The sequence below is a fragment of the Fusarium keratoplasticum genome, chromosome 9 (assembly GCF_025433545.1).
Source record: "Fusarium keratoplasticum isolate Fu6.1 chromosome 9, whole genome shotgun sequence".
NCBI lineage: Eukaryota > Fungi > Ascomycota > Sordariomycetes > Hypocreales > Nectriaceae > Fusarium > Fusarium keratoplasticum.
This window is the reverse complement of record NC_070537.1, coordinates 1,158,918-1,427,902: the sequence shown is the minus strand read 5'-3', so window position 1 is coordinate 1,427,902 and position 268,985 is coordinate 1,158,918. Positions and strand designations below refer to the sequence as shown.

The following is a 268,985-nucleotide window of genomic DNA, read 5'->3' as shown; positions in this document are numbered from 1 at the left end:
ATGGAGTAACTGGCGAGACCCGAGATCTGCAGTATACCCAGTGCAAAATTGTCGGAAATGGTTCCTTCGGTGTCGTTTTCCAGACCAAGCTGTCTCCATCGGGAGAGGACGCTGCCATCAAGCGTGTTCTTCAGGATAAGAGGTTCAAGGTACATGATGTCGGCATTTGGCACCTTAAGCTGTTGGCTGACTTATTTCTCAGAACCGTGAGCTCCAGATCATGCGCATTGTCCGTCACCCCAACATCGTCCAGCTCAAGGCCTTCTACTACTCCAACGGTGAACGTGTACGCATACCTGATCTTCCCCTTCTTCGCTCCCCGTCTAATTCCCTCACAGAAAGACGAGGTCTACCTCAACCTGGTTCAAGAGTTCGTGCCCGAGACTGTCTACCGAGCCTCTCGATTTTTCAACAAGATGAAGACCACCATGCCTATCCTGGAGGTGAAGCTGTACATTTACCAGCTGTTCAGAGCTCTGGCGTACATCCACTCCCAGGGTATCTGCCACCGAGACATCAAGCCCCAGAACCTTCTCCTAGACCCCAACAGCGGAATCCTCAAGCTCTGCGATTTTGGAAGTGCAAAGATCCTAGTTGAGAACGAGCCAAATGTTTCATACATCTGCTCCCGATATTACCGCGCGCCCGAACTCATCTTCGGTGCAACTAACTATACCACAAAGATTGGTACGATTTTGAACAAAGTTTGCTAGATGGTTCGATCCGCTGACCTGAGTTGATAGATGTGTGGTCGACAGGCTGCGTCATGGCCGAGCTTATGCTTGGTCAGCCTCTTTTCCCCGGCGAGTCGGGCATCGACCAGCTTGTTGAAATCATCAAGGTTCTGGGCACACCTACTCGAGAACAGATCCGGACCATGAACCCCAACTACATGGAGCACAAGTTCCCCCAAATCAAGCCTCACCCGTTCAACAAGGTCTTCCGGAAGGCGGACGCTAATGCTATCGACCTCATCGCCCGCCTGCTGGAGTACACACCAACTGAGCGACAATCGGCAATCGACGCCATGGTTCATCCCTTCTTCGACGAGCTTCGAGACCCCAACACCAAGCTGCCCGACTCACGACACGGCACTGGTCAGCTCCGCGAGCTACCCGCCCTCTTCGACTTCACCCGCCACGGTAAGAGCAGACGAAGTGTCATGATGAAAAATAGACGAGCTGACCCACTTTTAGAACTCTCCATCGCCCCTAGCCTGAACCACAAGCTGGTCCCCTCACACATCCAACCCGTGTTGGCATCTCAAGGTCTCGACATCGACAACTTCACGCCGTTGACGAAGCAGGAGATGATGGCCAAGCTCGACTGAGATGGCTCCGCGCCGAGGTGAGGGGTAGTTGGCATATGCCGTACCCTTCTCAGGCTCTCCGCGGCTCTGGAAGAGACCTGCCTCGTCCACTCCCAGTACCGAGCTGAGCGAGAGTGGTTGGGAGCATGGCCCAGGCAAAGACCGGGTCAGGGGGCGAGCAGGCACTATATAGTCCCGAGGTTGACAGCGTCGGTCCTTGAAACAAACAAGGCACGGCATGCTGGACGCCGAGGGCCAGACGAGAAGGTGTGTTCTGGGGAGCGTTGGAGTCTTTCCCGGCAGGGAGGGGATTGGGCGTTTTGTGTGCCCCCTTACGAACCCGCTTTCGGATTTGCCGTGAGGCTAGTCACCAAGAAGGAGGACCCCATTCCATTGATGATGCATATCGCAGGGAATCACGTTTTTAGACCACGTTTCGATGCATGACAGATGATGGCTGGTGCTCTTTTTTCATTGTACGCGTCTCACGGGATGAACCCAATGCTGCGGCTATGGCTATGGTTGGCTTTGGGAATGGCGGGGATAACATTTGTTGAATTCTTTTTTCTGGTACCGCGTTCTGGCACTGCCATGCATGGTTGTTTTGGAGGGTTCCTTTTCGAAAAAACCCGAGGCTCGCTGGAGGCGCTGGAGTGAAGTTAAAAGGCTCGGCCTGGTTTGGCCCGCGGAGGACAAGGCCCGGCACACGAAGATGTTCCAGATGCCGCGACGAAGTTATCAATTGAAGTGAAGCTGGCCGTTGACGGTCTTGTGGCATACTACTTTCGCTTTCTCTCGAAGACGTGGGCTTTGTGTTTTGGCATGTTGTTGTTGTTTGCTTGGTTGTCATGGGTGGTCCAAGACGATACAAAAGAAGACGGGACTGGCAATTGTGTTGATCCATCAAAAGGGACATTGAAGCACAGTAGGAGAGAGGTCTGAGAATATCGAAAAGTGGCATGGGGACAAAAGAAGTAACCGGAGCTTATGAATCTAGACCTAAATGCGCAAGTTGATTAACTACTGTGTTGGTTGTGGGGGTTGAATCTGATCGAGTCTTGGTGAATGGCTGTTTGTCAATTAGAGAATGAGAAAGGATGAAACCCCATGAGCTCATCAATTGTTTGATCTCGATAGCTCCGGCTGTCTATTTCCTTTAGACTTTCAGGTGAGGTTAGTGCCTCAGGCATCAATCAAGATGCAGGTGCTAGCCTCGTGGCACCTGGAACGCGCCCCAATTCCACTAGCTCAACCATACATTTGCTGCAGGCACCTTTTCCCGAGCTTTTAGCAGTGACGCAGCCTCGCCCTCGAAACCTTTAACTTTCATCCACCACGATTCGTCTCAACAAGTCATTGGCAACACCGAGCTCTTGCATCATCCACATTTGAGAGCGCATCATGGCCGACTATGACAGGAGACCTCCTGGCGGACACCACAACCGCAAAAGAAGATATCGAGGTGAGCTGAACCAAGCTTCAATTCCAGTCCAGCTGGATCTCTGTCGCGTCTTGTTGATGGGCTAACACGGGACTCTTCTGCTAGACGATGACGACCACTACGATCGCCGCCAGCAGCGCAGGCGTATAGACTCGGCGCCTTTGCCTGTGCGCGTTCGCAGACAGCTTCTGGGCATTGCAGACTCCCCCCTGCGCCGATGGGCAGAGGAGGTGCAATCCATCGCTCACATGGTGGCCGACAACCACGACGACGAAAACCTTCGCAACATGTTTCTCGACCTGGTCGTCCAGCTTCTACTCGAGCAGCCTCTCAAGACCCCCTTCGTCGCCGCCGTCGTCCTCATCATCAACACACTGAAATCCGAGTTTGTAGACGATGTCCTTGCTCGTCTGGCGCAGGTGACCCAAGACAAGATCGCAGAGGGCGCGTGGCGGGATGTGAAGCTCCTTCTCAAGTTTTTGGCCTGCCTACAATCTTTGCTGGAAGGCGACGGCGTTTTCCCGCTTTTGGAGGAGCTCTTCAGCCGAGCTGCTGACCTTCAGACGGCCAGCTCAGATGATGTGAGTCGTGTGGAAGCCAGCACTGGATCGCGTTTGCTGACCTGACATGACTAGACCATTGGAACCGAGATTGTTAAGATCATCCTTCTCACCATTCCTTACATCATGGTGTCGGCCCCCGGTCAGTTCCAAACTAAGGCTGCAGAACTGATGGAGAAGACCGACATTATTGCTTCCGAGCCCCATGCGCTTCAGGCCCTCGTCGACCCCTACCATGCCCAAGGCAAAGAAGCGAGCCCTGGGGCGTCGTTGAGCGTGTGCATGTTGCTACAGAAGCAGCTGCAGGCTGAGGCGGGCAAGGACTGGGAGCTGGCATGTCTGCCCCGGCCGTGGCAGATGCCCCTGGAGGATATCGAAGCCCAGGACAAGCTGGCGAATGCGCCTAAGCACGTCCTCCCTTCCATTTCCATCCCCGAAACCGTCATCGCGGGACCTCGGCCGCTGTTCCCCGAGATCTACTTTTCCGTCTACTCGGACCAGGACGTGCCATCTGTCCCTGCTGTTACCGACATTGCGGCATCCCTGATCAGGGATGGTCTCCTCGATACTATCAACATTCTCGACTTCAACCGAAATGTGACAGCTCGCTATCTGATGGACCTCGACTGCTACTTTGCTGAAGGCACCTTTGTCAAGCGCGCGACGCCGTTCGATGAGTTGAGGAACATTGCCCCAGGCAAGTCTACATGGAAGCCTGAGGATGTCGCCGTGGACACAGTCTTTTCCCAGCTGTTCCAGCTGCCAACACCAGAACGAAAGCTCGTCTACTACCACTCGGTCCTTACCGAGGCCTGTAAACTTGCACCGGCAGCCATTGCGCCCAGCTTGGGTAGAGCCATAAGATATCTCTACAAGAATAGCCCGCGCATGGACCTGGAGTTGAGCTACCGGTTCCTGGATTGGTTCTCTCACCATCTCAGCAACTTTGGCTTCACCTGGAAGTGGGCAGAGTGGGCAGAGGATACGGATCTGCCCGACTATCACCCCAGCAAGTGGTTCCTCAAGGGGGCCCTGGACAAGGAGGTGAGACTCAGCTTTGCCCAGCGAATCCAGAAGACACTGCCAGAACCCTACCTGCCCCTAGTTGGGCCTGAGAAGGAGAAGGATGTCCCGGATTTTAAGTTCAGTAACCCAGGTCAGTCTTTTGCCGTGATCTGTCACGTAGCCACCCGAGTAGTGGTCGCTAACAGTTGCTAGAAACCCCATTCGCAAAGGAGGGTCAAGAGATTGGTGCGCTCCTGCGGCGCAAGGCCCCCGACGAGGACTTCCAACCCATCATCGATAGCATTCAGTCACAGGCCACAGAGCGGGCGCTGGATCCCTTGGTTACAAGCGTGGATGTGTTTGTTACGGCTGTGTGCTGGGTTGGCTCCAAGTCACTGAGCCACGTGCTCGCCTGCATTGACAGGACAAAGGGTCGACTTCTGGAGGCCGGCAACGCCTCTGAGGCGGCGCGGGCCCAGATCATCTCGGCGGTTATGGCTTACTGGCACGCTCACCCAGGAATTGCTCTCTCTATCGTCGAGAAGCTCCTCAACTACTCCATCCTTACCCCCTTTACGGTTGTTGACTGGGCTCTTGTTGCCAGTACACCATCCAACAGCACAAACGGCGGAGATGCCCTCGTCCAGCCTCACATCTTCGAGCTCGTCTCCAACACCATCTCCAAGGTCACAAGCCGCGCCCGACAGATTCTCGTCTCTCCTGAAACCGACGAGGAGACGCGATCCAAGGAGGCCAAGACGACGCAGGATCTTTTCCGCGCTATGAACGACGCGCTTGTCAGCTGGGCCGGTGGCAGCAAGGACGAGCTGATGGAGGAGGGCGATGGGTCGAGTGATCGCGAGGCCATGATCCGTCGGTGGGGACAGCGGTGGCTGCGCGTGTTTAAGCGGATGGGTGCCATTGAGGAGGCGTTTGCTCTGGAGGCTGGTAAGGCTGCCGCTAGCAAGAAGGACAAGATGGTGACGGATGAGGCGGAGAACTAGAGGGTTCAACTCCAGGGATTCGGAGCCAGGCCTTAGTGAGGGGTTCCGGAACGTGTACAAGTAGAAGAGGATGAAAAACAGGAGATTTCTATAATTTACCTGAGGGTTATCTGGGTAGGGAAATGCGTTTTTAACGCTGAGATGCTAATCAAAGATTTGAATGTTTCTAAACGGAACGTAAATGATTGAGCTGCGCGGTGCCATCGTGAGACGATGCCCAAGACTTGGCCTTAAGGGTTCATTGGTCTACGTTTAGCTGAACAACGGCTCGTTTATGGCACTGACATTGGAGTACTTCCCCCCAATTACTTTATACGCGGACGTGAAATACGCAAGACTAAGCGGTTGTAGCACACGTAGTTACTTACACTGTCTCAGATTGGTTGTGCAATTTGGCCAGTGTCAATTCAGGAGTCACAAGTAAAACACCGTCAGTGCGAGTTGACATGTCCCAATCTTGACTGGCACTCCTACGTAACTCGTAGCAATAATACTTACATGTCATTAGTCCTTACACATCGCGACATCCAAGAGAAGGATTCAAGGGCCCTCATGAGACGACTCGGTCTATGTGCCGCCAACGCCATGTATCCATAGGTTGCCAAAAACAATCATCCACCCCGTAGACGCCAAAACAAAATCCAGGGTATCATTTTCATCCTCCCCGCCGCATGAAGAAGCCAAACACAAAGCAAAGATGTCGTGAAAGCCAGGGTAGATTTGCCAGAGGGAGATGACCCCGAGGGTCCATCAGACAAGGAGGTTGCGTTTGATGCGCTGCGGGAGAGCGACTCCGTCGACAGCGAGTTGCTGAGAAGCCTCAGACTTCTCACCCAACTTCTTCAATTTCTCCATAAGATGACTATTATTGCAATGTTAGCCTTGCGATCTTGTCTGAGACGGGATGGGGACGTCTCCGGAACCGGCTGACAAGGGACTTGAAGTTGCCAGTTGTCGGGACGGTAGGCTCCGGTGGGTTACTGGGAGATGATGATGGCGGCTGAGGTTGGTAATGGGTAATAATAGCTGAAGTGGTGGTGGTAGTGAATGTAGAGGAGGTGGTAGCTGTGGTAGTGGTAGTGGTGGTGGTAGTAGGAGTGGTGTTCGTAGCTGGTGACGGGGGAGGGAACTCAACCAGTATCAGAAAAGGGGGAAAGTAAGCATACTTGATGGGTAGATGACCTCGAGTGCCCTCTGTCATGGCTAGGCTGACACGATCCATTTGGCCCTCGTGCTCTTGGAAGTGTCTTTGTATGCGTTGTTGACATTCTTGCACGTCGCCGCCACGGACGACGTAGCCGCAGTCTTCTTCCTCGCAGACCCATGTCTCGTTGGGACCATGTGGGACGGTTGAAGGAATCTTGTCGGCTCGGATAACGATCTTGATGGGTTCCTGCGAGGCTTCACGAGGCACTTCGTCGTCAGATGAGCTGGCCTGGGCATCGACTTCCATATCCTCATCTCCATCTGAGAAGCAATGAGACCTCTTTGGCCGCGACTCATCGTCCTCTGACTCGCTGTCTATATCAGAGTGAAGCCGCTTCTTGGATCCGGTCGTCAGACGAAGACTGGATTTCTTGCCGGAAGGGCGACCTGGTCTCCTGAGGCTCTTTCCTGCTGAGGAGGACCGCGGAGTGCTAGAAAGATCGTCTTCCAGGCCTGAAGTGACAACTCCTTGTGCTTCAGGAAGAGGTTGCGTAGCCTTGCTAGGACGAGGACGACTGCCTCGAGGTACAAGGCGGTAGGGCAAATCGGAAGGCTTCAAAGCGACGGGCACAAATGGCCTTTCAGCTGCGGCCTGCAGCCAAGAATAGAACTCGTGGCCACTATACTTATCCTTGTCGAGGACCTGGAGGAGTGCTTGGGCATTGTAATGCAGGAGCTCTTCAACCGGAATCTTGTGACACCCGCTCTCCCCGTTCTTGAAGTTGGGAAACTTGTACGAGAAGAACAGCTTGTTGAGAGTGGACAACATTATCATGCCCTTCTTGTTCTTGCCGATCTGGTCGTACACCCACTCGACGCCATTCACAACACTCTGGAACGGTGTTATCTCGTCGTTACTGACTGGTCCTCCCACCTCGCTGCTCGCTGGGGCGACTGAAGGTGTGCGTGTCACCGATTGCACACTGGGAGGCTGTCTAATAGCAGGGGCACTTCTCTGTGGCTGGGATGGAGCTGGCAGGTCGACCACACTGCTGGTCTCCCGCTGGGTGATTGAACGTGACCGGGTGGATCGGTGTCTCGGTGGACTATCTTGGACATCCATAAGCTCAGGCGTGGCATTGCTCCGAGCGACTGAGGGGGCTGAGGAGCCTGACCGAGTCCTTGAAGGCAATAGTGATGGGGCAACCAGTGTTGCGACCGGTTTGGCCTCGACAGAGGGTGATCGTGCAACCGGAGGCGGGTTCTTCAGGCGCTCTTCTGCCTTTTCCACAAGTTCCTAGAGGAGTTAGCCAAAGACACAGACTTGTGATGGGTTCATAGCTGTCTTACTGGGTACTTGGCAACCAACCACTGGTAGAAGGGGTTGCTACCCCATTCGAATACATCGGGTTCTTCCTGCATGCACTGTGAAATCAAGAACGCTGCGTGCTCGTCGCACCGCTCAATGACTTCTTCGAGGGTTGAGCCATCGCCGATCAGCGTAGCATACTAAAAAACGTCAGTGGAGGCGCAAAAGAATCATATGGGAGAGCCGAACCTCGTGAAAGACAGAGTGAAGCTCTTTCAATTGATCCTTCTTCCCCTTCTTTGCCTTTTTTGGTTTCTTGGCCTTGTAGATGTCCATGATCCGGTAGTAAAGCAAAGCGGCCTCGCACATCTTGTTGTAGATGGGGGCGTATGCAGGCGAGGGGTTGATCTCGTACCAAGCACATCTGCCCTCGACCCAGATGACGGGATTGCCCTCTCCAGCCTCTCCGATCGAATATCTGTTGCTTTTTGGAACCTGAATCGGCATCGAGTGTCGAACTCTCATGATCACTAGGCGGCAGGTCAGCTAACGATGCGACGACATGGGACGGGGCAAGACCAACGGTGCGTTTTCTGCTCAGGTTCGTCGATGATCAGAGTGCCGCGGATGATATAAGGACCTCGGGTGCCGACATGAAGCGCATTCTCAAGGGTGTGGCCATCTTTGTTGAGCACCACAGCATCCTGAAGCTCAAAGACCGGCTCTGGGCCGTGTATCTTGTCCACTGGGGCGGTTCTGAGGACTGATGTCTCCTGACGCCAGAGGATGCGGTCCTCGTCGACCGTCTCGACACTGGACGTAGACGCCCGTCGAGGGCGTCCAACCATGATGACAATTGTTCTAAAACTGAAAGAAGACCATCGACTAAGGAACACCTGGTTTGGTGTTGATCGTTGTGCAGTACGAGACGGAAAGTGGGTGATGGATCTCGGACTCGACTCCGGCGGCGTGCGAGAGGAGGAAGAGGGGTTCGGCGAAATAACTGCGGGGTAGAGTTCGAAAAAGGTGAATTTCTAGAGCTCAGTTGACGTAATCAAGGCCGTAAACATGCAAACGCTGCAAGACAATGAAAGAAGTAAAATGCGGGTTTGAAAGCAGAGCTCAATCTGGAGGTATAGAAACAGAAGCGACAGCCCAACAGACGCAAACGCGGTCGCCATGGTTGTCAGTGCAGACACACGGCAGTGGCGGGGCAATGGCCACTAAACACCCTCCAAACTCACAGGGATCGCTCGCTGTTCAGGGTTTATTTCCCCACCAAGACGCGCCCTTTAAGTGCCTGCGCGCCAATTAAAACTTCCTGATACAGCGCCAGGGGATAAGCTTTCAGTGGGGGATGCTGCCGATAAGAGCGACGGCCCGCCATTTTTTTTTCCTCTTGTGGTCCAGCTGCTCAAACCTTCAGCGCAAGGTGGACGGACTTTGGCCAATTCTTTCCCTCCACCGAGACTCTCTCTCCTCTCTCTCTTTCTCTCTCTCTCTTCGTCTTCAACCTCTTTCCTTCAGTGTTCGTATGCGAAGTCTCTCAAAAGCGTTCAAGATGGCTACGGACATTGTCCGGGAAGGCGTTCTCGGTATGTGCCCATAGTGCTCTCTTCTCATGTCATGTCAGACAAGACTTGATGCGCGTTCTGCCCTCCACGACTTTTCTCAGGCATTAACCATGGTCGCTTCCTTACAGCCATCAACAAGCCTTGCGGAATCAGCTCGGCGCAAGTTATCCGCGAGTGCCAAAAGGTCTTCAATCCCTCAAAGTTCTTCAAGCCAATGATCGACGCCGAGATCGCCAAGCGCATGAACGAGTCCGGCCAGCAGTTCGCCCGTCGCAAGCAAATCAAGAAGGCCTCGCAGGTCAAGATGGGCCATGGAGGAACCCTCGATCCTCTTGCCACCGGCGTCCTCATTCTGGGCATTGGATCTGGCACCAAGGTTCTGTCTCAGTTCCTCGAATGCACCAAGACATACGAGACCGTCATCCTCTTCGGCGCAAGCACCGATACCTACGATCGAGTTGGTCGCATCCTTACCAAGCGACCCTACGACCACATCACCCGCGAAAAGGTTGAGAAGGAGCTTGCAAGCATGAAGGGTCCCCTCACCCAGATCCCACCTCTGTACTCTGCGCTCAAGATGAACGGCAAACCCCTGTACGAGTACGCGCGAGAAGGCAAGCCTATCCCTCGGGAGATTGAGGGCAGAGAGGTCGAGATCAAGGACATTGAGCTTCTCGAATGGTACGAACCTGGCAAGCACAGCCACCGATGGCCAACCGAGGAGGCTGAGGCCGCAGAGCGGAATCTGGCCGAGCAGGTCTGGAGGGTCAAGAAGCAGCAGGAGACCAACAAGAAGCTGAGCCCCGAGGAGAAGGAAGAAGACGACCAGGCGATAGCGGCGCATGAGTCTTTCAAGCGCAAGTTTGAGCAGCGCCAGGACGAGCTTATTAAGGACGCCCCGGCAAAGCGAGCGCGACACTCCAAGAACCCCCCAATGATGTCGGGCGCTCTGGGACAGCTACCACAGCCCATCTACAGTGAAAAGGGAACTCATCTGGTTCCTGACGCACCTGACGAGAACACCCCCCCTCCCTGGAGCGACGAGGGCCCTCCCGCTGCCAGGGTGCGGTTGACAGTGACCTCCGGTTTCTACATTCGAAGCTTCTGCCATGATCTGGGTGCCAAGATGGACTCGGCCGCTCTCATGGCTGAACTGTGCCGGTCTCGACAGAGCGACTTTTCTATCGGCGGTACAAACTGTCTCGAGTTCGATGACCTTTCCAAGGGCGAGGAGGTATGGGCTCCTCAAGTCGCCAGCATGCTGGAGCAGTGGAGCAACGAGAACAAGGATAAGGCAACTGGCCCGTCTCCTGCTACCTCGCAGAGACCTCAGAAGAGGAAGCATGAGTATAAGAGCTCCAGCCCCGGCCCTGACTCTCCCAAGCACAAGCACCAGAAGCACCACCACAAGGACAAGGCAGAGAAGCGACGGCACTCCAAGTCCCCCGAAGGATCCCGGTCATCTCCCAAGGCCGAAGCCACCGAGTCCAAGGACGATGCTAAGCAGGCCAAGGAGCCCAAGCCCAGCAAGAAGGAAGCCGAGCCTGCGAAGGAAGAAGCCAAGCCTAACAACGCTACCAGATCTGACGATGAAAAGTCTTGGAATGGTATCGAAGATTGAGCGGTGGCAAGTGTCATTGAAGAGTGATGAAACGGCGGCTTTACGAGGAAGGGCAGAACTGGACTCTGCCCACCGGCGATGAGAACATTTGTGATTATTGATCTATATATAACGTGGTTGAACAATGGCCAGATCAGGGGCTGGCCAACTATATCCAGTCACGGCTAGGGGCACCCATACCTTGGCGAAGGGGGTGCGTGTCAACTTGCATCCAGGGCGAACGATGGATAGACCTAGAGGGTTTGGAAGCGGGCATGTATTGTCTTTTTGGCGTTGTAGGTTTTGAGGCCGAAAAAAAGTCATGATAATTACTTGAAGTTTTCCATCGAATCCGTGCTGAGGTGTCCTTGGTGAACCTGTCTAACACCCGCCATTCCACCCTTTAAAGACATGGGAGTACACATTTCCATTATTATTGATTCAGTTCAAATGTGATCTTTGTGTATATTGATCTTGATATCGCTCATATGCAAACCGTTTGATGAGCAGGCAGTATCTGCCATGATGCTATCCAATTCATATGCTCATCGCCAACTTTTAGTACGCACTTGTATGTATATGTATCACTCAACTACTGCCCACTCCTCTCTCCTACCAACCCTCCCAACTCCTCCCTTGCGCCGTGAATATCCTCTACCCGGATACCGCTCCGGTCACACATGCCACGGAAGATACCACCCTTCTTCCACAAGGCTAGTGGCGTGTCTAGCTCAGCGATGCGGCCGGCATCCATGACGCAGATGCGGTCGTAGCCGATGATGGTGCGCAGGCGATGGGCGATGCACAGAAGTGTCTTGCCGTGGAAACCTGTCGCCATGGTGGCTTGGATCTTGTCATCCGTCTCCATGTCGACCGAGGATGTTGCTTCATCGCACACGATGATCTGCGCGCCACGGACGAGAGCACGGGCGAGAGCCATGAGCTGGCGCTGTCCGAGCGAAAAGTTGAGGCCATCCTCTTCGACTGTCGTGTCGAGGTGGATGCGCGAGGGATCGTGGTTGCGTCGAGCTTCCTCAGGGGATGCAGCGTCCGCGGAGACGAGATCGGCTTGACGGAGAGCGGACCAGAGTTCGAGGTCGGTGTGTTCATGGAAGGGATCGAGGTTGCTACGGACTGTTCCACGGAAGAGAGTTGGATCCTGTGGGATGATGGCGAGACGAGAGCGCAGGTCGTGGAGACCGATTGTAGAGATGTCAAGTCCATCGATGGTGATCTTACCACCTGAGATCTCGACAAGTCGAAAGAGGGTACTCATGATGGAACTCTTACCAGCACCAGTCCTGCCAACGATGCCAATACGCTCGCCGCCCTGGACATGCATGGACAGTCCCGAGAGCACGAGCGGGAGACCGGCGCGGTACCGCATCTCGACATTGTCAAAGATGATCTCACCCTTTTCGGGCCACGACTTGCGGACTTCGACCGTGTGAAGAGGAGCCTCCTCCTCGAGCTCGGTGCCGTAGTAGTAGAGACGCTCCACGGCGTTCATGGCGTTCTCGACCTCGGCAAGCTGACGGACAGAGAACTGCATCATGCCGACGATGGACAGGATGTAACTGAGGACAAGACCGCCGGTGGAAGGGTTGATGGAGAATCGCGATGTGACAACGAGGATGGCAGTGACAAAGACCAGGAGAGTACCGATGAGATCAATGCGGATTGAGAGCCATCGCTGGTTGGCAAAGGTGATGTAGTAGGCACCGTTCATATCGTCGATGGACTGTCTTAGCTCTCGGATGAAGCGATCCTGAAGCCCATAGGCCCTGATGGAAGCAACGCCAGTGAGACCCTCGCCGAACTTGGCAAAGACGTGGGATCTCAGGACAGACTCGTATCGCTTCACCTCACGGGCCGAGGCACGATAGTAGACGGCAGCCAGGACGAACATGGTATAGAGCGGTACAAGGGCGATGACAAAGTAGTAGTAGAAGGCGATGATGAGGATGAAGACGGATGTGATCATGCCCATGGTGAGGAAGAACATTCGGATAGCGTCTGAAAGGTTGTTGTCCATGACATCCACGTCACGCGAGAAGCGGTTGGTGATGCGGCCGAGGGGCGTCGTGTCGAAGAATGACATGGGAGCACGTAGCACCCGCGTCACGGCGATCCTGAGCATCACCTTACTAGACTTTGTGCCCAGGATGGACAGCACGACGGAGAAGGCGAACATGAGGAGGGCTTGCGCGACACCGAGAGCTGCATAGATGGCGATGTATACACCCGTCGAGAGATCGTACTTGTCAGAGGTCCAGTATGACAGCCACAGACTAGTCATGATGTTGGCGCCCTGGGAGAGGATGAGCAGGAAGATGACAAGGGGAGCGTTGAAAAAGGTTCCCGAAGCCTTGACATAGGCACCGTAGACGGACCAAGGCACACTCGAGGTAGCCTTTTCCTCCTGCGTCATGAGAGCGCCGCCCTTCTTCTTCTTGCTCTTCTTCTCGTCCTCGGTAGGCTGCTCCTGATCGGGCTTCTTGGCCTCCTCGCGCTTCTCCTCGATGGCGGTCGTCTCCATGAGGGCCTGGAACCCGCGGTGCTCCTTCATGAGCTTGTCGAACGTGTCGACGGCTTGGATCTTGCCGTTCTCCATCCAGATGATGCGGTCACAGCGGCTGAGCACCCAGAGCTGATGAGTGGCGAGAATACGGCACTTGTCCTTGAGTAGGCCGAGGATGGCGTTGTCAAAGATGTGACGGCCGACGTGGGCGTCGACAGCGCTCAGAGGATCGTCCATGAGTACAATATCGGCGTCAAAGTAGATGGCTCGGGCAATGTTGAGGCGCTGCTTCTGACCTCCGGAGATGGTGATACCACGCTCGCCAATCTCGGTCTGATCGCCATTGGGGAGCATGTCCAGATCGGCCTGGAGGGCACACCTATCGTTGAATGTTAGTATATGGACATAGTAAGGTGGCTTGGCGATTTGAAGACTTACGCTCGAACAACCTCATTATACCAATTCTTATCCATGGGCTTTCCAAACACAATGTTGTTCTGCAGAGTCGTGTTCTGAATCCAGGCATACTGAGGGCAAAAGGCTCTCGAGGCGCCAAAGGTCACATTACCCTCCGTCTTTCGCATATCTCCAGCAAGGGCGGAGAGCAGCGAACTCTTGCCGCTACCGACCGATCCAATGACTGCAATGAGCTCGTTTCGCTTCACCTCAAAGTTAAGGTCGTGCAGCTTGAAGGGTTCTCGCTCCTCCACCAATGTGCTTGCGGTGTCGTCGCCTGAAGAGTCTACTTGAGGAGTCTTGGCGTTGGCGCCCTTCTTGTCTTTCTTGCCCTCCTCTGATTCATTCGAGTGAGTCTTTTCCCAGGTGAATGATGCGCCTTCCAGTCGGATCGCATCGTCGCCAGTCGTGTCGACCGTCATGTCCTCGAGCATCTCCTCTTGAAGCAAAAACTCCTGGATACGTTGCACGGATCCCCAAGCATCGACGACCTGACCAAGAACGAGGGGCAGCAAGTTGAGAGGGATTCGCAGAGAGTTGAACAAGGCCAAACTGCTGAAAACCTCGGCGGGCGAAAGTCCGTGGTGGGTTAGAGAGTATGTGATGAAGGACAGCATGGAGGCGAAGATGGGCAGAGACATGCTCACGGCGTTGAGAGCATTTCGAATTGCGAGAAGAATCTGGATCGCGTAGATCTCCTTGTTTCTGAACTCGCCGAGGCGTTGAAGGAAGGCCTTTTCCCAACCAAAGTACTTGACGAAGCGGACTGACTGCAGGATCTCCTGTGTGAGCGACACACGCTGATCCGTAATCTTGTTGATGGCCCGTCGGCGGTGGAAGAGACTTCGAATCGCCTTGGTAAGGAAGGGCATTCCAATAACGAGCAGACCATAACCAGCCAGGGCGCTGTAGGTGATGTTGACAAGGAGAAGGGCGAGGGTGACGAGACACAGGACGGGCGAAGTCCATGTCATGTGGAACAGAGCAGAGGCCTGGTCGATTCGGTAGGTATCGACACTCTGCAAGGCAGTGATGCGACCATTGCCCCAGCCTGTACCATCAGAGGCGTCTGGCTTCCCCTTCTTGGGCTTCTTGGGCTTCTTCTCGTCCTGCCCCTTCTCCTCGTTCTTTGCCCCTGGAGCGTCACCCTGAAGAGCGCCGCCAGCCTTGGCTCGTCCGGAAATGACCATCGACTTCTCGTAGATGAGCCCGATCAAGACACCTCGGGCCTGGCCGCCGACAGTCATACCCCTGTAGATGTAGTGGTTGGTTCCCAGACTCTGGGTGACTTGCATGAGAGTGATGCCAATAGCCAACCCGATACCTTTGCCAATGTGAGGAGGAGGCCCGCCAGTCTTGTTCGCTTCATACGCATCGGCCGCAAACTGAATGAGATACCGGAGCGTAAAGGGACTGATGACCTGGATAATGCTGGTATAGAGCGCACAGATACCGCCGATCCAAAACTCAATCTTGAACGTCTCATGCATGGCCCAGAACAGAGGGTTCTTGTCACCCCTCTCAACCCTCTTCTGGAACGACTCCTTCATCTTCAGCGTCAGAGGCTCAACGGCCCGGTCTGGATTGACCGTCCAAATGTCGTTTTCCTCAAGGGGACGTCGATATCCGGCCTGTCTCAAGTCAGCTTTTCAGATCGTATCAGACGGGCCGCCCCGAACTCTGTGCTTAGCGGCTGATCACGATGCGACATTGCCAAAGTAAAAAACTTACCGTCATCAAAGGTGCCATCCATTGAAAGGTCAACATGCTGAAAAAACCGGCCTGGTATTCTCTGCTTGCCATACGCTCTGGAGGAACGGGAGGTAATGAGCCCCATCGAAGGGGATTCAGGTTCTTGTGCCATGGCTTTTTCTCGGGGGGCCCAGGTTGTGTTGTTGCGCGTGTAGCTGTTGTTGCTGCAGAAGCAGCGGTTCTAACCTCCCGAAGTTCAGGGCCTCTTGATTCATCCTTGCTGGAATCATCGATTCGCTTTTCTTCATCAAGGTCCTTCTCTTCATTCTTATCGATGCGATCCTCATCAGAGTCACCGCTCGGGTCAAGTTTCGTGGGTTGAAGAGCGGCAGCTTCAGCATCAGGTGCTTTGAGCTCCTTGTCCAGGGGGTCTGCCATATCCACGCAATACGAGACTGACGACGACTATGCGTGAACAGATCGAAGGTGTACTTGTTACTCCCCAAGCACGACACTGCCCGCAGAGCAGCTCTTCTAATCGAGAAGAGTCACTTATATCCCGTCACTTAGACACTTGAAGGAATGGGCCATGAGCGATAGATGTGGGTCGATTCAGGAAGAAGTTATTATCCAAGTCGCAGACTTAGTCGTCATATGGTATTAGCGACAGACAAGGGGCATGAGGATAAGAGAGTGGTCCAACTGGCTCTGTGGATATGCCAAGGAATAAGTGGGAGAGAGAAAGTCGAGGACAGGAAGAAGGATATGGAGGAACAAGAGAAGTCAACGACCAGGGGATTAGAAGAAGTATAGTCGAAATGTCAAGTCGTCAAAAGGGGGGGGCGTGTGTGGGTGTGGGTAGAAACGAGGCGGATGCAACAATCCGCAGGTCTGCGTGCAATGGAAGCGAATTCCGAGATGGATTACAAAGCGGACTGCGACCTGAGAGACGAGAGCGGGCTCAACAAAGTCGGGATACGGCAATTGGCGAAGAGGCCTGATTCCGACGCCATTGGACGCGGAGATAAAGTCCAAAGGGCCGGGGTTGGGAGAGTCGGGATGTGGAGGAGGTCGATGACGGATGGATAAGTTGAAGGTGGGATAGCGACTGGGATAATGAGTTTTGAGGTCTGGAACTCCAGAAACTATTCAGGAGAGAGCGATAGATCAGAGAAATAAACAAAGGAGGAGAAAGAGAGAAGAGACAGAGGAGACGAGCAAAGGTCATCATCAGGGCCTCATGCCAGACAAAACAACCACCAGCACCACCATCTCGGCTTTCGGACTACATCCTTGCCCTTAACTGCTATCCGCGTACAGCACAGCTTGCAAAAGGTCAAGCAAATTTGCGGTTTGCGAAAACGAAAAAACTGGACTTGCTGGTTCCTCATTAGCCAGAACCGGTCGAGGGCTGTGTGGAGCTATCCCGCGAAAGCTACCAGGGCCGGGACATCCTGGTTGCCCGTGCTAGCAGGCCACATGGGAATGAGGGTGTCATGCTTGGTCATGTTAAAGGATGCGGTTGTATCGCAGAAACAGGCAGGACGAAGAGCTGTTGCCTGTTCCTCATGCGGGGGATCTGCTATCGTCATCGAGGCCTTGGCCATTCAGGATATATCGGCTCGTCGGGGAGTGTGAATCGTCTCATCGCTTCCAATCCGCTTGATAGGCAGACCTCGAACAGGGCTGAGAGCGGAGGGCCTGGTTCGAACTTCATGGTACCGGGGCCATGGCTTGCTTCTGGACCCAGACAAGACATCTGCATTACCAACCCAGTCCCGACAGCGCCAAGAAGAGATTGAGTGGTGATTCAACATTGGACGGAGTAGGCAACTCTCTCACCGCGTCAACTGGCAGCAATGCGAGCCAGGTGACTTCAACACGAGGTAACTCTCAGTAAACTCCATGACGAAAAGCTTCCGACACCCAACCACAAGCTCCGGCCCGCACGCGAGGGGAGAGCCTAGGCCAGGATGCAGGCGATCAATGGGAGAAGAAATGGGTTTGGCGCGTCTGCGTCTGATGCCTCGGCTCCGAATCGGCAGGATGAGAAATCCAATCGACGGAGTTAGTCGGCAGGAATTAAGCACCGGTCGCCGGTCTCACGTGATACAGAAGACCTCCACATTCCGGCCCCACATTTTCCCGCCGCACCGATGGTCCGCAAAGAACTTCTCAAGCTGCAAGGCTGAGTTTAAGGCCCGTCATCAAATCCGCAAAATCGATCGGTGCGCGCGCATCAAAAGCTGACGACGACCCCCGCCGCTACCTGGCTCAATAAGCAGAGCAGTCGTCGTCCGACACGGAGTCCGAGCTGCATTCGCATTCGGACTGTAACGCTCAGCTAAGCAGCAACACATTGGTCGCAATGGCCCTCGACGAAGTCCCCCCGATTGCCATGCCAGGCAAAGTCCTAGGCCCGGTCACCAAGTTTGCGCCCGGCCCCGGCACGCACGTCTACGAAGGCAATGTCGTCTCATCTTTGCTCGGCAAGGTCACCGTCACACAACCGGCCAAGGCAGCCGGTCCTGCCAAGCGACTGAACAAGATCACCGCCCCGACCACCGAAGAGCTTGCGACCGTCTCCGTGTCCCGCCACGGCCGTAAGCGCGAGGTCCTTCCCGACGTCGACAACATTGTACTCGCCCGTGTTCTGCGACTCATGCCCAAGCAGGCCATCGTGGTTATCCAGCAGGTCGGCGACACGGTGCTCGAGACTGAGTGGCAGGGCGTTATCCGAGTGCAGGATGTGAGGGCAACGGAGAAGGACAAGGTCAAGATTTATGAATCTTTTAAGCCGGGTGATATTGTCCGAGCCCAAGTGGTGAGTTTCTTGTCGTCTTGAAGTTGAGTTATGGCTAATCAGTGTTAGATCTCCCTCGGTGACCAAGCAAACTACTATCTCTCAACAGCTTCAAACGAACTTGGTGTGATAATGGCTCTGAGCGAGGCGGGCAACGACATGGTTCCCTTGAGTTGGAAAGAGTATCAAGATCCTGAAACGGGTATAACCGAGCCCCGAAAGGTCGCAAAGCCCAGCTGAGCTTGCCGCCTTGTCACAGTGCCAGCCCTGAAGTCAACTGGAATGCAACAAGCGCAACACGAAGGGGCTTGTCTCAGAATAATTTACCCGAGATGCTTCACAGCCTTTTTTGCCCCTTGGACGTCAGGGGAAAATCGGGAAGGGGTCATTGACGCAAGAGAGGGCGGTGAAAAAACTGCCTGATGGCGACCAAGTTCCGTGGATTGACTCGCCCGTCATCCCGTGGCGTAAAGCTTTTGGCAGATCAGCCAAGACCGGGTCAACGTTTACGATCTGGCCGGTGCTCGGGGATTCATGCCCCTGAAACTGTCGGATCTGGGCTATACAGCCCTTGAGGAGTCTGTGATATTGGATGCCCGACATGCCATGTAGAACCATTGGATGTTGGTCTCAACTGCAAGATGCGCCAATGTGCGTCAAAGCCAAATAAGCCAATTAGAGATGGATAGAACAAAGAAGAATAAACGTTTGAATTACCGCATGTGACCCATCAATTACCGGACTTGATCTAGATCCAACGTCCCATTCCTCGCGTGCTCGTAAAGTCTGGCGACTGAGGCGTGATTGGCCGTAGTGGCAGGTGATGATTTTCGTATCGACTTACCGTTGGATTCCGGCTTCTAGTGAGTTATTCTAGGGCGGCGGCGCAATCCGGGTTGTGGCGGTTGAAACGGTGACTTTGAAATATTGTTGATTTTGAATGAATGAGAATCAGTCAGTCAATCAAATTAATTGTCTATCCACTTGAAATGCCCTGCCACGCAAGATTCCATCTCAAAGAAACGCCATTTGTTTCAATAGGCCATCCCCTGCCACGTCGGGGACCCTGATCAGCAACGCGCTAAGCTGTGCTAGGCCGTTAGTGACAGGCACGCGCCACTGAAGCCGCAGCTCAGCCGCCCAGGCTATCGCGTGTCTGGGGGCGTTCAAAGCCACTGAACACGCAGACAGGGGAACCCCCCAAAAATAGGGACAGGCTGTGGACGGGCCACTCGGGCACGGAACCTGTCTTGCCCGACTTATATTACTCCCTCGACATTTCCCGCCTTCACTGACGGGGAGTCTTTGCGATCAGCAATCTGTACCACGACACTACACTACCTATACGTGTTCACGATATAATACCCCGATCTACGACTACTACAACCAATACAACGACTTACACAACCTTCTACATGCGCCAGCCATGTCCTCAACAATGGTCATGACCATGGCGGCACCGCCCATCGCTTCCGACGACTCCCCATGCTGCCCCGGCTGCGGTTATGCCCTCCCCCTCGATCACACCCAGGTCCAGCTCCTCGAGGCCCAGGCCCGTATCGTCGACCTCGAGAACCAGGTTCGCCTGCTCAACGAAAAGGCCTCGGCCGCCGTTGACCGGTGGGCAGACTACGAGGATGAGCTCACGAGACTCCGCGCCCAACTCGCCTCGTCCCCGACACAAAAACAACTTCCCACCACGCCCACGAATACCCGCATGTCTTTCCTCCAGAGCGGCACAAGTCGCCTCTCTGCTCTCCTCTCCCCGCGAAAATCACATCCCGATCTTGGCACCATCGAGACAAATCCCTCTCGCCCACCCAACCAGCGATCCGCTAGCAGCGGGTCGCACCACCAGCTACAACCTCCACCTTCCCCATCGGCTGAGGATCTGCTGGAGGCGCTGAGCCGAGAGCAGAATCTGCGCAAGGAGGCCGAGACCAAGGTCGCCGCCACGAGCCAGGAGGTGGAGGAGTTGAGCGCCGCCCTGTTCGAGCAGGCCAACGAGATGGTCGCCGAGGAGCGACGAGCACGTGCCAAGCTAGAGCAGCGGGTAGACGAGCTGGAGAGACGAGACATGGAGAAACGGAGGAGGCTGGACAAGCTGGAAGGGGCCATGAATAGGATTGAGAGGGTGAGGCTGCTGCTCGCCGAGGCTGAGCAGGATGTTGAGTCGAGTAAGCAGACGGTCAAGGAGATCGAGGATCTTGAGAGGCAGCAGGAGGAGGAGAACAGGAGAATTGCCCAGCGGAGGACAGCTGGCTCGGTACCTGAAAGCATCAAAGTACCTGAGAGCGTCAAAGAGAACGGAGACGCAGATTCTACCCACACACACGAAACACAACGATGATGCCTAGGGGAGACGGGGCACTTTGGCAGCTAGACACGGCTGTGAGGGCAATGCCCACGGAATCTTTTTTAATATCGTGTCCTAATATCAAGGACGGGACTCGGGGGAAGGTTGGTTGGCCAAAGCCAAGCTGGCTGGGTGGCGTAATGAGGAACGGATCATGGTTTTAATGGTGGCTGCGAAATACGGTGTGGTTTAGAATGATTTTCTGGATACGGCGTTGGTCAGGAGCTGGAAAAGAAATCGGACGGGGAACGGCTTGTATGATTATCCACGAGGGAAGGCTGATACTTGCTTTGACGTACTTCAGTACCATATTAATACTTGACATTGTCTTGCTGCCTCTAAAGTAGATTGGTGGTATCGTGATAACTGATAGCAAAACATAGAAGTATTCCAGCCTATTACGTCTTGTGTAGGCTAGCAACTCCTATGCATATCTACCCACCTAGTTATAACCCACCTGATGTGGGTTATAACTCTGATTACACAGTTATAACCCACCTTTTGCGGTTATAACTCTTCTTTGCATAGTTGTAACTCACCTTCTATGGTTATAACTCTTTGCATACCTACTTATAACCCGTATTACCGAGTTATAATTCATCTTCTCCAGTTATAACCACACCATTCGGTCACAACCACTCGTGTAGTTGTAACTCGCTACAATGTAAAATCCCTAGTGTATCATGGCCATTCCAGAACCATGGAACTGGTTTACTTGTCACACAGCCGTATAGACTATCATAAACCTAAACATGAACCCTCATCATGGCATCGTGAATCGTTGTGAATACCTCGTATTGAACAAATGCTATGTACTAACAAGAACCAGAAAGCTTCTGGGAAGAGACCAAACCTTTCGGTGAGCTAGGATGAACCCAAACTCCTCGGCATTTCTGCGCTGTCCTCAACATTGGCCGTCTCGGCTCGGCTGTGCAACCTCATGGGCGTCATCGCACTGGAAACTGCTGTTGTGTCTCCATGCCCATGTCCAACTCTTACACAGAAAAAAGAATCCCCCGCTCGTGACCATGCCGAGCACATTAGAAAAGTAGGTAAAAAAAAAAAAAAGTGAGATATTACACCAATGTGCCTGAATGAACCAAGAAAGTTATCTCAAAGTCGTGCCCCTTTGAAAATGCCTACACCCTGACGCCGCTGAAAATGAATCGAGCAAGGCCCTCCTGTAACACCTGTGTTTTGGTGACCGAGAGCGATGGTGTGTGAACAGTCGCTCGCATGTACGCTTTTCTAAATTATCGAATACGCTGTGTCATGTCAACCTAGAACCGATTCATGCCGCCAGGTGAGCCACTGCCGTATGACGAATGCCTTCCACTGGAAGCAGGCATCTGTGGAGGTGGTAGGCTTGAGGGGTCGTCGGCCAGGAGGTCGTCGAGGAATGCGCTGGGGGCGCGCTGGCTTGGCGGCCGGTTCAGGTTCAAAGACGAGTTGCTAATGTCTCTTCGGGGGTTGACAGCTGGTGATTCGGGAGGAGTGGGGTTCAGGGTGTGGCGTGAAGGGTTTCCAAACTGGCCACGGGAGTCGGGACGCAGGTTGGTCAAGCTAATGGAGTGCTCATGGCTTCCACCAGGAGAACTGGTGCCTGCCGCATAGAAGCCCGAAGGTAGGAAGGCTGAACCACGGTTTCCAGCGCCGCCGTTACCAGTTGCAGCAGCAGTGGGCGAGAAGAACAGGTTAGACGCGCTGGGGGTTGACGAGAGGACGGGCCCGCGGGTGGTACGTCGGACGCCCCGGCCAGCTGAGAGAGACATGGTGGAACCAGTATCGGTGTACTTGTAGAATGGCGCCGGCGGAGCGGGAAAACCTTGCTTTGCGTTGGCATCGTGCTGAGCCTTGGCAGCTCGCTCAACGGATCGGTGAAGAAGAATGCCCACAATGAGTCGCCAGAGGAGAATGGCAGCGCCAAGGGCTCCAAGAATCGCGCCGACAGCAATGAAGACAGTTCCATCAGGAGCGCTCGAGTGCTGCATGAAAGGCGCGTTCTTGGTTGGCGGAACGGTCGCAGCCGGGTAGGTAGGGATCGGCTTGAGTTTTGTCAAAGTTGGCAATCCCGTCTCAACTGAATCCGAAATGGACTTGATCGATGTGATCTTGGACTGGATTGTGCTTGTCGGGTCGTCCTCAGTGGATGTAGGCTCCTCCTCCTCGGTGGATGAAGGTTCCTCTTTGTCTTCGGTAGTTGAAGCTTTCTTGTCCTGTGTTGCTGTAGGCTTTGATTCCTCCTTAGTGCTCGCAGGCTCCTTCTCCTCTTCGGTCTTTGACTGGGCGTTTCCCTCAGACTTGTTGTCTTCAGACTTGTTGTCAGTATTCGACTCTTTGGCGGATTCGGCGGCGGTCGCGCTGGGCTTGCTGGCTTCGCTGTTCTTGTCGGCGTCCTTGTTGTCGTCGTTCGTATTGGTAGCTGCGGGAGCGGCGGCGGCACCGGAAGCGCCAGCAGCGCTTTCCTTATCCTTGTCGTCCTGAGCCATTACGATGGCGCCGAAAATCGAGACCGAGGTGAAGGCCGAGAGCAAGAGCTCTGGCCTAGGTAGATAGTTGGCAGGCCGCATAGTGGGCTGTTATGTGGGATGTCTTCTTAGACGAGTATTGGAAAGAATGAGATGTGAGATGTCGAGTTGAATGCTGTTGAGTGTTCGAGTCGGCGCTGGATGTCCAGTCGATTCGCGCAGATACGAGAAGCAGTCCCTCGAGAGTCGAAAGGGCGACCGAGTCAGGCTGCGTATGGCCGAGGAGGCGCTGAGGAATGCTGGAGGGATGTCGAAGTCAAGGTGGGTTACGATTCGGCGTGCCGCTGTGAAACAGACAGGGCTATGCGAGACAACGACGTATTATCTTCCCTTTCGGACCCAAGAAGAGGGCGACGGCGTGCTGGACGTGTCGTCGGGTATGTGGGATGAGGGATGAATCGCGTCAATAACCCTGGCAGGGGGGCCACGAGAATGAGGGAGATGAGAAGCGAGAGGTGGGCAAATTAGCGGATCGAGGGGCCGTGAAAGCGTTTTCCAACAGGCCGAGAAAGAATACAAGAAAAGATGAAGAGAGACAAAAAAGAATGTATGTGGGCTGGCGAAGGGGTATGCGTAACCAAGCGAATGGGTGAGACGCCTCTACCAAGGCCGCGTTAGCATTGTTTGACCAAGAAAAGATTGAGATGAAGTGATGGGATGGGGATGAATGGATGGATGGAGGAGCGGAAGCGAGAGGGAAACGGGGTCGCACGACAGAGGCAGGTCAGGGACTGGGATTGGGGCTGTACCGTGCCTTTCTTCCTTCCCTTCTCTTCCAGATGCCTGTCCAGTTCTGGGCCGGGCGTTTGAGTGGGAGGAGGACGCGAGCATCAAAGGGGAGTAGCGCACTGAAAGAGCAGCGGCCACTGCTTGAATGGGCCTAGATCGATTGATCATCTGGGGGTTTTATTCGTCAGCTCTCATTGAACTCCGCGTAAATCCAATGCGCGAACCTGTGAAGTTCAGGGGTGCCACTTGCGCAGCAACGCCATCCGCGCTCTGTGCTCTTGCGAATCCGCCTGATTTACAGCGCCTACGGACAGGGCTGCGAATTATCGCGCCGTCCCTACCTCCCCGAAGCAGCCAGCCGCCAGGTTCCGTCGTGGTGGTCAGCTCTCAGCACCTTCAGCGCTTCTCAGCCGCCCTCGTGGCTGGCTTAGCCCACCTATTCCACCGCTTCTTTCGGCACAGCCCGCCTGGTTGCTGGGGAAAAGCAACCACAGGAGCGTCTTGGTTTACACACATCAACCTATGAGAGTTATCCCTCAACACCCGTTGCCTGGTTTACTTGTCGAGATCAACAACCAACCACGATTGCGTTCTGATCTTGGCTCCCCTTACTATGTGTTCCCGACAACCAGACGTCTGGGATTGGTGTGGCTTTCTGTAGCTTTCCATGTTGACGCGGCAGGTTGCAGCCAGAGCCGTTGAGCGCACGTAACGACGCAACGCAACGCACAAGCAAGATTCAGCAACGGCCATTGACAGCGGCGGCTGCATAAACCGAAACCTTCTGCAGATGCCTGTCATGAGGTATCAAGCACGTCACAACACGACCTGCAGGGTTTTCATCTGTCAACTTGTGAATGTATTTTTAGCCAGCTTAGAGTGCAAAATAGACTCTGCGAACGACAAGATGCGATTGCTGACGCATGTCAAGTCAAAAATATCACTGGTCACTCAATTCTCCATCCATGTGCCAGCTCACATTTCAGGGTCCGGTTCGATCGACCTCGCACCGGCCAGCGGGGTAACTGACATGGCTCTCCTTGACTTCTCGTGTCTCCGCGTGAGCCGCTTTGTTGATGATTTGTGTTTTGCAGGAGACCCAAGGCCCCCACGTTGCCCTCACCACGCCTGGTGTCTCTGCAACATTGAAGAGTGCACGGGCCATGCCCATGACGGACAGCGCACGTGACCTTCCGTCGGCGCTACAGCAAGGCCGGTCCCATGCGCGAGCCTCGTCATTGTCAGCCTCCAGTTCCGAGCATCGCCAACGAAGCATCATCGGCTGAACACGACCTACATCTCGAATCCACCTGTGAAGCCTTGAGGCCCTTGCGAGAACCTGCACCGATCAATCCGGACCCCCGCGATCAACAACCAGCCATCAATATGGAGGAGGAGCGTCTCTGGAAGTTCAGAAAGCCTGAGTGGCTCAACAGCGTCTGGGCCCGTAACGCTGGTGTCTACGCTGCCGGAGCTATTGTACGTTGGTCCCGTGAAGCATGATGCGGGTTGTGCCCGCGATACTTCCATCAGCCTCGAGCGACACGTCGCGATACCTGCCCGCGCCGCTGCGCTCTTTCATGAGTTCCGGACCGCAAGGCTAACCACGTCCTGCCAGTTCTCCGTCGCATTCTACGTCATGCTCGACTCTGCCGTCTGGTCCAAGTCGCCCAAGAACGGCTCCGACGTCCATGTCAAGTTTGTCGACTGGCTGCCCTTTGTCTTTTCCAGCTTGGGTATGCTCATTATCAACTCGGTCGAGAAGCAGCGCCTTAGCGCCGACTCCTTCAGCTATAGTGGATCTGGTGTCGCCTGGAAGGCTCGCGTTGTCCTCTTCCTAGGCTTCGCGGCTCTTGCTGGTGGAATGGCCGGTGGTGTCACTGTCTTTGTTCTCAAGTTTGTCGTTCCCAGCGTTGCCATGCCTGCGCTGGGCATGGGTATCGAGAACGTGGTTAGCAACGCTCTGGTTGGCGTCAGGTAAGTTTAACTCTGGTCGAGGTTTCTATGTTGCTAACCCCTCGCAGCTCTGTTGTTCTTTGGGTGAGCCAGAACATGGAGGACGAGTACTCGTACAACCTTTCTCTGTAAACACAGCCAGACAAGATTAGATGGGAAGAACGAGGGCCATGTGGATGTCAGGGCGCATTGATGGGTTGAGCTACGTTCCTAGGGATGGCTCTCGGTGTACGAATAAGAGCAGTTTCTCAAGTACGGATGTGGAAGAATGAGCTGCAACGACGAGTATCATGGATAGGTGATGGCGGTCACGATCTGGGCACGAAGATTTTGGACCAGGAGATTATAGTTATTGGGAATTCATCGACTACCGTCGATTTACAGATTTAGGAGCTCGGTTTATAAGCGTTGTCAGGATTAACATGAGTTTGAAGTTCGTTATGCACAAGCTGATAGCCTGTCAGGTTTGACCCGGTGTGAAAGGACTTGAATGGGCTACAGTAACATTCCATAGTATCAAAGGCCCGAATCAGAAGACAATTGAACGCTAGATGAACAAGAAATTGTCAGAATGCACTTTCTTCGACTCGAGGACTCGGCGGCTACCCAACCTCACTAGAGCAGAGCATACCCCGGCGCATCCCCACACAAAGTCAACACACATAGAACCCGCATCTGACTACGCATCACATCACCTCTTGGACAACATAACAAACACAAAAGTCCTACATTCTGCATAATATTCACTCACACGTCATGTCTGACCGCTCGCGCGCAGCAACAAACGGCAACGGCGTTTCGCGTACGCGGAATGGCACATCATCCTCTGCATCTGCATCAGTCCGTCGCAATCTGTTCCAGAGCCAGTTGACCCGGCGACCTACCGCAGGCTCCTCGTCCACGTCGGCCGAGACGCTGCACCTCGACGTCGACGTCCTGTCAGACACCTCTGAGATTGTTGTTCGTGATAAGCACGGCGAGATTGAGCTTGGAGATCCCCCGACACCGATGCTTGAGGACGATGACGATGTGCCGCTGGATCACCGGCAGGAGACTGAGAGTATGCTATTTACTTGCGACATAATTAATGATTAAAGCTAACACAGGGGGCAGAGGAGAGGCAGCGACTAGCTGAAGCCGTCAAGCATCATCAGATTAATCGAAATACAGTCCCAGAGCAACCAGAAGGTACGCCAGCTCACCCCAAATCGTCACACCATGTGGCTCACCTCGCGTGCAGAACTCCTCGAAGCTGTCAAGACGAGTTTGAGAGCAAAAGTGGCGGCCCTCGCCGAAGACAATTGGATGTTTGAACCCGAAGAACAGCCACGCGGATAACCAAGTCTTTTTTTCACCGACCTTGCAACGCCTGCTGTCTATGGATGTTTCTCTCAAGACTCTATGGTACACAAACCGTCCACGAAAACCAACCCTCATCTAGTCCAGGCCCTCAGCAGCGGGAGCATCTGGCCGTTGCGTGACCTGTCTCCGCTTCGGCTGCTCCTGACCGCCGGCTCCGCCAAAGAAGCCGCTCATCATATCCATTAGAGGGTTGCTCTGCCGGGGCTTAGCCAGACCAAAGTACATCTCCCCAACCATCTCGAGCGCCTCGCCCCACGTCCCGGCCTCGTTGATCTGTGTCGCGTACTTGGACACGAGCGCCCGGAAGAGCTCAGGCGCACCCCGCTGGACGGCAAGGAGAAGGAAGCCCAGGAAGTTGAGGAGGGGGATGCTGGGGAAGATGCGGATATCACCGGCGGCGCTCGACACGTCCTGGACGCCGATATTCGGGTTGTCGCTGGAGAGTGCGCTGGTAAAGACACGGTAGCAAGTGTTGGCAGCGCGGACGTTGCCAATAAGGAGGTAGGGGAGAACGGCGCGACCAGCGAAAAGGGCTGCCGTGTGAGGCTCGCCCTCCTTGTACCACGTATACTCCATCTTTGTCAGAACCTCGGGCGAATCCTTGGTACCCAATATCAAATGTTTCTCCGCCTCGTATGTCTCATGTTCCTCGGCGTAGAGCGATCCGGCAACGTGGTGAAGTTCTGGGTCTCCGGCGGGATACTCGCCGAACTTGGCTGACCACCTATTCGCCCGTCAGAATACTTGTTATCATCCAGAATACCGTAGCACTCACGCAATAATCTCGCCAACAAACTTCTTCCTCGTAGGCTCCTCGGCATCGAACAGCCGTAGGCACGTAAGCAGTCTCCCCTTGGAAGTAGCATCGGGCTTTAGTTCCGCCTGCTTGTAGACATCGACCAGCATGATGCACAGATCGCCTCCGCTGCCACCCTGGCCAGCGCGAAGCAGAGCCTGAGCCACATTCGAGAGGATGTCGATGGCGGCGGGCCAGTTCGACGTCTTGATGTAGCGGGAGGCGGCGACACGGGTCTGCTGCTGGGCCTCGTAGTAGTCGCCCTCTTCGATCTTGGCCTGTAGCCGGGCTACTATACGGTCGACCTTGCTAGCCATAGTGGGCGGTTCTTGAGGTGCGGGGCGGAGAGGAAGGCGGGAGGGTTGGTGATAATAATGGCGGGTGACGTCGCAGAAGGTGAGGCAGAGTGAAGCTTGGTGTGTCCAGCGGAACTGGTGGAGGGGTTGACCAGCAGCCTACCTAAGAGCTAGGGTACCCCACATGGCTCATTAGGCGGCCCGCTCTCTGCGGGTCCTTTATGATGTGGGTCTGTAACTTTCGCCTCCAAAATTGGCATGGTTGCGTCGTAGACGACGCGATAGTGGTGTAGTGGTAACATTCTGGCTTCCCATGCCTGAGCCCGGGGTTCGATTCCCCGCTGTCGCAGTGCTTCTTTTTTGCCTTTTTTCTGATTTTATTTTGCTCAAATATGTCCAAAATGGTGCTGTTGAACTCTTGATCGTTCCATGAACCATGGTGTCGAAGTAGTCACTCCTTAGGGTGGAGAGCAACGGTTGGTGGGTATCCCGCTCCACACGTGGCGCAACGCTCGACTGACTAAGGCCCAGGTCACGTGTATCCCGGTACACTCCAAAAACAGACGCTCATTGCGAATTGGACCAATGAGCGCTGCCATTCTCACTCAAGCTGCTGGCTGGAACACCCATACGGGTTGTTCGTTTGTCGCTGGTAATTGACGAGTGATAATGAACCAGTGAGGCATTTACAGAAGTAACTTCGTTCCAAATACCGCGTAAGTCCTTGGAGAATCACAGCGAATTAGACAGGACGGCTGTAAGAGCAGTGCCATCTTGGTATTCAACCGAGAAGAGACGGCGCTCGGTCGACTTGTATGCACTTTTGGAGCCCCGTTCTGTTGGGAGATCGCCGAGTGTATTTCTTCTTCTACGTGAAATATTTTGCCCGTTGTCGCTGCTGTTACTCTCTTTGTTGTTCTCGTGGCCCAGACTTGTGAGCGAGAGAGGTCGCCTTAGGTAAGAACACTCACTGGTGCCTACAAATAAGCATAAAATAATGAGCATAATCTTATATGAATAGATAGATATGTCTCTTCATCAGTTAATACTGTATAGATACGCGCGGTACGAGATCGGGGTCATTTAAAAAACATCCCACAGCTATCAATCCCTCTTCGTACGGTCCAGGGCCATCAACGCTTGCAATAAAAACTACTCAATCAATATACAAACTAAACTTCCAACAAGAAACTGCTGACTTATCCTTTCCACACAAACTCCTGCTTCACTTGAGACATCAAAGGCCGAAGGGCCATGCCGTAGTCACCTCCATTCGGCGTCCTTAGCAGGGTGTGGATGTGGAACTTGGCTGGCTCCTCGTTGGTGAGGAAAACCCCCGAGTGGTGGTCAAATTCAATGATGACGATGGGGCTTTGGATTCGATAGTAGAACGGATCGTGTTCTTCCCAGCCTCCAATCCAGCAGAAGTAGGTTTCGTGGAACCATGACTTGATCTGGTCAAGTCGGTTCTGACGTGCTTTCTGTGGGAGGTAGAGAAGATACTCCTTGCTGATGGCCAGGACAATATCCTGCTGCGCTGGTGTCATGTCGCTGACTAGAATTCCCTCGTATGGCACGATACGATTGTCCCGGTAGGCGCCGCAAAGGTGTCTCTGATCGTCGTGATTCCAGCGTCCCTCAGGCATCTTGGGGTCTTTCATGAGCGTAAAGACCTGTGCTTTATCCTTCTTCTCAGCCGAAAGATCGGTCATCAATTCCAGTCCCAGACGCTCTTCGGTCTGTAGGATACGTGTTCCCTTGTATGGACCTTCGTCGATGAGATTGGGCTCCGCTCCAGTGAACCAGGGTGAGACGACAATCTGGGCTTTATAGAGCAGAATGTTGAGACAGAGATGGTGGCCGTAGAATGAGAAGCCCCAAGGTTTCTCAGTGTCAGGTTCACCAAAGAGGACAAAGTTGTAGGACCACTCATTCATGATGACCGGGACCTTGACAAGTTCACCTAGGAAGCCGTTGATGCGCATTGCTCCCAACGCCTTTTGGTATCCTTCAGGGGAAAGTGTTAGTTCTAAAACCCGCATGACCGCAGTGCGTTGTTCAGAAGAGACCTCATCGAGCCGAATGCCCTTGTCGCTGAGAAGAAACTCGGGATTAGACCAAGTGCGCCATTCGGGTGAATCAATGTGATGGCATGTCTTTTGACGCTGCTTATCGTCCAGAAGTTGAACGAGCCCGTTCGTGGCATGGACGATATCCTTGATTGGAATGCCATCGTCCTGTAGGCCAAAGAGTTCATGCCGAACATTGCCTGGATGTTGTTAGTTGACACGAGATGCTAGCAAAGCTGCCACTTGCCGTCATTGGTGACCCCCTTGAAAGGCTCATTGAATAACTTCAACCAGTGGCAGTAAAGAGCATGTAGCCATGGTGGTTGCTTGTTCTCTTTGAACGCTTTGGCGTATTCGTACACATCTTGCTTCTGCATGGTTGTAAAGCGGGGGATAGTGAGATCCGGCAGATGCTCACGGAAGCTGCGGGCATCTTTGGGCGAGGACGATTGGGATGCCATGACTGCTGTTAGACTCGTGGTGATGGTATATGGTAATTGTGTCGCTTAGTTGGAGTTTAGATGAAAGAGAGAAGTGAGCTGAGGAATTATCAACGTCAACCTCGGGATATACATAGCCGGAGCTCTTGCATGGACTTCTCGCCGGGTGCAATAACGACGATACACGGAAGACACATGGATGCCAATTGGTCAGCATAAGGAGTATCCCGGACCCCAGAGAAGCACGGAAGGACACGCAGCTAATCTAATTAGTATATAATTCCGAGGCCAATCTGGTTATACGGTTTGAATCAGCGCTGGTCTAGTGGCCCGAGACTAGATGCCGGTCACCCCCGAAACGTCCCCCGCATTTCCGGCCCCGCATTCCGATTGTCGGTGTAAGTGGTGCCGAAACCGGCATTGCTACAGGGCGCTTATTACAATTGACCCATGCATATCTAGATTTCGTCATTTAAGAGCTTGCAGTCCCCGTATCTTGGACTATTTTTCTCTTTGAACCCTTTGGAGTTGATATCACAGTCCTTAACCATGGCAGCAGCAGCTCTCCAGCGTGAGTCTCTCCTTGTAGTGACCGTTATCTTCTAACATCATCAGGCCTTGTGCGCTTCGTGCCCAAATCTAATCCTTCCAAAATTCTTATCGGTCAGCCCGCAGACAAGGACATTGATGTCGGCGCTGCGCTGCGCAAGGGTCGTGAGGTTGCCGTGAATGTCTGGTCAGGCTCTTCTGTTCTGGCGCCTGGAGACTCAACCGGCACTACTGAGACTATTGATCGTGTGCTTTCGCCCCTTGCTCAAAGTGAGGTTGGTACTGTTCGATGTATTGGTCTAAACGTAGGTATTCCCGTCATACTTGGAGTTGAAGTCATAAGTTAATTGCCTCATCCCAGTATCGGAAACATGCCGCCGAGGTTGGTGTTGAACCTCCCACCATCCCGACGGTTTTCATGTACGTGACGCCCACCTATCAACTCTCTCATCAAATCTGACATCTGTGCAGGAAGCCCAGCACAACCATACTTGATCCCTGGCCAGCTCGGGGAATCATTCCCAGTGTCACTCAGGTTGACAACTCTGGCGACTACGAAGCAGAGCTGGCTGTGGTCATTGGCAAGGCAGCCAAGAACGTCAGCGAAGCGGATGCTCTAGACTATGTCCTCGGATATACTGCTGCCAACGACGTGTCAAGTCGTACTCAGCAGCTTAACCAGTCCCAGTGGTCCTTTTCTAAGAGCTTTGACGGAGCCTGCCCTCTGGGTGAGTACATTTTTGACGAGCAATGAGAACTTGACTAACTATCTGAAGGCCCTACACTTGCCCTCAAGTCTTCGATTCCTGACCCTTCCAAGCTTTACCTGCGGGGCATTAAGAACAATGAAGTTGTTCAAGAAAGCGGTATCGAGTAAGTTCCCCTAACGCCAATATGACACACATTACTAACCAGGTTTCAGCGACCTGATCTTCAGCATCCCCCAAATCGTCAGCTGGCTATCTCAAAGCACAACACTGCCTCCAGGAACCGTCATCATCACTGGAACCCCTGCCGGTGTAGGAATGGGAAGGACGCCCAAGGATTCACTAAAGGGAGGCGATGAGTTTGCGGTGGAGATTCTGCCTCATATTGGTACGCTTACAAATGTCTTTGAGAACGAAAAAGATGGCCACATCGCGAGGTTGTAAGAGGGTGGTAGAGGTATGTCTCAGGTGTTGCGCGGGGCTGGTGGCAGGCTGCATAATGTGTCCCAAAGCTTGGCTATATGCAAATAAAGTAGACATAGAAACACGCGTATTAAATTAAACATCTGAATGATCTTGGGGACTCTCGTGTCATTGGAAGCGCATCATGAACTCGTACAAGTATGGTTTATACACCACGAAATAGGCAATCAATCCTCTGCCAGTATTTCTGAATGCGGTTGCTTGACAGAACTCAGTCCTGAATAAGCTATCACCTATCACCCGTCAGCGTGAGCACTAATGTGCCATTTCGTCATAATTGCTAAAGACGAGGTGCCCAGCCATGTGCCGTATCACTTCGCCTCTTGGCTGGTGATATAAGAAGCCAGCGCATCACGAACAGCGGCTGCTGCTGCTGCTGAAACAATGCATGTTGTGTATGTCCCTCATTGATCATTCAACATCCTGCCCAAAATGTCGAGCTCATCACCAATCCCCGAGACAATGAGGGCGTTGAGATTAGTAGAGGTAAGATACTTATCAACCAGGTTCTTAATATACAATTCATAGAGAGTAGTACAACAAAGACTATCAACTTCACGACAATGTCCCAGTCCCGACTCCAGGTCCAGGCGAAGTTCTGATCCGCGTTTCCGCCTCTGGCTTCTGCCATACAGATCTCATGGTGTACCATGGCATAAGCCAAGAATCGCTGCCCTTTATCGGCTCCCACGAACCAGCAGGCACAGTTGTCAGCCTCGGGCCCGATGTTCCAGACAGTTGGCATGTAGGAGATCGTGTGGGCGTCACCAACTTTCAAAAGCCATGCGATGCTTGTATGGGCTGTACATGGGCCAAGAAGACCATCACATCGCTGGATCCTCGCTTCTGTGAAAACAGGACCATGTGTGGCATCACTCGGGCCAACGGTGGATTCGCCGAGTACATGACTGCTTCACATGGTGCTGTTGTCCACTTGCCAGACGCTGTGTCTTTTGAACAGGCCGCCCCTTTAATGTGTGCTGGTGTAAGTTCACTTCACCAAGATCCAAGTCACTGTGCTAACAACCCCAGGCAACCGTTTGGCACGCCATTAACCAGGCCGAGCTACAAAAGGGGCAATCGGTAGCAATCATTGGCGTAGGCGGTCTCGGCGTCTTGGGCGTGCAGTTTGCAAAAGCCCAAGGTTACCGTGTGGTAGCCGTCGACAAGCATGAGATCGGACTGAAGCTCGCCTCAGAAGTTCCTGCTCATCTCAAACCTGATCTTATCGTCAACTTCGACGACGAAGACACAGTCCAAAAGATTTCAGACTTTACAGACGGCCTAGGTTTGAATGCTGTCATCGTCTGTACTGGCGATGATGCTGCAAACGATTGGGCAGCACAACGTCTACAACCAAGAGGAATCTGTGTGGTTGTTGGCTTCCCTGAGGGGGGCTTCAAATTTGATCCCATGAACCTCATCTTTAAGGAGATTATAGTCAAGGGAACTATTTTCTGCAGCATGGACGAGGTCAGGGACATGATGGATGCCGTTGTTGAGCATGGGGTTCTCAGCCACTTGACTTTGATACCCATGGAGGAAGCAGAGGACATACCGACCAAAGTAGCCGCGCATGCCTTTACAGGCCGGCCAGTTGTGACGATTGGAAATGAAGGTCAGAGTTGATCAAAATCCTGCAAGGTGATTGAGAGAATAGTTCCACCTTCTTTGTTGTGCAGTGTCTCCCTAGCTTCGTTATAGCTTTGAGGCACAAATATCATGTCGACCATCCCTTTGATACCTTCTCCAGCCTTTTACTATTCTCGGTACTCTGAATGTCACAAGCACTCACCATAGCTGATGATTTATGAACAAACAAGTTCATGAATGCCGTATTTCCATTGATCGTATACACAACGCCGTCAGTCAATGCGACTGCCAAGTCCAGGCTCCGGATGTAGTACATGCAACAATCCTTCCTTCTCACGTAGCATTTGTAAATGCTTCCCACTGCCTCCATCATTATATAACCCTCTTTAAAGGTTCCAGGCATTACCCGACGATCGTCGACCCTTCTCATACAGCCACTTGCTGTTCAGTCCAACACTCGTTCGCTTGCCTCCTGACGGGCTAGGAGAGGTAGGATCAGAGAACGGAATGGCCGTGGAGCTGGCGCCAAATTGACTCGCAGACCCGATAGAAGACCTCCTCCCATTTCCAAAGTTCACACTCTTCTGGAAAAGAGGGCTTCCCAGTGGTGAGCCGGTCGACCCCTGAAGAGCAGGGCTACCCCGACCAGAGAGAGGTGAGCTAGCGTAGCTTCCCCGACTTCCAACAGAGCCAGCTATGGAGGGCGTGCGCGAGTATCGAGGCGGCGTACTAAACTGAGCATCGGGAGTCGGCGCGGCCGAGGAAGGCTCGAGGCCCAGCAGAGAGCGCTGAGCGGCTGTGAGGGGGATGTCGGAAAGATCGTCTTTCGGCCGGATCAAGGGGAGGCACGCGATGCCAATATTGATGAATGGGATGAGCTGGAGAATAAACCACGCCCAGCTCAGGTATATCCTGAAGGAGGTGGGAACGCTATAGGTTCAAGTCAGATACAGTCAAGCCAGGGAGTTGTCAGGCAACCAACGCTTTAGAACCAATGTTTAGCCTAGCGAGAAGCTGCGCGGACCAAAAGCCTAGCAGCGCGATAACATTGTAGGCTATTTGGCGCACATTCTTCTCAGAAAAGGTGGTCGCATTGCGTCGCCTGGTGATTTCATCCAGTCGCGGGTGACGCCAAGTTCCGGGGCTGTCAGTCACAGGAGGGCCGCCTATGGTGGTCGTCTTGACAGGAGTGGCCATGATGAGGTAGGAGGGAGATTGGCAGAAGCAGCAAAGCTTGGAGTGTTTTGCGCGGGTGGTTCAACAAGCTTGATCGTGGATCTGATAGCGACCGTGATGCTCCCGAGGATAGTCCAGACAGTCGGCTCAGAACAATAAAACTGCCAGACGCACTTTCGTGTAGTGTACCTATTGGTTAGTATCCTCTTGATCCAGGCCGAGGCCGTTGTGAGGCCGGTTGCTCCCTTGTTCGTGGGCTTTGTTGACGTTGCTTGCTCAAAGAGAGTTGAGGGTGAACGGGCTCCCCGTTAAGGAAAACACGACAGAGAGCGACTGGCCTGGGCTAGCTTGGCTGTTGCAGCGACCAGCACGGGCCTTCACGCGCCACAGGTGCATTGTCACCTGCAGGCACTGGAAGGTTAAGCCACAGGGACCCAGTCACCAGCCACACGAGCTTCAGTGAATCACCGCGGTGGTCCTGACGCGCTTCAGCGCTCGCTGTGGCAGAGGCAGGCGCATCCGTGGTGCTAACTAAGGCGAGGCCCGAGGACAGGAGCTGCCAACTTCGCTTCTCCTTCTCACCACGTCAAGGGCTGAAAACCTCGCCCGAGCATAATCACAATCGCCCTCACCTCGCAAACGCCCTCGACGCGCAATCGACGATAAATTCATCGACGAGCCTCGCCTTTTCTACATCGTCGACTATTTCACCAACAACAAATTGCAGTTCGCGATGCGACGTTAGCCCCAACGAGACTCCCTTCAGCCTCATCTCTCACCACCACATTTCTCTCCATCATCGACCACCTCCCCCTCCTTCATCATGGCAGCATCGCCTGCCTCCCTCGCCGCCACGTCGGAGATGGAGCCTCCAAGCTCCCCTGCTCATCCAGAGAGCAAGTCCTTCGTGTCTCGCGCAATGACCGAGGATGACGACACTCAGATGGCCAATGCCACTCCTGAACCGCAGGAAAAGTCCTCACGCTCCAAGGGCAAAGGATCGCAGAATAAGGATACTGGGAGTCAACCGCAAATCGGAAAGATCCGCCATTTGAAGAAGGAGGATGGCGAACCTCTGTGGAGAGCCGACATTCAATACGACTTCCTCAAGGCCGTTTTTGACAATGACCAAGCCGTCTTCACCAATTCGTACGAACCGGAGCGCCTCGGCAGACAGAACTTTGCCGATCTCTACATCGACACCATGTCCCGCAGCTCCAAGACCAGCAAGGTCCTTCGCGACAAGCTCCTTAGTGATAGAGAAGCCGCTAAGGGCATGGCCATGGTCTGCCTCCTCGTCAACATGGGCCGCATGAACACGACTCTCAACTGTGAGTGATGCACCGCCACCTATACTTTCACCATACTAATTCGCCTCCAGTCTTCCCCGAAATGAGAGCTCAGCTCCGTACCTACCACGCCATTCCTTCCCTCCAGGCCCACCAGGATCCCCACGCCTATAAGCAACTCCAGGATGCGCCTCGCCTCAAGTCAATTCTAAAGGGTGGAGCGGAAGATCGCGACGAGCCCGGGACGCTTGATAAGATCAAGCAAAGAGACATCCCTCGCACAAACCCTGTCAACCTCATCTTCGTCATGTGCAACACAGCACAGAAGGTCGCTGAGTTACATTTCCCTCGCCAGCGCGAATTCCATGATCTCATCATGAAGACTCACTACACCAGTGAGTCACGAGCAAAGGCCTTTCTTTGGCTCATGTGGTTCTACCTTGAGTCCGACTTTACAGAGGAAGGTTGCGAAGAGAACCCTTTCGGCCCAGGTGTTGATTACGGTTTGGATGTTGCGAACCAAGGTGTGCCTCGATTAACACAAATGACGCCCGCTGAGCAGGCAAAGGAGAACGTAGACACGGAGGAGGAGATGGAGTTCGGCCGGGCCAAGCAGAAGATGCGGGCTAAGATCCTAGAGATGGATCAGGCCTATCTCAACGAGAGAGAAACCAAGCGAGGCAAAATGCGACCATCGTTTGCCGACGATGGGCCTGCGATACTTCCACGTATCAGACCTTCGAAGCACGAATCTGACATGGATAGTACCAGGTCAACGCCACCACCTCGAGCACTGGGTCGCGCCCTTAACTCTAGCCGGAGAGGTGCTCCACTCAAGTACCAGATATTCGAAGGCTCATCACCGGCGCATCACGCCAATGAAGGAGTTGTCGCTCGAAAGCCTCGTCCGCCGACAGCACACCAACTCGCGGTGGAACGAAATCGGAGCCAAAGGGTTGAGTATATCCTTGATCGTGGTCTTCGCCGCCAACATCACAAGAGTCGAAAGTCGAGGCGCAAGGATGGTGCAATCTTCCGAGCATATCGACGACTTCAAGAGGTGGATGACCCTTTTGAAGACAGCGACGACGAGAATTCAGCTCCTCAAAACTTGGCCTATGGAGATAAGGCGCCAGGACCGTTCCGCGAGAAGGGTGTGGGAGGGCTGTGCCTCCTGTCCAAGGAGGAGGATGATTTTGGCGAGGAAGTCAGTGCCTATGCCGCCGCTTTGAGGCGATCAACACGACGTCTGTCTCGTTGGGCCCCTCGAGCAGCAGAGCTCGGAGTGATCCCTACCATCAAGCGACCCAAGCCAAAGAAGGCTGAGGACGATGACAAGGACGGAAATGGCGACGATCACGAAGATGGCAAGGGGCATGACGGCACCAACGGTGATGCCAATGGCGATGTGACTCTTGGTGACATGACACTTGGTGATATTACAGTGGGAGATGCCACAGTAGGAGATATCACAGTAGGAGACATGACAGCAGGAGATGTCACGATGGGCGATGTCACTATGGATGATGTCGAAGACCAGACAGTTCTCCACGAGGATGAGGAAAGGGCTGACGACGACGCCGACGACGCTGACCGTACGGAGGTCATGGGTGACTCTGATATGGACTAAGCAAGGTGATGAACGACAGGGAGAGAGTTTACCACATGTAGCACTATCAAGACGGACTCAAACGGGACATGTTTGCAGGGACGGTTACGGAATCAGGAGTTTATGCTTTGTTTGCTTGATGCGTCTATTACCAATCAATGGTCATAATGTGCAAAGAAGTGCAACAGAACGCGAGGCAAGGTATGCGGTGAAGAGGGAAAAGAAAGGCGCTGTCTTTGTTTGTTTGGCGGGCAGCATAGGTAGACCAATAGAACCAGTTCCTGACCAGGCGCATTGCGAATAGACAGACAGCGAATACGCTATACAAATACGAAAACGAGGAGGCTGTATGGCGTTTATTGCGCCAAGGGCCGGGACGCAACCGAGAGCGGAGAATTATCGCTCGGAATGCGGAGGGTCCGGGGCAGGGCGAATGGGCTCATTCCGGGACGCGGGATGCACGGGCGCCGAGCGGTGAGACGCGGCAGATTAGCTCTCGGAGCTGCAGGGTCCCGTCCTAAAATCCCCTTGTTTTGGGGGAGACGGCGTATTTCAATTCCTCGTCCCCAACGTGTCTGGTCAAGTCAATTGAGCCGTGGTGATCTCCTCTGAACGTTCTCTCCCCGTGGACTCGTTCTTTCTCGTGTATTCGCCATGCCCAAGTCGCAGCCTCAGTCCGGCATCAGCCGGCTCCTGGGCATTCTCGGCCTCCTGACCGCTCTCCTGGCGTCGGTTTTCTACGTGCTGGAGCAGAACCTCGACAAGTTCTACATCTTTGATCTGCAGCACCTGGACGACGTGTCGAAGCGCGCGCTGGCTGAGCACGGCAACAACACCAGGGCCGTGGTGGAGTACATCGTGACCGAGCTCAACGAGAAGACTCCTGCGCATGTCAACCTCAATGAGGAGTGGGTGTTTAACAACGCTGGCGGTGCCATGGGCGCCATGTACATTATCCACGCCAGTGTGACCGAGTACCTCATCGTCTTTGGTTTGTTCCCCCTGATCTGCCTAGAAACCCCTGACTAACAAACTTAGGCACCGCGATCGGCACCGAGGGCCACACGGGCCGCCACACGGCCGACGACTACTTCCACATCCTCAGCGGCACCCAGCTGGCCTACGTCCCCGGCTCGTACGAGCCCGAGGTGTATCCTCCCGGCAGCATCCACCACCTCCGCCGTGGCGACGTGAAGCAGTACAAGATGCCCGAGAGCTGCTTCGCGCTCGAGTACGCCCGAGGCTGGATCCCCCCCATGCTCTTCTTTGGCTTCGCCGACGGCCTTTCTAGCACCCTCGACTTCCCCACGCTGTGGCACACGACGCGCATTACTGGCCGGGAGATGATTTCGAACCTTCTCAAGGGCAAGTTGTAAGGGGTCGGTTAATTGGGGTGTGTAATAGAGTGATAAAAAGTGGGGGTTAGACGGATTGGAGCTGGATATAAAAGGATCATGTTTCGGGTATCTTGACGGATCGCCTCGTAGTCATGTCATGAGCGCGAGCCATCATTGGATAGGCTTGGTGCTTTAGATCTCAGCAATCGACAATGTCTTTGCAGATGATAAATGCCTTGATATATTGCCTAGACTGTGTCCTTTGTCCATAAACTCATGACAGAAGACTTCCATCATGACACCTCCCAATTTTTGAGATGTCAATTGTTACTCCCTACTCACAGTCTATCTCCCAGTCCGCAAGTTCCTTGATGTGGTCGCTGTCATCAAGAATATCTTATTCTGAGAACCATCATTAAACTCTTTTGAACCTGAAATCCCTTCCATGAGTCTTATCAACAGGCTACACTCTCGATGTGACACCTCGGGAGCATTACAGAAGGGATCCAACCCTCCCCACCCAGCTATCTAGCTCACTGAAAAGAAATAACCCAGACAGAATTCGTCAGGGCGATGCCATCAGTTCGGCAGGGTGATGTAATCGATGGCATCAGTGAGATTTGACTGTGAATCACGGTCTCAACCTTGGTACTTTTCACACAGGCTCAAGGGTATGTTATCAACCAACCGCAGCCATTATAGGCACTTTGTTCAACAGAACCCATTTGATGTAGAGCTCCTTTTTTTTTCCTCCTACAAACGGATACCCTGGGGCACTCGTAGCCGTATTGTCCTCAAATCACCATCAACCAGTGGATCCCAAAAAGGTGAAAGGAGTACATAGATTGTTCCAATAGAAAACGGTTTGCTCTAGAAGTGCTCGGAGAATATACTTAACTTCCTTTAGACAAGTCTACGCTCTTCCTTAGATAAGTCTACTCTCTTCCTAAGGATGTCCTATCATCTACATACTCTATTCAATTACCAAAGCTCACCGAAAACACTCTTCATTCTCCCAACAAGCATGACTGATCTTGTCCTACACAACGAGCGAACCAATGCCTCTTGTTACTCCTGCCGGCAGTCAAGTTGAAAACATGGTTCGCGAGCCGGGCAAAGAGATCACGACCGGCGCAGATCTCTCGGAGCGTGAGAAGTAGTCCCTTTACGATCTGCTAGAGCGCTGGGCCACCATGAGACCCAGCGGCGGCGCAACGGCCATCAGTATCACGCCGACGTTCAAGGCCCAATTCTTCGATGAAGTCTTTAACAGGTGGACATCGGCATATGACTTCATCCCCTTGCCTGCCCTGGCCGACAAGAAGAAGGAACAGTTGTCTGTTCCGGTCGGAAAGCTCAACGGCCACCTCCCCATTACCCCCATGAAGCGAAAGAAGGGGCACGCCGAGCAGCTGAACCCAGCTCGTGCGCGGGGCGCCACGGCGTTCCTGAACGTTCACCTTGACGCCGGAACGTACGATGTTAGTTTTCTCTGGCGCGATGGCAACTTTTCCACCATCAACCGGAAGTACGTCGACCTGGACGAAGGCCTGACGATGAAGATGGCAATCCGACGAGCCATCCTTAACTACGACCAATGCGAGGCCGCACGAATCGAGCAGTTCAACAAGGCCCTGATCATCGCCCTAGCACGCCTCCGGATCCTCGCATTCTCCAAGACAGGGACGCAGGCAGTCCCCTTGGTGGACGATGCGCACCGAGCCAACGGCTGGATCAAGGTGGTCGAGCTGGCCTCGGACCTCCTGCTGCAAATCTCCGCCGATCTTGGGGAGATTGGTAGAGACTGCGTGAGACTCCGGGTTGGCCAACTCCCAGTCAACTGTGGTCGAGAGAGCAGTAGGATGGCAACGATACCTGCTTGCTTAGGGGATGTTTACGGGTCTATCTACCTAAATGGGGTCAGAAAAGCCTAAGAACTATCATAAGACTGTTACAATAAGATCCAGAATCAGGTCTGTAATACTCCTCTTTTCTTCCTAATGATTAGCAAACCACTGTCAAGATTATCACATGTTTAGATAATAACCGCCATCTTGTCATGTTCCAACAGCCCCATTGAATAACCTCTGCAGAGATTAACATGGATCTACAGATGCTGTTTCTATGGAGCGGCTGCAACACCATATCTGTGGACCTCGGAAGCCGGTGATTCTAATGCAAGTCAAGTGTAACACTGCAGTCAAGATAGGAAGGTTCAAGGTCGATTCCGCGTATGACGGTTACTTGTGGTCTGTGTGCTTGTGTGTATGGTATCTAAAGACCGATGATATCCGCAGTCATGCTCAAGACCGGTGGTGGTGAGATGTGAATAATGACCCTGGTTATCAACGCCAGCTAGGGCAGGAGCCGATTGAGGAATCCAATAGAGTACTTCGAGAATCATGTCGGATCGACCACCCGACCGGGAGAGTTACGACCCTAGGCGCCCCAGTGGCTGGTCGTTGGGTGATTCTCGCAGCCGTGATGGTGGTCAGTAGAAAAGAAGCTTAAATTAAGAAGCCCTCAAGGATGCTTCTAGCGCGCGGGAAACGCAAGGGCTTAAGCGGGAATAGGAAGGTAACGTTGGTTGAGCGGTTGTGGATAGGGTCATTGCTTGGCATGCCAATCCTTCTCCCTATGCGATGGATGCTGGCCTTGGCTGGTGACCTTGAACTTTTGTAGCTTCTTGATAATCCTGCTGCTGTTGGGCCAGAGTTGACATCTACCCCATCTTGTTATCCAGTCCCTGTCTTTCCCATGATCCATGTTGCATGGAGAACCCTTGTCTTCACCACGTCAGGACCATCCTCTTTTCTCTGCCCAGACTCACAAAGGTCCTCGAGTCCGCCTATTTAAATGTCGAGCCAAGACGCCAACGCTGGCCAAGCGATAGACTCCCGAGGCACAGGACAAAAACAGCCACTTCTCGGCCGCATGCTCGGGGTATTGTCACCTGCATGGTATGCCTTATCACGGGGGACAAGTAGTCGATAAAGGGCACAAGGGTTAAAACTGCGTGTGCCAGGGTAGCTGTAACGTTGACCGGGAACTTTTGGACAAGAGGCTCCTTGTAATCACCAGTTGGATCGTCGGCCGTCCTGTCCGACCTCACACGGAACACATCTCCGTGCTTGGCTTTGCTGAGATACGGGCACTGGGTGATATGGCAATGATGGTCGCAACCAACGAGATAAGCAACGTTCGATGCGTTCTCTAGAAGCCTGTTGGTCTTGTAAACATAAGCCTCCAAGTTACGAGAGCTTCTAGATCAGCTTCTTACCTTGACGACGATGTTTCTTATTACTGTATCTCGTGTAAGAGTAATGTTTCACAGCATGCTCTACAGCCACATAGGAATTCCCTCGCAGGAATGATGACAACGGCTTATATACCCTAAAAACGTGTAACTCAACTTGACATCACAAACGCCAAGCATACACTGTTGCAAGGTAAAACATCCTTCCAACTCTCAGATCCTACCCTCCCTATCTAGCTCCCTCCTCCTATGACCCTCTCCGCATCGTCCATCACTCCCCACCGCGGGGTCTCCAATCTCAACCTTGCTCGGACTTGCTAGCCACTTAGAGTTCAGCAATTGATGTATCATGATCACGAGGATCTCGATAACATGGCCTTCATATCGACCTTCTTCTTTCACCACTGCCATCCTTGAACCGCCCCCGCAGATGGAGGCATTCCTTGTCCCATGCCCTGTAACATTTGCCTTCCTGGTGGTGCTCTACACGATAGCCCTCTCGTTTGGGTCGGCGACTGAGACCTTGGGTCGCCTTCTGAGACTCGCACTTGTACGGGGTGGGACCTCGTCAGACCTCGAGGCACTGTGGTCACTTATAAAGGCCTTGCCCCGGCTGCAGCTCTGTTTCCTCGAGCCCCTGCTGTACTGAGCTTGTAGCACCCGGCCCCAAAGAAGACCACAGTTGCATATCGTCAACAGGATTCAAAGTACATCCACAATGGCACCTGCTGGAGACAGCCTGGCAGAGCCCATCGCCGCCGCCGAGTTACGCGCCGAAGCTCTTGACGAGAAGCGGGCCTCCATCCAGATCGAGAAGAGTGCTTCCCTCACAGCTGATCCTCGAGCCGGCCATGTTTCGGCTGTTACCCCTGATGGGGAGTTGCCCAACGCTGAAGAGCTCGCGACCTTGAGGCGAGTGTCCAACACGATCCCCGTCAAGCTGTTCAGCATTGCTTTCATTGAGCTTTGCGAACGTTTCTCCTACTATGGATGCACCGTTGTGTGTAAGTCTGCCCACTTCCATCCCCTGATACAGGGGCTGCCTTAGATACTCTGCTGATTCTTGGTGTTGTTTATATACTGAGATAAGACTGACATCTCTAAGTCACAAACTTTATCCAACAGCCTCTCCCTGAGGGCTCCTCGACCGGTTCCGACCCGGAGCAGCCCGGTGCCCTCGGCATGGGCCAGAGAGCCTCGACCGGAATCACCACCTTCAACCAGTTCTGGCAGTACTTCATGCCCCTTCTCGGTGCCTACGTTGCCGACCAGTACTGGGGCCGTTACAAGACCATTAGCTATGCCCTGGGTATCGACATTATCGGACACATTATCCTCATCATCTCTGCGATTCCTCCTGTTATCAAGAACGATGGCGGTGCTCTTGGTGCCATGATCATTGCTATTATTGTGATCGGTTTCGGTACTGGTGGTTTCAAGCCAAATGTTAACCCCCTGATTGTGGAACAACTTGGTGAGCAGTACATGCACGTCAAGACTCTCAAGTCGGGCGAGCGTGTTATTGTCGATCCGGCTGTCACGATTGAGAGAATCTACGGTTGGTTTTACTTCTTCATCAACGTTGGAGCTTTGGTCGGACAGATTACGGTGAGTCAACATATCAACGACCCCGATTGTATCGTGAAGGAGCCAGGACTAACTCCTCGCTAGATGGTTTACGCCGAAAAGTACATCGGCTTCTGGCTCTCCTACACACTCCCCACCATCATGCTCTGCATCTGCCCCATCATCATGTTCTGGGGCCGTCATCGATATGAGCGTCGCCCACCTGGCGGCTCCGTCCTCGGACCTGCTCTCAAGGTCTGGGTCCTCGCTCAGAAGGGCCGCTGGTCCATCAACCCCTTTAAGACCTGGAAGAACATGCACGATGGAACTTTCTGGAGCAATGTCAAGCCTTCTCGCTTCACCAACGAGACTCGACCTCACTGGATGACTTTTGATGATGCTTGGGTTGATGAGTTGGCTCGTGGATTTGCGGCTTGTGCTGTGTTTATGTGGTATCCCATCTTTTGGCTCTGCTATAACCAGAGTAAGTTGAAGCCGTACCCATGCAATGCTCATTGTGACTAACGAGTTGTCAGTCAACAACAACCTCATTTCACAGGCCGCTCTCATGGAACGCCACGGCCTCCCCAACGACATCCTCTCCAACCTCAACCCCTTTGCTCTCCTGATTTTCATCGCTCTCAACGACTTCTTCATCTATCCCGCCCTTCGAAAGGCCGGTATCCGCTTCACCCCCATCAAGAAGATCACAGCCGGTTTCTTCTGCGGAGCCTCAGCCATGATCTGGGCTGCTGTTGTTCAACACTACATCTACCAAAAGTCCGAGTGCGGCAAGTACGCATCTGGAAAGATCTGGAGCGAAGAGGAGGGTGAGATGGTGAGCTGTGCTATTGTCCCTATCAACGTCTGGGCACAGACAGGCTCATACGTTCTCATCGCTCTCTCCGAGGTGTTTGCGTCCATCACATCTCTCGAGTACGCCTTCTCCAAGGCTCCCAGGAACATGCGATCCATGGTCCAGGCTGTCGCTCTGTTCATGACTGCCTTCTCTGCCGCCCTCGGCCAGGCCCTTGTTGGTCTCGCTGCTGATCCCCTTCTCGTTTGGAACTACGGTGTTGTCGCAATCTTGGCTGTCATCGCTGGCACTTGCTTCTGGTTCCAGTTCCGAAGCCTCGATCATGTTGAGGATCAGCTCAACGTCCTGCCCGAGGGTCATGCCGGGGCTACCGCAGACGAGGAGACTCCTTACCAGAACAAGCGCATCGACGAATAGAGGAGGCAAACACCAGTGTCGCATTCTTTACCACGATAGTTTATTTAGTTTGAGATACTACTTGTCAGACTGACGGCCTTCATGTCCAGTTGGTACATCATTGAGGCCGAAATGTACAAGTCAAGTAGCATCTTCAATAAATCTTCGTCTATATATATTCCTTTGATCACACAAGTGCAATCTTAAATCTTCACAAAAGCTCTAGAAAAGAGCAAAGTCACCTCCACCATTTGGGTAATTTTAGCCCATCATGCGTGTAGCCTAACCTAAAGCCAAGGGATTACCTTCTACAGCATTCGACGAAGTGCAGCCATAGATCTCTCTCTCTCTTTCTATCTATCTAATGGTTAGGCCTCAGATGACACGGGCGATCAAGACCCATGACCCAAAACTCCATCGTGAGGGAAAGATACTACACAGCTCAGCAAACCCGCCCCCACGAGATCGAATAGTTTGGTGGGTTTTCGAGCCTTCACCCCAGGTGAATGGGCAACCCGTCTTGGTAAGGACCGAAGGCATGCCTTTCCAGTAAAGGGATAAAGGTTGGTGACGGCCATACTTGATTCTAGGTATCTTATTGTACAAATCTTACAGTGACCACGCATGACAACCATGCCTCAACCCAGTCGGTGACCCTTTCCACGAGACTTCCACGAGTCCGGGAGCGGCCCTCCTGTCTCTGCGCCGGTGCTGCTGCCAGTGGAAGGACCTGAAGGGCGGACAGCGGTGCCATACGTTCTCTTGACGGTTCTAGGCGTCCGGACAATGGACTCAAGCCAGGCAGGTACTCGAAGAAGCACTGGGCCGCCGCCAAACTCGGGGTAGATCCTGGTGAGGAAGTCGTACATATGCGCAGCAAGCAGACCCTCAAGCTGGATCATGGGCCTTCCTCCCAGCATGAGCATACTGAAGGCGATCATGCAGAAGGGGACCGCCTGGGCGGGGACGGTGAAGAAAAAGTACTGAGCCTTCTGACCGCGTTGGTCCTGGGTCGCAGTATACACCATGGCGAGGATGAGGCCGGACAGGAGCTCCAGATGGTTGAAGCCGAAGAGGTAATCCATCATCTGGCGACGTCGTTAACCTCGGGAACGGGCGCGACATGTATGTACGGTGATAATGAAAAAAGTGTATTTTGCTATGATATAGAAATGTAGGGCGCTAGAAAACCACTCGAGTGAATTGGGAATCAAACGAGCCATCCATAAGACATCCCACCATGCCTACACCGCAGACCAACCCGGATTTGCGAATGATGGGTGGACCGAAGTGCAGGGGTGATCTTCCTCATTTCCAGGAACCGTGATAGCTGTAGAGGCAAAGCACTATCCGGGCAGATATATGAGGGGGGTTTGACGGGCAGACAAAGAAGAGCAACAACGACGGAGCACGGGACGGGCAACAAGCGATGGCTTACCAGAATCCAGGAGCAGACAAGGAGAATGTACCAAATCAGGTCAACCTTGCGCGGGAAGCGAGGGTTCCCGGTCTCCAGCTGCACGCAGTAGCTGTACAGATGATAGGCATCAAAGAGCAGCCCCATTGGGAAACGTTCAAAGGCAATGAGGAAGCCCGTGATGGGGCGCCACAGATGAGGAGGCATCTGGAAGAGATAAGAAGGGTGATAGAACAGATAGTACGATGGTATCACGCCGAATGAGCCGAGCAAGGTCAACGCCACGGTGGCGGTAGTGAGATTCCTTTAGATAGTTAGCAAGCTGCATGATGAAAGGTGAGTGGTGGTGTAGCTTACCGAGCTATGGCGGGCGTGGCCCAGTAGGCGGCGAGGACCCTTTCAGACATGATGGGCAACTTTGCTCAATCGTGTCAAACTGAAACTGAATAGCAAAGCAAAAAGTCAAGGAACTTTGACTCTCAATGATGAAAAGGAATGATAGTTCCAGCCGACGTTTTATGATGGAGAAGCACGGGACTTTGTAGCACCAGGCAACAAAGCTATCATCGTTGTTGCTTGCGTGTCATCTTCTCTGTTGGCTTGTTTGATGACCAAGGAAGAGTTTGGAAGGAAGAAGGCTGCAGACTCGTGAAGAAATTGCATTAAATGAGCAAAAGCTCCGTAGCGGGGCGCGCGTCGAGGGCCGATGTTTTGCCGAGTGCCTCGGCGACAACCTTGACCGAGCTCCGGTGCCCTGAGGCTGGTGAGAGGCTGGTGGTTCATGCGCCACAGACAGAGGGTGTCATGGATGCGGAACTGCTCGGGCTTCTGGGTCCAACGCCAGCTCGTGTGAGCAAGTTCGCATCCATATGGTCTGACGTCAAATTAATTTTTCTCAATTCCTTTCATTACCTTCCCATTGATTGAGCCGGTCTTTTGACTCTCGAGATATCAAAGAAAGGATTGCATTGACGCAATCCGACATCAGTTCGCCAGGATGCGTGCTCACGATGCCATGCAGAGCGAGGAGGCCAACGACGCCGCGTGGGAGGCTGCCAAAGGAGCTGTCATGGGCGCAGCCAAGTGGGGAGCTGGTGCTGCCGTCCTGGGGGCTGCTGGCTACGTCTGGTCGCCGTTATATCGGTCCATGACGATTCAATTCAAGGTGTAAGGCAAATTTTCCAGCACTTACTCTCATCGCCAGCACTGACCACTTGCAAGGTATCTACAAATGTGCGGCATGGTGGTGGGAAGCATGATCGAGGCAGATGGGCGTCTCAGGCAGTATGAGCATCAGGTGAGGATGCAGAGGAGGTTGATGCGAGAAAGGGCCAAGTGGGAGAGGTATGAGGAGGAATTCATCAAGGGAGACGAGAAGTGAACATCCAAAACACATCCCATCTCACAGAAAAGCCTGACTGAAACTGATCTGGGTATAACGGTGTACATATATCACGAAAGAGGATGACCATTGAGTCGTCCGTGTAAATCAAGTCTTTACTCTTTTTCATTTGCTCAGGCAGATCCCCTCAACTCCAACGCCAAAGATGCGACCGCTTCCATAGGTCTCCTGTCTAGTTCCATCCCAATTATCTTCTGGCTATGGCCGGAACCGCTTGGGGTCCATGTTGATCTTGCATAGTCGAACAACACATCCGCTGAGTTGAAGTAGCGTCTGTACACCCTCCAGGACCTTCATGTGCGTGAAGCCAATCTCCTTGATAAACTCCAGCTTCGAATGCTCGCTCAGTGTGGGTATCGTCTTGGTTACTCGGAACATGGTGCTAATGATATCGTGGCTCGAATAACCCAGATCCCAGAGCTCTCGGAGGGTGTCCAGTGCGGAATCCACGTTGCCTTCGTAGCACGCCTTGAGCATGGCTTGGACTTTGATCGGATGAGGCGAGTCAACGACCTTGAAGACGTTGTCTCCAGAGACGAACCCAAAACCGGCATATGTAGACTGCAGGTTGTTGATAGCCTGTCGCATATCTCCTTCGGCGCTGAAAACAAGCGCTGCCAGACCATCATCGCTGTATTCGACCTTCTCCGCCTCAATAATTTGCATCAGTCGCTTCACGACCTGAGCATCCGTCAACTTGGCGTATCGCAGGATCGCACATCGTGATTGTAGGGGCTCGATAATCTTGTTCGACTGGTTGCAGGCAAAAGCGAATCGAGTCGTGTTGGAGTAAATTTCCATAGTTCGTCGGAGTGCTTGCTGGGCGCCCGAGGTCATGCTGTCAGCTTCGTCGAGGATGACCAGCTTGTGGCGGCCAGCTGGTAGAGTGACCTTCTTTTGAGCGAACCCCTTGATTCGGTTTCGGACGACGTCAATACCTAAGCCATGTCAGTTACTTCCCATTAACGCACGGGTATGAAAAGTCGGACCTCGTTCGTCACTGGCGTTGAGCTCCAGCACGGCCTCCTTGTACGATTCACCCAACAGCTGTCGAGCCAAACACAGCACACTTGTCGTCTTTCCGATACCTGGCATTCCCGAGATAATCACATGAGGCATGTTTCCCTCCTTTGCGATAATCTTTAGTCGCTCGATCGTTTCTGTGTTGCCGACGACATCGTCGAGAAAGATTGGTCGGTACTTTTCCACCCTGGCAACCGTCAGTGAGCAACCAGCACCAGCACAGGAACTTGAGGAACATACCATGGTAGCTCATAAGATGAGTTTCCATTAGTGGAAGCTGTGAGAGCTGCCTTGGAGGCAGAATTGGACGACTCGCCACGTTCTTCGGGTTTTTGGGTCGGCATCTTGACGTGTTGGAGTCGTTGATGCAGTTCAGCTGAAGCTTGAAGTGATGCCAATCACTTTACGCGACTGGGAGAAAAGAGACGCGTCGTGGTTGAGGGACAGCGGGTGGTCCGTGCCAAGGCACCGAATGCAGTGCCCCACTCCTGCCACCGCCTTTATCGTCGCCATGGCAAAATTTCCGCCAGCATCAACTTTTTTTGGAGGTCAAGCAGCAAAAGACGGCCAGAGATACCCCCAACCAGCGACCTTGAACGGACGATTGACGACGAATAAAATCTGAGCGGAACTGTTTAAGCACCGGCGACTCGTCTCTCTTAATTCTTCCGACTATCAACAGCCATGGGTGTTGCGAAAAAGACTCGCAAGTTTGCGCAGGTGGGCTGTCCTTATCGATAAGCACCAAAATGTTCACTCTAATTCTCAAGCGCAACAGGTGAAGCGAGTCCTCGGCCGTCGCGATGACAGGATAAAGGAGAACAAGGCCAAGGCCGAATTGGTCGCTGCCGCAAAGGCCAAGAAGACCATCAACGGAGAGCTCATCCGCGAGGCGCCCCAGATGCCCAGCAACATGTTCTTCCAGCACAATACGGCCCTCGTCCCTCCCTACAACGTCCTCGTCGACACAAACTTTATCAACCACACGGTCCAGCGCAAGCTCTCGCTGCTTGATTCTATGATGGACTGCCTCTACGCAAAGTGTAACCCCATCATCACCTCGTGCGTCATGAGCGAACTCGAGGGTCTTGGCCAGAAGTTCCGCCTGGCGCTGCGGGTTGCGAGGGACGAGCGGTGGACAAGGCTGGAGTGCGATCACAAGGGCACGTATGCCGATGACTGTCTGGTGGACCGAGTGCAGAAGAACAGGATATACATTGTGGGCACAAACGATAAGGCGCTGAAGCAGCGGCTAAGGAAGATTCCCGGCGTGCCCATCATGAGCGTTGCGCGGGCCAAGTACGTGATAGAGAGGCTGCCAGGTGCACCAGACTCATAGGGCGGGGCAAATGGGAACATGTGCGTTACAACTTATGATGCATTGCATGGGGTATTTTTTCTGTTTCACGACTTGAGATTAGTTGCACGGGAGGTTTAGATAAAAATAATGTTTTCAGAATGAATATCTTCAAGTGGTTGTTCTTGGCATTGAGTGAGTGGTCGTAATCGTCATTGAGGCGGCCATCAGCCTTACGCGTCGCAAGGATCCAGGGTAGTAACGTTAGGTGATGTCGACTAAAACCACACTTATATCTCACTTCGCCTCACCATCTTAATCATCCCAGCAGCACAGAACCGCTGGTGGATCGGTATAAAATTGCCTCACTGGCATTCTATACACACGCAGACGTCATTCGCGTTCATAGGAACGTCCCCTCACTACCATGGAGCTGGACTCTAGCCCTAACGACAATGATCACTCATCTACCTCGGAAGCCCGCCAGAAGCGCACTCGCGTCCTCCTTTCTTGCGCACCATGCCGCGCCTCCAAGCTCAAGTGCGACCGCGAACAGCCATGCAGCCAATGCGAAAAGAAGGGCCGTGCTGCTCAGTGTGCGTATGCGCCGCGGCCTGAGAAGAAGCGCCCCGCAAAGGGCATGTCGGCACGGTTGAAGCGCCTCGAGGGCATGGTCCGCGAGATGATGGACGCCGAGGGCGGCGCGGGGCCGAAACCTACCGGGGAAGCCAACGGCGCTCCGGTGGCTGGGCCCGAGGTGCAGGGGCATGTCGTGAGAGGAGAGAAGGCGACGACGTATGTGGGAGCAACCCATTGTATGGCCATGTTGGAGGATGTAAGTTATGAGCTGATGGTTGAGGCATCATGCTGACAAAGCTATAGATTGAAGATCTCAAGAGTTACTTTGATCAACCGGAAGATCTGGAGGACGATCAGATCTTGGCCGACGAGATTGACGCAACTGAGGTGATCCTGAATACGAGAGCTGGTCCGAAGAATCGTGAAGAACTGCTGAGTCGTCTTCCAGAACGAAATGTAGCAGACCGACTCATCACGCGTTATTTCGCCTCGATGAGCCCTTCTCAACGTAGCTATCACCAAATCACCCATCTGAATGAGAAAGCTTACATCCGACAGATATCGTTCATCGACCGACGTTTACGAGAGCTGTAAGTTCTGAAAGAAGGATGAATATATCGTCTCTAACAACCACAGTACGCCAAGTTCTGGCAAGACCCCAACCAGGCTTCGCTGCACTGGATCGCCCAGCTCTTCATGATGCTCAGCCTCGGCGTCTTCTTCAACAACTTTATGAACTCGAGCGAGGTAGAAGGCGACTCTCCTCTTCCGCCTCTAGACAGGATCCGTCACTACAAGGCATGTGCCGGATGGGCCTTGGTCTGGGGAAAATACACGCAGCCCACTCCGGCAACTCTGCCGGCCTTTCTCCTCTATGTCGAGTCGCACTTCCTGTTTAACCGGGCGGCTCAGATGAACTGCTACATCCTCTCAGGGGTGTGTGTTCGTCTTATGCTCAAGATGGGTCTCCATAGGGACCCGAGCAAACTGGCTAATATCACCCCCTTCGAGGGTGAGATGCGCCGCCGCATGTGGAATATGGCTATCCAGGTCGAGCTTCTGGTCTCCTTTCACATGGGTCTTCCAAGCTTGTTGCAAGGCATCGAGACCGACACAACAGTACCTCGGAACCTGCAAGATGACGATTTTGACGAAGATACCGTCGAGTTACCCCTGAGTCGACCGCCCACCGACTACACCACAATGACCTACCCGATCCACAAGACAAAGATCCTCCGAGTCTTTGGCCAGATCGCCCGTCAAGCCCATGCCCTGTCGCCGCCAAGTTACGCCGAGGTCCTCAAGCTTGATAACTTGCTGCAGGAGACATGGCGTAACGTCCCATCGTTCATGATGGTACGCCCGCTCGACGAGTGTGTTGGTGATCCACCTATGCTTCTCATTCATAGGTTCGGCCTGGCTGCTCTGTTCAACAAGTGTCGTTGTGTCCTGCACAGACGATATCTTGCCGAGGCAATCCCTCGACGCGAGCATGACTACTCGCGCAGGCAATGTCTTGAGGGCGCAATATCACTGCTCGAGTATCAAAACACCATCCGGGAGGCTTGTAAGCCGGGCCACGTCCTCAGCCAGAATGGATGGTTCGTATCGTCCTTGGCGGTGCATGACTTTCTGTTGGCTGCCATGTGTCTGTACCTCGTCATCAAGAACGACGCTTACTCCGAGTTTGGTGGTGAATATGACTGGATGTCACAGTCAAAGACAACGCCGACCAAGGAGGAGCTCCTGGGTATGATTAAGCGGTCTCACTTTATTTGGTCAGAAGTCGCGCAAGACGTGACAGAGGTCAAGAAGACAGCTGATACGCTGGCTACTATGCTGGCTAAACTTGGAGCCCCCGTCCAAGGCCCGGCAAGCGTTCCCGGCCCAGCGCCGCCAACCTTCAGTATCGGGCATGAATCATCCTCACTCGGCGCACCATCGGTGGACCCCAGCACTCTGGGGTCGATTGGGGATGATGCGGGTTTGCTCTCATCACTGGGGCTAGGTAGAGAAACTTGCGGAGAGCAGACACGGGGCAGACTGACTGACGCCGCATTAGGCTCTTCAACAGGATCCACGTCGGGGCAAACGCCGTTATCTCTTGGCCTGACGGCCGATGCGGGAGCTGGCATGAACTTCCCAGGCATGGAGACCGAGGGGCTCGACTTTGACCCCTCATGGATGGAGACGGCGGCCAATAACATGGACTGGGTAAGTTGCGGAGCTGTGGCATGCTCATCACGAAGTTGGGGAAGACATGAGACTAATGACCGTGACAGCGTTATCTCGATATCTCACTTGCTCACAGCCATGATGCGGGGCGGAACGAGGACACTGGCCAGACGTGGATGGAACGGCCACCCCCTTTGGAGCAGATAGATATGATGGGACCAGGATCGTGGATGCCCGACCCTTCTGCTGGGAGCGGTTGAGGTCGTCATAAGGCACAGTTGAGATGTAAAAATAAGCACTCGATGGAGTTGAGGCAGCTTCTCTTTCAGGACTGGTGCATCGGCAGCTATCTCCGCCCTCGACACCTCCCTCACAAGAGGGGCAGCCCCCGGATCCAGGTCGAGCTATCGCTTTGGGCCAGATGATGAAAAGGGTGGTGTGGCTCTCGGACCAGTCAGTATCTTGACCACCGGCCACAGGGAGACGCCCTGGCTAGGTCCGCTATCTGGGGAACCCGAGTCCGGGGAAATGAGCGGGCTGAAACCCCGCAAAGCATCATGAGATTGGGGATCAAGGGGTATGGATGTAGTTATCAGCATATACGGAGTAGGCCGGAACAGTCATACAATGACAACTGCCTGATAAGGGAGTTGTTGATTTGGAGCTGATAACAATTTGCTGACCAACTTGTCTCAGTATTCATGTCTGTTTTTGTCTCATCTGAAACCCTGAGAAGGCAGTAGCGGCTCAACAAGATACAATCTTGGCGCGATGAGGGAGGTTGCTTGTATGTAGAGCGCAGGTTGAGACACTGCCGCTGATAAGAGAATTGACTTCAAGGAGACGTTCCGTCCAATGGTTTGCGACGTCGGAGCATTCCATCACCGACAGGGGTTCATGACGTAGAGCCGAGTCTGACTGGGCCCATTATCAGTGCGCCGGATGCTCCGCGGAGACGCTCAAATAAAATGGGGTACCGGGAGGGCTTCCGCTAAGCTGGAGGTGACGCTCAAATCTTGTGAGAGAAGCAGAGTTTGAGAACGGAAACCCATCCGAGTGTGAGACGCGAGATCCTTGCGCTTTGAACAAGAACATGTGACCGGACAGAAATGAGAGCCGGGTCTCCTGTTGCTCTCCTGAGAGGAGCTCCATTTGATTGAGCTTTGAATAGCGCCAATTGAGATCTTCCAGAACAACGGGCTTGTTCTAGGGCCGCCCTGTAGCGCGGTAACAAGTGCTGGGCCAGGCGCCTAGACTGGATCTCGGTGGACATGCGCCCCGCGACAGGGCAGAGCCAGGTCTGATCTCGCTGCCCACAGTCCACCTGAGAACAGCCACAGTGACTATCTGGCTATGTTTCCATAACTACGTTCTCTCGTTATAGTGCCTCAGCAACTTCATCACACGTTGCTGCAACCAGCGAGGCCGGCAAAGGCCCGAAGCCCAGGTGATTCAATCTGGGACCTCGGCTAGACGACAATGGGCGAACGGGTCATGATGACGGGAAATTGATGATGTACGCAGTACTCCGTACATGCGCCATAGCAAAACTCCGCGAGGTATCCGTAGAGGGGTGTCCTGTGGCACTTCGCTGCCCTTGCCTTCGCCTGACAGAGATATCTGACAGCAGCATCTGCTCAGGATGAGATTAGCGCCCCGAGGCAAGACAGCGACAGCCTCCTAGTTAGTGGGAACAACTCGTCCATCACGGTCTGGGCTTGGAGACAGCAAGCATCGTTTGGTTTTCACGTCTGGTGACCATGGCTCCATCGCCATCCCACGACGCCGCTATCAGTTGGTCGAGCAAATAGGCTCCGTCAAGTTGGACGTGTAGGTAAGTCGATGAGAAATTGAATCGTGGTAAAAAATTTTGACTGGAGAGTCGTGCGGTCAGCTCGAAACTTTTACATAATCCCAACGCTACTTTCGGCATTTTTTGACGGCCTCCACAGCCATCGTGGACAAGGCCCCGTGGGCTCGTGGGCTCGTGGGCTTGGGCTCGCGGGCTCAATTACCACCAGCCCAGCTGGCAGCAATCCATAGCTACCTAGCTGGGAATGTACCCGGACGGCCGGCGGCCAAACCAGCGGGAGCGTGCGTGCCTGGCAGAAGGCGTTTCTGCTAGGTCCCTCTGGGGAAGAGTTTGACAAAGCGTGCGTGTGGTGACCAGGCGGACGATATTCGTAAACGGTAAGTAGATGGCATTGTTTTCGGGTAAGTGATCCTAGTAGAGTTAGTGGCTCTGAAATAACCTTCCCTTGAATACGCCGACTATCGAGGCGAGGCAAGGCGAGGTGAGCTTCAGAGACCGCCAAGTTGTCACTTGACGATGCAGTAGTAGATGCTTTGTGATGCACCGGAGATTGGACATGAGGTGACAGGTAGAAGAGAGACAGAGGAGTCCACTGCAGAGGCGAATCGGAGTCACGGTCTCCAATCTCGTCTTGCTTCTCGTCCTCCTCCTCGTGATATGCGCCGCACCTGCCTTGTCGCAGTTCGGACTGTCGGGGTGCAGCTGTCGAGCAAGAGCTCTGCATCTGCATCGTGCCTGCTCCCTTCCTGACCGAGCTTCAGCTTGTCTTCCCTCCAACCGGCCAATTGCTGGTGCACATCTCCCCGTCGGCTGCAAGTCAGGCAAGGCACCGCGAGAGGTACATGAGACATCGGATCCTCTCTCCGACATTGACGGCATGGCATGGATGGCTTGCGGAGGTGGCATCGCGCAATATGTGCCAATCGTGGGGGAATCCTGTGCCTGTGCTAGGCAAGAGCGAGGACCACTGGTCATTTCACCAAGCTCTGCCGCTAGTGGAGGGGTTGCTTTAGTAAACAACGGGACGATGGAACCATCAACTCATCAACGGGGAACCCGTGGATGGTCTCGTGATGACCTGAGATGGGCAGGGGGCCAAAAGAGAAACAAATTTGTCCCAGGAGGCGGGACGAGTAAAAGGAATCAAGTAAAAGCTATGTAATAAGAACGGGATGGGCGTCTACTGACGAATGAGGGCGTCGCATATGGCCGATTCCGCAATCTGGGCCTGGAGCATCCCCATCGCTTGCTGCTCGTGCCATGACATGGGTGGCATTTGCACTGTCTTGTCGCGTCCTTCTTTTCGTGAATGATGACGACCACCTGAAAGAGTCTTGTGGTTATTCGCGGCGAGGACGGAGGCGGAGTTGTTTGCTTAATTCTTCGGCTGTCCACGGAGTTTTACACCGCGCAGTTCTCCTGCAAGGCGGCGTTAATATTGACATCATGCTAAAGAAGATTCATCCTTGTCAACAGCGCCCTGAGACATCTGTTGACCGACTTACAGAGACAAAAAAGTGCAGTAAGACATGGCTAGGCGATAAGCCCAGGAATCTGGATCGGCGATTCAGAGACAAGCCCGAGCTACCGCGTTCGCCTGATTGGCCATCCCCGGACTTTTCTTCCTAGGTTGGCTCCATCTTCAGGGAGGGTCTTTTGGAGTTTTTACCATTTTGGCAACTTCAAGTCAAAGGGCAAGAGTGGACAAGAGTGGGAAATCATCCATGGGTTGGAGCACTTACCCCCGAGAATGGAGTCTTTCATTCTGCATGACGCCGGCGAATAATTTTTGGTCACCAGAACCACAAGGCAGTTGTCTAGTGGCACCCAGCGAGTCCAGCCCGTGGTCAATTGCTCAATAACGACCAGCAAAGAGGCTCAACCACGAGCAGTGGCCTTTTGCCCCGATTGGTCTAAGCCAACTTGGCCGATCGCTTATATCCACCAAGGTCGGCTCCAGAAGCTTTTTTTCTTTCCCAGTAGGACCAGGACCCGGGCCGGTTCCTTGGTCAGTCGGTCTGTGCTGGAATTTTCATCTCCTATTAGACAAGAGCTGGCATTGGCTCGAGTTTTCAGATTGGTCGTCAGTTAACGTAACGCACCTTCAAGCGGCGAAAACCAGCCTCTCGCACGCCAGATGCGAGGGTAAGGTAACTTGACACACAAAAAGGTTGGCAGCCGCAGCACAGGCACAGCACAGGCATCCATCTCTTTTGTACTGTACCTACGTACAGTTGCAAGTGGACATCCACCTCATCCATGGGGACCAGGGAAGGGAATGCAGGTCTGGCGCGGGGGCGGCTGTAGGCGTCAACTGGGGTCGAAAAGGCAACATCGACCGTCATTATCTCTCCTGCTCGTCCTCGACTCTTTTTATTTCCTCTTGAAGAGATTTCTCTCCTTTGTGTCGGCTAACGCGCAAATCCCAAGCCGTCTATGCCGAGAGGGTATGTACATGTAAGAGGTACTGATAAGGTGCCGGAGGAGACCCGGTCAGGGAGGCAGGTGACTGGCAGACCGAGTCGACAAAAGGGCAGCTCCCAAAGTACCCCCGTCACGAGAGGGTACTTCTGGCTTGGCGGAAAATGCTGTGTAAACCGCCGGTCGGTTGAGGTATCGACCCTGTGGCAGGGTACCTCGTACTAGGAGCTTCATTTAAACATGGCGTCGTCTCCTGGCTCGTTCCTTATCAGTCGGTCGGCCACTTTGTTCGCCGAGTGTCGTCACTTTCCCATTACGACCAACGATCCAGTTGTTATCTTTCCCCTCACCCTCCAATTCCCTTCCAAGGCATGGCCTGCAAACCCGCCTCCAGACTCTACAGTACCGAAGGTGTAGACTACATCCATGGAAGAGGCCCCCCAGTTCCACAAGCTTCTTCCCCGGGTCTCCATTCTTTCTACTCTTTTCCATTCCCCTCTTATTGTAAAAACTCTGATCCCCGTGCCAGGCCAGGTACTGTAGGTAGCCAGCCCCCAAGTGTCGCAGCCGTCGAGACCAATCGCACCCCGCCTGGATAAGGAAAAAGGAAAGGCATTCTGCTTTTTGATTGATAACGAGCCGCCTTGTCCTATCGGAGCACCCACCGGCACAAGGTGAATTGTTCTTTAGGTGGCTAAGTACGTGGTACCGCCTCTTCAGCGCCGCAAGTCGGACCCCTCATCATCAAGGTTGTTTCGTCTGCTGGGTCATTCTTTTTCGGGAGCTACTTGCAGCACGTTGCCATTCTTCCCCTGCTCTGGCTCACACTCACAACCTTTCGGGCCTCATCGACGCCATCACGCTTTTGGCCCCCGGCCCCAGATCTGAGCCCTTTCACACGCCCTACCCGGACAGGCCAAGACTGGACTGGACAACCAAGACACCTTGGACGGGACGAGACGAGACAGGAAAAAGACGTGCCCACGACATCCATCGACCCTCGTGCGCTTGCGCTTGCGCTACAGCTTATACCCACCTTGTTCGTGCTGGCATGCTCGTTCGAGGGCCGCTGATATCCATACACCACTTGTTAGTCCCTCGTACGCCTCGCACCATCAACCGCACGCCATAAACCGGCACCACCCACCTGTCCTGCGCTGGCTGCTCCCTACACACACCGACTCGCTCGATACCTGCTTGCTTGCCTGCCTGCCCGTGTATCTCATACTTACACAGAGCCCAATCTATTATCCTGCTCCTCAAATACCTAGCTGCCTGCAGCAAGATCGACCTCACCGGTGCAACGGATCCCCCTTGCTTTCCTCGACCTCGACTCGACTCAACCTGACCTTGACCCGCTGGTTTCCTCAGTTCATCTGCCGCTTCGTCTTGACTCTCCTCTTGCTGCACACGGGACCCTGATCTTAACCGTCGAGGGACCACGACTCCGCTCCTACTAGGACCTTTCAAGACCAAGTCTTTCAAGACTCCCCTCCTAGACGCCCTCCTAGACGTTCCCCAAATCCACCTTCACCCACAACTGCACGTCTTGCCAGGGTTCCCCTTCGCCCTCTGTTGGCCCCTTCGAAACCCACCCACGAACTAGGGCGCGCAGTGGACGCCTGGGCGCACACGCTGAGCGCAAGCCTGGCGCAACGCCGCGACGGAGCATCGTGACCTCGTTTTCTTTACTGGGGTTGTCGAGTCGTCGCCCTCCCGTCTTCTCTGCTTGTTCTCTCCCTCCCTCTCCCCTCTTTCTTTTTCTACCGTGCTCCCCACGATCTTGTCTGCTTTCTTTGCTCCTCGTCAGCAGACTCGACTCTACAACCGACCTCTGCGACTACTGCGGCATCCTGTGCACTGCTGATTCCGCATCTGCACCTGCATTGGCTTGTCTTGTCGCCCTCGGCGCACTCTGATCCACCACCATACGTTCATTTTACGTACAGCTTGTTGCCATCTGTGCCTGTCTCTTGGTCGTATGAACTCTTCTGGCCGTGTTTGCTTCGTCTCCCCCACCGGCCTTCCGAATCCCACCCCGACATACTGCACCGGCTTGGCTCCATCCCCCCGGCTTCGCCCTCGCCCGACTAATAAAGTCCTGCTGCCAACTCCGCTCCGTGCCCGGTGGCACCAGCCCTGAGAGAGTTCCGAACTGCGACTCTGCAATCCCTCCTCCTCTTTCTTCTTCTTGGACCCTGAGCGAAGCCTTGCTTTAGCATGCCCGCTCAACTAAACGGGTCTATGACCGCCAGCATCCCCATCCGAATACCCGGCGACCAGACCACCGTCCTCTGCAAGCAGCACAAGCACTCGCGATCATCATACTCGGAGTCCTCCCCACTCGCAAATTCTCGAAACAATTCCCTAACCTTCCGCCCCGTCAAGAGGCTAATGTCGAATCCCGACAAGACTATTGCCGTCATCAATGCCAGCGGTCGGCAGGCTGCGTCGTTAATTCGCGTAGCCACCGCCGTTGGCTACCATGTGCGCGCACAGCTGAGGAATCTCGAGGGCGTCGTCGCCGCTGAGGTTTCTGGCAACCCCAACGTCACTGTCTTTGTCGGCGAACTCTACACGAGACACAGCCCTTCCGAGGCGAACCGCGACGTTACCAAACATGGTCCTCTGGCCGGTGTCGGCGTCAACTACGAATTGATCGCGAACCTGTTCCGTGGCGCCCAGCTCGCCTTCATTAACACCACCTTTTACGGCGACGAGATCCAGATCGGAAAGGCGCTCGCCGATGCCGCTAAGCGCGCAGGGATCCAACACTATGTGTACTCGTCGATGCCCGACCATGCCGCCTACAACCCTGAGTGGCCATCACTACCTCTCTGGGCCGCCAAGCACGAGGTCGAGCAATACGTTCGGAAGCTGAGGCTTCCCTCAACCTTTGTGTACACCGGCATCTACAACAACAACTTTACATCACTCCAGTACCCTTTGTTCTGCATGGAGCTGCAGAGAGATGGGTCATTCAAGTGGCAGGCGCCGTTCCATGAAGACGCCAAACTGCCTTGGCTAGACGCTGAGCACGACGTCGGCCCAGCTGTCCTTCAGATCTTCAAGGACGGTCCTGCCAAGTGGCACGGAGAGCGTATAGCACTTGCATACGAATATCTCACTCCCCGGGAAGTGTGCCGCCTCTTCTCGCGGGGTGTTGGTCGTCCTGTGCGCTATGTCCGAGGCCCCATCGAGATTAAGGTCCGAATCCCCGAAGGCTACCGGGAACAGCTTGTCGGACTGGAGCAGCTCTTTGATCCAAATCGCAAGGATGCCCGCAAGCAGCCCCCCTACTTTGGAGACCCCAGGGTGGAGATCAGCTGCCCAAGCGAAGCTCTGGAGCTCTGGGAAGGCCCTCGAGGAATGGAGGAATATGCGCGGGAGATGTTCCCACTGGAAGAGGAGGCCAATGGCTTGACATGGATGCTAGATGACGACGGAAGCGACGACGAGGATGTGCAAGTCGCAGCAACCTCGGTTGAACAATTAAGAATCCACAACGGCGACGACGACAGTGACGACGATAATGACGATGGCCTAGTTATGCGAGGCAGCCGAGGGCGTAAGCGGGACGAGGAGGAGTGGTTGGCATAGCGAACATGCTGACCATGAATCAAGGTCTCAACCTTGGCGACAAAAAGAAACAGAAAAGCGCGAAAGACAAAAGGGAAAAAACGGTGATCTCCAGCCTCGACTAGAAGCCCGTTTCAGGGACAGGAGGCGGAGCGGACTGGCGGCATTGCATTTCGGCGGGAGTTGTGTCATTTGATTAAGGGGTCCAGAGCAAACTGTGTGTTTTCTGGAGAGGCGTCATTCAGGTGGTTGATCTGGGAACCTATACGACTTTTTATCATGACTTGGCTGGTGTCTCGAGTCAACGGATGACTTTGGAAAAAAGAACGAATCAGCGTCTGCCCTCTCTCCGTGTTCCCCGGTTGCCTCTGTGCCTGATGTTTCGTCTCCAACATGTGTTATGAGGGTTCAATGTACTCACGACTGTATCACCACGCTGATATGCCGTCAAGGATTGGACATGCAGAGCAGGTTTGATGCAGGACAGGACAGGGCAGGGCTTGTGATGAAAGAAGAGAGAAGGATAGCGCAAACAACAAACACGGAGGAAGAGGTTGGCACACATGGCTCATATACTTTGCTCCTCTGGCTTCCAGCTAACCAATTCGGAGTAACACTTCAACTCCATCCAATGCCTTGACAGCATGGACTTATCTCACCTTATCTGCCCTCCTCACCGGACAGGACACACCGAGCAAGTCTGGATTTTGTCTTTTTTGACAGGCGAAGTGTAACATGATTATATAGGCGTCATGTCAACTCAATTGATCACCTCCCCGCATGCCCTCCATATCGTCCAGCCTCCCTCCCGCTGGCGCCGCGTGGGGCCGCTTGCCGAAGCGAACGCCGCGTGGGGGGGATTTCTGGGGGAGGACATGATGATCCCTTATCTGGGGGGATTTACGAAATGCTGAGGGAAAATAGAAAAAGGTGGTCTGGTCGTTATCTCTGTGGCGCCCCCTGGCCCCCCTGCCCGGGCAGAGTTGAGCAATGAAGAAGCAGACGATTATCTTGGCACGACTCCTGGAGGCTGCCCTGTACAGCTCATCAAGCGAGGTTCATGTTGTTGGTGGTGTTGATGGCTTAAGAATTATGCTTTTCTATTTCCAACAATTGAAGGCTGCCGTCCCCTGTCTGCCGGAAAAGCTGGAGTTTGCAGCCCTTATCGAGTTGGAGGGTTTCTCATTACCTACTCGGTCAACCAACAGCCGGCTTTGCCTTGACAAACCCCTTGCTACCTTGAGGGAACCTCCGACGGAGACTTTTCTTGTCCTGTGGTGATATTGGCACGGTGTTGGGGCTGTTCACTTCTACCCTGCACTTTTATATGGAGGTCAACCAAAGAAAAGCCAACTTTCCGGATGTGCGAGGAGTAATTGCTGACTGACCTGGGACCGGTGAGACAATGTTGGGTTACAGAAGAAGCAGATGGGTGACACAACAGGAGTGAATGGTCCTCCCTGGGCAGGCATACTCATGCGTTGTGGCTGTTCGGACACCCATCATGAGGGTGTCCAACTTGATCAGTGCAGCGGGCGCACTCCAGTTTCAAAACGGAAACGATTTGCCGGATTAACTACAAAGCAGGCCTCATTGACGAGTTGGAGGAGCCCAATTACAAGGTTACGCTCGTCTTGATACAAGCTGGATGTTGTTCGAGGACCAACACGGCAGGTGGCCTCCATACCCCACACACTGAGTGACAAGTCAACACAATCAAAGCAACGGTTTGATAGCGACTTGACAACGCATAACCGAGGCAAAAAGGAAACAAATGCATGTCCAGTCACGGAAACAAGGAAAAGAAGCAAGGAGATGGTGTAAACAAGGGCAAAAAGGAATGCGTAATCTGGGAATCGAACCCAGGGCTCCCCGACGTTACTCGAATGGCAACGGAGAATTTTACCACTAAACCAATTACGCCTTTGTGGTGTTGTATGATGGCAGGTTCGGAATTACTTCCTATGTCGAACATGGTGCCATGTGAGGACAAAACTCGCCCACCACCCAGCTCAACTACCTTATCCTTCTCTAAAGATAACTAAGGCACTCCGATAAGTTAGACAAAGAGAACTCTAAAGTGATATTTGTTGTATTATACTTCATGTACATCTATCTATCATACTTGAGAGGAGTTAGGTAACGCTCTTGTGTTCTGGTGCCTCTTAACTCGTGTGCGTGCCGACCTCCCAGACTTACGACCAAAAGCTAATATCCATCCTACACTCGCATTTGACATTCAAATATGTTGATCACTTCTACTGTTGAAACAACATGGAAACTTCTCAAACACACAAAGTGGTCCTTGGAACCTCAACTCCCCCATTACCTAGGATATGCTGAGATGGATAGGACCGACCCTGCAGGCTGGGGATGCAGCGCTTCCTCGCGCAAGTCTTCCAACCGGCTTGTCGCAATAGAACAACACTTGTTCTACAGATTGGAAAAACTCTTATGTTTCTACCCACACATCTATGTATTTGCCGTTGCGCTTGTTGCGCTGTTTGCTACAAAGCAAACCTGAGTGAGTGCGTCAGGCCTGGGGATCTGAAGGTATAAATACCCTTCGTCCCTCGCACTAGATCTTGAAAAGTCAAGCTGCTCTTTATATATTAACCATGCCCAAGTACCTCTATTATATAACAAGAATGCCACAACATATATATTCTTTCCTCTCTAGATGTTATCTCCCATGGACTGGCCCCATCTTCGGGACGAGATTCTGCGTTCAACCCCCGAGACTACAAACGCTCCGCTCTCCTGTACCAACTGTGATGAGAACATGGCACCTCCGTCTATAGATATCTCGTTATGAATGGCACCGCTATCAGCACGCACACCTCGCGCCAACACCAGGACACCCATGGCTCACCCCGGGTCTCTTGGCATATATTTTGACAGCTGCTACCTGCAGGAAAACGTCGTCTTCCTGGCTCGATAAGCTCCCCAGCTTGGTCATGATGCCGCCCAGGAGCACACGTTCACGCTCCCAAGCCTCTGCGCCCAATCTACTCCCAAAGAACCAGACCTCAATGCCGCCACCATTACTGAGGCGGCAGCAAAGGCTTTAGAGATCACACCTCTGCCCTAGACGGCCCGTATAGCAACCGCGAGGTCATATATATCTTCGACAACCCACTAGACAATGACCATCGTGGTGTTAACAGCCAAGTGTCATTAGCAATTACTGGCTTGGAAATTGCCGAGAGCACCGAGTATCTCGACCCGGGGCAATGTGTGCTTGGACATCTGAGCCGTCTCAACCCTCTCCCTGTCGAGAGCATCCCACAGTTCACGCGCATATTCTGCCTCGATCCAAGCTCCATCACCCCGGACGCAGAAGCGACTGCCGGCCAAGCGACCCCCCCTTGTCTCCGCTGCGGACTTTTCGTCGTGCCGCTTCAATATATACGTGCCAGGCTATCGCCGGCAGGGAAACACCGTGGCCCAAATTCCCATCTGGTCGATGGGTGTCTGTGGGATGGAAGCAGAGTATCACCCATACCACCAAGGAGCTCTAGCGGCACTTGACCCAGCGCTCTGGAAGAGATCTGGTCGATCAGGTTGTGCGCCTGCTGATCAACGCCTCTTGATACCAGACTCCTAAAGACATGGAGTATCACACACGCGGACAGCCCCCTTGCTTTATTGGACGGCTCTGGGGATTCATAGAAGACAGACAACAGAAAGACAACAGGCGATGGGCAACAGCCAACGGAGAATGGCGCCATCGTATTCAAGAACTGCAAGATCATCGGCCACAAAGCTGCAGACTGTTCCAACGAACTTGTTCGAATCCGCGGCGTATATAATCAGCAAGACCATGCGAAGCCAGGATGCCCCGATCGTATGTGTCACAAATGTCATCAAGGGGGTCACTATATATCAGAATGCAGAAAGACCTACTGCTTTCCCCGCAAGGCTGTTAGCTATATATATGATGCATGCCGCAACTCCGTACCAAGGTGCAACATTGCGGTTTTCCATACCACAGGGTCGAGTTTGACACCGAGCTCTTCCTCCACAGGATTGAGTCTTTCCTGATGGACTATATACTCTAGATGAGACCGATAGGCAATGATGGAACGGGAGTAGCCGTGCCAGAGGGTGTTACACCATCGCCGGGAGCTATTAAGGTCGCAAGCTCGAGGCTCAGTGAGTTGAGTGTCGTTCGAGGCGGCCATGACATATCTGGGTTTCTCGGTGCATTCGAAGTATAGCTCTGTCTATACGTTTCAGCCGCCTGAATCCATGGCGATTCGGAAGCCAGTAACCTTGCATCGTCCGCACAATGTCTTGGGGAGGTAGACGTCGGCGGGCTCAGTCGATACCTTGACAACCGACAAAATCACGAGAGTTACGAATACAGTCGTCTGGCGAATCTCATTGACAATAACTCATCGACAACATTTCATTAAACATTATCATAACATGGATCTTATCCGGAACGCCATCAGCCGCTCGCAGCTTCTCTAGTCAGCTTGCTAGTCCTTATTAACGACAACAACCATAACAAATCATTATCGGCAGAACCCTAGATGACAGAACACGATCGCGTTCGTCGAGCTTGTGTCTTTGGCGGAGCAGCTCACTTGCTGGAACGGTTACGAGGAGTTTCGCCCAAGTTGACTGGCTATCGGCGTGGAAACTCTCACTGACCGTGGTGGCCCCCTTCCCCTGTGACTTTCTGATTGTTTCGGTGGCTCAGGGCGATGTAGACGTCGATGGTCTCCTCATCCTCAAGGCTAGAGAGCTGAGCGATGATTACCTCTATAGATTAAAGTCGAGCATTAGCCAATATGATCTCAAGATTAATAAACAGGCCGTGATTGACGGTGTACTTACGAGCCTCTGTCTCGCCCAGATAGCTACCCAACTGGTCTGTAGCGGCCTCGACGAAGGCGGCGAATGAAGCCTGGATACGCTCTGAGCGTTCGACCAAAGTTGTGTGGTCAGAGTCTAGAATGAAGCGGTCGAAGAAGTCGTCGAGCACCGAAAGATTCTCGAGGATCTCATCAAAAGCATTTGCACTCTGATCTTCCTCAGTCAAAGCCTCGGCTCCGTCACTGGCGGGGGCGGGTTGACCAGTCGAGGAGTGACGGCTGTCAACGCTGTCAACAGAAGAGCTACGGCTGCTACCAATAGAAGATGGACGACTGGTTTCCTCGTTTCGCCTGAGGATTTCGAGAATCGTTCGGGTAAGATCTTCGAGCGTTCTAGATATGTCGATGGTCAGAGCCTGCTAACGGAAAATAGCGATCTGTGTAAATACACACCTGATTTGCTCGGCCTGTTCGATCACCCTCTTCTCCACCCTCTGGAGGAGAACTGCCAGCTAGTGATCCTATCAGCGGGAGATCCATGGATCAGGCGATGATAGTCGCATCCATACCACTTCCAAGTTATTGTGAGTGACGAGAGTAGCAACGTCAAGCTGACTAGGGTCGGCAACAGAAAGCCATTGCAAAGCCTGCGTCACGTCGAGATCTGGCGCAGGAACGCCATTTTCGGCGATGGGCTGGTCGTTTGCTCGAACCGTCGACTCCGTTGGCTCGTCCATCGTTGCTGTCAACAGTTGTGATCGATGATGGCTGTGATGTGATATATGGAATCCAACGAAGCAAAAACGTAGACTGTGGTGAGAAGGAGAGAGTAATTCGATCAAGGGAGATTTTGAGGCTTTAGAAGCAGCTCGAGAGAAAGTTGCTTGGTCGCTTCACTTCTATCGCCGGTGCTTGACAGCTGGTGGTCAGTGTAAGGGTGAGGGCTAGCATCTATTAACAATAGGAGCTAAAACAAATAGACATAATTCATTTCTACTTATACTATATGGAGGTAGCCTAAATCTCGGTATTCCTAATCGCTTAAGCAGCCTCCCTATTACTCTCCTTCTCTCTCTGTACCAACAACTTCACTCTTGCGTAGTCGTGGGGGGTAATAAGGCCCTGAGTTGCCTCGTGCAGATACTTCACAAACGAGAGTATTTAAAATCCCCCTGAGAAAAATGATCGAGTCTCAATGCCCAAGCCAGATGGACCAAAAGACCCAACTCGCCAAGGCTTAATGCTACGTCATAGGAAACTTCATTGAAATCGTAGTTTAAATAGTAATGTGTTTAATTAAGTATATACAAGTTGAATGGTATCGAATTTTCTAGCCAATATCCCCAGAGAATGTCTACGTTATGCGTGATCCTTAGTCCAGACGTTGCAATGACCCAACCAATTAACTCCATGCTGAAAACAAGCCGACCCAGTAATGTATCCATCATTCATGTGTTATATATCCCATCATACTGTATTTAATATCAACCATAGATGTGGCTGTTGCTGGTAGGCAGAGGTGATGAGTTCCCTCCTGGCCTCTGCGCGGGTTCAGTACCGAAACTGGCCGGCGGCTCAGTTGCCAGCACTTGTCCTCCTCCCAGTGGCCGATCCTGGAATCTCGGGTCCAGCGAGGTGATGGGCTTGGATATCCTCATCACGCGCTTCAGCTCTTCCAAAGGAGAGGTTGGTGTAGGTCCCACCACCTGGACTTGGGGAGGCGGGCTGTTCTTCTTTGGGATCACGAGCTTGGACAGGGACGAGAAGGTCTTGGACTTGGGTGCCTCGGGAGCGGGGACTGGCTGTGCTGGCTGGAAGTCGGGCGACAGTGGAGCGGGAGAAGGGTTGCGGCTCCCGACGCGAGAGCTCGGTAGGCTGCTGGCGGCAGCTTCTGCGACGCGCTTGGGGTCGACGCTGGAATCCTCGGCCGCGTTGAGGTAGGTCTGGAGGGCGTACGAGTCGGGGACGTTGGGCTTTGCGCCCTGGCGAGGAGGAGGAGGTGGGAGGTGGCCATCGGGGGTGCGGCTAACAACTCGAGGCATGTAGGCGGGATGTGTGGGAAGGGCGGCGTTAGGCCCGTTGCTCTTCGAGTGCGGTGCGTAGTGGTAGTTGACGTTCGCTCCGGCTCCTCGCCTCTCTTGGTCGACGGAGTCGTAGTACTGGGCGTTGGTCAAACCGAGGGAGTTTGTATGGCCGTGGCCGAAGCTATGATGGCTATGGTGGCTGTGGCCTGTTGGGTGTCGCTTGTGACCATGAACAAAGTATGAAGACTTCTGGATACCGATACCGTAGCCGGGGTGGTCATGCATCTGTCGGTCAGGCTCAGGAGTCTCAATCTTGATAGCTGCTGCTTGGCGTCGAGATCGACGACAGTAGATGAACATGATGCAAAGAAAACCGGCCAAGGCAAGACCGCATCCCACTGCGATACCGACGATGGTGCCGGTGGTCATGGCACCAACAGGGGCTCCTCCATCACCAGGAAGCGACTCGTCGGTGTTGGGGTCAGTAATGTTGACAGTTGACGCTGTAAAGATAGTCCCGCTGAGACCAATCAAGTCTCCTTGGTCGGGTCGTTGCTTGCAGCCAGCCTTCAAGGCAATCAGAACTAGGAGTGTGTTAGTGGAGAATGGGGTTAGTGGTCAAGGCTGATAACTCACAGTTGGCGAGATACTTCTGACTGGAGGTTGACTTGAGACAGCTGATGCAGTCCTTGTAGCTGGCACTCTCAATGATGGAGTTCTCAGCCTTGCAGTAGTCGAACTGGTTGTCTTTGTTGGCCTTCAACAACGAAGTCTCCAGGGCATCCTCAAGAGGTGCACATGCACCATCGATGTTACAGGGGGAGTTGATGGTGCCAGACGCTACCGCATCGGGGTAAGAGTAGAGGCAGACGTCAAAGGCATAGCGAATGTTGTCTTGATGACAATGTTAGTAAGTTTCTCGACCAAATACATCCTTCCCTCTCGACTTACACAGGAACCAGAACACATCGCTCTCCTTCTCCCAGGTAGCATCGCTCTTCTGAAGACAATTGAGGCAGTTCTTGAACAAGATGCCCTTCCCTGATGAAGAAAACTCGTCGTCCTTGCACACGATATCGGAAGAGTTTGTTTTTGAGAGGCTCGAGTCTGATGAGGTAGAGTTGGATCCGACAGAGCAGAGAGCCGCACACTCAGAGTCGGGGGTGAACTGAAGGGCGTGGGTAGAGGAGAAGAGAAGAGCGGCAGTGCTCAGCCCAGAGAGGAATCCCCGCATGTTGAAGGCTTGGACAGTATTCGTCCACGGGAGAGGCTTGGCGGTTTTCGGGGAGGCTGAGGCTTAGTAGAGGGCGGGTGAAGGCTGATCACGAGACGACTCCAAGCATGGCAGGCCGAGCGACGGTAACCTCTCAACACCACACGTCCGACAATAAGAGGAAAGAATCGACCTGCGATGTGAAAAAGGTGAAACGACCAAGGAGAAAAGTTGCCTCGAAAGCCAGCAAGGTCTATGCAGAATGAAGTGGAATAAATGGCCTCGAGTCGGGTCGTGTGGGCTTGATGATTGATTTATCAAGACAGCGAGAGACATGGTTTACACCAAAGTGTTGCGCATGGGCGGCTGGGAAAGGCGGGCAGATTGCCCAGGATCAGAGATGGGCTTGCCACATTTGGCCATCCAGCTCTCGCCTGCGCGGCGGACTGGATCTCGAACGGCCATATCATAGGACAGGTCATGGCAAGGGGAGGGAAATAAAGTGTACAAGTGAGTCGGCCGAGAATAGAAGCTTCAAGGGTGGGCGTCGCCCAATGGCGTCCAATGTCTCGGACAGAGTCCTCCTTGCCACCCAATCAGCGCCCTTAGACGACCGTCCTCAGCGGTTAAAGACTCATGGGCAGCAGGGATGGCGATGGCGCCACAGGCAAATCAGAGCGACAGGACAGGTCCTGCAAACGCCGGCCTGTTTGCGCGGCCATGCTTTTTTCCATGGATGTTTCGTTTGCCTCTCCACTCGCCTACGATAAATGCTTGCCTCGAGTGTTGAAGCCTGTTTAATGCTGGTCCTGAATGTCATTTATCCTGGATTGCGGGGAACAGATATGCAACGTCATGATTCAAGATGTAAGAAATATTAGAAAAATTTTCAATACTCCTTCTCCTACGTCTCTTTGTTTGAAAAGACGCTTGTGTAACTTACTTTTACCATCAATTGATTCCCTTCTTGATCATCAAACTTGTGATCCTCTAAACGGCGCATGTTTCCCCGCTTCGACTAACTTAGTCCGTTTCGCGGACGCTGCCGGTTCTTCCAAGCGAGCCTCACAAGCGCCCAGATTGCCGCAGACGCGCAAAGACCCACAATAACCTTCTGCAGAAGCCGCCCGCCCAATGGAATCGTCCTGAGGAATGTGATAGTGACAAGAGCTGCATGCTCTAGACTCTCGGCTCCGTGGGTTTCTTTATTTAGCAACAAGACGATGTTTGTGTTTTCTGCAGAAGCGATCTTGCTTTTCGCTCTTGGTTGCAATCGGCTCATGGCTTGCCTTGGCATGTCATTGTCGACTGACCAAAAGTATAATAGAGTCCCTGTCTTCCCCTCAGATCTATTGTTTCACGGATGACCATATCCTAGATGGCAGCACCTTTTTTCCCTCAGTTCTTTAAGCTTCCCAGCCTCATCCCAGTCCGAAAACTCACATGGCCTGTAGGTGGGGCATCCCCGTCCAGTTGGCCCAAGTGTTCATGACTTGCTCATCGCTTGGAGCAAGAGATCGTTTGGGTCGGGTCATCTGGGAGCAAGTCCCGGGAGATTGTCCTCTGCCGTGTCGTCACTGGTGCGAATCTTTCTCCCGGTGTCTCGGGGATCTTACCTGTTTGTGGATATAGTTGTCTCCTTTTCGTCCTTTGGGTAAGTTGTCACCTTCTCATAGGGGTTTGAAAACTGCCTTGAACCCTGTCTGAGCTGCAGTGAGCTTTAAATCACTGGTTTGGGCCTCATTCTTTGTATGGGGACTCAAAGGGTTTGCCTGTAACTTTGAGATGCTGGTGATGATGATTTCTGGCCCGCCCAACCCCTCTCGGCTGCAAAATCGTAGGTGGAGTCACCAGTTGCCAACTGCTCGACTCTAGGGTAGCTAAGTTTTCAGGAGGAGTTGGTTCCGATCACCTTCCCCCTCACTGTCTCCAACATCATCTCCAGTGATATTGAATCCTTGGTTGATGCTGATCGCGGGAATAATAAAAAGGGAGTGATGGAAAGGAAGTGATTCTTTTTGGGGGGCTGCTGGATTAGTAGGTGCTGAGACCAATGGTGAGCGATATCGCCAATGACTTAGCGAGTTCCCACAAGAAGTGTCAATACTGTCAGATTAAGGATGAAATGGATACCAGTTAACCATCACAAACATTTAATGTATCGCACATGTTAAACATTACGAATAAGCAGATATTCCGCAAAGGTGAGGATTGTGCACAGGCGAACTCTGAAACGCGTCAGAAATTACATGCCCCCCAATGGGTAGCTGCTCTAATCCCCAAGATAGGTCATCGTGGAGTTGCGCTTCCACAGAGCCAGCGAAACTGGATACTATGCGTATGAGACATGGCAGAGACGCAAGGAACCACAAACAGAAACAGTGCATTCAATTACTCAGAAGCAAAACCAGGAGTCAAATGCCGAATGGCGTGCAGAAGTTGGGGGCTGTTGGTGCTCTCGTTACCATCCCGCTGGAACGGTCGCCAGTTGGGCCAACGGTTCCGACAGTCTGGGAGGTCCCGCAGACTAACCGTGAATACATCCGACGGTTGGTTCGCTCTGAATTTGACATGGATCTACGGGCAGTAGATACGAATTTGACTTCATGGTGATAAATTTACACTTTGCGCGTGCCTTCAACGTTTTTGGATGATGCGCTTGTGGTTTGGTGGCACTCGGGATGCAGTTATTCGCAATAGCGGGGATTGGATTATCGTGGAATCCTTCGGCATCCCATTTCACAAAATGACCCATTATGTTGGTCGTAGCCAATGATGTGTTTGCCAGTGAAACGCGGAATTATTATACGGCATTGTTCAACGTTAGATAAGTTGACGTGTTACGCTGGGTAGACATTTAATAGAGGTATTTGCCCGCATGTCCATCCACTTTTGGCCGTCCTGACGGGAGAGACGACCTCAAAACAATCAAATAGCCACACAACCTCGGTCGTCGGGGCTCCAAAGGCGACTACGCAGCATAACCAGGAACTACGCAGTGAGCAAACAACGGGAGTCTTCCGCACCCACAAGGCCACTCCAAACCCGTTTCCCATGGTAATAACCTCTCCTATCAAACAATGACGGGTGCGGACGGGATGAAAGACCAACCCCGCCCATCGCCAACCGAGAATCCCATAAGCACCAGCCATGCAGCTCTTTGCGCCATACTGTCGCTAAAGTAGAGCCGAACGACTAGCGATACCTAAAACGAAGCAAACAAAGTACGGCGGTAAGGAACATGGAGACGGCTTCATGAGTTCTGCTCTCTATTGGAGTGAAGACGTCGAGTCACGGGCGGCGCCAGCCCCCCATTTAACACACCTGCGTGGATTTCTGACACCCCTGGAAAAATGCCTTGGAAGCCGCAACGAGGGCACCGTGGTTGCGCCGTTCATAGATCACATGGTCGTGGCCTCCTGTTAATGGTATGGAGGGATTCAGTCGAGCTAGCGGTCGGAGGAGGGCCTCGTTGAGCATCATGGCTCCAGATATAAGGCGAGAGGAGAGGATGACGATTTGCTGACCGTCAAGTGGGCGGGAAAATGAGACATCAAACGGTGGAATGCAACATTCATGTGCATGGGCCCCAGAGTCCAGAGTGAGTGGAACTTCCAATGGATGCGAGTTAAGCATGGAGGGCATGGTGTTGGCAAGGAGCATGCGCGGTGAGAGGGTCCTGGCGTGGGCAGAGATTATCACCACAGGGTGTCAAAGTCGTCTAGCCGAATGACGGGCGGCGTTTGTCGCTGGTGCCGCGTGGCGGACCACCAATAAGCGACGGCAAACGCCGCCTCGTCTTGACGACGTTTGACGCTACGACGTGATGGATGAAACGAGGCCCGGGGGTGGTGGTCGTGATATTCCCGATTCGTCCTAGTTGGGCTGTCGCAATGCGTCGAGGTACGGAGGAATATGTATGTGCCAAGCGACCCCGGCAACAAGCGGTAGAGTGCCTTGCTTGTGAAGTCGCAACGTCCAATCGAGCGGATGAGTGAAGAAAAATCTGACGGCGTCGTTTTCAGGGGGGGTAAGAGAAGAACTGATGATGCTGCCTGTCAACCTTGTCATATCACTCTAGTCTATAGTGTGTAGAAAGAAGCGCACAGTTGGGTGGGAAAGGACATGGTATTTTCTAGAATAACATGCCAAGAGCCGCCTTCTTATTAAAACGGACTCTGGGGAAGAGTCGTGATGCACAAAAAGCTTGGGTGGCTGGTGTTGAGGCGTTTCATGTACAGGAACGGAGACTTTGTGCAACCTTGGGGAGTAGATGGCTTTCGCCAAGGTGGTGTTGCGGTCAGGAACGAGACAGAACGGTCCTCTCGGGAGAGATATCACTTTGTCCATTCCATTCCTTTTACACAGGGCAAAGTTGAAAAATCTCGACATATGCAGCCACTATGCATCCATGTTGAACCTGTGACTGGCCAAGCGACCTAGAGCAGTCCTATTGTCCGCCCGCATCTCTTGGAGATCACCACATGTCGGTTCGGGATCCCTGTAATTGGCCCTTGCCTACACGTACCGTGGCCAATCAAAGGAGCCAGGATCTACATCCAGCGATGAAAATAGGAATAGCGCGTTCGGGAAGTGCGGGAGGGTCAGACCCGGGCCCTTGTCGCGGGGTTCCTCAGCGCTTAACGCCCACTGTCAATTGGGCTGCTCGCACTGGCACATGCACCCGGTCGCTGGAAGCGGGGTGGCCAGCAGCGGGCGCTGTGCAGAACCGACTGCAGCAAGGACCTATCCCTCTAGTGGACCTCGACCGATCATTCGGTCTGGAAGCCTCTCTTGGAATTTCAGAGGGAAGCATGGAGGGCGTGTATGTGTGTCTGTGTGTGGAGGAGAGAGGGGCAAGAGCGAGATCCTTCGCCAAGATCAGCTCACAACGCCATCCATCAAGCGCCAATCTCCCATCCCCAAGCGTCACCCAGCAGCCCAAGGGTAAGCTAGACGGCTTGGACGGGTGCTAATGTGGTTTAGTCGGGTTGATAAGGCGCCGCGAGCACTCAACGTCCTGTACTGTGTCAACGGTCGTGTCCAAGAGGGCTCCCCCCTTCGGACCCTTCCAGCCCCCAAATCCTACCTGATATACCGGCGCGCCCTCGTCGTGTGCGCTAAATTAAGCGCTCCTACGATTGTTTCTTTCATCGTTCTTTGTTCTGCTCTTTCGGCTGTCGTGTGTTTTTACATGTTTGTCTACGGCTTCTCCTTCTCGGTGACTGTCTCCGTTAATCCTTTCTCAGGCGCATCGCTCGCTGAGCTCATTACGGCTCCGGGTGTGGGCATTTCAGGCGTTGCTTGGCAGGGAAGACCGTCGTGTGTGGCTGTTGCGGGGTTCAACCAGTCTCTCGGTATCGTATCGCCAACATGAGGATTGGGTGTCTGCAGTTTGCGCCCCAGGTGGGAGACGTCGATAACAACCTGAACCGCGCCGATGCCGTCTTGTCGCGCGCGAACCCCGAAGGCTTGGATCTTCTTGTCCTCCCCGAGCTGGCTTTCTCTGGTAATTTTGTTTGCGGAGGCGGATCATGTCTGGAGAGCGGACGAGGCTGCCTCGACATCTTCCCCTTCGCCCCCAGAAAGTTACCTGTCGCGTGCGTATACTAACACCATCCAAGGGTACAACTTCAAGTCATTACAAGACATCACACCGTTTCTCGAACCCTCCGGCTCCGGCATCACCTCTCTCTGGGCTAGGACCATCGCGCTCAAGTACAACTGCACCGTCACCGTTGGGTACCCGGAAAAGGTCGACGTCTCGCCTAAGTGGCCCACCGGCCCCGAGTACTACAACTCGCTGATCGTCGTCAACGGAGAGGGAGAGACCATTGCCAACTACCGAAAGTCGTTTCTGTATTACACCGATGAGACGTGGGCGCTAGAAGGGAAGGGGTTCTACGATGGCTTCATTCCTGGGCTCGGACGCACTAGCATCGGTATCTGTGAGTATTTCACATGTCATTTTGATTTTGTTACTGACCATCTATAGGCATGGATATCAAGTTTGTTCTTCTCCTTACCATCACTTTGACTGCTTGCTAACCGTTAATAGCCCGTATAAATTCGAGGCACCATGGCATGCATTTGAATTCGCCTTCCATGTCCTGGAAGTGGAGTCCAACCTGGTCATCATCTCCATGGCTTGGATGACCCGAGAAGAACCTCGCCTGTTTACTCGCATGCCAAACGAACCCGACATGGAAACTTTGACCTACTGGGTAACTCGACTGGAACCTCTTATTCGCTCTGACAACGATGACGAGATTATTGTTGTCTTTTGCAACCGTTCCGGCAACGAGGACGAGGCTATGTATGCCGGCACTAGTGCGGTTATCGGCATTCACGAGGGCGAGGTCAAGGTTTACGGTCTCCTGGGCCGAGGAGAAAAAGAGCTGTTGGTTGTGGACACGAGTAACTCACCGTACGCGAAACTCGTCTATCGTCCAGATGCTGGTGGTTCGGGTATGGAGGCACCTGGAAAGTTGAAGCGAACCGACAACGCCAACCGCGACAACAACTCCAAATCCAACGACAACAACCAGCCTTCGTCTTCCGGCAGTAAAGAACCAAGCGGAGAGGGGGAGGACGCGGGAAACAGCGCGACTAGCCCGCAGGACTCGATTAAGACGCTCCAGCGCCGAGCATCCTCATCGACACGGTGCACGCTCCCTAAGGAGGAAGAGAAGATGCCACCGAAGAAGCGCCATATCCCTTCGTCCATCACGATTCCTTCTGCTGTCCCCGACCTGGTCAACACCACCTCTGCTCGCTCCCCATCATCGGCCTCTATCAATATTCCTACGCCGTCTGCGCCAAGTCCAACTCCCATGGCCGTTCGCCCTCGACTTATCATTCCCGAATCACCTCCGATTCTTCCTCACCAATACCCGCCGGATCATCCTATGAGCGCCGCCTCACTCAAGTCTGAGAAGTCTGAGAGATCTGTTAGGTCTATTCGACCTCGGCTTATCATTCCTGAATCGCCCCCTATTCTCCCCTACCAGTATCCGGCGGATGTTCCCATCAGCGCTGCTTCACTAAGATCAGAAAGATCAGTTCGATCTTTGAACTCTAACTTCTCGGATGCATCTGGAACTACTGTGCGAAGCAACCCACGACCGCCAGAGGAGAGCACGCCTTATCCCGATAGCGCAAACCCCCTGAGCGGTTACCCGTCAAATGCGTTCCAGTCGGAGAGGAGGATATATGACGGCCATATGACGGTAACCGGGCCAGATGATGGGGTTACGCCTTCTTTCAACTTTGATGACATGTCTCCTACATCGCCCCGTCGATTCTGGAGGCCATCAGATACTCCTCTCCGATCACCACTTTCAGCCGCATGGACGCCTGGTACCGCGATTGGCAGGAAACCAGAACCTTTCCCCTGGCCAGAGATTATCAAAAACGATACCCCCACTCTGGCTGCCAAGACGGCCAAAGAAACCAACAACAAGGCTCTTAGTCCCAACGAGCTGAAAACTGCTACCCCACACTATGCGCACTCCAACGCCTCCTCGAACCGAACCAACAGGACGGCCATCTCGGAATTTTCCGAGTTGTCTAAGGGTGTGAAGAAGTCGAGTTCCAAGCCGGACGACAGCTTTGATAGGCCGTCATCCCCTAAATCACGAAATGCCAGCAGATCGGGGATGAGGGATAGAGCTGAACCGACTCTTGAAGTTGGCGAGATTAGCACAACTATTACGCAGCACCTGGAGGGCATCTCTCGACGCGCAGAATCGATGAGCAGACTTCGATCACGGTCTGCTAACCGCACTCCTATGAATGATCGGTCTCACGCTTCAAAGTCGAGAAACGGCAGTAGGAGTCGTCCTGATTCTGCTAAGAACAACCGAAAAGAGCATCAGATGATTCCCGTTGCCGTAAGTCCGAGCATTCTCTGGGATGAGGCTCAGCACCCACCTCAGTCTTCCTCGCGACCAGGTTACCACTCGCGGAGCCAGTCTTTTAACAACATCAACGCTGTCCTTCACTCTGCCAATGGCGACCGATCCCGAACACCAGTCGCCACCCACTCGTCTCAGCAAACCAAACGCAGGACAAGTCGAGGCCGAGCTTCGGAGCCCAAGGTCGCTCCAACTAACGCCATGTATGGCCCAGTCGCTGTACCTGCCGAACGTGCCTCGTCAAGTGATTCGACTCGCAACCAAGTGTTGCATAGCAGAACTCGCACGAAAGATCGAAACTCTCGAACCAGAAAGAGCTCGTCTGGTCGACATGGACGAACGCCGTCCCAAACCGCCATGTCCCCTGAGATGGCCGCCGAGTTCGAGCGAGTTGAAGCTATCCTTTCCCCAAGTTGCCCTGTTCATGGGCGCTCATCTTCAAGTGCTGCCCGGCATAGTGACTACGGCGCTCCCGCGAATAATCTCCAGCTACCTACAAAGCTCTCTCCAACATCGCCTTCAGGCAAGTCAGACTCTGCTGCCTTTGCCGCCCGAGTCGAGCGTTTGCAACTCGCCGACTTGGGAGAGAACATCGAGAGCTATTATCTGATGGGAACCGGCATCATCACTGGGGGAAAGCCTGCCGCCGAGAAGACTCTTCAGGTATCTACGAAGACTGATACACCAGCGGCTAGCGATGCAGGCTCCCTTGCTGGGACGCTGCAGACGCTTTCGACTCCAGGCCGATCACCTGAGACGCCTGCTTCTTATTTTAACCCTAGCACACCCAAGGCCATGGTCCTAAAGACCGATGACTCGGATGTGGACTATTTCCCCAACGGGCACTTGAACGGCGTTGCCCAAGCAGACCCTGTCAGAGTCTCATGAGACCTGATGCATGCTTGCCATTGTCCGTTTCGTTGTTTTTGCATAATTGTTTCGTCACAGTCCTTTTTTTGTTGTTGCTGGCTGCAGGATAAGCGGGATCGTTTGGATGTTGGGTTGGAAAATAGGTAGATTCATGACAAGCGTTGATTTCGCTGCCCTCGCGAGAAGTTGGCAGTTCTGATACCAATCATGACAGCGATCATGGCATGTCCCGGATGGAAACAGGGATCTCGGGTCGCGTCTTGGCGCTAAAGATGTCTCTGATCCGTCTGGGATTTCATTTGTTGATACCGGTTGGACGGCGATCTTGGAGTTTTGCCAGCACACGTAGTAGATAGATAATGACACACGACATTACACTGGATTTGCGCAGCCTAACTTTATCAAATGCCATTACTGAAATTTGGATTAACCCTCCATAGCCTTCCTCTTGTCCTGCTTCTCCTTCTCCATCCTCACCACCCCCTGAACAAACTGGTTCGGGAGATCCAAGATCTCTCGTTCACCCGTCAAGACTCTCCCAGCTGTGTCTAGGTAGACTTGAACAAATTGGTCCCACAGACCCTGGGCGACTGGGGACTCTTGCAGTGGCCTTGGGTAGTATGGGTCGTTGATGCTGAAGGCCTCAACTGCCTGGGCGATGCCCTCGGCGTCCATGGTGATGGCCCTGACCTGGTTAAAGTCAAAGAGCCAAAGAACAGTCTTTCGATGATGGAAGTCTTCCAGGTCATCGCTAGGGGGCCCGGTCCAGGTATTTGGGGGCAGGGCAGCGATCTCTGCGGCGCTCATACTTGGCAGAGGTTCCGTGACGCTCCCGAGGGCGAATTCCACATCCCTCGCATTCGTCCTCGCCCCCCAGTGCATCACCGCAAGGGCAGTCGCCATTCCCGAGGCGATCTCCGCCACCCCGAGACCGAGCTCGACGGCATGGTTTAGGTGCATTTTGAAGTTTCGAAGGGAGAAGAACATCCCCCTGCTTCCCCCCCTGTGATCCAAGGTAGACTCGCACCAGGCAGTCCTCGTTCGCCGGATCATGGAGGGCTTTGATCTTGCCCGACTCTGCGCAGAATCGCTCTATGAGTAATCGTCGCGTGATCTCCGGAAATGGGAGTATCCTCTCAGTACAGAGGCCCAAGGTGAGTAGTCGACCGAGCTGGGTGCCTAGAGGTGGGTCTTTCCCTGACTGATGAGGTAACGTGAGGATATTAGACTGGGTCATGAGAGTAGTTAGACCAAGAATAGAGTCGTTATGTTAAATATTGAGGATCAATTGGAAAGGATTATGATCGTATAATCTAATGCTGCGTAGAATAGATATGTGATTCTATAAAACTCAGGATGTTGAGTATTAGAGTCATTGCCAAGGTTTCGAGATGCATAAACTTAGGATTCATGGACCACAAGGCGAGTGCTCCTGGTGCTGTAAAACTCAAAGTGTAAACAAACCGTATCCCATGCAGCATCAGACAACAATCCCAATAAAAGAGCTCATTCCCATATACAAGTTGTGTCAAAGCCTACGCTCCCAAGGATCTGTTGGCATCAACACTGCCTTAGACAAGTCATGACGCATGGCTCGAATGGTCCAGGATACAGTAATTGATTAGAAGGTCATATCCATTATCTACATACCACTAAGCCAAGTCCCTGGCTCTATCCCACAACACTGTTAAAACGAAAAAAATCGCAAAGGATCTAATGAAGATTGGTTGCGAATATGGATGGGCTCAAGTGAAGCCAAACTCCCCATATCTAGCATGGTGCTTGAGATGAACCGAACATTCTTCTGAGATCATGATGTACTTGCAAAGGAAGGAAGAACTATTACAACGTAGCTGCTAGCTCCTCTTACTGGCGGCAGAAGTTATGTATTCTAAATTGAATCTACCTAAAACTCATTTGCGCCGTCAATGGCACCGGGGAGAGTGGCTTAATGAGCTGGGGGAATGTGGTTCAAAGCGGAGTAGTCGACGGAGGGAGCCCGGATGCCTCTTCTCCGGAAATGTTGTGGGGCCTGGGGGCCGAGTGTTGCCCGTGTTGCCCGCCGCGATGTATCTTCCAATCCAATGACTGACGAGATAGCCTACCTGTTGGTGGTAGAGAGAACTGGGTGTATAAACAAGAACAGGCGACCAAACAAGTGCGTATGAGATGCGCATCGATGTGTAATGCTGTGAATTTCTCTTGCACCTTGACCGCATTTAGAAATACGGCGCAATTTGGCAATGGCAAAGTAGCTTTCACGTGCATAAGTGGTAGATCAGGCGAGCAACTACTATCGATAGTGAACAAGGGCTAAACGAATCAAGGCCCTCTCGTTGCCATGGATATTGGATGATGAAGAATGACATTCACGTGGGAGAGTTGCTGACCTATGGCACGCAAGTCATTAAGGCAATTACCACAGTGGCTGTTGGTAATAAACAAACTATGTCACATCGTATGGTTCCCGGAAATACGGGCCAAGTATCATACGACACAAATGTCTCATTGAGGCCAGCACCGGGAAAACTCGAGCATATCTCGCGCGGTAGATACATTTGTTGGCTGCACTATGCTCGAGTTGAGGTCTCTCGAGTGTGGACCCTCACTCAATCCTTCAGAGAGGGAAAAGCCGGTAGAGGGCGCTAGACAGGGGTCAGCCCCGGCGGGACAGGGCTGGGCGATCGATCATTGAGCGTCTAGCCGCCGGAGCTTGTGTGAAAAGGACAAGGGGGGGCCTGCAGTGAGCGGTGATGGCTCCTGTGAGTGGCTGGTTCCCCTCCTCGGTCGTGCTCTGGACCGTGCCGGCTTGGATGAAGGAAGCACACCGCGTCCGTGGCTCCCGGCCAATCCTTGACTCGAGAGGACTCATTCTTGACCTTGGACGACTGGGGTTTTGAGGGCCAAGAGAGGCGGAGGCTGGGAAAACCCTCTCGCCCCCAATCACGGCATGTCGTGGACGACGGCCGCTTCTTTCTCATCACCGCGCCATTTGAACTCATCACTCACATCATTCACAATCACACGATCCCCCCCTTTCAGTCCGGAGTAAAAGAACTCTTGCCCCCCGAGTTCCTGTAGCCGCGCTGCAACAGCAGATTCCCCCAGTATCGCCTCATCCGAGCGGCACCAGTCCAGGCACAAGAAGCGCCTGCTTCACTGCAGACCTGTCGGCATATGTCACATCACACACACGGGCGTCTGCACAGACATTGCGGAGCAGAAAGGCGCAGGAAAGAAGGGTCTATCGGGTTGATATAAGAGCCCCGGCCGATCGTCGTTCGGCCCCCAACCTCGTCCTACAGTCCACAAAGTAAAACCTCGCCCACCTACCTACCTATCGCCTTGCCTATCGCATCGCATCGCCTGAACTGGGCATGTAACACAGCGGACCCGTCCTCGCCGTAGGGCTCCGTCTTCTTTATTCTTCAGTCTCCGAGCCCTGTTTCGGATTGTCAAACCTTCTGCGACCACCATCTTGACCTCGCTCTTTCATAACGATGCGTGGCTCCAGCCTACTAGCAGTAGGCCTCGGCCTGCTCAGCCCTGCCGCCTCGCTCCTCGTCGCCTCCGCCTCGCCTTGTGGGACGCTGTGCGGCAACGTGCTCTCCTCGACCACCAAGAACGATATTGTCTGCCATGAGGACGACTACACTAGCGGATCTGGCATTGTGTTTCAGCAGTGCCTCGCCTGCGAGCAGACGAGCGACTACCGCACCTCTGATAATGAGACTGACCAAGAGTACTACCTATGTGAGTTGTCGCACTCCGTTGCTCATGCTGTCGGCATTACTGACCGGGCCGGCGCATTCAGATAATCTCCGCTATGCAGTCTCTTACTGTCTGTTTGGAATCCCCGATAATAAGGATGTCATCAACACGCCCTGCATGACCTCGTACGAGACCTGCCATCCTAATTGCTCGAGCATTTGCTAATATGTCCATAGCAAAGCCTGTGGACCCTTCCATGATGCCATTGTGTACAAGAACCTCTCTTCCAAGGTCGACAAATATGAGTATTGCGATATTTGGCCTGTGGATGATACCCTCGACTTTAACGGATGCACGGAATGTCTGCAAGCTGGCGACAACCATTTCCTTGCCAATTGTACGTGCCATGGTCTCACTCACTTGTTTCAAAGCTAACCATCCACAGTCATCACCGTCCTCCAAGCTGGATGCGAACAACAGCCCTCTCCCGGTACGCTGGTGTCTACTGAGGGCAGCATCTTCTCAAAGGACAATGTCAACGTGACGGAACCGACACCCATGCAATCTGTGGACCCCGACTGGTTCAACGAAGGGCCCTTGACCCTTGATGCCAAGGTCGGAATCGCCTTTGCTGGATTTGCCGTGCTTCTTATCATTCTCGGCTTCGCCATCATCTGGCGCGGCCGGAGACGGAGAAGGGCCTTCCTCAACACGCTCAATAACAAGCCGCGCAAGTCTTGGCCGGGCGTTACCCCCATGTTTGGCACCACTCGCGACACCCCCATGAGCCAGAAGCCGTTGAGAGGCTGGGACGAGTCGCCGATTAGCGTTCGATCCGAGAAGCCGTTCCAGCAGCACGTGTCGCCTTTCGCCTCACAGTACAGCAGCCCTGTGAGCGCGACAGAGCTGAAGCTCGCTCACTGGCCCGTGATGGCCCCCAACTCTTCGATCCCAGACCTACCGCTGTCTGAGCAGCAGCAACAGCAACTGTACCAGCAACAAATGTACCAACACCAACTGTACGAGCAGCAGCAATTGTTTCAACACCAGCAGCTATATCAGCAACAACTATACCAGCAACAACAGATGTACGAGCAGCAAAGGATGTATCAGCAGCAGAACCAAAGCAGCCCTCACATTGGGGTTGCTATGGGTGGCGATGAAGCCTCTGTCCACACCTCTGGCTCAAAGGGCAAGGGCAAGCAAGAGGAGGAGTACGAGATGACCTCTGTGGAGAGTCCTCAAGGGGCCATGGGAATCTATCAGCACGAGTACACTCACCCGGGATATACCCAAACTGGATATCCTCAGCCTGGATATCCTCAGCCTGGATACCCCCAGCCTGGGTACCCTCAAACCGAGTATCCCCAGCCCGGACAGCCTCAGGCTGAGTACCCACAGAACGGGGAGTCCAGCCGGGGACATCGCCGAGGGAAGGGGTCCTTTTCAGAAAGACTCAGCAACGTGGATGACCCTCACACATATGATGAGGATGACCCGCGAAGTGGTCGCACACCGCACCAAGACGGTAGTGAGAGGTAGACATGATCAAGCGTCTTTTTGTTTTGTGTGTATGAGCCTGGCGTTTGGCGATGGAGATACCAATGTATGTTAATGAGGGATGAAAGATCTGGATACCACCACTGTGTGGGCATTTATGGGATGAAGAGCCCAGAATTGAAGAATATAATGACATGAACTCTCATCTGAAGCACTGTAGTCTGAAAATGAACGTGATGGTGATGGTGATTTGACTTGAATTCTTTCCTTCAAGGAGAAAAGTGGCTAGTGACCGTGGCTAATGCGCATTGCACGTGCTCATCTGTGGCTAATGTATGTGGCTGGGAGCCAAGGTGACCTAATCCGGACTAGTGCTCAATTGCCGCCACACACCGGTCGCGCTTTCCTCCCGGCCCCACACAATCATCCTTCTCCAGCGAGCCAGAGGAAAAAAAATTTGGAAGCTTCCAACCACCACACCGGGCAAGACACCGAGGAGACCAACGACTTCACCCTTCCGTTCTTTCCCTCCTGTCAAGAAAGAAGCACCTGCCGCGCTCGGCCCGGTACATCTACAGATTCTACAAAAAGGGAATCAACATCTTTGATTGTCATTTGCTCTAATCATCATGTCCAAGGAAGTCGCGGTCGTGAAGAAGGGGTCGGAGGAGGATGAGTACACCATCAAGCCCCAGGCCACCACGCCTGCTCTTGACACGAGCTCGTGGCCGCTCCTGCTCAAGAACTACGACAAGCGTGAGTCTCCTCGTGACCCTCAGTTTCAGCATCATCTTGGCTGTCGCTGAGGGCTTCAATTGCTCCCTGTTTTTTTCTTCGCAAGACGTTCAAAACGCTAACGCATGATGTTTGAAAACTTCAACAGTCCTCGTGCGAACTGGTCACTTCACCCCGATCCCCAATGGCTGCTCGCCTCTGAAGCGCGACCTCAAGCAGTACATCAGCTCTGGTGTCATCAACCTCGACAAGCCTTCTAACCCTTCCTCTCACGAGGTTGTCGCTTGGGTCAAGCGCATTCTCCGGTACGCAAACTTTTCTCTCCAGATGGAGCACCCGCGTCAATGCGCGTTCCAGAAGCATTGGCTAACCTGTCGCGCGCAACAGATGTGAAAAGACTGGTCACAGTGGTACTCTCGATCCCAAGGTCACGGGCTGCCTGATTGTCTGCGTTGACCGCGCCACCCGTCTCGTCAAGTCCCAACAAGGTGCTGGAAAGGAGTACGTGGCTGTCATCCGCCTCCACGACAAGCTGCCCGGTGGCCAGGCTCAGTTCGCCCGCGCTCTCGAGACTCTCACCGGTGCGCTGTTCCAGCGTCCCCCCTTGATCTCTGCCGTCAAGCGTCAGCTCCGTATCCGAACCATCCACGAGAGCAAGCTCATCGAGTTCGACAATGACCGACACCTGGGTGTCTTCTGGGTCAGCTGCGAGGCCGGTACCTATATCCGAACCCTCTGCGTTCACCTGGGTCTTCTTCTCGGTGTCGGCGGCCACATGCAGGAGCTTCGACGTGTTCGCAGTGGTGCCATGGACGAGACCAAGGGCCTGGTCACCCTCCACGACGTTCTCGATGCTCAGTGGCAGATGGACAACACCCGCGATGAGTCGTACCTGCGCAAGGTCATCTCGCCTCTTGAGACTCTCCTGACCTCCTACAAGCGTCTGGTCGTCAAGGACAGCGCCGTCAACGCTGTGTGCTACGGTGCCAAGCTGATGCTTCCCGGTCTCCTGCGATACGGTTAGTGTTCACGTGAAATCATTTCTGGATCAGTCAACTAATAAAGTGTACAGAGGCTGCCATTGAGCACCACGAGGAGGTCGTCCTCATGACCACCAAGGGTGAGGCCATTGCTCTGGGTATTGCTCAGATGTCCACTGTCGAGATGTCGACCTGCGATCACGGTGTCGTTGCCAAGGTCAAGCGATGCATCATGGAGCGCGACCTGTACCCCCGCCGATGGGGTCTCGGCCCTGTTGCCCTTGAGAAGAAGAAGCTCAAGGCCGACGGCAAGCTCGACAAGTTCGGCCGCCCCAACGATGCCACTCCCGCCAAGTGGACTTCTGAGTACAAGGACTTCAGCGGCAACGACACCTCTGCTGCTGCCGCCGCCGCCGCTCCTGCTACTCCCGCCAAGGAGAGCGAGGATACCCCCATGGCTGAGGCCGCTCCCTCGTCGCCTGCTGCTGAGGACAGCAAGGATAAGAAGCGCAAGAAGCACGAGGGTGAGACGGCAGAGGAGAAGGCTGAGCGGAAACGACGAAAGGCGGAGAAGAAGGCGGCCAAGGCTGCTAAGAAGGCTGCCAAGGGCGAGGCGATGGATGATGACAGCGATTAAAGGGATCCTGACCCTGGTCCTGGGCGTGGGGACGGACCTGAGCCTGAGCCTGAGCCTGAAGCTGAACCCGAACCCTCATCCGGATCTTGATACCCGAGAAGCAGGGTCTGGGCTGTTGATATGGGGCGGTCTGAAAGCTGTACCATACTGTCTGCCGTGTTTGCTGCTGGAGTGTTTCTTGTTTGAACTGTTTTGTCGTTCTGGGGACTTGGCGTTTGGTTCGAAAATCCTGGTTGGAGTAGATGAAAGGCCATCAATACAAAGGATGATCAAAGCAGAAAGCTCCGAGACAGACGGTGTGAGTGATTGTGTGTGTGTGTGTGTGTGTGCCCATGTTGTACTGCTGTAGATGGATGGATTGTGGTTGTGTGAGGGCAGTGTTAGGGACGCAGGCACTGCCACGCATGATGGAGGCGAGTAGTTAGTGAACATGTAATATCTCAGTCGCTAAGGATCTGGTGGAGTTGGTTCTTCTGCATCTGCATCCATATCTGGCTCTACTATTAGAGTCTGTCCCGTGATATCCATGGCATGGATGTGAGCCCGAGCCGAAGGATCCACGGGTTTGAAACGCCGAGACGGTCTGGGCGATGCATGCGTTGGCGCTGAGGCGATGATGACATTTATACTGGGGACGACGATGAATGGATCGATTGAAGCTGAAACTGGCGCGTAGGGTTCCACCAGGAGCGACATTTTACGAGCCATGGAGGGCTCTGAGCTGTCCGAGTTCCACAATACGAGGAACTCTGTTGAGGCTCAGGCGACTGAAACTAGACGTTAGCTGCAGGTGTGTGAACCTGAGATGGTGGGAGGTGAGAGGTGAGAGATAAGGTGGGCGAAACGTGGGAAACATGTGGGAAACATTGGGCGAATCACGGACAGACGAGAGTTGCATCGCCCCTGTTTCACATGATGACTAGGAGGGCTAGAAGAGGCAATCAAGGATCTGTCTGCATGGCAGTATCTTTCTCTTCTTCTGCCTGGCATGACACGGCATGAAATCGCCCTGGCACATCCTGGTCGAGCGCTTACTTGGACACGCGCGACTGGAGCCACCCGACGCGCCGGGCTGCCCATGGTCCCTACACTGCCCTTGTCCCCTTGGTGTAATTAAACCAATGCAGGAAAGCGAAGAGGTCTTAAAATACCCTCATAAACTCAAGCTAGGCTACTTGGGGGTTGCCAGAAGCGAGCCGAGCTGAGCGGTACGGTACGCATTGAAGCTATATCGAAAGCGTTCGAGGTGTTGGCTTGGCGAGATGATGGGGCCATTGGATGGGGAGGTGTGAGCTGGAAAGGTATAAAGATAAGAGAGAATGTGTGGTGAATGGTGTGTCTGTTGGGAGGTTACCAGCAGTTTTTCTTCACACTTTCAACTTTTGCTTCATTCCTTTTTTCTTCTTTCTCTCAAACTGTTGTTAGGTGTACCCAGCAGAGTCAACGACGACAGGACAAACAAAAACGTCAGAGACTTGCTGATCACCACTTAGTTGCACCCAGAGCTCCAGTGATCAACCCTCCATGACATCTGAGATTTTCAGGAACCGGGATTGAGGCTCAAACATTCGACGACTTATAACCCACTGGCTGGAAAAACTTCTCTCTCCTCGTTGAGCTTTCATAAAGGACGCCCAACATGTCTACTGCTGTAACAACTAGTCCCTGGAGGACGATACTCTCCCTTTCTCTTTTACTCTCTCTTTTCAACCCCGTCACTGGTCTTCCTACAAAGATTCCCTCTCTTCACTATGCAACCACTCCTGTTCTTGGATCACCCCCTGAGCAACATATAAGACGAAGACAAGACGGCACTGCAACACTCGAGCCTAGGATAGGAGTCGACTTTCCTGACCCGTCCATTCTCAGGGACGGTGATGGACGCTGGGTCGCCTTTGCAACTAGCGGTAACGGACATCACATTCAAGTGGCCACCGCTGATGACCCCTTTGGCGAGTGGACTCATCTTGACCAAGATGCTCTTCCTACTGATGGGTGGACGAGTGGTCGCAACTACTGGGCCCCCGATGTCCGACAACTGAGTGACGGCTCTTACATCATGTACTTTTCAGGAGAACTTCCTGAAGGCGGTCACTGTGTTGGTGCTGCACGCTCCAAGAAGAGCACTGGCCCTTATACGATGGATCCCAAGCCCATCGTGTGCCCTCGAGACGAAGGCGGAGCTATCGACCCAACAGGCTTCTTTGACGAGTCAACGGGTCGACGATATATCATCTACAAGGTCGACGGCAACGCTCTCGGCATCGGTCATCCTACTCCCCTCCGTCTCCAGCGCGTATCAGCCAAGGACGGCACAACTCACATCGGCGACCCCGTAACCATCATGGACCGCATCGCCGAAGAAGACGGCCCCCTTGTCGAAGCGCCTAGCCTTGTTCGACTGCCCGACGGAGGCTACCTCCTCTTCTTCAGCAGCCACATGTACACTGACGACGCCTACGACGTGAAATACGCCGTGTCGCAGAACGGCATCAACGGGCCGTACGTCCGGGGCCCGGCGCCGTTCCTCAAGACGCCGGCGCTGGGTCTTCGGGGTCCCGGAGGCGGCACGAGTTCCGAGGACGGAGGGTTCATGGTGTTTCACGCGCGGTGTGAGGATCGCAAGCGGTGCATGTATGCAGTTGGGTATGGGATCATGTGATGGGGCGGAAAAAAGATACCACGGGATAGAACGGGAAGGCGTTTGGAATTGGTGTAACATTAGCTGTACCTACCTATTTAGTTCGAATGGATGGACTTCAAGTTCAAAAATGGACAAAAAGGGGCTTGACCCTGCATCCTGCGATCTCATCAAGACCCAAACGGGCGGCGCATCGACACCGCCCAGACGCAAAGACGGCCCAGGCGCTGAAGAGCACGGTCAGGCACAGGCAACGGGAGCACTAAGCGCTACCGTACGGTAGGGGGTCCAGGCGCTGAAGAGCCATTGGCTGTAGGGCAAACCTTAAGCGCTCTGCGACACTGAGGCGCCTGCTCTCGGGCACGTGATTGGTCAATGGGGGCCATCTTCCCGCCTGGACCCAAGCACCCGGTGCAGACTCGCCCTCAAACACCATCACCATCACCATCCACTCTCAGACCTAGGCGCCCGTCGCCGTTTCCACCGGCAGCCATTCAAGTCTCTCATTGGCTGCGTCGTCGCAAACGGGCGTGATTGCAACCCCATGGACACGGCTAAGCATGGCGGCTCTGCCCGTGCCAGAGCAAGAGTCACAATTTATCCTGTGGACTATTGTTTCTCTACTTTCTGGCGTCTGATGCTATTGGTGGCTTGCTCTGCCTGACCTGAGACCCTGTGGTCCTTTCATCCAGTGATGATGATGATATACATTTGGCATCTCGCTCGTTTTCTTGTCAAGTTTGCTTTGTCGTTTTCATTTGCTCTTCCCGTTGTTCGTTTGTTGCTCTGTGCGTGCTACAGCATATATCTATCTACAAGTATATACTGTGACGAGCATGCTGTAGATCAAGAGTGGCCGGTACACTCCTTGGGCCTCCAATTCGACCTCGACCGATCCTATTGTTTCAGTCCCTGGTCTTTCCCTCGTCCATTCACGACGTCCAACAGCCGGCCTGGCCTCGACCGCATCCTTCGACCTCGAGGCCCCTATCAGGCTCATCAACCAACACTTGCACAGCCCCCAGCTTCATCCCGCAACAATGGCCCGCCATCATCAGCCCGCATCACTCACGATGCTTTTGCCTCTGTTGTTCTCAGCTCTGGCTCTGGCATTGCAGGTCGCCCCCAACTCGCCCTGCGCCCACTTCTGCCTTGACTCTGCGGACCTCGACCGCTCTGACCCAAGATCGTCCAACACCAATGGCGATGACATTGTCTGCAACGATGACGACTTCAAGAACAGGCCCGCGGGCCAAAAGTATCAGAGATGTCTTGCTTGTCTACAGGACAGCACCTTCAAGCGTGATGATGAGAACGACTTAGATTGGTTCTTGTGTAAGTCAGCCTGCATGCCACTTCCCCATCCAGCTTCCATCTAATCTCGCAAACCTTTAGACAACATGCGTTACTCGTTCGACTACTGCGTCTTTGGCTACCCCAATGCTACTGGAGTTGGCTCAGGCCCCTGCATTACCTCTGAGGCCTGCGGCCCTCTTGAGGATGCCCTAAAAGCGGGCATCACGGAGCCCGATGATGATAGGAAACAGTATGACTACTGCGATACCGATGGCAAGGCAATGCTGGGCGATGCATATGCCAAGTGTTATGCCTGCGTCAAGGCCGATAGCAGCCACACCATAATCTCCAACTGTTGGTCCATCCTGTACCCTATTAAATGCTGCGATCTAACCCTTGTTCAGTCTTGGTTGCTCTTGAAGCCGGATGTCAGCAACGGCCCAAACCTGGTGCCACTCTCGGCCTCAATGACACCGTCTTTAGCGAGAGGACCATTGAGATGGTCGACCCATCTGCCCCTGTCGCTCCTGGGGATAACCTCTCGCTCCCCAACACCTCCATCGCTGCCATCGCCATTGGTGGATTCGTCTTCCTGCTCGCCATTGCCGGCTGTGTCTTCGTGCAGCGCCGTAAGCGCCAGAAGCGCTCTATCCTTAACCGCCGCTCCTCCATGTCATTCCATTGCCAAGCTCGCCTGACACCCCGGGGGACGGGCTTCCGCAACATTGACAAGGAGTATGTCGGCCAGCCTTACATGGACGAGGCCAAGTCCCCATCCGGGTCGTCCCTCTGGAACCCGCGCAATGCCATGACCAGCTTGCGCGGCGGCCATAAGCTGGACACCTTTGTCCCTCCCCTCTCTCAGCCCCCTCCTGTCCACACTCCTATTCAACAGAGCCCAGCCGACGATATCTCACCGATATCGACCCTCTCAAGCAACTCTGCTGCGCCGCTGATGGCCGGCCAGTCTCGTCACCCTGTCACATCACCCAACGTGGACTCTCCCCTCTACAGCCCCGGCTTCACCATCACCACCCCTCGCCTGGGCCAGGACAGTAACAACCCCTGGCAGCAGCAACGTGCCGGCGGCTCAGGAAGGAGTTTTCGCAAGAAGCAGCGCTCTTCAACTACACAGAGCCCCGTTGAGACACGCAACATCCAGCTTGTGTTTGACCCGCCACCTAAGAAGGCAACTAAATGATCACTCAAGGCAATGGTGTTTCGGTGCTCGGCCGTCTTTACTAGGCTACTTTGATTTCTTAGCTAGGTGTCCATCAGGCGGATCTTTGTTTCATGGCTGCCATGTCGTTATTCCCCTCGTTTTCAAGCGTTGGCGTTGTTAGTGGTGACATCTCGAGCATACATAGGCAGTAACTATGCTCTGGTTGGATATGTAAGAATAAGATAATGGATAATACCAAAAATCAATCACAAATGCAAGTCGACGAACCCAAGAGTGTGGTCTGGCTTCAATGCCAGTTGTGTATATTTGCTTAACCATTTTCCCCTTCCGTGAGACCCCCATCCAAACCCTATGTAATCATGCCATCCCTTCATTCATCCCCTGTTTAATAAAAAAAGACAATGCGTGCTGCAAATGAGTCGCTAGTCAAGAATACAGATGCCAGAAACAAATCCACATGTTTAACCTTGATAATTCCTCTCCCATCCAATGCCACGGGTATCTCCATGAGCTCGACACTATCAAGGCCAGGCTACATTATCGGCCGTCGTCGTCAAACACATTCTTTTGTTCCTCTTCCCACTATAACATGTCATGAACCTTGATCCCACGGCGTCGAGCCGCGGCTAATCATCTCGCTCTGTAATCTCTCGTTTTGACCGTGGAACCAGGAAGCCCCTTCTTCCATCTCCGCCCTCATAGCGCGAAGTTCGCTGATCAGCTTCTGCGCGTCGCTCATGACGCGCTTGTGCGTGTTGGAAGCCCCTTGCTGAGGTGTGTCGTCATCGTCCTCTGCGGCACGCTTCCGTTTGTTATTAGCGGCTGTGCCGTCAAACTCGGTCGTGTCGATAGCCCCGTGTGAACTGGATAGGCGATGTCCCCCTTCGGAACGGGCGAGGTCGCTCACCGAGGCTCGGCGGATGAAGCTGCTGCTAGGTGGCCCCATGGTACCAGTTCCTGAGTGTCTCTTCTTGCCATACTGAATCTCGTTTGCTAGTGACTCTGGCATGGCTGTGCCGTCTGGCATCTGGACAATGCCCATGGCCTTGAGGCGCCAGCGTTCTGATACCTTGCTGACACGGCTGCTAGGCTCGGGGCTTGATCCGTTCCCTGACATCGACGGAGGTAGCGAGCGTCGGAAGCTGGAGGACCTATCACCAAGGAGCTGCTCTCGTAGAGCTCGCGTCTTGGATCCGCCCTTAGTGGTAGATGCCCTGGACAGCTTCGACTGTTGACTAGACACTGTGCCGTTCATAGATGGTGGTCCATTTACAATCTGCGCAATGGCCTCTCGCTCGTTGCCAACCCCTGACAAAACACCGCTAGCGAGGAGAGCATCCTCCTCCGACTGTCGACGTTTGCCTGGCTTCTTGTGCTTGAGAAGATCCATCAGCTCTTCAGGGCGGTGCCGGTTCAACTCTGCAAGTTCAGCCTTTTCTCGCGCTGCTCGTCGAGCCTCAGCCTTTTGAGCCTTGAGTTGTGCTGCTCGCTGAGCTTCGTAGTACACTCTCATTTGCTCTCGGCCGCTGCGACGAAGTTGACTGAGTCGTAGTTCGCGTGCCGTGTCCCTCCAGCGGTAGAAGTATCTGACTGAAAGGGTGTATCTGCGGAACTCGGTTGCCTTGGCAAGCGCCTGTTCCTCTTCTTCCTTTTGTCGTTTCCTTTCTTTGTCCTTAACAAACTTCCGGTATACGCCCTGCAGGATGTTGTCCAGCATAAAGGCTTGGAAATCTCCAAGCATGCCTTCATCGCCAAGCACGTACCACTTCGTGAAGTCTCCGATGAGATCACGAGGCGGTTGTGGTGGAGCTGGAGGGGCTGGCGGAAGAGTTGGCGGTTGTGGTGTCTGGATTGTTGGTTTGGGAGGCGAAGTAGTAGCAGGCTGAGGAGGGATGATGCCTAGTGGTGAAGGCTGATAGGATGGGGTCGAAAAGGCAGGAAACGACAGTTGAGGCGTTGATGTAACAGCCGGACTGGAGCTGAGAACACTTGGTGCTGGCTTGTCCTGCTTGTCGGCTGAGGGCAGTGGTGTTCCAATGCCAAGTCCACTGATCGGTTTAGCCACGCTGCCCAACGGAGGTGGAGTAGGCTTCAGATGCCGAAAAGCGTCAACGGTTGGTCCAGATGATGGAGGAACTGCATTGTTATCGATCGTCTTTGCTGGTTCAACTGCAGGAGTTGCTGGAGCTTGAGGCACCAGGCTCGCAGGCTTGTCCACCTTGCTCGGAGGTGTTGGAGCGTCATTTGATGGTACAGTAGGTTGGGGTGTGAAAGAGGGAAAGCTAGGAGCTTTAGGTGTTTGGGATTCAGACGTAGGCGGCCAGGCAAATGGGCTGCTCTGGGCGGGACCAGTCGAAGCCGATGGTGTAGTAGACGGGGCAAACGGATTTGACGTAGCCGTAGCTGTTGTTGTAGCAGCTGCTGGCTCCTGGGAGCTGGGTGTTGTACTGCCAGGGGTGCTGATTAAGAATGACGGCAGAGTCGAGGTAGTAGCTGTTGCAAATGGGTTGACAGCTGGCTTCGCAGGCTCTGCTGCTTGTGCTGGTGTCGGAGCGAAGGGGTTCTGCTGAGGCGTTGACTGCTGAAAGGGGGATGTAGAGGTAGAGGCTGGAGAGGTCCCGTTGAGTAAAGTCCCTAAGCGAATACAACGTCAGAACCAGTGGTGCAGGCGTTTCTGTGCCAGATTTCCAGTGGTTCGTCTCGAGCCAACCGTGTCACCCCGAGATGGTCTCGCGGGCTATGGCGTTTAGAGTCTCCGGCGGAATGCCTGTCAAGTAGGGGCTCTCACACGCATGTGCAAGATGCAATGAGAGAGCCATGAAATGCAAAATCTTGGGTGTAAACTATATAAAAGGGTTGGTGGGATCTTACCTGAGTTGCCGTTAACAGCATTGTTGCTACCCAAAACTCCATTCGGCTTGAAAGAGGAGAAGGGGTTTGTTGTCGTACTGTTAGGTTTTGATGGTTCAACAGGCTGTGCCTGTGCCGCTGGCTCCAGTTCATCCGTGACAAAGAGACTCCCCTCGCCATCTCCATTAGTCGTTGGCTTCGGGGCATTAGGGTCTTCGTGTATTGTCTGATGAATAAGGTCTGGTAGAGGCCTGGAGCCGCGCTTCTTCTCTACCAAAGTCTCAGAGAACTGGTGTTGATAACGGTGGTGAGGGAGACGTTTGCGGTTGTCCAGTTTGAGATACTGGCGGGTGATATCCGACGGGTCGTCTTCACATTTCCCAAACTCGAACTCGTGAAGCTCTGCAAAGTCAATTGCTTCGTCTATAGTGTCGAACCGAAGGAACTTGTTGAGGACGGCGGCTGTGACGTCCTTGGCTGTCTCTCGAGGCCGGGCTAGCGATTTCTTGATTGTCGTCAAGATGGAGCGACGAAGCGGGGGGAAATGGATCTCTGCGAAACAAGCCATGGTGTATGAAACCTTTGGGTCTTCGACTATCCGGAAATACGAATGGTATGCTGCAGAGGCGGCCATTGAAGGTGCGTCCTTGATCGGTCCGTGAAAGTCTTGGGTGTTTTGAAGAGCCTCGACGAGTGAGGCCGCCGTTCGAACCGCGTCAGAGTCTTTCCACAGGTTCGGCTTCCATTGTCGCTGTAGCGTCTCAATAATGTTCGAATCAAAGGCATGGAAGATAAGGTAGTAAGCTCGGAACTCGGGTTCGTTCTCGCACCGGATGCCCTGGTCGTTACAGTCGTCATATGCGTCGCGGAGGGAAAGAAGAGCCTTTCCAAGTTGCTCAAGTTCCTGCTGCTCGACAAAGTCTTCTGGTGCATTGCCTTCCTGGGAGAGGAGGTGGAGTGCTGTGACGTGGAATCGCGCAATGTTCTCGAGTACGTAGACCTGTGTTTTCATCTCTTCAGGATTGAGCGATGAGAAAAAGGTAAAGTCTCGGCGAATTGCTCGTGTACGATCCCAGAGAAAGCCGTGCAAGCTTGGCAGGTTGTCGTCGTTTCGCAACAGCTCGTCAATTAGGTAGTCCAACGTCCTCCGGAGAGCCGGCACAGATCGCACGTCCATGGGAAGAGGGGCTTCCTGGCCGGCAGCTGAGCGCGCGAGCTTCTTGACCATGTGACGGGTGTTGGGGAATGTCGTCTTGGGGTTCTTTTCAGGTTGATGGACGTCCATTTCGTTGATGCGCTGGATCTTTTCGTACTCGGGGCACATGTCCTCGCAGATACCCTTGAAGTCAATGGCATCTTGAAGAGTCTTTCGCTTGTCGGGATCGTCGATCAGGCCGGCCTTTGTCAACGACGCGCGCGCCTTGCTGCGGTAGGCTTCGTACTTTTCGCGAAACTTGGAAACCTCGGCCTTGTTCTTGGGGTTCCCGGGCTGCGACGGCCACGGCGGAGGAAAGATATTATCTTTTCGAAGCTGCTCGTAAACCTTTCTAGCCTGCGGATCGTTCGAGTGGTACGCTTTCGGGATTCCGTCAGTTTGCGATTCGGCACTCGAGGACGACGTTGGTCGCGATTCGTTATCACGCGTCGACGTGAAGGGATTGAATCCGTTGGCCTGCGCGTCCTTGGGCGCCTTCTTGAGGGGTTTGACGCCTTCAAAGGCCTTCTTTACGTCGCCGTTCTTCCTCTTCCGCTCCTCCCCCTTCCACTTCTTCTGCTTCCCGCTGTCGCTCATGTTGGCGTCTTTGTTCGATTTTCGCTTGCCCTCGTTGTCGCTCTTGTCGGCAGGTCGCGAGGATCGCTTGTTTCGCTTGGACCGGTTCGAGTCGCCTGCATCATCAATACCAAATGAACTGTCCCCGGCCGCCGAGTTTGTCGCGAAAGGATTGAACGCTGGAGGCTGGCTCCGCGTCGGTTGGCCAAAGATGGAAGTCATCTGTGCTTGTGTTGATGATGCAACGGTCGTCGCACTCAACCAGCGAGTCGTTTGAACATGGGGAGGATTTTCAGCGCGCAAAGTGCGGAGTAGAAATCGAGGAACAAAGAATCGCGATTGTCGGATGTTGATGCTGAATGAAGTTGAGCCTCTTTGGATGGATTGGATGGCAGCTAGTTCCTATTCTGGGAAGCTCAGGGATCCACGCCTGCACGTGACCGTAATGGACCAGCCACCCGCTACCATTTCAGGAACAGTTTGGGAACAAAGACCTTCAAGACTTGATCGATTTAAATGAAAGAAACGTTCATTCATGTTCATTACTGCCAAATGACTCCTTTTTTCCCAGCCCAGTTCTTTTGTGGTATTCTCAGCCCGAAATATCCCTAATCTTAGATCACCTTATCCGACCTCGAATCCGAGCAGGACCCAGCCCCTTTCGGATCTCATCCAGCTGCTCGAGCCCTGTCTGGGCCTTGGTCTTCTTTGACGTCCTCTTTCCTGGCTTGGTGAAGTTTCCAAGGAAGTCGTCCATGATGTTATCAAAGTCGCCGCGGATTGGGCCCTGGACGGTGGACATGGTAGACACGGCCGACATGGACTGCATGTCGTCGTCAAGGTCCTCGTTGTAACGCTCCTCAATCTTGTCGAACCTTGCGTCCAGCAATGTCATTTGCTCAGTTCGCACCAGCGACGAAGATGTCATGGAGTAGCTTGACGCATCGGTCAGCGCACCCTTTCTCTTCTTGCGTCGGCCACCGTTTGTTGTAGTGGTCCAGTTGGACTGCAGCTCAGACGGCGCGGCTGGTGCGCGGCCGCTCTTCTGCTCCTTCTTGAACTGCTTGAAATCCTCGAGCCAGTCCTGTGAAGGGCCCTCTTCCGGGTGCTCTGCTGGTGCCTTGACAAGCTGGGGCACCTCATCGTTCTTGTACTCCTTGTTGGGCTTTGCCGTGGCATCCGATTCCCAACCATCGTCCTCATCAAACTGTGTATCCTCAAACTCGTAGTCGTCTAGTTCTCGTCCATCCTTGGCGAGCTGCTGGAAAAGGTCGTCATCCTCTTCATCCACATAAGCGTCGTCATCTAGAGCCTCGAGAACCTCTCGTAGCCGTGGGTCCATATCCGGCTGGAAGCCCTTGATGGAGTCTGGGATATCTTGCTGGGCCTCATATGTGACCCTAGTGAGGTTCTTTGAAGGCAGCATGTCCTCATCGAGAATATCGCCGGCCTCTTGATCAATATCCAGCTTCTTGAGCGCATCCTCAAGCGACTGCTTCTGCTTTCCCTTGCCCTTGTTGGCTGTCGCAGTTGATTCGACAAACACAACCTCACCTCCTCCAGTGTTGAGATCGCGCAGATGCTGCATGTAATCATACTCGGTATCATCGTAGTAGACGCCATAGCTGGCAGCCTCGCCTTCGTTTGCGCGGATGTTCTCGGCCTCGTAGCCCAGCTCAGAGGCCAAATCGTCTAGATCTTTCGACTTTGAGGAACTCTTCTTGGTCTGAGTAGGGTTGAGCACCATGGAAGGCGCATTTTCGTCGTGGATGAGCGGGTCATTTTGCGGCCGGTGGACGAGGGTGAAGTGCTGCGCCGACTTCTTGTCACTGGAGCATTTGGTGAGTAACTAAAATATCAAAAATTGTCTCTGATTTCTAGACTTACATCCACTTTCGAGGCATCTTGGCGACTTGGAGCGACAAGATTTTGGGTGTGAGGCGGGTATTGGAGGGAGAGAAAGAATGGACGGCAATGATTCGATGTTAGGCCGCGATCACACTCATCCGGGTGCAGAAATTCTAGCGGGGTGACGAAAAAATCCTTATCGGCAATACACAGTAATCCTTTCGTTAGCACCGTCCTTTGTGTGGTTATTTGCGTGTAACATACAGTGTTGATATCACCATTGCACGGACACCCTGAAAATTTGCCCCTCCATGGACAGTCATTATTCAGCGGGGCACAACCATCCAGTTCACTTCATGCCCTCACAATTCAAGCCATTCAACAACTCTACACAGCGGCATACACCTCGATAGGTATATTACGCCTTGGAACATCGATTCCTCGTACATAAGACACCAGAAGATATCCCAGATTTGACCAGACAACGCCGCCATCATGGTTCTGGCAAAGTCTAAAACCTCGGTGGGTTTGGGAAATGCCCTGATGAATGATCGCTTCGGCAAGGGCAAAGGCAGCGACAGGAAGAGGACCTCTGCCATCACCAGGACAAACCACGCCACCGGCGAGCAGTACCTCGTCAACGAGAAGCAGGATGCCGCCTGGGTCAAGATGCGATCCGTCACCGAGCAGGGTGCTCTCGACGAGTTCCTGGCTACTGCCGAGCTGGCCGGCACCGACTTTACTGCTGAAAAGACCAACAACGTCAAGATTATTCACACCGATCAAAGGAACCCTTATCTTCTCTCTGCCAACGAGGAGAGGGCCGTTCTTGGAAAGCACAAGCAGCACAGGGCTCGTCTTACAGTGCCTCGAAGACCCAAGTGGGATAGCACAACTACACCCGAGGAGTTGGACGTTAGAGAGCGAGAGAGTTTCCTTAACTGGAGGCGTGGTCTGGCCGAGTTGCAGGAGAACAACGATCTTCTCATGACCCCCTTTGAGCGAAATCTGGAGGTTTGGCGACAGCTGTGGCGAGTTATCGAGCGATCAGATTTGATTGTCCAGATTGTCGATGCCAGGAATCCCCTGCTCTTCCGATCCGAGGATCTTGAGAACTATGTCAAGGCTGTCGACCCCAAGAAGGAGAACCTGCTCCTCATCAACAAGGCTGATATGATGACACTCAAGCAAAGGACAGCATGGGCAAAGCACCTGCGAGCAGCAGGTATCTCATACCGGTTCTTCTCGGCGCAACTGGCCAACGAGTTGAACGAGGCGAGGGACTTGAGCGACTCAGAGGAGGAGGCTGGCCCTTCATCATCTGGCAAGGCTGCAGAGAAGGAGCCCGCAACTGAGGAGGAGCAGGGAGAGGACAAGCAACAAGAGGGCGCTCCTCTGACGGAAGAGTCCGTGGCAAAGGTTGAGACAAGGACAGAGGAGGAGGTTGATACCCAGATTCTTACCGTGGAAGAGTTGGAAGACATCTTCCTCAGACATGCACCAACAGAAGAAGGTAAGCAAGCCACTCTCAACTTCACAAGAACCTCAGCTCACTCTTCAACAGGCGCAGATCGCAAACTCCAAGTCGGCCTGGTCGGTTACCCCAACGTCGGTAAATCATCCACCATCAACGCCCTCATCGGCGCGAAGAAGGTCTCGGTCTCCTCCACCCCCGGAAAGACCAAGCACTTCCAGACCATCCACCTGAGCGACCGAGTCATCCTATGCGATTGCCCCGGTCTCGTCTTCCCCAACTTTGCCACCACAAAGGCCGACCTCGTCTGCAACGGTGTCCTCCCCATCGATCAGCTCCGCGAGTTCCTGGGCCCCGTCGGCCTCGTCACACTGCGTGTGCCCCAGCCCTTCCTCGAGGCTATCTACGGAATCACAATCCGCACTCGCCCTATTGAGGAGGGCGGTACCGGTGTCCCAACCGCCGCTGAGCTCCTCCGTGCCTATGCCCGTGCCCGTGGCTTCCAGACCCAGGGTCTCGGACAGCCCGATGAGTCTCGTGCCGCACGATACATCCTCAAGGACTACGTCAACGGCAAGCTGCTCTTCGTCTCGCCGCCCCCTGGAATCGAGGACGCGGCCGACTTCAACCGTGAGCTCTATGATGAGCAACACCTCCCTGAGAAGCGCCGTGCTGCCCTCGCCGCCGCCATGGACCACCTCTCTGTCGCCGAGTCATCCAACAGCTCTCACTTCATTCCCATGGACGATGACTCGATCGACCTCGCCTCCACCGCAGACGTGCCCGTCCCCGCCGGCCCCAAGTCCAAGCAGCTGGACAAGGGCTTCTTCGGCCCCTCGGGCTCCCAGGGCCACGTCACCAAGCCCTTCAACTACCAATACTCGGAGCAGGGCAAGGATGATGCCCTCGCCGGCAAGCACCTCTCAGGCCGCAAGGCTCGCGCCGTGGTCGCTCTAGAAAACGGCCTCGACCCCAAGGAGGTTCAGATGGCCTCAAGCAAGAAGCACTTCAAGGGAAACCCCAAGGGTGGAAAGGGCAAGCGTCGTCTCGCTCGAAGGGCCAACGATGACGATGATTAGACGCAACGGATAGAGATGGCATGAATGATGGATAGCATGAAATACGAGAGGGAAAGGAAACACATAAAAGGAGGGCTGGGTAAATGGGAACATTTGTTGGTCTGGTTTGAAAGGATCTGGCTAGGGATAGGTTTCAGAGACGGCATGACACGACACCATGTATGTCCTCACCATGATGGTCAGCTATGGAATATGAATTCATTTTTTCTTTTGTTTGAATAAATGTCAATATTTGCGCTGCGTGTATGATCATAGTCGATCTCCCCAATCTAATGTCTAACCAAGGTCCATCGTGCTAAATCATGTCACCCTTGCCGCATCCCAAGATTTCGCCAACAGTTGATAATGAACTTCAAAAGAGAGTAATGAAAAAAAAAAAAGGAAATCTGGGTATTGACTGTCTACACTGCTCCGCAGTTCGCCCCCGGATGAAAAGACCGTGCCGTTGAAAACAACAAAATGAAAATGCTATGCCTTTGTATGCCGTTCTGCCATTGTTCTCCTAAACTCCACAAAGTGAGGTATCTCGATGCCGTTGGGGCGTATCTCCGGATTCTTCCATGGTATAAATGAGGGTATAAGTTAAAGAATAAGTGAGCGATTGGTTGGTGGTGATTGTTGTTTTTGTGTGGTGTCGGTTGTAATAATGCCAATGTTATCGAAGGCTTCCTCTTGAATCTCGACGGTCTTCGGCTCTTTTGAATAATCGTTTCGTGCCGCCTACTTTACCCAGCTCACCAAATTGACTGCTTGACGAGATCTTTCGTTCGCCGCTTGCAATTCTAACCTTCTCTTTCACGCTTTCGACCCATGCCTTGTTTTCCTCGCTCATCTCAACCTTCTTGCCCGAGGGTCCTGCAAGTCCCAGGAATGAGCTTTCGTCCTCGCCCCAACTAAGTCGAGAACTGGACCTCGATCGGTTGGACTCTCCTGACGATGGACCATCCTCACCCTGTGCAGGCGCCACGGCTGGTGTCCTGGGATGGAGCCTCGGGACCTCACTGCTCATGGCTCCAACACTTCGTCGCGTCTTACGGACAGCGAGAGGTGACATGGGGGACATCTCGAGTGCCGAATGTGGTCGGCTTGTTGGACTTGATCCGAAGTTGGATCTTCGTGTGACAGGCACATCAGGGAGGACCTCGACCTTGGCATTGGACGCGCCGGCGGATCGCCGTTTGTGATGGTTAGCATACTCCTTGAGGTACTCTCCAAGATCTGCCCAGCCGCCACCGACACGGACCATGACACGCTCGCCCTGCTCTCCAACGCAGCGGATGAATAGCTTGATCGGGGCCTCGCCAGTCGACCGAGAGAGATGGTAAACCTTGATCTCCTGCTGACCACGATTCCGGACCCTCGCATTCTTGGCCGGCGAGAGCGTAAACGAAGGTGTTCCTGCTCTAGAGGAAAGATTCGAAGCGCTCCTGCGGAATGGCTCTACAGAGGGTCTCTTTCGTACCCGCGGTAATTGCAAGTCTGGCGGGTTCAAGTTGACTTTAGGCAACTCGGTTGACAGCTTGATCTTTGCAGGAATAGACTCAATGATTTGGCTGATCTGTTGCTGCAGTTGCTGGTCGCCTGTGCTCCCTCGACGATCAAAAGGACCCGTATACTCGTAGATGGAAATTTCGTCGTCAAAGTCATCCGTAAACGAGTCATCGATCGCATTAATCGACAGGTTGAGGTCGTCGATGCTCCGGTTAGGTCCCAACAGAGGACTGTCAAAGGGAGGCATAGACGATTCACGCGAATCAGCCACTCGCATAGGCGGAGAGCTAGGTGGGCTAGCTTGAATGTACTCGGCCTCCCGAATTCGAGTACGAGGAAGATCAGGAGAAGCGGATATTTCAGGGGGGTCACTGGACAAGCCATCGAAATGGCTTGACGATCGACGAGTGACTGTGAGGTCTCGAGCAATACCGGTCCTTGGCCTGGCGAAAGGGATAGGGCGAAGAGGTGGCAGATCCGGGGACTCGTCGAGATCGAAATCCTGGGGGAAGTGACGGTTGGGTGTTTCGGGGGTGTGAACCAGCGAAGAGCTAAAGTTATGCTCAGTGGTCGGTGTGGGAGGTTGAGCTGCCCCCAAGGGAGACGACATCTCCCTCGTACCATCAAAGGTCCCAGTCAAATCTTGACTCGGCTCTGCAAACTCGCCGGTGATGTTGAAAGAAGGACTGTCAGGCTCGCTTTCTGACGACACATCTTTCGTGATGGAGTCTGGCACAACTGTCTCGGCCTCGGATGCACCAGAAGCCATTCTAGACTTCTGGGGTTCAGCCACTGTTCCGTTTTTGCGCGGCAATAGCAGCGGAATGGGCGCGAGGCCCTCGTTGGCGTCTGCGGTGCTCTCTGCATCACTAGAAGAGTCGTCGGCAACCAGGGTTTCGCCGTAAACAGTAGATTCGTCGACGTCGACAAGTTTCTTCAGTGGCGAAGGGGATCGAGGTGGTTGCAGCCGAGCCGAGGCGGCAGCCCATTCAGTCTCCCTAACCTTCCTTTCGCAGACTGTAACCCATTCAACGTAGCCCTGTTCCACAGCAGTCATGCGATCCAGCCAGTCGTCTGGGAGTGTATCGACCAATCCTTCCAAGCAATCGAGCATGTAATCGAGGGAACGGCCTGGGCGCGAAATCTGCTTCTCCAGCATCCCCTTCATGACCTCGAAATTATTCCTTGTTAATGTCGGTTCTCGTGGGGAGACCTTGTTATAGGTCTGCGGTGTCTGGGTCGAGGGCAACGAAATAGCGTTCCATCCTGACTTGAGAGCAACTTCAGCATCCTCAATGGCGATTAACAAAGGAGGAACCTGGCGTAGGACTGTGAGCCGTAAGCCCCAGGAATGCAGCAACCGGGTCACTTTGGCCAGGTTGGGCAGAGCCTGGACGACAATGGCGGTGATGACGGCGGTGAGATCCTCCATGCGGTTATAACTGGAACTGGACAGCTGCCCGACCCTGGTGAACTCGGTGAGAGGTGTGCCCGGCCTAGAAAGCGGTAGGATGTGGTTGTTGAGGACATGCGCCTTGATATCCTCGATTTCGAGATCTTCCAGATCGCGCTGGATCTCGACCAACCTCCGCTCATATTGGGTAACCTCTCGAGCTAGCAGGCTACCCATATAACCGTCGTTATCCCCATCAGGTACTGTAAGCTGCATGGATTGCCTCTTGCGCTCCTTCTCGCTAGGCATCTCGAACCCAGCAGAGCTTGATTCAGTGGGCCAGGGCCAATTTTGCAACTCGTCGACCCACGTCCAGATGGCTTTGGACGCAGAAGCTGTGCGCAAGAGAAAGTCGCGCTCTGTGGTCGAGGAATTCGTCAGACATGCCCGAAGGGCACCGGTAGCGGTGTTGAGGGCATCGACGACGGTGCGCGGGCCAAGATTGGCCAGAATATCATCGGTGAGGCGATTCTTAGGGGGCGGCGAGGTAGCGGTGGGATGCCGCGCATGCCGGATGACTTGCGTGGGCGGATCGCTCATGGTTGTTGTCTAGCACAGACGGAGACTCGCGATGAGGCAATGGACCGAAGAATCATGGTCTGTCTTTCTAGGAGCCTGAAGACAGGTCGATGGGGCGGGCGCGAGCGACGTTTTTGATGCCCATGTCGAACAAAGACGCGCCGGGGGTTACGTCGTCGATGGGGCCTTTCCGGGCGTTCTGGCTGCTTCTTTGACGACCGCGTTCGTTTGGGCGACTGATTGAGAACGAGAGACAAAGGATGCAAGGAGATGAGAGATGAGACTGCTGGCGTCAGGCAGAAAAAAAGACAAATGGATGTTGGGATCCACGGATGAAGAGGGGGACTGAGCGATGAAGTCTCGGTCTGCGGCTGGTCTTACAAACCAACCCGCCCTTGGCCGGAAAAAGCAAAGCCGAGACAGGCGAGCAAGGCCGAAAGGATTGAAGGAGCGAGAGGAGCAACTCTCGACAAAGGTGATTGAGGTAAGCAGAGCAACCTGAAGGCGAAGCAATCGCCAGCGGGTGGCGGGCGGTAAAGAAAAGGCTGAAAGTTGTGTGGGCGGCAAGGGCCACGTCGCGGTCGCGTTTTGCGGTCCTTCGTTGGCACTTCGGCTGTGCGAATGGAGGTTTACCGTGGGAATTAGCGGCGCCCCCCAGTCCAAGCCAGTCAACTCGCGACAAGAGATGGTTCGTGGGTCGTGGTTCGTGTGACGAAAGAGAGGCAGCTACAGTTACACGTAGATCGGTCGACTCATCCAAATTGATGCCAGAATCCCGTGCGGCCCCGGTCCAAAGAGGTAGCTCTTGAGGAGATTGAGGTTTGTATTCCGTCTTTGTGAGCCCTCAGGTGACGACGGCTCAACTGTCGGAATTAGAAAAAAAAAAAAGGGACCCTTCGAAAAAGTGGATTGAAGCGGCGGATTCCGAAAGGCAAACGAGTGAGGCTGCAGGATGATGTGCAGCGCGCAGTTGATGGAGTCAAGTTGGCGAATAGGGGACGTGAGTAGAGAGAGAGCTTGAAGCTGTGACCACTTGTTAGGCGTCGATGGTGAAGGGATAGAGGGAGCTCTCAGGGAAGGTGAGCAGGCAGCGACAGAAGGAACGACAATTGGCGGACGATGTACAGGATGCAAACAAAGAGCAGGAAAAGAAAAGCAAGCATAGTCGTTCGTGGTGGACGAGGCGACAGGTAAGAAGAGAATGTTGTAGGTTGTAAGGATGGAAGAGGAGGGGAAGATGGGATGAGAAAGGGGAACTGACTCTAGCTACGTCCCGTCTCTTTCGAGATAATCGAGAGGACCCTCGCCCCGTAATCCCGACAACCTGCCAGCCTAACAACCTTCTACACCTGGGTAACCAAGACATTTCAGCCCAGCCCAGGTCAAGTCCCTCGACGACTCAGATTCCGTATTCTTCTTCTCATTCTCCGTATCCGTACAAGCGCTGCCTACATCCCTGAGCAATTCACCTGGGTCCTTGCCCATGACGACGGTCCATCAACCGCGATCGGCCCCCCGAAGCGAATATTGGCTTGATTGCCCTGTACGACCGGGCAAGGGGCTTTGAATTAGATCTCATTATTGTTTTTTTCTCTCCTTATCCATGTCCACCTGTCGGAAGCAATGTAACGATGCACCTGCCTCTTTTTCATTGACGGCTAAAATGATTCAATCTCTCTTGACAGAGTCACCACCTCCTGGTTGAGGTCTTCAACAAATTTGTCCCGTCTGTAGATGCATATGAGACTGAGGAGCAACCCAACGTCAACAACACCCAAGACAAAGAAAAGGGGCAACAGCAATCAGAAACAACCTCATCTCTTCATCACCTGTCCCCTCTGCATCCGGAGCTTTTGTCTCTCCCGTCCCTCATGACATCGCCGCTTGCAGCGTTCCCCCTGTCTGCCAGTCATCATGACCATGTCAACAAACCATGCAAACCCACCACTACCCGTCCTTCTCTTCATGCTTCCTTTTCTCACCACACCCCAGCTCATAATTTCTTTTGGTCTTTTGCCTCCCGTGATCATAGCCACCGCTGTAGGCTCACCGTCCTGTCCGCTTCGAGCCTCATCCCGTGTTTTGTTTCCCACAAGGAGCATCCCATCCCTGCCGCTACCGGAGCCCGGTAGTCCCCCATGTGAGGCATGGCCTCCCCAGCTGAACACCGAGAGACAGACAAACGCCACTGCGAGCAGCATGCCCATCGACTGTGGCTGAAAGACAGGGTGACGCGGTCGTGCCATCTGGTTGGCTGCGGGTCGTGGTTACCTTGACCTCATCCTCCTCCATCTCTCAAAGTCCACAAAGGTGAAGATAAAGACACCAGGCAGTTTAACCGTAGTCCCCTGGGTCATTGGAAAATAAGAATACGATCCGGCCTAATTAATTCAAACCTTTGCTCAACTCCCATGACACGTGCGTTCCAACGTAACTTCATCCACCTCAGTCATTCTCATCCCTTCACCATCATGACTTGACAGGATGACTTTCACGGTCACGATTCCCATTCCTAACCCTGTCTAGCCTGGATGGTGGCTCAGAGCTCTCATGCCTCGTTTGAATCGTCGATTGCCACGAGGCGAGATGCGACCCGCTTCGGATCATCAGCTCACAAACTGCTCACCCCGGTTCAGCTCAGATCGAATCACCCCATGCCACCCCATCATTGTCTGTTGGACTCTGTTGTGACTCGTCCGATGGACCAGACTCACGTCACATCCCAGATTAGATACTCATCTCGAATGGATCTTGACTCTTGTTTATTCACTAGCTAATATGTACTGTGTAGATTGGCTGTTTGTGTAAATGGCGAGAGTCGAGGGCGCCAAGAGATATGGGTCATGATTCCTCTCAAACCAGGTGCGCCCTCTTCCTTCTCTTCGTCCTCTTTGCTTAGATCCTTCAAACTCCGAATGTGAATTCCCTTCATCAACCGTCATGCCAAGCGTTGCTTTTTGATGCCCAGGAACCAACCCAAACAAATCCCACCCAAATAAATCCGCCGTCCCATACCCAAACAGTTGCGCCACCTGGAGCCAGAGCCCGCGCTCAACGCCCCGAGTTCCAATATCGCCGGCTCTAATGCAGACATGTACACCAGGTAACACAGTAAGAAACAAAATGCCAGACTCCATCCATAAATCATCTTCAAAAATGGGTCAAACAAGAAACAAATAGTTGCCAGAATCATGTTTACGCCTGGGCAGGAACTTCGCCCTGGACGCGGCCATCTGGCTGCCTGGCTGTGGCATCAGCCTCAGCGTTGATAGCCCAGTTCAGAGCTTGCTCAGCCGACATGGTAGGCTCCTCGACTCCTCGTCCAAGCACGCCAGCAATCAAGTTGTCATCCTGGTTGGTGACACCCTCAGGAGGGAACTGAAGCCATTGATCAACATCAAAGTCAGTCCCGGCCACGGCGTTCCAGTCAAACTCATCGTGACCCTGCATGAAATCAAGATCCATGTTTCCGACATCCAACTGAATTTCCTCCGATGCGGCGCTGACGCTAGGTGTCAGGCCAGCAGGGGACTCCTCCAGTTCAGTCTGGGGCGGCGAGTTCGTAGAGAGCTCCAAGGCTGCAGCATTGACCGTGTTGGGTGGCATCATGGTCGGGGTCGGCTGTGGTCGAGGCTCCTTCGGCCTCTCATTAAAGAGAGACTCGGCGGCGGTCATGTAAGGCGCGTTCTCGGGTGGTGGCGTCTGAGCACTGAATTCGACTGGCACTCGCTTCATCATGGCCAATGTCGAGGGACCAACGCTAGCATTAATATCAATGGCGGCCTTGCGCAGAGCAGCATCGAGGAAGCCCGTTGCGTAGTCGGCAGCCGCGTACACTTCTCGAAGCTTCTCCATCACCCTCATGCATTGACGGAAACCTCGAGTGGCACGCTCCCGAGCCTGTGGTGCGGGGTTCTTCATCTCGAGCAGGTGAATAATCATGGCCGGGAGAATAACGGTAACACCGGTCGTGGGCAGGAACCGCTCCAAGCGGCATTGGTGAAGTTCCGTGGCCATTCGAGTAATGTGCATGGCGGCATCACGCACTCGTAGTCGTGACATGTCTTGGACCTGGCGTGATGTCGTGGGGGCCTGCAGAGGCGACGACGGCAGAAACTGAGGTCGATGCAGGGCCGAAATAGTCGTGTAGTAAACCATGTGGAGCAGCGTGCGCTGCACGGCAATGGTAGATCGTCCATCCTTGACATCCAAAGGAGTCAGGGTACGGTACTGGCAGCATGTTGGGAGGGACTCTGCCCATGCCATGAGCTCGTGGTCGACCTCAGTAACGCCCTCGACGTTATCTAGCTGCTTGTTAGGAAACAGCATCATGGTGCTGTTGGTCGTGTTCTCGGGCTTCATCTTGTCCCGGATCAGAACCGAGTACTGTGCCTTGAGCATGTGGCTGATGCACACGCAGAGCTGGGCCTTGGAGATACACATGATGGCCAGTTCTCGCTGCATGTCCAGATTGCGGACCAACGTGCAGCTAGCGGGGATGACGGTGTTGTCCTCGGCTAGGATCTCGATTTCAAAATCGCTCTCCTCGAGCATGGGGACGTCAAAGTCCTCGTCCTTGATTCGGGTGGGTCGTCGCATGCCTAGGGCAATAAGACGGTCTCGCATGAAGCACGACCACCAGATTCGCTTCCACAGCTTCTGCTTGGCCGGGGCCATGCTCGTCGATCCAGGGTTGCGGTGGAGGCCAATGGTGTGAGCCAGCGAGATAGCCACACCCATCCAGTGCCAAGTGTCTTTCTGATCATCAGGGGTCTCGTACCAATACGTCATCAGGAGCAGTGCCTGGACGAGGACAAGGCGGTCTGACTCGTAATCAAAATCGTAGAGAAGCTATTGGCAAATGAGCTCCAGTCCATTCAAATCAAACTTTTCAATCCCGTGTGGTTTGTCACTCACCCTGGTCTTCTGGAAAAAGGACTTGCGGGCTGCCTTTCGTGTCGTGTAACCACCCTCGCGAAGATACTTCATATCGACGAAAGCGGAGGCAGCGAACATGACCGCTTGGTAGAGGAAGAGACTGGTCTGGCCATTCTGACCGTCACGTGTGTTGATGATGCCGAGAAAGCTGTTCAGGTCCATGAGCGGCATATACGGGTGGACGTATTCGACGTAGGCCTGCAGGAGGGCATTCTGAAGCGGCAGGGTGGGCACAGACAGGGCGCCCTTGATCTGAAGATACTTGACATCCTCGGCGGCAATCTTGGTTGGTAGGGGGCGCAGAAAAGCAGGGAGCTGAGCAGTCGAATCCTGTTCCTCAAGCGAGCTGATGAACTGAGAAGTGCGCAGACTGTCAAAGACAGAAGGAGTTGTCATGAGGTTATTGGACCACACGGGACGCTGAGGGTTGCCATCATTGGAATGCAGCTTGTTTAGCAGAACAGGGTCGTGGCGGTACCCAGATCGTTGGTCTAAGGTCGCGTGGTCAGCCAGGGCGTCGACAAAACCGGACAATAGCACGTCCAAGATTTCATGTGATCAAGAGTTAAGCGGGGCGGGGTGCAGGAGAAAAGCGGGCCAGGGGCGGCTGAAAATGCGGAGATCGGAGGCTTCTCCAAAATTTTGCGGGCAGCCAATCAGAGGCCCCAGACCAGTGCGTGCGCACAAAAACCAGGGTTCTTGAGGTTGGGAGGCGTTCAAAACTTACAGATCATGTGAGGGACATGGTTGTCAAGTCCGGAATTGCTCAGGAAGCTGCTGGGCCCGTCAATGCTGCTCGTCGAGATTGCAGAGCCGCTGCTAGGACGCCGAAGATCGGCTGTGCTCATGCCCATGGGATTGCTGGCTGCGGTCTTGCAGCGCAATTGGGCTTCAGTGGAGACGGGCTGGCCCGCGGTGCTGGCGGTAAGAAGATTCTTCCTGCAGGACCCGTTAGCAATCAATGGCTGGATGGTTGCAAATTCCACCTCCTCCAAAGTGCTGCATTGCATGACGCCATCCGACGCTGCCGCTCCAGTAAACCGGAAGCCGGCAGCGAGGTCCGGGATGGAGCCGATCGGAAAACCATGGCCGGAAGGAATTGGGAATCCACTCACTTTCGTCTGCGGCTCTCTTGTACAACGCACTGCTCAAGAGTCAGTCACTGCTGGGAGATGAGAGCGGGTCAAGGCCCTTAATGGCCCAGAGATTCCGGAATCTCACTCACCTCGACATTGTCCCAGCGACAGTTCCCGCAAGGGGCTCCTTCGACCACGTCGCAGCGGACCTTTCGGGCACGGCAGGACACGCAGGCACGAGCAGCTCGTCGCTTGGTGACCTTTGTGGGCTGTTCCGAGTCGCCGGATGGCGAGGCTCGCTTCTTGTTGGTCTTGTCGGTGACAGTCTTTGCTGATGTCGACGCCGGCGAGGGCGGAGCAGCCGATCCTTCTGGTGTTTCCGTATTCATGATGATGTGAGTTGGTGTTGCCAATGGGATGAGGTGAGATCGGTGTGTGAGATTGATCACACAATAGGCGAATTGGTCAAGAAGCCTGTCGTCGAGGTCGAGTCGTACTTGAAGGGTGAACGATGTGTGGAATGTAAAGACACAGCTCTGTTATGCTAGATGCCTTGGTTGAATAGGGCCGAGGAGACAAACTCAGGGGAGACCTGAAAGCAGATGGTACACGTCGAACTTGTTGATCATTGAAGCATCCGGCGAAGCGGACGGTGAAAGATTAGAGCGGTAGAGTGGAGAGTGGAGATTGAAAAGATCAAATCGTCAAGCAGATATTCGTGACTGTCGTCGTGATTCAAATTGCGCTGGTTATCGTGCGTGAGAGGCAGTGCCTTTGTCGTGCTGTTATTCAGGTCAAGAGTGGAGAGTAAGAGTGAGACTCAAAGAGGCGATGAGGGCGAGGCTGCAAGCTGCTGGACAGGGACAGGATGAGGCTCAGCGGTCGACCACGATCCTTGGGATTTGGTTGGAGCAAACGCCCAAGTCCCCGTCGAAGAAGAGTGCAAGTTCGTGACAGTTGGAGAGGAACGAACACACAATGAGGAGTTCGAAGCCAAGGGAACGGAAATCCGGGGGCGGCAGGTGGGGGGGGTGGATGGTTATTATATTCTGGTCGCTAGACTGGCTGAGCGCTCGTTACTCACGAAGGGGGGCAGAAGAAGTTTGGTCGATGAGAGCCAAAGCAGGGCCAAGCCCAGTGGAGGAGGGCGTGTGGGAGGCGTTGAGGGTCCATGGTAGGGTACGGATGGCGTCTGGGAGACCAAAGAAAGGCAGAACAAGGCGCAAAGAGGGTGGACGTAGTGCCAGGGACCCATTACCACTCCACACAAGGAACCCGGATGATGGAGAGAGCTTTTCCTGGGCGAGGGCGGGTCTTCTCCGATTACGGTAAAGGGCCTTGCCAGGAAGACAAGTCTGGAGGTGGCACCGTGGCATCGGGGTGCGTGCGCGTGCGTCTGCGTGCGTCTTGGTTGTGGGGATTGCGGTCGGGGGGGAGGGATGGTGCGGCGGTGCTCACAGTGGCAGTTGAGACGCAGACGCTGACGAGCAGGTTGAGTACCATGAGTGATTACCACCAGTAATGCCAAGCCGACTCTGGGGAGGCAAAGGCAAACGTCAACCATTGACGACGTCGTATTCTGGAGATGGTTTTCCTTTTTCTTTCAGGTTCAGCCCAGACAGACAGACAGAAAGAGACTGAGGCAGGAGCGGAGGAATGGTGGGGTTACGTACCTGCCTACGCGAGGTGAGGTGCCTGACTTCCAGGCATTTTATTTCATTCAACTCCTCAGGACTCTCCACCACACCTTGACCTTGATGAGACTCACTAATCCCTCTTGGAAGCCGACCCCAAGACTTGTGTGCTTTTTGCTCCTTCAATCAACAGCAGCACGACAATGGATCTGTTGATTCGAGACTTGAGATAGAACCCTTGTGGGCGACCCCGGATAAATCCTTGTCCTCCCACCCATCACGCCTCTTCCCCCTCTCTTTATCTTACTCCAGCAGCCACCACGTCCTTGCCCAGGCTTCTCGACCAGCTCTTGGCGGCTGGGCCAGATGCAGTTCACTTTCTTGGGTCATCTTGGTCTGGGGTGGGCGTTTCAATCCTTCCGGGTATGGGCGGACACGGCCGGGGAAAATCTCCAGCTGCCACCTGGTTGGACAGACTCGAGGCTGTCGTCGCTCAAGGCCATCTCAAGGCCACGCTCAAGCCCTGCAACAACTGATTGCCTGATCCTGGAATATCCGGGGCATTGGGGCTTGGTATCGTCAACAGCGCCTCCCCCTCCTCAAGCTGGTCCCGGCTCCACGCGAGCATCAGGGCCATTGGCACACGGACACACACACAATGTGCGATCCCGCACGATATCGACGTTGACACGACGTACGACACGGCACGACGACACCAGGTCCAAGGGTCCGGGCATTGAAGAATCAGACCAAACTCTGGGGATCCGGGGTTGCCATGTGTTGACTTGTGCGGCGATGTACACGCCACCACGCTCCAAAATCTAACAATTTCCAGCACGACAAGACGGGCATAACGGCGCCCGCAATCCACATCACGCCGCCCTCGTGGCATCAGAGACGTGACAAGCAAAGAGGCAAGCGGTTGTTACGGTGCCCGCGCTAGACCCCAACGACATCGTACGGACCCTGTCATAAATCAACTTTGACCCAGAGGGACATGACAGTCTGCGTGCGTTACGCTGTCAAAGAGGAAAGGCAAGACATGTCCTCTTTGGTCGTGTTTGGAGCCTGCCCTTCTCCAAACATTACCCCGATGTCCAGGGAGGTACCCACTCGCTAAAAAAGACTCGCCGTCCCTCATCTTCATGATGATCCTCGTTCACCTGGCCTGGAGAGCCTCCCCTCCCCACAGTCACCCAAAGCCTCATGAGCCAGTCTAACCAGCGGCTTTGAATCTTGACAGATCTCACTCGCTTGTCAGCGATGGCGAGATGGATGTCATGAACGGGCCCGGGCCTCTGCCTCAAGGACGCAAAGACCTGCCGTCCCCAGCTTCCGTCCCAGCTCGATTCGTCTCCGATCCTGGTTGCGGGCTCCGTGGCCAGGGTGGCTTTTCTTCGCAGGCCTTCCCCCCACAGTTTGTCATTGTAGTGTGGAGCGGCCAATCACCGACCCGGCTTGGAGACCTGAATCGAGTCAGCAGCCCCGTTGAGCTAGGGGGCGTGCCGGAAAGGTTGGCGCATCACGAGGCGCCGCAAACGCAGGACTGCGGGCTGTGGGGACAATACACGCAGCGTTTTGCAGCAATATTCTTTCCTTTTCTCGTCATTCATCTCATTCCGCGCTACCGTTACGGTGCGGTGCGGTGTGGTGCCCAATGCCGTTTCATTCTTGCACCGTCCCTGCAGCCCCTGTCAAAGTCAGTCGTTCCATCGGCATTGGAAGACGTCAAGTCAATGTCGACATCTCATCCACAACACGCCGGTCTTCTGTGGATGTGGAGGTGGATACCACACAGTGACATGGGTTCTCACGGTTCGTGGGCGGAGTGCCGTGGTCCATGCCAAGTTCCTCCCAGGTCCCGCTCTGAGAGCTAATATTGCTCCCATAGGCTGCCCTTTTCCTGGTCGATTTCATCAAAGCGTCCCCCTTCTCTCCACTTGGATGGAGCTCTGTCTTGATGATGATTCTTTCATTTTTGAAGGCGAACAACCACAAAGTCAAAGTGATGTGACGCAAAAGTTGCAATGCGAGGATTCATGGCGCCTGTCCATTAGTCCGGTGCAGCCTTCACGGGCAAGGGGAAATCTTGGGTTGCAGGATTTGGAGCTGGGCCAATCATCAAGAAAGATCGAAGAAAGCGTCTAAATTCTGGACCAATAGCGGAGATTAGTCGGCAATGTTCGGCTACTCAGTCAACGAAGCCAAAAAGACACAAATCCTTGGTGGGCGGCCAACATTTCGACTCTGGCGAATCACGAGGCCATGAAATCTCTGTCGCCAGCGCCGAGACCCCATTTCCACTTACAAGCACTGGCGTAAACACCATCCCAACGTCTGGGGGGCGTGAGGTTTTGCAAAGAGGCAACGCTGTTCTGGTTCTGTCCAACGGTGCATGTCTCGACGGGACGCCCCGGGTTGGGCAGAACCTTAAGGGGCTTTGAAATGCGTTTGGTTGTCGACGATTGGACCAGCCTCTGCTCAGGGATTGCTTCGCATTCACTGTCCAAGAATGCCTCTTTTCATCCCGGGCTTATCTAATCCCTACTGCAACAGCTGGCTGGAAACTCTCATGGATGCCAGGATTTGGTGTATCAACCTTGAGCCAATGATGGCTGCCTGCGTGTATCTGGGGAGTCGGACATGATGTGCGAGATGAAGCAGGCACGGCGTGCATTGCCTCCAAATTTGGCACCTTCCATGTTGGCCGGCTGGCTGCCCTGGTTGACGGCGGCTGATGAAATGGAAGGACACACACACACGCAAAGCGAAAATTCCCTCTTCCCCACATCAGCTCCTCTTCACGATCCATCCATCTCACTCTACCCACGCCGCATATTTTTGCCTACTGTGTCGCCATCGCAGTGCAGCTCAGCGCAGTACATTGCCTCCGTCATCATAATAAGGTGACGCACCCCTCCTTCTCCTTTTGTCTGTTGCTACGCATCGCCGCCCCCTAATCCCCATTCCGCGGCCGGGTTCTGATCGAAGCCAAGGCCTCCGTTAGCTGGGCGGCCAGCTTCACCGCGCCGGGGATCGATCATGTGGAGGGGTGTTGGAAGTCTTGGTGGGTATTTCTCCCCGTCACCGCTTCAAAACTCGATGGAGCGAGCAAGGTGAGCATCCCAAAGAGGAATGAGCTAACATAGGTGAGACGGCTCGAGAAACAAGAAAACCTTCGCGAAAGGGATTCAAACACGATGCTTGGATGCAAGTCAATCACCGAGCCCGGCTCCAGCAAGCTGCCAGCCCAGCCTCAGCGGAGCCTAGACCGCAGTGGGGCCGGGTCCCCGGTGCCTCCGGTCCTCTCCCTGATGGACACACTACGGGATGCTGGGAGACGCTGGAACCCAGAGATCTGCCCCCCATCGGCCACATACCGAGCCCGCCGGAAACCACTGAAGGCCGCTGGGGGCTGGGCGGGGCGGATACTGACGTCCGACTGGGCTCTGCCCGGGCGTGGCTTGGGCCAAGGTGAGAGCCCCTTGGGCGGATGGACATCAAAGTCCAAGTAAAGCGGGTCCCGAGGCCTTTTCACCTTCCATACAGGCTCTCCTGCTTTTTCTCCATGGGGTGCGAGTGGATCGCGAGCTTCTCATGCAGTCTCGTGCCGGGCCAGGGCCTTGGACATGCAGGACTAGCCCAGACGTGACCGGGCCTGACAATTGAGCTCTTTCTTTCTGGACGGACCGGCTTTGGTCGGTGAGCATCGGTCTGGCTTAAGCGAGCTCCAGAGGCCCTCAGAGGCGTGCAAGGCTGCTGCCGCTGCAACTCCCTGATAGTTCTTGGGCGCGCCAAAAGCCGTCATAGTGTTCTAAATTGGAAAATTCTGATTGACGTCTATGCCGGCTTCCTGTCGGCAGGCGACTCTCAGCCGCGACTCTGTGCTACTTATGTACGACGCTCTCGATGCTTCCGCCATGCAGCTGCGAAGTCCCTGGGGAAGTTGGAGGAGGGGTGGCTGATCTCCCGTCAGTGGGCGTGCCACGACGGACTGACGTCCTACTTCTGCCTCCGAATGAACCATTCCGAGATTGACTGTTCCGTAGCTTCTTTTCATTGCAGCTCACCTCCGATCTGCGTACACACCAACGGACAAATTCGCGATGAAAGTACGCCAATATCAAAGCACAGATACTAGGTACACGCAGTGGGATTGAAGGCCGGAGCAACTGGATGCGCAGGGGGCTTCCCGGTATCGTACTCGACTCGGGGTTCACTTGAGCCATGTCATGATGCTTCAGGAAATATTCAGGAAATCGGGATTCGGTCTTCTGTCTTCAATTTCGACATCCACAATCCGGAATGGACGGAACATCGAGATGTGAATGAAACCGTGTCCAGAGTCGATGTCAATCTCCACTATGGGGATTTCTCAGGCAGGCTCATGGGTCCCAGCCCAAGATCAGGAACAGGCGGAGCTGTCCAAAGCGTGAGGTGGAATCTTGAAGTCAGCGTCATGTCATGCGCAGGTCCATCCATCCATGATGGAATTTTCAAACGGTGGTCCGGCCAGTTTTCGCAATCCGACCCAATCGCCGATATTCAAGGGTCATGTTTTCCATGCTTACCTACTTGGCGGCAAAGAACTCGGCTCTTGTCGTAATGTCGCTCGTCTCGCTGTTGCATGCCATGGAGACCAAAGGGAGGCACAGGAGGCACAGGGCATGACAGACAGACAGACAGACAGACAGACAGGAGGGCGCTATGCTGATATGACACCTTGAGCAATGCAACCACGAGCCTCGACGCCACCGTGCGCCCATCCACACATCCAGTCTGCATCCCAAGAAACGTCACGGTCCAATCCCTTTGCTGCCGGTCTCTTGCCCTCCCGCGCCCTCCGGCGTCGAGCGCCGAAAACTGGGGCCCGGGCCCGAACGGGCTCCACTAGAGCCAACCCCATGCATACCCCATGCCCGAGGGAGCCATCATCACAAACCCCCAAGGCCGCCGTCGCCGCCGCTCAGATGCCGTGTAAGAAACGGCATCCAACAAGCAGAGATTCAACTTGACTACCCTTGCTCGGTTCAAACATCCTCCACCCACCCTCGCCGCCGCCCAATGGCAGAGCCCTCGTTTGCCTTGACCAGAATATGTCTCATCCTCTCCCGCAGCCACGCGCCAATGCTGGCGCAGATTCGCTAGCTGCCGCCCCCGATGCACCCAACAGAAACCCCTGCTCGGCGTTGACCTCCCCCATCCCCGAGCTTCCAGGCGAGCTTCCGCTCGGCTACCGACGCACCGAGAAGGCCCATCTACCAACTCCCGCCCATCCTACCACCTGGGAGAAATCAAAAACCATTGACCCCCAACCACCACCCTCGCTTGTGCTTGTGCGTCCATCTGGATGTCCGTCCATTGAGATCGAGATCCTCCGTTCTTGGGCCCCCGATCCCGCGTGGGAGTCCCGAGTCTCGGGGCTCACATGCCAAACTCTTGAAACCACCATTATCAAGGAGATCCCCATATCACCACCCAAACCTGGACATCACGCCAGCTTCGCCGTCCTCGCCAGCTTCCCTGTCTCATCCCGGACATTAATGTGCGGAGGGGGATACTCACATGTTGTGATCCCTTCGCTAATCAGTCAGCTGTCCACCATCACTGGTCAAGCTTCCATGGACCTGTCACACACTCAATCCTCCCAAATCCTCAATCTGGCTCGTGGGACTCTAGCTTCGATACGACTACAATGAGGAAACCAGCATAACACTCGTCGACATACTCCCTTCATTGAAGTCAGTGAAGATGGATACTTGTTCATATCATTACCACCGCCGTCCGAGTCAAAGAAGGTAGGAGACCGCCTGTTCCTAGGTTAAAGATGTCACTCAGATCACCTCACCAAGTCCTCTCGCCGATCAACATGGACAAGTAGGGAAATGCGACACTATCATGACCGGCAACAAGGCGACACACACTGAGATAATACCGGAACGCCAACTTGCCAGCCAGGGCTTGTTGCAGCCAACCCTTGGTGAGGATTGGTGACGCCAATCACTACCTTTCTCTTACCTTCAGATGGTTCGACATCAGGGTAGGTATGCAGTTGACTCTAGACCATTAGCCCACGAGGATCACTGCATTACAGAACGCCCATGCATCTATCTACCCATGGCTTGCCAGCTGTCCCTGGAGCAGCAACTATCACGACAATGGCAAGCACGACATGCACCACGTCACCAGGGACATCTCAACATCTTCAAGCCTCAGCCTAAAGACGAGTTTCAACAACTTATCAATCACGAACAAGGCACGTTCAACATGTAACGGTGAATCCAACTCCTATTCAACAACAATCTCATCTACCAGTATGTACGCTCTCTTCCCACGTCTTGTTTTGGTCCGCCTCTATCCTGTCAGGCCCATGCCAGAGGAAAACAAAGATTAAATAGCCGTTAACGCATCAAGCAGATTATGAAAACGCAAAAACGCCCATCACTGGGGCCGCTCAACAGAATCCTCATGGCCACCGTCCAGAGCGTGTGGCATGACATGAGTAGGTATCAAGTTCACTGGCAAGGCAAACGAGAGTCCAGCCCCAGTGAATCCATGACACGGAAGTCCGGTCAAGGGCCATGGGTCGTGGTCAGCTCAAAACGCCCAAGTTTCAAAATCTCCGCAAGTGCGATCTCGACGACGAGCACTTCACAGTCGAGAAACACACCCGTTCAATCCAAACATCCTGCAAATCATACACAAGTGTGCACAAACAAGCTGGGACACGATCCATCTACAGATGGGTCTTGGCATCAGCGAAGCAGAGGGGGTCATAGATGTGCTTCTTGATGTAGGTGGTGAGGGCAACATCACCCCACTCCTCCCACTCGGCCCACTGGGAGTCAGGGAGCTCAGAGACACCACCACGTCGGGCAGCCTTCATCACCTCACGGGCAACGATGACGCTGGCGTCACGGACACGCTCAATGCGGGGGTAGATGAGACCCTTGTGGACCTCCTCAGCAGTCAGGGAACCAGCCAGAGCAGCGGCAGAGGTGTAGATCATCTCGTCAGTGACGCGAGAGGCCTTGGCCAGGATGGCACCGAGACCGATACCGGGGAACACGTAAACGTTGTTACCCTGGTTGGGGTAGTAGGTGGTGGGGTGAGACTCGTCACCGAACTTGGCCTTGACGGGGCTGAAGGGAGAGCCAGAGGCGAAGAGGACAGTGCCCTCAGTCCACTCAATGGCCTGCTCGAAGGTGCACTCAGCCTTGGTGAGGGGGTTGCTGAGAGGGAAGAGGATGGGGCGGCGGCCAAGACCACCAGCCTCAACGGAGGCCTTAAGGGAGCGGACAATGTCCTCGGTGAAGACACCGAAGGTGGCAGTCAGACCAACAAGAGCGCTGGGCTTGACGTACTCAATGACGTCCTGAAGAGTGCGGTACTGCTGGCCGTCGTTGTCGGTACGGGCAAAGTACTTCTTGTGCTCAGCAAGGCGGTCACCACGGTCCTTGGTGACAAGACCCTTGGTGTCGACAAGCCAGAACTTGTCACGGGCAGCCTCCTCGCTCAGGCCGCGGCGAGTGTAGTACTCGACGAGCTGCTTAGCAACACCGACACCGGCGGAACCGGCACCCATGAAGACCAGGCGCTGCTCCTCCAGGGGAACGCCGGACTGCTCAACGGCACCAATGTAACTGCGTTGCTGTTAGTCCTGATGTCAAGTGATATCGGGCCAAAGAGATTGCTACATACCCAGCCAGGACAACGGCACCAGTTCCCTGGATATCGTCGTTCTATAGGTCTGTTAGTCATCATTTTCTTTTCCTCTTGGTTCTCCATTCCACTTACGAAGCAACGGTACTGGTCGCGGTATCGGTCGAGGTAGCCAAAGGCCTTCTGAGACTCGAAGTCCTCGAACTGCACAACCATGTCGGGGAAGACGTCACGGACAGCCTCCATGAACTCGTCCATGAAAGCCTGCTGCTCCTCGTAGGCGGGGCGCTTCTGTCGCAGACCCAGGTAGAAGGGGTCCTTCAGGTTCTCCTCATTGTTGGTACCGCAGTCGAGGACGATGGGGAGGGTCTTCTGGGGGTGGATACCAGCAGCGCCGGTGTAAAGAGCGAGCTTGCCGATCTACGGCGAAACGTTAGCAGTGTCCTCGAGGTGCACTAGCCAGAGCGAATTCGACTTACCGAGATACCGACACCGTTGATGCCCAGGTCACCGAGACCAAGGATACGAGAACCGTCTGTTACGACGCAAATCTCGGGGTTTTGGCAGGGCCAGTTTCGGAGCATAGTCCGGATGGACTTGCGTTGCTTGATGGAGATGTACAGAGCCTCGGGGCGAGTGTAGATGCTCGAGTACTGGAGGCAGACATCACCAATGGTGGGAGTGTAGACGAGGGGCATGAGGTCGCGGATATTATCGATGAGGAGGCGGTAGAAGAGGTCGGTGTTGGACTCCTTGATGGAGGTGAGGTAGAGGTACTTGTCGATGGGAGTCTGGCGGGTGTGGATCATCTTCATGGCTCGGGCGCACTGGGTCTCGAAGCTCTCCATGGTGTGGGGGAAGAGACCAGTGAGGTTCTTAGAGGCGCGCTCCTCGGGAGTGAAGGCGAGACCTGGAGGGCTTGAGGTCAGCGATGGACATTGGAAGGGCTGATGATGAGGGCGCAAGGTATGGAAGGGACAACGACATGATCCATTGTTGGGTCATGAGCTTGGGAGTGTATGCGATGGTGGGAGCAGAGCTCAACCAAGCTTCGAGTGAAGCTCAGGTGGGAAGCACCATGCAGCAACACCATGGTGATGTTGACAACAAGTGTTGATCAAAGGAACGGAGAAGCTTACCCTTGTTCCAGAGAGGCTCTCGCACAATCTGGTAACCGGCAGCATTCGTCTCATCGATGTACTGGGTAGGCCGGTCCTGCTGGATCTCGGCATAGTGGTCTTGGACGTAGCCACGGTGTTGGTCGAGGGCAGTCATCTTGATCTGTTCTTCAATCTTGGAAAGGTCGACAGAGGACATGGGATTTGAATCTGTAAGTCTTCGCCTAGAAGGGGGACATGGGCCGGTTAGATATAGATGTCGACAGTGGGAGGAGCAGGAGGGAGGGGAGGGGGGAGAAGGGGGGTACACACGATGACGAGGTTGATGAGCGAGAGCGAGGCGTGGCAATGTCAGAGCTGGCGGTGCTATAGGGAGACGACGACGCCATGGACATGGACAGTAACGGATGGGGTGACGGGGACTGGGACGACGGGGAGTAGGATGAATAGGAGAGACGGGGGAGCGGCAGTCGAGGGCGACGATTATTAGTAGTCGCGGTGACAGCAGACGAGCGGGTGAGAGCAGACGATGTCGCGGATCGCAAGGGGCCACTAGCGAGGAAAAGTCGGTTTAAGACGTTTTGGGCGGATCCGGGTCCCGAAGGCGAGGCCACCGTCATGGTCGAGAGCGTCTGGCCCATGCGAGCGAGTTGGAGTCAGTCAGAGAAGAGGGACTCCAGGAGATACCGGAGTATGGGGGAGGGCAGCAGGGGTAAGCTCGGGGGTCGGGGGTCGGGGGTCGGGGGTCGGGGGTGGCTGTTGGTTGGTGCTGGGCAGGGTATGTATGTAGGTAGCTTTGTTGATGCAATGGATGAACGGATTTCAATGCAATGATGCTGTGGATGCCGATTCCGACGCTGGTTGATGTGAGAGTGTGCGCTGCTTGTCGCAAAGATCTGCCTGTAGCTGTCCTGTCTAGTGGAAAAGATGGCGAAAAGAACCGATCAAACTAGAGAGACGGCAACGGACGGACGAGAACAACTTTTTTTGGTCTTACACCCTGTAGGTCGACAGGTAGGCTCTCTGTCCTTCACTCTGGCGCCAACGGAAAAGTCTGCGGGACGACCGAGTGAGCTTAGCACATCCCTGCAACTTTGACTTCTTGGGCGGACGGGCGGAGTAACGTCAGAGGGGAAGGGAAGGAAAGCCAAGGGCGTGCAAGTGCAAGTGCAACATCTCCTCAAGGTGAGTGATCAAAGTGATTGATTGGATTGCATTGGGTTGGGTTTGGGAATTGGGATTGAAGTCGACGGATTGGTGGGACGCCGCCTGTGGGAATGGATGGGGAAACCGCATGGGGGAATTATTTCTTTGGGCATTGGGGCTGAATGGTGAGTGGATGGTGGGGCTGGTGGAGTCGTCCGCGCTTGCCTGGGATGACCGCGTGGGAATGGGACCTGGGAAGGAAGCAGGATGGATGGATGGACAGGGGTTGTTGATTGGGGTTATCGGTGTATCGGGGGCCAGGATATTGAGGTACCCGGGGCATGGGTACATGGGTGGGTACGTACCTGGTAAGTCTGATGGAACGAGACCCCTGCTGCGGAAGCTGCAGGTCGAGCTTCTGCGTTCTTTCCTCTTGGGGCTTGAGGTCACCCGCCGACGGCCTGGGGCAGCTGTACTTTTTTTTGTGTGAGCGAGCAAGAGCCGTTCTGTATGACTCCTCAAGTGGCTTTTTTTCAAGGTGAATCACCTGAAAGATAGCAGAGTCGGGATGATAATGGCGGCGGCAGTGCTGCTGCAAAGTGGCCTGTGGAGAGCGTGTACGTGCGCTGCCTCACAATGCGCTGGGATGTAATATGATGCTGTCGTGTCGTGTCGTTGATCAGCAAATATGTCCACTTTCCTCTGTCCGCACACCGGGAAAAGGCGAAACCATGTGCGTGTCGGTTGACCGAAAGCACGCCAGGACTCAACGGCGCGGCGAAACGGACTGGACTCGACCACCCCCCAGATGTGATGGGATAGGTTGCCTTACCTTCTGGATCAACAGGCAGCTCTTTACAGCCTCGGACGGGATATAACGGTCAAAACGTCCAAAAAGCGCCCCCGGGCGACGGGTAAAAAGGGACGGACGGGCTGCAAAGGGGGGATGGACCGTATGCTGCGGCGAGCGCTGGGCTGGCCTCTCGGAATGGTATGGAATGGCAAGACGGGCTTGTTGACAATGGCCCTTGATGGGGTGATGGTGGGGGTCACGTCACGTTGTCGGGGGACAAGAATCGACGTTTCTGGCCAGAACGGACTCTTTGCTGGGTTGTCGATTTGTCTGTTTGATGTTGAATGATATTGCTGATAGGGCGGGAATGGGGGGCGCAGGCGCGGAGGGAAGGAAAGGCAAGGCAATTTCCAAGGGGAAAAAAAAGACGGACGTTGCGATTCGTCTCAGTAGCTTTGGCTTTAATGGTATGTTTCAAAGCCCTAACATCAGTCATTATCCTACGGTTTTTTTTTCCCTATCTCATTATCGGTCACTCTTTTTGGACCCCCCAGCACCAATGGTTATCTTTCGTTGGGGCTAGGGGTTGGAGTCATGCCGATGGGTGCCGTCTTCAAAGACACAGCACACAGCGAGAACGCAGCTATTCACGGGGGAGACAAAGAAAGTCACGGTGAACGGAGGACGGAAAACGGAGGTCCAGCACAGCAGCAGCCGACCTTCACGGCTCCGACTACGGGGGGTCTACTGCCGCTACCAAGTGGGTAACATGGGGAGCCGACTGGGGGGGTTCCATGCCATGAGATGCTTTGTTGCATGTCGTGTCTTTTTGGAAAATGTCAGACATATTTGAGATTTCCGTTTGACAAGGGGTGGACCAGCGATGCTTTGTAACATGTACGTAGCAGGACAGGAGACGGGGTGACTGGGACCAACAGGGCATTGTGGCTTGGCTGATCAGGATCGATGCCGGTTGGACAGCGATTTCGAGGGATGGTTGATGGGGTTTGAAAGTGGTCTGAAGACGACGTCTTGACGAGATTGGAAGGCCCCCGGAAAACCCAAGAGGTCAAAGCCCCCTTGGAAATCAACTTCGGCCGAAAAGTCCCCGTCGTATTATCATGCATCGTGGTCTTACGCTCAAGGCGTCATCGCAAGTTTTGGACCCTTTCGGATTGGAAATCCCGTTTGATGAAAAGTATTCGGGGCATCAAGTCCCGGTATGAATCCACAGAGAGAACCCGAAGATACCCACTCCGCGTTGCAAGAGCTCCTCCGGCCGACGGCGAACTACTACGTGCCGTTAGCCAAAAGTGTAATTAGATGGGGTCGTCGGGTGAGACTTTTTTTCTTCGCACATTGTGTGATGAATCTGCAAATCTGTGAGAAATCTGTGAGATTTTCATGATCCTCCCTTGCCTGGGCTTCTAGACGCTGGGCTGCCCGGGCTTAGAAATCGGGCACTAACTGGGGGTGGGCGCTCCGCTCACCGGCACCAAATCTGTGGCCGCCGGGCTGCTACACTGAAGGACCTGACCTACGCCCCGTTGAGGGAAAACGTTTACGCAGTCACACGAGCTCGGTAGCGCTTGTTAAGCGCTTCTAGGCCCTGTTAGAAGAGTCCCATGTTGCATTACACGTCGTGTCTCAAACCGCATGCAACTCCGTATTATGCTGGAATCGATTCAAACTCGAGGCTGGCCTCCTGTTGTGTCTCGATAAAGATCTGCACCAGGTCCGATCCAGGTGAGAGAAAGGTCAAGGTCCCAGGTGACGGCGGCGGCGGCTTGACGGCCTCCCACACATAGCACGCATCGAACGCGGGCCAGTCAGAGGGGGCGCTTATGCCTCATTAGGCCAGGCGACATTGGATCCATCCCATCCACGGATGGATCTGTTTGCTCGTGGAGACGCTCTTCTTTTTTTGCTTTGGCCGTGGGGCCGGGACGATGGACGAGTAAACAGAGGCGACCACAGCCGCTGCCCGCCACATGCACTTACAACGGCGATATTACAGGTTGTGTTTTCCCATGCCTCATCTCATCAGCTAATCATCCCAAGGGATAAGAATCTCCTGAGCGGCCGCCTCGCAACACTCTCACCGAGATATTGATAGAGGACAACAGCTCGAGCGATTTGAAATCACATCACCCGAGCCAAGGTTACGGCCCGACCCTTTCAGCCTGGCCTGGTCCCCCTTTGAAAGTTCGCAAAAGGGGGTAGCGGTATCCGTAACAGAAAAGGCGAAATACCAAGAACCATGTTCATCGAACCGTGCAGGACCTGCCAAGCCCTGACCGAGTGTCTGTGTCTGTCCTCTCTCCGGGGGAGGGCGGTCGGTCGGCACGATGGCATCCCTTGCCGGGTCCGGGGTTCGGCGAGTCGTTGCGTCTCCGGTTTACTCGAGACGCTGACTCTTTGAAGGTTCCAAAGGTTCGATGCTACAGAGAGAGAGAGATAGCAACAACGGCTTTGGGCTCCGTACCCTCCGTGATGCAGCTAACATGGAGACAAAAGGGCGGGAGAAAAAGGAATACAGTCACGGTGAGAGCAAAGGCCCCACAGTCTAGGGCTGGGCTGCATGCGCTGCCGTTCCTGTTGCTTGCTTCTGCTGAGATCCAATCCCATCACCATCTCGGCCCCCGCGCGCGCCATTGGCCATGCCTGTCGTTGTCGTCACCCGTTGTTGTTGCGTGTGTGTGTGTGTGTGTGCCAGGTGTGATACGGTCAGCAAGTATACTGTACCAGCCCATGCATTGTGCCTGCAGTGGCTTCTCTCCCGCAAGATTGACCACTGGAGCTTGCTGGGTACGGCTATCTTTAGGCGCGAGGTAGGGAGTACTTGCATACCGAGCCACCGAAGGTGAAATGATAATTGGGGAGGGAAATTGGAACGGGTGTGGTCGTGTGTGTTGCGTGTGTCATGGCTTGCTTCCAGATCCTCAACGTTTGAATACTGATTACCAAACCTGAAGCGGGCATCAACAACTGGTACATGTAGCACTCGAAGCAACCCCAATGCTTTTTTCCCTTGCCCTCAGGTTTAATTGGCATCAGTCATGGTTTTACAGATCAGGTAAATGGTCGCGCATCTCTCTCATCTATTAACCCAGTTGGTGAATAGCATCCGTACCTAACATTTGCAACCTGATACCCAAAAGCATACCTCTTATTTGTCGTTTCCCCGGTGGGAAGGCAGCACACACCGCGGACTGTGAAGGGCTCCACTTTCTTTCCGTCGGACGAAAACTAGGGAATGTCTCCCGACTTCCAGAATCGCCGTGGGGCTTCCGACTTTGCCCGAGCCCGCACACCCCCCGGCCGAGGGACAGCAAGCACGGCGATGCTAGCGCTGCCGCCCGTTTTGCCAGCCCAGCGCTACGGGTCAGGCAGGAGCTGCCCCGGCTTGCAAGCTTCCATCCCGAGGAGAGGTGAGCAAGAGTGGGAGAGAAAGAGAGAAAGACGTCTACTACGTTAGTCTTGCTCCCCCGGAGCTGCAGGAAAGGACAGGGCCATCGCAGGTACAAGCTGTAAGTACTGCGCTAATTTGATGCAATTAGCGAGGTGAGGGCGGGTCGGGGGAGGTACATGTGGATCCCGGAAAGGTGGTTGTGGGTGTGGATCGGTCTGTGTGGGTCCGGCGGGGAAGGCGCGACCAGGGGCTTGCTCGGGTACGCCTAACCTCTAGAGGTTCAAGGTCTCGCGGGTCTCACCACGGAATCTCCAGGATGACCTGACTCCACCGAAAGGGCCGCCGGTCAACCCTGACTGCCTGACCTCTTTTTCACCTCAGCCCGTCCCCACCGGTGGCTACGGGCAATCCTGGCTGGTTTCCACTTGGCTGTCCTGTCCTGTCCTGTCCTGTTGTTGACTTTTTGGTTGTCCCTGTTTGTTGTTCTGTTCTGTTGTCTGATCACGCTGCTAAACTCCATGCCAATAACCTCTAGTTGGCTTCTTGCAGCTCGACACTTGTCCCGATGCTTCCCTCTAGCTCAGGTCAACAGTCCATGACGGTCAGCCATGTCTAGCTCCCCTATTGGAGCCCACACCGTCACCCCGCATTTCGTGCACACCTTGGATCTTGTTGACTCGCCTGGATCGGCCTCTAGCAACTGTCAACAAAAAAAAAAGTCAAGTCCAAATCTAGGGGACCTGTGTGTGGGTGAGACTCGGTGACTCGAACCCCAGCACACAACATGCTTCACATGCACAGGCACACGAGGCAAGCCACGGAGGCATGGGTGAGACCTCTAGAGGCATTGGCATCATCCATTCATTCCGGACGAGCCTCGGCTTTGTCATGTGGTTTTGGGTCGTTTCTGATATCGCATCCATTGCATTGCTACCCTGGACATTTTCGTCTCGATCATGCATCACGAGAATGGCAAGAAACAGCGAGTGAGATAGGACATCTCTCCGCCTCGCCGAGCATGTCACCTCTGCAGTTATCCTTTCAAGTTGTACACGTCGGTATCCCGGTGATTGCACCGATGTGGCGTCCTCATAATACGTAACTGAGCATGATTGGCAACCATTCACACGTTCAAAACAGTCATGCTGCGTAGGCGCTCAACCGAGAGGCTCGCCAAGCTTCAGAACCTCAGGGCAGGCAATCCGACCGACGGCTAAACCAAGCACGTCACCGCGGTAGTTCGTCCACTCCGCTGCCGGCAGCTTCAGGGCCCAGTCTCAGGCAGTTGCTCTACTGCCACTGTCTGCCGCCAGGATCTGGCATGCTCCTTGATGGATCCGATATCCAGTGTGGCTGCACCTACGTAAGCCACTGGTATCCGAGTCTCGCTCGAGGCTCGTCGGAAATTAACCATGCAATCCCACGCCAGAGCTGTGTCTGACTCTTCTGTCAACCCTCTTTGGTGCGCCTGCAGCTTTGTTCAAGACCAGTGGCTGGGAACTTGGGTCGGCTCGGCTCAAGATGCCGACTACCCTTCGACTCAAACCCTGGACCTCGAATCCTCCAGGCCCGGAGGCTAGCTCAGCCGTGGGAGCGTCGTGATGGCCTCACTTACAGCTGGGACTCGGTTCGGTTTGCTTCGGTCCAGTACAGCTCTGCAATCACCGCTCAATGGGCTGCCGCCTCCATCTCCGTGTCTCTCATCATCACTAAGCCGCGTCAACAATTGCTTCTCGGAATAACTTTCCATGCACCTAATCGACAGCGTTGAACAAGCCCTGCGTCTGCTCCCCCTGTCCTCGACCTCACCCATCACATGGGGGTTTCAACCTCGAACCAGCTAGACATACGCCCAATGGTATTCTAGGTACAGCTTCAATCACACACCTCGAATCCATGCCCTGTCCTGCTCCTCCTCCTCCATCTCCAGATCCTCGTCCCTCGATTTTTCCGGTTCCCCGGGCTCCCCTCTCCACACTCGTCTCTAGCCTCCCCCGCCTCACGTGTCTCGACCCTTAAACTTCAGGTCCAAGGCGAGTCAATCGACGCGTGGTGTTGAGATCTACTACTACAATTGGCAATTCCATCCTCCTCCCCGCATTCATCTTATTGTCCTCCCCGAGCCAGAGCCCCTTTGACTTCCCGGACTCTCGCCGAACCCCCGAGGGGCGCCTGAAGAGTCAGAGTCACGGCCATCGTCTCTTTGACCTTCTGCAGCGCCCACTTGACTTCACGGACAAGGACCGAGAGAGGACCGCTGCGGCTGCGGTTCCGTGCTAAACGAGGCCCCAGACAGAGAGAGGATCTGGGGATGGAGAAGCTTGTTTGAGCGAGCCGTTTGTCCTAGCTCCAACCCACCCGCCAGAGGTGGAAAGCATCCGTTCCTCCAGATTTGACTGTGACTCCCCTCCCCACGTTTTGGACCTGAGCCTCGGAACCTGTCCTTGAAGGGCAAAAGTCAAACACAAGAGCTTCAATGGGCAATGACACATGCGCCGATACCGGCAGCCAAGCAGCTCTGACCACAGCTTAAGCTCAAGCAAGCTCATAGCTATGACTGGGGAGCTTGCGCTTGCTTGCACATGGGGTTCAGCTCATCTCATCCTCGGCACGGCATCTGTCGTATACTTGGACCTCCACCATGGCAAATGTGATCGCTTGTGACTGTATCTTTCCTTGTAGAATTACATCTAGACTCCTCCCTATCTCATGAATGAGTGCCAATTACATCATGCATATGCAGTTCGCAGTTCGCGGGTGAACGGGCATTTTCCTCGACGCCCTCACCTCGTTACTTTTTTGTTCCTCTCCATCTGACCTCGAAAAATGAAATGCATGAATACGCCTGGATGTATCGCGGTGTCCCCAGAGCCGCAAGTAGACAGTGGTAAATCCTTCCCATTCTCTACTGCATGATCCCTGTCCTGTTCCTCAACTCACACCCCCTTTTGTCCTTATTTGGTGTCGTCCTTGCCCGCCTCGGTCACCTTCCGGCTGGCCCTCTCGATCTTCTCCATCGCCTTGTCATCCAAGAGGCTCCACCACCGCCGTAGGCCCTCGGCATACTTGACATCATCCGCGGTAAGTTCGACGGGCGGGCCCTTGACCTGCGGCTCCATCTCCACGCCCGCCTTTTCAAACACGGCCCATGCCGAGGCATCCCCCGCCCGGAGCCCAAAGCCCCGGCCCTTCATCGATACCACCTGGAACCGCCGGAGGAGGACCACATCTCCGATGTGGACGGCCGGCATAGCGGCGAGGTGCGGCCGGAAGATGTGGGCCACACAAACCCCGGAGGGAGCCATCGATGGATCGGTGAGATTCAAGGTGAGCATGTAATCCCGGGGCCCGTGTTTCGGTCGGTGTGCCTTCTCCGGCGTTGTTGTCGCTATGGCTAGGATGTCGGTTGTTTTGTTTAGTGAGTGTCTGAGCGACTTGAGCGACAAGTAGTCGGGCATGGTCGTGCGCAGGCTCCTAAGCAGCTGCAGCTTGACTGTGCCGACATTTTCGTCCTCAGCCGCTGTAGCAGCAGACCCTGCAATAGATGGTGACTTGAGCGCTACTGAAGACGCCCCTGGTGTATCTCCTCGAAGCTGTAGGCTTCGAGAGGCTGACCGAGTCTCACGCTTAGGGGTCTCGCGCCTGTGATCCGACATCCGGCGGCTTCGTGTCTGTCGCGTCGAAGGGCTCGTCGCCTTGATGAGGCGAATGCTGGGGTCATCCTCTACCCTCTGACGGGTCACTCTCAGTGATCCTGGCGAGCTGTTTTCTGCGCTCGCAATGCTCTGAGTGTCGGCAGCCTTTCTCTTTCCTCTGCCCTTGCCTTCATCTGCCTGCGCTGATGCCCTCACTAACTGGAGGCTAGGATCATTCTGCTCCGCCCTGCTGCGCGTCACACGAGCCGATCCCGTTGGGCTGCTGTGCTTGGCATGACCGTCCCCATGTGTCGGTGCGGCCGATCCTATGGCCAATAGAATACTGGGGTCAGGCTGTGAGAGGTCGGCATGGTCGGATGATTTGCTTGACCTATGGCGCCGACTGCGCAGGGACTTGGTGACAGGGGCCGCTTCGGGCGCCCGCTGAGCGGTTCGCGATGACGTTTCGTGGAGTTCCTCGGTCTGCACAGTCTGGGGAGACGATTTAGGCACTGAAGCTGTGGGGGAGCATGCGGCAGGGCTTGCAAGCTGAAGGGTGGTGTCTGGTCGAACGGGGGAGTGTTGTAGGATTTCGGCCATGATCTGATCCTCTGGGCCTACATCATCTTCGTCGACCGGCATGTCTTGGTTGGTCGTGGCCGTGGTGATGGTGACGGCCATCTCGACCTCAATTTCCTGCTGTGTCTCCCCAGGAGTGGGAAGATGGGCGTCGTGGTGGTCGTTCGAGATGATGGATGTAGCCTGAGAAAGCAAGGGTGCTTCTCTGTTGGTGTCTTGAGAAGCCTGTGCGTGAGAAAACTGCGTTGGCGGGGGAGACATCTGGCCATGGGTTGCCAGCTGCCCATCGGCTGCCAGCTGCTCATCACTGCCAGCTTCCCCAGCACCCTCACCCTCACCCTCACCGTGGCCCGTTTGGTCTACAGCACCTGTTGGCTGCTGCTGAGCCGCTGCTGTCAGCTCAGAAGAAGCATCCTGCATTGTGGCGTCAGGGGACTCGGCTGGATCCTGGCCTTGAGATTCTCGAGCTTCCACGACTGCTTCTCGATTGTCTGGGGCTGCACCCGTCTTCTCCCCGGCCAGGGCAACCCCCGCTGCGGGAGCGGTTGGCGATTTCGATGGCTCGACGCCATTTTCTGGGGTACCGCGTGGTTCTGCAAACGCTTCTTCCCCAGTCGGGGCCTCGACTGGGGTGACCTTGTCCTTGTCTTCCCCCAATGGTCCCTGTGCGCTCTCCGCAATCGTGCCATCGACTTCTTTGCTGACAACAGTCGTCGTGTCAGCAATCTCCAGAGATACGGCCGTTGTTGGCTCATCGGGCGCCTCATGCGTTTCGTCGACATCCATGGCCTCAGCCTGTTCCTCGGTCGTGGCAGTGACAGGGTGAGCCTCGTCCGAATCGTTCATGCCAGTGGTTTTGTTTTCCGCCTTGTCTTTCGATTCCTCAGCCAAGACGGGCGCATCGTCCATCTCCACGTCAGTCGATATTTCATTCTCCGGAGCCGCTTCGGGTTCTCCAACTTGTCCAGCCTGCGACCCTTGCGCTGGCATAGATTGCGGAGATTGAATCGCCGGAGCCTGATGCGCAGATTCCGCATCTGGGATCTCCTTATCAGGAGGCGCACTGTCATGGTCTTGATCTTTTCTTGCGTCTGTTGCTTCAAGATGTGACGGTTCGGTGTCGACTTCCATCTCACCGGTAGAAGGCTCAGCAGAACCTCGGGCATTGTCTGGTTCCTTTGGTTTGCTGGGGGTAGTGGCTTCTACCTCGTCAACCTGATTTGCCTCATCCAAATCCGCGCGTGGTGACTTTTCTGCTGGAAGCTCTGGCTTTGACTCTGACTCTGGCTGAGCGACCGACTCTCCCGCCACCTCCACTTCGGGCTTTTCCTCCTTGGATTTCTCTTCTGGTGGGTTTTCTGGCTCCTCTGCTCGTTCGGATTTTGGCTCTGGTTCAAGTTCTGGCTTCGGTGCTGAATTTGACTCTGGCTGCTCCTTTTGTTCGGGCCCGGACTCTTGTGTGAGCTCTGGTTTCTGTTTGGGCTCCGATTTTGACTCTGCCTTAGGTTCTCGTTCGAATTCCTGCTCTGGTTCCTTGTCCTGGTCCTGGTCCTGGTCCTGGTTTGACTGATCCTTATCTTCGTCTTCGTCTTCAGAATCAGAGAGCAAGCTGATGAAAACAGGCTCTGTGGGAGGGGCAAATCGACCAGGAGGACCAGCTCTTGCGTTGCCGTCTTCTTCCTCTCCCTCGTCTCCCTCCTCCTCATCGTAGGAGCCTTCCTCTCCCGAGTAATATTCGCCTTCTGCATCACCATCACTGCCTTCGTACTCCTGGCCCTCTCCTTCGAAGCCTTCTTCGTACATTTCCTCCTCATATTCATCGGGCTCTTCATCCAATTCCCGCTCTTCCTGTCCATCGAGTTCCTCATCCTCATCTGCTTCATCTTCCTCGGGGTTCATGATCTGTGCCTCTACGTCGTTGTTGTTTAGGCCTTCTTCTTCAGAGGATTGGACATCGTCATCGTCATCATGTGCGCGGTCGTAGTTCCGTAGATCGTAATCGTCGCCAGGTTCATCGCCTCCATCTCGGTAATGCTCTGCCTCACTCGAGGGTTCCTCTAGTGCCGGTTCTGGTGAGGCTTCCGCAGCAGCGTCCTCGGCTAGATCCTCCCCTGAAGGTGAGAAGGGCCCGGGACTTGCTTCTCTGCTGGGCGATGAACTCAAGATTTCAACTGGATTGTCTACATCGCTTCTAGCGATTGCAGTAGAGAACGGCCCAGCTGAGACTTCAGGCGCCCACGCAGTCTGTGGCGATCGCGAGGGGGCGTCGAATACGGGATGCAGAGTCGACGCCGAATCAAAAGAAACTTGATGCTCTGTAGGCTGAGGGCTGATGTGCGATTCGCGCGCGGAAAGACTTGGATGAGAAACAGTGCTTTCAGGGGGGAGATGAGTGGCATCCAGGAATTCTGCTGGATAGTCCTCCGCCCTCGCGCCGCGACTAGGAGATTCTGGTGCTGCATCTTGGTTGTGGTCTGCAGGGAAAAGGCCTGGCGCAGACGGGAAGAGCACGGTTTGAGGCGCGAAGCCGAATGTGAGCCTAGTATCGATGTGGTTTGGCGAGTGACCGAGTAGATCGGGATGCGCCTCGGGATGGAGATGTTGATGGCCCTCGGCGTCTCCTTGAAATTGCAAGGAGTGTCCCAATAGCGCATTATCTGTCTCGATTGGCTTTGTTCTCGGGAGTGGTGTTGGAGTCGCCTGCGGAAAGCCAAAGGTAGGTCGCGACTCGGCCAAAACTTGGACACTAGCCATAGGCGTGAAGTCGACGTCTACTGTCTGACATCCCTGATCAATCATGGACGGCCGTGGCGGCGTGGGCATTGGCGTATCTTCAACTGTGCCATTCTGACCAAGAGAACCGTTCGTATGGGGCGCGTCGTCTGCTTCCTGGGAAGCTTCATCGGGTTCAGGACTGGGAGACTGGCTGGTATATCTCCAAGCATTGGCGGGCAGACTGAATCTCGAGCGTTTCTTGGACTTGGCCTTTTTAGTGATTTCCTCATCGAAAATGTCCAAGCCCCCCTCAAATAATCCTCCGTATGAAACTCGAGCTCGCTTGAGAAAGGCGGGAGACGAGAACTCTTCTGGTTCTCGCTCAGAGGCATTTCGCTTGGCTGGGAGAGAGATGTTCGGGGATCGTGGTGAGGGTATCGCAAAATCGGTGTTGGATATGGTGATGTCAACAGGCGCAACGCTATCGGTCTGGCCGTTGGTGGCTTCGGGCTCCGTGGCTGGCGTGTCGATGTCGATGACTTCCTCCTGCTCTGAATCAGGCCTGCGGATGCTTAGGATCAGGCGATTGTTGAATTCGAGTTGCCATTCGAGAGTGCTGCCAGCAACCTGCGTCTGCGTCTCGTTCCTCTCCCATTTGACTCCTTCCAAGCTTAAGCGGATCTCGTCGCCACCTCCTAGAGAAGCATCCGAAATAGCCTTTGCTGAAGCGCCATGGAATCGAATGCGCACCTGTCCCTTTTCGCGTCGAAGTCGAAAGTCGCGCTCGGCTAGTAGAAATGCGATTGATTTGTTGAGAACGCTGAAAGGCCATGTAATGGTGATGGTACCGTCAACAACTCGTCTATTCTGATCAGAAACCTCGGGGTTCAGCTCGGCGATGGCGGTGAGTTGTCCATCGCGAAGGATCTCTGCCGGGGGTTGGTTGTCGGTCATGTTGGCTGAATCGCAAAGTCGATCGCGTCGGTGGGGAGCCGTGAGGTCATGGAAGAGGAGAGTATCGTTCTATCTCAGATCATGAGGTTTCGCCTGAGATACGAAGCTAGTACAAGCCCTCAGTATCGATGGCACATGGCGAAGCAGTTGTTTGCAGTCTCGCGATGCGTGTCTTTGTTGTTGATGATTGTTCGGTTGGTTGCGGTCACAAGTAAAGCCTAGGCAAGCTCCCAGCACAAAGAAGGTGGAATGAAGCTAAGCTCCCGTGGGGACTGTCCCAAAGTGGAAGGCGGTGGGAGCGGCACTAACATTTTTTTACATCTCAAAACCACCTTATCTTGGCGCATTGACAGACCCGACCACTAACAATCGGCTTCGTTCCGTTCGGCGCCGCTTGAGAGCCGGGGCAACTCTGCTTACCATATCAATGGAAGGCGACCTTGAGTCACGTAGGTTAGTTGCCGGCGTGGGCGAGCCGGAGCGAGTAAAGAGGCACCCACGCACAGCAAAGCACGATGTCGAAATAGTTCCACTCCCCACTCGACGTGTTTTTGGTTTGGTGCGTGAAGGAGGGCAATCATCGTCGGACGATTTCTCATCTTCCATATATAGACGGAGGCGAATTGATCTTGTCAACACTACCTCGACAAGCAAGAGCCGCTACCAACAGGACGCTGTGATCTGGTCTGTGTCTGTTAACAGCTGCTGCAACCATGGGCTCCTACCCTCCGGCGTCGTTCGACGTCCGCAAGATCGCCATCATTGGCGCTGGTCCGGCTGGCCTGTCGGCTGCCAAATACCTCACGGCGCAGGGGTCCTTTGACCAGATTGTCGTCTTTGAGCAGCAGGACCAGGTCGGTGGCATCTGGAACTACAGCGGCCTCGCTCCAGGAACTTGTCCGGCTCCCCAGGAGGACCCCTTCTGTCCTCCCAGTGAGCCTATACGCTGGTGCGAGGGCGCCGCACCCATCTTCACCTCGCCCATGTACGAGCAGCTTCACGCCAATCTCCCCAATTCTGTGATGAGATTTTCCTGCCAGGCCTTCCCCGACGATGCCAGGCTGTTTCCTGAACGGACCATGATCCAGGACTACCTGCTCAAGTACGCTGAGGACGTCAGGCCCCTGATTCGCTTCTGTCAGCGGATCAACCGGGTGACTTTGAAGCCGCAGGAGAATGGTCGAGACAGCTGGGAGGTTGAGGCGCAGTCGACAGTCGACGGCAACCTCACTGTTGCAGAGTTTGACGCTGTCGTCGTCGCCAACGGCCACTACACGATCCCCTTCATCCCAAACATGAAGAACCTCGCCGAGTTCAACGAGGCATATCCTGGCGTCATCACCCACTCGAAGCAGTACCGCACTCCTCATCCCTTCAACGACGAAAAGGTCATTGTCGTTGGAAACGGCCCCTCCGGCCTGGACATTGCTCTGCAGATCAACCAGCAGTGTAGGAAGCCAGCCATCTTATCTGTGCGGCATCCTACTGCCCCGGACAGGCTAGCCCATTCAGGCTGCGAAGAAGCGGCTGAGATTGACGAGTTTTTGATCGAGGAGAAGGGGGTCCGCTTCAAGGATGGCCGGGTCGAGAAGGACGTTGACGCCATCGTCTTTTGCACTGGCTTTCTTTACGGCTTCCCCTTCCTTCCAGACCTAAACCGCAAGCTCGTCACTACAGGACGAGGTGTTCACGGGTTGTACAAGCATGTATTTCACATCCAGCATCCTACTCTCGTTTTCCCTGGCCTCAACATGAAGGCAGCCCCGTGGCCGCTCTGTGAGAGCCAAGCAGCACTCTTCTCGGCGGTGTGGTCCAACAACCTCAACCTGCCTAGTAAAGATGCCATGGAAGCGTGGAGCCAGGCGCTAGAGCAGGAGGAGGAGGGGGATGCATTGCATGTGTTTGGTCCCGATGGGGACGGTCACTATATCAATGAGCTGCATGACTGGGTCATGACAGCCCAGCGGCTGGGCAAGGAACCTCCGCGGTGGGATGATGAGCACATGTGGCAGCGCAGCGTCTTCCTCGAGGCCAAGGCACGCTTCGAGCAGCTGGGCTGCACAGCGCAGACGCTCGAGGAGATTGGATTTCACTACCAGCCGAGGCCGTAGCCGTGGCAGGGCAAAGGAAACGAAACGGCTCGCAAGCAACGGAGAAGCCGAGAGAGAGAGAGGAAAAGATCCGATAGACTATTTCGCCATTTGTTAAGGCCAAGACGTTTTGCGTTTTACGATATAAGATCCGCTTCTCCAACCTATCCATCCTCGTTGTGCGCCTTCATTGAAGGGCGCAGACAACAAACAAGATGCATCTGCGAGCAGTGGTTGGCCCATCCCGCTCTACGCCCGATAACCCCCCCGGGGGAAAAGAACCAATTTATGGGGGAGTGCGAATGGTGCAGCGAAGCGATGTTGTGATGGTGGATAAGAATGACGGGGGTTGCTGTTGGATTTGTAATGGTTGGCGCGATGCCGCCATCGGGGGATACGATTAACAAGAGCATCCTATTGCCGAGACCTTCAAGGGTGGACTTGTACTTGAAGAAGAGAACGGCCCTCACCTCTCGTGATCTCTCATCATAATCGTATCACGGATCTCAGCTTCAACAGTCGCCAATCTATAGAGAACCTCAACCATGGCTCCCTCCGCAAGCATTGATACCACTGCTGCCGCTGCTGCTGCGGCACAGGCTGCGGCGACCCTCAAGGCCCTGCCTCACCCCAAGGACCTGTCGCACCACTACTCGCAGGTCACCAAGAACCGGGTACAGAGCAGGATCAAGGCTTTTTACAGGTTCATCCAGACTCCTGGTATCAGCAACTTTTCTGGAGGTGAGTGTTTTGCGAGTGTTTCCCCGTGCCGGCATCTCGGGGCGGAGCGGGGCCGGTATCATGCCGGAGCTTAGGCCGTTACCTCCGACCAAACCTTTTGTGATCTTGTATTTCCGAAGACTGACATGATGCTTTGACAGGAATGCCCAATGTTAAATACTTTCCATACGACACACTAGAAGCCGACGTAGCAACCCCTGAGCGGTGGCAGCCCTCGCCAAACACTCCCGCCGAGGTTCAGCAGCAACTAGACGAGGCATCATCCAACGGCTATTCTAATGGCAAGACCAATGGCAAGACCAACGGCAAGACCAACGGTTCAAAGAACGGAAACGCTCCCCAGGACCCCGACTACAAGGGAACCACAGCACACATTACTATTCCCAAGGTCCTCCACGAGCCGGACCGCACCAAGAAGATCGATCTCGCGACCGCTCTCCAATATGGCCTCGCCGCTGGCTACCCGCCTCTGCTGTCCTTTGTCAAGCAGTTCACCAACGAAGTGCTGCACCCCAGCGTCCCCTATCATGGCGGCGCTGACGTGATCCTCAACAACGGCGGAACGGACGGTTTCTCCAAGGTGCTGCAGCTCCTGGTTGATCCCTGGTATGAGGGAGTTCACCCCGTGACTGAGCGGCCAGGCATGCTGTGTGAGACCTTTGTTTTTGGAAACGTTCTTACACAGTCTCGACCTCTTGGAGTTCAGGTTGTGCCTGTCGAGCTTGATCGTGAGGGCATGCTGGTGGAGGGACCAGGAGGTCTGCGGGATGTGCTTGATAACTGGGATCCTCGAAATGGCCGACGACCGCACTTCCTTTATACGGTGACGTGAGTACTTGAAAGCAGCTGACCGGATGAAGGCCCAATCGCTAACTGCTCACCAGTATGGGACACAACCCCACAAGCGGTGTCTTGGGAATCAAGAGGAGAAAGGAGATCTACGCCCTCGCCAGCAAATACGACATCATCATTGTTGAAGATGATCCTTACTGGTACCTTCAATTCCCCTCGGCCGCCGTCCACGAGGCCAGACTCAGGGGCCACGAGACACCTCGACATATCGAGACGCACACGCCGGCAAAGACGTCTGGCTACGAGTTTATCGACTCACTCGTGCCCTCGTACTTGAGCATCGATGTCGACGGTCGTGTCATCCGCCTTGATACCTTTTCCAAGACGGTTGCCCCTGGTTGCCGATTGGGTTATGTTACAGCCCAGCCTGCTATCATTGAGAGAATCACTCGGTAAGCACTTGCAGCTCCCATCAACCTTGAGACACTACTAACACAGATGACAGAATCACCGAGGCCAGCACCAGCCAACCGTCAGGTTTTGTCCAAGCCTTCATCGCTCAGGTCCTCCTCGGCCCACACTCCTCGGCCCTGGCAGAGTTCGGCGCCCTCTCCGAGTCCGAAAAGGCCAACTTCAAGGGCTGGAAGCTCGACGGCTGGGTGCGCTGGCTCGAAGGTCTCCGTGGCGAGTACGAGCGTCGCATGACACGCATGTGCACCATCCTCGAGGACAACGCCTTCCAGCTGAAGCAGTCGACGCCTGAGAAACCAGACTCGGACTGGGACGTCATCACCAAGACAAAGCTCTTCGAGTTTGACTGGCCTCGCGGAGGCATGTTTGTCTGGCTGCGCATTCACTTTGAGCAGCACCCTCTCTTCAACGCCCGCGGCACCGACGTCCCCGTCATCAACGGGCCAGAGCTGGCAAAGGCGTTCCTCATCCACAGCACACAAGCTCCCAACCTGGTGCTGGGCAGCCCTGGCGGCATGTTCAGCGCCACCCCTGAGATTCTGGCTGAGCACGGCTGGAAGTACGTGAGACTGTGCTTTGCCGCCGAGAGCGATGAGAATATTGATGCTGGCTCGTTGAGATTCTCCAAGTCGGTTCAGAACTTCTTTAGAATCACTGATGTTGCTGAGATCGAAAAGTTGATTGCGGAGTTGTAAGCGGAAAAGGAAAATAACCTCAACTCGTAGAAGTACTTATGCCAAGATGCTGAATACGATACTTACTCAAGACATGCCAAAGCTGTTCAATGTGTCAATGTGTGTATGTTGTGTGTTGAATGACTGATAACTCTATGTAAAGAAATGTCATTGGGAGATGTTGCTTGATGTATAACCTCACAACCCTAGGGTATCAACATGTCGTGTGTCAGGACAAGGTCACACTGGATCTCACATATCTCTCATCACATCACATCAATAATTCAGAAATGACGCAATTCACAACGCTCAATCGTTACAAACATCAAAGTACGGAACCAATGCCGAGTCTAGGCTGGAATTCATATCAAATCTCTGATTCATTTTTAAGAGCTCAACCTTCCAGAAGCCATTACGCCTCGATATCAAATCATGCCAGACCCGTCACCAATTTCCCTCCCAGCCTGCTGCACACCCAGCAAGTCGAGAATCTTAGTTCTGCTTCTTCTGAGCCTCCTGGGCGAACACGGAGGCGTAGGGGTTCAGGCGAAGCATGACCTGCTTGTTCTTGAGGGGGTTCTTCTTCTGGACAGCAGATCGTCGGGTGACGGCCTCGCCCTTGGGAGCGTTGAGGGAGCTCTGGATTTCGGAGCTGTTGATCAGGCGGGTGAGGTCGGCCTGGGAGACAACGTTGGAGGGGAGGAGGAAGTCACGCTTGTGGGTGGAGGCCTCGGTGGTGGAGCCGTAGATCTGGTCGAGGGCCTTGAAGGCGGCAGAGGTCCAGACGATGAATCGGCCGAGGTGACCACCAGGGGCGAGCTGGAGGAGGTTGAGGGCGGTGACGGGGGAGGTCTCGACACCGGGGATGTTGCGGAAAGCGGTGACGAGCTCCTTGCCGTCGGTCTCGGCATCGTAGATGACGAGAGGGCCACGTCGCTGGCGGTGGCGGCGGCCACGGAGCTTGCCCTTGCCAGCTCGGAGCTTCTTGGACTTCTTGACCTTCTCGACATCGGCACCAGCACCGACAGCCTTCAGGAGGCTGAGAGCGGCAGCGGTCTTGGCGACAGCGGCACCCTCGAAGAGGGCAGAGTCGACAACCAGGGGAACCTCAGGGACGGAGCTGACCTGGTGGCCACGGGCCTGGAGCAGGGGAACGGCAGCAGAGGCAGCCAGGGCGGAGCAGACAGCATATCGCCTAGTTTCGATGTTAGTTTCGCTCCTTCGACCATCTTTTCACTGAGAAAAACTCACTTCTGGCCCTGGTTGACCTTGATGTGCCACTTTCGCCAGATCTTGGTAGGGGCGAACATGCGACCGGAACGGCACATGTTACCGAAGGCGGCCTGACCAGCACGGTGGGTACCACCACCAGAGACACGGGGGATACGGGCGACGGCACGACCTGTGAGGTATCCTGTTAGCAGCTGTTTCCCTCGCTGTCGTGGTGGTTTCCTGAAGCATCTCCTCCTCTTCCCGTGGATGCTATCCATGCCCCGGCGCCCACAAAAATTCCCCTCCAATTCCTTCAAGTCGAAAAAAAAAAAGTTCTTCACATACCAGTTCCCCAGGACTCAGCAGAGGTCTGGTGACCAGCCTTCTCGCTCACAGCATAGGGCTGTCGCTTGTTCTTGGCGATACCGGTGTGAACCTGCTGGACAATGTCCGGTCGGATCGGGCTGGTGAAGACGGCGGGAATGGCGTGGGTAGCTCCAGTGGGAGCACCATCTTTGCCGATGATGGAGACGGTAGGTCGCGAAGCCATTGTGAAGGTTGGGACTTGGACCTGACGAGGTTAATTGAGTCAGTTGAGGTCTGGAAGGGAAGCGTTGATGTTCAAGTCTCACCTTGTTCGTCGGGCGGCGTCGAAATTGGTGATGGAGTGGGAGGTTGCAATTCGGGCGCGATAAATTTCACATCGATTTTTTGGTGGGCGCCAGGCGGGACCCTAAGCCCCACCAACAACTCCGCCCTAGCGAGTGGCACGTGACCGCAGAGCTCCCCTGCTCTGCACTAACACAAACACCACAGTCCAACCCCACTAGAGAACGTGAAAATGGACAAAATGCTTTAGTCTGTATTGACCTCTCATACAACCTCGAGGATAGTAACCGTGCAATTGCTTTATCTTATTATACGTACATGCATGTCGTCATTATGCCTAGTCTAGGTATTTTCAAGATGCAGATAGCCGCCCCGTCCCAAACCGTCCCCCCATAGTTCATCACTCCCATCTCTTCCACTCCTGAATCAACTTGTCCACCTGTTCATCCACCCACTCTTCATCGTTTCCTGACCTGTCCAATTTGGCCAACTTGTCGTGAATCCTAGCCTCAATATCCATCCGCTCGATGACCTTGTTTTCTAGGTACTTGGGGTCATTCCAACGACAAGCCTTTTGGAAGATCTCCCTCATTCTGGGAGAGTAAAGTTGGCATGTTGCCACTGGTAACCTCTGAGGGTTCATATAGAAGTTGCGAGCAATCACGTTGTCGTCGTTGATCAATGGACGGACGACCTCATCAAAACACTCGCCGCAGACAGAGAACTGACGGAGGAACTGCATGGTATGCCAGTACCCGTTGTGGATGGGTGTATCCTCCTGGCATTCACTGACGGCAGCCATTCTTTCCACCTCTTGAGCAAGACTCTTGACATCTGGCTCCTCGTGTTCCAGACGGGCTTGATCCGAGGTGGTCTCCATGGCGTCGAAATACATGACGAACCGTTTCCGCTTCGGCTTGAATCGCATTGCGCAAACGCCCCTTGTCGGCTCTGAACGGGAATCAAGGGGAATAAAGATGCCAGTAAGGTTAGGAAGCAAAGCCTGTATGATCCTGGCGCATTGGGGGCAAACGGTGAAATCGTAGACAAGCTGTCGCGTGTACGGATTGTAAAGCGTCAGCCAATTGCGAGTAGTTGTCCTATCACCGGGGCATGGAATGTTTTTAGTATCGGAGATGACGCTGGCAACATCATGGAACAACCGCAAGTCTGGCAAGTTGTTCTTCAGAGTGAGAAGCCAAGCTATGCGATACCAAGGGCCAACGCCAAAGTCACAGGCGATAGGCCTGTCTGTCGGGCGAAGCATGGGTTGGAAGGGGTTTCGGTACTCGGTTTTCGAAAAGACGGCACCGTAACAGTCCGGGCAGATATTGAAGTCCGTCCGTGGCAAAGTGAGCCAGTCCACCATGCCTGCTACAGGATGTTTGCGTCGGCACTCCGGGAACGTGGTGCCACCGGTCGCTTCTGTATGCTCCGAGTGTCGCCGTACGGCACCAACGGGCTTCTCTAGGTAAACACCGTCTCGATTAGGATCGAAAGCCGGTGGTTGCCATGGCTGCGACGAGAGAGGAGGGCGTACACTTGACGGTATGGCTGATGCAGGTCTCATCTCAAGGGGTGTTTCAGGGCCACCGATAGGAACGGGTATCGGGATCTCAGGCATAGAGACGATTGGGTCTACCTCGTAGCGAGATCGTGGCCTGCTGAATCGTTCAATGCTTCCCCGGGGATCAAGAGGATCAAATGGGTCGTCGTCCACGGGATAGGGAAGTTCGTTCTTGGGTCTCTCGGGGAGGGCATGCTCGCTTCTGACAATCGGCTCTCTGGGGATGGCTATGGGTTCCCTAGTGATAGGATCTCTAGCGATAGGCTCTCTAGTGATGGGATCTCTGGCAATTGAGTCTCTGGGGATAGGGTCTCTTGTGATCGAATCTCTCGCGACTAAGTCTCCAGCAGTTGGGAAAGTTGCTGCAGCCCGCGGGTTTGGAGGCAAGTCATCTGAAGGGGCCGAGCTGGAGCCAGAGGGAATCGGAATCGGTATAGGCACCATAGGTAATCGAGGTCCAGACCTGGGGCCAGTAGGGGCGTCGACTTTTTCGAGTTTGGACTGTGAGTCGCGTTCGTCCTGAAGCACGACAGACTTTTTCCGCCGTGCGTGGAGTTCTCGTGGTCCCTTCGGATGCTCATCACCAGAGCGGTTATCATCCCCACGGTCATCGCGACTATCGCGGCTGTCACGGCCGTCACGACGATCGTCACGACGCTCATCACGGCGCTCATCCCTGCGCTCGTCTCGGCGTTCGTCACGTCGGTCATCGCGTCTGTCGTCTCGACGGTCATCTCGGCGAGTTGCTGTCTCTCGAGAGGGGTATGTCGAAGCCCGGCTAAGGTCCTCTCGGTCTGCTCGCCCATACGAGGGCGACCTCTCCTTTTTGGCGGTCCTAGGTGGTACGTACTCGCTGCGGTAAGGAGTTTCATTAACCCTATCTTTCGAAAGTGGTCGAGTTGGCTTCTCAGGTTCAACGTTTGAGCGTTTGGAGGTGGATGCAGTTGAGGAGGTGCGGGTATGAGTTCCATCGTATCGTCGGTCATCCGGCAGATTGGTAGAATAAGTTGGTCGAGTTGGCGATCTGCGACTGGAACCCTGAGGCTGTGCATAACTATGATAGGCCTTCTCACGGCCGCCTGCGCTATGCTTGATGACTTCAGGTGGAAGTGGTGGATCGATTGGAATCTTTGGTGGTCGCACAGGAGGCTGATCTGGTCGGCTGCTTGCTGCAGCAGATGGGCGACTACGATACTTTTCGGGCAGCTGGTCGTCCCTAAATTCAGTGTCAAGTCGGGGCAAGTCCTGCCGACTTCGGCGCTTCTCCAATGGAGGCCTGCTGCGATCTCTGCTTGTTGGCGCACCGGTGTTAAGATTGGTGTCGTATCGTCGACTTGACCTCGTGTCCGCATGGGTATCGCTGGACGGTTTTTCGTTTCGCTCAACCCGTTCAACCCGTTCATTTCGTTCAGGTCGCTCGTTTCGTTCAATCCGCTCCGCTCGTTCGCCCCGCTCAGGCCTCTCAGTTCGTGCAGGCCTCTCGACTCGTTCTGGACGTTCAGCTCGCTCGGATCGCTCTGGTCTTTCAACTCGTTCAGATCTCCCAGCCCGTTCAGGCTTTTCAATGCGCTCTGATCGCTCTGGTCGTTCTGGTCGCTCTGGTCTCTCGACACGCGCTGGTTTCTCAACACGCTCTTGTCGTGGTTGCACTGGCACTGTCTTCCGCTCTGTCTCCCCGCCTTCGGATCCACTCGACGAGCCTGTCAAGATGACGAAACGACGCTCTGGATTGTACTCATGAACTTCCATGATCAATGGAGCCTGGTCAATTTCTCCCCGGGACGGAGGTTCGTCCTCTGGGTTCTTGACATAGTATGACCCATGCTCTCTCTTGAGTGAGTTTTCCTCATCTTCAACAAAAGGTGGCGGCGGGCGGACCCTTGGCGCACGCGACGACGAGTTAGAGGAATACGGCCGCGAGGATTGTTGGTAGGACGACTGATAGGACGAGGAATAAGACGACGTAGGTTTGGAGTAGGAACTAGCTTCGAACTGCGAGGATGATTGCCTGCAAAGACATGTAAGCGGGGAACCTGATTGTCTGGCGGAGAGGGCATACGGCTTTGGGCTCTTGGCCCGGGATGTTGTAAAGTACCCCGTCTGGAGGAGGTTCTGAATGTCAAAGGACTCGACCATGGTGCGTGTCTATTCGTTATTCGTGCGAACGGCAAGAAATCATTATAGTCTATCCAAGAAGAGAGGACAGGAAATGCGCCAGCGAGAATGAAAAGGTGGGAAGCGGGCAACTGGAGTTCGGGCTGGTTGCTGGTGTTTTGTTTGCTCTGGTCGGGCTGTTGTCTCGGTGTCGCACAGGCCGTGCTGGCGCCCTCCAGGCGGCGCTCGATGATAGGAAGCAGCAGAGCAGTCGCAAAAAGCTGGACTGCACTGCACACGACTCGGAGGCCCCTTCAACTTGGGAGGAGGTTTTTTACGGAACAAAAAGCCCAATAAGGAGGAGGCGGAATAAAGAGACGATCTGTTTGGTTTACGACGTCAGAAAGGTGAGCGAGAGCAAGCCCGAGACGTCTTGGGGCGCAGCTGGGCCCAACCTGCCTTCCTGCGTGAGGGATGACATAGCACAACGGCGAGGTACCTGATGCCACGCCCGACGGCCCAGCCAAGCACATGTACCTCGGAGTCGCTGGGCATCCACCCCTCCTCGTTCTTGGCCCTGTGACGCCCGCCAATCGCCCCGCCAGGTTGCCCCTCCTACGTCTTGCTTTGCACGGCTGGTCCATGCCGATGGCTTTCACGGGAACAAACTAAGAAAAAAATGTACCGATATTGGCGCCTGCGTCATGTGTTTGTGTGATGTGCTCTGGGGAATACCCTGCTTGGTGAACCTCCAGAGCCTCTAGTGCAGCAATGCGCCGTCGCACAGAGTTTTACGGCAGTTACAGAGTATTACCTCCCACAGCAGCACCTGCAATCATGTTCAGGCCGCAAGTACTTGAACTCCATTCCAGCGCTGATATTGCATGACCAGGTGCACAATCATGTTCGGGGCTGGTACCCGCTGGACGGGAGTGAGCGAGTGTGTGGCATAACAGTCGTCACCGCTTCAACGGCCGTCCATCGATCATGGCGGGTGCTGGTAAACACGCCATAATTCCGCCAACAGGTTTTGAGTCTTAGCAGCGCATATACGGTGAGCTGACTTAGCAAATCGATGATATTCCCAGACGATCCCAGGACATGAAATGTGACGGTACCGACAGAGATCTGCCCAGCGGTCAAGGATATTTACTTGTGCTGTGGGACCCATCCTCGCGAAATAAAAGACTACTTATAACTCCTATCAAAGGCACTGCTACTTTACGATGCAACAATTCACAAAAAAATACGAGCATCAGAAATAGATACTATAACAGAAAGGAGTTCTTTATAATTCTGTATGATATTGTTTATACATTCCAAGTTGTAATCTAAGCCATAAGCTGATACTCAAGTTAGAGAGAGGTATGTACCAGTGTCTTCTTGACTCGAGCGCCATCATGAGGCCCTGCAAGCCATCTTCATGATGGTCCCACAGGGAACGATCCACAATCGGGCAGGACGGTGCAACTTCTGGAGGCTTCTTTGGAATGTGCATATGTATCTGTGAGGACCTTGACACTGTTTTATTCCCTGGGAGGTTTCCAAAGGATTCTACCGTAACTTGCCACAAGCCCATCATGACGAGTATCAATAACATTGGCCCCGATAACATGATTCCATTCCTAAGGGAAAGCTATCTATGTCGAGGAGGATGCTAAATCACACCCCGGGGCTTAAGACAGTGCCAGGATATCATCGGCCATATTTCTACTCGATTCTGTGATACAGCCAGAACTATGCAGTCAAGGGCATGTCGGTACCTATCGGCGGTACTGGGCGTCATATGTGACCACGAGGTCCAAGGCAACTTGAGACACTGGGCGCCATGATATGGTACTTGGCAAATCACAAGGGTCCAAGCAGCTGGGCAGCAGGCTTTCAACCTATCCGCAGAGACTAAGTAGGCGAGTATAGACCTCAGTGGTATTTATGGTCCTCCTTCATTATGCTATGATCATGGGAACCTATAGCTTGTCTCATCTCTGCGCACACCAGTATCAATCTAGAGATCATCCAGAGATTCATCGAAGGCAGCAATTTGACAAAAACGGTGAAAGTTGTGCTAGTTATTGGTCAGTCTGACATGTCGTACAGCATATACAGGCAACCAGGCTTTTCACCATTCAACGATACAGCTCTTGGCGTCACAGGCAAGCCATTGGCGGCCTCATTCAGCTTCCTAAAAATAACAAGTCCTAGAATCCAAGCTGATTTGATACAGTCTGCAAACCGGGCGTTGCGCCAGCACGTAAAGGATAATTAGTGGTATCTTCCCTCACATTGCTCCATCCAGTCTTGACCCCATGAGTAAAGTCGTTTTGTACAGTGCCCAAGAATGAAAAGCCCCAACAAGAGCCCATTCTAGTCCTCAAGAAGGTCTGCAATGTCCTTGTCCTCCTCCTCCTCAAGTCTCCGTTGCTCCTCGGCCTCAAGCAGGTTCTTGAGCATGGTCCTCTGCCTCACCCTGGCCTTCTGACCCCAGTCGGCACCCGTGCCATCGCCCTCCTCGTCAATCTCAGGTTCCTCCTCAACCAGGCCCCGCAGCTCATTGGGCGAGATCTGAGCCTTGCGCTGTTCCCTCTCGTCCTCCTCCTCCATCTTCTTGACGGCGCCCTTGGTGACAAACTTCATCATGTAGGGGCGGAGGAGCATGTAGCCGCCGACAATGACGACAAGGCGGATCCAGGACTGCATCGTCATGTTGTTGAAAGTGTTTGAAAGGTTGTTGGAGGCGTTGGCTCCATACTGAAGGAATTGGGCGGTGAATTTGCCGAGGGCGTTGAGCTCAATGTCGTCTTGAGCAGGCTGCTCCTGTTGCTGGGCCAGGGGATCCATTGCGAAGGGTGTGTTGAAAGTGAGGTCGTAAGTTCTAGATTTTGATGTGTCTTGAGATTTATCCCGGGTTTAAGCTCCCAGACGTGACCCTGGTGAAGGAAGATTGTTTTGATGTCGAGCTTAACTTTGATCAAGCCGAGAAGCTGAAGCTACCGTGTCGACAAGACAGCTCAGATGCGCCAAAATTGAGACTTCGGGTGTAGTCAAAAGGGAAGAGAAGCGTCGAAGCCTCGCTTTCGATTGAGGCAATGAGGGATTAAGTGAGATTCGTGGTGTTTGGGTGATGGCTGAGCTGAGATGAAGTGTTGGAGCATCAGGGTTTTATATGGCGCGCGAGTCGGGAGGTTTCTTTTTGGCTGGATTTCTCCGATGGAGCCGGCGCCCACTGGCCACATTGACTTGTTCTGGAACGGGGTGGCCAATTTGCCAACAATAAACACCGCAATTCAAGCGCTTTGTCCCTGGTTGATTACAGAACGGACACTCTTGAGCTATTTAAGTGGAATTGACATGGTTGCTGGACCGAGGCAGTCTTATTAGATGCTGTTGATCGTCGCGACAGCGTGTAAAGTGAAGGTTACAAGTTCCACCCATACATTAGCAGCGAGGAATGTTTCTTGCACAGCATGAAAGCCAACACTACAGAATTATGTCACGAATTTTACCTCGAGCAAACAAAGGCTTTCGCACCTCACTTACTACCCTCCAGCATGTCCTAAGCTCACAAATACCTCTTTTACACGCATCTTGAAGCTGGTCATGATCCAATGCCAGATGCGCTCCACGTGACTTGATTAGTAGCTCTCGCCTCTGACTGGATGCCTTGATCCCTGGGCCAGCGGCTGGTCGGCTCCACCAAAAGAGACTCTCGAGCGGGCAAGAGCGACCAGAGCTGCTGTCGAGAAATTTTCGAAGCCTCATACCCGATCATCTCCTCCTCAGCAGCACCACCGCGTGTTCTGAATCCCCTCATCTCCCCTCCTTCTCCCTTCTCCTCTCCACCCCCTTCTCGTCCTTTCGCAATTGGTCTTTATTATACCCAGAGCCGTCACAATGTCGACCGCCTTCCGATCTCTTGCGCCTTTCCTGCGCACCGCCCGCCACGGCCTCAAGGCGGCTCCCATCAACCCCCTCCAGTCCGCCCTCAAGAAGCAGAATGCCTCTGGCGTCCTCAACCTCTACCGCACATACGCCGTCTTTGAGCGATCAAAGCCCCATGTGAACATTGGTACCATTGGTCACGTCGATCACGGAAAGGTACGAATCTACTTGCAGCGCACCGTTCCATCAATTGGTTGCGAAAAAAAACCTCGGCTGACCTGATAATTCCCAGACCACCCTCTCCGCTGCCATCACCAAGCGACAGGCCGAGAAGGGCCTCGCCAACTTCCTCGAGTATGGTGCCATTGACAAGGCTCCCGAGGAGCGAAAGCGTGGTATCACCATCTCCACTGCTCACATCGAGTACTCTACCGACAACCGCCACTACTCCCACGTCGACTGCCCTGGTCACGCCGATTACATCAAGAACATGATTACTGGTGCTGCCAACATGGATGGTGCTATTATTGTCGTCGCCGCCTCTGACGGTCAGATGCCCCAGACCCGTGAGCACTTGCTGCTTGCCCGTCAGGTCGGTGTCCAGAAGATTGTCGTCTTCGTCAACAAGGTCGATGCCATTGACGACCCTGAGATGCTTGAGCTCGTCGAGATGGAGATGCGTGAGCTCCTCAACACCTACGGCTTCGAGGGTGACGAGACCCCTGTCATCATGGGCTCTGCTCTCATGTCCCTCCAGAACCAGCGCCCCGAGATCGGTAGCCAGAAGATTGACGAGCTCCTTGCCGCCGTTGACGAGTGGATCCCTACCCCCGAGCGTGACCTTGACAAGCCCTTCCTCATGTCCGTTGAGGATGTCTTCTCCATTGCCGGCCGTGGTACCGTCGTCTCTGGCCGTGTCGAGCGTGGTGTCCTGAAGCGCGACCAGGAGATTGAGCTCGTCGGCAAGGGTAACGAGGTCATCAAGACCAAGGTCACCGACATTGAGACCTTCAAGAAGTCTTGCGAGCAGTCCCAGGCTGGTGACAACTCTGGTCTCCTCATCCGAGGAGTCCGCCGTGAGGATGTCCGCCGTGGTATGGTCGTCTGCGCCCCCGGCACTGTCAAGTCCCACACTCAGTTCCTTTCTTCCCTCTACGTCCTCACCAAGGAGGAGGGTGGCCGACACACTGGCTTCCAGGAGCACTACCGACCCCAGCTCTACCTCCGAACTGCTGATGAGTCCATCGACCTGACCTTCCCCGAGGGTACCGAGGACGCCAGCAGCAAGATGGTCATGCCCGGTGACAACACCGAGATGGTCATCACCATGGGCCACCCCAACGCCATTGAGGTCGGTCAGCGATTCAACATCCGTGAGGGTGGCCGAACCGTCGCTACCGGTCTTTGCACCCGTATTCTCAAGTAAAGGAGGGGTGAGCTTATAGACAGGAGAGGAAAAATTTTGGGGTAGTGTACGAATTATGGCGCTCATGTAAAACCGGGCATTGTCTCCCACTTTGAGTCCAGTTTGGCTCTTGTATATCTAGGTACGGCCGGGGGGCTCAAAGATCTCCGCTCTGCTTCCTCCCGTTGTCTTGACGATTGTAATGTAGACAAAATTGGGGAGGCAGTAATAAGACATGTAAAACTAGCACTTGAAATTTTGCGTTGAAGTGATGGTTTTGTGAGATTTCGGTCGTGTTTCATAATTGTTGTTTCGCGAACGAATCGTTCGAGCTCGGCATTTCAAGCCAATGGGCACAGGGGGTTTAGTCGATTTCATGTGTATTGATTCTCATCTTCACAATGAACCGACACGCTTCATAACCGTAATCCAGTCATGTTGGCAGACGAGGATAGTCCGGACACACAGACATGTGAGGTCCAATGCAATGGTATTCGTCTATCCTCGGAGGATGTTCGTCAGACGCACGATCTTCCTAAGGGACCCAAGCAAGCCATAAAACTCCTGTTCCAAGCGGCCGCCCTCCGAGTGCTTTTTTGTGCGCAAGGCCTTGACTTTCTGCCGAGAGTTCCCCCATCCACTATTCGTTCTCTCTCAACAACCCCCCCTTAACCGAGAAAACTTGGTGTCATGATGATCGTTTATCGGTACTGTAGAGACGATCGGTCAGTCTCCATTCGTGCCTCTTATTGTCGGGACCCCTTGGGTAGGGGAATATCGTGTTCGTTCGAAACTCACCTTGTTGAAGCCAATGTCCTTGGCCTTCTCACGGAAGCACTGACGGCAGAGGTTGAGGTCGTACTTGCGGATAAGACCGGCCTTGTGCTTGCAGACGCGGCTACAGAGCAAGAGAATGTCAGCATATTTTCGTTCGAGGCGGGCATTGTCATCGAGGATTCCCCCCGTCGCTTGGGGATTTTCGCGTCCGGGGAGGAAGGAGATAAATCGTACCAGCTGCGAGAGCCCTTGCCGTAGCTTCGGGGGCGCGAGTTCCAGACGCTTTCGTGAGACATGGTTGCGGTGCTTGGGGGGGATGACCGAAAGCTGGAGTTTGCGGGATGGTTGAATTCGCGAGGGTTGAAATTCGGCGGGAAATTTTGTGTGAATTCAACGAGACGTACCGCGCACCGATTGGAGGGCTCCGCAGCCCCAGCCCAGACGAGGGTGAGCGTGGGGCATCCTGCACGTGATCAGAGCTGTGTCTCATGTCACGTGCTCCTTCCAAGGTGACGACAGCAGCGCTAGCGGCGGGAGCTCACCCTGCCTTAGCTCGTCCCGCTTACCTCACCGGTCCGTTCACCTACAAGGGCCATTCCGTTGCAAGCTGGCATCTCGAGTGGATTTCCAAGCAACCACCGAGCAACAAAGCACATCTTACAATTGTGTTTTTGATCAGCTCTTTTCTTCTTCATCCAATTACTCCATCTCCTTCGTAAAAGTCAACTTCCTCGAGGCCTACCATCCACAATGGTCTTGATCAAGAGCTTCGTGCTCTCGGCCCTCGCCGCTACGGTGGCAGCCAAGTCGGCCGTAATCGAGCTCCTCCCCTCCAACTTCGACAAGGTCGTCCTCAAGTCCGGCAAGCCCACGCTCGTCGAGTTCTTTGCGCCGTGGTGCGGCCACTGCAAGAAGCTCGCCCCCGTTTGGGAGGAGCTTGCCTTTGCCTACGAGCACACCGACAAGGTCCAGATCGCCAAGGTCGACGCCGACGCCCAGCGCGAGCTCGGAAAGCGATTCGGTATCCAGGGCTTCCCGACCCTCAAGTTCTTTGACGGAAAGAGCGACAAGCCCCAGGAGTACAAGTCTGGCCGCGACCTCGAGAGCCTTACCGAGTTTATTGTTGAGAAGACTGGTGTCAAGCCCAAGAAGAAGCTTGAGCTGCCCAGCGAGGTTGCCATCTTGAACGATGGTTCGTTCGCCGAGACTATTGGTGGAGACAAGAACGTCCTGGTTGCCTTTACCGCTCCTTGGTGTGGCCGTAAGTGTTCCCTTGGGTGAATTGCTGGCGAACTCTACTCATTCATTTCTCTAGACTGCAAGAACCTTGCTCCCACCTGGGAGGATGTTGCGACCGACTTCGTCAACGACAAGAATGTTGTGATTGCCAAGGTCGATGCTGAGGCTCCCAACAGCAAGGCCGTCACCGAGCAGCAGGGCGTCAAGTCCTACCCCACCATCAAGTGGTTCCCTGCCGGCAGCAAGGAGGCTGTCGCCTACGAGGGCGGCCGCAGCGAGGAGGCCATCCTTGCCTGGGTCAACAAGCACGCTGGAACTCACCGTGTTCCCGGCGGTGGCCTGAATGCCATTGCTGGTACTGTTGAGTCTCTTGACACTCTTGTCGCCAAGATTGCCGGTGGCGCCGCTCTTGCTGAGGTTGCCGCCGAGGTCAAGAAGGAGGTCGAGGGCCTTACAGATGCTATTCAGCAGAAGTACGCCGAGTACTACGTCCGTGTGTTTGATAAGCTTAGCCAGAACAACGACTGGGCGTCCAAGGAGCTCGCCCGACTGGACGGCATCTTGTCCAAGGGCGGGCTGGCCCCGACCAAGCGAGACCAGATCCAGCAGAAGACCAACGTCCTCCGCAAGTTCCTCGAGAAGGCCGAGGAGAAGGTTGAGGAGAAGGTCGAGGAGGTCAAGGATGAGCTATAAAGGATTAGGAATGTGAACAACAAAAGGCAAGAGAAAGCGAGTACAAAATCATCAAGGTTTATATAGTAGAGTCTTTGGTTACTTGATGTCATGACTGAAATAACGTAACAATAAGGCAGCTTCGTTCTATGCGTGAAGACCAACCACCTTTCGTGAAGGACAACCCAAACGCCCCGCAATTGGACAGTAAACGGCAGGGTACATTGCTCTCTACGACTTTGTCGAGCCTCCGTCCTTGGATTTGCTTTCTTGGAGGGCTGCTTCGAGGTTATCGAGCCTCCGAGACATCTCATCCACTTTGCAAGGTCAGCGTGGGGCAGAGTGCATGACTGCGGGCAGAAGACTTACTCTTGGCAAAGATCTCTGAGGAGACGCCAGCAAACTTGTTGGACAGTGAGTTGAGGAGCTCCTCGACGGCGGCTGTGACATCGGCACGAGCATCATCCGAAGACTACAGGAGGGAGGATGGTCAGTGGCGTCGTCGAGACTTGGGCCATGGGGGCACTCTGCAGTCGGCGCTTTCTCTGATGCAGCTGGTCGTGTGTAACACGGCATGCATCAAAGCTGCTGAATGGTGGGCGAGCAGAGTCGAGAGGACAATAGCACATACGTTCTCAGGCTTGAGGCCTGCAGGGGTCTCTGACTTGGGGTCGTTGCTAGCCATGATGCTCTGTTTTTGGTTGCGACGAGGGTGGCACGAGGTGGTCTACTAATTGCCGTCTCCAGGAACGACCACGGGAAAAGAGAGGATAGGAGAAAAGACTGGGTTGTTTGCGTTGCAAGTGTGCGTCCTTTCCCCCCCTTGGGTTGTAGCTTAGGTAGTCGTGGGATTGTTTGCTCAGTGGCTGTTGATAGAAATGGCCCGTATTCGTACTGTGTCCTCTGTATTGATGTGAATGGCCCCGGCGGATACGGCGTTTCTCGGCTTCCGCCAGTGGAGGGAGGTCGGGGGGCAGGCGCATTGCAGGCACCTCAGGCCCACCTGGCACATTCCGTCATGAACGGATACGTACCACTCTCACAAATGGTCGTCTGCAAGTGAACTTGAAGGCAGCTCACTCACACTCATATCATTGACATCCATCTTGAAACGCGCCATCACATCAACCACCAACAAACATTTAACTCGTTTTTCTTGAGGGGCCGTTCAGCAGTCACCATCACCCTTAGCAGACCTAGCATGTTGCAGCGGTAGTCGCGTGCCGCCGCGGGTCATCATGCCGCAAGCGCAGCATCCGATCGCCACGATCGCCTTTATCATCTTTATTATCTGGCTCGTTTTTCCTGAGGGCGACTACTCGAGCCAGTCTCTTACATTGTCTGACCTGGCCGCGGAGAGACTGGGGCGCTTTCACGATGCGCTCGACGTGTTGAACGCCTCGCGCTGGGGGGACTTTACCCCTGCTCCGAAGAAGGGATCCAAGACTAAGCCTTCCTATTTGAATCTTACGGGGTTCCGCGAGGAGGACAAGTTTGCTTGGAAAGACTTGAATCGATTCCGTGAGAGGAGCTTGGAATTCAGTCGACATGCCATACCGCCGGTTGGAGGCAAGAATCTTTGGGATGCTGGAGAGGGGGATGCAGTTTGGATGAATGCGTCAGGGACAGTCCACGGTGAGTGGGTGAAGCGCAAAGGTTCTGCGGCTAGAGGGTATGACAGCTATAACCTCACCAAAGTTGCTCCCGAGATGGATTGGATAGGCGACGAGGTCCCTTGGGCACGCAACATTACTGGCACCTCTGGACGAATGATGTTACGACTCGAAGGGAATAAGACGGTCAACGAGTACGAGCAACTGCCAGCCCAAACCAACACACCTGTCGCCGGTGGTCTCATCCGGAGTGTCAAGGGCACAACGACTATCGAGGATATGTCGGGTTCGGGCCATGACTGGGAGATGAAGCTATGGGGTGTCCATTGGCCACGACAGGGTGTCATCTTGATGACAACTACAAGCGAGAAGTTCGAGGGTATATTCGGTCTACCACACCTGGCACCAAGTGAAGACTTCTTCCAGTCCAGCCAGAGACTACTCAACCAGTCGATCGCCCGGACTATTGCAAGGAAGGAAGAAAACATCTATGTCGACCAGACAGTTCCATGGACATCGGATCTTGAGAATCCGATGTATACCACCAACCCATCACCACATTGCGAGTACATCATGTACGCCCAAGTCTACCCACCCAGTCGACAACACTTCAACCTGGACCCGAACGAGCCAACCAGAGACGCCATGGAGTCGATCATTGGCGCGATTGAATCAGAGTTACAGTCACCGGTGGGCGCGCCGATTCCCAAGATTCCCAAGCTCCAGATATCCGCCGTCATTTACTCTCCGGACTGTGGCTTCTTCCTCGAAACGAAGGGACCCCCTGACTTTAGCCCTAGTGAAGCTCAACATCTCACCGGCATGAAGATGGAGGTGCAGATTTACCAGGTGAAGACGTGGATTCTGGTCTACGCCGTCATCGTCTTTGCGCAAGTCAATCTGCTCAAAAACCAGATGCGAGAGTCGTGTACTCCCTCAACTATGGGTCGCGTCAGCTTCTGGACCATTGCCACGATGATCATGGTTGACGGCATGACCTTTACTGCCGCTGCCACATGGGTTTCTTCAGCTGCTGCTACATTCTTGCCCACATTGGCGCTCCTGTTTGCCGCGTTCCTGTCCATGACCATCGGAGGCAGCTTCTTGGCCAAGATCCATGAAGTTCAACTTCCCGAGGCACGTCCGCGTCGTGACCGGGACCAGGCCTCGAGCACTTCCACCAGCAGCCCCGATAGCACACCGGCCTCGGCCACCCCGAATCCCACCAGCACCGGCACCGGTTCACTCCTCCCGGCCCCCGTAACAGCAAGACAGCCTACGATACGTCCGCCGCCGTCTCAGCCCGTCATTGTCCCATCCGATCAGGACGTTGATGCCGAGATTACCGCCTCCGCAACTCCAGTGCCTGGGGCTACAACCGCCGAACGCACACCCCCTCCTCCCCAATCATTCCAGAGCATCATCAGCCGCCTCATACTAACCTCCTTGTGTATCATCTTCTTGGCTATCTCCTCCTCAACTTGGTATCCCAGTCTCCGCTCCCTCTTCCTTAACCTTTGCATATTCTTGTACTTCTCGCTCTGGATACCCCAGATTTACCGCAACACCCGCCGAAACTGTCGTCGCGCCCTCACATGGTCCTTCGTCCTCGGCCAGTCCATCCTCCGTCTCCTCCCTGTCGCCTACTTCTGGGCCAAGGAAGACAACTTTCTCTATGCCCGACCCGACCGTCATGCCTTCCTCGTCTTTTGCGCATGGCTCTGGATCCAACTCATTATCCTCGCTGCCCAGGATGTCATCGGTCCACGCTTTAGTGTTCCAGCCGGCTGGACCCCTGATGCCTGGGACTACCACCCCGTCCTCCGAGAAGACGGCCTCGAGGCTGGCGGCCTGCCTATTGGTCTTGTCGCTGACGATACCCCGGGTATCGAGCGGGCTCGCTCCGGCGACGACGGCAGTAAGAAGCGGAGCTCTACCCGGAGCATCGACTGCGCCATCTGCCGTGAGGTCCTCGAGGTCCCTGTGCTCACGGCCGAGGATGAGGATACAGGAGTGGCGGGTGTTTTCGCGCGCCGCTTATACATGGTTACGCCCTGTAGGCACATTTTCCATAGCGCATGTCTTGAGGGTTGGATGAGGTTCCGGCTTCAGTGCCCTATATGCCGAGAGGAGTTGCCACCACTATGATCACAGATGAATAATTGCTTGTATAGAATCGCTTGGTTTAACATGGCGTTGGTGGATATAATCTGTGTTGGGCACAATAAACATCAAATGTCTTTCTTGAGTGTCCGTCTATTTGACATTGTCTTTATACAGCGCTTGAACGCTTCAACTTTTTTACATTATGCATTGACATGTACAGAGCGCCCATATTCCACAGACCATTCATGTCCAGGTGGATTATATGGGTGATCTAATAATCTTATATGTAACCAATCGGTCTTTTATATCAAACGCTCACCATGTGAGCCGAGTCTGCCGGAACTTTGGATCGGGCAAGCCAGGTTGGAGACCGCGAGTGCCGACTTGCAACTCTGCAGCTCGGGCACGCAAGTCAAAGTCGACCGAGCGTATCATTACACGCTTCTCTTCCGGGACTATTCGTGGAATAGGTCTCGCGCTGCCATCACTCGGGAATGACTCTACCCCCATTGCAAGTGACTCTGATTCCTCTAGGTTCATGACCCAGGTACTGATATGTGCCACCATCTCGCTGTCCCACATGCCCTCGCGGCGGGCGCTACTGCGCAGGAGCTGAATAGCTTGCCGTCGGGTCCCAGGGTCACGACACTTGGTTGCCACGACGAAAAGGGGGGCGACGATGCCCAGATCAGCAGCGAACCGGGGCTTGATGTGAGGGGCTGAGAATCCTCCGCTCGAGAAGAAGTCTTGGCTCTGCCAGTGCTGGTGCTGCTGGTGTTGACATTGCTCAGGGCTAGGGCAATCTCGAAGGGCGGCACGTCGCTCCTCGTCACTGATTATCTCGAAACCCAACTCGACCATGGTCCGGAACTGAGGCAGGAAAGCATCAAAATCCGACTCTTTGTCGCTGAACATCATCAGGTATAGTATTTGCCCGTTGGTTGCCAGCATCTTCAGGGCAGCAATACCAGCCTTCTCCTGGGGACTGACAGATGGGCTGTGCCGTGACTGGAATATGCTGTCAAAGGCACTGCACCAAGTCTCGATCTGACCCCTGAACTGGAGGCCATAATCTCTCCACGACTGAGGGAGTGTGCCCTTGAGGTCCGTTTTTATGGCAAATAACCCTTCGATATACCGCATTATTCTCGCATTCAACATGTCGCAGGCTATACGAGCTTCGAGAACCGAGGTGAATGTTTCGGGGATAGTCCAAGGTTCTTCATGCGGAGGAGAACTAGGGCGACTCGAACCGGGGGACTGCGGTTGTGGGGGCGAGCTGAGTCGAATGCTAAAGGGTTGTGGGAAATGGAAGGCCATGTCGTAGGATTTTGCTTGTATTGCCAGGCGTGTAAAGATAGTAACGAGCTCCTCTTCGACGGGGTCTTCTGCGGCTGGTAATAGTCGTTCCCTTTGCTGAGCACGAAATGTGTTGAGTAAGGAGAGTCCTGTTTGTATCTGGTGAATTGCTTGTCTATGATCTCCAATAAAGGAGTCGAAGCAGGCTAATAGCACATTGGCCATAATGAGAACCTTGTGTGATCTCTGGTCCTGGCTGTTGAGCTTGACAAGGGCGTTGCAGGCATCGGAATAACGCTTGATGGCCACCTGCCAGTGACTCCTGACCATCTCAGCACGAGCGTCAGCGCTCAACCCGGGACGAGCATGCGCATTTGGCTCGACTGTCTGCTCAAGAGTCTGGTACAAGGCGCCCAGGGCGATGACGGCGCACTTGATGGCATCTTCGGCGTGACATTCCTGCAAGACGCGGCGAGTCCAAAAGGAGTTGTCGAAGAAGCCTGACAGCTCGCTAGCCGTGTACGACCGGAAGATTTCGAAGTAGGAGCCCTCGTTTGACGGTAGTTGCAGACCCAAGGAAGGCTGGTAAGTGGTAGGAGATGCAGATGGTGTCCCGGGAGAGGCGGTCCTCAGTGTCGCTAATGACGTTCTTTGGCGGGCTCGACGAGGTGGCAGATGAAAGTCGCTGTGGAGCGGAACGATTGCGGTGCTCGGAGTAGCCTGAGCCTCGCCAGCTGGCATGGGCTTCGGTGCGATTCGGACCTCCTCGAAGGGGCGAGCGCTGCGGCTAGGGGGTGGGTAGCCAGTGCAGACTTTGTTGCTTCGAACACAGTTTGTGCAGGCTGGACGAGCCTCGTCACACTTGACTCTTCGTTGCCTGTACAAGGACCGGTGTAAGACTCTGGACACGATCGTGTCGAAGCGGCGAAGGGGTCAAGCGATGAGGGGGTGCGCGAGAGGGGGAGGGAGACGAACTTGCAGTTGGTACATCCTGTCTTCACCTTTGGCTTGCTGGTTCGGATACGTTTTGGCTTGAACTGTACGGGTGCTTTACCAGTTGATGAGGTCTTAGCAGAGTCTGAGGAAGCGGCAGCGGGTCCAGAAGAAGAGGCTGCCGCTGAAGCAGTACTGGAGGCGATATTTGCGTCGCCGCTGGTGACAGGAGTAACTGGGTTACTAGAGGCGGGAGAGATGTTGCTGCTGCTGCTTTCTATATACGGATTATCTATTGTGTTGAAGCTGCCGAAGGTGGAGAGATCCAAAGAGTAACTTGAAGACGGCTGAGTCTCCAAAACAGGTGGAAAGGCCGGGGGGGCCGTGGTTGCTGATGTTGGAGTTCCAGTTGGGTTTGGGTTTGGATTTGTCGACCCGGAGGAAGGCACAACCGGGGTCGGGTCGATACCCCGATCTGAACCCGCTTCTGCTTCTTCTCCCTGTACCGCTTTCGCGGGTCGAGGCGATATGGATTCCTCTTTTATCCAGCTTTCGGCCATGGGTTCGATTCAACAAACAGCTACTACCCGGCTGACAAGACAAGACAAGACAAGACTCAGAGTGTTGGTTCGAACACCTAGCTTCGGATCGCCGGTTTCCCCCCCACGATAGCTCCAGGGCCCAGCACGTTTTCTAGCGCAACTCGTTTCGGCCGAGATGGCTGGGAGCCAGGGGTCAAGAGCGAATAGTCAGAAAGATGGCCAGGGGCATCTGTGACAGGGAAGATAAGATGGTGAAGGTGGAGGGAGTAAGATGAAGATGGGGGGGCCGAAGAGTGGGAAAAGAGACAGGTCAGGAGAGGACGGGAGGAGGAGGAGAAGTGGAAGAAGTCGTCACGAAAAGAATAAAACAAGTCGACGGCTCAACACAGACAAGTACAAGCACAAGGGAAGCCGGCTCACGGGCGCCTCCAGCCCTTTCTATAGCTCTACCGGGTCATGGAATCCCGGGGGCAGATCAAGCGTCACAAGCGCGATGGGGCCAATATCACTCCTCTGGCTCGAGTTGCCGCAGCGGCTGTCGGAGACGCCAGAACCAAACACGGGCTCGAGGCAGAGAAACAAGCAAGACATGGAAGCACCAGACCAGACCAGACCAGGAGGAACCTCCCCTAGCTAGCTAGGCGGGATAGGGCAGACACCAAGAGATGGCCGCGTCTTCATCCTCGTCCTTCGCTGTTCGCTGTGGGGAGAGGAACAGCCCGGAGGATGGAAATGCAAGCAAGGCCCCCCTCCCCCTCCCCAGCGTCAGAAGGGTCAGTCAATCAAGCACAAGATGGATCATGGATCGTCGTGTGGATTCCTCTGGGCGCATCTCGCCTGCTCGCTATTCCCACCGTCAACCCAACCCACGCCGGGTCTGCCAAACTCGGAGTAGCATGGTCTGTGTAACCGTCACTAAGACGAGGGATGGCGGCGAGACAGGCGAGACAGGCGCTGCAAGACGCATTGCTAGACGCAAGCAACAGCCATGCTATGCCACGGTGAGTGCTCGGAGCGCGTACACACCTCTGCAGGGTGTTTGGTGACCATGCTATAGGTAGTTGCCTACTAACTACGGATACTTGACTTTCTAGGCGCAGGGCCACGCAACGAGCCAGGATGGATGCTTGGAGAAAGCTGTGATGTCTTTCCGCATGGGGATGCCATGGGGTCGGATGAGTGGACGGATGGCATCCCGTCCATGGGACTGGAACCTTTTGACGGAGGCTCCCGTCTTCGTCCCCAGCATGTATGTAACTCAGCAGGAGAAGTCTCTCCTCCTCCACTCCGTAGCAGGCTAATAGGCTGTCTGTCCATGTCTGATGAGATCCATGGTGGATGGGCATGCCTTCAGCGCATGTACCGCGCCCCGAGGCCGCTCTAGCGCATCTCGTTAGCGCGGGCTCGTGGGCTGGGCTCCATTGTTCGCCCCGGGCCTAGCAGTAGGGATGCCTCCTTGTTGGCTTCCATCGAGGAACCCCCTGGCTTGGAGCCCGCGCGGGTCAGCACTGACACTTGACAGGGGCGCTTGGTGCGTTCCTAGTGTTGGTAGCACAAGGGGCAGCGGCGGCCATGATGGAGACGGAGCCCAGACGCTGGGCTGGGCTAATTAGGTAGGCCGGGCTGGACTGGCGCTGGTTCCATTGGAATCAGGAGGCGGCACGCTCGCTGCTTTTGTAAGGGGCGCTGTTAGCGCAGTGGCGGCGGGGAGGGGGTGAGGGCGCTCTTTGACGTCTACACCAGAGGCAATACAAGACGGTGGTTTGTCAGCCAAATTTCAGTGTTTAGCTCTGAGACAATGACCGAGAGAATCATTCTTTTTCGAGTAAGCAACCATGTGCATTGATTAACTAACAACTCTTGCGATCCAAGACCAAGACTTGTTGGACTCTTGTTCACCCTTTCCAGAGACGTATAGTCTCGGCCCCAAGATCCATCTTGGCAGACTGGATGCCTCCGACATATCCCCGTCCGTTGAAGATTGTATGTTCCAGTTCGAGAAAGGTATCCTGCTCGGCGAATTCCAAGTTGGGACATCCATGGTATCCGTGGCCGTCTCCATTGGGGGGTTAATAGACCCCCAGCGCGGCTGCTGCCATGGGTGCCATGGGTACCTACGTAATCCTCCAGGTGCAGTGGTGACGGCAGATGAACTTGCAGAATCTCTGTCTACAACAACTCCAGACCTCGCTATGGAAGGATTCTCGTTGGTGGAGTCGTAGACCATAGCCGCCTGTTTTTCAGTCACCGACTGTTTCCAATGGATGCTTCAAACATCATTGCTTGGCTTGCTTGCTTACTCGACGCAGGGACTTGGCGGGCTAGAACTGGACCTGAGACTACAGCCACGATCCTACCAGGGCATCAACGGTCGAGAACGACGTACGTACACCATCAGGCAGCAGAGATTCATCGAGCTAAGGAAGAGACAGTCCGGGTAGGAAGGATCTAACCAGGTCGACGAGTTCTTTTTCGAGCCCAGGCTTTCCAGATTTAGATGCGGGAGCCCTACGGCAGACGAGTGTGGCTGTCTTGGATCACATCCATCCCATCAATGCCGCCATCTACGTCCCATCTCCTCACTGCCAAGCCTCGAGGATGCACCGGACAAGGTAGTTGTCGGATACAATCTCGTACCGTATCCCTTGCCTCCATTAAGGTACTGTAGCTAGCCCTGCTGGGCAACACCAGACGTCATGCTCTGCGTGGCTGCAGTCGCGCGAGCGTCTCGTGTCTCATCACAGCTATCCTGTCCCATCCTCCAGCTGCGCATGTATGCGCATGTATCTCATCTCAAGTTGACGCGAGCGGTAAAGCACGGCAACTTCCACTGACGGGACGAGACGAGACTCCTGACGTGCTGCCAAGACGACATCTCCACTATGGGTATCCAGCCGTCGAATCCTCCCCTCGTGGGTGGCCTGTAGGATCGAGGTCCAACGGGACGGCTTATTAACCCGTCCCCGTTCTTTGGCTTTCATGCTTATTCGTGTTACGGGGAAGACCAACGTCACACACATCAAGGCATTGGCAGGATCTGTCTTTACGCAGTCTGTCCGGAGATTACCGCAATCTCCATTCCTGCTACACACATAGAGCTTCAGCCTTACGGCAATGAAGATCTTGGGACGACGGCACCAACCAACAGCCAGACTAGATATGCCTCGCCGAAGCGGGACACACGGTCCGTCTTGGAAGCCGGGCCTTTCGATAGTTTGGGCGAACCCCTGACATGCCAGCCCTTCCCCCCCCTCCACTCCACGTGTGCTTTGGTCGATCACGCCCTGGGCCGTTGAGTTAGTTACTTGTCGCCTGCGGCGTCTCGTTTTGATAATTCTTTTCGCTGCCCTGCCACGATCAACTGTTTTCTCATCCATCGCTAACTAACACGAGCGCCCCTCCTTTCCAATTTTACATGTACCTGATCCTGGGACTGGGCCTCTGCCAAGTGCGTCGATCCAGAAGAGCTGCGCCGGCCTCCTCACATAAGTTCCTCACGAAGGAGCCAACATCAGGCGATGACGGGTTTCAGTCTCGGGGGTCCCCAGTGAACCCCTTGCGAATCCCACCGACGGCCCAGCCCTACGTAGGTGGCTAACTCTCGTCCCTACCTACAGCGAAGCCCTTCCGGAAGGGAGGGCCTGTCTTCCCGGCCGCCGTCGACAATGAGCTTGTTGAGACGGTCAGGGGTGGGCTTGAGTAGTGTAGCGTGCGTAAAAACTTAACCGCGCTGGAATTGCCAAGGCCCTTGACGTCCCTGAGACTTGGCGGCTTCGCTGATCACGATAGTACGGGTACGTGTGTCGACTCCGCAAGGTTCAGCCCTTTCGGCCATGCTCCAAACCATTCGGCTCCGAACAAATCGAGGCTAAGGATGGCGGCCGACAACGTTCGGTCCAGGCAGAAACAGACAGGGCATTGCTTAAGCGAATGCGAGCAGCCCTAGGCCGTATGTGGGTAAAGATGTGTTATTAGTTCTCCCTTTTGGAGATGCCTTTGTCATGTAGTCTCAGGCGAAGCTGGCTTCACAAGTCATGTCAGGACCAAATCCTCTTGGTTCCACTTGGAGATACGATATCCAAGCTGAACAACAGCTTCAAAGGGCACAGCTTCGTATTCTTCAAACGCGCGTCCTCTAGGCAACTACACAGCTTCAATCATGACACCTTGCTGCAAATAGCATGCACAGTAGAGGAACTCGTGGTCCAAGAGCCGAGCTGTCATGTCCAATCTCCATGTCGACTAGCAGGCATCATCCGCCTCAGCCGTTCCCAACAGTGAAATGAACGGACGCATAGCCGGGCCAGCTGTCCCGTTCCGGAAATGCCGTCCGCCTGCCCCCGTCCCATCAGCTAGCTGTCAGAGTTGGATGTCGTTCGTTCCCCGGCAGCTTGGTTCGGCAGTCTACCCTGAGTCCAAAGATAGAGGCGCCACGTGCCGGCTGAAACCGTCAGAACGTTGTCGTGACAGCATGTGTGTGTCGGTCATTGCGGGGGGTGATGATCGGAGCTGCAGTAGGATACAGTCGTCCCGGGTTGCTGGGATGGTGTTTGATTGATCCGTTCACGAGGTTGGTGTTCTAGATCTCACCAGAAGGATTGTAGGAAGCGCGCCGTTGCCGTTATGCTTACGTGCTAATACCCTTAATATCTACTGCCGGGTGAGAGGGGAGCTGAAGGCTAGGCGAACATGCCGCCTACATAGGAATGCACCAGATGAGTGTGATTCTCGTTCATTAATGACTTGACGATTAGTCTGAGACGTATGTCATAGAAGCACTCGGGCCAGTATCTCGAAACAGCTCACAATGCTACCAAAGAGTGCCCCCTGCTAGCAGACAGACAAAAATTCCACTATATCAGAACACATATTATGAATTTTCATTCAATACGGAATAGCTACCCCGACTCTAAGGCGAAAGGCGAACGTTGGAGCGAGGAGCGAAGCGCGAGTTTACCATCTACCCTAGAGCTAAAATAGTACTCCTGGGCACACCAAAGATGGCAGAGACCAGAAGTATCCTCAAATCAATGTCCTGTCCAACCAGATGGCTCTGACCCGCAAAAAAGTTGTCCGGTATTGCCCATCGACGCACCTTCAACTCCAAATCGAAACTGCGACGACGTGAATAGACGCCAATATTTCCACCTCGATATTCGCCAGAGGAACTGTCCAAGTTCAATTCGAATCATACAGACCGTCGATACCGGATTCAATTGATTTGCCCACCATGTCGCAAGATCAGACTCAACCACAGCCCCCGCTGCCCCCGCGCAACGAATTCATCCACAACTCTGCTATCGCCGGAGTCATTGTCGCACCCCTCGCCATGCTTCTCCCGCCGCGAAAGATGGACTTTAGGTTCATGATCCTCGCCGGTGCCTTCTCCATCGCCTCGAATCAGCTCGTCTACGAGTATACTGGCTCATCAATCTACTCCCGCTTCGGCGGCCGCATGGGCTCACTTGTCGGAACCGATCTGCCCGAGGGCGCAAAGCGAACACAACAGCTCCTCCGAGAGCACCGCGAGAGAGAAGCGGCGGAGAAGCGCAAGGCTGAACAGGCACAAGAAGAGGAGAAGACGGGCGTGGCCAAGAAGCTCAACGACGTGTGGATGGGAGGCGAGGACAAGGACTGGCGGGAGAAGCGGGCAGAGGAGCACCGACAGAAGTTCGAGGAGGGCAAAGGCATCGGCGATATCATCATGGAACAGGTTGCGGACGTCTGGAGCGGCAACTGGGGCAAGAGTGCGAAGAAGCAGGACGGCGAGGCAAGTTCGAGCGACGATGCCTCGCCAACAGAGAAGAAGTGATGGCATGAACATTCACGATTTTGAAGAGGGACGGCATCTCCTGATGCCCTGTGTACAAAAGCCACCTGTACTATATCACGACAATGAAGTAAAAATGGGCGACAAAGGCCAGATTTTGGCATACGCGACAATGAGAGATTTAGGAACATATCCAGAGGACCATTGACCATGGACGAAACACATGGCCTGTATTATAGCACACCAATTTGGCGTTTGATACATGTTTGTGGCTCCTATACTGGCGTATGAATTGAATGGATAGCTCAGAAAAGACTCGGCAGCAACAATGCTTGGAGGGGATTCTGGCTTCCACTCTGGCTTCATAGGATATGGGGATGGTGGAGGAACCTCACTCGAAGATTGCCCTCTTCTCCTTGAAGCGTGCCATCATATAACATTCCAAATGACAAGAATCCGCTGAGGATAGACCCATGGATATGCTATATATCCAAGTTGGTATACTCTGCCCCCAATATCCACTCCTGTATCACCACTCACCCAAATTGAAGTGTGTGGTTTTGACACTGGGCGCCCAAGCAAACCCAACTCATCTCACCTTCTCATGATACAGCATTAGCTGCGCTGCAAGCTGCAGAAATGCACACCGAATCGGACGGTTTCGGACGCAGGAATGGAACTTGGGTATGCTGCCTGCTTATGAGTGAGATGACTTACAGAGCACGTCAAGGGAGCTGCTGACAGCGCAGCATAACTAGCACGTTCGATGCTCGAGAAGAACACCACTCAGTTCGTCAATGATTATCCCTCACGATAATAAATGCCAAGGTCTGATCCAGGCCCAAAGGGCGGTTACAACGGCACCCTAGGGCAAAATGCCCGTGGGGTTCCACCAGGGGCATGGAATACGGGGCAGTATTCGTCACCAGATTGTGGCTGGCTTTGAGCGTCAGCTTCACCTCAGCCACCCCGACGCCGAATAGCTCCATTTGCAGAATGAATAGCCTGCGATCGAGAAGAAGCCAAAGCCTGATTCTGCTAGGGCTGGTATGTGATGAGAAATCAGCGCGAATAGAAGTCAAATTTGAAGCTGTTGGTTAGTTCACCGTCAACATGAAACACGCTGGTCGCAGGATGAGGAGGTGTGATGCAGCGTATGGTGCTGGCTGCATACGCACTCCGACTCTGTGAGCAACTTTATCGATGGGTATTTATTTGATACCCTCTCGTCTATTGAACTCCCAAAGCAGTTGGAACGGCCGTGGCTGAAGGTAGTTTACTGCTCATGACTCAAATCTTAATCATGATCAAAGCGAAGCAGAGCAGAGCAAAGTGCAAGGCTCAAGTCACGGAACCCGAGGCTGTTCATCATCGCCACGGGATGACCAAGACACAGCTGCTGTTCTAAATCAGGAACATGGTGCGCTAGGGAAGTGTCATGAGAGGCTCAACAGACCTGAGAATGCCCTACAGGCGACTACAGTCCCGGGCGATCGTCTTGGCTACAAGGGTTGCAGCGCAGCTGGACGGGTTCTGGGCTCCATCCTGTCAGCACAGCCCCGGCACTGTACGTCACTGCACTGCGCCGTGAGTTGCTTCGTCATGGCACAAACAGCTGCTTTGTCGGTGTTGATGTGTGTGTGTTGGGGATAAAGAAGGGGTTACCTAAGGCCCATCGCAGCGACCACATCCATTGTTTATCCCTCTCGTTTCCCCTCTCCCTCTTTCTCCCACCATCAACACACTCGTTTTTCTTGGACCATCTCTCGTTTGCGACCGCAGAACGTGCAACGGCCCCATCCATCCAAAACGTCCCTTGGCCCGCTATTCTAACGCTTGTCAGCTCCGATCCGTCGAATCAGAACCCCCAGACAGACCCTGAGGTACCTTGGTTTGGGGTCTGCGCCTCCACGCAATCCAGCTCCACGACCCGACGTAGCGCGCTACGTGCCAGCGTACCCTTGGAAGAGCGCCTTGAATAGATCCAGCCACCGAGCTTCGGATTTTTTCCTGCTCATTCAACTTTTTCAACATTCAACTTTCCAAACATTTCTGAGTATTTTTGACATCTCTATCGACTTCATCGACGCGCCGCGAGACGCCAAACTGCTTAGCGACGCCATCTTGGCCCTGGCTCTGGTCCTACTCTGAAACCGCTTGTGGCAGCTGCCTCCTTTCTTTGCCGCCTAGCGGCTGACTTCTCGACTTCGCAACTTCGTCTTCATCACCATGGCCGCTCAGGAATACTACAGTCAAGGCGGCCGTCCACAGCCTCCCTACGGTGCCGACTCGAACTCATCACCTTACTACCAATCTCACGATACTCCTTCACCTGGGTCGACACCAGCACCGCCGTACCAGGCCGCGTACTCGGCACCACCCGATACTTCAATTTACCCTGCCGAATCCGCAGGTCACGTCCCTACCTCGAAACCGGCCCCTTACTCACCCAGCGATATATCGTACACACCGGCAGCCGCGTACGCTGCTCCCGGGCAAAGCTCGAGCTCACGACCTCAAGGCCAAGGTCAAACAGAGCAGTCTCCATTTGACACCGTCTTTGACGACAACGCCTATCCGATGAACACAAACTCGAGACCGACGCCTTCCTCTAGCACAGGCGACATTGGCCAGCATGGTTTTTATCAGGATACGAGTTATCACGGCGGACCCGACCCAGCTCATGGACATGGACAGGGACAGGAGGCCATCCCACTCCAAGATCGACCTGGAAAGGATGTCGATGCTGAGATGAACGACCACATCTATGATGCCCCTGGACGGAACAGAAAGGGCAAGAAGGGCAAGGTTCGCCTGGGCGAGTTGGGCATGCTGGGCGCAAACAATAAGAGAATTCCTTGGGTCGTCTACATCTTTTCTGTGGTCCAGATTGCAGTCTTCATCGCCTGCATTGCCAGGAACGGTAAGTGCCCGTAACATTCCACGTGTTGTGATTCTTGACTAAACAGTTGCAGGTGTACTAACTGGGTCCCCCATTGCGACCAAGCCCGATTTCAACATCTTCATCGGTCCCTCGTATCCAGTCCTCATCAACATGGGAGCCCGATTCGCCCCTTGTATGCACAACGTTAAGGGCATCCAAGACCGAGAGATGCTCAAAACCTCGAGCGGCCTGCAGGATCCTGTCGTTTTCATGTGCCCAAACGCCACTAAGAACGACACTCTCTGCTCTCTCAAGACAGTCTGCGGCTTTGGTGGAACTGTCCCGAACCCCAAGTTTAACGGTGACATCGATCAGAGCCCACAGCCAAACCAGTGGTTCAGATTCATCACCTCTATCTTCCTCCACGCTGGTGTGGTTCATATCCTCTTCAACCTCCTGGTACAGCTCACCATCGGGAAGGACATGGAAAGGGCTATTGGACCTGTTCGATTCTTGCTGGTGTATATCAGTGCTGGAATCTTTGGCAATATCATGGGAGGAAACTACGCACCACCCGGCTACGCGTCTATGGGTGCTTCTGGTGCCATCTTTGGCATTATTGCTTTGACCCTTCTCGATCTTCTCTACTCCTGGAAGGACAGGAAGAGCCCGGTCAAGGATCTCCTTTTCATCTTCCTCGATATGGCGATCGCTTTTGTTTTGGGACTCTTGCCTGGCCTGGACAACTTTGCTCATATTGGTGGTTTCTTGATGGGTCTCTCTCTCGGCGTCTGTGTTCTCCATTCTCCCAACTCACTGCGAAGACGGATAGGTCAGGAGCTTTCCTACTCAGCAGTGTCACCCAGCACTGGCGAGACGCCACCCCCCTTCTTTAAGAACCCTGTCGGTTTTTTCAAGGGACGAAAGCCTCTTTGGTGGGCTTGGTGGTTGATTCGTGCTGGATTTCTGGTCATGATCATCGTCGTCTTCATCGTTCTTCTCAACCGATTTTACACCAGCCACGAGGTTTGCAAGTGGTGCAAGCACATTAACTGTCTGGTAAGTTGCAGTTCTATCCGATTTAAGACTATTCATTTGCTAATTCTTTGTAGCCCGTCAAGGACTGGTGTGAGTTGGGAAACTACGATGACCCGAAATAAGTTGTTAGAGCGTTGGATCTGCAACATTGCATTCTCAGCACCCATTCATTACCTATTTGGATGCAGTTTATAGAAAGTTTTGGACAAAGGCGTGCTGGCTGAACTATCAACAAGGGAATGAATATCACGCATTGCACAGCATCGGCGTTGTCATTGCAGTTTACTTTTGAGGGAGCTGTCAGAATCTCAGACGAGGCCAGCTCTTCTTTTCGAGTTTGTTTTACGAAGTCATGATTCGTACAGTTCAGGGGACGCAACCAGTCACATTTGATCGGTGGTTTTCGGGACGGTGTTTGGGGTCGAGCTACCATCGTCCAGTCGACCGGCAGTGGGCAGGAAGAAGGATCAGGTACTTTCTCAGCCCGCTCGAGTCTCGACATGGATATGGGACATGGGTTGGGGATTTCATTACATGAGAATGCAGCTCTTGGCCCTCGCCGGGCTCAACAAACACGACGCAAAGGTCATGCGATACCCCGCAGGCTGTTGGCTGTATGACTAAAGAGTCACTCTACATTAATATCTAGTTACTTGGCGGTAGTATAAATGGCGTTTCTTGCCTCCTATTTCGTGTCCCTTTGTCCGTGATTCTCTCATCTCCTCGGGCTGCTTTTGAAGTGACCGAGCAACTACTGTGTCTGTCTCTGCTATTTGATGCTCTACCCATCGACAAGTAAGTCTAGATCTTGTTGTTTCACTGTTTCGTTATTTCATGATGAATCCTTTTTTATGCATGGCTTAGCTGAATGTCCCGAGAGGGATGACGGATGCTTTTAGAATGGATGTCTGAATGTCTTGTTTCTTTCATTTTGACGAGGAGAGCTGGAATCGAAGTTCTGATGGCACGATGAAGCTGACTCGTCTGTGCAGATGTGAAACGGGGGCAAATGCATGATCTTGGGCACATCAAGTGGCTTGCTGGGTTTTTGTGGTAGGTAATGTGCGGTGAGGGGTTTGAGCCATACCCCGAGTAGGTAGGTGAATCTTGAATAGTTTTGTAATTTTATCAAGGATTTGAAGCCAAATGTTCATTTTCATCCCTTCAATGTCGTCTCTATGAAGTCTTGTCGTCCTGTTTGAGCTACCCCGGATTCTGATGGGGCCCAAGGGATGCCTCACCAGGGTCTCAGCCGAGATTCACACCTCAGGCTTCAAGAAAAATACGCCAGGTCACGTGAATATCACGGCACGACCAAGGTGGGGCAAGTCACGTCACGCCCTTTTGGCAGTCGCGTTGACGCGGTTAAGGGAGCTTGTAATCAATTAAAGTCGTGTCGTCGATTTCAAACCCAGAAACTGCATTGCCCCGTCCAACCGCTCAACGTCAACAAAGAAAGACGAGGGGACCAAATCTCGGGAACATCAATCACTCTCTGCCACACCCGATTTTGATGAAGCCGTGAATACTGAATCCATTTCCCCTTTCTTTGCCTTCCTTTTTCTTCACTCTTGCTTTGTCCCCCCTTTGATACCTACCATTCATCACCGTTGCTACCATGGCAAGCGCTGTCCTCCCCCAGAAGCGGGTGCTGGGCGAGACCCTCACCCGTCAGAATATTCCATCTTCTCCTTCATCGATCAAGAAGCGCAAGGTCGATGCCTTCCCGTCCTCGCCGGCCGCCGCTCGAGCACCTAGCTCGCAGAACGACCACCGATCAAAAATGAACTCCAGCCAGCCCAAGAGTGCCTTCGAGTCTGAAGTTCTCGAGAAACTGAGCCAGGACTTGTCGGACCGGAAAAAGAACAACACAGAAAAAGACCAGGCATGGGAGCGACCGCCTGTCGTCGACTTCGAGCCCGAGCGAGACAATCTTTGTTTCCAGTCTATCGAGGCCGAAGAGGGGACATTGCACGGTGGAAGGACAACCGTCAAGCTCTTTGGTGTCAACGAAGCCGGCAATTCGGTAATGCTGCACGTCACCGATTTCAAGCACTACCTGTACGTTCCTGCCCCTGTCAATTTCCAACCGCAAGATTGCGCCGCCTTCAAGGCATATTTGGAGACACAGGTGGCTCAGCACCAGCCGACCATCCATTCTGTTGCCTTTGCCATGAGAGAAAACATCTACGGATTCCAGGGAAACCAATCCAAGCCATACCTCAAGGTCACGGTGACGGATCCCAAGTTCATTAACAAGGTTCGATCAACCATCCAACATGGCAATGCCAACTGGAAGCGTATGTGGAAGAACGACGGCGAGATCCAGACATTCGATAACATCCAATATGTGCTACGATTCATGGTGGATTGCAAGGTAAGCGGATATACAACGTTGGCGAAAAACACATACTGATACTTGAACAGGTCCGAGGAATGTCTTGGGTGGAAGCCCCGGCAAAGACCTTCAAGCTCCTTCCCGAGAACCTTCGCCAATCCAACTGTCAGATCGAGGCCGAAGTGAGTTATCTCGACCTCATCGCTCACGAGCCGGTCGGTGAATGGTCCAAGATGGCACCCCTGCGAATCCTGTCCTTCGATATCGAGTGTGCTGGCCGAAAGGGCATCTTCCCGGAAGCAAACCACGACCCCGTCATCCAGATCGCCAACATTGTGACGAAATACGGAGAGAAGAAGCCCTTTGTCCGAAACGTGTTTTGCCTCCAAGAGACAAGTTCCATTGTGGCAACTCAGATTCTCGAGTTCGAGAAAGAGGAGAAGATGCTCAGCGAATGGCAAAAGTTCCTGATCACGACGGACCCTGATATCATTACCGGCTACAACATTTCGAACTTCGATTTCCCCTACCTCCTGGATCGAGCAAGACATCTCAAGGTCAGCGGGTTTGAATACTGGACTCGAATCCCGAGCGTGGCGTCCAAGGCCAAGGAAACCAACTTTTCGAGCAAGCAAATGGGCAACAGAGACACGAAAGCCACCAACACGAACGGTCGACTTCAGCTGGATATGTTGCAACTGATTCAGCGAGATCACCATCTCCGAAGTTACACCCTGAACTCGGTGTGCGCCAATTTCTTGGGCGAGCAGAAGGAGGATGTCCACCACACCATGATTACAGAGCTCTTCAACGGTACCCCCGAATCGAGACGGCGTCTTGCGCTGTACTGCTTGAAGGATGCCTATCTCCCACAGAGGCTGATGGACAAACTCTCGTGTCTGGAAAACTATACCGAAATGGCGAGAGTCACGGGTGTGCCGTTCAACTTCTTGCTATCTCGGGGTCAGCAAATCAAGTTCATCAGTCAACTCTTCCGAAAAGCCCTGGAGCAGAAGCTCGTCATCCCCAATCTCAAGTCTGAAGCGTCCGATGAGCAATACGAAGGAGCCACAGTTATCGAGCCTACGAGAGGCTATTATGACGTTCCGATTGCCACACTGGATTTCGCTTCTCTGTACCCCAGTATCATGCAAGCTCACAACCTTTGCTATACCACGTTGGTGAGCAAGAAGGCGATCGAAGCGTTTGGCCTCAAGAAGGACGAGGACTACATCGTCACGCCAAACGGCGACACCTTTGTGACTGTGAAGCAACGCAAGGGTTTGCTGGCGCAAATTCTCGAGGAATTGCTTGCTGCCCGAAAGCAGGCCAAGCGCGAATTGGCGGTTGAAAAGGATCCCTTCAAGAAGGCTGTGTTGAACGGTCGCCAGCTGGCTCTGAAGATCAGCGCAAACAGTGTGTACGGCTTGACAGGTGCGACAACAGGAAAGCTTCCCTGTCTGGAGATTGCCAGTAGCACAACGAGTTTTGGCCGCAAGATGATTGAGAAGACCAAGGAAGAGGTGGAAAACCGATACAACATCGCCAACGGCTACTCGCACGACGCCCAGGTTATTTACGGTGATACGGATTCGGTCATGATCAAGTTCGGCACCAAGGACCTGAGAGAAGCCATGAAGCTCGGCGAGGAGGCGTCGAAATACGTGTCGGACAAGTTTGTGAAGCCCATCAAGCTTGAGTTCGAGAAGGTGTACTTCCCATACCTGCTCATCAACAAGAAGCGTTATGCAGGTCTGTACTGGACGAAGCCAGAGAAGTACGACAAGATGGACACCAAGGGTATCGAGACGGTCCGACGTGACAACTGTCTGCTGGTGCAGACGGTGATTGAGAAGGTGCTGCGAATGATTCTGATCGACCAGGACGTCCAAGGCGCACAAGAGTAAGTTGTCACCCCTCCCCCTCCTCCGATCTGGGCTCCGAGATGGGTTAAGGTTATCACGGAGATATCAAACTGCGCGGGGCGAAAGCGGGATGCTAACGGAGAGATAATCTAGATATGTCAAGGAGACGATTGCGGATCTGCTGCAAAATAAAGTCGACATGTCGAAATTGGTCATTACCAAAGCGCTCACAAAGGACGATTATGCAGCAAAACAGGCCCACGTCGAGCTGGCTCAGCGCATGAAGAAGCGCGACGCGGGCTCGGCCCCGGGACTCGGTGACCGAGTGGCCTACGTCATGGTCCGAGGCGCCGCCGGCGCCAAGAACTTCGAGAAATCGGAGGACCCCATCTACGTGCTGGAACACAATGTGCCGATAGATACGCGCTACTATCTGGACAACCAACTGGCCAAGCCACTGGGCCGTATCTTCGAGCCGATTCTCGGGGAGACTAAGGCACGCTCGCTTCTGACGGGAGACCATACGCGCACCATCTCGGTTGCGGCTCCCACCGTCGGTGGCCTCATGAAGTTTGCAAAGAAGACGCAGACCTGCATGGGCTGCAAGAAACCTCTGACAGGCAAGGAGGAGGCTCAGGGAGCGGTGTGCTCTAACTGCGCACCTCGCGTGGGAGAGCTCTACAAGAAGACGCTTGATCGAGTTTCGGACCTCGAGGTGCGTTTTGGGCGACTGTGGACCCAGTGCCAGCGCTGCCAGGGCAGTATGCACTGCGAGGTTATCTGCAGCAGCAAAGATTGCCCTATCTTTTACATGCGCATGAAGGCCAAGAAGGACCTGGAGGACGCGGGCCGTGAATTGTCTCGCTTCGACGCCGACCAAGCAGCTATCTGGTAACGAGGTTGTGAAGGAGGACGTGTGGGAGAAGAGAGTAATGATGATGAGATTGGCGACGGGGAGGGGGATCTCGCTCTCCTCGTCCGTGTCGAGCTACCCCTTGTTTGATCTTTCTTTCTGTGGTTTTACTATACGGATATAAGCAATTGTGGAGGAAAAGAGTGACTGGCAGAGAGGGATCTGTCGACCCGGGCGGCAAGACGAGGCCATGAGCCGGGATGTGAAATGAAAGAGAAAGCTGCTGGGACAGGCGCGGATGGATGGACGGATGGTACGCGCCCAGGTACAAGCATAGTGATTAGGCGCAAGGCACCAGGCCCAGGCGTAGGCATCGTGTTTTGATTTTGTTGTCGTTGAATGTACGTAAGGCGTTTCCGGGGGCTCGGGGCCGGGGCGGGATTGGAGCTGGAGCTGGACCAGGGCCCGACGTCATTGCAGATATCACCACATTTTTTATTATTTTTATATGTAGTATAGAGAATACAAGAGTGGCATTGCATTGTACGTTTTGGGCCTCGACGAAGGATTCTATGACAGACGCAATGGAGCATTGGAATATTACGAGGGGCTACGAGTTTCGTGAAGAGTGGCGTAATCTTGGCACTATCCCGTCGAGATGTTGCATGTTGTTGAAGCAACGGTGGAAACATTCATGATGCAGCTGTGGAAACATATCGTGAGCATTGGTGGAAGCATTCTGGAAGCGTATGCTTGCAAAGTAGTCGGTCACAAACGGGCCAGCAAGGGGTAACGTCTGTGTGTCCTGGACGGTGAGAGGTGAGGAGGTGAAGACAGGAGAAAAGTGGCACGATGTCCATGAAGTCGGGTGCTTTCCAAGGGCTGCCCAATGCCTGTCCCCTTGAAAGATCGCCGGTCGAGGCCTCTGGGGTGTTGATGCGGCGTCTCGAGTGGTCGGACACAAAAAACATGACGGTATGAACTCGGGAGAGGAGACCCCGGCCGTGGGCAGACCGACGGTGAAGCGTGAGGCGGTATAAACGCAGAGCAAATGAGGCACCGTTTTGAGAGACGAGAATATCTCGGAAAACAGAGGAACAAGACGGAAAGAGTCGGAATAAGGGGTTTAGCCGGGATTGTTTTCCAGAGCCCCAGGGTGCGCAAGGGCCTCAGGGCCTGTCAAGGATGAGAGCCCAGGGGGGCGTGTAAGATGGTGGGTGAGATGCAGTGATGGGGGTTCGGGGATGGGATGCGAGACATCCGAAGGGTGGTCTGGGTAAAAGAGAAAGAGCGAGATCCATGGGAAAAACGGATTCATGATGGTGGTCGAATTTGCGGAATCGGGGGATTGCCGATGCCCTGGTGGTCGGTTGTCGAGTCCGGGGTGTCGACTAACACCCGGAGGAGATCCGAGGGCTTTAGGCGAGAACAACGAGATGCTGTGAGGGTGAGGGTGGCACATCGATAATCACAAGCTGAAATCGTTGGAGGGCGCTGAAAAAAAGAGTGAAAAAGTTGTCGGCCGATTATCTACCGTAGCGCAGATTCTTTCCTCTGTGGACTTCGATGTCCGGACGAGCGCTCCAACGGAAACGGTGGCCAGCCGTGCTTTAGCCTCGGCCGACGAACTAGCATTGGGAGCGAGAGAGCCGCCTAAAGGTGGCATCGCCTCACGGTGCACATCGCCCGAGAGGACGGAAGAAAGCGCCGGAGGTGAAACGTAGCGTGCGGACTCCAATCGGACCGGGGAATAACGTTGACAATTGACAACTATTCATGACTGTTACGGCAACGAGTCACGGACGAGAGAGCGTCGCAAGCGTCAGGGTCAGACTCGGAGCGCAGGGTCTTGGCCTCTCCCCCGGATTCATTTCATCCTGGCACCCCGCTGAGGGGACGAGAGGGGAGGAGAGGCGAAAAAAGGCCGGTCACGGCGGCGGGTTGTGCCCAGCAGGCATGAATCGAAACGGACCAATCCGTTGTTCGGGAAGGCTTCGGTAGCACCTGGTGGCCTACCTTGCTGTATCGAGTTTTGAGGTCTTTGATAGTTGTCTTTGCCGTTATAGGTCAAAGAGAGCGCCAAAGGCAGCTGCCATTGGTTGGCTGTTAAGGTTGATGGCAATTGATTCTTCAAACCAGTTGGCAAGGCGGCCAATGAGCGGGCTCTGATAGTATCTGGTCTAAGGGTCTGGGGAGGAGTGCCCAGAATGCGCGTCGATGGGGCCACGGAGCTAGGGCCGTGAGGCTTGGGATGCTTGAGTTGCCCAGGGGTTTCGCTGTCTGCGGGAAGATGGAGGCGGTCGCCGAGCTTGGCAGGCTAAGGTGAGGCATCGTAATACTAACGACGTCGGTGGAATCTGGCCGAGGCCGGACATGATTCGATGCGCGGTATCCGTGCATCGAGGCACACATGGAGACCTCACTCGGTAGGTCCCAAAGAAGGCGGCTTTCCCCAGTGGCACGTCAGGGCCCGCACAGCGACATCAGTTACTGCAGGTTCGCATGGGAGCCGGGGGGGCCCAGGGTAGCAGCAGCAGATGCAGACGGGATTCCCGCGTGCTGCGCGGCCTCTGATTCGGTAGCACATATATTTTATTTCCTTTCTGGGCTGTTCAGTCAAAGTTTGGGTTGAGAATTGGTAATGGATTGTTGATTTGGGGCTTGTCGGGTTTGATCCCCGGGACTCAGCCCCATGCTGAGTCCTGCGTTCTTGTTCGGGTTTGATGGAGGCTGGCGTGTCTTGGGCGGCTGTTGTGGCGGCAGGAGACGAGGTTGTGTGAGGTAGATGCCTGTAAGCCCTCAACGACGGGTAGACAGGTAGATGGTCGATGCACTTGGGGAGAACGACCAGGGGCATGCTGAGATTCACTCGCTACTGAGAGCCTCGAACGCGGGATGTCGTGATGATCTGGAGTAGTGTGGGGTGTTTGTTGGCTGAGGGGACAACGTCTCTTCCCCAGAACAGAAGCAGGAAGAGCGTCAGCCCAGCTCATACGTGCGCCAGAGCCAGAGCCAGAGCCAGACCCAGCTGAAGTGTATCAGTATCGATGATTGATGACGATGATTTCAATGACCCAAGAGGCGGCGATAAGATGTGCATACCCCCACCACGCGAGCAGCAGCGCGGCAGCGGCAAGCGTGGAGTGCACGCAAGGGTGGAGAAGTGGCTTGGAGCCAGTTGCCATCCGATGGACGGGGATCTTGATATTAGCTGGGATAATGAACGTTGGCTAATGAGAAACGGATCATGATGAATGAATGGCCAGAGCCTCGCGGAGGGCCAGATACTGTCTTGAGCGACAATGTTGGATGCTGGGATCATCGCTTTCGAAGGGATGGTCCGGATGAGAAGTGATACGACTCGGAGCTGCGGCTACAGCTGCTGTGCTTACAGCACCGTCTGTACCTTCCACGGGCGACTTCTTGTCTGCCTGCTGTACGCACATTGTACCTGCTTCGTGGAGCAGAGATTGACAACGGAGAGGCAGGAGGGCTGGACCAACGATTCCGAGCGAGTTTCGGAGCAAGCAGGAGCGATGCAGAATTGCGATGGCGGCGGCCGAGAAGCAAAGATCCATTGAGCGCAAACGCAGCCTGGAAGTAAAGGTTGCCCAAAGTTTGGTGGGGTTGTCTACCACGCCCACCCCCAGCCAGGCACGCCCCCAACGCAACGATGAAGCGCTCCTTCCACCCAGGAGCTGGGTAAGGTAGCAAAGTAACTCATACCGAGACAGCCTAGCGTACCTAGCGTACCTGCCATGGATGGTGCATGGCTGCAATGCCCGAGTTAGGCACGACCTTTTTTTTCTGCTGCAGCGTGGGCAGGGACCAGAAGAGGGCGCGGACTGCAGGGCCGAACCATGGCGCACTTGCCAATTCTCTCTCGCTGACCTGAAGCTTTCATGTCACCGCCAGCAGCAAAGTGGTCTGTTTGGTTCCCTTCACATCCCGTCCGCCTATCCATGCCCTCTATGGCCTGGGCCGCAACCAGGCCAGACGACGCCGACCGAGGGCACGTCAACCCAGGGAGTGGAGGGCCGAGTACGGGGGAAGGCCTGGGAGGCGAAGGGGGGGCGTGTCTCTGGGGTTTATCGGGAACAAGACAGAGCCCAGAGATTAGGAGCGCCACACAACGAGATGGGATACAGTAATGGCACTTTGTCTTGCGGAACGCAGGTGTGGAGTGAGTGTTTTTCTGTCACTGACTATCCTATCCCATCCAATCCAGTCAGGGCTCGCCGCTGGCAGAGTAAGCTTCCTTGTCGCATGTCGTATGCCTCTCTAGAGGTTAATCGGATGCGGATGCGGCTTGGGGCTTGCGGGTTGGGATGGAGCCCCATGGAGCCATCGACAACAGGAGGGAGGCTTGGAGATCTCTCCCCATCCGTTGTCCTCTCCAAGCATATAAACCTCGACTCCCATCCTCCTCCAGTCGAACCTTCTTACTCTCCATCTCCAGCTCCGGCACCAGACAGCTTCTTGGTTCTTATCTCGACCACCTCCCGCCATCTTTGAACCTTCCATCACGACTCGACTTTAAAGCCGACCTCCTCCACCACTTATCCAACACTTCTTCACACAACGCAAATGCAGCTGAACACTATGTCTCACCTTCCCTCCGAGCCCGAGTTCGAGCAGGCTTACCACGGTAAGCATTCCTAACACTATCCTATCAGTATCAATCCTAATCATCCATACAGAGCTTGCCTCTGCCCTTGAGGGCAGCTCCATCTTCACCCAGCACCCCGAGTACCGCACCGCCCTCGCTGTCGCCGCCATCCCCGAGCGTGTCATCCAGTTCCGTGTCACCTGGAACGACGATCAGGGCAACCTCCAGGTCAACCGTGGTTACCGTGTGCAGTACAACGGTGCTCTTGGCCCCTACAAGGGTGGTCTTCGATTCCATCCCTCGGTCAACCTGTCCATGTAAGTTGATCATCGCCGGGCTTCCTTGGCTGCATAGTTTACTGACACTCCCTTCAGCCTCAAGTTCCTCGGTTTCGAGCAGACATTCAAGAATGCCCTGACTGGCCGTGAGTAACCAACCTTTGCGCTTATCTAGGCAACCTGCAACGTTCCTGCATATACAGCGGGGCGACGGAGGCTTCCTAGATGGCGCCGAGCCAAAAGACAAAGTTGCTAACAACCTTCCTAGTTAACATGGGTGGTGGCAAGGGTGGTGCCGACTTCGACCCCAAGGGCAAGTCTGATGCTGAGATCCGACGATTCTGCCAGGCCTTCATGACCGAGCTGTCCAAGCACATTGGTGGCGAGACTGATGTTCCCGCTGGTGATATTGGTGTCGGTGGCCGAGAGATTGGCTACCTGTTCGGTGCCTACCGCAGGCTCCGCAACCGCTGGGAGGGTGTCCTCACCGGTAAGGGTCTTACCTGGGGTGGCAGCTTGATCCGCCCTGAGGCTACCGGCTACGGTCTCATCTACTACGTCAACCACATGCTTGAGCACGCCAACCGTGGCACTTTCGAGGGCAAGCGCGTCGCCATCTCCGGTTCCGGTAACGTCGCCCAGTACGCCGCTCTCAAGGTCATCGAGCTCGGCGGTACTGTCGTCTCCCTTTCCGACTCTCGCGGTTCTCTCATCGCCAAGGAGGGTTCTTTCACCCCTGAGCAGATCCACAACATTGCTGCTCTCAAGATCAAGCACCAGGCCCTGACTGCCTTTGAGCACGAGGGTCAGTTCACCTGGATCGAGGGTGCCCGCCCTTGGGTCCACGTTGGCAAGGTCGACATTGCCCTTCCTTGCGCCACCCAGAACGAGGTCAGCCCCGAGGAGGCTCAGGCTCTGGTTGAGGCCGGTGCTTTCATCGTCGCTGAGGGTTCCAACATGGGCTGCACTGCCGCTGCCATCGACGTCTTCGAGGCCCACCGCAAGGCCAACGGAGCTCAGGCTATCTGGTACGCTCCCGGCAAGGCCTCCAACTGTGGTGGTGTCGCCGTCTCCGGTCTTGAGATGGCCCAGAACAGCCAGCGCATCCAGTGGACTTCGGAGCAGGTCGACGAGCGCCTCAAGCTCATCATGAAGGACGCCTTCTTCGCCGGTCTCGAGACCGCCCAGAAGTACGTCGAGGCCAAGGAGGGCGAGCTCCCCAGCTTGATCGCTGGCAGCAACATCGCCGGCTTCATCAAGGTCGCCGAGGCCATGCACGACCAGGGTGACTGGTTCTAAATGCAAGGTTTAAAAGAGAGCGGAGACGAGAGCGAGAGCCGCTGAGAGAGATTCCTTGAGACCAAACAGAAAGACCAACATACCCGAGCCGGCCTCACCAAAGGTTTTCTGGACCTCTCATCAACTCCTCTCCCACCCAGTTTTTGACTTTTTTGATCTGCACGGGAACGGTGTTGGACTACACTACACTACGCCTAGCTTCTGTAGGTTTCTTGTTCTTGGGAACTGTCTCGGGCATGCATTTGCGTAGGGCGTTGGCGGGGTTTCAAGAAGGGAATCCCCTGTTTTACTTGGTCTGGTTTTTTGATAGACATGATTTTGGGTCTGTTACAATTCGCTTATTCCCCCTTTTTAGCCCACGATAGTACGAAGAATGAAAGACGTACCATTTTTCTAAAGATTGTTTGTTTTGAATTGTGAATATGCTCCATCCCCTTTGACATGCTTCATAGTTGCCTATATAGGTAGGCAGCCGAAAACCTAGTCTAAAGTAAACCCTAAGGATAGTCCGGGTTAAATCTAAGCTTGTTTAGACTTCATCAACGTCTTGTCGAAAAAGCATCATGTGTTGATGTAGAGATCTCTGGTTGATACGTGCTATGAGAAAATCTAGAGATTATCTCTAAGGGTGAGGTTGGGTTGGGGGAACCAGCATGTTTGTTGGTTGGATCTCGGGATGGCAAATCTCATGTTGCATGCCTGGGTCCCTTGTAGCTTACAAGGTGTGAATGCAACAAAAACTCAGCCGCAACCCATCTGCCAGGGCGGCATCTCGGTGAAGGAGGGGAGGGGGGCACGTCAGCAATTCTAACACCACCATCTCGTGATATCTACCGTGGTTTCCGGAGCCCGGGGTATATGGTGAGGTGAGACTCACCAATCCTTGACCGAGAGCGGGGACATACGGTGTGTGGTGTGCTTCTCTCAGCCTTGTCGGGGGCGTTTGACCTTTCTCCTCGGTGAAGTGACGATTTCACCGTGGATGTATGGATTGTACGTAATATCTCGGCCTGGTGTTGATGGCTGTTGGGAGGGTAGTGTTGAAGGTGTAATACGGCGTTGGGGGTTAAGGATGCCCGATAAAGGGGGCAGAAAATCATGAGGTTTTTGTTTTTTTTTGGATGTTCTAGATCGGTCGTTGGCCGAGAGATGCAGCAGGAAAACTCGCTTGGCGTAATAACAGGTGCATTTGCAGTGTTGAGAGTCTGATGTTGACAAAACATGAGGTGGAGGATATATTGAAGAGTCTTGGCTAGATGCGGATATTGGTGGTTACAAGTGGCGTCGAGATTTCACATGCAAAAGCTTCCATCCTTCCCTCTTTTCTTTTCTTTTCTTTCACCCAACCCATCCACACCCCAAAGCCCTTGCTCATCCATCCCCCTAGCAAGACGGCATGTCGTCAGGTTTACCAGGGGATCCGTTTCAGTGGGTTCCGTGGTTCCCTAATTTTCGGCTTGCTTCAGGGGGGGCTGGTACAAACCCCGCATTATTTTTAGGGCGCCGTCGAAGAGGGCCCCGCTTTTGGAAAGAGCAACTCTTTCTCTTTTTGGTATCCCCGGCCCGTGGGTTGTTCACCGGGCCCCGGAGCTATCAACGGACCGTGGGACCTCGGCTTGTGATGGCATCGATCGCGGGGGATAACTTCATATGTCGGAGATGACACGGCGTTTGTGGAGACTTGGACATATAATCCATTGATGATTATATGAGGGTAAATGCTGAATGTTGATTGATTTGGTAATTTGATTGACATCATCCATTCAACTTTCTTTCGTCTGTTAACTTTCAACATGGCTGGCCCTACTCCTCTACACGGCATCAAGGTCCTGGAGTTTGCCGGCCTTGCCCCAGGTAAGTTTACCAAAGGCACCATCAACTCAGTCATCAACTAACATCCCCAAGGCCCCTTTGCCGGCATGCTCCTCGCCGACGGAGGCGCCTCAGTCCTCCGCATCGACCGGGCTCAGGGCACGTCAGCCCGCGCCGTCCCGACGGAGGACATGCTCGCCCGGCACAAGGCCTCCATCACCGTGGACCTCAAGTCCCCGCGTGGTGTCGCCCTCGTCAAGCGCCTCGCTTCACAGGCAGACGTCATCATTGACCCTTTCCGCCCAGGTGTTCTTGAGAAGCTCGGTCTCGGACCTGATGAGCTCTGCGCCCTGAACCCGAAGCTGATCTATGGCCGCATGACGGGGTTTCGTCGGGATGGAAAGTATGCCCTCATGGCCGGTCACGACATCAACTATCTCGCCGTCTCGGGCGTTCTAGGCATGCTAGGTCGCGAGGGGGAGAAGCCACATCCGCCGTGGAACATCCTGGCCGACTTTGCCGGCGGCGGCGCAGTGCTGTTCCAAGGAGTATTAATGGCCATTATTGCAAGGCATTCTTCGGGACGCGGTCAAGTTGTCGAGGCAAACATGGTTGATGGAAGTGCTTATCTGGCAACCTTTCCTAGGATGGCGCTCAAGACGCCGCTGGGGGAACGGGGTCGTGGGAGAAATCTACTCGACGGAGGTTGTCCCTGGTACGATACATATGAGACTTCAGATGGCAAGTACATGTCAGTTGGAGCTTTGGAGCCGCAGTTCTTTGCGGCTCTGGTCAAGGGGTTGGATCTCACAGGCCAAGGATGGGAGTCGAAGCGACACGACACGAGTCTCTGGCCCGAACTTGAAAGGCTGATGAGAGAAAGGTTCAAGACCAAGAGCCGCGCAGAGTGGGAGGCTATATTTGACGGCACAGATGCATGTTGCACTCCTGTGTTGGAGTACAGCGAACTGGAGTCAGATCCCAGGCGTGAGGGTGATCAACGGCCAGCGGTGACGCTGCGAGAGACGCCCTGTCTTGCTGTCAAAGAAGAAGTTGGGCATACAGATGCGGCCAAGTTTGGGCAGGGCCCAGGGGTTCCAGGGGAAGGCTATGCGCCAAAGTTCGTCACACCGGGAGAGGGAGGCGAGGACACCCTGAGAGGATGGATGGGATGGGAGAGTGGGAGGGAGTATGAGCTGCATGAGGGAGGATTGGTGCTGAAGGAGACATCAAAACTATGATGATTCTCGGTAACGACACATGGATGAGGGGTTACTGGTGAACATAGGGCCAGCTATGGGGGAAATGATTATATATTCTACCTACATCTCGTCACTCTGCTGACGAGTCATCAGGCATAGTAATAACATTAGCAGCTAAGAGGCCAAGACAAAACCGTCGCACTCCGGCCAACACAAATCCCCCATGTACTCCTACTCCTTGATAACCCTCACAGCAACCAACCTCGCCTCCAAACCCCATCTGCCGTGTTGCATACATGGTCCAGGAAGCCATGCACCCCAATATAAGTCATTAAGCAGTCTACTCTAGGTCTCCTTCTGAAATGTCGTGGTATCGAAAAATAAAAGTGATGCTCGGGACGTCGTAAAAAAGGGGGGGTAGGGTTTAGAGAACGACTGCTGTGCGGTGATCCCCTTGGAGCTTGCGGTTTATGGAGGGGGGTGTGTGCGTTGAGGGATACAGTCTGAGGGTGACGCCGGATCGAGAAGCGAATACGTGAGTAGCCTCGTTCATGAGTGGTGGCATTACTGGACTTGGCTGACAATCTCGCTGGCCTTGGATAGAGACTCGACCATCTGCTGGCACTCTTTCCTTCTCCGGATGGTGAAGTCGCTCTCCTTCAGGAGCTCATCCAGTGTGTCAGTTCGGTACATGTTCTCCAGCAGCTCCCGTTGCATCTCATCCTTGGTGAATCTATGAACGTTGTTAGACCATGTAGGGGACAGCCACTGAGGTACTTACTGGACAAGGTTAAGCATGATGGCCTTGGGAACCATGTCAATCATAGTTCGCTTGACAATGTTGTAGTAAGACGAAATCAGCAGCTCTGTAGACGAATTAGTAACTACATCCACACGGAAGTGAATTTGTCTCATCACGTACTAATAACCTCAACCTCAATGTTCTCCCGCTCCGACAGGGTGCCAGAGGCCTTGAGGGTGGGTGGAGGAGCCTCCATGGCGGCGGCCTTCTTCTTGTTCTTGGCTGCGAAGAAACTGCCAAAGAAGCCAGAATTTCCAGATGACTCGGGCTCAGGAACTGTTGGGCTCGCGGCGCGAGGAGTAGAAGCCAGGGGCTTGCCAGTCTTGGGGTCAACCTGGACAGGCTTGGAAGGGTTGTATCGCTCATTGACCATAGCCATTGCCTATAAATTTGGGTCAGCGACGTTCTCGGATAGTCTTGTGTCAAGAATTAACTTACGCGGTGGCCGTTCAAGAAGTCAGGGTGACCAGTGTTGATGTAAACCGACTCCATCGAGACCAGGTCTCGGACCAACTTGTTGGTGGGCTCCATAGCCTTCTTGAAGAAGGCGATGACAACGCCGTGCATCTTCTCCTTGAGCGAAGGGTACCGGCGGTACAGCTGCTTGGCGAGAAGCTGCGACAGGATGCGCACCAACTCGTCGTAGACGAGCGAGACACACTTCAAGCTGGGGTCCTCCAGGCGCTTGATCTGCTGCTTCACAATCAACTCGAAAGCAGTAGTGCCAACGAAGAGCGCCGGAGAAGAACCGGAAGAGTTGTACAGAATGGTACGGATATCAACATCCTTGACGACATCAAAGGGATCGATGGCCTTGACGCCGTTGGAGTAGAGCTCGTGGAAGACGAAGCTGATACGGGCGCCACCAGAAAGCTCGGTGCTGGACAGCTCAGTGTTGTTACCATCCAGAACTGTTCGCCACTCGTTGGTAAACTCGGTGATGATGTTGAGAACGATGTTGGAGGTGTTGCCGAGCATCGAAGGGCCAAGACTCTCAAGTTCGGCCGTGTACTTCTGCAGAGAGCTGGTGATGCGGGCCTTGATGTCGGGCAGTGTCTGCTTGATGTGCATCATGAGGATGAGGTTCAGCTTGCGGGCCAGGTAAGGAGTTCCGCAGTATGAGCTCTTGTTACGATAGGCCTTGTGGTTCTCAAAGAAGTTCTTCTCGGCCTCCAGCGCCTGGTTGATGGCCTTCTTGTTGTCAATGTCGCGCTGGCCTCGGTTGACCACGGGGACGTAGCCTAGTCGGAGAGGAATGACACGGTTCGATAGAATGTCAATAACGTCGGTTCCCTCGTCCATCAGATCGACCTTGGTGAGGACACCAATGGTCCGTTGACCCTCGGGGTCGACCTCTCGCGCAAGCTTCAGACCATCGGAATTGGCCAAATCTTGGTTGGCAGCGGTAACTGCAAGGATGATGGCGTTCGACTTTCCAATGTGCTTGAGCACCATCTCTCGGATCTGTCGCTCGATATCGCGGGGCTGGTCACCAACGGGCACCTTGGTCAAACCAGGCAGATCGACCAATGTCAAGGTGAGGACATTGGGAGAGTAGATGCGCAGGTTGATGGGAGCTGGAGAGATGCCGGCATTCCGTCCAACCTTGGCCTCTGTTTCCCGGTTGATCTCGTCTCGAATCTTAGTGAAGTCGTAGAACTTTTGACCAGGGACGTGGAGGAACTCTCCCCACTCGTCGGCGTTCGCTGCCTTGTCGTTGGATTTGTCGATGTCATCGGCCTTGACACCGTTGGATTGCGCAGGGCGGTTGATAAGCTGAAGGACGAGAGGTCGTCGGGTCACGATACCGGAACCTCGGGGCAAGCTAGAATAGCTGTCAGTCTCCAAGCACCTCGCAGCACAGCACGGCAGAGGCGGTATGAGGCAACTCACAAGTCTCGACCGACGATGTTCTCCAGTACCGAACTCTTTCCACTTGACTGACTGCCCACGACGGCGATCTGGGGCAAGTCGATGGGGTTGTTGACGCCAACGGTCGCAAATACATCTTGAAGCTTGTTGACGAGCCTGAAGGTGTGAGGTTAGAGGCAATCCACGGCCACCGAGGGGTTAGCGTAGCGGGGGGACTCACTGGATCAGAGCGGGATCTGAGATGCCGCCCGGCGTAGAGAGGTTGCCGCTCATGTTGTGTACTACGATTCTTGACTCCTATATGCGTGGGATATGTGCAGGATCGAGTCGGATCGACGGTGACGGAAACGGTGACGGTGACGGAGGGTGGAGGGGAGTAGTGGTTGACTTTCGGTAAGCGGTCGGGGTGGAGGGCTCCTGGAGCGTAAGGTAGGTTGCGCAAACTCGACTATAGGGGAATCGAATCGGTGTGGTCTCGGCGGTTCCAAGGCTGGCTCAGGTGGAGCAGCCTGTGATGAACTGGATAGAAAACTGTCTTTGGCGGGCAAAGGCCGTGAAATATGGAAAAATGCGTGGTGATGCTGGATAGAATAAGGAGGGACCAAGAAGACGACACCGAATTCACGAGCCTAAGCCCAAGGGCCCTAAGGTTGCGCCGCCCGCTGCCGGTGCTGCTGCCCTGGCTGGGCCGTCATTACGTCCCCTTCGAGCCACAGAGTGGCGCAGCAGCCTTGCCCAATCGATCGTTCCTGCCTGGTGGCTAGCAGGGGTCTAGCTTTTTCCCTGACAAGCGTGGCGGGCACGTGACATTGCTTTGGTACCAGCTTCATCCAGCTGTGGCTTGAATCAGAAGGGTTGGAGGGGAATAATTCTGCAGCCTGGGCAGTGAACGTCACCGCGTGATGCGTTCCTGAGAGAAGATTATGGATGCCTCCAGTCGAGGTGCCACAGAGACGACGGCAATGACGAGGCCTTGCGAGACATGTCTGTCAGTTGTTTTGTCTTGCTGGAGGCCTCGATACTTTGAGGCGGGAACCACTTTCATGGCGAGCCATTAGAGGCCAGAGGATTAATCTCGCTCATGAGTGATACTGATAAGACAGGAATAGCCGAGCTCAAGTACCGCAGCAATATCAATATCTACTTATCGAATACGAATTTCGTGCTCTTATGTAGCGTTAACCACGAGAATAAACAGAATTGCTAGAGTGTATATGAACATGTAAGCGAAATCAGAGACATGGAAATGCTCACCGCCGAAAGTCAAAGACCTTGGCATGACCCATATTGGAAGCCAATCAGGAATATGACAGCCAAGTGAGTTATCAAACTAACCGTTCAGGGGTCAGGCTATCCTTATCAATTAGGGCGAACGCAGGTTCATGGCGTTGAGGGGAGCATCATGCGCGAGAGAGTTGGTGGGTCACAAGGGAACCCGCCAACTGCATGGGCCGAATACGACGAGGCATGCGACAGTCAGTAGTTATACAAGAAACCAACTACTTGGGTAGGCGAACATATGTCATCTCTCTCTGAGTGCTAAACTTGTCCGGAAGAAAGGCAGATGAAGTGTTTGGAACGAAAGAAGATCACTCGTATATGGCTTGGCTGATCAAATCCCTGTAGAATAGGGCTCATTCCAAGTCGAAACTCATCCGTTCTCATAAAATCGCATTGGCCTTCTTGCAGCTTCTACTTGAAAGATATTTCTCACAGTCCTTGAAATCTCGATTTAGAGGTTCTGAACATCGAGCCAGGGGGCAGCTCGCTTCATCATCGGTCGTCAGAATCCCATGTTGACGATATGGGGAGCAAGGTCAAGACTCAACAAAGCTTCATGGCTTTAGGCTCTTTCAAATATTTGCTCTTTTAATAGTTTTCCTTCCCAGGTAATTAGTACTTATCGAAGTTTCCGTGTTCAGCCCAGTCTTCACCATTCTCCAGCAGGCTCTGGTCAGTCGCTTCTCCGTATGGTAGTACATCCTCCAGGAACTCCAGGCACAGCCCTCTTCGACCGAAAGGACGCAGAGTCTTCAAATTTATTGATTACAAAAACATGGCCGCGTAACATATACATCACTGGTTGATGGGGAATGTGCAATTCGTGCTGGAATATCTGTTTAGTGGTGACCCCTACATCTATCCCAACACGCCACCCTTTTCATGCCGGCCTCTAACATTGTTGTGATCAGCGTTGGGGAAAGGCCGATTTCCATGATGCAAGGCATTTGCGTTGTCTCACCGTCAACTAAGGCACAGAATTCTTCACGGAGCTTTCCAATCACCAAGGGGGACACAGCATTGTTGAGGTCAACATCCACATGCCTCTTCTGGATGTGTTTTGTAACCAGGTGTCTGATCTTTGCCTGAGAATTGTGCCCATTGGTCGGGCATTTTTTGTATCGAAAGAGTCATTGTCATGATTATGACTACTCGATGAGGCTGTTCAAGTTCATCTTGGAAAAGTCATCTGTAACAGTATGAGCAGGTTCTCGCAGCAAGGCAACACATAAAACCTCATTCCTACAATGGCTATTGCGGCTTTGTCACAGCCATCGTATGTCATACAATTCCTGTGGTCCTTGATACAGTGTTAGCACTGGTGTCAAACTGAAGTCCTGGTCGCAGTTGGGATAAAGATGAGAGAGCCACAGTGGGAGGTCAAAACTTGCTCGTTGTCAAGTCTGCACTTTGGTGCTGAAGGCCGTGATGAGAACTCCCGCAGATCTTACTATCAGGCATTTCTTCTCTTCTTGTTCATGTCTATGAACACTTTTGAGTAGATTGGGATATGACAGAGAATACCATCGTGGTTGGTGAGAGTGTCTGAGGTCATCGACATAAGACCGGATTTGGTTGGGTCACCGCCAGTACCTCGGCCCCTGTCTGTCAAAGATATGCCGCCTGGTTGGCAGTTTGTAAGAGTAAACAAAATTCCCAATTAAAAGAAAATCGTCTTCTAACTCTGTACCTAGGTTGACACAGGATCGAATGCCGGAATGGTCCCAAGTGGATGACGAAATGCGCTGCCACGTTATCGCTCGCATCTGACAACACCCAGCAAGCGATTTTGGCGAGGATGCAACATCGCGCATGGCACAGGCTGAATATACATTCCTAGACAAATCGCTGCTTATAGGAAAAACACATCGGTCCATAAGATTGAAGACATGCAGTTACTTGCAGGACATTTACCAGGACAGGCGAGGAACCTCTAGAAAAAGCAGGGCTTAGTGGTTGAAATGCCGTGCTCCAGGGTAGGCGACTGACCAACTGAGGACCATTCATCACAAGTTGTACTGTAGCAAGTTTACCCGAGGCATTAAACCGATCCATGCCAGATCTTCGCTCAAGATAATCACCCTACGCAGGCATCCACAGCTCATACCTGCATAATACCCAATCCAGAGTTGCTGCGTTGGACAAGAACCTCGTCGTGTGACGATTAAAGTAGGTGGCCCCCAAATAGGTAGCCCTGGAGCCCCCAAGACGCTACTGGATCGTCACTGTCGGCCCCCAGAAACGCCCCAGCAAGCGCCTGTTAGCGACAAGCCTCCTCTAATGAGGTGACCTCACGACACCTCAGGCCCCAGAAGGCGCACCTCATCGTCCATGCAACCCCATCCACGGAAGCTGCACGGACTGGACAACCTCGCCCCGACAACCACCTGGCATCATACCTACCTTAGCTGTGAACTCTCAGCTCACTCTCCAGCTCTCCAAGAAAGGCTTCTTCTCCCTCTCGTCTTTGTCTTGTTCCTCGGACGACCCCATATTTCTCACACGCCTCATCCGTCACATGCGGCCGGATCCCTCCTTCAGCTTGAGCGCCGCCACCTCCACCTCCCGCTTCCAACTGCTATCACAACTCCACACATCATCGTTCGCAGCTGGTACCGAGCCAGTTTTACGCCTCTGCCACCCTCCCACTCGGATGCCGCATTCTTCTGGCAAACGGCCAGCTTCTCGTTAACCCCAGCTTTTCTTACCGCGGTCTGCTGCCGCGGAGAGGCCGTCCTGGACTCCTCCGGCGAGCCCTCACGCCCCAGTCTCCCCGATCACACCTCCGACCACCCACACACGCCGCAACTCCTCTCGATCTCTTCCAGCACTGATATCTCTGCCCAAATCCCCAACATTACCACAGATTATAGCTTCAACGCCCTCCACGGCGACAACACACACCACCCGAGTCGATCCCCAACCGGCATTGCGAATATAGGTTCTTCCGTTGCTGGCCTTGACAGGCTCTCGAGTCCCGTGCCGCCTCAGATCCTCGGACGACGCCCACGATCGCCGTCTTTCGACCCTCTTCTGGACCTCCAGACTGACTCTTGTCTCGAGTCTGAGGGCGTCTACGACACTATTGCCGAACCCCCTTCTAAACGAAGACGAGGCAACGACAGGATGGGCGCGAGTGATACACTTGATCCGCACAATGGCGCTTCCCTAGGATTCTCCAACGGCTCGACCGCTCCGCAGTCCCAGCAGTCGGCTTCTACAGGAGTGACTAATGGCCACAAGGCCGCGCTGAATGGTTCAGCCGGGGACAAGAACAATGCTGCTGGCAGACCGAGCCAACGACCCCAAACATACTTTGGTCATGACCGTCAAGAAGTGACCCGGCTGTTGATACAGGCGTTATCTGATATGGGATACCAAGCTGCCGCCGATAATGTGAGCCAGGAGAGTGGCTATGAGCTCGAGAGTCCCACTGTGGCCGGCTTTAGATCTGCCGTGCTCAGTGGCTCATGGCCCGTGGCAGAGGAGTTGCTTGCCGGCGCTTCATATGAGTCAGATGGCCAAGGGAATGGGCTAGTTCTGGCAGCCGGTGCCGACCGCAACGCCATGAGGTTCTGGCTAAGGCAGCAGAAGTTTCTGGAGCTGTTGGAGCAGAAGGACACCAGTCGGGCTCTCACAGTGCTTCGAGGAGAGCTGACTCCGCTCTCACACGACACCGCAAAGCTCCATTTCCTGTCAAGCTTGCTCATGTGCCGTTCTGTTGAGGACCTCATGGTAAGGGCAGAGTGGGATGGGGCTGGTGGCGAGTCTCGAAAGCGACTATTATCGCAGCTTTCCAGTGGGTTGCCTTTCCTAAGCATCACTAGACTCTAACTGACTTGCGCAGAATGTATATCTCCTTCGGTCATGTTACCCGAGAATCGCCTTGCAGTCCTCCTTGAACAAGTCAAGCAAAGCCAAATCGACACCTGTTTGTATCATACTGAGGCGTTGTCACCATCACTATACTCGGATCACCTTTGTGATAAACGAAACTTCCCCACAGAAGTGGCAGTGGAGGTGTCTGATCTCGACGGAGAGATCTGGCAGGTCCAGTTCTCACATGACGGAACCAGGCTTGCTGCTTGTGGCAGCAGTGACTACGTTATGATATGGAGTGCCAAGACATTCGACGTGCTCAGCGTTCTTCGTGGCCATGAGGGTGGTGTTGGAAACATATCATTCAGCCCGGACGACTCCATGATTGTGTGTTGCTGCAGAGATGGCTATGCTCGGCTATGGAACACCCATGTGAGTAGTTGGAAGAAAGGCCCTTTCCTCGCATGGGATACTGACAGTTGATTTCTAGACCGGCACACTCATCAAGAAGTTCAGTCGATTCGAGGAACCCGTAAGTGGTTGTGTCTGGGACCGGAATAACCGGTCATTCGTTCTCGGAACACTTGATCCCAACTACAGCCTGCGGACCGTGAATGTGCATGATGACGAAGTGTACGACTGGGGGAAGAAGCATCGTGTTCAGGACATATGCGGATCTCCCGATGGCCGCTGGCTTGTCGCCGTGGATCATCTGCAGACAATTCATGTCTACAACGCCTTGACGCGAGAGCTCGAGTTTGATATGGAGCTCAAGGCACTTCTCACGTCGGTCAGCATCAGCGAGGACTCACGGCACCTGCTTGTCAACAAGAGCGATGGAGAGGCGCAACTCATTGACCTCTTCACGCGGAACTCGGTGCAAAAGTTCTTTGGCCACACCGGTGGCCAATTCCTGATCCGGAGTTCCTTTGGTGGACCGAACGAGAGTTTTGTCCTGAGTGGAAGCGAGGACGGCAACATCTTGATCTGGCACAAGAACACGGGCGCTCCGGTTGAGCGGCTACCCGGCCACCATCCTCGATGTAACGCTGTGACTTGGAATCCGACGGATCCGTTTGTGCTGGCGTCTTGCGGAGACGACGGCCGACTCAAGATGTGAGTGATATTTATGGCCAAGTTGCTACTTGGATATTTGGCTAACGGTGATATGATGTAGCTGGTCAAATAAGACACGTAGTATTGAACTACGGTCTCGATTCCAACGGGATTCTAAAAACGGTTGGAGGGACAATGAAGGAGAAGATTAGGGCTTAGAACTCCTCTTCTTGGAGAACTCGTGTGTGGAAATGGGGACTAGCCATGGCTGACCGACTTGGGTTAACGATCAGTACTTGAGGCAGGTATGGCATGGCATGGCATGGCAGCTCGGTGTTTGAGTATGTTATTAGAAGGACGAACGGGTACATGGGGTGCTATGGATGGGGGGCGCCGTTTTCGTGCCGACATCGCAGACATCTATTCATCACTCGGGAGAACCAGGGGTTTCTTGTTTCTTGGTTTTTGTTGTTGTTTATGGCGTTGGAGCGATGGGTTGGTTCATGAGACGGACGGGGTTGGCTTTGATCCAGCGTCTCTTTGTCTATGGTAGACTGGCTAGTGCAGAAATCCCACTTTGTTACGTACAGCAGCTCAGAAGCCGAGCTGACGTCGGTTACGTCGAGTGCGATTCTATCTCTGGCGAAGTGTGGATGGCTGGTGCTGCAAGTCTGGCGTGATGTGGTGGGCGGTTAAAGTCAAGCCCTGTCTTCTCAGCTGAAAGTGACATTCTCCCTGCTGCCGGATACAGCAGGCCACAGTTCACAATGGCTGGCTGGTTTGCAAGACGTGTCAGAAGAACAAGACTTGGGTGTTGCATACGGCCAGTTGTTGAGGCAACCGACATGATGGTGTGGTGCGGTGGTGGTGGTGTAGTCAGTCTATGGGCCGCAGAAAAGGCTATGCCGGCAAACCTTGACGGTTCCAAGCGACGGCACAGCAGATAGGTAGTCTGGGACAAGGCCGGATGCGAGAAAAGAGACAAGACGAAGTGGAGTGATAGTTCTTTATTGATCCGGCATATTGGATGATGTCTAACAGACACAGCTTGGCGGTTGGCCCACTCGATTGCACGCGGCCCATGGTGGTGCGTGTAATGTATCGAGATGCGCTGCGTGTATGATATTATCCCAAACCATTGGCAATGGTCTTGCTCGACCAGACCAAGTCGGTGTGACCCCGGCCGGAGTTCGATCGCATCCTGGACACCGAGGCCGGCCTCATTCAGATCGAGACGAACATGCTAGGGTTGCCTGGGATCGAGGGAGGTGAACACATAGAGTTTGACTGTGCCGTGCGTGATACAGAGCGGCCCGCTGCCGACTTTGGTAGGTGGGGATCGACTTCAAGGAGGTGGAGGAGGGTGTGGACTGTGGAGGAGACGTACTGTAGCGAGCAATCTAGAAGCCGACTTGGAAGCTGGGTCAAGGCTCAGCATGGCATGGATGGTGCGTACCACTCTTTGTGGCATGGGCAGCTCCGGCTGATGGAGAAACCGAGCCTCGACAAGAACTGAGTTGTGACCATCAACAACCCATCGTCAGCTTTTCTCCTCTCAGTCAAAGAATGCCATGATAGGCAAATCCGGAGACGGTCTTGCTTTGTGTACCAGACTCGGTACCTGCATGATCTGATACCATGACAGCACCGGGACCAGGGCCGGCGGGTCATGGCGAGATACAGCACGGGAAGGCACGCCATTTGTGCACAACAGAGATCGAGCATCAGGCCCCTTCGCCTTGGACCACACCCTCAGAGTGGTTGAAAGGTCCAGCTGGTGGAGCGAATTGGTTCCGCGCGATTCCAGATAGTCCAACCCCTAGCCCGTCACGGACCATGATGCTGCAATGGACAAAGACATTTCAGAGAAGCGGTCAAGAACTTCTCGACCAGGGGCTTTCTACGAAGAAAGAGAGCTGCTCCATCGACCGGGAGCGTCGGAGATGTTGATGTAGCGACGGCTCGCAATAGTCGAGACGGTGGCGAGAACTGGTCATGAAACGGACCGCGCTGCCGTCAGGCTTGGTGTCTGGTGGAGAGGCTGGGCTGGTATGCGCACTTGTTGATGCATCTTGCATTCTCTATCCGGAAGGATACCCAGTATGCAGAACCTTCCACTGCATCCCTCTCCAGTGATGACGCCTCATGCAGGGGGTCAGGTCAACCAAGCTTCTTTGTCCAACCTCAGCTCTTCCCTTGACGCTCTGTGCTATTTTCGCCTTGTATTCCAGCTGGCCAGATAGGCACCGTCGGCTTGCGTTCCGACATGCAAAGACATGGCAGAGTCAACGGCAACGCCATATGTGTGCATGCGTGTGCATTGGCGCTGTGTGAGAAGCGACGCTCGTTGGCGATCGTCGATGAGAGATGCCATGCAATGCGACAATTACGTGAATGAACGGGGCCGAGCGACTGTCTCGGTGGGATTCATCATCAATCGTTCCAGGACCGTGGAGCACGTCGGCCGTCACCGGTCCGTGACTCCAGTCCAATGCATCTGCGATGCAGCCTCTTGTGATACCAAACTTCCAATCGGTGGGAATCTGCGGGGGCGGTTGTGCTGAGACAAGCAGAGTCAAAGAGCAAACTGCGAGGTTTCTTTTCTTTTTCTCCCACGGCGCGTAACTGTACCGTTGTGTTCCGGTTGCAACCAAAGAGTGAAACAAGCAGACAAGTTGGCAAGGCTGTCGAGTCTGGTCTCGATACTTGTTGAGACTCCTGCCATTGAACCAACAACCGCCTGTGGTGGACATTGGCCGATACAGGAGGTCCTCAATCCTTGGACAGGAGGCCCCCGTGAGAGCAGACTTGAGAGAGGGACATATCCTCGGCCCAACAAGCAAGGGACTAGTATTCGTCCGTTGTTTCCGTAGATAGTCACCATATTCCTCCTTTTTCAAAGCCCGTGGAGAGTAGTATCAAAGTGTGGGGGGAACCAACAGTGACAAGGACCAGAAACCAGACGACATCCCGCTCAAGGGTCAGAGTGGTCAATCCTTGACTTCTTCCTTTGAACCCATGCCGATGTGCCCCGTGCATTATCGAGCCATCCAACACTGAGGCCCTCGCCCCTGACGCTAACAGCTCCACGCGCAGAGGACGTGCGCCGCGAGGCCTTTTGAAGCATTCATCAGCGATTCGTGAGAAGCAAGCAAAGGGCCGAAGCTGACGGTATTGCTGATGGGCTACGACGAGACCAACCTACCAGTCTTGGCCGGATAGATGGCCTCATGATGATCTCGACGAAAATACCGGCCGAGGACCCGTGAAGCAAAGACCCCTGCAGACCCCAAAGCCTTGACTACCGGGCTGCAAGGAGCCCCTGCTGGGATGACGGTATGGTGGTGGTTGTACGACATGTGCCCGAGCTAAGAGGCAAGAAACAACCATTGAAGAGATCCTTCAGGCAAAAGGCGATACTCCGCGATGGAATGGAAACGTCTCGGTAGTCATTCTTGAGGATTTCCAAGCACCGCCGCGTCTCACTGTCGATCAGCGGGAGTTCGAGGAGATGATAACTCCTTCGGGACAGGAACGCATGAGAGAATACGTCAATGTCACCTTGAAATCTTAAAATTCCCCGAGGTTTTCGACATGTCTTGCCCCTTGCAAGACGTCGCCTGTAAACGTGAACCAGGAACGGCCGCCGAAGGATATGTTGGTGGTCAGTCATAGGTAGATTAGATGTGTGGGATCTTCGGCCAGAGACAATGATCGCCGAACCGAGGAGCTTGCCGTGTTAGTGTGGTGTAGTGCAAATGACCTGTACTGCGTGTGGGAGGCCCAGGGGACGTGTTCGTATTGCCTGCCAACCGCAAGTTTATCTTGATCCCATATGTTCTATGCCGAGTACGTACACCAAGCGCAGCTGAGCTTGGGCTATTCGTCAAGGTTGTTGATCGAGGAGTCGAATTCCCTAGGGTCATGTCCGAGGAGGTAGACTGGTGATATCGTGTTTGGGCGCACCTGGGACCTGGTTTTTGGCGTCATCACAGGGGTATGCATGGACGTCCGTGCTTACCCATGTCCTGCCTGGACAGGTCTGCCCCAGGAGCCTGGTGAGGTCTAAAGGTATCTGTAAAGGAGAGACAATATTCCGTATCAAGCGCGTAGATGTGAATCAGAGAGAAAAGTGCTGGTGCGGGCGTCGACCGGTTATCAGTAGCATCGCCATTGCTGATTCGCCTGGTCAGTAGATCTTGAAGTTGACGCGGGATGAGCCGGCGCCGCGTGACAAAGGGAATTACTTTGGCGTGTGTAGTGCTCTCTGTCTTGCTAGTTGCGTGGCGCTGGGGAGGAATGCCATGTTTATCATGTCCGGCTACAATGTTCCTGGGAGAGCAAGGACCGTCATGGTGTTTCTCAAATTCTCGCAAAATCTATACCGCCTTTCCTGGCTATTACTTGATGGCGAGAGAAGGAGCTTGGAACATTTATGAGTCAAGGATGTGTAGCGAGCGCATCGTGATCCACCACAGGAGGCTATGGCCTGGCTGAGTCGCAACGACGTCGTTTTGCGTGTACGCAGACCCCAGCCCAGCTCCTTGATCCTGGGGCAGCCATGCTCCGTCCATGAGGAGCAGGGGCTTGCAAAGCCACGAGCAGAGGCACGGGCACGGCCATGGGCACGGGCACAAGCGCGATGATTCTCTCTGGAGGGTCTCGTCTCCATGATGTCGCCTTCGGAGGGTTTCGTCGGGGAGGGGACCTGCAGGGTTGTCAGGGTCGCTGGGTCCTGTCCTGTCGAGTTCTCTCAGTCTGTCATAGGGAAGCGATGAAACCTGCCATGGATGGCGCGCAGAGCGGTCTGGTCTGGCGGCCCCCAAGATTGTGTTGGATCCAATAGCCCATAGCCTGTCGACCCATGCATTCAAAAGTTGAGACGAAACAGCCAAAACAGCCGGCACTAGGGCCAATTCTAGAAATGACAAACGAGAGGGAGCATCAACGGCGGTGACAGAGTTTCATGGCGGCGGCGGCTTCAGTGGCAAAAACGGTCCCTGGAAGAAAGGAAAAAAAAAAAAAGCTCACCAGGAAGAGTCGGTCGGCTCTTGTTTGGCGCGGGCTCGTTGAAAGGAGAGCTCCAGGTCTAATGCGCCTTTTGCAGGGCAATCCTGCTAGAACGGCGCTGTCTGAGTCGTGTTCCCTGCAGGAAAGTGCAATGGATGGATGGACTGTTGCGGCTGGGAAGGACTGACCTCTGCACGGGGATGCACCTAACTTGTGGTGTACATACCAAGGAGGGAAAGGTAACTGGTACCTGGACCAGTACCTGCCCCCGTCCCGTCCGTTGACCGGTGCGTGCCCACCCGTCCATCCATGGATGGATGATGGCAGCAGGCATGGACGCAACACGGCACGATGCGCGCCCACTGCGGCAACATGCACATCCATCTCATCTGCAACTAAAAGCTGTGCGTACCGTACATACGTACTTAGGGGCGGCACGCACTGAAAGCTGCAGCTTGGAGACCCTTTAATATGGATGGGATATGCTTCCTTTTTCCTCATTCCATCTACTGTACCCCGTACTGATGACGAGAGACATGACGGACAAGACAGACAGACGTCCGAGTCAGCATCCTGGAACTGCATTGGTATAGCCTCTTGCGCAATGGCCCGAAGAGGAAATCCGGTTTATAGCGAACTTCATCTTCAGCTCCGTCTCTAGGCTGCAAAGATTACCTACGGACCAACCGTGTGGCTTGACAAGCCTAGGATGTGTCTGAGGTTGATTGAGACTTGACTTGAGCTTGAGGCACGGATAGACAGACAGAGCTGATCTCAATGATGCTGCTAATTTCAGGCCCGCAAACTGTTTGTTTGCTTGACTCTTCAGTATGGTCCATCGGTCTTCATCTTCATCTATCCGTCCTGCAGCGCTTTGTCCCCAGAAACCGTCCACCATCGGTGTACCTGAACTAGGCTGAACCTTGTAGCCAGTACGCGGACGGTCTTTGTCCCTTCCATTTCTGTTCGAGATGTAATTTCGCCTTTTCCCAGCGGGGGCAGCTTGTACCTACCTTAGTACCTGCCTTAGCACTTGTCTCCCCTGTCCTGGCACGCCGCCTAGCACCCTCGCCTCCCCCCTCAAGGCCTCAAGCAACGGTGGGCCCTGGCCGCCCCTAGTGAACCTCGTGCCAGCCCAGTTCTGTCCAATTAGGCAAGCGCCTCGCATCATGGGTCCCCCTCCCCCTTCGCCTCCCGCATCCGTCCCATCTCCAGCGGCCGGCCAAGGTCGGTTAAACAAAAGACCAGCAGCTGCAAGCCAACCCAAACCACCTTCATCGTCATCCATCCTTTTCGCTCGCTCGTTTTTTTCAGGTGTGGTCTACGTATTTTTTTCGTTTCTTTTCTTGCTTTCCTTTTCCGAGACAAGTCAAGACAAGCTTCGACGGGGAAGTGGGACGTTGGATGGTACAGTAGTTTAACTCGCCCGACCTGATCGACTAGCAGCCCGTGTCCGAACAGCTGCCGAATCTTCCATTTTCCGGCCGAGTCCCCTTGAGTTTGCTCTTCATCGCCACCAACATCATCTTTCGAACCTTTACATACCACGGGCAACGGCTCTTCTTCTTGTTTTTGTTTGGTTGGTGTTTTGGACACAGCCCGGCTTGTGCTGCGTCTTGGGAGTTGCTCGACATCCATCGTTCGCCGTCGACCTCTAGCTCATGGTTGTGTACTCATGATGCGACTGTAATCAAGCCTCTTGACCTCTTGTCGCGCCTCTACTCGGATATCTCTACACTGCATACCTACGTCGAGCATTCTCAAGTCGCCGCCCACGATGGAAAACTTGGAGGGGTTGCTCATGGTCCCTCCGGACAGGGGCCAGATTCTTGGTAGAGCTGTCTGGAAGGTTTGTCTCTATCATATGCGCACGTTTGTTCCGCGCCCCTAATCGCCATACCACTCTAGCCGCGATACGTTGTCGTTGGAAGGCGCAACGCCGGAGCCGGCCATCCAGGTAGCCCCAGCTACTCGCAATTAGTTTCCAACAGCCGCAACAATAGCCTTGGGAACAAGTCTCTCGCCAAACTACCTACCGAAGAATGTTGCATCTTCGTTTACAAGCACAAGGTATGTGACTCCGGAAATGGCCTGGAAATCCCAAGCCAAACCTCCGCTTTATTGCCTGGCGCTGTAGACTGACCCCATTGGAATTCAGGAGGATACTGAACCAAGCCAACAATGGCCCATAAACTCTATTACCGACTGCCAGGTCCAGCAGATCGCCCACCGCAAACAGGGCCCTGTCCTTCCCACTCTCGTCATCTCTATCGCCGACAAGGAGAAAAAGCGACGGTCGAGCCGAGCTGCCGGCCTTATATCCTCCAGTAAAGAAGCCAGCGCAACGACACTCTGGTTCCGGACCCCTACAGACGACCACCACTTGAGCTTGCACGAGTGGGCTCGCTTCATTCTCGCCAGAAAGTCTCCCATGAGCCCCATGAGCCCCGAGAGCCCAATGTCACCTCAATTTTCGAACCCGTTTTCGTCGAGACCCCGCGATACATCCGACTACTTCTCGCGGCCAACGAGCGGAAATCAGTCTGGCCGTTCTGATACCCGTGCTCTTCAGCATAAGAGCTCCTCCAACACCCACTCGACCGCTACTCGAGATCGGCCCCTTACATTCAGCTCCGAGTCGCCTAGCTTGCGATCCAAACGTAGTGATGTGTCTTCCCCTTCGAGCAGCAACTATCCAATTCAGCAGATGAACTTTCCAATACCTGGACAGCACTACACTACGGTCCTGCCCACCGACCTGCCATCTCCCGTTACCACAACGGGAGAATATCAAGGAGAGTTTATTGAGGGTTGGACATCAGCGCAAGGGCGCTCATCCACGATGAGCTCGCCTATTCGAGGACGCAGCAGCATTGGCTCACAGCCGCCTCATCCTTCAACTGCCGCAACCGACTCGAGTTCTCCCCCTGGACCACGCGAGACCATCTTAGACAGGGCCTTCCAGATGCGATGTATCCCTGGCTCTGAACGAGAGGTGCCAGGCGAGGAGAAACTGAGTTCTTTGGCGCGGTTTGATGCGCTTATGCGGGAAGCTGACGAGAAGCGAAAACAGAGGGAAGAAGCCGAACGAGCCCAGCAGATGGCGATGCGTAGTGCTTTCGAAGCGTCTGACAGCTCTAGCGAGGAGCAAGATAGTGATTCGGACGACTTGGATGAGGACGCATACGGCGGAGTACCGGAACGACGGGGACCGGCATTGATACCGCCTACAACGCAACGAGCTCTGCAGTTTATCACTGGCCGTCACGAAGCGGCGCCGCCTTCACCATCAAGTCGTCCCCCTGTGACTAGGACACAGATACCGCAATCGCCTCCGCTGCGGCCGCATACGGCGCATGCCAAGAGTCGTCCAACTCCGAGCCAGAGGACCAACAGCACTCCCCAGCTGACTCCTGGCATGGCCAATCTGGAGATATCAACAGGAACCCCCACCAAGGTATCCGATGATGGCGCGATACGGCCGAATGCAGACAAGCGTCTGTCCACTTCGAGCACCGCTACCAAAAGGTTGAGTTTTACCGAGTTCACCAAGAGGCTATCGAGCACCAGCAGCTTACTGCTCGTCCAGACGAACGCTAGTGGGGGGAGTTCCCGGGGAAGCAGCGAGATCGACATCCAGCCCTCGTCCCTACCCCGTGGGACGCTGAACCCGCGAGGGACAGGACCACCTCCTCGAGACCGAGACACAGATGATTATGGAGGGAGATGTCGATGGCGTAACAGTGTCGGCGTTATCGGGAAGGACGGCACCTTTATCTAGACTCACTGGAAAGAGAAGTCAAGGGCAACACTAGTTTTCTGGCTCTCGTGTCATCTGCTGCCATGGCCATCACGAGACCTTGGCACAGAGGATGAGGGCTTATTGTTTACTTATGTATCGTGCCACGGCACGCAAGGGGGGAGGCACGGATGTTATTTTGGGCGGCTTTGCATGCTTTGTACGATTTTGATACCAGATGATGGCATCGTCACGACTCTTACGATGATGGAGTGGGAGAGGGTGAGGGGGTCCGTTAGGCACACGGTCCCCAGGCGTTTCTTTGTCGACGGACGACTATTTTGTCTCTGCTAGCATCACTCGGTGTTTTGGGTATTTCTTTTTGGCGGTCATGATGTGGCATGTGACGATGATGCACGCGGATTCTCACACGAGGGGGCTTACCATCCCATATGCTTCAGCTGTGTATGTATCGACGCATGTCTATGATGGTGGACGATAGGATGGCGAGAGACGTTGCATTTGAGACACAGAGGCCCTGACTCATGCTGTATGATAATAGGCACACGAATGAACATTCAATGCCCTAACTAATCAATCCAATGCCACATTAAAGGGATTAAGACTGGATGGGAGTACATATTCTGAAGGCGACACAAACTCGGTATTTAACTACCCAGGCTCTATGGCATCAATCAATGCCGGCAAATCTTGGTCGAGCTTCCCTCAACTTTTATTATCGTCTAGTAATTCCAGACGCTGTGTCCTTTTTTCATCTTTCGTAAAATCGACTGTATCCATAACCGCCCTGGATCCTGGTATTCCTCATAAAATCCTGCCTTGCGTCCTCTTCGCTGTTTTAATCCTGTCTTGTATTGTCTTTCATCTTACACCCCATCATCATGCCGTTTCGAGTCCCCTAATCATTCCGTGACTTATCGGATGTACTGGGCAATGGCAGCCTGCTCTTCGGGGCCCAGTCGCTGGCCGATGAATCCTTCGACAGCACCACCATGTCGCTGGTTCGCGGCGATCATGTACTCATGCACCCACTTGGCGACGTCCTGAACCTCTGGGAAGTCATCGCGGACGAGGGCCTTGCAAGTGTTGAGCGCTGTGAACGACATGCCAAAGCCAATGTCATCCACGTCGGCCTCAGCGACAATCTCGTCACCCGTACCAGCAGCCACGGTGGGAGGGTTGGCGAGGAGCGTGAGGAGAATACGGCAGGTGTTGGCCCAGCCCTTCATGAACTTCTGCGCGAATGCCTGAGAGTCGCACAGGGTCTTGGTCAGGGACACAACAGCAACCTTGCGGTCGACAGGGCGAGCGAGCTTCTGCGTCTCAGCCAGCACAAAAACCGGGTAGACCTTGGTGAAGACACCCTCCTCGACCGAGTCGGACTGCTTGATGAAGTAATCAGTGCCGTAGCCCACTTCCAGACGGGCAGCGACAAGGTGGTAGAATCGCACGAAGCGCAACTTGAAAGAGTCCGCCGGGTTTCCTTGAAGCTTGGTGTAAACCAGGCGGAGAATGGTGCCAAAGTACTGGTCCAGAACAGAGCTATGAGGAAGTGTTAGTTTTCCTACTTCAGTCCTAGGGATAGGAGGGCACTTACGGCTCAAAGGTCTTGACGATGGAGTCGAGGATATCAAAAGCGAGCAGCTCCGACTTCTTACCGCTCAGAAGCTTCTGGAAAATGCCCAGGACGGGCTCAAGCTGGTTCTCAGCAATGATGGCTTGAGAGGCGCGAGGGATAACGGCAGACAGCAGACGAGTGCATGCGGGAACATTGCCTCGTGTCTCCCACAAGGTAGGGTTGAGCAGGGGGCCAAGAAGAGCCTTGTAGTTGTCCGAGATGGTCTCAGACGGGCTCGACTCGAGCAACTGGGCCAGAACCTGGAAGACGTATTGCATGAATTCTGGATAACCTGTTAGTAGAAGACTCTTGTTGTTCAAATCACATCGCTTACCCGTGACATCCTCAACCAGAATCTGGTGGAAGGGTCCCCACAGCTTCTCGTTGAAGAGAGCGGCATTGGTGGCTGCGCAGTATCGGACAAGAGCGCCGATAGCCTCGAAGTGGTAGTAGTAGAAGCGAGGGTTACTAGGGTTCTGCTTCATGACATTGGTGATGAGAATGAGGTGAGTGAGCACATTCTCCAGCAAGGGGACAGCGCCATCCTTGATGACAATCAGGATTCTCATGACGCATCGCATCAGGAACTCGTTCTCCTGCAGCTTGGCAGGGCTCGACTCCTTCTCAATGAGCTTGAACAGATGGCCGAGGAGGTCCTTGGCAAAGGGCTCAATGTCGGCGCGAGGGAACATGGCGTTACCAGCGTCGTCGGCAAGGAACAGAACACGCTCGACGGCAATGGCAGCGTAGGAGTAGACAACGTAGTTGTCCGAGTTCAGGTTCTGGATCAGAGGGCCCAGAGCAACTGTCCACTGCTCCTTGGATAGCTGGCTGCGGAAAGTGTAGAGGTACTTGATGGCGTCCACCTTTGAGATGGGCTCAACTCCCTCAGAGTTGATGAGATCCTGGGCAATGTGCTGCTCAAAGAACTCGACCACGTTGACAAGAGGGTTGACGGTCTTGACACCTTGAGCGGCGGTGACGGCGCCCTTGGCTGCGACGGACAGGAAGAGGTAGATGGCAGTGTCCTTGGCTTTCCAGTCAGACTTGCCCTGGGCAAGATAGTGGTTGATATACTTGGACACCACCGTGGTGACGGGGGCCTCGAAGCGCTCCTGAAGCTTCCGCAGGAAGTCGGTAGCAGATCGTCGTCTCGAATCCGTGTCCGAACCCTCGAGATCCCTCCGAATAAACTCGATGGGCTCATCCTCAAAAAGCTCGATGTCAGACTCGCGCAGCGCCACGTTGGGCAGGATAACCTTTTCGACAATCTGAGTCAAGACATCCTCGTTATTGAAGATTCCGGAATGCTCCTTTGTGGAGGCGACAGCGGTCAAAAAGTGCAGAGCCTTGCTGACAACAATGTCGTGCTTCGTCTCGGTACCAGTCGACGAAAGGAGGTTCCAGGCCTTCTCAATAAAGGGCTGGCAGTACTTGGAGAAGTCCTCATCGAACTTGACAGTGTAAAGCTCGAGGACCTCGCAGATGTCGGCCTTGACGGTGTCTGCTATGCTCGTCTCGGTTTCGTCGTCGGTCTCCAAGAGTGGGTTGGAGTATGTGAGGTACTTGTGCAGCAGCTCGGAAATGCTGGCGAGGTTCTCCTCGAAGATGGGAGGCAGATCGTGGCAGGACATATCGTAGAGAATCTTGATCTGCAGGTCGAGAGCCTCAAACCAGCCCTGTAGAACATCCTTCTTGTCGCTGTTCTCGGTGATCTTCTTGTCGATTGTCTGCAGTAGATGACGATTAGCAAAGTTGCAGGCGAAAGGTGAATCATGCTCAACTTACCACTAGAAGCTGAACAAAGGCCTGTCCAAATGTACTGATGACGTGGTTGATCTCCATGTAAAGCTCGTCGGTACGGAACAAAGGGCGCCATCGGACAAAGATGGAGTGTGCGACTTCGAGAACGCCAACATTGACCTTGGGGTCTGTGGCAGAGAACCGGCTGACAAGTTCCTGAGTAGATAATGTATTAATACCATGGTCAAATTAAAAGAACTGCAGAGGAGATTACCTGAGTAAGGGTATCCCATCGCCTCCAGAAGTCAGAGTCTGCGATAACGCTAATAGCGTCACCAAGCTGGGCCTGGATGTTGGCAGGTGATGAGATCATGAGGCCGATCAGGCGCTCCTTGATGATCTGAACCTCATCTTGAGGCAGCTTGTAGTTGCCCTCCTCGTCCTATAGAAAAATTCGAGTTCAGCTCTTTGCGCATCGGCGGATGGGGTTTGTGTCCAGACGCACCACATAATTTGTTCGAATGAAGTTCTTGAAGGCGAGGGCGGCGGCGAGTCGCGTCTTGGAGGGTATAGAGTCGGAGTTGACAATGTTGAGGAGGCTGAGAGAGTATTGGGGCTTGGTAGCCTCCTGCTTGAGAGCCGTCTCGGCTGTTGGTGATTGTTTGTTAGCATTCGAAATCGCGGGGCAACGACGAGGTGGGACGGGCAACGGAGAGGTTACCTTTGCGGTGCTGAGACGGATCGAGGGTTGCATCAAGCAGCTGGGCGATGTGACCAATGTCGGCCGCCATGATGAGAGATAGGATGGAGAAGGGGCTTATAAGGAGAAGGACAGGGAAGGGGAAGCGAAGAGGCGGTGGTGATGGTGGAGGAAGATGTTTGGTTTTGGCTTGGACTGGAGGTTGCAAGCTGCGTTGTTGGCAACGACTTGTATTTTTTCCCCCGGTGACAGGCGGTATGCTGAGGCAACCAATGAGAAGCCTCAAAACAACCAGCTTTTAATGAGCTTCGGACCTCAAATGCGCTAAACAGCTCGGGCTCGGGGCAGACTTCAGTAGGTGTTAGCGGGTCGGTTGCCCTGTAAGCAACCGGAGTTCAGGGTCCCGCCGGGTGTTCAAGTGGGGCTGACCGTGAATGGGCGCCTCGACGACTGGAAGTTGAAGCTCCCGCTACAGGTATTAATTGACTTCACCCCTTGCTCGTATCCCTCGATAGTCGCCCTGTACGGATGCACCTTTTTATGAATGGACATTAAGAACTGAGTTCAAATGAACAGTTCAGAGTTAAAGATAGACACCATGGGCCATCGAGGCATTCGAGTCTTGGCATTGATCCATACCTACACAGATAAATAGGCGGTCAGGATTGTCGAAGTGGGCTGTTGGCAATAAATGTTGAGCGTAGGCTCGACCTGGAATTGAGTTTTGACAAGGAACTTGCCTGGTCAAGAGAGGTATGCAGAGTAAGGAACTTGGGGAAACCTTGAATCGTGATATATATCATGCCTTTCTAGAGCTTTGACTTCTTAGGCAAACAAAGCATGTTCAATCTACTTGCAAGTTTCAGTTCCTGGTTGAAAGAGGTTACAGATATAGGCAGATGTCCCAATAAACTCGGGGATAGACAACCTCTTTATTCAGCCAGCCATGATATTCACTGTCTCAGCATGACCTTGTTATGATGCAGGTGACTCTCGGACATGACCTTGGCACACTGGAAATCGCTGCGTTTCGCTGAACTATTTCGAATGGGTACAGACAACAGGCTGTCGGGTCTCGGCTCTGGCAGGTCTATCAAACAAAACTCTGTCATTCCTTCAGTCGCCCACCTAGAACGAAAACAGCCCAGAGTACAACCCTACTGGATCTCTCGCAACCGATCAACCCAAGACTGCAGGTACGCTGTGGCTGAGATGCTCTGCTCCGGCATAAGGGTCCCTCATGTCCCGGGATTGGCGTGATTGGCTCTGGTACCTTACTTCCACAGTTTGGGGGCTACAGGTGAGATCCCTGAGCTGTTCGCGTGCTCCCACCCCAAACGGCCACTGAGAAGCCATCCAACAGCCACTAGGCGGCGCGAGGCGCGGCAGACCGGCCCGCGATTGGCCCGTCGCACGGCCCTCTGGGAACTGGACGAAGGAGGAAGTGACCTCCCACTCCACTCGCACGGGAAGCTGGCACTGTTGGATGGCTGGCTCAGGCTGGCTCAGAGTCAAGGTACATCGGCTGAGGTACTCTCGTCTGATCGGCGAGCCCTGCAGCTACCTCTGCCCATTGTCAATTGCAGGTCGTGTCAGAGTCTGCCGCACCGCACTTCATCCATCCTCCTTCCAGACCTCAGGTGCTCGCCCGTGCCCGGCGCAAACTCTCCTCCCATCCTGAACCTTTCATCAAACTCCAGCCTCTTTTGATTCCCTCCCTTCCCTTTGTCGTCTACCAGCCTCAAGGCGCCTCGAATCTCACACTCGATGACCGATCGACTCTTACGCTAGTCCGCGCACCCCAGCTGCTTTCACTGCCTCCTCCGGCCTTCCGCTTTCTTGTCCCGCCGACCTGCCCGCCCGCTCGCTTCCGCCCCGCCGTGGTGCCATACCGGGCCTCCGTCCACCTCCGCGCCATCGCTTTCATCGATTTCAACACCACACCTGCGCAAGGCTGCGACGTCATCCACGATCTCGTCTCTCCGCCCTTTAATGACCACATCCTCTTCTATAACCCTTCACAAGCTCTCACAGGCCCCGTGTAGGCCTAGGTAGCACATGTTTCGCCGGTGAGACTCGTCTGCACTGCCTGCCCATCTTGCACCTGCTACGACATCCGAGACGCCGTACCGTCCGTCGCACCCAGAACACAGGCTCTGGAGGCACCAGATCCAAGCTATCTTGACACTGGTGACCTTGTTGAGCTTATCAACCCGGCCGAAACTCTGCCCGCACCTGCCTCGCTCCATGTCCCTCGTTCATTGTCTTGATTCCTGATTTATACCGACCGATCTACCTTGCCGATGACGACGACCCTAGCACACGGACGTCCGTTCTTCTGCTAACATGCTACGCCGTCTAGCCTCTCTTAGCCATCCAAACCCCGAAGAGACTTCACAAGAGCACATGTCACCGCAGCCAGGAGATGGTCCACCGTCACCAGATACGTCCCGTCAGGGTGGCCTTGCCCACGTCCTGCGGGGCCTGACAAGCTCAAAGCTCTCCAAGTCGTCGCCATCAATAGCCTCGCCTTCATCCTCTACTGCGTTGCCGACCGCCGAGTTCGTTCATTCCCCTCTCGCGAACCTGCCTGTCCAACAACCTCGAGGTTTGTCTTCAAGTCACATGGAGTCATTCGAGCTTCTCAAGAACGGCTCTCCCAACGAGCGTATCGCTGCTGCCAACTCTTTGAAATATGCCATCGCCGAGTACCCTCTGAATCCCGTTTTGGATATATGGGATGCCGCCAAGGATCTTATCGATCCCGCAAAGCCCACCGCGGCTCGGGCAGCTGGCTGGGAGCTTCTGACGGAGTGTGTCAAGCATGATGCCTCTTCAGACCTTGAGCGGCAGGAGTACTTTGCAACCTTGACGGCTCCTGCAAACGCCGAAGATTTCCACCTGCAGTTGGCAGCTCTTGTAGACCTGACCCGCCGAGGCCGCGTCTTGACCGGATTTGATTACCAGTTGGTCCCTTTGCTGACTAGTTGGCTTTGGGAATCCTACAATGTGGTCCGCGCGGCTCGGAGAAGGGCGTCTCGGACTCCCAAGGGCTCTTCCAGGAGCCGTGCGGCGGTTTCGGGCGAAGAAAAGAACCTCGCTCAGTTATTCAGCTTTCTTATCGATGTGATCAAGTTCAGCTTCAACAATGCCGATGAACCTGCTGTGGCTGGTTTGGTCGATCGCTTGATGGCAATCTGCATGAGCACCAGCGTGGAAGACGACCTTAAGTCGAGTATCGCCGTTGTCGATGCTATCGTGACTTTTGGATCCATTCCAGATGAGAAGCTCAAAGGTTGTATCCATGTGTTGAGCTCCATCTATTGCATCGTGGGAAGCCTGCAAAACCACTCGTGGCATACATTGTCCAATCTACTAAAAAGTCACAATGGCCAGGCAACCGTCCGTATCCTCCTCGACATCTTGCGCAACAACCCTGGTGATGCGAAACAGGAGAAGGATATCAACCGAGAGATACGTGGCGCGTTGGCCGTGCTACAAAAGCTCATGACCAAAACCCCCGAGCAAGGTTACCCGGCTGTTCCCTTTGCCTTGCTTGTTGACGGCCTGACAACCATTGTGAGGTCCGCTACATCCATCAAGACCTTGACTGCAATTCTACAACTCATCAATGGTCTGTTCGACGATGGAGAGGGCCAGATGCATCGCCTTATTATTGACGAGGATTGGTCGGTGATCCTTGAGGCCGCCGCGGAATGTTCGAAACGAGTCACTCTCGAACCCCATGAGATAGACAGACTTCGCAACAACAGCAGAGACGAGAAGGCTGACGAGGGTCTAATCCGGGAACTTATAGTTCTCATCAAGCGACTCGATGTTCTCATCAATCAGAAATCTGGTCACTTTGTTCCCAGACCAACGGTCGTCACATTTCTCACTGAGGTTCATCAGTATCTCCCTGATGCAACTGCTTCCTCAGTTCTCGACTACTTTCAGCAATTCAGGTGCTGCTCTCCCTCGGATCTGCAGTGGGAAGACAATCTGGTTTTGGTCTTGAAGGGCTTCTTTGGAAACCGCGAACGATCCTCTCAAATCCGACTTCGGGCCCTCGAGACCATCATGGATGCGTATGAGGTTGTGGACTTGGTTGGCGACGACCCTGAACAGAGTTTTATTCCTCACCTTGCCAAGAGTGTCCTGCAAGATGTGGCCGAAGAGACGGACGTCCTGGTGCTCGAAGGTATCGTGTCCCTAATGGTTTCGGTCGCAGCATCCTGTGACATGGAGCTGTTCGAATACATCATCGACGCGTTGCGGGGCATCGTTATTGGCGATCGACTCAAGTCTCCGATTTTGTCCACGGCTTCTCCCAACCCCCTCGCCCAGGCTCCCTCGGACGATGCTGCGTCTCCAGAACAATCTCCCTCGAACGTTGTGGCAAAAGGATACGCCAAAATGTTTGTACAGACAATGGACACTGACAGTGGGAAGAGCATAAGACTATATCATGCTCTAGTCAACATCGCCAAGTCAAGTCACTGCGACGCAGATGCGCGGCTGACAGCCATGAAGCTACTGTTCCGTCTGCGTGCCGACTGGGCGAACCGCATCTACATTACGAAGGTCCTCGAGACTAACTTTCTCGCTGCCTCTATATGCCGAACACCAGAGACTCTTGCAAAGAAGCAAGCCGAGGAAGCGGCCCAATCGGTGCGGTTGCTCAGCCGTGATCACGGGGGAGGATCACGAGCTTCTCGTGGTATATCTTTCAGCCAAGGGCAATCCCATGAAAGAGGCCTTCCCATTCGTTCCGCGAGCGTCGCCACTGGAAGCGTCCCAAGGAGCAGCGCGGGTCGGTATCATCAAATCTGGAGCCTCCCAGATCCCGAGGCTCTGCCTGATGCTGTCACGGGCACCATCAGCCCGGTCTTGGTTTCTCACGCACCAGAATTGGAGGTGGACGAATCAACAGAAAAGTCTGAGAAGGAGGATGGCGATACCGAGACTTCTGTCCTCAATATTGCGACCTGGCTCGAGGCCGTCCTTACTCTCCTACACGGGTGTGACTGGGAGGTCTACAGCTTCATTCTTGTTCACCTGCCGTCTCAATTGAGCAACCACGCCATCTTCTGCGACACTATCCCACAAATCCAGGAGCTTCGAAGGCTCATTTGCGAGCAGATTCGGACAAACTCCTTTCAAGAGCCACCAAATGCGTCGGGCTTAAGACGTGCGGACGTGGCAATCTGTCTCTTCCACAGTCTGACCATGATTCTCAGCTACCATGATCACTTCCAGAAGGGAGACGAGGATGAGATCGTCAAGACGTTTGTCCATGGCATTGCTACCTGGGAACGAAGTGCCAAATGCTGTATCCACGCCCTATCTATATGCTGCCACGAGTTGCCCCTTTCGACGAGCAAATCACTTGTGCAGCTCCTTGCCAAGATGTCAACCATCATCACTCAACCGCACGTCTCGATCCACATTCTCGAGTTTCTGGCCTGTCTTAGCCGTCTACACAACGTGTATGTCAACTTCAGGGAAGAGGAGTACAAGATTGTGTTCGGCATCTGCATTCGATATCTACAATCGGTAAGAGACAAGAAGGATTCCAACAGGAGCAGCCACACGAGCGAGCCATCGACGCCACTGAGTTCGTCTGACTCGGTGCATCCAAGTGCGACGGATGACCTGCCACAATATGTGTATGCCCTGGCATACCATGTTATCTTATTCTGGTTCCTGGCCCTCAAGCTCCCTGATCGAGCAAACATGGTGGGATGGTTGGTTCGGAACATGTACAGCGACGCGGAAGAGGGACATGCCGATAATGAACAGGCGCTCACCTCGATCGACTTCATGCAGAGGGTCACATACGCCGACATTGAAGAGTCCTCGCCAGACCCTCTCTTCACGGAGGCTCGGTTCGGCGAGATTATCAAAAAGAACTGGCTGGTAGGGTATAGTATCGTCACGGTGATGCAGGCCACGACCACGGGCTGGGCACAAATCGTGAAGAGACAGCCATCAGGCACTTCTGTCTTTACGGTTCGAGAAGCTTTTGATCCACCACCTCCCCATCAGACGGAAAGTTATGTCGACGTTAGCAGAGAGGGCCAGCCATCAACCAACACCATCTTGCCCAGCCACCTGCTCGTTCAGCTCATGTCATCGGTCCCTCAAGGCCACGATCTGGCGCGGCCCATCCCGCTACCCGATGATGAGGTTGTTGATAGAGCTATTCGAGTCTTTGATCGGAGCTCTACTGTTGATGGTCACAAAGTTGGAGTCATTTATATCGGAGAAGGCCAGACGGACGAAGCCGAGATCCTTGCCAATGTCTCTGGAAGCAGCGACTACGTCGAGTTCCTGAACAACCTGGGAACGCTGACCAAACTCAAGGGGGCTACGTTCAATACCCATGGTCTTGACCGCGAATTCGATTCCGATGGTCAGTACACGTTCTGCTGGCGTGATCGCGTCACCGAAATTGTATTCCATGTTACAACGCAGATGCCTACCAACCTGGAACATGACCCCCGATGCACTCTCAAGAAGCGTCATATCGGCAACGACTTTGTCAACATCGTCTTCAACGATTCCGGAGCGCCCTTCAAGTTCGACACGTTCCCCGGCGACTTCAACTTTGTACACATTGTCATCACACCTGCGTCGCGAGCGTCATTTATTGCTGCTAGGGACACGTCCAAGCATAGCCAACCTTTCTATCGTGTGCAAGTCATGAGCAAGCCGGGCTTCCCCGAAATCTCGCCCGCTTCCGAGACAAAGATGGTCTCTCTTAAGGCGCTGCCAGGTTTGATCCGTCTGCTTGCGCTCAACGCTTCCGTCTTCTCGCATGTCTGGGCAAACCGCGAGGGTGGAGAACATGTTAGCTCATGGCGGAGCCGTCTTCGTGCTATCAAGCGACTTCGCGAGAAGCACGCCCCGTCAAAGTCGGGGCAGCTAACACCCTCAGCATCGCAAAACTCATCGCTGGGAAGTCCAACACCGCTGCACCAACAACAACAACTGCTGCAACAACAGGCCGAGGCCTCTTCACGGCCGGCTAGCACTGTTCGGGATAGCTTCACCAGTCTACGCCGTACCAGTGTCGCCACTTTCTTCACGAGCACAAGCGAGCAGACCTCTCACCGGTCATCAATGCTGTCATCATCCACTACAACCAACGATACAGAGATTGGCACAGTCCATGGGCAGGACTCTGTTGTTGACACGGTCGACTTCTCAAAATGGGCTTAAGCGAGCAAACATTCACCAAGGATAGTTGAAGAATCAAAGAGGGGGAAACAAGGATTAAAAAAAAAAAGGAGTGCTGTGTGTATGATGATGATGGAGTCTATTTGATCCTGGTTCAAGGTGCGGGAGGCGTCTATCTATATGAGGGAATCACGGATACAAAAAGTTATTGCTTGGGTTTTGATCATGCGGTTCTGTTCGTTTGTTTGTTTATTCATTATCGTGCTCTCTCTGTCCAAAGTTTGGCTGCGTATATTTGTTTCTCTCCCCCTTTTTTCTCAACAGCTTTTTGGCTTGAAATACCCTTGATCTGCATCCTGCTTTGGACAAAGGATGGATGGATGGGTCATTTGACTTGGCTTCCTTTGTCTACGAGATCTTGTTTGTTGTGTCGGTGAGGCGGCTACATGATTGATTACACTGCAAAGACAAAAACAAATGGCACCTCTGAGGACCTCGCGGTCCGGCAATTTCCCCTCCTCGGACTTAACATGTCTCCAAAGCGTCTCTCAACTGTCCAGGTGTGCTCGCTCTTTTGCATGGATGGGTATCCGGCCTAATCAGCCGATGAAAAACCTGTCATTTCCTGCCCTTTCTGTGTGACGCAGGCGGAAAGCTGTCGTGTAACCTGCATCCAGCGCGCTTTGGATATTGGGCCTGATGGGTCCGTCTGACCGGCGCTCACTATCGGCGCTTCGTCCGTGTCCGCTTGTCGGACCGGGTACTCGGGGCTCAGGCTCAGTGACCGACCTCCTGCCCTCTCCTTCATCAACCCCCTGCCGCTAATCCCGACTACTGAATCGTGGCAGCGGTCCGCCTACCCACACATGGCCCAGGGCTGATTTGTCCGGGGAGCTGGGGACGGCATGGGATGGAGGGCCATTGATAACCCAGCCAGCCAGCCATCCATGGTTACACAGCTGCGGCGTCTGCGGAATCCACCGGATGAATGCCCAGCCAGGAAAAAAACAGGATTGCTTGCTTCTGCCCAATCGAAAACATGGTCAGCCGGCACACAATCATAGTGACACAAGGGAAAAGGGAGGGCATCTCTTTGGGGACACGACTCTCAACAAGGAAAGTCGTAGAGCCGCGAATCAGAACACGGGTCGCGGTTGTCTCGACTGGCAGGCAATCCTGCAGAGACAAACGTGGGGGCTTGGAAGAGACATCGAGGTCGATCACACTTGGCGTCTATTGCCATCATGGACCTCTGAAACTCGAGTGGCTAGCTCAAGAAGGGGGCTGAACCAGCTGCAAGCAATAGAAGAGTTGCGGATGCGGACAGTCTACCGAGGAGCTGTTTGGTGTTTGAAGTTGAGTAGGTATGGCTATCGAAATAACGGCACGGCAACACATCGAGCTACGGCGCGACCAGTCGGAGCTAAAAGCGACCCAAGACCGAGTTGTGTGATGTGATGCGGTACGGTGCGGTACGGTACGGTGCGGTGCGGTATGGTATGTTATGGTGGGTGGTATAAAGCCAACGGGCTGCCGAAATGAGACCCGGGATGACGGTTGCAAACAACGGGCTGCGGCCATCCATCATCGCATGGCCAACTCGTGGATGCGAGTTTCGACCCAATCCTAGAGGACCAATATGACCTGTCAGCCAGCCATGCAGCGTGCCGCAGCGGGCTAAATCTCTGGACCGTCTAGACCGATAGATCCGTCAATGAGTTTTCTAAATTCGGTAATCCTTCCACGACTGCGGTGCCGCAAGGTGAACGACGAGGGATTCCCCGCATGGCGGGGACAGTTGGACAACCCCAGGAGCAAATCAGCAGACTCAGCGAGTTTCCCTTCATTGGCTTCGACCCTCAAGTCAAGCCAGGCCTGGGACCAGGGTTGCTTCAGTAACACAACACGGTGGCGTGCTGTCAAGCCTGTCTGCTGTCTGCCCGTCTGTCTTGTCTTGCTTGTCCCTTCTGTCTTTCGTGAGGCGAGCTGAATACCACTTTGTCAGCTCCACGCCAATAGACCAGTGCCTCGAAAGGGTTGCGATCTTCATGACCTTTCTTCTGCGGTTCCGGGCAGGCTGTCCAAGGGCAGAACCGCACGTCGTCGCTTGCAGACGCGCGCAGGTTGGGGATTGATTGCGTATGCATGATCCAGAAAAAAAGAGGGTCCCGGCGTATTCAAGTCTCTTGTCGCTGGGGGCAGGAGGCGGGCGTAACGGACAGACAGGTGGACGGACAGAAGACAAAGACATGCGCAACAAGAGAGTCGTCGCTTACAGGCAGGTAGATGGACCGAGAGTTGCTTAGAGAAGGGTTGGCTTAGAACTGAAACTCGGACTTGAGCTTGACGGTGTCCTGCCTCCAATTCCTCCTGGTTTCCAGTGAGAGTCGCCTTCCATCAGATGAGGGCAGTGCCCTATCCCATTTCCTCATCATTGAAGCGGTCTGTCAGAAGCAAATCGCTAGAGTGGGAGCTTGCGAGCAGCGGCTGGCTGAGAGTGCTCAGCTTAGATCTTGCGCCAGACTTCTTTGTACTCTGCCCATTTCCGAAACCCTGTAGAGTATCATTGTTAGCCATCCTGCGATTCTCACCTCCGATATTGCTCCTTACCGAGAGATGACAAGACGTTCTCGTCAGATTTGATTCCATCCACAAACATCCCTACCATTCCCCTCTCAGTGAGCGATTGGCGACATGCCAGAAGCAATCTGATCATGACAGAGTCCCGGCGATTCACCATGTCTGGATCGTCATCTGGCCTCCGGTTAGCGTAAGATGCTTGCGTGGTAGCAGTATAACTTGCCTTTAATGCAAATGCATGAAACGCCTCCGATATCTTGCCCGACTGCGGCTGGCCATGGGATATCTGCAGCACATGGGCTGCCGTTGTTGGGGAAATATGTTATGGCTGCCGCAACCAAATTGTCCCCCTCAAGTCCAACGATGACATCGCTGAGATGACAACTGTCTATTGTCTTGGCGTACTGGTCGTACCACCCAAACCCAAACTTCCTCTCTGACTCCCTATTCGCCATGCCGATGATATGATGGGCATCGGGAAGCTGGCATGGCCTGAAAGATAAACCCGCAGAAGCCAGGTCGGGGACTGGGGAATCCGCGAATCTCAAGCACCAGTCTGACACGGGTCGGCCTTTCCCAGGCGTAAGCTCGTTTAGTTTCCATCCTCGGTTCTCAAACCACTCGCTGTTGTCCACGGGATCAGGTAAGCCGTAAAGTAACCGTGGGAATGTGCTTCCAATCTGGATTCGACCGACGCCTCGGATCTTGTTGAGTTTGCTTAGAACTTCGTCGTGAAGCATGCGCCCAATTCCTCGACCTCGAAAGTCCTGGTGGGCAATAATGGCAGCAATGGACCCGATAAGTCGGTCGCCGCTGCTGTCCGCAAAGGTGGTGAATGTTGCGCAAAATCCGACAATTCTCCCGCTGCTGGGTTCCCGAATGATGTGGTGCATGGCGTACCCGTCGCGCTTCAATAGCGAGCCAAGCACAGCGCGACTGAGGTGGAATTTTGGCGGCAGGGCCGCTAACCACAACATGTGCACTTCTGGAAGATCTCTGTCGTAGTTCCAAGGTTGGATTGGCCACAGTGCTTGGGGCTCAGGATCGATGTCCATTGCCGGCTCTGTCGTATTTGTCAAGAGGGCCGCAATAGTTTCCAGGTCTGCTGCGGAATATCCAGGGCATTGCAGCACTGTCTGAAATCCGAGTTCGTGAATTCGATCGTGTCCATCTTCGGGAAGTTGACAGCACGCCACAAGGGCTGTTGGGCGCTCCTCGCACACTTCTCGAACTATTCCAGCCACTTCTAGCTGGAAAGCACCCTCATCCGAGGAAAAGCCAGCGAGCACAAAAATGACGACTCTGGCCCGTTTGATGAATGCCACATGAGTGCCCGTAATGCCACGGTCTTTGACATATGGTACGTGGCGAATCCATGGGTGCCTCCTCGCAAGTGCCCGGCCAAGGGGTTCGAATGGATCGCTCGTGCTAGTTAGATTCGTGTTTTGAGGAACAACGGCCGGAGTCAGCAGCAGAACCAGTTCCTCGTCAGCTAGAATATTCTGAATGGGGACCAGATCCTGGTGATCCCACAGCAAAGCAGCCGACGAGGTCTGGCTTCGTGAACTTGAACTCGACATCGTCTGTGGCCGTATTCAGTTTGGCGATTTACATGGCCGATTCAAGCTGCAAGTTGCTGATGACAATGACTCCTTTGGCTGGGTGCGTTCCTCACAAGCCCCGAACCTCCTTGATCAGGAAGCCGGGTTGTCAGCGTCTCAAGAGGCTCAGGCGTGTTGAAGCGATATCGGACGTGGTGGCAAGGTTATGCACTTGGGTCTAAATCCAGGTCCAGGTTTCGCAACTTGAGGAAGGGCCTCTGAAAACGGTGTCTGGCGATGAAGAGCGGCGGCGAAGCTCGCGTAAACTGAAAAAGACGTCTAAGTGGAGACAGTTCACTGAAGGGGTGAAAGAGAAGCTGCTGCCCAGGGAGTTGAAACTGGGCGGCGGGCGGTCTGCGAATGGAGTCTTTTGTGACGACAACGACCTGTATGGCGTCGCTGGGGCCCCGTGGTTTTGACCGTCCAGACTGATGGAAGAGATCAGGAATGGGTTAGATTAGTGGGGGTAGTTGGGACGAAGGCTCCGGCGTCGATTGGTATCAGCATCAGCCGCCTTGATGCGCCAGGGCTGCAGTGACTCTCCAGTTGCCAGGATGCGCAAGGATACCTGGCCCAGCAGCTCAGCCTCGGGCACGACCGGCTAGAGGTCAAGACGGGCGAGACTGTGGGTGGGATCCCAAGAATGATGGGATGGCGAGGATCCGTACCGACGGGGAAGGCGACTGGGGAGTCAGGCTGCGCATGCGAGAGGCTGACCGAAGGTAACACGAAGATGCACGTCGGTAGAGCCGGCGAAGCCGTTTGGCAAGGATGGACGAGGTGGGCGTCAGACTCAGCGCGGCCCGAGTACTGCCATGACTCGAGGCGGCAGTTTCGATCATGAGAAGGGAGACGGGCCATGGATCGATCAAGATGCAAGCCGCAGGGGGAATGCCAGCCATTCTTTGCTGGCCAGCGGCTTGGAAATGGTCATTCATTCCACCTGGGCGCTTGCTTTGAAGAAGCGGGAGACGCCCGTTTCGTACGTAGTCAATGGATGTCCCCTTTTGCCCTTCTGAACAGACATGGCAAGAGAACCCGTTGAGGGTCGTACCATGCGCCAATTGAAACTCCAGAGCACCAGACTGCCATCCCAATCACCTCGATGACGAATCAACCGCGCCCAGGGATCGTATCTGCTGTCGGATGGGCATCATTTGGTCCTCCTGCAAGGCGGCTTGGCCGACCGGGGATATTCCCTTCCAGTGTAACGCCGGATGAGGTGGGTTGGGTTGCAAGCAGCAGCGGGTTTGGTCGGCCGATTGAGACATCGGTGACTGGTCTTGGCGCGCGGTGGAAGCCCTGGCGAGATGAGAGGAGGAGGAAGTTTCGAGGGTGTCGATGGGGGATCGAAGAGGTTTACAAGAATGACGTTTCTTTGATCCGAGGTAGGAAGGACCGGGAGCCAGGGGAGAAGCGAACAGCTAGAAGAGGTTAGGGTCCTTCCCTCCCCAGAGGCATGAGTAGGTTGACAGGAGGAAGGCACGGTATTCATAAGAGGGAAAGAACGGTTGTCAACGGTCAATGACGTGAACGTCTTTGCAGTTTTCAACGCTATCTGCAAGGTGCAACTCAATTTGGACTTCTGACGTAGTCAAAAGCTACTATTGTCGGCTCAAACGACACCAAAGAGATAGGGATTGTCCCTGGCGTAACATCGACGATGGCTCAGCCTACGATCTCGGGAATGCTTGGCTCGACTACATGACTCCAAGAGAGAAGCGAGAATCCCCCCTGGCGGCACAGGAATGCCATGTCTCGAGAGCCCTTGCCACCCGGAAGTCGAAATAAGCTTCATCGCACTGATCTCCCCGTCTCACGAGGGTTGACAGAGTAACAATGGCACTGGAGTTGCCCTGGGAAAATTGCGGGTAAGCTGGTGGGACTGGAGTCGTGCCTCTCAGCAATCAGGTCCGGGTAGTGACCAACTGCAACATCTGCCAAGCCTGCTTCGATGCCGGTTCTGGGCACCTGGAGGATCTTGAAAGTTAGCAATCCCCCTTTGTTGCTTTTTTATCTCGTTGCCCGACTGATTTAGCTGAAACAAGGCCCGAGGTTGTCAGCATGTTGGTGACGGTTGGGTAGCCCGGCATATGTAATATACTGACGAAACAGCCCAAATGTGATATCAATCAAACTTGCAGTATTAAGGACTAAATTAGGAAGCCCCCCTATGCAACAGGAGGCCAAGGTAGCACAGAAATTTGGTTCCTGCTACCGTACTGTGTACGTAGGTACGGAGCACAAACAGCGAGCTCAGGCCCCGCTCCGGGAAGCCCCACTTCGTCCTCCGAAAACGCGTCTTCCTTCTCCGACGCGTCTCCCGGGGTGTCCCACCTAATTCACACTCCTCTTCTCCGTGTTCCGCGCCGACTCTTTACCAGCCGCTCCGATCCGGTGCCCCTGGTGTTCTTGCCGGTTGACCACCGACCTGGTAATTAACAGCGGGGCTCAGCTGTTTGTTTAGAAGTCACGGCTCGATTGTTGTGATGATGGAGACGGACACAGATCCCGCCTCGGCGGGCCATGATGAGCTCCGGCTCCTGGTTGGCGATGTCATTGAGGGTGAGATTATCATCCTTCTGCTCAACATCTTCGAGACACATACTTACATTCAACCAGCCTCTAAATTGCCGGCCAAGTCCCGCACCACCAGCATCAAACCCACTGTCGCCAATCTCACTTCCCTCGCCTACGAATGGGGCGTCCTGCCAGACACGCTGGACGACCTCGTCAATCTCATCACAACACCAAACCATCTTGACCAAGCAAGTCAAGCTGCCATTATCAGAAATCTCTACCCCATTTCCCCCGTATCGCGAGATTCCACCCTACGAGTAGTGTCATGCCTCGGCCATGGAAAGCTGAAGCCTTCCTTGACCCTGCAGGCTGCTCTTCTCAAGTGGCTCATCATGGTGCATCATAACCTTGAATCACCTCAAGTCCTCTCCCAAGCTTACCCTGTCCTCTTCAACCTTCTTGATGGTGCTGCTACTCGGTAGGTTTTCCATGATCACCAACAGTACATAGTTGCTAACGTGCCCTAAGACCTCATCTCAGCCACCTTCTGGCCCTCATCACGCGGAGAAAGCACGTCAGGCCCTTTCGAATTCAGACCCTGTAAGTCCTAGACCTCTCTTGTATCTACAATTGTCTGACCCTACATAGACTCAGTCTCTCACGGCAAACCGGAAACGACCCTTGCCTGATTGGTCTCCTGAGAGTGTTCAAAGACTACTATCCCGAAGTCATTGTTGGAGAAGCGGTTCGAGGGAAAGCCTCGTCCTTCAAGGTACATTCAAGAGTTCCCATTTTATCAGCATTTCTGACACTCAGTTCAGCACCCTGACCTACAATGGAGAGCAAGGCTGGACGAAATTCAGGAGGCGCATCAACAACTGGCCCAAGAAGGCACCTCTAGGCCTCGAGATGGTTTCCGAGTTCATCGCCCTATTGGCCGCGGTGCAAAGAACAAGCTCGTTCCTATGGTCCACACATCTCATGCGACAGAGGTATGCAACTTCAATATTGTTGGCGACCATTGCTAACGTTATTAGGACTCGGTTACACTCGAGGAGATCGAAAATGCTACCGACTTTGTTAAGAAGATTGACAATCTGGAGCTGCCTAACCAAATGGTCGCCGTCCTCGTCGACCCCCTTCTTCAAAAGCTCATGCTACTACGACCCAGCGAGGAGTCTGATCAACGGATAGCTAACTGGCTTAACTCTATCCTTCAGGACGTCACGGAAGGATTTGAAAACGAGGAGACACTATTTGATATGATGGATATCTTGCGAGACTATGTGGTATCTGCCAAGGTTAGTCTATTGCCTCTTAAGCTTCATCCAACCTATCTAATGCGATACAGAACCTCCCTCCACTTCTCCTGAACTTCTTTGCCCACTTCCTCCCTCTGTGGAACGGCTCAGGGCGCAGTGACTCCATGTTGGAGATTCTATCATATGCCCCCTTACTAGACTTTCAAGGTTAGTTGCCATCAACCACTACATCATGTGTCACTAACGCCCCCCAGAATTGTATCAACACATCTTCCAACCGCTGGAAACGGCAATTCTTGACAACACCCCCGAGTCCCAGCTGGCTCTCCTCGCCCTTTACAAGAACCTCCTTCATCACTGGACAGTCATCCTCCAGTCCAGTGACCCCATCCCAGAAAACGCCAGCAAAATCATCACAGACTTGATCAGTCACGTCAACCCTCTGGCACTCACCCTCGTCCAGACACGCCCAACCCTCTCTGTCTACTCTGCCATTCTCGACTTTTACGAGCAAAACGCTCGCCTCGTAGGCCACGAGACTCTCAAAAACTACATCCGCATCGAGTTGCCACCCTCGTTTCTCATCTACATCCTCTTCTTCAGCGGCTCTGTCGCCACCGTCTCGCGTATCTGCGCCATCCTCGCCTGCTACAAGAAGGGCTTCGAATTGGCCATGCTGTCTAAGCCTCGCCGGGACAGAAGCCAACTAGTGGACTCGTCGTCATACAATAGAACTTTTGTCAACTTGTTCAACGGCTTCCTCATGGACATGTGCAACTGCTTCTGGCGCGGCCGCGCGTTTGGCGATAGTGACGCCAACGCACATGGCTGCATGGTTCCACGACGTCTCGTCCCCGTTCTGTCCACGTATGTCACTTCTGTGGACAAGACTTTGGCACTCGCCTCGCTCTTGTCACTGTCACACTCGCCCGTTCTGTGTCTGCAGAGCATCAAGTGCGTGCGTAATGTCGAGGATGCTGAGATGGACACCGACGGGACCTTGCGGGCTAGGCATGAGGGACCAGTGACACAGCATAGCCTGGGACAGCTGGCTGCTTCAGGGGGGATACAGCTCTCGTGGCAGAACTATCGTATCAAGGTGTTGGAAACGCTGAGCGCCAAGGAGCTCGCAGGCATCACGGACCTTCTAAAGAATACGATGACAGTTCTGAGAAAGCTGATGGATGGCGAGGGGGGCACAATGCCAACAGGATCTCAGACAACCCAAGTCAGGTAATGTTGGAAGCACTAAAGTTGTCGTCAGCTCTTTCAAGTATCTGCTAGATATTTTATGAATCAAGACTTGTCGAGTTGATGTGACCAAAGCCTTTATCCCCTTGGTTGAAATACAGGGTATCAAGTACATGTATCAGAATAGAACCCATGAGCCGCCATCCAAGCAAAACCTCCATGCATGAAATGTTGAAGAGTATCAAACGCCGTAGAAACCAGGGTTGAGGACTGTTTTCTTTCAAATCGAACGCCATGCATGAGCACCATATACCGCCATCTCCGTCTTCCTTGTGTTCCCGCGCGCCTGAAATGCAGTTGAGTGCCACCCGTCCTTTTTGAACTCCAGGCAAAGACAAATGAAATTCGAGGTGATTGTTAAGAAACCCTCGATGCAGCTCTCTTAGTCAAGTCGTGTCTAGACCTCGCGCTGCTTGGACTCGTCACCGTAGCCGCCGATCTGGATACCGCCGAAGCCGTACGTCTTGCCCTCAGGTGCGCGCTTCGCATGGCTGCGGGGTCCTCGCTCCGTTCGATCATCTCGCAGCCAGCTCAGGACAAGCTCACCCAGGCGGCTGTTGCCGGAAGCGCCCACAGTACCGTCAATGGTGGAAAGCATCTTGTCAGCCTCATCCCATTCCTTGACTGTGCCAAGGTGCATGTGGACGAGGTGGCTGGGCCAGCCGGCGAGGTTGTCGAGAATGTGAGTAGCGTAGACGATGGTGCACTCTCGGATCTCGGTCTCACGCTTGAGCCAGCCGAGGAACTCGGCGCGGCTGAGGACGTCAAGATCGACGGTGATCTCGTCGAGCAAGAGGATAGTCCAGGGTCGCACGAGACCCATGGCAAGCTGAACGCGACGACGCTCACCGTCAGAAACGGCGTGCATGCGCCAGTTAGTGTCAACATCGAGCATGGCTACGAGCTCATCTCGACGCTCGGGGTAAGCATCGCCACCGACAGAGCGGAGAAGCTCATTGACACCAATATCGTTGCGAACAATGGGGTTGAGGACCCATTCGAGGCCGAGATAGGTGACACCCTCGAGACTCTCCTTGAAGGGGTCAACTCCGCAGATGGAGATGGTGTTGCTGGGTGAGAGACGCTTGCCGGCGAGCAGGCGAAGGAGGGTCGTCTTTCCAGCGCCGTTGGCACCAATCAGAAGAGTGCGTGAGCGCGGAGGCAGATCGAGGGTGATGTTCTTGATACCGGTTGAGTAGTCGGGGAATGTGTACGAGAGGTCGTTGACCTGAATGCGAGGAGGCTTGGAGGGGGCAGTCATGATGGGCGGTGGAGGAGGTGAATTGAGGATGTGATAAGGTATGAGAGGGTGATTGATGAGATGATAAGAATAGGCTCAGTCGTAGAAGAGAATAAGAGAAAAAAATACAGTCTAGTTTCTACGAGATACTCGTCTATGAGTAGGCCAGATGTTGTAAAGTTGAAGAGACAGAGATTTTCCCCTCCTCATGAAGCATCCAATCCATCCATTTCTTCCGAATGGCGGGGGGGTCTTCGGGTCATGACCCCGCCGCCCTTCAGCGGTCTCACCGCCCAAATCCAGCACGTCATGCACCTAAAAGAGAAGCTCGGGGTCCACTGGAGTTGCCCCCATCCCGCCGGGGTTGGCCCATGCCTGCCGTTGTCCAGCCACTTTACGCCAACCTTCGTTTCTGACGCGTATCAAGCTTCGGGACGCGTTTTCTTGCATTCAACTTTGACCACCAGTCAAAGGCGGCTGCGATAACCACGATATCGGGACACTGTGATATCCAGATATTCGACATCGGCATTTTACAGCTTGACTATAGCCAATATCTGTGCTATCGTCACCGTCCTGCAAAAATGGTCGCCCTCGAAGAGGTAGAGGGCAGCCTCCTCCAGAAGCCATCGCAAGTCCTCCTTCCAAGCTCCCATAACGACACCTCATCCAAGATCTCGACTAACACGATACTCCTATAGTGATGCCGCTCACCAAGTCCCTTCTCGAGTCCCCTCCGCGTACAAGCCCATGCAATCCTTTGCACTCGACAAGCAGCGATCCTACCAGCAACAATATGGTGACATGTACTTCTTGCGTCTTACAAAGATCAAGCCCGCCGTCGATCAAGTCGCCGAGGCTGCATGGAGTGGTACATCTATCGGTGGCGAGACGGCTAAGCGAGTTGAGAGAGTGCTCGATGTTCGTCAGGGAGAGCTTTGCTGGGTGACGGGCACCGTGTATATGGAGATGCCCCTGAAGCCTAATATTCTCGAGGATGTGTCCAAGGATGTATGATTCCCTCCCAATTGGCCTTGTCCTAACCCCTCAAGCTGACTTGTGGCCGCAGCGCTGGATCTCTGCCCCAATTTTGACGCCCAAATACTTTTCCGACGACGACCAGGTCATGCTGGAGGACGAGTCAGGTCGTATCAGGCTAGTTGGCGACTTGCTCAAGTCCCTACACCTCGTGACGGGCTGTATCATCGGTGTTATGGGCACTGAAAACTCGAATGGCGAGCTCGAGATCATTGATGTCAAGTTCCCGGATCTAGCTCCCCAGCCAGAACGCTGGAGCCTCGCCAACGGGGCCGGCAAGAAGGTCAAGGGCGAGGATGAGGAAATGGCTGACGCCTCTGAAGGGAAGAAGGGTAACAACAAAGTCGCCATCGTGTCTGGCTTGTCCTTTTCTGGAACCGATGCTTCCTACGCTCTCGAGCTCGACCTGCTCCTTGAGTACTTGCTCGGTGAGGCACTCAGTCCTTCCAGCCAGGCCGACGTCTCGCATATCAGCCGCCTCATCATCGCCGGAAACTCCATCTCAACAACAGACCAAAAACCCCAGGCCGCAGATGAAGCCCAACCGGAGAAGAAAGCCCACAAAAAGTACGGCTACGACTCCAGCGCCTACAACCCGCTCCCCTCTCAGCTCTTCGACGCTTTCCTTGCTGAACTCCTCCCTTCTATCCCCGTGACGATGCTCCCTGGCGCCCAAGACCCTGCCAATGCCAGTTACCCACAACAGCCTGTGCACCCAGCCATGTTCCCCAACTCGCGAGCCTACGCCCGTGATCCATCTTCTCCAGCAACGAAGCCGGGTTGGTTCGATATGGTGACGAACCCTTGGGAGGCCGAGGTCGAGGGATGGCGTTTCTTAGGCACCGGCGGTCAGAACGTCGATGATGTCTTCAAGTATGTCGGCAGTGATGATCGGCTCGGTATGATGGAGGCCATGTGTCGGTGGCGGTGCTGTGCTCCAACTGCGCCTGACACGTTGTGTAAGTGCTCAACCTGTGATCATCTGCTCTGCTCAACTAACACTTTACAGGGAGTTATCCTTTCCAAGAAGACGACCCTTTTGTCATGAAGACGTGCCCACACCTCTATTTTGCCGGATGCCAGCCCCAATTCTCAACCAAGGTGGCCCATGGCCCTGACGGCCAGTCCGTAAGACTCATCACTGTGCCATCATTCTCGACGACAAAGGAGATCGTGTTAGTGGACACGGAGACTCTTGAGGTGGAGAGAGTCAAGATATCAGCCAAGTAAACAGACAAGGGCAGAATAGGAGTTGGGAGGTTTAGAAAATAGGTTGCAAAATACCCCGAATGCATAGACCAGTTGACCGAGCTACCTAAGCTCTCCTCATCTTCATAAGCAACGTTGTCCCAGAATATCGCACCCTTTCCCAGCCCAGTTCCCGTTTTCAACGCCCAGTTCCTTAGGAGGCATTACCGTGTTACACAATGCGCCCTTTGATGTGCCATTTGTGCTCAGTTCGGCTCAAAGTCAGAGTCTTCGTCCCCCTCATCTTCAGAGTTCCCGTCCGTCTCGTCTTCCACCACCCAATCGAAAGCCTCTTCGTCGTCAAGCCCGAGGTCGTCATCCGCTGCACCATTCGCGTTCTGGCCGTTCGTCTGGGCGATAGGCTCTTGGACGTGCTTTCTGCAGGCCTGCAAAACCTTGTACTCGAGCTCGGCCAGCTGCCGATTGCACCACCTGATACCCGCCATGCGAAAATCATGCATCCGGCGGTCACCTCTGAACAGATCGAGGGGCTCTCGGCCGCCGCTTTGGCGGCTGAGCTGCTGCAGCTTTCGGTGCTTGGCGAATCGAAGGTACTGAAGGGGCAACGAGATCTCGCTCCTGACTGGGCCCTCTCCCTCGTTGAGAAACTTATTCCAGACCTTGATAACGATCTTCTCACAAGCAATGCCTTTGAGAGCCTCGACAAGGGTCGAGCCTTGCTGGAAGAAGTTGACAAAGGTGAAGGTACCGTTCTCATAGCGAGGGCTGATGACAATCTGCAGGGTGTGGACGTTCATCTTGCTGGGGAATTTGGCGAATGTCTTAATCGCCTCGATCATGAACTCTTGAGTTTGGGCTGAGTGGCGATTGTGATCGGCCTGGATAGTCAAGTACCGGAAGTCTTCCCCAAACTTGTCGACGTTGATGGTGCATTCCTCATGCTTTCTGGTTTTCGAAGCCCTTCCTGGGTGGTAGTCGTCTACTGCAGCCAGCTGCTGAGCTCCTACCATCTGGTGAGATGGCCCAGGGGCATCACGAAGGCGGTACAGGAAAGTGTTCTCTCTGTAGAGGACGCCCGTCGCCTCTAGGTTGATTCTTCGGTTCACCCGGAGGATGCAAGTGTCGAGTCCTGGTCTCTCGCGCTCGTAAACACGCTTCCAGCCGTCGTAGACGGGAATGGGCTTGTGTGAGACGAGAATGTGGCGGTAAATGCCCTCTCTGACCTCCGTGGGCATACCCATCAAGCTTGCCTTCTTGAACTTGGGCTTGAGCTTGAGAATGGGCCTGCGCTGGGACCTGGGTTGGGGCCTGGGCTTGGGCTTAGGCCTGGCTGGCGTCACACCCCCAGCGTACGCAGAGAAGATGAATGGAGGAGGCGCAACGTCGTCTTCGTCAAGTGACTCTTCATTCTCAGATGCGGGCGTTGGAGCTGGAGTGGACCACTCTGGGATGCTGGCCATCAGGATGGCATCGTGAATGTACTGGTCGCGAGGGATCCCGAATTCTTTTTTGAAGTCTTCCGGAAGGGGAGCCTCAACCTCAACAGCAGCTTCTTGATCGGAATCAGAATCGGAATTCTGGGAAGGAGTCGACTGGCGCCGTCTATTGGCTTGGCGGTTGTTAGTTGCTATCTTTCTCTTGCGGCCTGTAGTAGACGAAGAGCCGTTCGCAGATGGCGTGGAGTTGCGGCTCGTCCGCTGTGAACTTGCCCGGCTTCGTATGGGCAGGTTCTCAGAGCGAACCGCTGTAGGCATGATTGGTTGTGAAGGCCTGAGGGAGTTAGAAAGGGGTAGTTGAGAGTGGGGGTTGTGTTGGTATGAGACCTACCAGGTGTGGGAGGTTGGAAGAGCTGAGACAGACGTGGAGGGGTGTAAGTGAGGAGAGGGGGTTGAAGGAATTGTGGAGTTGGAAAGGAGCAAGATGATGAGTGAAGGTGTAGGCTGGGGATTGAGGAACTCTTGTTGAAGGCAGTAGAGTCCTATGGTCAAATTGCGATGAGAGTAACCTAATTGTGAGCAGAGTGAAGAGAAATGGAACAGAAAAAGGAATTTAAGGGGGAAAAACGCGAAGAAATTGAAATGGGTCTGAAGATGAAATTGTGTCGGATGGTGAATTGGGTTGAAGGCATTGAGGAGCGATGAATGGGATTGAGTAAACGATGAACGAGGGTGGTCTAGAGAAGTGGACTAGAAGGCTCGACGGCGTTTCGAGACTACAATCTGAGCAAGTGACTAAATGGGTGAGAGGGAGAGAAAGACTCGGACTTCCATCGAGTTAAGATTTGGTAACTTAAGTGAAGGGATCATGATTCACTGCCCCTTAACATCGGGTTGAACGTATGTGCCTCTTGAAGGCTTGGAATTGGAGCACATATGGACAACGCTAAGTAATTCTGAAATTGGGCAACGGATAGCTATCGTCCAAGCTAAGTATGTTGTTCCAGACCACGATATCTCGACTCTCCACGCAACGCCTTCCAGTGAGCCCCTGAAGCTGAAGCTGGCATCACACACATCGGTGGTGGATAAATGACGTTTCCACAAATTGAAATGCTGAGTCTTGAATATTTCAAGAAAACATAGGCCTTTGTTCAAATGTTGTTAAGTACCATCCAAAGCTCTATTCACTCAATAACTCCCAGGCCCTCAGTTATCCAAGTTGTCACAACCGCAAACAAAGAGCTCTAGGTAGGTGAATCGACACTCCAGCCTACCAATTCTATGTCAGCTGGGCCTCATGTAACTAGCTTATAGAAAAGAAGTCCATATATCATGACGGGCAGACGACGTTCAAAGTTTGCCGCTATCCAACGTCCACGAGACTACCCAATCAGGCAACGATCAAACACCAAAAAGGACTTTCAAGAACAAGACGATACATCTTGTTTACACCGCAAGATCCAACTCGACGGTTCTCGGGCGGTCAGTTCTCACAAAAGTCAATCTTGTCTCGGTATACGACCCTGCGTCAGGCACATGAGCCCCTACTCGACGGGCGCATCACATCCCCTGATCTGGCCGTGATGCGCACCTGCATTCCTATTACCCTATAACTGACCTCTGATTACCCTATAAATTGTATCCCGTTGTTGACGGTTTATTTGTGGTGGTTGCGGCGACGCGTTGTTGGGTTCGACGTGACCACTTCCGGGAGCTCGGCTCAAGCGGGGAAGTCGGGGTCACGATGGCTTCAGAGTGTCTTTTGAGAGAAAACACGAAGCTATTACCCTATCAGAACGTCATGTGAGAAATCTGAATCAATCTCCCCGCTTCGAATCAAAGTCAGCGTCTCGTCTGGTGACACAAAGAACACCTTCGAAGAATGAGGTCTCAGAAAGAGGACCCCTAGAACAGGGCATCAAAAGAGGGCCTGGAAATGCCCCAGAATCATCCCGAACATGCGACGTCTGCGCCTTTCCAATGTCAAGCGCATGTCAATCCTTCCAGGGCGCGCCAATCAAAAGGCGAGTAAACCATTGGCGAGCGCTAAAACGGGCAGAGTTACGCGGGTGTTGAGGCCCGTTCTATCCGTTAAAGTCGGATACTTTGTAAAAAAAAAAAGAATTTTCTTATCATTCGAGTACTTATATAATACTTGTCTGTACAAAGCCACTTCTTGCCCCTGCTGATCAAACTAGAGCCGCTTGAATAGACTTTTTTATTCTTCTCTCTGTTGCTAGTAACGGCTTCTTTCGGGTTTCAAATTCGGACGTGTCCGGCCGAGAGCGAAGACCAACACCGATATACACCATCCATCCACTATACAGATATATATCAACCTGCTCCCTTCACGATATTCGGCTTGCCCTTTCAATACATTTTTAATTATCGATAATTACTCAAGTCATTCACAATGGGCTCTCTCGACGTCGACGCCAAACTCCCCTGGATCAAGACACCATGCATCCCAAGTCCCCAACTATCAAAAGTAGCAGGCTGGTAAGCCCCCTTTGCCTCTAATCACTAGAAACACAACTCACTCTTTATCTAGCAACGTCTACCTCAAACTTGAAAACCTGCAGCCGTCAGGCTCCTTCAAGTCCCGCGGTATCGGCAACCTCATGACCCGGGCCGCCGCCTCGGCTCCGGGCCCGGTGCACTTTTACTGCTCGTCGGGCGGCAACGCCGGCCTCGCGTGCGCCACATCGGCCCTCTCGCTCGGCCAGCCTGCCACCATTGTCATCCCCCACATCACCTCTCAGCTCATGAAGGACAAGTTGCTGGAGCTCGGCGTCGAGGTCAAGCAGGTCGGCAAGAACTGGGCTGCTGCTGACAAGTATCTCCGCGAGGAGCTGCTGGCCAATGATCCCTCGGGCGTTTATGTGCCCCCGTTTGATCATCCCTATGTATGGGATGGAGCTTCAACCATTGTCGATGAACTACGGGAGCAGCTCGACGTGCCCATCGACGGCATCGTGTGCAGTGTTGGAGGCGGAGGTCTAGTCAACGGCCTCATGCAGGGTGTCGAGGGTCATCAATGGTCAACCACAAAGCCAACCGTGCTCGCAGTCGAGACGGTGGGCGCGGACAGCCTCAACGCCAGCGTCAAGGCAGGCGAGCACGTAACGTTGCCCGAGATGGCCTCGATAGCAACATCCCTGGGCGCCACGCGCGTGTCGGAGCAGACATGGAAGTGGAGCCAGCATCCGAGCGGTACGATGAAGAGCCTGGTCGTTTCCGATGCTGATGCCGCTATCAGCTGTGTGCGGTTTGCAGATGATGGAAGACATCTCGTCGAGGTGGCATGCGGAGCGACTCTGGCGATTGCTTACCGTGGGGACCTGCGGACATTCCTTGGCAAGGGCTTGTCTGACGAGGAATGGAGCAGAAAGAATGTCGTCCTCGTGGTCTGCGGCGGCTCGAATGTCACTCTAGGCATGCTGCAGACATACAAGGAGAAGTACCAAGCAGAGTCCTGCATCAAGGTGTAAAGCCTTCAGTTGACTCACGAGACAATAGATTGGGTGACGCTCAGTTGGTTGCGACCTGGCGTTATAGCTCGGGCATATTCAAGGGGAAAAGAAATAGGACAAGGCAGATCAGGGTCGTTTAAACTTGTGATTTAGGTCTAGCGTTGAAATTAAAACCCGCCTCTCGTACAAGATATGCTTGAGCAATATGCTTAATACAGAGCCACGGCGGTAATCTCAGACACCTCTGCACCGCATGCGGAAACGTGTGAAGAGCGCAGCCTCAGCCAATATTGACTGGCGAAGCCTCCAACTCGTCGCAGGCTGCTGCAGGGCTGACGGCCACCCGCCAAGGCCTTCTTCAGCCGTTCAATAGTGGCGTCTGGTGGCGCTCCAGCAAGAGAGTCGTCGCCCGGGCAAAGGCTCTAGGACTCGTGAACTGGTGACGCCGTAAGCAATTGGCGTTATCGGGGGAGCGCCATCGAGGCATTTTGAAGTTTTGTCGAGGCGGAATTGAAGCGGCTGGAAATTGGTGGCTCAAAGAGCGGAGTACGAGTTTTTGGGCGAGTATAAGAAGTTGAGGGATGGACGAGAGATGAGAGTATGCATCAGAAACCACAAGCCTCACTCAATTACACAAGATAAAAGAACCCTTCTGAATCTCTTGAAAATGTCCAAGACTCTTGCCGCTTCGTTGGTCCTCCTGGCTGGCTTTGCCATGGCCATGACCCCCAACCCACAGACACAGAGCCTCAAGGCTCGCAGCGACTACTGCGGAACCGACCGTAAGTACCCCCTTTTGAAAGATCCATGTAAAAAAAAACTCCTAACACGTCCTGCAGAGTACAACATCGACTGGTACTGCGTCAACTCCGACACCTCCTGCTGTGTCGGCAGCGTCCAAGGCGTCTGCATGCCCACAGGCTACTCATGCTGCGACACTGGCTTCTACTGCGAACCCGACGAGCAGTGCTACCTCGTCGGAAATGTGCAGTACTGTATCAAGGACGGAAACAAGGCTGAGGCGACGCGCACCGCCGAGTCGCACTCTGTTGGTGAGACCGAGGCCAGCAAGGGCAAGAAGAAGGGTAGCAGCGACGACGATGACGACGATGATGATGATGAGGAAAACTCTGCTATGGCTTCCACAAGCAACAGGGTCTTGCTTCTCCTGCCTCTCTTGGGTGCCGTGGCTGCTTGGCTGTGAGGGATTCACTTATAATGAGGCGTTTGGAGTTCTGGGTTTCATGAGAGTAACGAGGAGCCGTGAACCGGGAAATAGTCATTAATTGGTTACTATAATCTGCATATACATGTCAGCAATCTTTTCTGTGAGGTCAATTACCAGCAGGCATACCTTCTTCTGTGCTAGACACCGTCTACCGTCTTCCTTTGCTTGTGCTCCCTCTTCCCTTGGCTGCCTCCTTATCCGCCTTGGCCTGGTCAATAAAGTCCTTCATAATCTGGTGCAGATCCGGGTTCTTTCTAGCGAGCAGGAGAACATCATCGGTCGTCACGGTTGTGCGACCTGCGTGGTTGCTAAACGTCTCCAAGTCGGTGGCCACATTTTCTAACGCCCGGCCTCGTCAGCACCTATCCCATATGAATCATAAGGAGAAGACGCACCTATCTGGGCCCAGACGAGCTCTGTGAGGGCGCCGATAAACTGCGGCGTAGCGTTGCGGTTGCGGATGAGTGACTGCTCATCGACAATCTGACCGACGGCGTACCACAGTGCAGCCTTGAGGCGCTGGAGAGTTAGTTAGCTAATGTTTTGCAAATCAACTGGCGTGTTATAATACCTCGCGATCCTCATCACCTGTTGTGTCAGCCATTTGATGCGTTGGTGACGGCTAATGTGAAATGGTGAAGTAATACTGAAAAGGTTGGAGCGTGCCTAGACGCGTCGCGGGGTACAGAGGGTGCTTGTGAAAGTGCCTACGAATAAAGAGGCGGGGTGTTTGCTTGGTTGCACAACAGCGGTAGAAATAAAGCCATATTCATAAGACAAGGAGAAAATAATTTTTTTATGATTGGAACTCTTTTCAATTCTTTGAGAAGAGACTAGAAGCCAAACGTAGCATTGATACTATCTTGTGTTGCGCTGGCAATCACATCCAACAGGGCCTTGCGCAACATCGATAACCAAGCATAGGCCTAGACTATCTATGTAGATGTTTGACCATGTTGGATGATACTTACCATTCGTCTAATAAATACAAGAGCATAGCTGAACTACCTATGCGCAAACACTATTTCGGTTTGAAATTTGGATAGGGCCCTTGGCTTGGTCACAAACCGTCCATTCAAAGGTACTTTGCCAGGTATCGGCGTTGTTCCGTTATGCCATTCACACAGCCCTTCAACCACCACCGTTCAAGCTCAATTCAGTGCCACAATTCTCGCAAGTCCACAATCCCCTGTAAATCATTCCCTTTTATGTCAATCATAAAACTTTGCTGCTGAAAGTTCCCGAACTCGTTCGTCATCACATGGATGATCAGCGCTGGAGCTCTTGCATCATCAACTCCATCAAGGACCCAAAGACCCTGATGGTGATCGACACGTGATGGCGCCTGCGAGTTGATGCTTGCGTTCAGCATTTCCCCAACGCATATGCAAAGGTGTAAACTCTATAAGAAAAGGTCCGACTTGGCGATGAAAGATCGCAGCTGATCAAAAAACAAGAACAAAAAAAGGTTGGTGAGATGCTTTAGCATGGCTTCCAGAATCTCGCAATTCGTCCAAGCCACAGTTGAGCCCATCACCCCACCCACGAAGATGGCTGTGTTTCACCTCCACCCAATAGGATGCTACTAAAATCCAACCCCACACTTCCTGACGCCATGGCTTAATGCACCAGCCACACAAACCTCGTCATCCTTTGACCAAGCTGCCTCTCGCCACTCACAGCCATCCATGGGTCCATCAAGCAACAGGAACACCCATCCACACACTCGAATCAGATGCTTTCGGGTTTTCGGCCCAGAACGGCGCCTACGTAATGCTACTGTACTTTACCTTTGAACCGTCCCTGTAAATAAACTTGCGTTCGTCCGCTTACTGGTGTTCAAACCATTGCCGTTTGATCTCACCCAACCTTGACCCAGATTCACCAACTTGCACATCACCAATTCACACAAGTCGCGATAACCTCACCAACCATGGGCGCAAGATCAGGCGTCACTCTCAAGTTCCTCCAGTGGTTCATCCGCGGAGTCCAGTTCGGGTGTGCTGCCCTCATCCTCGCCATCTACTCGTACTTTCTCGCCGCCCTCCACAACCACAAGCTCCCCATCAGCGACACCGTCCGCGCCGTCGAGGGAATATCAGGCATTGCCGTGCTCTACACCCTCGCTGGTCTGCTCCTCCTCTGCTGTCTCGCGGGACGGACCCTCTCTTCTTTCATTGCCATTATTCTCGATGTCGCATTTATCGGCGCATTCATCTACGTTGCCGTCGCCAACAAGAATGGAGCCGGCAGCTGTGACGGCTATCTAGACACTCCATTCGGCAAAGGTAAAGCTAGCCAGACAGCCAAGGGAAGTGATGGCTTCACGGCCCTTCCCAGCTATCGCGTTGCTTGCAGACTTCAATCCGCTTGCTTGGCCGTTTCCATCATTGCAATGTATGTACCCCATCTCACGTCGTCCAATTCCACCATCTGACATCAGCACAGCTTCTTCTTCGTCTTCTCCATTCTCATGGAGGTAGCCCTCGCCCGCCACCATAACAAGGAGAAGCGCTTCGGCCCCAGCCCCGCCAACAACTACACCTCCGGCTACGGCAAGCGACCCGGCTTCTTCGCCCGTCTATTCCGTCGCAAGACGGCCGTCGCCAACGACGACAACGAGCTTCCCGAGCACACCCACCCCGACCAGCTCGACGATAACGCCCGCCAGAGCCACGGTACCGAGCGTACCGCTGTCAACAGCTACCCCGATAGCACGTACAACAAGTACGACAGCAACGGCTACAGCTACCCCGACGCCAATCACGGCCGTCAGGACGGGTACGGGCAGATTCACTATCCGGAGCCCGAATACGGTGTCACGCAGCCGCCTCACAACAATCACAACAACCCGAATTACCGATATGACGACGGTGTCTACGATCGTGCTTAAGAAATTGGGAATGTACGGATGAGAACAAAGGATCAACAGAGAATGAGATACCCGGAATGTTGCTCCCGGCTAAAGCAACCGGTCGCTTACGAACATTTCATATTCAGAACAGATAGATGACAGGACCTAATGAGCTAATAATGCATAATATTGTACGGTTCTTTACACTTATAATGCCCCATTTACTTCAATCCGCCCCATGAATGTCCCAAATTAAGGATTCGAGTAGCCGTAGAGATGACGAAACACAAAAGTCTGGTAGCATGGCAACCAGCTCAACAAGGTTCCACAACGGCATTGCGTTGCCATCATGACCTCTGACAAAACCTTGTTATAAAGTTATAACAAGGTGCTTACTGCACCGTTGCGGTTGCTCCAAACCTAGAATTGGCCAGAGTTGGTGATGTGTGTGTGTGTGTGTGTTAGCTGACCTCCAACTTGACAAACCAGCCATATGAGACAGCTAGTAACACAAGTTGAGATTCGTGATAGCGATAGAAACACATCCATCTTGTATTGCATGGTTGAACCTGCACGAAAGTTGACATCATGTTAACTGAGTTGTGATAGTAAACCGCTGGACTGACAAGTTGTATGAGACATCACCACAGTCAAAGACAGTTTAGTTGTGCTTGGATTCGCTGCATTCATAGTTATACTCGCTGTTTGTGAGCAAAACATCTGCATAGCAACTGACAGCTACATCACTTCATTCAACAGCCACCATGTTCACCATCCCTCAACATGCTCCAGCTCACTCATCCCATCATCAGCCCCGGGGTCCGGCCAGCTCAAATCCAGCTTTTCAAGCTCCCTCGAGAAAAAGTCCTGCTCCTCCCTCATCGCAGCTCTGATATCCGGCGCAATCTTATCCGGGTACCGTCGAATGTTGAGCCAGTGCGTCAGACTCCTGAGGGCCTGCTCCAGCGGCAAGGCCGCGTCCACCTCGGCGTCGACGTCGCTACCGGCGAGCCACTCGTCCCGGAGCTCTGGTCGGCAGTGCAGGTAGACCGCCGTGATGACCCTCATGTTGCTCTGGCGCCACTTACGGCCGCAGTATGGGACCTGGTTCTTGAAGAGCTTGAGCGTGTAGAGGCGCAGATCCGGCTGTGGCACCTTGAGCGACTTGCGGAGAATCGTCGACGACTTATACTGCACGAGAAGCAAGTTTCGGTGTGCTTTGTTCTTGCAGATCTTCTGCATCACTCTCAGGTAGTTGATGAGAGAGAAAAAGTTGCGGCGGGAAAAGTCCGTAATAGGTTCCATAGGGAGGGCGTTGAGGGGATATCCCAACTCGTCAACCTCGGGTCTTGTGGAAGACAGGTCATCACCCTTCATATCTCCGTCCTCTTCATGGTTTTGTTGCGAGGGTGGTGACCGCCGTCTCTTGATCGGCGGGGGCGCTGCTTCGTCTTCGCTCTCTTCTAGATCGTCGTCATCTTGTTCCATCTCTGCAGCTGCCTTGTCTCTCGACTTTGATAGTAAGTTGCAAAAGTGAAAGAAGCTTCTTCAATAGTCAGCAAACCAACCTAGTACTCAACAACAACAACTTCGCTCACCTGTTTTCAGCTCGGTCCATCTTGCTGTCGACGACTTGCTGTACGTCCTGATGAGCGAACAGCTTAAGAACGAGAGGGACGTAATTAGAGTCGAGAAGTAGTTGTGTCATGTACTCGAACTTGAGCACATCTGATACGATATTAGCAGTGAACACACACACCAGCCAAGATAAACTTACGAGAAACCCGTAGCCACTTTAGTAGGAGGATGAGAATTCCAGTCATGGCTTTGGAGGTAATCTCTCGTGTCCTTGCAGCATCGACTTCTTCCAGAGACAGTTCTGGAGTTGGGACCCTAGGCGCATTCTGTCCTGGCAATTCTTGTTGTTGCTGCTGTTGTTGCTGTTGCTGTCTGTTGCCTGCAGGGCCTCCGTTCATGCCAGGATTGTTGCCCCTCCCCATTCCCGGCGGTCCTTGTTGTGGTTGTTGCGCGACGACCGCAGTCACGTTAAGAAGAATCGGCCGCAGAAGCACAATCACCAAAGATTGGAGGTGAGGCAAAGCATCGCGCTAGAAACTGTCAGCATGCTCAAAGCCGTCCATCTTCCCAAAACACTCACATAAAACCTCTCCACAGCAAGAAGTCGTTGCTTATCCTTTTCAGTCAAGGCTTCCGGTCGAGGGCCGAAGTCTATCTCAGGTTCAGCTGCTGCTGGACGCTTGGCCTTCTCTTCCGCTTTTGTTTCCGCCCTGACTTCTTTCAATATTTCCTGCTCTTCCAGCGAAAGCTCGTTTAGGTCGAGATCCTCAATGTCGTCGTTGTCATCGTCATCGCTACTGTCGTATCCACGTTCAAACTTGAGGAATCGCTCGCGCTCCTCCCATAGCTGACGGGTTGCCCGGGTCATCCTCACCCGCGTAGAGAACAGCTCTCCGGCCTCGAGGATGGACGCGGGAATATCGCTGCCCTCCCATTTCCGGCCAACCAGAGCGTTTTGGAGACCGGCAGGACCCTTTCCGCCAGCACTGTTACTGGTGGCATCCAAAGGCGGGTACATGAATGGGAAGTTCTGGTTCGTTTGGTAATTCTGCTTCTTGCCGCCTTTCCCACCAACGCCCGGTGAGGGAGGTGGTGAGGGGGCTGGAGTTGCGATATGGACCGGCTGGTCCAGGATCGAGGTTCCTCCGCTCTGAACTTGTGGTGGTGCAGGTATAATGCCATTAGCACCATTATTCCTAGATACTTGGTTGGACAGTGGGGGCAATAAGGAGGTGTTATCTGCTTCCAATGGGATGGCTGGTTGAGGAGGCACATAGGCCGGGTATTTAGAGGTGATCTCTTGGCGGAAGACGTGATAGTCTAGGGGCGAAGCAGTGATGGTGTCTTTACCAGCTGCCTTGTCGCCCATCTCATTGGTAGCCTCCTTGATGGCCTTGAGCTCCTTGGACCCGCCGAACACAAGGAGGATACACTTCCAGAAGAGGAGAAATATCTACGGCATGTGAGCGCAGAGCCTAGCTCTTTACGAAGGGCACATACATGAGTTTGGGGCATAGTGTTATGTTCGTCCCAACGGAGTTTCGAGGTTGCTGTAAACATGTAATCGACCAACGAGGGCTTGAGTTCCACTAATAGCTGTTAGCTGCGGCATCACATATGTGAATAACAAACTCACATAGCTTTCCATGGGTGGAGGACATGTCCTCTGGATCGCTCAGGGTCTCTTGTATGGCAATATACATGATAGTCATGAGGTTCATCAACTCATCCTGGGCTTCTTGAACATTGTTATGTTGCCCGAGGGGTTCTCCGGACCTGAAAATTGCCAATCAGCTTGGAGCGGAATAACCAAGAAACTGGTATAGTCACCAATGCACTTCAAAGCTATTTCTGAGGGCTTCCCATATGACAGGCAAACCCTCCAAAGACGTCAAACACTCAACCCCGGCCTTGATGGCCTGGAGCTGGGATTTACTCGCGACAGACCGACTATCACCAGGCGTCGCATTCGACATGGCAGTATCGTTCCAACGCCCCAGGACAAGGTACACCAGCTTCCCGATGGAAGCGTTCCGCAGCGCGGCATCGTTGGACTGCACGCCTGCGATGGCGGCCTGGATGAAGCGCGCACGTGTTTCGTTGTCGGCGTCGTCCCACTCGTCCTGGGCGCGGAACTCGTGCTGCCAATGCCACTTAAACGCTCGCTGGGCTGCACTCAGTCGTACCCACTGTGGTAGTTGATAATTGAACCATTCGTCGATCTCCTCGGCGTGCGGGCCCAGGTCGGTGTACTCGAAGTCGTAGGCGACGGGCTCAGAACGGTTGAACTCGGCGACGATATGGCGTAGTTGCTGCAGAGAGAGCGAGTCGGTCGGATTCGGGGGGCCGTTAGCCGGAGGAGGAGCCATGGGTGCCGCAGGGGGAGCTCCTTGCAAGGCGTTGCGCTGGAGGGGAGGTCTCGCCGGCGGCGGCGCGGGGACGGGGGGAAGCTCGTGTTGCTCGGTCTCTCCGGCCATGTCTGTAACCTCTCCCGTGTCGGCGACGTCTCCGGTGGGTGTGAGGGCCTGGGCCCCGTCTTGAGCGGCCCTCGAGGGCCAGAGGTTGCTCATGGTATATGTTTGGACGTTGGATCTCGAGGCTGGTTCGAACGATGCCCCACCAAGATTGTTCTCTTTTCGGCTCTGGCTCTCAAGCCATCGTCACGGTACAGGGTTCGTTCTGGTCGTCGGCGAGTCTAGGGCTATTACAAGATGGATACTGTTTCCAAAGGCGAAGATGCTCGGTGTGGTAGTGGATGTGGACGTGGCAGGCTGGGGGATCCAATGCAAGCAGCTCACTTCAGCCTTGGGGATTTGGAGTTGCGCCGGCAGAGTTAATTGGTGGCCTGGGCGCCTGGAAATACAGGGTCCACCTCCCACCACAGACTGCGTCACAGTTGATCTGGACCATGGTTGGCTTGTGCGACCAAGCCTCATTTTGTAGCTTGAAGTCTCAAATCTTTTTTTTAAACGACGGCCAAGGAATTGATCAAGGCTAGGTCTGGGTATAATAGAATACGATAGAATTACTCAGAACCCGCAGAGTCGTCATCAGAACCTCCTCCCTCTCCGTTGCCCGCTTGCTTCTGTTCCCTCGCCTTGGCCCTCTTTCTCAGCTTCTTTAGTCGATTCAACCTCTTCTTCTTATCTTTGATATGCTCCTCCTTCTCCGTCAGTCTCTGCACCTCGGCCGCCTTCTTTTCTTCCTTGGCTTTCGACCTCTTCCTTAGTGATATCCGTTGCTTCTTGCCTGGCCGTCTTTTGCTCTTGCTCGCCTCGTCTTGTGTCTTCTCACCCAACTTGGCCTTTCTCGTCACCGTGATGGTTGTAACCTTCCAAGGAAGTTCGAGCCCCCAGGCCCTATCGTGCGATCTTTCGAGCACCTGGTCCCCACTCATGGCTGCGTATGCGTATTGTTGCTTCAGTTGTGTGGGCACATTCGTCACCACGTAGTAGGATAGTGGTCGACCACGGACGAATTCGCCTTCGCCTGTAGGTTCAACATCTTCCTCCAGGACAACCTTTTGCGCGGCAGGGGCGCTACTGAAGAGACGGAATGCAAATTCCTCCTCGGCATCCTCTCCTGTCCCATCAGGAGAACCAGAACCCCCTGCTTCTTCGTCACCTGACCCTTTGGGTCCTGCGAGATGAGAATCCCCCGTAATCAGATCGGCGGCCGGCTGGGCGAAGCTGTCGTCCAACCCCAGCGACTTTGCGATCTGCGCATTCAGCCTCGCCCGCAGCTCAGCGTCCTGAATACCATCATCACTCTCACTCCCATTGTCTGACCCATTCAGATCCTCTCTTCGAACCCTAAGAGGAAATTAGAAACTGAATCTCTAGTCTCCCGTAAAGGAGGAAGAATGGAACCGTTACATACCTCTTTGCTTCTGGAAGGTCAAACATGGTTGACGTCTCACAACCCCCCTTTCCCCTCAAACTATTGATGGAAAAGATGGAACGGGCTGAAGATGCTAGCGGGCTTACCAATATACGCTACCGTCCACGTCGTATTCAACAGACCAGAGCTGAAAAAAAGAAGAAATGGTCCGTCGCCGGCGGTCCGCGGGATCTTGAGAACGCGTGGCGTTGATGACGATCGGGACAAATCAGACTGGGCGCGAATGAGGCAAAAAGAACTGGGTCTCTCTCGTTCTCGTTCTGCACAGACGAAGAAATGAAGGGGGACAAGGGGGCACAAGAAAAGGTATGGCCACGACAACGCGAAAAGCAGCTGAAATCTCCAGTTTATCCGCTTTTCAGTGCGACGACGTCAAGACGAGACAATAGGCGATGCAACCCAAGAATTTCCTTCTGCTTATCTTATCGCGCCCGGCGGCGGAGTTGCCTGCCACAAGTCAGCACTGCCCGCAGCGGACAAAAAGAGCCAGACACTCTACGAGCTTGATATTGGGCATCTATTTTGGACTCTTCCTCTTACACTACCTTCGAGTGTGACGAGCCAAAAACAACATGAGATGAAGCTCAAATCTTACTCCAGCACATCATTCTTTCTCTACTATTTAGCCTCGCACAGCGTATCATCGAAGCTATACTACATCTACGGCAAGCTCCGTATTGCTTCGATTCCGGTCTTTTCTTTCCACCACTAGCACGACCCGCTAACAATACCTCATTCTCCTCCTCGGCCAATCAGCCCTCTCCTCCGTCCTCTCCCACAACGACCATCACGACACCATCCCACGGCGGGCCACCCCCTGGTTAGAGCCTCGACTTGGGACCGGGCTGCCGGGTGCCGCTATTCACGAATCTGGTAAATACCTCGCGACTACACGCTCGTGCGTGCTCCCACTGCCGCTCCAAGCAGGCTTCGGGCGGCTTGGATGGCCCAAGCCCCCGGGACCGACGGGGGAACCGACTGTCCATGACCCTCGGTGGCGCCCGCTCGTGATGGTGGTGACCGCCATGATGCGACGACACCAAGCAAGCTGCGACCTCGCCAGGCATAAAGCAGCTGGCATCCCCGAGACTATCTGGGATGGATGGACCCTTTACCACCCCTTTGGTACTGTAGACTCCACCTGCTTCCGGGGGAGCCACGCAACATCAGACTCGATCCCAGACTTGGCTTGGCCCTCGGCCCATCTTCACGATGTGCTGCCATGGCTTTGTTGGTCGCAATCGGTCGTCTCATCGTAATTTCCAGCCCGTGTCTCATTTCCTGGCGGGTACCTCAACCGCCTCAGGCGAGTACTTCAACTCTCTAACCCCCAGACTCGAGTCTGCCTCGGAATACACCTTCACACAAGCGACGGATGTTTCCCATTTGATATGGTCGTGGAGAACAAGAGACCAGTCTAACGGCCAGTTGGAGCCCAACTCGACTATTCACCAACTATCAACGCCCAAGCAACTCATACTCACTCCCCGCACATGGATGATCACTGATCATCGATCACCGACCACATATCTTGATATAAATCAGTCATTAAAGATTGTCAACTTCTGCGAATTACTTCATCAATACATAGGGGAACTTGTTCTCAGCAGCCATCGTCTGGTCCACGCGCCGCTTGACAAAACACAACAAAACGTCCATCTCAGAAAACATCTAATCAGAACCGACGATAATTCGCAAGCTCATCATACCAGGCAAGAAAGAACAAAACGCCTCTTCTTTTCGCCTTGTCCATACGTCCATCGTCCATCCTTTGGTCTCAGCCATGCAACAGTGTCTCGAATAATCGCATTCCCGGATCTTTGCTGGACAGCAAAAGACGCCGAGTCGTCGAATCTTGATCGTCCCGTCCCAAGTCATGGACCTCTAGTCGTCGACCATCTTGATGCATCGAAAACTCTTCACCCAGCCGATCCGTCAGTGCCGCCTCCGATTATCCCGTCGTTTGAATGAGGAGTCGTCCGTCATGCCAACCAACTGTTTTACCGCCAGCTCGTCGTCCTCCCATCAACCATCCATCCATCCGTCTACTTCCAGGTGTCCCGGAATTCTCAAAATCAGTGCAAGCCGCCCAATTCAGTTCAGTTTCCCAACACCGGCCGTCATAAAATAAAGAAAACTCCAAAAAGGTATTGTACAAGCTCACTGACATATGAACCAAGCGCTCGACAAAGCCAGTGGTGTTCATGTCTCATCGTCATGCCATCATCTTTTGTTGGCAGATTTTGTATATCGTCAAATGCGAGCTTCGCCACTCGAGAGGACGAGCGCCTCAGGTCTAACTGGGGTTCCAGGAGTACTGGTTCATGGCATCGAAAGAGCCTCGCTGCCCACCGTTATAGACCGATGGAGGTTGCGATTGGCTCGACTCTGTCTTGACTGGCGAAGTGCCGGCCGTGTTGTTTTTGTACTGGTCTTGGGGGAATGGGTACGGACGCGCTTCATTGTTGGCGTATGCGATGCTGTTGCTGTGCTCCCCCGCTGCCGTCGTCCAAGTGTTCGAGGGTGGATAGTAGTCCCTCGCTGGGACCGACGGCGGCGCAGACGACTCAGCGTTGTAGCCCGGTTGCGCCACATCGCTGGGGCTTGTGTGGACAGGTGCGTATGACCCGTATCGGTACTCAGGGGAAGCCTCGTTGTTCGCTATCGAGCCCGTGCTGCGTATCGATGGGTGGCTCATGTGACGGGGACTCTTAAGTGGTCGCGGGTTGTCGACATAGCGAGGAATGTTCATTGCGTGCTCGTGACCGCCGAGCGGCGCCGTGTGAATCGACAGCTGCGGAGGAGCTGTCGTTGACTGCATGTAGGTGTATTGAGACCGAACCGGTGGGTGCTCCGAGTCCGTGGCCACCATGGAGAGCGGCACGGAGGGCTCCATCGATGTTTGGATAGGCAACCCTTGTGGTTCGGCAGTAAAGTTGGTGGTCCCTGTAAGGGGTCCCATTGTCGCTGCTGGATAACTCTCAGGGCCAGAGGACGGAACCTGTCCCATTGGCACCTGAGTCGGCGACGTCCAGGTTGGGTACGAACTACCGTTTGTCAGTACAGCTCTAATCCAGGTCTCCCCCTAGCGACTCGGGGCCGACTGTGTCGCGTCCGGCGTCCAGTTCCCCATAATCTGACTAGAGGGATCGTAGATGGGTCGACTCACTTGGATCGTATGGGCCCTAGCTGGGTGCCGGGCATTTTAGGCGCGCTAAAGGTAAACGCGGTTCGCGGTAACTGTGTGTCGATGCCTCTGGCCTTTTCTTGGTGCTTCACAGTCAACGGTCCTGCAACAACGCCCAGCCCAGTTTCCACAAGGGCTTGTCCACGAGATCCTGCGCTTGACCCCAGAAGAGGGATCTCCTTGCGGGCCTGAAAGTTGCGAGGGCTTCGGCCTCGCACCACGATGGGCGCCGTCGTGGATTCCGTCAATACAGCCTTGGTGCCGTTGGCCAAGGTTCCAACCACCTTCAAGTGCAATACAAAATGCTGCTGAAGTTCCTTTCGTCGACCGTTGTTTGCTGTCGCACTTGATTCTGTCAGCATCTCGACGTCGCTCGTGTACGATAAAACTTACATTCTAAACTGCAGTCGGCGCCAGCCGATAGGGTACACGGCAAACTCTCCATCCGCTTCTGTTCCATCTTCCTGGAAGGGAATCAGAGGGAGGGATTGGGGTTCTTGGTCAGGACTCTGGTTGGTCTCGGGCGAGTTTGGTGGAGGTGTCTTCCAAGGGATAACAATCAACCGGACGGGGTTACCATCGACAGACTCGATGGCCGAGATGGTGACCTCGGTGCTGTTTACTGCCACAGTTTCTCCCGCCTCGGTGATGACAGAAAGCTGACCACGCGGAGTTACAAGGGAGCCGCTGATCTGGAAAAGGTTTCTCCGGTAGCAGGTCAGTTCCGGCTGTCGAAGCGAGCCGTCGGCTGTGCTGGTGGGCATCTCGGAAAGGAAGAACATGCCGTGGAGCTGAGCGGACAATTCGAGCTGCTGCACACGGCCTTGCTGGTCGACGATGGTGTTCTTGTCCTGTGTCCTCTTAAAGGCCAAGAGCTTGTGCTCGTGGCTGGCGCTCATCTTGGAGTTGTCGTCGCGGAGATCCTGGACGATCTCCTGATACGCGGGTGGCTCCGTCTCGGAAAAGGACCTCTTCAGATTGGGGTAGCCGTGGTGAGAGACGATTTCCGGATGCGCTGACCTCTCGTACGCCTCCTGGTCGTCCGGAGGGTATCGACTGTATGAGTACGGAGGCTGGTCCATCTCTGTGTGGTTGCTGCTGGTTCGTCCAGAGAGCGGCGAGGAAGTTGACGGCATGGAATCGGGGACCCGACCCGGGATGTGCACTGAGCCACCATAACTTGACCACATGCCCGAATGCCCCGGGTGGCCTCTCAGATCTGCCATAGTGGCCGGATATGCTGCTGCGGTTGTCATGGGAGCATAACCTGATCAACTCGCCGCCTCCTCAACCAGACCAGAATGTCTGGGCTAAACCCGTCGCTAGTAAGGCGGCCCAGAGAGCATAAAAGTTGAGACAGGCCTAGGCGGACGGGCAAGATGGTTGTCGGCAGAGAAGAAAGGGCACGCAGATTGTTCTTGGCACAGAGCAGAGTGCGATGGCGATGGGAGCGTGCGTGCGTGCGGTGTTGGAGGCGATGAAAGGGACGGGATCCAAGACACAGGGGAGTGAAGTCAAAGGTTGCAGGTGCAAGTGTACTTGTATATGGGAGTGGATGGCGACCAGAGGAACGGCAGATGGTGGAGGGGAGTGTTTGGTAAAATGCCCGGCACTGTCTCCGGGGTGGAGACCGAGTTGGACGGGGGGAAGTTTCGAGGTCCAGGCACAGGGACTTGGGTCAGCACTCTCGACCACGGCCTCGCATCAAGCAAGCCCGGAGAGAGTTCTCAGTAGAGAAACTCAGAAGGGCCGGGCATGAGCGTCTGTGGGTTGGGGAGGCCACTCCAGCGCACGCGGCCGTTCTTGGAAGGAGGATGGATGGGGAGTGGAGGGGCGGATCTGAGAGAAACAACCACAGCCTGTTACGGTGGTCGAGGCAGATACCCTGCAAATACTCGGCAATGCTGGGGGAGAGGTCTCTTAAGAGACGGTGATATCCCACAGGATGTGATGGTATGGCGACGGCGGCGATGAGGGTGATAGAGCAAGCAGGCAACGCGCGTGGGCAACGCAGTTAGTTAGTTGTTCAAGGATGCTTCGTCGGGCGCCCATCATGGGAGACGGCAGGTCTGATAAGGTGGATGCGTTGATGGAGCGTAATGGAGCTTAGACGAAGCTATGCCCCGGAGGTAGTCTAGCAGTAAGAGGGTCCAAGGGAACCGCAAAGTGCCGGGTACAGGCAGGTTAGCAGACCTAGAGGCAGACATGGAGACAGGCCTGCTCTGCTGCTAGGAGGCAAGGACCGACGAGCCCGGTGGCTCGCTCGCTCTGGGGGCCAGGGCCTTTGACGCGAAGTGAGAGAGAGAGACGACATCCCAGACACGCCCCAGTCCACCACAGTCCCTTCCCTTGCCATGCCATCCCCTCGTCAGCGTCTACCGAGGGGTTCGAGAACACCCCTGCCCGTTGAGTCAAGCATCGAGACTCTTTGCAACCGGCGGCCATGTACTGTTGACAAGCGGCAACGCTAAAGTCTGGATGAGAACATGCCATGTGTAACCCAGGGCCCGTGTACTGGCTACCCCGTCCATGGCGGTTGGGATTAGATGGAGAGAGGCCGACGAGCAATGGGTCGAGTGGAGACACGGGGGCCATCTCTCGAGGGCCGGAAGCCCCTCCTCCCTGAGGCAAGGCGCCCCATTCGTGACCAATCCCGGACCCTGATGCCTGACCGGGGATGTTGATTTTGAAAGAAGAATCCTCCGAGCTCGAGTAAAGGCTGCTGGCCCGCAAATTTCTAGAAGACCGTTGGACAGAGTCGCCAATGGGGCAGCGCGAAAGAGCAGGGAGGCGAGGAAACAGAGCAAAATTCGGACTCGAAGAATTTTGCTGTCGACAAGGGGTCTCGTCTTCTCTCGGCCATTGTTTCCCCCTATGTCCGCATCGCGATCTGCTGTCTTTTCTCAGAGCGAATGAATGCCTGAAGGCATTAACACGGGGCTATATCAGACAACGGGCCCTGCACCCCATGGCCCATGGTCGAGTCTGGGTAGCGTGCTATGCTAGACGATGCGCAAGCAACGTTGGATCGAGACCCGGTCACAAACCGGAGCAGGTATTTGCCTTGCAACGATCCGTTTTGGGATCGACTCGGGAGATGAGAAACTGGAGCACCTTCTCGGTCTGGCGAAGAGATGGCTTAGCTTATGCTTACCCGAAGCATTTTGGATGCGGTATTGGTGGGCGCCGGCTGACGGAGAAGAGGTGGAGACGACGGCGCGGCCCCATCATCAGCATAGCGCTGCAGTATGGCATCAGCCATCCGCTGCAGTGGCAGCAGGGACGGGCGCGCTACGTGGGTAGGTGCGTGCTGTACTGTGGCATTGCGGTAGCCCAGCAGCACCTCCAGTACTGTATCGGAGGCACTGCAGCCATGACAGCAGCAGCAGCAGCCTGGAGAACCAGCACGAACCATAGGCCATCCCAGGGCCATCCTGGGCCTTCTGTAGGGCCGTCCCATGCCATGGATGCCATCCAATCTGTTTAGAAGCTTGTCCGTAGCATCATCTGCGCGAGGTGACCTCCCAGCCTGGGCATGCTCGTGCCGCATTGTGGAATTGAATTTGGCCGATGGTGCGGAGAAGCTGGTTCCGGGTCGCAGCCTCGTGTTTGATGGAGATTCAGGACCACGGCACTGGCATATGGCGTATAGACCACAGGATCCGTTTGCTCATGGGCGAATGGACAAACAGAAGACGAGACTGCGGTTGGGCCGGGAGCTCGCTGCTGGGCCATGTGGCTTTGGCTCGGACCAGCACCACAATTTCTGGGATTTCCAACCCTTGCCTGTGAACGATGATGCTAATCATGACGATGAGCGCGGCTTACGACGAGCTTTCGGCGGGTGGATAGGCGAAACAGGCGCCTTTCGTCACGACTCAGTAATTGCTGTCATAGTGCTCAAGCTCGCTGCGGCTCATGATGAATACACGCGAGGGGGGACGGCCCTTGGAACGAACGGGCGCCCTTTTGGAGATGGCTTCACCTCGCGCCGTTGCATCGATGTCTCGCGTTGTCGTTGGTTGGTTCGTGGGTGGAGAAGAATGCCAGGGCCGGCCAGGGCCAGCCCCCCCAAAGGAAAAAGTGAGACAAGGGCACGAGGGGAAGGAGCTTTGGAAGGAGGTTCAAGTGGAGTCGCGACCTTTGTTGGAGGAGGCAAGGAGACGTGCGAGGGGAAACCGCGACCAGGTCAGAGCCAGTCGCAAGCATGCAAGCATGCACTAAGACAGAATGAGCAAGAAGCGAACCAGGGAAAGGCAGGAGCGGCCGGGGCCGTGCCCCCTTCCCAACGGCCGCCCCCCTCAACGGTCGTCCCCCCACAGTGTCTCAGTACGGTGTGCCTAGAGCTTTCGGCACCGTCTAAAACAGCCCACTTCCCAACTTCGTTCTCGCGCCGCTCGGCCAAGGTCCAGGCTTTCTGCCCCAACAGGGCCTTGTCTTGTTCTGCGTCCGCCTCCTCCAGGTTTCGCATGCATGCAGGCATGATGAGGAAACCTAATCGGTCGCGGGTATGGCATCCGCATCGCGTGTTTTTGTCGTCAGCGTGCCTCCAGGGGGCGGCTGCGATAGCCCCAAGCTCCATTTCAGCGACTTCAGGACACCAGGGCAGATCCAAGTTGCCAGGGCCTCAAGCGCGCCAGCCTACCTTAGGCGAAGCGAAGTCTCAAAGTCCATCATCCACCAAGGTTTGGCCGATGGCGTGAAAGGGCGAAACGCTCGCCTTGCTTGAGCAGGCCTCCTTTCATCCCGACAAGGACTCTCTGTCAAGACCAAACAAAAGACACCAAACCTGAAATGACCAATTCAGACAAGTCCAAACATTTTTTACCCAGGATACAAGACCACCAACCATGCCACTGCGCCAGAAGGGAAAATGAGGCCCTGCTCTCTACCGGGGCACGACTCGAACAGCAACTCGTCGACGAGAGAGAGCAGGCAAGGGTGTGCATTCCTCCATCTCGACAAGACAAGCACACACTTTGCGCACGTCCACACACCCGCATCGCCTTCATATCCAGGTCCGAGTAGCACAGACTGAAGGAAGCCCACGTACACCGCAGATGCTGACTACGAACAAGCGACGACGCAGATTCTCGCGCGCAGGTCATCACCCTCACATGCCGGCGGCGGTTCTCGATTGCGGGGATGGGTGGCCGGCTCTAGTCCTCATTCGCCGCTCAAGGTGTACGGCAAATGAATTCGCACCTCTTCACCCGCGATCATGGTTGCGGGTGTCCTTGGTTGAGACTTGCACATCGCCCGCAAACACGGCTGCCAAGCCCGCGCCCTGGAACCATAACCCAAAAACACAAGCCCCCCAAACCCAGACAAGGGATTGACTTTCACCGGTGGGCAGTCCCTCCTGACACACGCGCCCAGACGCCACTCCGACGGTAGTTCCTCGTCCCTATCTCGTCCCGCCGTCTATCCCTCGATGTAACCATCCCAGGTGGCCACGGCGATTTTTCTGAGATCTGGCAGTCCAGTGCGTCCGCCTGGCTTCGCAGCAGCAGCATTGAAATGGGATGCAGATGGCTTGCGTGCCCATTGATGCCGCTTGCCGTCTCACGGGCCACCCAGGGTCCTCTCCCAGGATTCCCCTTCGGGATGTGCCTGGACACTCCACAATTGGCCATTGTGACGGACTCCCGTTTTGGCCGGTTTGGGGTCATGGTTGACAGCTTTAAGAGCGTATCCAGGACAAGGGCTGGTCGCATTGATTATTCGGGGCCTGATGCGGACGAACTACCGCTACATGTGCCCTCGAGGTCGAAGCAAGCTTGCAATTTCAACGCCCAAGCACCAGCACCCGTGCTCCTGTACCGACCGATGACGAATGATGGATGGGCGCGGTGCAAACACTGCGCGGTGCGCGGGAGCGTCGCGGGATCCGCGACAAAGGGGCCGAGATTTGAGCGACTATTGTGACTTGTGGACTCTGGCCGAGATTATGTTTCGCACATCCATGGTCTTAGAACGCCGGCTTAAGATATATCAGCAAGCTTTTATGGGCACTACCACTGACGGCCGGTCCATGTCATTGGCTGCTGCGGAGGGTCGCTAAAACGGCGCTGCAGGTGTGCATATGCGTGAGGTGAGAGGTGTGCTGCTTTGAGCGCATCCATGTTCACACGCACGCCAGAAGCTACACCAGGCCGGCCGTCCGCAGCTTGTGCGGCCACGCCAGAGTTCAGAGCCGCACTAGATGGGATGGCTATCTTTGTCCGCCCGACGCAACGCGTTACGACATGGAGAGAGAAGGGAGCAAAGGTTGTTTGGAATGTTTCACGGCTGCAACCAACGATCAAGAGGTGCCGTCGGGGTGGACGGGAGGCTACGATGATGACTGGCTCCCCAACCGCAGCGTAACCGCAGACGTTGCAACGCGCCAGCAGATCGCGGCAGTTGAACGCCCACAGCCCACAGTGCCAGTGCCATGAGCCAGAGAGCGGAGTCGAGGCACCGGCTCCCTTGCAAGCCCGTCCAAGCAGGCAAGCCCAAGCCTTGCTGCTGCTGGCATTGGGTTTTAGTGCTTCTGCCCCCGTGGCTGCCGACGAGTCCCGCCCCTTGTTCCCTCAGCACGCAAGCCCACTTTTGTCCGGGGTGAGGGACGAGAAGACTCCAACTGGCTTGGCTTGGGCCCGCCTCTCCGGCCGGTAGACCCTTTTCGGACGACGATCATCGCCCAGCAACCCTGACTGGGAGGCGCTTGACTCGCTTTGGGCAGTGGACTAATATTATCGACTTGGCTGTTATTCAACGCGAACGCCGATCGAAGGGGGTTCAACCCGGCTCTTGTTAATGATGAGTTATGCCTGGATGAGGAATCAAACGCATCTCGGGGTCCCCTTCCACATGCAGCAGGCAATCGACGCACATCGGCCGACTAATTACCTTTCCCCTGAGATTGCGAGATGATGCAGATTGATGCGCATAACGTTATTTAACTCTGAGAGATGAGTATGTGGCTGGGTTGCTCGCTCTTGGAGAGTCAGAGTTTCAGCCTTGCCGAGGGAGATGGATGGATGGATGGATGGATGGATGGATGGAGTGTTTGGTTTCTCTCTGGTTGCTGGTGGCCGATCGATCCCCTGCCAATTCCCGACGGCCTCAACCACCACCTGGCTACCTTAGCAAGTCTCAGGTAACTCGAGACAAGCGCTACTTGGTTACCCGCGTTGGTGGCTCTACGACATGGGACGATTTTCCGCCTCTATGTTTGGAACTAGCCAAATAAGCAACTTAGACTTTGGGACAAGCGCACCTCTGACGACACAACGGCTCAGTCTCTCTGGATTTTGCCCAGTGTCGGACGAACCAGGGCTTGGCAGAGGAAGAAGAAACAATAACAGCAGCAGGCAAGAAACAACAATGATGACAGCAAAACATCCGAGTTGAAACGAAACGTTGGAGTTGTTTCTTTCCCCAGCCACCAATCGCGGCGTTTGTTGGGCCAGGCTAGCAAGCCCTTGAAGGCAGACTTAGCCTGGGGTTGCGGAGTCTCCAACGGCACCAGAGTACTCAGCGATTCCAACTACGTATTATGCAATTCCACGGCCGCTGAGGAGCGAATCGCATCTTTTCATCCCAAGTGTCTCTGAGGGCATCAGGCCACACCAAGACCAATAGTCCCGATGAAAACTGCTCGTGTAGAATCAACCAAGCGTCATTTCCCCAACGTCTACGGTGCAGCTTTTGGGGAGGAGGGATGGTCCTTGTACTCTCGCCTGGCCCACCATCAGCGGTAGATTGTCGCGCCCCAAAGTATCCCTGCGAGGCTTTGCAGACGCACTATTATTATGGCTGGCACGAAAATACCTCGAACGGAACACTCTACTGGACTGACTCGTCGACGGTGCCTGATTCGTGTGCCTGTGTTGGTGAGTTTCCTCTGTGCGTCGATGTGGTATCGACGACTCAGCCCTACCACTTTTAAAGGCACTTTGGTGATGCACTTGCGGCTCCCGACCTCGACGATCCAGGGGCATCTGACTGATTGACGATCAACGCAACGTGCCGGCAAGCATGGGGAACTCCCCCGGTGCTCCAGTGTCATGTCTAGACCTGTGAAGCTAGCAGAAAGCCGTTGTACTTGCTCCAATTCATTGCAGAGGAGGGCCACATGGGCGAGTGAGGCGTGCAACGGGGCGCCGCCAAACGCAAAGACCTCGACGGGACAGGACAGGACGCAGAGAAGCCGATATGCATGGCGCACGCGTGGCTACGGGTCCATCCTCCAAGGCTTGCAAGGGTGAATTCAACGGCGGCTTGCAAACAAGCCCGTCTTGGGAACGTGTGATGGTTTCACCACATTATCAAGGGCGCGGGATGTCTCTGCCGGCTGGAGGATCAGCTCGACTTGCCCTCGAGGCTTGAGTGAGGCAGAGTGAGGAGGACAGCTAGCCAACGATGGCCGTGTCTCGACTGACTTCTGACAAGACGCGTCTGGCTAACAAGCTCGTCACACGCTGAATGTCATGGTCGGGTCTCTAACCGAACCGATCTACCCGTCCCGAGAGGCGACACAAGAGCCGGCTTGCGCCAGTTCTGCAACTGTCGGCCCAGACCGGCCGCTACCGCAAGTCAACAATTTCAACGTTGGCCAGAGATGCCAGCAACAGCAGCAACAACGACAACATGTGTGTGTATGTGTGCGTGTTTGCGTGTGTGTGGGAGAGAGCGGGGGTCTCTTTTTAGGTATGTGATAGCTGTGGGTTGGACATCTGCAAGCTCCTGAGCACAAGTTCCTCGTTGGATCAGAGTTCCGGCACAGTAAGCTGGCTGTGGGAGGCTGTATCAACGGCAGTTGTCGAGAAGAGACGAGTCATTCCCCTTTGCGGCAAACGGACGGAAGGACGACCCATCAGACGATCGCGCCATGTCGTCTCTTTCGCCACAACCGGCTCCTCGAGGACGAGAAAGGAGTACGGACTCAACATTACATGTCCCGATCCATCCATGGTCCTCTAGCCCGCCCCAACTCGTCGCTTCCCGAGTCCTGTCAAAGATGATGCTGGTCTAGGTTATCCCTACTTGGGCGCATAGTCTCTCTCGGAGGGCAACCCTCGGCGTCTCTGCAGACAGGCAAGACCAGGTGCGGTACCACGTGAACTATTCAAATACGACGGCAGACTATTGGAAGATGTTGTTGCTCCGGGGTTTGCCTCGCGTTCGCGAGAGATGCTGGACCAGTCGGTGTGCGTCTTGCACCAAGGTTGACAAGATGGTGTCGATGCCCTTGGCATCAAGCCGACGGGTGACTCTGGTGCTACCCTCCTTGCGTCCGGGCTCTAGGCCTCGTTTAAGTTTTGTGCTCTGACCTTGGCTTTCCAGACTTGCTGAGAGGAAAGGTACGGTTCGAATGGTTCAAACTGGCCACGTTGCCATGAACCGTTTCGTCATTCTTTGTGAGAGGAGAGCAGGTGAGCAGAACTCTAGGCGGGTCATACTCTGCGGCACGGCAGTTGTTTTTCAACCTTGTGCTTGGGGAGCGGTTTGACCGGCTAGCCAGTAAGCCAGCGCTGGGAATTCGGAGATCAACAAAGCCAAAGGCTCAATATCGCCGCCCAACGCCGATCAGCATGTGATGCCTGGCATCAAACATGGGTCTTCGAAGGGATGGTCCCCCGAGTAAAAGCAAAAGGGCGAGTCAGGCTGGGCTGGTGTTTGAAGTGATCGGCGAGTCTTGTCCAGGATCAGGTTGCTCTACCGAGTGAAAAGCCCGACTGGCGGTCTGGTGCTCGCTCGCACCCAGGCGAATGGGAGAACCCATGCACACCAAAGAGCGGTTTGAGAGGTGTAGTATCCACAAGATGATCAAGGCGTACGTATGTTCCACCTGGGCAAGAGTCTAGTCTACCGGATATGTCAAACGGTGCAGGGAGAGAGGGTCTTGTTGTTGCACAAGATGATGCCGCCTTGTTCAACGGCCGCAGCGTGCATCTCACTTTATTGTAAGTGGTGTTGCTCATCCGCGAGAGTTGAGCGGACAGGGTGTGGGAGGGTATAATACTGACATCCCGGACAGGCAGACATCGTCATTGTGGCAAGAATGATTCAGTTTCGAGAAGGATATGCAAAGAAAAAGCTCGTGGATTCATTCATTTATACATCATTCTTTGGATCTCGGAAGTGAGGAGATCCGGATTCGCTATACATACGCACAAGAAAACGGCTGTCTAAAGTATGACATTTGAGTCACTCGGGTTGAATGAGGACTGCTGGATCATCCAGGGAGGGCCCCTACTGGGCTTTCATTTCCCGGTTATTGGATTATCCAGTTGTCGCCCTCTTCGTCCGAGTCACCTTCGACGAGGTCTTCCTCGTCCAGCAGGGCCATCTGCACGAAGCGACGAACCCATGCCTCTTGGGCTGGGTCGAGGCCGGCCTGGTTATTGTTGTTATTGTTATTGTTGACGGCCTGGTTCTGGGCCGGTTGCTGCTGCTGCTGCTGCTGCTGCTGTTGGTTGTGATGAGCAGGTGGTTGGTGTTGTTGATGTTGATTTTGCTGATTCGGTCGCTGACGTGCAGCACCTCCACGCCCTCTACCTCTCCCTCGGGGTGCCGGCGCCGCTGGCTGGTGTCTTCCACCGCCTCTTGCACCGCGTCCTCGACCCGCCGGGCCTCGAGGTGGGCCGTGGTGGCCGCGGCCCGCTGCTGGTTGTTGTGGTGCGTCAGGCGCAGCCGGAGGGACCGCCCGGCGGCCGTCTCTGGCATGGTTGTCGACTAGTCGGATAACGAGGGGACCTTCGCGAGCGACTTCGATGGCCTGACCTTGAGCGCCTAACTGAGCCTGCGGCTGGTTGGCGTCGGCGGCATTGCCCTGGTCCTCGTTGTCGCTGTCATCATCAGACTCGAACTCAACCACCTCGAGCGGTGCCGCCGGTTCCTGTGCCTGTGCCTGTGCAGGACCTCTTCCTCCGACAAAGCCAAGGCCCACGTCGTCGCCGTCGCCGCCCTCGAGTTCCCAGAGCCGCATGTAACACGAAGTGACCTTTCCGCCGGGCTGCTGGTTGTAGTGCTGATAGGGGTTGACGGGGTCGAGCCATGATGAACACAGGTAGCAGAAGTGGGTGTCGCAGCGGGAGCAGATCATGTGGTTGCAGCCGTGCGTCTTTTGCGCGGGAGCGTTGCACGTCGGACAAGGACTCGTGTGAAGCTGGAGATACTCGAGCGAGGCCTTTTCCTCCTCACTGAGCTCGCCCTTGTCACGTCTTGGTGCGCAACGAACAAATTCTCCGTGCCATGACTGGTAACACTGGCCGCAGAAGGCAAAGCCGCAGTCTTCACAGATGGCCAGGAGGTCGGCCCTGTTGAAGATGTCCTTCTTCTTTTTCTTCTTTGCGCTGTTGTCTCCCTCCTTTTCTTCGTCCTCTTTCTCAGACTCGGCATCAGACGTTTCGGCAAAGTCGAGACCTTCAGGCTTCTTGTGACGTTTAGATCGAGCAGCACCGTTACACCACTGGCGAGGACAGTAGATGGTGTTCTTGTCAGACTCGAGCTCGGTCTTGTACTTGAGCGTAACGTAGCGCTTGACCATGTCCTCGGCGAGGCCAATCTGGAGAAGCTCGCTGGGGCTCACGGCGACCTTTAGTTTCTTGGTCTCTTTAGAGGCAGAACGCTCCTTGGCACAGTTTGGTGCTAAGCACCGTACAGTGGATAGATTGCCCTCTTTGATGGCGTCATTGTAGAACTCCTGGAGACATTGGATGCAAAAGATGTGACCGCAGTCGAGCATCTTGTGACACTTGGATCCCTTCTTGGGGTCTGTTGATGAAGAGTTAGCATCCGAAGTCGCCAGTAAGCAAAGGTGGGTCAACTTACCAAGACAGACACCACAGTCAAAGGTTTCCCTTTCAAAGGCAGCCTTCTTGGATTTAATGTCGTGGTCTAGCACGGCGAGCTTGTGCTCAGGGTCAACCTCGAGGGTTCCCTCGGCGCTGATGGTCCCAAAGACATCCTCAGCAGCACGCTGGATGTGATCAATGTAAGTAAAGGCAACCATGTCACGTCCGATCTCATCCCACAGGCGCGGACCGTCATCCTCAAGCCTCTTGATGGTCTCTTTCGTCAACCACTGCGGCGTCGTCGATATGTGCACTTTTGGCGGTGCATCTACAGGGTAGCCTTCGGGAAGACGGATCTGCAGCCGTAAGGACGGGAGATACGAGACCTCGAGAGAATCCACCTCTGGCTGGCCATTCTCTGCGGCCTGGCCGGGGGTGTTCAGGCCCGGGTGAGCGGGCGCAGAAGCTGCTGGGAAGGTGACGGTGACGGGAGCGGCGGGCTCGACGGGGAGCTCAATCTCAAAGGCGAAGGGGTCCTTGGCGTCAGGGTGACGGATCTCGGGGTAGATGGCCTCGAGGGACCCGAGCTCCATAAAGCGGGGATCATCGCTCTCGTCCATGGTTGTTGATTGTGCGTTTGATATCAGGAGTGTTCATTATCCTGGATAGAGGTGTGTGGTGATGTTGGTGAATGCACAGAGAGGCTGAGCGCTCTCTGGGCAAGAGGTAAACAAACAAAGGCTTTTTAAGTTGATGTTTGGGGTATCCACGAGTAACCCCAACTGCTTTGCTCGGTCAAGCCTCCATTGTTTGTTCCTTTGACTCTTCTTTCAAAACTCAAACATTTATCGTGAAGCGGGGGGGAAGAGAGGCTTTTGACATGGGGGGAGAAAAGTCCAAAAGGGGAAATGGCGATAAGAAAGAAGACAAAGAAGCGGAGACTGTTCTAGAAAAAGATGACTGTGTCCGGACAAGAATAACGCAAGTCTTTTCTTCTTCTTCTTACTCCTTCGTCCACTTAGAAACTGTTGTTTCCGAGCTGTAAAAAGAGGTTGGAAGTTGATGACTCTTTTCGCCGTCGTTGGATTCGCCCACTTTAGGCGGCAGATGATGGAGTACGCCACGGAACGCCACTTCCGGGGTGGGGGGATGTTATGCGCCACATATTCAAAACGAGCACCAGCCACAACAAGCACGAGGCGCAACCCCCTTGTCTGTATCATGTGCACCATCTTCATCATTTACAATTGCACTTTTGCTTTCAACCCTCGACGAACGACTTGTCCAGGCAGACAAGACCCTTCCTCTTTTTATTTTAAACTGTACAAAGTATGAAGCCTTGAAGTACCTCTCGCGATCCTCTAAAGACGACCTCAGAGAGATTAGTTGCCGTCATGGAGGACACGACGCCCCTTGCTTCCCTCTCCGTCACCCACGTCTACTATGTAAGCCAACACCTGCACCCTCTATCCACAAAACCTCCCCTAACTTTCATGTCTTAGGACCCCCATGACAAACTCTCCCTCGTATGCGCGTACCTCGCCCTCCTCCCCCAAGCCCTCTGCGTCGTCTACGCCACCCTAGTCCTCTTCACCCGCGAAGTAGAGGTCGCCCTCATGTTTGCGGGCCAGCTCGCCTGCGAGGCCATCAACTTTGCCCTCAAGCGGCTTATCAAGGAGGAGAGGCCGCGGCGCATACATGGCAAGGGGTACGGCATGCCCAGCTCGCACGCGCAGTTTGTCGCCTTTTGGAGTGTCTCGCTCGCCCTGTTTCTGCTTGTGCGCCATCGACCGAGACCAGCAAAGGATCACCGTCCTTGGAGTGTTCCTGAGAGATTGGCTGTGAGCGTTGCAGGAGCTGTGATTGCTGCTGCTACTGCGTGGAGTAGGGTTTATCTCAACTATCATACTACGTGGCAGGTTCTCGTGGGGTACGCTGCTGGTGTGATAAGTGCGGTTGGGTGGTTCGTCATTGTTGCTGTGGTGCGACAGATGGGCTTGTTGAGCTGGGCTCTAGACACGAAGCTAGCTAGGGCTTTCAGAGTAAGAGATCTGGTAGTGGAAGAGGACATGTGTCAGGCTGGCTGGGAGAAGTGGGAGGAGAGGAGAATAGCTACTTCATCCGACAAGAAGACGAGGTAGATTTGCATGGACATGAATCATAATACACATTTGATAAGTCGTACAAGTAGTAGTTGGTTCAATGCCTCGAGGCCTGTCCTTGAGAACTGCCTGGGTTTCTAACTACCTGGTCTTTTCTAACACCCCCTCAGCAAAACTCACCAAAGGGGTTATAGTTTAACCCTCCCGGTATATAACAAGAAGGCAACTGGATATCTAACAAGGTCCCAAACAATGCAATGCTTGGCTTTAAGAAGAAATAAAGGAGAAGAAAGTGTCAGAAAAAGCCGCCCACCCGCCCAATCATGAATAAAAAAAAAAGATGGTCATGTCCCTTTCCTTTCCTGTCCGTAACACACCCAAAACAAGTCGCAGTTATCCGTTTTGACACGCGTCATCAGATCCACTGATCTTTTCTCATCTCTGTTCCAGCTCTTGAGCCCTGACGGCTATGTATCCCGCGAGAACTCACGGATGAAGATTTCGGGTTATGGGCGAAGGGACCAGGTTTTTGCCTCTGCGGGCTGTACACAGCAGAGCTGAGGGTTGGCTGGTCGTCTTGAGTCTTGTTGTCCTTGGCGCTCAGAGGGACAGGAGGCAACTCCTTCTCAAAGTTGTCCTTGACCTGGAACGTTGTGCCCTCGCCTGGCACATCAACGATGGCGATGGCTAGAGGGCTTGTTTTTCTTGGGAAGAAGGTCACAGTGCTGTTTGGGCAGTCAAGGCTGTGCACCTTGTCCGCGTCTTCTTGGACTGGCGCCTTTGAGGGGCGCATGTCGTTGATGTTTGACAGACGTAAGCCGATCTGGACAGTAGCAGTTGATACCACCGAGGAGCCACGCCGGCGTGGGGCGTCCTCGGGGACGTGGATGGCCGGTGGTGCGAGGAGGCCATCAGCCAGATTCGCCGATGTCGAGGCCTTCTTGGCTGATGTAGGAGAGTAGGTGGTCGTAGGTAGTAGTAGTACAGGTGACTTGGGCTGCTCTTCCTTGGGGAAGATGCTGTACATGCTCTTCTTGAAGTTCTTGAGGGAGGGTTTTGATGAGGTCCGAACAGGTCCTGGCTTGGATGGGAGGATTTGCGATTGACGCATGCTTCCGAGTCGCAGAGGTCTGGGGAACGCATGGTTGAGGATGTCTTTTCGAGCTCCCATGACCTTGCCCTCGTCTCTAGCTTCTGCGAGCAATGTCTCCCTGCTGTTCTCTTTTCGGATTTGTTTTGGGAGTTGAAGAGGTCGGGGCATGGCAGAATTGGGGGTCGATGGTTCCAGCTCTTGTCCTTCAGGATCTGACTTGAAGCCTTTGTTCACATCGTCCTCCTCGTAGCTTCCGCTCGGGGATTTGCTCGATCGCAGGAAGAGATAGAGACATCCCGTCAAAAGGCCCGAAAGGTTGGCCACGACGGATACCACCATGGATAGTTGCATTGTTTCGGGGCTTGCTGATTGAGGATCTTCGAACGAAGTGTTGTAGAAGAAGGTTATGAGGAGTGTCTGTTGTCATTAGCTTTAAACACGCTGCAGAGAAGAAGCAGTACTCACGTAGGAGAGCAACGCAATCACCATGTAGTAGACCATGCGCGAAGCCTCATCCCTCACCGCAAAGCTCATCCTGGAGCCAGTGTGAAGCTTGAAAGAGATGACACCACATTGAATGAGTATCGACAAGACGATGGCGGTGAGAAGCCCGAAGCAGCCGAGATTGTATCGGTGGAGGTACCAGAACAGACCAGCGAAGCAAAAGTTTGGAGGTTGAATCGCAAAGGTGATGGAAAATGTCACGAGTAGGAAAAGCCCGATGATGACGAGACAAGCAACAACGTTCCATCGTCCTCGTGCCGGGAATATGTTTGGCTTCGTAACTCGGATCGCTAGTTCGAGGCCGAATATTAGCTGGATAAAGGGGGTGATGAACAGAGCTGTAGTCATGTTAGTTGATGCAGTGCCAGTCGTATACCATAGTTGACTTGCCTGGTAGCATAAACTGAGAGATTGACCGGCACCCAAGAATCATGAGAGACTGGAAACCTTTGGACTGAGCTACCGCGTAGACAATGCCCTGAACCACGATACCGCAGGATAGAACGAAGGGGTGTACATCACGGCGCTTGATGAGTCGAAACCAAGAGGTCCTGGTAAGCTTGTAAGAGTGCGCAACTTCCTTTGGGGCATTCATATTTACCTCCACGTCCATGTCGCATCGGTCCGCTTTGCCCTCTTCCACGACTCCCAGAATATGCTAGCAGCAGTCGCAAACGCCGCCAACACATTGAAGCTCGCCAGGACGACGATCGATGTCCGAACTGATGCAGCCGCGGCGAGCTTGAGCTGGTTGTCCCAGGCTGAGGTCGAGTTTGCCTGGAACTGAAAGCCCGCTGTGTCCAACTCACTGCCGTCCTCGGCCCTCGGCGCGATCCAGTTGACGCTATCCATAATGTCTTTGTTGCAATTGCCGGTAGTTTAGGAGAAGGACAGGCTTCAAGCCTTAGCAGTGCCGGCACTGCGTAGTTGTTCGGGGGCATGGGATTAGGTAGACATGCCGCCTTTGCAAGTAGAAAGATAGTAGACAGGTAGGAGAGAGGGGTCACGCAAAAAGTAAAAACGAGCGATCAAAGGAGCACACGACAATGGCCGCTACAGTCAAGTAGTGACCTCTTGCCGCAGACTGGAATCGTCTGGACAAGGCGAGGCTGCGAAAAGAGTGAATTGATACACCAAGAAAGGAGAGAAAAGGAAGGCTCCTGGCCTACACCAACAACTGAACTGAATGTACAAAGAACGGTATGAAGGTTCAACCCAATATCATCCAGACTAAGGCAAAGAGGCGATGCAAATCTTGATATCTCTGTCCCATCGGAGGCGCATCAAGCCGACTCAAGGGCCCAGACTGGTCCTCGACCATCCCGGCGACGAGAAGAAGGGGACCCCTGAGAAGCAGAATCTCAGCAGGAGCAAGGGTTCTGGGTGCGCCATGACGGCGTTTGGTAACATCGTGGATGGACTCCCTTGTAGCTCTAGATGGGGGAGCTCAAGCCAAGCCCTCGGTATAGAGGAATGTCCTGCATTAGGGTGACAGGAGGCTCCAGTTGGAGATGGGGGTATTGTTTCACCTGGGGCATGTCGAGTTTTTTTTTTCTTTTTGAGCGATTATGTGTGATTATGTGGCAATTCTTCACTCGCAAAAGAATTGCTTCTCTTGAAGCTTTTCAAGAGTCTTGATGAAAGAGTTGATCAAGTCGTCGTAGTCATCGAGTCAGGTTCCTTCTGTTGGAGCGCAGGTTAAAGCAACGAAATTGATCAAGGTGTAGACCAAGGACGCCATCAAAGCCCAAGGCGGCCCCGAAAGCACGCATCTTGACGCTTAGCATAGCTAGTATGGAGCCGAACAAAGCCGGCCGAGAGGCTGAAGCATTGCTGGAACAAGGTCGAGTTTCGTCGTGTTGTAGAAGGAGGAGTTGAAGTCGTCGGGGCCTCTGCGCTAGTCTTTATCGAGACTAGCGCGGACCCCTGACGGGCAGCGATAAAACACCAGAAACGACAGGGGATGAGACGCTACTACTACACGAACAACACTTGCTCGGGGGGCAGGTCTGAGATCCGGATGGCAGGTAACACGGATCCAGCCAGTGCCGACACTGGACGCGGGGTGAACGAACATGGATGGTCCAAGCTGCTAAAAGCTCTTCAACAGTTACAGGTTACAGGTGTGTCTTGTTCCTAGGTCCACTGAGCTGAACCACTGACTGCCTGTAGCTGCAGTGTGCACGGCCAGACCAACAAACACGAGAAGACGAAGAGAGAAAAGAAGTGCTCTGTGCGGTGGCTGGCGTTCTCGATTTCTTGTTTCAACATGTCGACAAGGGCCTTTGAAACTCTCGGCCGTGTAAGCGAGGACGGGCATCTTGTTCGATTTGGGTCAAGATTCGCCAAGTTTGTCCAAGAGGCCGCCCTGCTGTTAGCGAGATCTTGTCTGCTTGCTGTCACGGGGTGGCGATGCCATTTGACAGCTTCACCAGGGTGTCAAAGCTGTCCTTCAGTTGGAGTCTCTCAACGAGGCAGGCTTGGTATCTTGAAATTGCACATGAAAACAATATCATGCACAATGCTATAATTGGCGTCAATAGCCCATATACTTGAAAGCGAAAAAGAAACAAAGTGAGGCTTGCTCGCCACAGACTTAACCTCAAGGCCTCCATTCCCAGCCTCCCGGTCCCGCGCAATCAATGTGAGACTGCCCGCATCAAGCTCTATCGCCCACGCGAACCCAATTGCGGAAAACGCTGCATGCACTAGAAGGTGCGCATGGACAGTAACGAGTCAAGTCAATGTCAAGCCCGCGATATCAAAGTCCTTGTCCAGGCATTGACTGTTGAATCCGGATCGAGCTGGCACCGCGAAAGTAAGCGAGGGCATGAACCAACAACCAACTAACAGATACGAGAACAACGAAGGCGAACCAACAACTTGTATCTCCTGAAACTACCTGCAAAAGACATCACAGCAATCTCACTTTACATTCTCCTGCTTCAATTCAGTGATATCATCTCCCACGTGCAGCTGACGGGCGTACACGTCCGTGAGCCGCTATAGTGTGGATGGATTTCAGAGGCACAGCACAGCTTTGCTGAGCTTGGCAGCCCGCGTTCTTTGAGATGACAGCAAAATACTTCTCTCAAGCTCTGACTTCCCGGCGGCACGACGGGAGCTACGGAGGTAAAATCCGGAGCGTGGGTACCCCCCTTTCCAACGGTATGGTATCGTTTCGGCGCGGTTCCGCTGGTGCAAGAATTCCGAGGATAGATAGAAAGCTCCAATACAGCTACCACCGCGGAATGCTCCGGAGCTCACGTGAAACGGGCTTCACGACGGACAAAGTCTCTTGCGAGTTTTGATATCCTCTTGTCTGTAACAAAGTGACAAGCCTAGGACGTCATCCCTGGTCCGGAAAGCAACAGCGGGTACTCCCGGCGGAGGAAGAAAGGACAAGCAGCCACGCAGTCATGATATCAGAGCAGAAGAGAGAAGGATGAAGAAGGTGCAACGTGAGAAACCAAGATTTTTGAGCTTACTCCAACGCCCGAAAGAGGAGCAAAAGAGGCAACAGGGTCAAAAAGCCCGGAGGCAATGCTCCGTGTAGACTGAGCACAAGCAAGAGATAGATCTCGATGTCGGGCATTGGTGGGGGATGCATTCAGCCGGCGGCAGGCGCAAAAGCAGAAAAACTGCAGAAAAACGATCGTGGCTGGAGAAGATGCAAGCCAGCAATCAAGACAAATCGGTTGTGTGAGCCAACTAGACACGCAGTAAGAGAAATTGGCTGAATGCTCAAACGTCTTCATCCACGTCATAGCAACTCTTCCATACGTCACCGCCACATCTTGAAAAACCCCGCCATCTGTGGCGCCGCCAGAGAAGAGAGCACCAGCGAAGCGTGGAACAGAAGGTCCAGAACGCTGGGCAGAAAGTGGGCCATGAAGATCAACAGCCGCAAGAAGGAAAGGAAGTCGATCATCAATACTCGTAGAACATGGCATTCTGTACACATCTAAACCGCAATTCGTGTACTTTCTTACAACCTGCAAGGGGCAAGATTGCGTGTTGAACTACGATTACCCCGCAACGCGAGAGACGCGACTTGTTGCAAGTTTTGATGACGTCCGAGTGATGGTAGCTACAGCTCTGACGTCAACCGAGCTTGTTTGCAAGCAGCCATCACAAGCCAAACACAACCAGAGCAGGACCCCCGTATGGAGCCTCAATTTCTGCTGTTACCCGTACGTATGCAGTAAGAAATCAACAAAAAAAAAGTCTATGACGACATTTTCCCACGTTCACCCCCTGTTTGCTTCACATGACATTCTTCCGATCTAGTTGCTGCTCTCTTTGACAGTGGAGGCAGGACCAACCAAAGATCGTGTGCGTGTCAAACGGGGAAATGGGCAAGCGCGATGACGAGAGGAGAGTGAGCTCCTTCCTCTCTGCCTGAGGTCCGGAGCATTCTCTCAGAGAGTGAATCATGATCTATATAAACCTCCTTCTGCCACCTCCAAGCTTCGATTCTTCTCCTCTCATCATCACACACACACTCTCAAGCACAAAGCACCACAACAACTTTCAACCAACCTTCAAACCAACCCAACCACAACCTATCACAATGGATTCCATCAAGCAGGGCGCCAACTACGTCGCTGAGAAGGCTCAGGAGGCTACCTCTGGTGCCTCCAAGGAGGCCAACAAGCAGGTCGCCAAGGACTCTGATGCCGGCCTCGGCACCCGGTAAGTCACTCGACTCTCTACTCCTCCACCAACAGACGACTAACACTTCTTCAGTGCCTCTGCTGCCAAGGACGCTATTGGCGACAAGGCCCAGGAGAAGAAGCACGAGGGCAAGGGCGAGGCCCACAAGGAGGCCATCTAAGCTCAACCACATCTCGACAAACAACAACCACGAGTTGACGGGAGGAGATATGGAACTGTCCTGAGGAGGATTCGGGCTGACTCCCCATTGTTTTGGAGCAGCACCGCGAACTGGCATTCAGATACCCTACATTCAGTAGCCCCTCAATCGACCTAATAACGACATGAACATGTGCCTGCTTGTGATGGATGTGATGATTGTTCCTCCTCTTTCATGGATGGCTATCTGGAAGCCTTCTATGCCTGCAAGATGACTGTTGAAATCGTGTGTTTTGTCACGTCTTTGAGCTGCCTCTTGCAGCTCATAGACTCCTGTGAATTCTCACAGGCTCTTCTTGCTCTGTCGCACACTCAGCGCGTTGGAGATGTCCTTTGCCGAGTACCAGATAACCCAGAGAGGGATCCACACCCAGAGCGTGTTGAAGAAGACAAGATACACCCAGAGGTACATGAAGTTGCTCGTATCGAGGTTTAGGTTACCAATGAGCCACTCGGGGCAGAAGGTCATGAAGCCTAGCAAGTCGCCGTTAATCACCGAACAAGCTGTCTCTACGAAGCCATTCAAACTTACCTCCGTACAGCTCGCAGGTCGCCAGGATAATCATCCAGATGCTGACCTTGGGGTCCCGCTTGGCAAGACAATAGCAGATATACACAGCCAACGGTCCATCGAAAAACACCGTCAGCAACTCCAAGCTCACGACGCCCAAGTCAACACCCGCCCATCGCTTATCCGCCTTGGCATACACCATCCACAGCTGCGCAAACGGATTACTGCCCCCAGACTGCGCGCCATACACGCGATCGCTGTAACCCAAGAACCCAGCAGGCGTGGGGAAGTATCCGGCCGTCGACTCGGAGATCTGCTCGTGCGAGAAGAAGCAGTGGTAGAGGAAGCTGCCCTCGAGGAGGAAGTGACACAGCGCGTCGGCGAGGTGCCAGATGAAGAGGAAGCGGAGGGTCCCCGTGGACGACGAGGGGAGGAAGCGTAGGGACGCGAGGTAGGCGGCCGCGACGATGGCGAGGGTCGAGAGGAGGGAGATGATTGTCGTCTGGTCGAAGAGGTCGGGTGGGAGGGATGAGGTCCACGACTCGGCGGAAGGGGCTTCTGCGGCCATTGTGATGGGATTGCGGCTTCAATTGGGTGCTTCCAAGACTATAGATGGCGTTGGAAGGGTTTACACGAGACAATTGAGTCGTGTTTGGGTGGAAGCGGTGTCGAGATGATGCTCGACGGGAGTTAATTTCACAGCCGTTGTGGGGTGCAACTGTTGCGCCTGCATATAAGCAGCGGCCTGTGCATGCACTCTCTCCACCACTCAACGATGGATGGATGATATTCACAACCGTCAAGACTCTCCCAGTAATGTCTCTTATTTGTATTAACAGTAGAATACATGATCATTGCTGTATTAGTCCTTGCGTTTGTAATTCTTGGTCCTATAGTACAGAATACCCATTCCCCTAGTCTGTTGATCCCTCCCTATATGTATATGCACATTTCATAACCCATACTCATGCATCCATCCATTCATATCCCTCCATAACCCATCATTTGTCCCATTCCTTGAAGCTCTTCTGCTTCTGTCTCGTGTTCCAACCGAGCTTCCCACTGATGCTATTCACCCAATCCTCGCTCCGCCGTCCCTCAGACTGCACCGAAGCGAACGGATACCGACTTGCACTGATGGTGACGTAGTCGCCCGGCTTAAGCTCGATACGCTCGCGGCCGTCAAAGCTGGCCCATGACGCCGTCCGCGCATTGTACGGCACTCCGATGCGCAGAACGATCGTGTCAGGGAGGATGATGGGTCGGAAAGACAACGTGTGCGCGCAGATGGACGTGACTAGCATCACGGGGTTCTCCGGGTGGCAGAGCGAGCCGCCGGCCGCCAGGTTATACGCTGTCGAGCCCGTAGGCGTCGACACGCAGATGCCGTCGGCGAGCACCGAGGTGAAGTGCTCGTCGTCGCCAAAGATCTCGGTGTACGACATGGCTAGAATATACGTCAATGATACAACATCTCCTGCAGGGGCGGTGCGGGTTATGGGATTCTCACTTGGATTGGGCCCTCGGTCCACCACCACCTCGTTCAGAATCTCAAACGTCCCATCCGGTCGATGCGTGTGCTCGTCTTCTCTCTCCTCTCCGATTAGTTCTTCCACGAGGTCGCGCTGTCGGTGCAGCTCTTCCCCATCTTCCTCTTCGGCCCCGTCTTGAAGCTCTGGCCGTTTCCGTGGCTGGCTCCTCATGACGGTGCCCTCGAATCGCAGCCGTAGGCTCACTGTGACGCCCTTACTAAACGCTGATGTGAGTGTCCGCTGGTAGTCTTCGAAATCAAACTTGGTCAAAAAGCCCAAACTCCCCAGCGCAAAGCTCAGCACGGGGGGCACAATGCGCTGGAACAGCCAGCTAGCATAGAGCACCGTACCGTCGCCGCCGAGCGAAATGACAAAGTCAAACGTGTGCGGTCGTGTCCGACACATGTGCTCGTCCCAGTACCGCAGACGCTTGTGGAGCATCTCGCGCGCCGCCTCCTCGTCCATCTCTCCCAGCCCGGCGTATCCCTTGCTCAAATCATCGATGAGCCCCTTGACGTCAAATCTCTTGTTTGTCTTGAGCTTGTCCTGGACGTAGACGGTGTACGCGGTTTCCCGATCGTGGTGAAGCAGCCAGTGCGTCAGCTCGCGCGTCTTGGGGATCAGATCCTGGTCGTAGATCTTTGTGAGGAGGAAGATGGACTTGACACGGAACCGAATGCGCATGCTGCTTAGGCGACGGCTCAGCTCCCGCACGCCCCAGGCCATGTCGCTGAGCTGCTGCTTGGTGAGCAGCCGGCTGCGCACGTCGTCGTAATCCGTGAGGTCCAGGTTGGAGAGGCTCTTTGTCATCTGCTGCGTCCAGGCCTGCTGGTCAGCTTGTCCACCGCCGAGATGATCCATGCTATCGGGTTCGACAACGGCTCGGCACTTCTTGTTGGACTTGGGGTCGACCAAGACATCGAGACTCTGGTCCCTGGGATCAACCTGATCGCCATCATCGGTGGTGTGACTTGTGGTGAGGCTGATGTCCGGTATGGTGCCCATGTACCCAGTCGAGGCCTGCCCCGTCGAATATTCCGAGTCGGGTTCGCTGGCAGAGCTGGCTGCATCCTTTGCTCGGCGCTGGCTGTCGAGGAACTGGTGAACGAGACATTCGTCGCGGCGGGTCGGACGGCGAATCATGGGCTGCCTCATCTCAGAGGCGACCATGGAGCTCTTTCGACGATAGGGGTTTCCCGGGTCAAAGACGACCTGCAAGCGACGTCAGGAGGAGCCGTCGAGCACTGCAAAGAGGAAGAGAGGCGTTACCTCGACGGCGTTGCCATCGTCATCAGAGCTCCCGCCAGAGCTACAGCTCTCTTCAAAGGTGATGTGTTTTCCTGCGCGCTCGCCCATGGCTGCGTGCGTGTGCTAATGAGTAGTGACAATTCAGCACGGCACAAGCACTCCCTGTATCTACTCTCGTCTGATATCGCCTGTCGCGTCGCGTGTTGTAGGTTCCCAGTAGATGACGTTGTGAGCCGGGTCTTGATGGCGGGGCAGATGGGCCCACTTGATCGCCGCCAGGAGAGAAGCAAGATTGCCGCAAGAGGAAGTTGAATGTGAATGAAAAGCTCTCGTGGGATGAGACGCTGGTTTTCGATTGCGTTTCGGTGGCAGAGCAAGGTTTTTGTGCGAGATGTAGATGTAGATGCAGCTGGTCAAGGTTGAAGGAGGAAGGGAAGCCTCTTGCTGGAAGCGGCCGGCTTAGGTTGGCAAGCTCAGATCATCGAGGCCCGTTCGCCCAATGGATGTTTTCACCGAGGGTAAGTCTCTGGCTGCTGCCGCAATGGATGATTCTTTCAGGTGGGGTTGGGTTTCTCAAAAGCCTTTGCTGGAGCTACCGTGACGATTGTGCCGCATCTACATCACGACCATGATCTCTATAGCTTGTCATTGGCTACTTGAGTCGGCCGACTGTAGGTAGGTAGACAGCCTTGTCTCTTTTCTCCATGAGCAGAGCCCCTCTCATGTCTGGCTTAGTGAAGCTGACTCAACCTGTAAGCCATATTATCAAGACCACGAAGGATTCGCCAGAAGTTAAGCAGTCAAGTAGGCATGGCGTCTCCCGTGCTTAGCGCCGTGTTATCTCAACCTCTCTCCGTCGATTGGTGTTCAAGTCGGCTACCCTGAAGCTGTCACGACGTCGAGCTCTCCCTCCGTTTTGGCTGTAATAACACTGCGGCTTCGTCTTTACACAAGCTTGCCGTGATAATTTTGATTTTTTTGTCCCTACGGTCTGGTATTTTAGCCATACCCATAAGTGACAAGTAAATATCCAGGTCTGTTCCATAGTGAAAGGATTGGATACTAGACACTCATTGCACACCTTATTGATATCTGTATTTCCTAGTATACTAGCAATCCAAGATCAAGAAAAAAAGAGCCCCAAGGCATACCAGAGGGATATAAACAATTAGCCTCCATCCCACAGGCAAGCCTCTATGATAAGACAGTAGCCCTCCAAAATGTTGTCGTTGTGACATATGCCTCAGTCTTCAAAACTCAACCCACTTGGCTGCACCACTGCACCTACCCTATACCATACCCATCAACGGCCCCGGAAGCCACAAACTCTGGACAGATACTCGGCGTTTTGGACTGTGCTTCACCATTCCGAGTTCACATCGGTTATCATAGATCAGCATCGTAGATTACACCGTGAACAGAGCCTTTGTCATGTTTTGACAAAGGTAAATCAGTAAAAAGGCCAATCAACAAAACTGTGGAACTCAAGCCCTCGCCCTTGGTTGGCCGAAACGTCTTCCTACCGGGTCGAAATGGCCGTCACGATCATCACCACTACATCTACACGGTACAGAGATACGGATATCACAACGCCGTAAACCGCACACGCCTCGAGAACGCAGCAAACCAGAAAGCCCGCTCGAGACCTCAGCCACAATGGCCGACCAAGCCAAGAAGCACTTGATCGTCGTAGGAGCCTGCTACTTGGACACGATCCTCAGGAACGCACCACCAACCGTGTCTACGAGGGCCGCCATGGCGTCTACTAACTCACCTCTCCAGTGTCCCCTTCTTCCCGTCCGAAGACTCCAAGCTGCGCGCCACCAGCCTCAGCATCCGACGTGGGGGCAACTGCCCAAATTCCCTTGAGGTCCTTGAGCAGTTGCTTGTTGACCATGATGCCCTCCAGCTGCATCTAGTGTCACCCCTGCCCAATACCTCGTCATCTGCAACACGACGCATCATCTCGTCCTTTGGTCCAGAGTCCAACATCAACTTCCACCACTGCATCTACCGCGATGCCAGTACCGAGGCGGCTAGCAGTTATATCATCCGCAGCGAGGAGTCAGGTAGCCGTACCCTTGTCAACTATAATGACCTACCAGAGATGACCCGGGACGAGTTTGAGCCCATCGCGCGGAGCTTCAATCCGGACCAGGAGACGTGGTGGCACTTTGAGGTGGGATCCACGAGCACCAACTTCGTCCGCCTGCTGGCCTTGGGCTGACATGGAGTAAACAGGGCCGAATCCCTGACACGACTCTGAAGTGCATCCGTCTCCTGCGTAACGTGCTACCAAGCGCGCAGATAAGTGTCGAGGTAGAGAAGCCGGGCCGCGAAGGTTTGTCGGAGCTGGCGGCCGAGGCAGACGTCGTCTTTTACTCGCGGAGCTGGGCCGAGGTATGAGCAAACCCACAATCGCCCGTCTGTTTGTCGTGAGCCGGCACCGCCTGACAATGCTATGGATGCATAGAGTCGAGGACATCAGTCCCCGGAGGCCTGCCTGAGAGCTGAGGGACACCGCAAGGCGTACGTGGAATCCGAGATTGTGTATGCCTGCCTGCTTGGGCTTCGTTGGCTGACCATGATGCATACCTAGGTCGCTGGCACTGTGTACGTGGGGTGCAGACGGAGCCGCTGGTCTGTCTCGGTCCGCAGGCGAGTGTTTTCGCTGCCCTGTCCAGGGCGAAGCCGGAGGAGACATATCCGTGGTCGAGTACGTCGTCCCGCCCTGCCCATCTTCCCATGTCATGCCCCAAGATGCCCCTCCCTGGCATAGCACAAGAGTACAGTAGCGGGAACTGCAACAACTGACCATTGCCCGAGATATAGTGCGGTGGGAGCCGGGGACACCTTCATAGCTGGAATGCTGTACGGGCTGCTATGCCACCCCGGCGACTGGAGCACCGGGGAGAAGCTGGGGTTCGCCGTCCGACTGGCCACACTGAAAGTGCAGCGAGAGGGGTTCGCTGGGCTGGGGGCAGACATGCTGGGGACTTGGATGCGGTCGAGTGCCAGATTGGTCTCCTCTGCCACCTAGCGGCTCAGTCGGTAAACATGATACTCATCTGCTTGACGACGATCGAGGCACCACACGCTCGACCCTTGGTGCAAGGGTGGGCCGGGAAAGAAGACGGAAGGTCAAGGGATGATGCCGAGGGCGCTAAGTCAACAAGAGCAAAGGAAAAAACGACCAAGACAGACAGACAGGCGACAGATGGCTTACAGCGGCTGCGACTCGACTGTGCGAGATTAAGTGGGAGGAAGAGAGTGTGAGCGAGCTGGGCCTGGAAGGGGGGCTGACGGTGGACGGATGGGGGAGAAGGGAGGGGGAGAAAGGCGGTGAAAATGGGATAAGGTCCTTCCTCCGCCTATAGTGGGCGCCAGACAAGAGTGGTGACAAGGGGCAGCAGGCGTTAGCATCGAGTTGTGTGCACTATCGACATCTTTCTCCAGGTCCACAAGACCACCATGTCTGTCTCAATCTTTGCTCTGCTGGGTGCCGTGGTGATGCAGGTGGATGCAAAGGTTCTGCTGCTAAAAGTAGGGGCCGGGAAAATGCTGCAAGACACGACCTTTGGCCACGCGGATGCGCCGGGGGGGCTTCTGCATGAAGACAACTAGTCTGGGAGCCGTCTCTGGTTGAGCACATCACCATGGGCGATACCCAGGACAGTGGCCAACGTCTGTTGCTAATGCATCCTAGAGGAGCAAGCGGCGTCGTCATGCCATGAGGAGAGGTTGCCAAGAGGCAGGTTGGCCAAGGTGATGAGTCGTGAATCGCTATCTGGCTGGTTGCTGCTGGGCTTGGCTCTCCCAACTCACATCGCAGCATCATCGGGGAACGGGGACAAGCTTGAGACGTGTCAGATGGGACGGGAGGAAACGTGAGAGGGAGTCAGTGGCTGCCCGCTTGACAGGGCCAGCGCCATGCTCGTAAGGGTTGGGCCGCGAGGGGATCGAGACGCTCTCACGGTAGACCTAAACGAGGTACGGATACAGCACATCCAGTACCGGCAGTGGATTGCTAGAAAGGGGCGCGAGGTTGACCAGGAATATCGGATCATATTGACTTGCGACCTAGAGAAACGTAAACGGTGGTGCAACATCCGGTTGGTAGAACAAAGGGTATCAGAAAAAAAGAAAGGACCACAACCGAGTCAACAGCCGGGCAAACCAAACTAGGCTCGACGGGGAGAACAGGCAGGCCAAAGGCTGTGGGAGGATTCATTGAAGGGGCGATAATTGGTATGTGGAGCCATCACCGATCGAGGGAGCTGAAGGCGAGTAGAAAGCCAACAGAGGACAAAGCTTCAGATCCATCCCTGGCTGCACATGGCTCCCATCTCGGTAAGA

General features: G+C 54.1%; 80 protein-coding genes across 80 annotated transcripts in view; 44 read left to right on the top strand and 36 right to left on the bottom strand.

Annotated features, from left to right (window-relative positions):
- NCS57_01133100 (Protein kinase gsk3) overlaps positions 1-1,330 on the top strand; it is a gene marked incomplete at both ends in the record, with an annotated part of 1,482 nt that extends 152 nt beyond the window's left edge. The window contains 5 exons of the mRNA XM_053061051.1: positions 1-149; positions 203-286; positions 339-687; positions 744-1,142; positions 1,197-1,330. The exon at positions 1-149 is cut by the window's left edge and continues 24 nt beyond it. Coding sequence (XP_052909437.1) covers positions 1-149; positions 203-286; positions 339-687; positions 744-1,142; positions 1,197-1,330 — 1,115 coding nt within the window. The remainder of the gene's footprint in view (positions 150-202; positions 287-338; positions 688-743; positions 1,143-1,196) is intronic.
- Positions 1,331-2,710: 1,380 nt separating this feature from the next.
- On the top strand, positions 2,711-5,319 carry NCS57_01133000 (uncharacterized protein; the record flags this gene model as incomplete). The annotated part of the gene is made up of 4 exons (XM_053061050.1): positions 2,711-2,771; positions 2,856-3,331; positions 3,386-4,466; positions 4,529-5,319. 4 exons carry the CDS (start codon positions 2,711-2,713, stop codon positions 5,317-5,319), a joined length of 2,409 nt encoding a protein of 802 aa, XP_052909436.1.
- Positions 5,320-6,069: 750 nt separating this feature from the next.
- On the bottom strand, positions 6,070-8,622 carry NCS57_01132900 (DNMT1-RFD domain-containing protein; the record flags this gene model as incomplete). Its single annotated transcript, XM_053061049.1, has 5 exons — positions 6,070-6,181; positions 6,243-7,762; positions 7,816-7,974; positions 8,024-8,304; positions 8,358-8,622. 5 exons carry the CDS (start codon positions 8,620-8,622, stop codon positions 6,070-6,072), a joined length of 2,337 nt encoding a protein of 778 aa, XP_052909435.1.
- A 713-nt stretch (positions 8,623-9,335) lies between these two features.
- Positions 9,336-10,969, top strand: NCS57_01132800 (TruB-N domain-containing protein; the record flags this gene model as incomplete). Its single annotated transcript, XM_053061048.1, has 2 exons — positions 9,336-9,369; positions 9,450-10,969. The coding sequence occupies 2 exons, from the start codon at positions 9,336-9,338 to the stop codon at positions 10,967-10,969; spliced, it is 1,554 nt and encodes a 517-aa protein (XP_052909434.1).
- A 571-nt stretch (positions 10,970-11,540) lies between these two features.
- On the bottom strand, positions 11,541-16,055 carry NCS57_01132700 (uncharacterized protein; the record flags this gene model as incomplete). Its single annotated transcript, XM_053061047.1, has 3 exons — positions 11,541-13,848; positions 13,908-15,556; positions 15,657-16,055. 3 exons carry the CDS (start codon positions 16,053-16,055, stop codon positions 11,541-11,543), a joined length of 4,356 nt encoding a protein of 1,451 aa, XP_052909433.1.
- Positions 16,056-17,985: 1,930 nt separating this feature from the next.
- On the top strand, positions 17,986-18,660 carry NCS57_01132600 (uncharacterized protein; the record flags this gene model as incomplete). Its single annotated transcript, XM_053061046.1, has 2 exons — positions 17,986-18,441; positions 18,490-18,660. The coding sequence occupies 2 exons, from the start codon at positions 17,986-17,988 to the stop codon at positions 18,658-18,660; spliced, it is 627 nt and encodes a 208-aa protein (XP_052909432.1).
- A 1,186-nt stretch (positions 18,661-19,846) lies between these two features.
- Positions 19,847-20,770, top strand: NCS57_01132500 (Sec2p domain-containing protein; the record flags this gene model as incomplete). Its single annotated transcript, XM_053061045.1, has 1 exon — positions 19,847-20,770. One exon carries the CDS (start codon positions 19,847-19,849, stop codon positions 20,768-20,770), a length of 924 nt encoding a protein of 307 aa, XP_052909431.1.
- Positions 20,771-22,056: 1,286 nt separating this feature from the next.
- On the bottom strand, positions 22,057-23,346 carry NCS57_01132400 (uncharacterized protein; the record flags this gene model as incomplete). The annotated part of the gene is made up of 1 exon (XM_053061044.1): positions 22,057-23,346. One exon carries the CDS (start codon positions 23,344-23,346, stop codon positions 22,057-22,059), a length of 1,290 nt encoding a protein of 429 aa, XP_052909430.1.
- A 1,908-nt stretch (positions 23,347-25,254) lies between these two features.
- Positions 25,255-26,121, top strand: NCS57_01132300 (uncharacterized protein; the record flags this gene model as incomplete). The annotated part of the gene is made up of 3 exons (XM_053061043.1): positions 25,255-25,512; positions 25,652-26,010; positions 26,058-26,121. 3 exons carry the CDS (start codon positions 25,255-25,257, stop codon positions 26,119-26,121), a joined length of 681 nt encoding a protein of 226 aa, XP_052909429.1.
- A 624-nt stretch (positions 26,122-26,745) lies between these two features.
- NCS57_01132200 (uncharacterized protein) lies at positions 26,746-27,327 on the top strand (the record flags this gene model as incomplete). The annotated part of the gene is made up of 3 exons (XM_053061042.1): positions 26,746-27,049; positions 27,103-27,177; positions 27,230-27,327. The coding sequence occupies 3 exons, from the start codon at positions 26,746-26,748 to the stop codon at positions 27,325-27,327; spliced, it is 477 nt and encodes a 158-aa protein (XP_052909428.1).
- A 99-nt stretch (positions 27,328-27,426) lies between these two features.
- NCS57_01132100 (uncharacterized protein) lies at positions 27,427-28,464 on the bottom strand (the record flags this gene model as incomplete). The annotated part of the gene is made up of 2 exons (XM_053061041.1): positions 27,427-28,075; positions 28,127-28,464. The coding sequence occupies 2 exons, from the start codon at positions 28,462-28,464 to the stop codon at positions 27,427-27,429; spliced, it is 987 nt and encodes a 328-aa protein (XP_052909427.1).
- A 1,178-nt stretch (positions 28,465-29,642) lies between these two features.
- On the bottom strand, positions 29,643-30,973 carry NCS57_01132000 (uncharacterized protein; the record flags this gene model as incomplete). Its single annotated transcript, XM_053061040.1, has 2 exons — positions 29,643-30,712; positions 30,760-30,973. The coding sequence occupies 2 exons, from the start codon at positions 30,971-30,973 to the stop codon at positions 29,643-29,645; spliced, it is 1,284 nt and encodes a 427-aa protein (XP_052909426.1).
- Positions 30,974-31,501: 528 nt separating this feature from the next.
- Positions 31,502-32,652, top strand: NCS57_01131900 (uncharacterized protein; the record flags this gene model as incomplete). The annotated part of the gene is made up of 6 exons (XM_053061039.1): positions 31,502-31,523; positions 31,568-31,806; positions 31,863-31,921; positions 31,973-32,229; positions 32,278-32,374; positions 32,424-32,652. 6 exons carry the CDS (start codon positions 31,502-31,504, stop codon positions 32,650-32,652), a joined length of 903 nt encoding a protein of 300 aa, XP_052909425.1.
- Positions 32,653-33,123: 471 nt separating this feature from the next.
- NCS57_01131800 (PKS-ER domain-containing protein) lies at positions 33,124-34,320 on the top strand (the record flags this gene model as incomplete). The annotated part of the gene is made up of 3 exons (XM_053061038.1): positions 33,124-33,177; positions 33,227-33,676; positions 33,724-34,320. The coding sequence occupies 3 exons, from the start codon at positions 33,124-33,126 to the stop codon at positions 34,318-34,320; spliced, it is 1,101 nt and encodes a 366-aa protein (XP_052909424.1).
- Positions 34,321-34,670: 350 nt separating this feature from the next.
- NCS57_01131700 (uncharacterized protein) lies at positions 34,671-35,481 on the bottom strand (the record flags this gene model as incomplete). The annotated part of the gene is made up of 2 exons (XM_053061037.1): positions 34,671-35,214; positions 35,267-35,481. 2 exons carry the CDS (start codon positions 35,479-35,481, stop codon positions 34,671-34,673), a joined length of 759 nt encoding a protein of 252 aa, XP_052909423.1.
- An 802-nt stretch (positions 35,482-36,283) lies between these two features.
- On the top strand, positions 36,284-38,379 carry NCS57_01131600 (uncharacterized protein; the record flags this gene model as incomplete). Its single annotated transcript, XM_053061036.1, has 2 exons — positions 36,284-36,791; positions 36,842-38,379. The coding sequence occupies 2 exons, from the start codon at positions 36,284-36,286 to the stop codon at positions 38,377-38,379; spliced, it is 2,046 nt and encodes a 681-aa protein (XP_052909422.1).
- A 633-nt stretch (positions 38,380-39,012) lies between these two features.
- On the top strand, positions 39,013-39,734 carry NCS57_01131500 (C-8 sterol isomerase; the record flags this gene model as incomplete). Its single annotated transcript, XM_053061035.1, has 2 exons — positions 39,013-39,349; positions 39,397-39,734. The coding sequence occupies 2 exons, from the start codon at positions 39,013-39,015 to the stop codon at positions 39,732-39,734; spliced, it is 675 nt and encodes a 224-aa protein (XP_052909421.1).
- A 1,154-nt stretch (positions 39,735-40,888) lies between these two features.
- Positions 40,889-41,629, top strand: NCS57_01131400 (uncharacterized protein; the record flags this gene model as incomplete). Its single annotated transcript, XM_053061034.1, has 1 exon — positions 40,889-41,629. One exon carries the CDS (start codon positions 40,889-40,891, stop codon positions 41,627-41,629), a length of 741 nt encoding a protein of 246 aa, XP_052909420.1.
- Positions 41,630-43,669: 2,040 nt separating this feature from the next.
- NCS57_01131300 (uncharacterized protein) lies at positions 43,670-45,751 on the top strand (the record flags this gene model as incomplete). The annotated part of the gene is made up of 4 exons (XM_053061033.1): positions 43,670-43,955; positions 44,057-44,559; positions 44,623-45,001; positions 45,054-45,751. 4 exons carry the CDS (start codon positions 43,670-43,672, stop codon positions 45,749-45,751), a joined length of 1,866 nt encoding a protein of 621 aa, XP_052909419.1.
- Positions 45,752-46,368: 617 nt separating this feature from the next.
- NCS57_01131200 (Derlin) lies at positions 46,369-47,554 on the bottom strand (the record flags this gene model as incomplete). The annotated part of the gene is made up of 3 exons (XM_053061032.1): positions 46,369-46,818; positions 47,169-47,451; positions 47,505-47,554. 3 exons carry the CDS (start codon positions 47,552-47,554, stop codon positions 46,369-46,371), a joined length of 783 nt encoding a protein of 260 aa, XP_052909418.1.
- Positions 47,555-48,144: 590 nt separating this feature from the next.
- On the top strand, positions 48,145-48,528 carry NCS57_01131100 (uncharacterized protein; the record flags this gene model as incomplete). Its single annotated transcript, XM_053061031.1, has 2 exons — positions 48,145-48,314; positions 48,369-48,528. 2 exons carry the CDS (start codon positions 48,145-48,147, stop codon positions 48,526-48,528), a joined length of 330 nt encoding a protein of 109 aa, XP_052909417.1.
- Positions 48,529-48,747: 219 nt separating this feature from the next.
- On the bottom strand, positions 48,748-49,916 carry NCS57_01131000 (Replication factor C subunit 4; the record flags this gene model as incomplete). Its single annotated transcript, XM_053061030.1, has 3 exons — positions 48,748-49,487; positions 49,539-49,759; positions 49,813-49,916. 3 exons carry the CDS (start codon positions 49,914-49,916, stop codon positions 48,748-48,750), a joined length of 1,065 nt encoding a protein of 354 aa, XP_052909416.1.
- A 340-nt stretch (positions 49,917-50,256) lies between these two features.
- NCS57_01130900 (PINc domain-containing protein) lies at positions 50,257-50,911 on the top strand (the record flags this gene model as incomplete). The annotated part of the gene is made up of 2 exons (XM_053061029.1): positions 50,257-50,292; positions 50,351-50,911. The coding sequence occupies 2 exons, from the start codon at positions 50,257-50,259 to the stop codon at positions 50,909-50,911; spliced, it is 597 nt and encodes a 198-aa protein (XP_052909415.1).
- Positions 50,912-51,296: 385 nt separating this feature from the next.
- On the top strand, positions 51,297-53,883 carry NCS57_01130800 (Zn(2)-C6 fungal-type domain-containing protein; the record flags this gene model as incomplete). The annotated part of the gene is made up of 6 exons (XM_053061028.1): positions 51,297-51,704; positions 51,752-51,956; positions 52,007-52,038; positions 52,085-53,456; positions 53,511-53,662; positions 53,731-53,883. The coding sequence occupies 6 exons, from the start codon at positions 51,297-51,299 to the stop codon at positions 53,881-53,883; spliced, it is 2,322 nt and encodes a 773-aa protein (XP_052909414.1).
- Positions 53,884-60,077: 6,194 nt separating this feature from the next.
- On the top strand, positions 60,078-61,457 carry NCS57_01130700 (uncharacterized protein; the record flags this gene model as incomplete). Its single annotated transcript, XM_053061027.1, has 1 exon — positions 60,078-61,457. The coding sequence occupies one exon, from the start codon at positions 60,078-60,080 to the stop codon at positions 61,455-61,457; it is 1,380 nt and encodes a 459-aa protein (XP_052909413.1).
- Positions 61,458-66,087: 4,630 nt separating this feature from the next.
- On the bottom strand, positions 66,088-66,996 carry NCS57_01130600 (uncharacterized protein; the record flags this gene model as incomplete). Its single annotated transcript, XM_053061026.1, has 4 exons — positions 66,088-66,206; positions 66,282-66,652; positions 66,713-66,771; positions 66,829-66,996. The coding sequence occupies 4 exons, from the start codon at positions 66,994-66,996 to the stop codon at positions 66,088-66,090; spliced, it is 717 nt and encodes a 238-aa protein (XP_052909412.1).
- A 747-nt stretch (positions 66,997-67,743) lies between these two features.
- Positions 67,744-69,517, bottom strand: NCS57_01130500 (uncharacterized protein; the record flags this gene model as incomplete). The annotated part of the gene is made up of 3 exons (XM_053061025.1): positions 67,744-68,867; positions 68,920-69,177; positions 69,235-69,517. 3 exons carry the CDS (start codon positions 69,515-69,517, stop codon positions 67,744-67,746), a joined length of 1,665 nt encoding a protein of 554 aa, XP_052909411.1.
- Positions 69,518-74,869: 5,352 nt separating this feature from the next.
- NCS57_01130400 (CN hydrolase domain-containing protein) lies at positions 74,870-78,300 on the top strand (the record flags this gene model as incomplete). Its single annotated transcript, XM_053061024.1, has 4 exons — positions 74,870-75,005; positions 75,121-75,444; positions 75,492-75,504; positions 75,555-78,300. The coding sequence occupies 4 exons, from the start codon at positions 74,870-74,872 to the stop codon at positions 78,298-78,300; spliced, it is 3,219 nt and encodes a 1,072-aa protein (XP_052909410.1).
- Positions 78,301-78,708: 408 nt separating this feature from the next.
- NCS57_01130300 (DUF3669 domain-containing protein) lies at positions 78,709-79,242 on the bottom strand (the record flags this gene model as incomplete). Its single annotated transcript, XM_053061023.1, has 1 exon — positions 78,709-79,242. The coding sequence occupies one exon, from the start codon at positions 79,240-79,242 to the stop codon at positions 78,709-78,711; it is 534 nt and encodes a 177-aa protein (XP_052909409.1).
- Positions 79,243-81,782: 2,540 nt separating this feature from the next.
- On the top strand, positions 81,783-83,535 carry NCS57_01130200 (uncharacterized protein; the record flags this gene model as incomplete). Its single annotated transcript, XM_053061022.1, has 4 exons — positions 81,783-82,035; positions 82,097-82,178; positions 82,230-82,390; positions 82,439-83,535. The coding sequence occupies 4 exons, from the start codon at positions 81,783-81,785 to the stop codon at positions 83,533-83,535; spliced, it is 1,593 nt and encodes a 530-aa protein (XP_052909408.1).
- Positions 83,536-84,122: 587 nt separating this feature from the next.
- Positions 84,123-85,845, top strand: NCS57_01130100 (H/ACA ribonucleoprotein complex subunit CBF5; the record flags this gene model as incomplete). Its single annotated transcript, XM_053061021.1, has 4 exons — positions 84,123-84,249; positions 84,377-84,533; positions 84,616-85,247; positions 85,301-85,845. 4 exons carry the CDS (start codon positions 84,123-84,125, stop codon positions 85,843-85,845), a joined length of 1,461 nt encoding a protein of 486 aa, XP_052909407.1.
- A 1,639-nt stretch (positions 85,846-87,484) lies between these two features.
- NCS57_01130000 (uncharacterized protein) lies at positions 87,485-88,507 on the top strand (the record flags this gene model as incomplete). The annotated part of the gene is made up of 1 exon (XM_053061020.1): positions 87,485-88,507. One exon carries the CDS (start codon positions 87,485-87,487, stop codon positions 88,505-88,507), a length of 1,023 nt encoding a protein of 340 aa, XP_052909406.1.
- Positions 88,508-89,526: 1,019 nt separating this feature from the next.
- On the top strand, positions 89,527-90,983 carry NCS57_01129900 (uncharacterized protein; the record flags this gene model as incomplete). Its single annotated transcript, XM_053061019.1, has 3 exons — positions 89,527-89,821; positions 89,882-90,136; positions 90,187-90,983. 3 exons carry the CDS (start codon positions 89,527-89,529, stop codon positions 90,981-90,983), a joined length of 1,347 nt encoding a protein of 448 aa, XP_052909405.1.
- A 574-nt stretch (positions 90,984-91,557) lies between these two features.
- On the bottom strand, positions 91,558-95,931 carry NCS57_01129800 (SAC3-GANP domain-containing protein; the record flags this gene model as incomplete). The annotated part of the gene is made up of 2 exons (XM_053061018.1): positions 93,837-95,931; positions 91,558-93,599 (listed from the first exon to the last, which is right to left on the bottom strand). Exons 1-2 carry the CDS (start codon positions 95,806-95,808, stop codon positions 91,558-91,560), a joined length of 4,014 nt encoding a protein of 1,337 aa, XP_052909404.1. The 5' UTR covers positions 95,809-95,931.
- A 274-nt stretch (positions 95,932-96,205) lies between these two features.
- NCS57_01129700 (uncharacterized protein) lies at positions 96,206-97,550 on the bottom strand (the record flags this gene model as incomplete). The annotated part of the gene is made up of 2 exons (XM_053061017.1): positions 97,474-97,550; positions 96,206-97,415 (listed from the first exon to the last, which is right to left on the bottom strand). The coding sequence occupies exons 1-2, from the start codon at positions 97,488-97,490 to the stop codon at positions 96,206-96,208; spliced, it is 1,227 nt and encodes a 408-aa protein (XP_052909403.1). The 5' UTR covers positions 97,491-97,550.
- Positions 97,551-97,929: 379 nt separating this feature from the next.
- On the top strand, positions 97,930-99,987 carry NCS57_01129600 (uncharacterized protein; the record flags this gene model as incomplete). The annotated part of the gene is made up of 2 exons (XM_053061016.1): positions 97,930-98,947; positions 98,999-99,987. The coding sequence occupies 2 exons, from the start codon at positions 97,930-97,932 to the stop codon at positions 99,985-99,987; spliced, it is 2,007 nt and encodes a 668-aa protein (XP_052909402.1).
- Positions 99,988-100,642: 655 nt separating this feature from the next.
- Positions 100,643-103,471, bottom strand: NCS57_01129500 (GAR domain-containing protein; the record flags this gene model as incomplete). The annotated part of the gene is made up of 1 exon (XM_053061015.1): positions 100,643-103,471. The coding sequence occupies one exon, from the start codon at positions 103,469-103,471 to the stop codon at positions 100,643-100,645; it is 2,829 nt and encodes a 942-aa protein (XP_052909401.1).
- A 3,174-nt stretch (positions 103,472-106,645) lies between these two features.
- Positions 106,646-109,853, bottom strand: NCS57_01129400 (uncharacterized protein; the record flags this gene model as incomplete). Its single annotated transcript, XM_053061014.1, has 5 exons — positions 106,646-108,301; positions 108,368-108,879; positions 109,116-109,327; positions 109,504-109,532; positions 109,614-109,853. The coding sequence occupies 5 exons, from the start codon at positions 109,851-109,853 to the stop codon at positions 106,646-106,648; spliced, it is 2,649 nt and encodes an 882-aa protein (XP_052909400.1).
- A 7,981-nt stretch (positions 109,854-117,834) lies between these two features.
- Positions 117,835-120,519, bottom strand: NCS57_01129300 (uncharacterized protein; the record flags this gene model as incomplete). Its single annotated transcript, XM_053061013.1, has 6 exons — positions 117,835-118,741; positions 118,800-118,840; positions 118,896-119,180; positions 119,240-119,670; positions 119,900-120,102; positions 120,191-120,519. The coding sequence occupies 6 exons, from the start codon at positions 120,517-120,519 to the stop codon at positions 117,835-117,837; spliced, it is 2,196 nt and encodes a 731-aa protein (XP_052909399.1).
- A 7,664-nt stretch (positions 120,520-128,183) lies between these two features.
- On the bottom strand, positions 128,184-133,112 carry NCS57_01129200 (Telo-bind domain-containing protein; the record flags this gene model as incomplete). The annotated part of the gene is made up of 1 exon (XM_053061012.1): positions 128,184-133,112. The coding sequence occupies one exon, from the start codon at positions 133,110-133,112 to the stop codon at positions 128,184-128,186; it is 4,929 nt and encodes a 1,642-aa protein (XP_052909398.1).
- A 713-nt stretch (positions 133,113-133,825) lies between these two features.
- Positions 133,826-135,223, top strand: NCS57_01129100 (uncharacterized protein; the record flags this gene model as incomplete). Its single annotated transcript, XM_053061011.1, has 1 exon — positions 133,826-135,223. One exon carries the CDS (start codon positions 133,826-133,828, stop codon positions 135,221-135,223), a length of 1,398 nt encoding a protein of 465 aa, XP_052909397.1.
- Positions 135,224-135,747: 524 nt separating this feature from the next.
- NCS57_01129000 (Aminotran-1-2 domain-containing protein) lies at positions 135,748-137,901 on the top strand (the record flags this gene model as incomplete). Its single annotated transcript, XM_053061010.1, has 4 exons — positions 135,748-135,943; positions 136,084-136,771; positions 136,828-137,187; positions 137,241-137,901. 4 exons carry the CDS (start codon positions 135,748-135,750, stop codon positions 137,899-137,901), a joined length of 1,905 nt encoding a protein of 634 aa, XP_052909396.1.
- A 471-nt stretch (positions 137,902-138,372) lies between these two features.
- Positions 138,373-139,642, bottom strand: NCS57_01128900 (60S ribosomal protein L4-B; the record flags this gene model as incomplete). Its single annotated transcript, XM_053061009.1, has 3 exons — positions 138,373-139,075; positions 139,132-139,282; positions 139,438-139,642. The coding sequence occupies 3 exons, from the start codon at positions 139,640-139,642 to the stop codon at positions 138,373-138,375; spliced, it is 1,059 nt and encodes a 352-aa protein (XP_052909395.1).
- A 459-nt stretch (positions 139,643-140,101) lies between these two features.
- Positions 140,102-143,404, bottom strand: NCS57_01128800 (uncharacterized protein; the record flags this gene model as incomplete). Its single annotated transcript, XM_053061008.1, has 2 exons — positions 140,102-143,276; positions 143,328-143,404. 2 exons carry the CDS (start codon positions 143,402-143,404, stop codon positions 140,102-140,104), a joined length of 3,252 nt encoding a protein of 1,083 aa, XP_052909394.1.
- Positions 143,405-145,726: 2,322 nt separating this feature from the next.
- NCS57_01128700 (uncharacterized protein) lies at positions 145,727-146,200 on the bottom strand (the record flags this gene model as incomplete). Its single annotated transcript, XM_053061007.1, has 1 exon — positions 145,727-146,200. One exon carries the CDS (start codon positions 146,198-146,200, stop codon positions 145,727-145,729), a length of 474 nt encoding a protein of 157 aa, XP_052909393.1.
- A 1,053-nt stretch (positions 146,201-147,253) lies between these two features.
- NCS57_01128600 (Elongation factor Tu) lies at positions 147,254-148,667 on the top strand (the record flags this gene model as incomplete). The annotated part of the gene is made up of 2 exons (XM_053061006.1): positions 147,254-147,457; positions 147,534-148,667. 2 exons carry the CDS (start codon positions 147,254-147,256, stop codon positions 148,665-148,667), a joined length of 1,338 nt encoding a protein of 445 aa, XP_052909392.1.
- Positions 148,668-149,347: 680 nt separating this feature from the next.
- NCS57_01128500 (uncharacterized protein) lies at positions 149,348-149,821 on the bottom strand (the record flags this gene model as incomplete). Its single annotated transcript, XM_053061005.1, has 3 exons — positions 149,658-149,821; positions 149,445-149,544; positions 149,348-149,356 (listed from the first exon to the last, which is right to left on the bottom strand). Exons 1-3 carry the CDS (start codon positions 149,717-149,719, stop codon positions 149,348-149,350), a joined length of 171 nt encoding a protein of 56 aa, XP_052909391.1. The 5' UTR covers positions 149,720-149,821.
- Positions 149,822-150,173: 352 nt separating this feature from the next.
- On the top strand, positions 150,174-151,355 carry NCS57_01128400 (uncharacterized protein; the record flags this gene model as incomplete). The annotated part of the gene is made up of 2 exons (XM_053061004.1): positions 150,174-150,684; positions 150,739-151,355. The coding sequence occupies 2 exons, from the start codon at positions 150,174-150,176 to the stop codon at positions 151,353-151,355; spliced, it is 1,128 nt and encodes a 375-aa protein (XP_052909390.1).
- A 210-nt stretch (positions 151,356-151,565) lies between these two features.
- NCS57_01128300 (uncharacterized protein) lies at positions 151,566-152,019 on the bottom strand (the record flags this gene model as incomplete). The annotated part of the gene is made up of 3 exons (XM_053061003.1): positions 151,566-151,651; positions 151,704-151,806; positions 151,966-152,019. The coding sequence occupies 3 exons, from the start codon at positions 152,017-152,019 to the stop codon at positions 151,566-151,568; spliced, it is 243 nt and encodes an 80-aa protein (XP_052909389.1).
- A 553-nt stretch (positions 152,020-152,572) lies between these two features.
- On the top strand, positions 152,573-155,095 carry NCS57_01128200 (RING-type domain-containing protein; the record flags this gene model as incomplete). Its single annotated transcript, XM_053061002.1, has 1 exon — positions 152,573-155,095. The coding sequence occupies one exon, from the start codon at positions 152,573-152,575 to the stop codon at positions 155,093-155,095; it is 2,523 nt and encodes an 840-aa protein (XP_052909388.1).
- Positions 155,096-155,368: 273 nt separating this feature from the next.
- Positions 155,369-157,845, bottom strand: NCS57_01128100 (Zn(2)-C6 fungal-type domain-containing protein; the record flags this gene model as incomplete). The annotated part of the gene is made up of 2 exons (XM_053061001.1): positions 155,369-157,229; positions 157,328-157,845. The coding sequence occupies 2 exons, from the start codon at positions 157,843-157,845 to the stop codon at positions 155,369-155,371; spliced, it is 2,379 nt and encodes a 792-aa protein (XP_052909387.1).
- A 5,212-nt stretch (positions 157,846-163,057) lies between these two features.
- Positions 163,058-163,639, top strand: NCS57_01128000 (uncharacterized protein; the record flags this gene model as incomplete). The annotated part of the gene is made up of 1 exon (XM_053061000.1): positions 163,058-163,639. One exon carries the CDS (start codon positions 163,058-163,060, stop codon positions 163,637-163,639), a length of 582 nt encoding a protein of 193 aa, XP_052909386.1.
- A 2,187-nt stretch (positions 163,640-165,826) lies between these two features.
- Positions 165,827-167,641, top strand: NCS57_01127900 (Rhomboid-like protein; the record flags this gene model as incomplete). Its single annotated transcript, XM_053060999.1, has 3 exons — positions 165,827-166,520; positions 166,573-167,540; positions 167,594-167,641. The coding sequence occupies 3 exons, from the start codon at positions 165,827-165,829 to the stop codon at positions 167,639-167,641; spliced, it is 1,710 nt and encodes a 569-aa protein (XP_052909385.1).
- A 1,496-nt stretch (positions 167,642-169,137) lies between these two features.
- Positions 169,138-172,617, top strand: NCS57_01127800 (DNA polymerase; the record flags this gene model as incomplete). The annotated part of the gene is made up of 3 exons (XM_053060998.1): positions 169,138-169,896; positions 169,947-171,760; positions 171,876-172,617. 3 exons carry the CDS (start codon positions 169,138-169,140, stop codon positions 172,615-172,617), a joined length of 3,315 nt encoding a protein of 1,104 aa, XP_052909384.1.
- Positions 172,618-177,162: 4,545 nt separating this feature from the next.
- On the top strand, positions 177,163-178,761 carry NCS57_01127700 (Glutamate dehydrogenase; the record flags this gene model as incomplete). Its single annotated transcript, XM_053060997.1, has 4 exons — positions 177,163-177,223; positions 177,276-177,501; positions 177,559-177,608; positions 177,731-178,761. 4 exons carry the CDS (start codon positions 177,163-177,165, stop codon positions 178,759-178,761), a joined length of 1,368 nt encoding a protein of 455 aa, XP_052909383.1.
- A 1,793-nt stretch (positions 178,762-180,554) lies between these two features.
- NCS57_01127600 (uncharacterized protein) lies at positions 180,555-181,814 on the top strand (the record flags this gene model as incomplete). Its single annotated transcript, XM_053060996.1, has 2 exons — positions 180,555-180,615; positions 180,667-181,814. The coding sequence occupies 2 exons, from the start codon at positions 180,555-180,557 to the stop codon at positions 181,812-181,814; spliced, it is 1,209 nt and encodes a 402-aa protein (XP_052909382.1).
- A 525-nt stretch (positions 181,815-182,339) lies between these two features.
- NCS57_01127500 (Vacuolar protein sorting-associated protein 1) lies at positions 182,340-184,722 on the bottom strand (the record flags this gene model as incomplete). Its single annotated transcript, XM_053060995.1, has 6 exons — positions 182,340-182,508; positions 182,557-182,641; positions 182,698-182,959; positions 183,016-184,402; positions 184,471-184,605; positions 184,670-184,722. The coding sequence occupies 6 exons, from the start codon at positions 184,720-184,722 to the stop codon at positions 182,340-182,342; spliced, it is 2,091 nt and encodes a 696-aa protein (XP_052909381.1).
- A 3,339-nt stretch (positions 184,723-188,061) lies between these two features.
- NCS57_01127400 (CTLH domain-containing protein) lies at positions 188,062-190,817 on the top strand (the record flags this gene model as incomplete). Its single annotated transcript, XM_053060994.1, has 4 exons — positions 188,062-189,529; positions 189,578-189,981; positions 190,040-190,665; positions 190,727-190,817. 4 exons carry the CDS (start codon positions 188,062-188,064, stop codon positions 190,815-190,817), a joined length of 2,589 nt encoding a protein of 862 aa, XP_052909380.1.
- Positions 190,818-197,392: 6,575 nt separating this feature from the next.
- Positions 197,393-199,396, top strand: NCS57_01127300 (uncharacterized protein; the record flags this gene model as incomplete). Its single annotated transcript, XM_053060993.1, has 3 exons — positions 197,393-197,464; positions 197,524-197,685; positions 197,774-199,396. The coding sequence occupies 3 exons, from the start codon at positions 197,393-197,395 to the stop codon at positions 199,394-199,396; spliced, it is 1,857 nt and encodes a 618-aa protein (XP_052909379.1).
- An 893-nt stretch (positions 199,397-200,289) lies between these two features.
- NCS57_01127200 (Importin N-terminal domain-containing protein) lies at positions 200,290-203,527 on the bottom strand (the record flags this gene model as incomplete). Its single annotated transcript, XM_053060992.1, has 7 exons — positions 200,290-200,917; positions 200,973-201,276; positions 201,328-202,723; positions 202,782-202,952; positions 203,011-203,178; positions 203,242-203,384; positions 203,458-203,527. 7 exons carry the CDS (start codon positions 203,525-203,527, stop codon positions 200,290-200,292), a joined length of 2,880 nt encoding a protein of 959 aa, XP_052909378.1.
- Positions 203,528-205,782: 2,255 nt separating this feature from the next.
- Positions 205,783-210,660, top strand: NCS57_01127100 (uncharacterized protein; the record flags this gene model as incomplete). Its single annotated transcript, XM_053060991.1, has 1 exon — positions 205,783-210,660. The coding sequence occupies one exon, from the start codon at positions 205,783-205,785 to the stop codon at positions 210,658-210,660; it is 4,878 nt and encodes a 1,625-aa protein (XP_052909377.1).
- A 2,464-nt stretch (positions 210,661-213,124) lies between these two features.
- On the bottom strand, positions 213,125-214,778 carry NCS57_01127000 (uncharacterized protein; the record flags this gene model as incomplete). Its single annotated transcript, XM_053060990.1, has 3 exons — positions 213,125-213,171; positions 213,229-213,372; positions 213,422-214,778. The coding sequence occupies 3 exons, from the start codon at positions 214,776-214,778 to the stop codon at positions 213,125-213,127; spliced, it is 1,548 nt and encodes a 515-aa protein (XP_052909376.1).
- A 2,513-nt stretch (positions 214,779-217,291) lies between these two features.
- On the top strand, positions 217,292-219,818 carry NCS57_01126900 (uncharacterized protein; the record flags this gene model as incomplete). The annotated part of the gene is made up of 7 exons (XM_053060989.1): positions 217,292-217,797; positions 217,848-217,919; positions 217,968-218,091; positions 218,141-218,311; positions 218,357-218,620; positions 218,671-218,788; positions 218,836-219,818. 7 exons carry the CDS (start codon positions 217,292-217,294, stop codon positions 219,816-219,818), a joined length of 2,238 nt encoding a protein of 745 aa, XP_052909375.1.
- Positions 219,819-220,229: 411 nt separating this feature from the next.
- On the bottom strand, positions 220,230-221,093 carry NCS57_01126800 (ABC transporter domain-containing protein; the record flags this gene model as incomplete). The annotated part of the gene is made up of 1 exon (XM_053060988.1): positions 220,230-221,093. The coding sequence occupies one exon, from the start codon at positions 221,091-221,093 to the stop codon at positions 220,230-220,232; it is 864 nt and encodes a 287-aa protein (XP_052909374.1).
- Positions 221,094-221,656: 563 nt separating this feature from the next.
- On the top strand, positions 221,657-223,340 carry NCS57_01126700 (uncharacterized protein; the record flags this gene model as incomplete). The annotated part of the gene is made up of 4 exons (XM_053060987.1): positions 221,657-221,703; positions 221,774-222,083; positions 222,142-223,069; positions 223,120-223,340. 4 exons carry the CDS (start codon positions 221,657-221,659, stop codon positions 223,338-223,340), a joined length of 1,506 nt encoding a protein of 501 aa, XP_052909373.1.
- Positions 223,341-223,564: 224 nt separating this feature from the next.
- Positions 223,565-225,073, bottom strand: NCS57_01126600 (uncharacterized protein; the record flags this gene model as incomplete). The annotated part of the gene is made up of 1 exon (XM_053060986.1): positions 223,565-225,073. One exon carries the CDS (start codon positions 225,071-225,073, stop codon positions 223,565-223,567), a length of 1,509 nt encoding a protein of 502 aa, XP_052909372.1.
- Positions 225,074-227,171: 2,098 nt separating this feature from the next.
- On the top strand, positions 227,172-228,249 carry NCS57_01126500 (PALP domain-containing protein; the record flags this gene model as incomplete). The annotated part of the gene is made up of 2 exons (XM_053060985.1): positions 227,172-227,257; positions 227,310-228,249. The coding sequence occupies 2 exons, from the start codon at positions 227,172-227,174 to the stop codon at positions 228,247-228,249; spliced, it is 1,026 nt and encodes a 341-aa protein (XP_052909371.1).
- A 649-nt stretch (positions 228,250-228,898) lies between these two features.
- NCS57_01126400 (uncharacterized protein) lies at positions 228,899-229,435 on the top strand (the record flags this gene model as incomplete). Its single annotated transcript, XM_053060984.1, has 2 exons — positions 228,899-229,013; positions 229,071-229,435. 2 exons carry the CDS (start codon positions 228,899-228,901, stop codon positions 229,433-229,435), a joined length of 480 nt encoding a protein of 159 aa, XP_052909370.1.
- A 172-nt stretch (positions 229,436-229,607) lies between these two features.
- NCS57_01126300 (uncharacterized protein) lies at positions 229,608-230,063 on the bottom strand (the record flags this gene model as incomplete). Its single annotated transcript, XM_053060983.1, has 3 exons — positions 229,608-229,798; positions 229,855-229,978; positions 230,031-230,063. The coding sequence occupies 3 exons, from the start codon at positions 230,061-230,063 to the stop codon at positions 229,608-229,610; spliced, it is 348 nt and encodes a 115-aa protein (XP_052909369.1).
- A 1,329-nt stretch (positions 230,064-231,392) lies between these two features.
- NCS57_01126200 (uncharacterized protein) lies at positions 231,393-232,352 on the top strand (the record flags this gene model as incomplete). Its single annotated transcript, XM_053060982.1, has 2 exons — positions 231,393-231,856; positions 231,908-232,352. 2 exons carry the CDS (start codon positions 231,393-231,395, stop codon positions 232,350-232,352), a joined length of 909 nt encoding a protein of 302 aa, XP_052909368.1.
- A 729-nt stretch (positions 232,353-233,081) lies between these two features.
- On the bottom strand, positions 233,082-236,461 carry NCS57_01126100 (uncharacterized protein; the record flags this gene model as incomplete). The annotated part of the gene is made up of 7 exons (XM_053060981.1): positions 233,082-233,859; positions 233,912-234,041; positions 234,091-234,421; positions 234,472-235,344; positions 235,392-235,480; positions 235,528-235,667; positions 235,722-236,461. The coding sequence occupies 7 exons, from the start codon at positions 236,459-236,461 to the stop codon at positions 233,082-233,084; spliced, it is 3,081 nt and encodes a 1,026-aa protein (XP_052909367.1).
- Positions 236,462-236,916: 455 nt separating this feature from the next.
- On the bottom strand, positions 236,917-237,796 carry NCS57_01126000 (uncharacterized protein; the record flags this gene model as incomplete). Its single annotated transcript, XM_053060980.1, has 2 exons — positions 236,917-237,703; positions 237,771-237,796. 2 exons carry the CDS (start codon positions 237,794-237,796, stop codon positions 236,917-236,919), a joined length of 813 nt encoding a protein of 270 aa, XP_052909366.1.
- Positions 237,797-240,087: 2,291 nt separating this feature from the next.
- Positions 240,088-242,234, bottom strand: NCS57_01125900 (NDT80 domain-containing protein; the record flags this gene model as incomplete). The annotated part of the gene is made up of 3 exons (XM_053060979.1): positions 240,088-240,838; positions 240,961-241,323; positions 241,372-242,234. 3 exons carry the CDS (start codon positions 242,232-242,234, stop codon positions 240,088-240,090), a joined length of 1,977 nt encoding a protein of 658 aa, XP_052909365.1.
- A 9,008-nt stretch (positions 242,235-251,242) lies between these two features.
- Positions 251,243-253,384, bottom strand: NCS57_01125800 (uncharacterized protein; the record flags this gene model as incomplete). The annotated part of the gene is made up of 2 exons (XM_053060978.1): positions 251,243-252,744; positions 252,802-253,384. The coding sequence occupies 2 exons, from the start codon at positions 253,382-253,384 to the stop codon at positions 251,243-251,245; spliced, it is 2,085 nt and encodes a 694-aa protein (XP_052909364.1).
- A 774-nt stretch (positions 253,385-254,158) lies between these two features.
- On the top strand, positions 254,159-254,905 carry NCS57_01125700 (Dolichyldiphosphatase; the record flags this gene model as incomplete). The annotated part of the gene is made up of 2 exons (XM_053060977.1): positions 254,159-254,209; positions 254,267-254,905. 2 exons carry the CDS (start codon positions 254,159-254,161, stop codon positions 254,903-254,905), a joined length of 690 nt encoding a protein of 229 aa, XP_052909363.1.
- Positions 254,906-255,281: 376 nt separating this feature from the next.
- Positions 255,282-257,315, bottom strand: NCS57_01125600 (uncharacterized protein; the record flags this gene model as incomplete). The annotated part of the gene is made up of 4 exons (XM_053060976.1): positions 255,282-256,376; positions 256,425-256,801; positions 256,854-257,014; positions 257,065-257,315. The coding sequence occupies 4 exons, from the start codon at positions 257,313-257,315 to the stop codon at positions 255,282-255,284; spliced, it is 1,884 nt and encodes a 627-aa protein (XP_052909362.1).
- A 3,583-nt stretch (positions 257,316-260,898) lies between these two features.
- Positions 260,899-261,300, top strand: NCS57_01125500 (uncharacterized protein; the record flags this gene model as incomplete). The annotated part of the gene is made up of 2 exons (XM_053060975.1): positions 260,899-261,158; positions 261,213-261,300. 2 exons carry the CDS (start codon positions 260,899-260,901, stop codon positions 261,298-261,300), a joined length of 348 nt encoding a protein of 115 aa, XP_052909361.1.
- A 321-nt stretch (positions 261,301-261,621) lies between these two features.
- On the bottom strand, positions 261,622-262,417 carry NCS57_01125400 (EXPERA domain-containing protein; the record flags this gene model as incomplete). The annotated part of the gene is made up of 2 exons (XM_053060974.1): positions 261,622-261,812; positions 261,871-262,417. The coding sequence occupies 2 exons, from the start codon at positions 262,415-262,417 to the stop codon at positions 261,622-261,624; spliced, it is 738 nt and encodes a 245-aa protein (XP_052909360.1).
- A 433-nt stretch (positions 262,418-262,850) lies between these two features.
- NCS57_01125300 (uncharacterized protein) lies at positions 262,851-264,737 on the bottom strand (the record flags this gene model as incomplete). The annotated part of the gene is made up of 2 exons (XM_053060973.1): positions 262,851-264,593; positions 264,651-264,737. 2 exons carry the CDS (start codon positions 264,735-264,737, stop codon positions 262,851-262,853), a joined length of 1,830 nt encoding a protein of 609 aa, XP_052909359.1.
- Positions 264,738-266,285: 1,548 nt separating this feature from the next.
- NCS57_01125200 (PfkB domain-containing protein) lies at positions 266,286-267,669 on the top strand (the record flags this gene model as incomplete). The annotated part of the gene is made up of 6 exons (XM_053060972.1): positions 266,286-266,368; positions 266,412-266,808; positions 266,871-267,029; positions 267,103-267,179; positions 267,229-267,345; positions 267,462-267,669. 6 exons carry the CDS (start codon positions 266,286-266,288, stop codon positions 267,667-267,669), a joined length of 1,041 nt encoding a protein of 346 aa, XP_052909358.1.
- Positions 267,670-268,985: the final 1,316 nt, after the last annotated feature.